Source organism: Pelophylax lessonae (genome assembly GCF_965119305.1).
Source record: "Pelophylax lessonae genome assembly, chromosome: 2".
NCBI lineage: Eukaryota > Metazoa > Chordata > Amphibia > Anura > Ranidae > Pelophylax > Pelophylax lessonae.
Window position 1 is genome coordinate 381,915,038 of NC_138769.1, and position 288,240 is coordinate 382,203,277.

The window sequence follows — 288,240 nt, forward strand, 5'->3', positions numbered from 1 at the left end:
AGTTCACATGGAAGAGACAAACCATTTACCCCTCACCCCACAATGCTGCTGTGCCTCCTGCGCTGTCTCACTAATACAGGAGGTGTGTTACTGGCCAGATCTCCAGGGAAAAAAGCCAAAGAAATAAAACGGATGCAGTCACCACATCTAATGATTGTATGCTGTAATATAATACACTTGTTTTGTGTTTAATACCACTTCCATTTTTCTATGCTAGCCAGAGTTGTTCTTTAATACTCTATAAATAATAACCTTGAAATTCTTATGCTGTACATAACTCTTCTCCCAGGAGCTTCCTCTTCAATAATCCACTTCTTATGCTCCTGCTACTAGTGTGGGTCTGCTATTGCTTAGAATATGGGCTAATCTGAACATGCAAACGCAGGAACATCTCTCCTTTGGTCAAAATTATAAGTAAGCAGCCAAGGCCGACAAAGTTACTGCTGTATAGATGTACACTTAGTGACTACTGTCACCCAAGGATCAATAGGCAGAATCACTAGGTAAAAATTAAGGAACAAGAAGCATAAAAATGCAGCCACAGCAGCTAAGGATATGGAAGCTGTAGGCTGTTAAATTTTTGTCATTGGATATACATACACTTTTATTGTATGTACTCCTTTAACCACTTAAGCCCCGGAGGATTTGGCTGCTAAAGGACCAGGGGTTTTTTTGCGATTTTTTACTGCGTGACTTTAACGGACAATTGCGCGGTCGTGCGATGCTGTACCTAAACGAATTTGACGTCCTTTTTTTCCCACAAACAGAGCTTTCTTTTGGTGGTATTTGATCACCTGTGCGATTTTTTGATCACGCGCTATAAACAAAAAAAGAGCGTAAATTTTGCAAAAATAACAATATTTTTCACATTTTTTTATATGAAATTCCCCAAAAAAAAAAGTAAAAATCAAAATTTTTTAACATTTTTCGGCCAATTTGTTTTATGCTACCTATGTTTGGTAAAAAAAATCGCAAAAAGCGTATTTTGATTGGTTTGCGCAAAAGTTATCGCGTTTACTAACAAAGAGAAAGATTTTTGTCATTTTTGGTGTTTTTTTTTTTAACGCGTAATGGCGGCGATCTGCGATTTTTTTTTTTCGGTACTGCGACATTGCGGCGGACAGATCGGACCCTTGACTGACATTTTTGACACTTTTGGGGTTACCAGTGACATTACTGCAGTAATCAGTGCTATACATATGCACTGTTACTGCAAAAATGACACTGGCAGGGAAGGGGTTAACTTTATTGGACAGGGAGGGGTTAAGTGTGTCCTAGGGGCGTGCTTTCTACTGTGTAGGGACATTGCTATTGGTGTAAAAGCAAAGATCAACCGTTCTACATAGTAGAACGGTCAGATCTTTACTTTTACACAGGGAGAACTGACAGGCAGCTTGTTTACACAAGCTGCTCTGTCTTTCTCCCTTCACAGGAGCGATCGCAGTGTGACTGGCGGACATCGAGTCCGCCGGTCACACGCACTGACTTGCCTGTGAACGAGCCGCGGCGGGCGCGCGCCTCGGCGGGCGCGCGCCCGCCCGCGATAGGCTCGCAAGTCAGTGACAGGCGAGTGACGTACCGATACGTCACTCTGCCTGACCGGGGCTGACCGCCGCAGTATATAGTCGTGCGGCGGTCGGCAACCGGTTAATGAAAGCTACTTACTCAGTACTCTTCAATCACTCCACTGACCTGGTTACATTTATCAATAGAACTCCGTATCTGCTGTTTTTCTAAGTAACCTATTTTGCTTCTAAATAACTAAAATACAAATATATATTTTTAAATATGATCTATTTACTGATACTTAAAACTGGTATCATGGACTTAATAGAAGGAGAAACTTCCAATAAACTCTTTGGAAGTACTCTCCCCTGGCTTGGAAATGGCGTGCTTTGAAATATTTTGCCTTCTGTTTGTTCTTTGTGGTAAGACGTTGCATTGCTGAAACACAACATCCATTAGATTTGTATATAAATTGAAGGGACAAAGTAAAATGAGCTGCTTTCAAAAAAACTGAAAATAAATATATATTTTCATTGTTTACTATGTTTTTTTTAAGAGCATAACTGTTAATTTTATAAATTGTGTTATTGAAAAATGTTTAAATGGGAACCACATGATATGCAGTATTATACAGTAAGTGAAACTGATCTAGGGGGCTAAAAAGTAACCAGAGGTAAGTAGTGTGTAATCCGCAACCACCACTAGACTCCTCCAAAACAAAATCAGTGACAATGTTTCTCCAAATTCACTAAACTTTGTTACAAATCACTAGATTCTGTTCCCACATCAGACAATCAATAAAAATCTTAAAAAGTATAGTATAAATCATCTCTGTATCATATATATATATATATATATATATATATATATAGTTAAAAAAAAATTAAAGACACACTTTTTAATCAGAGTTTAGCATCAAGTCAATGAATTCCTGGGATATTGATCTGGTCAGTTAAGTTGCAGAGGGGGTTGTTAGTCAGTTTCAGTTGCTTTGGAGTTAAAGTAATTGACAATGGGTGCACTAGATGGGCAACCATAAGACAACCTCCAAAACAGGAATGGTTTTACAGGTGGAGACCACTGACATTTTTTTTCCCCCCTACTAATCTTTACTGACTGTTTTTCACTAGTTTTATATTTTGCTAGGGTCAGTGTCGTTACTGGTAGCATGAGGCAATACCTGGACCGTATAGAGGTTGCATAGGCAATCCAACTCCTCCAGAATGGCACATCAATATATGCCATTGCCAAAGAATTTCCTGTGTCTCCCAGCACAGTCTCAAGAGCATGGAGGAGATTCCAGGAGATAGACCGTTACTCTAGGAGAGCTGGACAGGAACGTAGAAGATCCTTACCCTTCAGCAGGAGCAGTGTCTGCTGCTTTGTGCAAGGAACAATCAGAAACCGACTTCATGAGGGTGGACTGAGGGCCCGACGTCCTCTAGTGGTCCCTGTGCTCACTGTCTGGCACTGTGGAGCTCGATTGGCATTTGACATTGAACACCAGAATTGGCAGGTCTGCCACTGGCACCCTGTGCTTTTCACAGATGAGAGCATGTTCACCCTGAGCACATGTGACAGACATGAAAGGGTCTGGAGAAGCCATGGAGAACATTATGCTGCCTGTAACATGGTTTAGCATGACCGGTTTGGTGGTCGGTCAGTGATGGTCTGGGGAGGCATATCCATGGAGGTAGGCACAGACCTCTACAGGCTAGACAATGGCACCCTGACTGCCATTAGGTATTGGGATGAAATCTTTGGACCCATTGTCAGGCCCTACGCTGGTGCAGTGGATCCTGGGTTCCTCCTAGTGCAAGACAATGTCTGGCCTTATGTGGCAAGAGTATGCAGCCAGTTTCTGGAGAATGAAGGAATTGATACCATCCTCGCCTGACCTAAATCCAATAGAACACCTCTGGGACGTTATGTTTCCGTCCATCTGAAGATGCCAGGTTGCACCTGAGACTGCTCAGGAGCTTGGTGATGCCCTGGTCCAGATCTGGGAGGAAATACCCCAGGACACATCCGTTGTCTCATTAGGAGCATGCCCAGATGTTTTCAGGCATGCATACAAGCACGTGAGGGGCCATACAAACTACTGAGGACCACTTTGAGTTGCAATGAAATTTCAGTAAAATGGACTACCCTGCTGCAGCATTTTTTCACTTTGATTTTTGGGGTGCCTTTGAATTCAGCCCTCTGTAGGTTAATAATATTCATTTCCATCAAACGATGTGGCATCCTTTCGTTCCTAACACATTACCCAGTCCATATCAGTATAGTTATCCAGCATGATATTTTTCCCCATTCTGATCTGATGTGTTTTCAAAGTGTAATCTGGGAAAGCTGTCCCCAAGGTTTGAGAGGTTAGGCACTGATATGGACAAGAAGGCCTGGCTTGCAGTCTCTGCTTTAATTCATTCCAAAGCTGTTCTATCGGGTTCAGGCCAGTCAAGTTCCTCCACCCCAAACTCGCTCATCCATGTCTTTATGGACCTTGCTTGTGCACGCAGTCATGTTGGAACAGGAAGACGCCATACCCAAAATGTTCCTACAAAGTTGGGAGCATGAAATTGTCCAAAATGTCTTGATATGCTGATGCCTTAAGAGTTCCCTTCACTGGAACCAAGGGGCCCAGCCCAACCCCCAAAAAAAACAACCCCACACGATAATCCCCCCTCCACCAAATGATTAGGACCAGTGCACAAAGCAAGCAAGGTCCATAAAGACATGGATGAGTGAGTTTGGGGTAGAGGAACTGCACAGAGTCCTGACCTCAACCTGATGGAACACCTTTGGGCTGAATTTGAGCAGAGACTGCAAGCCAGGCTCTTCATATTATGAAGAGGTCTTATCGTCTGGTAAGCAGGTGATAAGGTTTTCCGGTGGATACATTTTTTATTTCACAGACTTTGTATAGGAACACAGGAAGTGATTGGACACAATTTCTGAATTTTGGTGGACTTAATTTGATGATCATTGGTTATTTTATTATATAGTGACAGCGGAATGCAATTTGTCAGCTACGGCTATGCCTGATAGTGTGGGAGAAGTCCTCCCAAGTCTTTCCTCAGCTGTGTCATATGACACATCAGAACCAAGGAGGAGCCTAGGACTTCCCTTGGCTTTGTGGTGATCTAATCTGAGGTCTGAGAGGCAGCAGCCAGGGTCTGGAGCTGCTGGCACAGTGGGGTCACATTATACCCATCAAATGGCAGTGATTGAGTAGATGGTGATTGACCGTTTGTCATTTATACCATGTATGGTATGTTTTTACATACAGTAATTACATTGGTCCATCTTGGGCCAATGTCACTATGTATTTACAATACCTGGCCGATAACCCTGGCAGCTGGAAATCATGAAAGTAGACATTACTACCCCAGTTATCTCCACTTGCTTTCAGGTCCCGTGCTGAGCAGTTGGCCTAATGCATTGTGAACACTGGAGATTGACTGCTTTGCATTTTCTGAATAAATGCATAGAGTTCTGTGATTGGATGAAGTGGAAAGTGACATTACCGACTCCACCTCTTCACTTCATTGAATCTGAAAACACTATTTGCAGTATGGACAAAAGACACACAATGCTAAATATGTGCATTTACAAAAGGGAAAGTTGATACTCTGCACAGGAGGAATGTTTTTTGCAGGCATGGAACTATACAATATGCTTGCTTAACCTGTATACTTGGATTGGGGTCATGGCACAGACATACAGGTGCATCTCATAAAATTAGAGTATAATCAAAAAGGTAATTTATTTTAGTAATTAAATTCAAAAAGTGAAAGTCGTGTATTTTATATAGATGCGTTACACACAGAGCAATATAGTTCAAGCATTTCTTTTTTTTTAATTTTGAGGATTATGGCTGACAGCTAGTAAAAAAACTAAATTCAGTACCAAGATTAAAACATTACAATGAAAAATAATATATATATTTTTATATACAGAAATGTTGGCTTACTGAAAAGTATGTCCATGTACAGTATAGTATGCGCTCAATACTTGGTTGGGGCTCCTTTTGCATAAATGAATGCATCAATGTGGCGTGGCATGGAGGCGATCAGCCTGTGGCACTGCTGAGGTGTTATGGAAGCCCAGGTTGCTTTGATAGTGGCCTTCAGCTCGCCTGCATTGTTGGGTCTGGTGTCTCTCATCTTCCTCCAGACAATACCCCACAGATTCTTTATTAGGTTTAGGTCAGGCGAGTTTGCTGGCCAATCAAGCACAGTGATACCATGATCATTAAACCGGGTATTGGTACTTTTGGCAGTGTAGACAGGTACTAAGTAAGTCCTGCAGGAAAATGAAATCAGCATCTCCATAAAGCTGGTCAGCAGAGGGAAGCATGAAGTGCTCTAGAATCTTGGAGTTGATAAAACACAGTGGACCAACACAAGCAGATGACATGGCTCCCCAAATCATCTAATGAAACAAAAAAAATGCTCCTTTCTTGTACACACATGTAAAGTTCAAAACAGGCCCCATTTAATACAGTAGTGCTACTAGATTCCTCCACTAGATGGCGGCAACATCCAACATTTTATATGACGGTTACATTTACATTAAAGTGGTTGTAAAGGCTTAATGTTCTGCATTAAAGTATACAGTATGTAAACAATCACCTTGTTAAACAACCCATTCAGCTTAAAATAGAGATGAAAGTCAAAACATTAGTGTGTGTGTGTGTGTGTATATATAGATAGATAGATAGATAGATAGATAGATAGATAGAGTTATATATGTACTCCTATATCATTATTAGTACACTTTTTGGTAACCAGTGACACTAATACAGTGATCAGTGCTAAAAATATGCACTGTCACTGTACTGACACTGGCTGGAGAGGGGGGTTAACCATCTAGGGCGATTAAAGGGTTAACTGTGTGCCTAACCAGTGATTTTGTGATTACTTTCAGGTGCTTTAACCACTTTACCACCAGAGGATTTTGCTGTCTTACGTCCAGGCCACTTTTTCGATTCAGCACTGTGCGACTTTAACTGACAATTGTGCGGTCGTGCAACGCCGTACCCAAACGAAATTTACGTCCTTTTTTTCCCACAAACAGAGCTTTATTTTGGTGGTATTTGATCACCTCTGCGCTTTTTATTTTTTGCGCTATAAACAAAAAAAGAGCGAAAATTTTGAAAAAATAACAATATTTTTCACAATTTTTTATATGAAATTCCCACCAAAAAAATTTAAAAATCAAAACTTTTTATCATTTTTGGCCAATTTGTTTTCTGCTACATATTTTTGGTAAAAAAAATCACAATAAGCGTATTTTGATTGCTTTGCGCAAAAGTTATTGTGTTTACTAACTAAGGGAAAGATTTCTGTCATTTTTGGTGGTTTGTTTTTTTTAACGAGTAATGGCGGCGATCTGCGATTTGATTTTTTTTTTTTGCGGGACTGCGACATTGCGGCGGACAGATCGGACCCTTGACTGACATTTTTGACACTTTTGGGGGTACCAGTGACATTACTACAGTAATCAGTGCTATAAATATGCACTGTTACTGTAAAAATGACACTGGCGGGGAAGGGGTTAATTTTATTGGAGAGGGAGGGGTTAATGTATGCCTGGTGCTTACTGACGTGTGTGGGGGGAGGTGACTGAGTGACACAGGGACAGATCGCAGGTTCAGCTATGCTGAATCCTGCAAGCTGACCCTGCCTGTCACTTACGAGGGCGGATCTCCACACTCGATTCCCCGACGATCGGGGAAGAGCAGCGGTGATCACTGCCGCTCCTCCCCTGGCCCGACTCCCGCTGTGACTGAAAACAGCGGGAGCGAGCCTCCGGCGGCACGCACGCGCCGCCCACAAGGGGAGGAGTCCAGCGACGTAGGTCTACGTCGCTGGACGATAACGAGCCACATTGCCGCAGTAGCAGCAATGTGAGCAGGGGTAAAGTGGTTAACTAAGGGATGTGCTTTGCAGGGAAACAAAATCCAGCACATCCCGCTGACAAGACGGAGCTCTGCATTGTTTACACTTAGGGTTAGGGGTAGGGTTGCCTATTGCCAGTACAATAAGGGGATGGTTTTGACACAGGAAATGGGTCATGGACCCACCCCAAAGGTCAGGCGTTTTGGGCTTGGAGGTCAAAGGTCATAGCTCCACCTAGTGCTGGACACAGGGAGCGGCGTAGGGGCTGGGGCTGGTGTCCATGCTGTAAGACGGCCCTGTGGTGCTGGGCAGAGGCCAGCAGAGCTCTGCGCCGTTGTCAGCACGTCACCTTTAGGGACGGCAAAAAAAACCCCTTCATTCTTTTAACACAAAGCACACATATAGAACCTAGGATAACCGGGGTAACACAAAATGTCTGGTGTGGTTGTACAGTGAGTCTGGTTGGTGCAGCCCCAACTGGGGTTCTCGGTCACCCTATGCCCTAATAGACACAGAGTGACTTACACATAGGAGGGGCTGGGGAGCTGGACAAGGAGTTTCCCGACCTCTGTAAGGTAATCTGGGTTCCACAAGCCTTGTGCCCATAGTGACTCCCATCACACTGAGTAATTAGCAATTGTTGGCTAAATCTACCTCCTGACCTAAGGAAGCCATGGACAGCCATATTCAGGGGGCGAATGAGACCATCATGGAAATGACCCCAGTTCAGGGCACAGCTAGCTATAGTTAGACACATTCAACTGGACTTGCTCTGTAATGCTGAAGGCGTTTCACAGTTTATCAAAGCAGATTCTGCAGTTCTAATAGGTGTCTGTGCAGTGCAATTTAAACCATACATTTTGTATGGCTCAAATCTCATCGCATCTGCACCAAGATGGTGCAGGACCCTTTTTTTCCCCCAACCCTGAATTGCATGAGTGTGATGCCAATCTGGCAATTGTACTGCATTTTGCAATCTGTTTCGGGGTGTCGTTAATCTAACATTGATAACCGCCGGAGATCGCATGGATGCCATGTGATTGCTAAACAGTGCGATGCGATGCAGGGAAATGCAACAGATTTTGCTTTTCCCACATTTCATCAGTATGACCGGTCACAGTTGCATAGGTACATCCAATCTCAATGGAATATGTCAAGGCAGATATTTATTTTCTATGAACATGATGGGAGGTGTAAAAGTCTTATTACATAGTCTATAATCCAATCATTAAAGTACCATAATGTCTGCTTCAAAATTGTTTTGGCTTGAGTTACATTATAGGTCCAGTTCACACCAGGGTGTGACATTCATTTTTATTTGTTCCCCAATGCACCTCCAAAATACATGTGTACTGCAATAGAGCAGAACATCCGATGTCCTGTTTGATGCTTCCCCATATTTTAGTGTGTTGAGGAGCAGTTCAACCCATTCATTTTAAATAGGCCGTTTAACAAAGCGTGCGACAACGTGCATCAATGCACAAGTTCTGGTGTCATTTTCTCAGTGCTGGCAAATGTTTATTATTTGTTTTTAGCGATTTAATAACTGTACTTTAATTTACCTGGCATGCGTGACATAACATAAATATTGTCTTTGCTCCAGACACACCTTTCTGTTTTTCCACAATGGAATAGTGACGTCTCACTAATTTATTTGGTTGGTGAATGTGAAGCAATGTTCATGTTTACATCCTACCTGTGCCCCAGGTTAAGAGCCTCTTGGGAGAGCTCATGCTAATGGTATATAAGTGCACTATGGTACACCGATAATCATAGAAGCTTAGATATCACAAAAGGGCCATCTCTCTAGGGCTGCAGGGAGACAGGCTGAGGTAAGCTCTGCAGCTGTGGTCCCTAAACTGTGGCCCTTGGTTTGCCTTTACCTGGCACTTCGAGTACTATTCCTTCTTGAGCACAACTACTCCTACAGACACCAGTGATGGGGAATTATTCCACCTACTGACACCAATGATTGGGCACAACTACTCCTACAGACACCAGTGATGGGGAATTATTCCACCTACTGACACCAATGATTGGGCACAACTACTCCTACAGACACCAGTGGTGGGAAATTATCCCACCTACTGACACCAATGATTGGGCACAACTACTCCTACAGACACCAGTGGTGGGGAATTATCCCACCTACTGACACCAATGATTGGGCACAACTACTCCTACAGACACCAGTGATGGGGAATTATCCCACCTACTGACACCAATGATTGGGCACAACTACTCCTACAGACACCAGTGATGGGGAATTATCCCACCTACTGACACCAATGATTGGGCACAACTACTCCTACAGATACCAGTGATGGGGAATTATTCCACCTACTGACACCAATGATTGGGCACAACTACTCCTACAGACACCAGTGATGGGGAATTATCCCACCTACTGACACCAATGATTGGGCACAACTACTCCTACAGACACCAGTGATGGGGAATTATCCCACCTACTGACACCAATGATTGGGCACAACTACTCCTACAGACACCAGTGATAGGGAATTTTTCCACCTACTGACACCAATGATTGGGCACAACTACTCCTACAGACACCAGTGATGGGGAATTATTCCACCTACTGACACCAATGATTGGGCACAACTACTCCTATAGACACCAGTGATGGGGAATTATTCCACCTACTGACACCAATGATTGGGCACAACTACTCCTACAGACACCAGTGATGGGGAATTATTCCACCTACTGACAAAAATGATTGGGCACAACTACTCCTATAGACACCAGTGATGGGGAATTATTCCACCTACTGACACCAATGATTGGGCACAACTACTCCTACAGACACCAGTGATGGGGAATTTTCCCACCTACTGACACCAATGATTGGGCACAGCTACTCCTACAGATACCAGTGGTGGGGAATTATCCCACCTACTGACACCAATGATTGGGCACAACTACTCCTACAGACACCAGTGATGGGGAATTATTCCACCTACTGACACCAATGATTGGGCACAACTACTCCTACAGACACAAATGATGGGGAATTATCCCGCCTACTGACACCAATGAATGGGCACAACTCCTCCTACAGACACCAGTGATGGGGAATTATCCCACCTACTGACACCAATGATTGGGCACAACTCCTCCTACAGACACCAGTGATGGGGAATTATTCCACCTACTGACATCAATGATTGAGCACAACTATTCCTACAGACAACAGTGATGGGGAATTATTCCTCTTACTGACATTAATGATGGGACACTATTCCTCCTACTTACACCAGTGATGGGGAACTGTACCTCCTACTGACACCAATGATGGGACACTATTACTCCTACTGACACCAGTGATGGGGAACTATTTCTCCTACTGACACCAATGATGGGGCACAACTACTCCTGCAGACAACAATGATGGGTAACTATTCCTCCTACTGACACCAATGATCGGACACAACTACTTCTACAGACACCAGTGATGGGGAACTATTCCTCCTACTGATACCAGCCATTAGGCAGTATTACTTCCCCAGACACTGATGATAGGGTACTATTCTTCATACTGACAGCAATAATGGGGCACCATTCCTTTTACAGACACCAGTGATGGAGCACTAGTCCTCCTACAGACACCAGTGATGCAGCACTTTTCCTCCTACTGACATCAATAATGAAGCACTATTCCTCCTACTGACACCAATGAATGAGCATTATTTATCCTACTGACACTAATGATTGGGCACTATTCCTCCCTTAGACACCAGGGACAGGGCACAATTTCTCCCACTGACACCAGTGAAAGGGCACTATTCCTCCAACTGACACCAGCAATGGAGCGCAAGTCCTCCCATTGACACCAACGATGGGGCACTATTCCTCCTACTGACATTAATGACAGCATTATTTCTCCTACTGACACTTATGATGGGGCACTATTCCTCCCTTAGACACCAGGGACAGGGCACAAGTCCTGACACTGACACCAGTGATGGAGCATTATTCCTCCTATTGACACCAGCAATGGGGTATAATTCCTCCCATTGACGCCAACAATGAGGCACTCCTCCTCCCACTGACACCAGCAATGGAGCACAATGCCTCCCATTGACACCAATGATGGGGCACTATTCCTCCTATTCTTACCAGTAATGGGGAAAAAAATTCCTTCTATTGACACCAGTGATGGGGCATACTTCCCTCCACTGACACCAAAGGTGGGGCACTATTTCTTCCATTGACACCAATAATGGGGCACTATTTCTCCTACCTACATCTGCAATATGGCACTACTGACACCAATGATGGGGCACTGTTCCACCAACACCAATGCTGTGGCACTATTCCTTCTCCCAGTAAACACAGGTGCTACATCATTTTTTTATTTCCTTGCTCACCAACCCTGGAGCATTTTTTTACTCCCACTGAGCCTGAGACATTGTTTATTACTACCGATTCTGGGACAGTCTGTACAACCTCTGGCTACAGCCTGGCCCCTCTAAGGTCTGAAAGACAGTAAACTGGCCTTTTGTTTAGCAAGTTTGAGGACCCCTTGCTTTATGGTATGCCTGTCTATTTGTTGAATGATATACGCAGGTAAAGTAGATGTTTTATTATTGGATTAAAATACAGTTTGTTTATAAAAGAATTATTACACTGGTAATTCTTAATATTATACATGATTTATATATCGCTAACAGTTTGTGCAAGTACAGTTACAATACAATAAAATACAAGAGGGCCCTGTTCATAAGAGCTTACAATCTAATAGGGTAGTATGCCTGTTAATGTGATACTGTCATGTGTATTTCTACAATCTCAGCACTGCAGCCAGGGGGTTATAGAAAGTCCTTCTCCCTTCTCAGTGTCCTAGTCATTTGACCTATGATGTGATCACAAGACTGGGACACTGGGATAAGAGAAGAGCTTTCTATAAAGGGAAGCATTTTCTGTCACTCCCTGGCGGCTGACCACTCTATGGAAAAATCTGCTGTTTCTGAACTGGGAGTACTTGCAGCTTTAGGCCCCTTTTACAATTGTACGACCTGAAAGCCTCACAACTTTGATGCATCTTGAAGCAATCCCTGTGTAATCTTGAGGTCTATGGACTTCAAGTCGCATCAAAGTCAGACCAAAGTAGGGCAGAGACTACTTTGAAGTCGCTGCTACTTGAAGTAGCACGGATATGAATGGTACTCATTGGAAATCATGGGGTACGACTGGTCATGCGACTTTGCAGTCCCAAGTCGCAGGACAAGTCGCACAAGTGTGAAAGAGGCCTTATTGGCCTTTGGCTGAGGCTGCAGAGCTGCCATCTTCTAGTGGGCCCTCTACACAGATGGACCTGCAGCATTAACGTCTTTTACACTCATTTGTAATGTAGCCCTAGCCTCACTATGATTGCATGCTATGTGGATTTCCTCTGTGGACAACAGAAGTAATAGGCCAGATTAATAGGCTAGCACCATTGAAGCCTTGCCTGATTTTTGACAGGAGATGGAAGTCAGAGATCTTCCATTGCCCCTTTACACCTATGCATGTGCATTCATCCGTACATTAAAGTAGAACTATACGAAAAACTTTTTTTTTTTTCTTAAGGGAGGGTTATAACCCCTGTCAGATTTTTTTCCGCCATCTGTGTCCCATTGCGGAGATTTCCTTTCACTTCCTTTCCCATAGCCAAACAGGAAGTGGGAAGAAATCTTTGCAAATTTGAGGAATTTCTTGGGGACCCCCAGGTCACCAGAAATAGTGTCTCCATTGGAAGATTTCCCACCTATTACATTTCTGGTATTTTCTTTTACTTTCACTTTCAATGATATCGGTAAACAGGACAAATAGAGAGGGGGAATCTCCCTAACTAGGGCACAGACCGCACTAGAAACTGACAGTGGTTCTAATCTATCTCCACTCTATCCAAAAAAAATGTAAAAAGTGTTTGGCCTTTAGTTATACTTTAATGTCTTAATGGACGCACACCACAAAGCACAGCCTAAGGTCTCTTTCACACAGGCAGCTGAGCCACACCTTTACCACCCCTGGCTGCCCTCTTAAAGTGTCACTAAACCCACATTATAAAAACTATCAATAAATGGTGTAATACACTGCCCTACTGACACCATCAGAGTTGTATAAAGTACTCAAAACCCATACTTGAGTAAAAGTACAAGTGCTCGATCAAAAAGTGACTTGAGTAGAAGTACTAAAGTATTCAACATTTTTTGTACTTAAGTATTGCAAGTAGTAGTCTTTTTTTAAAATTTTGCTACTCAAGTACTGAAAGTAAAAGTACCAGTAGTTTTTTTAAAACAATTTGCTATTCAAGTACTGAAAGTAAAAGTACAAGTACTGTGTTATGTAGTTATTAAAGAAAGAAGTCAAAAATGTATTAAAGTTAAAGTTATTAAAGAAAGAAGTCAAAAGTACACATGACATTATACACATTTTTTTGAGCTTCATGAAACCTGCCATCTACTGTTCTGGCAGTGGTAATTTTTATAATAGTAACGAGTAACTATGCAGCACAAAAAAAAAAATATTGGAGTAGAAGTATTGAAATCATTGAAAAAATGTAGTGAAGTAAAAGTGGAAGTAGGAGAAAAAAATTCTACTCTAGGAAAGTACAGATACCGCCTTTCGGTACTTAAGTACAGTAGTGAAGTAGTTCTACTTAGTTACTATACATCTCTGGACACCATCCACTGTTCTAGTGACATAATCCACTGCCTTATTGATGGCAACCTCTGTCCACTGCTCTACTAACATCAACCTCTCCAATACTGACACCAAACTCTCCCTTACTGAAACTGCCCACTGCTCTGCTGACACCATCCACTGCTCTACTTATACCATCCCCTGCCCTACTGATATCATCCTCTGCTCTAATGACATTGTCCACTGCTCTACTGACACCATCCACTGATCTACTGATGCCATTCACTGATCTATTGACACCATCCACTGCCCCACTGACATGATCTTCTCCCCTACTGACCCCTTCCACTGCTCTACTGACACTATCCACTGCTATACCGATAATGTCCACTGCCCCACTGACATGATCTTCTCCCCTACTGACCCCTTCCACTGCTCTACTGACACTATCCACTGCTATACCAATAATGTCCACTGCCCCACTGACATCAACTTCTCCTCTACTGACATCAACCTCTCCCCTACTGACAACAATCGCTACCCTACTGACAACAATCGCTACCCTACTGACACTGTCTACTGCCGTATTGACACTGTCCACGCACAATCCACTACCCAACTGACACTGTCCACACATATTTACTGCCCTACTGACACTCTCCATGCACTTTCTACTGCCCTACTGCCCTAGGGCAGTGGACAACCTCTGGATATGACGCTAAGCACGTGCACTCAACTTCTTTGGTCGACCATGGCAAGGCCTGTTCTGAGTGGAACCTGTCCTGTTAAACTGCTGTATGGTCTTGGCCACCATGCTGCAGCTCAGTTTCAGAGTCTTGGCAATCTTTTTATAGCCTAGGCCATCTTTATGTAGAGCAACAATTCTTTTTTCCAGATCCTCAGAGAGTTCTTTGCCATGAGGTGCCATGTTGAACTTCCAGTGACCAGTAGTGAGTGAGTGAGAGCGATAACACCAAATTTAACACACCTGCTCCCCATTCACATCTGAGACCTTGTAACGCTAAAGAGTCACATGACACCAGGGAGGAAAAATGGCTAATTGGGCCCAATTTTGACATTTTCACTTAGGGGTGTACTCACTTTTGTTGCCATTTTGAGGGGACAGCAAATATACACTGTTATACAAGCTGTACACTCACTACTTTACATTGTAGCAAAGTATAATTTCTTCAGTGTTACATGAAAAGATAAAATAAAATATTTACAAAAAATGTGAGGGGTGTACTCACTTTTGTGAGATACTGTAAATGTGCTTTGGGCTAAGACAGCCCAATGGGGAATTCCTATGACACATTACTGCACCATAGGCATTTTGTGTTAATTGACCTGTATCACCATCATTCTTGTATTGTATACCAGTGTTTTTATTGCTTTGCTGAGTGCAGTGGAAAACAAATGTAATTAGGACATATTCCTTCTCAGACACTTTGCACTGCGCTAGGAAAAACAACCAATGCATACATGCAGACCACAAGATGACTAACTCTAAAGTTTAATGACCTCTGTAAGTATCATTAAGCCCCCGTTCACATCGGGGCAATTTGACATGTTAATTTGCATGCCAAATCGCAGCCTATTGCCGGCAACAGAACCGTCCGAATCAGTGCGTCACCGACTTTGCAGCACTGCTCCTATTTACAAAAGTAGTTCCTGCACTACTTTTGGTGACTTTGGGGGCGATTTCAATAGACATGTGTGCATGAACCCACACCGATGTCCTTCAAATCGCCCCCGAACTCGCAATGAAATGCGGGTTTGAAATCATGTTCAGCTTTCAAACCTGCCTCCAATGTGAATGAGGGCTTAAGGTTGGAGGTGGTGCTCCAGTCGCACTGATAGCAGCCTAAGGCTGGATTCACACTAATGTATTTTTTTCATGCTTTTTGCAGGAATGCATTTCATCTTTTTACCATGGATTCCTATGGAACACGTTCACATCAATGCATTTTTGTGCCTCTGTGTTTTTGGAAAGGGTCTGGACTTTTTTCCTTATTCACAGTGTAAACCCAAAGGCTGGGTACACACTGTTGCAACGAGTGTTATACTCATTGGTGCTGCACACTAATCTGCGTTGCGCTATGAAAATAAGGTGCAAGTCTGATTTCTGGGCCACCAAGGCGCATGTCAGCTTATGTATTTTTTTAATGGGTTGCCTACCTAAGGCATTTGAACAGTTGTTTGCATGCTTTCACGCACCTTAAGGTCTTTTAAGACCATACTGCATTTTAACCCCTTTGCGCCTATGGGGAAAACAAATCGAAATGCCTTAGCCCAATTTTGACATGTGTTAGTAAAATCGTGCATATCATCAAAACTACTTTGTGCATCCAGGTGGATTATACCTTGTTTTTTTTTTGTTTTTTTTTTAGTTTTCATTTAATGGTAAATAGTAATGGAAAGCTCCTGTTTTTTTTTTTTTTTTTATCGAAGGAAAACTGGCCCAAAATAGTAAAAAAAAAAAAACATTTTTTTAAAACAACTGTATATTTCTTGCCACTACCATAACCTACCACCAAATTACAATCCATCCTGATGATTGCAGTGATACCACATATGTGTATGTTTCTTGTTGTTTGTACCTGTACTACAGCCCAGAAACAATAGTGCACATTTTGCTTTTATTTTTTAATTCTACCTAAAACTTACTGATACTAATTAAAAAAAAAAAAAAAAAAAATCTGTCCAAAAAATACTGACCCTGACCTTGACTAGGGCTGGACTGGAAATAATAACCAGCCCTGGAAATAATTTCATACCAGCCCCAGTGGCGTAGCATGGGTTGGCAGCATCCATGATCCAAGGCAAGTAATTTGCACCCCTAACCAGAGGACATTTAGCGCTCTCTGGGTCCCTACAACTCATACAGAATTAAAACCCCCAATGGTACATTTTAGGATTTACCACTCCTTCTATTTGTTCTCCTTTCTTTCCCTTTTATCTTTCTCTATTTTAATTTCTTGGTTTTTTTTTCCATCTCTCTCTCTATCCGGCTTTCTTTCCCTATTTCTTTGTTCCTCCCCCTTTTTTCCTCTCTCTTCCATGTATTCTCTCTTTTTATTCCATCGCTTACTCCTTGTTGGGGGGGAAGGGCTGGGAGAGGGGCGCAGGCTCTAGGTAGAGCAGCGCAGTCTCCAGGGACAGCCCAGCTGGGAGGCCACGGGCTCTAGGAACAGTCAAGCTGGTCCCCCCCTCCCCACTATCTAATACACCGCTGACCCGCCCCCCTACTATATAATAAACTGCTGACCCCCCTCCCCCTACTATCTATAAACTGCTGGCCCCCCTCCCCCCACTATCTAATACACTGCAGACCCCCCTCCCCAGTATCTAATACACTGCTGACACGCCCCCCTCTATATAATAAACTGCTGACCACCCCCCCCCCCACTATCTAATAAACTGCTGCCCCCCCTCCCCCCACTATCTAATACACTGAAGACCCCCTCCCCACTATCTAGTACACTGCAGACCCCCCTCCCCACTATCTAATACACTGCAGACCCCCCTCCCCACTATCTATTACACTGCAGACCCCCCCTCCCCACTATCTAATACACTGCTGGCCCCCTCCCCACTATCTAATACACTGCAGACCCCCCTCCCCACTATCTAGTACACTGTAGACCCCCCTCCCCACTCTCTAATACACTGCTGGCCCCCCTCCCCGCTATCTGATACAGTGTTGCCCCCCTCCCCACTATCTATTACACTGCTGACCCCCCTCCCCACTATCTGATACACTGCTGGCCCCCCTCCCCACTATCTAATACACTGCTGGCCCCCCTCCCCACTATCTAATACACTGCAGACCCCCCTCCCAACTATCTAATACACTGCAAACCCCCCTCCCCACTCTCTAATGCATTGCTGGCCCCCTCCCTACTATCTGATACACTGCTGGCCCCCTCCCCGCTATCTAATACACTGCTGACCCCCCTCCCCGCTATCTAATGCACTGCAGACCCCCCTCCCAGCTATCAAATAAACTGCAGACCCCCCTCCCCACTATCTAATATACTGCTGACCCCCCTCCCCACTATCTAATACACTGCTGACCCCCCCTCCCCACTATCTAATACACTGCTAACCCCCCTCCCCACTATCTAATACACTGCTGACCCCCCTCCCCACTATCTAATACACTGCTAACCCCCCTCCCCACTATCTCACTATCTAATACACTGCTAACCCCCCTCCTCACTATCTAATACACTGCTGACCCCTCCTCCCCACTATCTAATACACTGCTGGCTCCCCTCCCCACTATCTAATACACTGCTGGCCCCCCTCCCCACTATCTAATACACTGCTATTCCCCCCTCCCCACTATCTAATACACTGCAGACCCCCCTCACCACTATCTAAAACACTGCTGACCCCCCTCCCTACTATCTAATACACTGCTGACCCCCCTCCCCACTATCTAATACAATGCAGACCTCCGCTTCCCACTATCTAATACACTGCTGACCCCCCTCCCCGCTATCTAATACACTGCTGACTCCCTCCCCGCTATCTATAACACTGCTGATCCCCCCCCTCCTCCTAATACAATGCTGTCCCCCCCCTAATACAATGCTGATCCTTCCCTCCCCCTAATACTATGCTGATCCCCCCTCCCCCTAATACTATGCTGATCCCCCCCTCCCCCTAATACAATGCTGATCCCTTCTCCCCCTAATACAATGCTGATCCCCCCCAAAGATGTATAGTAACTAAGTAGAACTACTTCACTACTGTACTTAAGTACCGAAAGGCGCATTACATCTCTGCGATTAAGACGTCCCGTAGGGAGGCTAACGCTGATAGAGAGGCTGTTCTGCTGGAGGTCCGTAGGTTGGAGGAGGAATACTCGGCTTCTCCGGGACCGGCGGCCTATGCGGCCCTGGAGGAGGCCAGAAGGCGTTTGGCTTTATTGGATACTGATTTTGCGCATGCCAATCTTAAACATAGAGCGGAGTCACTTTTTGAGAAGGGGGACAAAAATGGTAAGCTGTTGGCTTTTTTGGTGGCAGACCAGAGGGCTTCGGTAAGTGTTCCATGTATCAGGTCTGGTTCGGGGGAAATGGTTAGGGACCCGGGGGAGATCTCCCGGGTCTTTATGGATTACTACTCTGACACCTATTTGCCTCTGCCTGCATACGACCTGGGGGAGTTGGAGCGCCTTTTATCTGGGTTGCCGATTCCGGTCTTGGAGGGCGAGGACAGTGCATGGTTGGATAATGACATAACGTTGAAGTAAATTGAAAAAGCCATCTCGTCCTTCCCCCCCAATAAGTCGCCGGGCCCTGATGGATTCCCGGCGGAGTGGTATCGGCAGTATTCGGACTCCTTGGCTCCCAGGCTCCAGGCTCTGTATGCTGCGTGTTTCGATCAGGGGGCCCTGCCGGACTCTATGCTCGAGGCATATGTTGTTCTTCTGCCCAAGCCGGGTAAGGACCACACCCTGTGTTCCTCCTATCGCCCCATTGCCCTGCTCAATGTGGATCTCAAGATACTCACGAAGGTCTTGGCTACTAGGCTGGCTGTGGTCCTGCCCTCCCTGGTGGACATTGATCAGACCGGATTCATGCCGGGCAAGTCCACGGACACCAACCTTAGACGCCTGTTTACACATTTGCAGGTGTCGCATGCCTCTGTTGGCACTAGAGTGGTGGTGTCGCTGGACATTGCCAAGGCCTTCGACACGGTGGATTGGGTCTACATGGGGGTGGTGCTGCGGAGTATGGGATTTGGTCCTAAATTTTGTAAGTGGATTTCCCTCCTGTATTCTTCCCCGCGTATGGCGTTGAAGATCGGTTCCACCCTATCTCCCTTTTTTGGGGTGGGTAGGGGGACTAGACAGGGCTGCCCTCTTTCGCCCTTTCTGTTCTCCCTGATGATCGAACCCCTGGCTATTGCGTTGCAAGCATCTCCAGAGGTGGGGGCGCTGGAAGTGGGCTCCATTAAGGAGTGCCTGGCGCTCTATGCGGATGATATGCTTTTGTTTTTGAAAGATCCTAATGTTTCCCTGCGGGCGGTCTTCCATATCCTTGACACTTTTGCTAAGTTTTCTGGCCTACGGGTTAATTGGGATAAATCCACCATGCTCCCCATTGATCCTGGTGCTATTGCTGCAGCGGATGGGGCGTTGCCTTTGAAATGGGTGACTGAGTTCACATACCTGGGAGTCAGGGTGTCGGCGAGAGTGGCTGACTATCTCAGTCTGAATCTTCTCCCATTGCTGGAGGTCTTTAAACGCAGGGCGGAGGTGTGGCGCGACTTACCTTTGTCAGTTCTGGGGCGCATTAATTTGGTAAAGATGAAACTCCTCCCTGTCTTTCTGTATTTCCTTAGGAACTCGCCGGTGTGGGTTCCACGGTCGTTCTTCCGTCGCGTTCATGGCCTGATAGGTTCTTTTATTTGGGGTAACTCCCCTCCTAGAATTGGCATGCAAGTGTTACAGGAGCCCTGGGGTCAGGGGGGATTGGCTTTGCCTGATCTTTATAAATATTTCCTGGCCGGGCAGGGAGTGGTGGCGCGGCGCTGGCTTATGGGGGACGATGGGGATTCCGCCACGGTGCTGGAGGCGGCTGTTTTGGGCTCCTACGAGAGTCTTCGGCTTTTGCTGCATCGGGGGTCCAGGGCTAAATTTCAGCTGACAGGGACTATGCGCTCTACCATCAAGGCCTGGGACCATATGCTGATGCTGGTGGAGCCGGGGGTTACTAGTGTATCCCCGGCCTCCCCATTGTGGTGGAACCCCAAGTTTCCTCATTTTGCTTCGATCCCTGATCCCGCCATCTGGGCCGTCAAGGGGGTTAAGTTGTTGGGGGACATTGTCTCTGGTGGGGAGTTGTGCACCTTCGATGCCTTGAAGGTGCGTTACGATCTACCCAATAAATATTTTTTTCGTTATCTTCAACTCCGCCATGCATTTGTGGCACAGTTTGGGTCCCCCCGGGTTGTGCTTAAAACTTCAGCTCTTGAAGTGGCGTTACAGGCGACGGATATGCGGAAGCCCCTCTCGGAGTTGTACAGGGAATTGTTCGCCACCACTCCGCCGGCGGTGCGTAGGTGTCGGGAACGCTGGGTGGGGGAGGTGCCTGACCTGGATGGTGATGACTGGGATGATATGTGGAGTTCGCCCTTCGCTTACCTGGTCTCTGCAAGGGACCGCCTTATTCACTTTAAATTTCTACATCGGATCTATTACACGCCGGCGAGGTTGGCACGTATTTATCAGACGGCCTCGGCGGAGTGCTGGCGTTGTTCGCATTCTCCGGCGGACTTCAGCCACATCTTCTGGGGGTGCCCGGTGGTCAAAGACTATTGGGCAGCCATCTTGGATTGCATCGTGGAGGTGGTTAAGATTCCGGTCCCCTGCTCCGTGGAGGTCTGTCTTTTGGGGTTGGTGCACGGCGTGGCCCCCGCGAGGGCAGTTCGTACTCTGATCAGTCTACTTCTTTTCTATGCTCGCAAGGCTCTGCTCTTACACTGGAAAAGTCCCTTGGCTCCCACGATCCTCTTTTGGAAGGGCTTAGTTAATAAAGTGACTCCGCTCTACAAGGCTACGTATCTCAGTAGGGGATGTCCTCGCAAGTTTGGTAAAGTGTGGAAAATATGGATAGACTCCCCAGCCTCGACCTCCGTGGCTCAGCTTTGAGGTTTTATGGGATCCTGTTCGGGGTTATCTAGGGGGGGGGGGGTGGTCGTGCCAGTTGATGATGTTCTCCAACTCGCTGGGTGCTAGCTGCATGTGTTGAAGTCTCTCAGGTTTTTGAATACGGCATGGGGTTACTGAATGCGGGTACTGTACTGTGCTAATGTCTGTGTTTGATGACCTTGCTCCTTGGTAGATGGAGCAGACTTGGGGGGTATCTTTATTGCTGCTAGAAGCTTTGTTTTTGTGATGGACGCGCTGGGTGGAGCCTGGAGGGGGGGGGGGGTGGAATGGGGGGGGTTGACCTGTTGTCTTTGGTTGTAAATGTTGCCCTGCGTGGCAGTGTATTGTCTGTTTATGTGTGCAAAATTTCAATAAAAACAAATTTTCGAAAAAAAAAAAAAGTACCGAAAGGCGGTATTTGTACTTTCCTGGAGTAGAATTTTTCTCTCCTACTTCTACTTTTACTTCACTACATTTTTTCAATGATTTCAATACTTTTACTCCAATATTTTATCTTTGTGCTGCATAGTTACTCGTTACAATTATAAAAATTACCACTGCCAGAACAGTAGATGGCAGGTTTCATGAAGCTCAAAACATGTGTATTATCATTGCATACAAAAATAAATGCTACTGTATGTATAAATAAAAGCTGCATTTGAAATAATAAAAAACAATATGATGTTCAAACTTTTGACTTCTTTCTTTAATAACTACATAACACAGTACTTCTACTTCTACTTTCAGTACTTGAGTAGCATTTTTTTTTTTCAAAACTACTGCTACTTTTACTTGAGTAGCAAAATTTAAAAAAAAACTACTTGCAATACTTAAGTAGAAAAAATGTTGCATACTTTAGTACTTCTACTCAAGTCACTTTTTGATGGAGCACTTCCACTTCTACTCAAGTCACTTTTTGATCGAGCACTTGTACTTTTACTCAAGTATGGGTTTCAAGTACTTTATACAACTCTGATCCCCCCACCCCCTAATACAATGCTGTTCCCCCCCTGGCCCCCTCCCCCTAATAGAATGCTGATTCCCCCGGCACCCTCCCCCTAATACAATGCTGATCCCCCCGGCCCCCTCCCCCTAATACAATGCTGATCCCCCTCCCCCTAATACAATGCTGTCTCCCCCCCCCCCAATACAATGCTATTCCCTCCCCTGGCCCCCTCTCCCTAATACAATGCTGATTTCCCCCCCCGGCCCCCTCATTTGACATCATGCCGCTCACAGCAGCTGGCTGCGTGAGGAAGAATCTAGTGCAGCGGGCCGGCACAGCAGCGGCCACATCTCAAAGCGGCCCCAGGGTCGGCGGCCTACCGGGAAATTTCCCGGTATCCCGATAGGCCAGTCCGGCCCTGACCTTGACCCAAAAATTACACCTGACACTGACCTAGATCACACCTTAATCTAGGTATTTTCTTGTTTTGTTTTTTTTTTTTATTATAATTTTTTTTTTTTCTTCACACACTTTTTTTTTTTCTATCTCTGCAAGGAAAGAGGACGATACAATGCATATTTCTTATCCATTCACTGAGAAAGAAAACACAGGGACAGGCTTCACAGTGACTCATCACTGTGATAGCCAGTCAAAGGCTATCACAGCAATTAGGTGACCTGGAATTGGCCCTTCCGGGTTCCGATTGTTGGAACAGGGCCCAGAGCTCTCAGTGAGACCCCGGTCTCTGTGCTGGGAGTGCGCCGCACAAAGAGAGATACGCAAATATGCGGCCCCACAGCAAGAAGTCCAGATCAATGGGGCAGCATATTTCTGTACGGTCAGCCTGAAGGGGTTTAAAACTCACCGCAACACATTGAAAATTAATGTGCATTTAAAGTGGAACTAAACCCTTCTCTCCTTTACAGCTAACAAAGCTTCCATTTTAACCTCTGTTTGATCTGCATCTGCCATAATGCTGCACGTGTGATCAGTTATGACACCAGTCATGTGATGAGTTGACAGTTTGGTTGAGAGCAACTGTGACAGTTTGGGATGCCAGTTTGGGGAAACAGGTACCGTAATTTGATGGATTTAGTTTGACTTTAACATGCATAATCATACAATGCAATACATTTTACAGGTGTTGGGAAGCATTCTCATATCATCCATTATGAATTAACAGGCCCCTAGAAGGATCAAAATACTAACAATTTTTTTTTTCATATCTTTACTTTCAGATACGTTGCATTTAAATATGTTCATGTGTGTTGTGTTAAAGTGCACAGAGCTTGCATATGAAAGTGATACAAAACCCAGAACCTGCTTTCACTTTATCTGGTCTCCCACAGTACACAGAACATGGAAATGCAAATATTTTAGTAAATATAAACTGCTAAATATCTTTTCTCGTCAGCAGTATTTATAAGTCTTGTGATTTCTATCAGTGTCTGGTTAAAGCTTGTAGGAAGAGTTATCATTCTCCTCTGATTGTCCTATGAGGCTGAATGACCCCAGACCCTCTGTCTGGACAGTGCTGATTGGCCCTGTGCTGATCGCATGCACCTACCCAGGAAAAAAAAATATCTCTAGCAATACAAACTGAGCATGTGCAGAGTGCTCCCAAGACTCTGTTCTATCAGGAGATGGTTTGGGGACTGTGGAAGAAAGGGAGGATCAGAGAAGACAGGATAAACCAGCCTTTTCACACAATGAGGAGGATTAACCACAATAAATATAACAACACATGCTTTACTGCATATACTGTACAGACTGATTTTGCCGTTGTGGGTTTAGTAACACTTTAACACCTACAGGCAGCACAGTGACTAAGTGATCTGCAGTTCTGCCTAGCAGCACTAGAGTTGTTGGTTCGAATTCATTTTTTTTTTTTTTTTTTTAAAGCCCGTAGCGTGTGCAACACACTCAAAAGACTCCACCCGGTGCATAAAAAAGTGCACACACACAAAGTGAGAACACAAAAAAGCACAGGGTGTGCGACAACGTATGGTCTTCCCTCCGAAGAGGTAGGACCCGAAACCTCAATCCCCCGGGGCGCAAGACTCCTGACAGGGACATAAGGTACTCATGGTCTGTCTGGCCGAAACCAGACCGACCCCGTTCTTCAGGGGGACTGCCGAAACAGCCCCCACCGAGTACTAAGTAGGGCTCCCCCGAAGGGAGACCCCATGGGAGAGGGCGAACTAAGCCAAAAGGCCATATCCACCCCCTCCCAAGACTTAAGGCTGGGCCCGAGGACCCACACACTCCAGTCTGTGCAAATAAAGAAAACAAAGGTGACAGTGCAGGTGACGGACTCCAAAGAAAAAGACAAACAAAACATAGAAGTGGGGAAGGGGAAGTGGGGAAAGTGCAATGGTGCCATGTGAGGAACCAAGGCAGGCCTTCCAGCCGGAATAAAAAATTCCTCTGGTGCAAGCCAAAAGGCCTGTCCCAAGAGGCAGGTGTGAAAAAGGTGTGCATAGTGCAGTGACCAAGGTGCCAAAAGAACTCACAGCGAGCTGCCCCTCACCAGTGAGAAATTAAGGCACCCCTGGGCTGCCACCCCAGGGGCACTTACACCACGGGCTTTTTCAATCTCAGCCCCCGGCCAGACCGAGTGTAGCCTATCCCCACCAGCAGACATCAGAACCTGGACAGCTTAGAGAGAGCTCACCTCCCCTGGGGACAGGCCCGTTAGCCAGCCAGATCGAAACCCAGGAGTGGGAACCCTCCCCTCGCCATCCTGTTCCTCAGCCCATTACATCCAGGAGCAGTTCCACCGGGCTCACCCTCCAGACTGGCTTTCCTGCTCCCTTCAAACTGGTTAGGACAGTTCAACCCATTCAAATCAGAAGGCGGCGGGCCCCACATGCTTTCCCAGATGACCTACTCCCCATACCTCAATACTCAGAGCGCTCCGGGTTTCGGTCATACTGGTACTAGCTAAGGCCCATACCAACTGATAAGAACAGATACTACACTTGATCTTAGCCAAAAGGCCGAGAAGCGATTGTTGGTTCGAATTCATTTTTTTCTTTTTAAAGCCCGTAGCGTGTGAAACACACTCAAAAGACTTCACCCGGTGCATAAAAAAGTGCACACACACAAACGTGAGGAACACAAAAAGTGCACAGGGTGTGCGAACAAAGTGGTCTTCCCTCCGAAGAGGTAGGACCCGAACCTCGATCCCCCGGGGCGCAAGACTCCTGACAGGGATTTGAGGTACTCATGGTCTGTCTGGCCGGAACCAGACTGACCCCGTTCTTCAGGGGGACTGCCGAAACAGCCCCCACCGAGTACTAAGTGGGGCTCCCCCGAAGGGAGACCCCATGAGAGAGGGCGGACCAAGCCAAAAGGCCATATCCACCCCCTCCCAAGACTCAAGGTAGGGCCCGAGGACCCACACCCTACAAGTCGTGCAAAGTGAAAAAAGGTGATAGAAAAGTGACAAACCACAAAGAAAAGACACACACAAACAAAAAGGTGGGGGAGGGGAAGTGGAGAGGTGAATTAGTGCCCTTGTGAAAATACAAAGGCAGGCCTTCCGGCCGGAATAAAAATTCCTCTGGTCGAAGCCAAAAGGCCTTGCCCAAGAGGCAGGTGCTTAAAAAAGTGTGCGTAGGTGCAGTGACCATGGTGCCGAAAAACTCAAGGCGAGCTGCCCCTCACCAGTGAGAATTAAGGCACCCCTGGGCTGCCACCCCAGGGGCACATACACTACGGGCTTTTTCTATCCCGGCCCAAAGGCCAGACCAAGCGTAGCCCTATCCTACCAGGAGGCATCGGCATGTTGGTTCGAATTCATTTTTTTTTTTTTTTTTTTTTTTTTAAGCCCGTAGCGTGTGCAACACACTCAAAAGACTCCACCCGGTGCATAAAAAAGTGCACACACACAAAGTGAGTAACACAAAAAAGCACAGGGTGTGCGACAACGTATGGTCTTCCCTCCGAAGAGGTAGGACCCAAAACCTCAATCCCCCGGGGGGGGAAGGCTCCTGACAGGGACATAAGGTACTCATGGTCTGTCTGGCCGAAACCAGACAGACCCCGTTCTTCAGGGGGACTGCCGAAACAGCCCCCACCGAGTACTAAGTAGGGCTCCCCCGAAGGGAGACCCCATGGGAGAGGGCGAACTAAGCCAAAAGGCCATATCCACCCCCTCCCAAGACTTAAGGCAGGGCCCGAGGACCCACACACTCCAGTCTGTGCAAATAAAGAAAACAAAGGTGATAGTGCAGGTGACGGACTCCAAAGAAAAAGACAAACAAAACATAAAGGTGGGGAAGGGGAAGTGGGGAAAGTGCTATGGTGCCATGTGAGGAACCAAGGCAGGCCTTCCAGCCGGAATAAAAAATTCCTCTGGTGCAAGCCAAAAGGCCTGTCCCAAGAGGCAGGTGTGAAAAAGGTGTGCATAGTGCAGTGACCAAGGTGCCAAAAGAACTCACAGCGAGCTGCCCCTCACCAGTGAGAAATTAAGGCACCCCTGGGCTGCCACCCCAGGGGCACTTACACTACGGGCTTTTTCTATCTCAGCCCCCGGCCAGACCGAGCGTAGCCTATCCCCACCAGCAGACCTCAGAACCTGGACAGCTTAGAGAGAGCTTACCTACAACTGGGGACAGGCCCACAAGCAAGCCAGATCAAAACCCAGGAGAGAAAGCCCTCCCCTCGCCATCCTGTTCCTCAGCCCATTACATCCAGGAGCAGTTCCACCGGGCTCACCCTCCAGACCGGCTTTCCTGCTCCCTTCAAACTGGTTAGGACAGTTCAACCCATTCGAATCAGAAGGCGGCGGGCCCCACATGCTTTCCCAGATGACCTACTTCCCATACCTCAATACTCAGAGCGCTCCGGGTTTCGGTCATACTGGTACTAGCTGAGGCCCATACCAACTGATAAGAACAGATACTACACTTGATCTTAGCCAAAAGGCCGAGAAGCGAATTCATTTTTTTTTTTTTTTTTTTTTTTTTTAAAGCCCGTAGCGTGTGAAACACACTCAAAAGACTTCACCCGGTGCATAAAAAAGTGCACACACACAAACGTGAGGAACACAAAAAGTGCACAGGGTGTGCGAACAAAGTGGTCTTCCCTCCGAAGAGGTAGGACCCAAACCTCGATCCCCCGGGGCGCAAGACTCCTGACAGGGATTTGAGGTACTCATGGTCTGTCTGGCCGAAACCAGACTGACCCCGTTCTTCAGGGGGACTGCCGAAACAGCCCCCACCGAGTACTAAGTGGGGCTCCCCCGAAGGGAGACCCCATGAGAGAGGGCGGACCAAGCCAAAAGGCCATATCCACCCCCTCCCAAGACTCAAGGTAGGGCCCGAGGACCCACACCCTACAAGTCGTGCAAAGTGAAAAAAGGTGATAGTAAAGTGACAAACCACAAAGAAAAGACACACAAACAAAAAGGTGGGGGAGGGGAAGTGGAGAGGTGAATTAGTGCCCTTGTGAAAAATACAAAGGCAGGCCTTCCGGCCGGAATAAAAATTCCTCTGGTCGAAGCCAAAAGGCCTTGCCCAAGAGGCAGGTGCTTAAAAAAGTGTGCGTAGGTGCAGTGACCATGGTGCCGAAAAACTCAAGGCGAGCTGCCCCTCACCAGTGAGAATTAAGGCACCCCTGGGCTGCCACCCCAGGGGCACATACACTACGGGCTTTTTCTACCCCGGCCCAAAGGCCAGACCAAGCGTAGCCCTATCCTACCAGGAGGCATCAGAACTTTGGACAGCTTAGGGAGAACCTGCCTTCGACTGGGGACAAGCCTTTTGCAAGGCCAGATTCAACCCAGGAGGAAAGGCTCCCCCACCGCCACCGCCGTTCCTTACCAATCACATCCAGGAGCAGTACTAACTGGCCACGGAACCAATCCAGTTTTCTCGCTCCCTTCAAACTGGTAGGGGCGGACCCATTCAAATCAGAAGGCAATGGACCCATCCGGCTTTCTCTGACAGTGCCTACTTCCCGGTCCCCCAGTGACGTCTGGAGCGCCCCGGTTCATTTCAGCCCCTGCCGATACTAACCCTCAGGGTCCATACCAACTGATAAGAACAGATACTACACTTGATCTTAGCCAAAAGGCCGAGAAGCGAATTCATACCACAGCACTACCTGCCTGGAGTTTGCATGTTCTCCCAGACAGTGCTTGCATGAGTTTCCTCCCACACTCCAAAGACATGCTGTCTGCCTTACAGAGACCTGTATTGATCCAGTATAGAAAAACTCAGGTCACTGAGTCTGCACATGGTGTGAATGAACCCTTAATGGCACCACAATGTACACTGTCAAAGCAATTGCACTGTGGTGTGCTATATATACCTCCAAACTTTTTGAGATGGGACAGAGGGACACCTATTAGCAAAAGTATGTAGGCATAGGACACACCCCCAGCCACGCCTGCTTAAAGGAGAATTATACAAAAAAAAATGATTATTTAAACCCACAAGTGCTTTATTTTACCACTACTATTCCTTTATATTGGCTTTTGAAATTTACAAATGCATCAATTTACAAATTGGATGAAAGGTTGAGCACTGGGGAACACTTTTTGAGAGATAAATAGTGAATTTTATATACAACTATATAGTTTAGACCAAAATGAGGGACAAACAAGAAGACAAGAGGGACAGAGGGACTTTGTTCCAAATCAGGGACAGTTCCTTTGAAATCAGGGACACTTGGGAGCTGTGGCTGTACTACATGCATGTGCTAGGCATCAAACATGCATTAACACAGTAAATCCATCCTTACGCTCACCACATCTTGCAACCTGATTGTACAATTTCCTTTAGATCTACTAACAAGGGCCTGCCTGATTGGATAGTGTAGGTAGGCGCTCATAGTACATAGTTTTGGTCAATCCAAAGTTGTAACCAGAATGTATGGGCAATCACAATGTGTATGGTGACCCTAATGCAGGCCATATATGGGCCAAATATCAAACGATTTGTTATTACACTCTCCTTTAGATCTACAACAACTATGTAGAGCAAGAGCTTGCCTGATTGGGAAGTTTAGGTAGGGCCTCATAGAACATAGCTTTGGGTAATCCAAAGTTGTACCCACATTGTATGGGCCGATTACGTGTATAGTGACCCTAATGCAGGCCATATATGGGCCAAATATCGAACGATTTGTTATGTTACAATCTCCTTTAGATCTACCAACAACTATGTAGTGGAAGAGCTTGCCTGATTGGACAGTTTAGGTAGGGCCTCATTGTACATAGATAATATGGACCGATTACAACGTGTATGGGGACCTTTTCATAGACTACCAAGAGATCCATAAAACATGCCCCTATTAAAGCCTGAGGAGAGATTTGTGGAGGATATACCCTACATGACTGTAAGCTGTCGCTCCTGACACATAATATATAAGCAGTGTACTTGATGACCCCCTATGCACCCAGTGACAGGGAATGAGCCCTCCCCCAGCAGACGTGATCTTCTCAGCCTATCTCCTCCCTGTCACTTATCTCCAGCAGACCCACAGCCCAGCACACCGCAGAGCCAAGCAAGCCCCGCCTACCACCCCTCCAATGACAGCGCCCTGCCCTGATTCGCTATGGTTCTTCATGCCAGCGGAACCGCCCTCTCATTGGTGCGCTCCACCCAGGTCACCGATTGGCTAAGCCCAGCGAGGTGGGTGGGGTCGGACCTGGCTCTGTTTTGCAGTGGATACCCTCCCAGCTTCCGGTCCTTGCTGTATTCTCTGCCGTTACTCGGAGACACAAAGCGACTGGAGCTGGGCATAGTTAAAGGATGGCCTGCGCTCCGGTATAGGACGGGCACGTAGCTGCCCCGGTCATCATGTGACATGTCACTGCTCTGAGCCACGGGCCCCCCACGGGACATGCAGGATGTTCGCTGCCCGGATCGCCAGTGACGTGCCCTCGAGCGAGTGGGGCAGGCAGGTGCAGGGGGGGCCCTGAATGAGAGCCCCAACATGGAGGTGGTGGGAGACTTCGAATACTGCAGGAAGGACCTGATCGGGCATGGAGCCTTCGCCGTGGTGTTCAAAGGGCGGCACAGGAAGGTAAGAGCCTGCCAGGGGGGTAACCTGCCTTCTCTTTGTGTGTCAGGGGACAGAGCCTAGCCTCATCTACAGTGTCAGGGAGAGAATACATAGTGATCACAGCTCAGCACATCCAACACACTTCTCATCAACATATAACACTGCACACTACAAGGATTCTCACTTACTAAGCATATTCTACACACTGGAAAACAACCATGCCAACCACTATCACTGACCATACATGATAGCCCAGGTATGGGGGCAGGGTGTTCACTTCATTCAGGACATCACTTGCTAACCTTACCCTTCCAAACAAGAGATCAGTAACCCAAGCATGTAAGGTTTATGCCAGCCTTTCTCAACCTGGGTTCCCACTGAGGTCACTAGGAAAAAGTAGCAATTCTTGCCTTTTAGATAAGTAACTAATGACAACAAAGATTTTTTTTAGCTATAAGGGGAACCTTCTACCCACTGACCGCCAATGGAAGGAGCGTTCTTCATACTGACCGCCAACAGAAGGAGCGTTCTTCATACTGACCGCCAACGGAAGGAGCGTTCTTCATACTGACAGCCAACGGAAGGAGCATTCTTCATATTGACCGCCAACAGAAGGAGCGTTCTTCATACTGACCGCCAACAGATGGAGCGTTCTTCATACTGACCGCCAACAGAAGGAGCGTTCTTCATACTGACCGCCAACGGAAGGAGCGTTCTTCAAACTGACCGCCAACGGAAGGAGCGTTCTTCATACTGACCGCCAACGGAAGGAGCGTTCTTCAAACTGACCGCCAACGGAAGGAGCGTTCTTCATACTGACCGCCAACGGAAGGAGCGTTCTTCAAACTGACCGCCAACGGAAGGAGCGTTCTTCATACTGACCGCCAACGGAAGGAGCGTTCTTCAAACTGACCGCCAACGGAAGGAGCGTTCTTCATACTGACCGCCAACGGAAGGAGCGTTCTTCAAACTGACCGCCAACGGAAGGAGCGTTCTTCATACTGACTGCCAACGGAAGGAGCGTTCTTCATGCTTACCGCCAACGGAAGGAGCGTTCTTCATGCTTACCGCCAACGGAAGGAGCGTTCTTCATGCTTACCGCCAACGGAAGGAGCGTTCTTCATACTGACAGCCAACGGAAGGAGCGTTCTTCATACTGACTGCCAACGGAAGGAGCGTTCTTCATGCTTACCGCCAACGGAAGGAGCATTCTTCATACTGACCGCCAACGGAAGGAGCATTCTTCATACTGACCGCCAACGGAAGGAGCGTTCTTCATACTGACAGCCAATGGAAGGAGCATTCTTCATACTGACTGCCAACGGAAGGAGCGTTCTTCATGCTTACCGCCAACGGAAGGAGCGTTCTTCATGCTTACCGCCAATGGAAGGAGCGTTCTTCATACTGACAGCCAACGGAAGGAGCGTTCTTCATACTGACTGCCAACGGAAGGAGCGTTCTTCATGCTTACCGCCAACGGAAGGAGCATTCTTCATACTGACCGCCAACGGAAGGAGCGTTCTTCATACTGACAGCCAATGGAAGGAGCATTCTTCATAGTGACTGCCAACGGAAGGAGCATTCTTCATAGTGACCGCCAACGGAAGGAGCATTCTTCATAGTGACCGCCAACGGAAGGAGCATTCTTTATTGTGACCGCCAACGGAAGGAGCATTCTTCATAGTGACCGCCAACAGAAGGAGCGTTCTTCATAGTGACCGCCAACGGAAGGAGCGTTCTTCATACTGACCGCAAGTGGAAGGAGCGTTTCCTTATACTGACCGCCAACGGAAGGAGCATTCTTCATACTGACCGACAACGAAAGGAGCATTCTTCATACTGACCGCCAACGGAAGGAGCATTCTTAATACTGACTGCCAACGGAAGGAGCGTTTTTGTCGCTGACTGCCAGCGGAAGGAGCGTTGCATTGTAGTTGTAGATCTAGCATTACAGTCTTTTTTTCTGGATGTATTCACATCTATATAGCCTCTTTCTTCATTACTGCTGAATAAGGCGTAACGCCAAACTGCTCTATAGTTTAAGGGGGTAGATTTTCAGACTGCTGACAGTGTGCTAGTTTCCTGTACAGCTTCTATGTTCTTGGCCAGATCCAAATTACATGTAGCTTCCATCCCAAAACTCAGTATCAGTGAGTAGTGACACCTGTGCGTGGCAGAAAAAAACCCCATTGTTTCTGTGGTGGATTTGACACCATGTCTTGGAGTGTTTGGGTGGTGAAGCTTTTAGATGACCCCAGACACTGTCGCATGCCCTTAAGTGCTGTCATTATAGGGTAAGCCACAGTTTTCATTCTTGCTATATTAACCAGCTTCACTCAGTGGAGAAATAGATCAGTTCATGGTTCCAGAATATGTGTTATTTTAAAACCTGAAGCTATGCGCATTTTAAAATGATCTGCCTAAATATTCATCTAAATTGCATTTTTAACATATGAAAATAGTGTTCTGAGCTTTTGGCTTGCCCTAGTTTTTATAAGTTGCTCTACAAAGTGTGTTGATGTGAGTCATAGTCCCTTGCTGGGCAATTATTTTTGGCCATACACTGTTAGGTAAATCTGTTAAAACAAACGGATTCCTCTCCAGACAAACGAGGTGGATGAAGGAATTCCCCTCCTTCCCTCACTGGGACATTGTATTTTGACAGTGGGGCCCAACATTGATCAAGGAAATTTTCAAACAGTTTCCCCTCGTCAAATATCACTATAAGCTTCTATTGAGCAGAGACGGCCACACACTTATTGACATTTAGCTGCTCCCTCCTGACCCAGATGAATTTTGATTGGTGCATGGCCAGCTTTAGTTTTACGCTGCAAACCCACTTCAGTCGTTTACAAGAGAGAAAAAAATGGAGAGTTACATTTTAGGCCCCTTTCACATGGGCTGGATCCATTTTTTCCTCAGCAGGGGATCATCAATGTTTCCATTCAGACCCTGCCCCACCCTCACTCTCTCCTGATTGGAGGCTGACTGTGACAGCAGCAGGAGGCGGTCGTGCCGCTCTGCTGTCTCAGCCAATGAGGAGGGGAGTCCAGGGCAGCTGAGCAACTCCTGCAACATCGCTGGATAGAGACAGGCTTAGGTAAGTATTAGAGGGCTGGGGGGTGGCTTCTGCACCCAGAAGGTTTTTTTTTTATCATATTGCATAGAATGCTTTAAGATAAACAAACCTTCTCCCTTTAAGCCCTGTACACACTATTAGAAAATTGGGTAAACGATCGGCTGGTTTCCCTTGATGTTTCACATACTAGCACATTATGAGAGACTTACTTTAACCACTTCCGGACCACCCGTCACAGTTTTACGTCTGTACTTTGACGTTAAATACCGGGGTTATGGCAGCAGATAGCTGTGATAACCCCGGTATTTTTTTTAAATGGCAGGCGCTCCGCGTTAACATAAGGGTGGTCACAGCGGCGGATTTGCTGCGGTCTCACCCTTATGAGATCTGAGGTCTTTTTGACCCCAGATCTCACATTACAGAGGTTCTGTCATGCTTATTTCTATTACAAAGGAATGTTTACATTCCTTGTAATAGGAATAAAAGTGATCAAAAAAAAAAACTGTGAATAATAAAAGATAAAATTTAAAGCGCCCCGTCAGCTCGTGCGCAGAAGCGAATGCATACGCAAATCATGCCCACATACCACATATGTAAACGGTGTTCAAACCACACATGTGAGGTATCACTGTGATTATTAGAGCAAGAGCAAGAATTTGAGCCATATACCTCCTCTGTAGCTCTAAACTGGTAACCTGTAGAAGTTTTTAAAATGTCACCTATGGGGATCTTTAAGTACCAATGTTTGTCGCCATTCCGCGAGCGTGCGCAATTTTGAAGCATGACATGTTGGGTATTTATTTACTTGGCGTAACATTATCTTTCACATTCTAGAGAAAAGTTGGGCTAACTTTACTGGTTTTTCTTATTTTTTAATTCAAAAAAGTGGATTTTTCCCCAAAAAATTGCGTTTGTAAGTTCGCTGCGCAAATACGGTGTGATAAAAAATATTGCAACAATGTCCATTTTATTCTCTAGGCTCTCTGCAAAAAAAAAAAAAAAAAAATATATATATATAAAATGTTTGGGGGTTCTAAGTAATTTTATAGAAAAAAGCAAACTGATTTTTAACTTGTAAACAACAAGTTAAAACCCACGCAAGTCTTGAATTATACATTTATTTTAGCAGTAAACTCACCTTATAGACTATTTCACTGCGATATACTGTATATTCAGTTTGTTGCTGAGCAGTGCGGGGTGTACCAAGATGGCCGTTGCCACCTTCTACCTGCAGGTTTCTTGCTATATTTACTAGAATACAATAATAATAGAAATGTAATGCTGTGATTCAGTATATAAGGAGAGTTTACTGCTAAAATGTAAAATTCAAGACTTGCGTGAGTGTAAGAAGACGCTGCTTTGTGTTTTGTCACATTAGGAAACCTATTGGAAGGCATAGCGGCCATGTTGGAATGCATGGCGCATGCGCAGTAAGTTGTTCTAGTCCGTACGTCACTTCCGGTTGCAGAATCTGATAGGTAGCGGTATTCTGATAGAACAGCGGCATGCATGCAGAAGGGTGTGCTTAACTGAGAGAGCCCCACCTCCCCTCCCGAAGAATCCTGGGGTGTATGGCATCCTATGCCCAGGCCTGGAAACCAGGATGTAATTGAAGAATTAAAAAAAACAAGTAAAAATTATACATTTCCCTATCTATTTAATAATGCTAGCAGCAAAATAATTAAAAATAGTCAATGTTGAAGGAGCGAGAGAAGTTCCACTTTAACCACTTGCCGACTGCCGCACGACTTTACTGCGGCGGTCAGCCCCTCACAGGCAAAGCGACGTAGGACTACGTCGCTAGCCTGTGAGGCTCTAGGGAGCGAACGCGCGCCGCCCGAGGCACGCTCCGTCACGGAAACCCCCCCCCCCCGCGCGTGTGCCCAGCGGACCCGATTGTCCGTTACACCGGGAGAAAGGCAGGCTGCTAATGTAAACAAAGCCGCCTGTCAGTTCTCCCTGTGTAAGAATGGAGATCACACGGTTCTGCTATGTAGGACCATTTGATCTCTGTTCTTACACCAGTAGCCACATCCAATCACTGTTAGAATCACGCCCCTAGGGACACACTTAACCCCTCCCTCTAAAAAAAAAAAAAAAAAAAAAAAAGTTAACCCCTTCACTGCCAGTGTCATTTTTACAGTAACAGTGCATATGTATAGCACTGATTACTGTAGTAATGTCACTGGTAACCCCAAAAGTGTCAAAAATGTCAGTCAGGGGTCCGATCTGGCCACCGCAATGTCGCAGTCCCGCAAAAAAAATCGCAGATCGCCGCTATTACTCGTAAAAAAAAAAAAAAACAGCAAAAATGACAAAAATCTTTTCCTTAGTAAATGCAATATGCAATCAAAATCCGTTTTTTTGCAATTTTTTTTACCAAACATAGGTAGCATAAAACAAATTGGCCTAAAATGTTAAAAATTTTTGATTTTTACAATTTTTTTTTTGGGAATTTCATGTGAAAAATGTTATTTTTGCAAAATTGACGCGCTTTTTTTGTTTATAGCGCATGATCAAAAAATCGCACAGGTGATCAAATACCACCAAAAGAAAGCTCTGTTTGTGGGAAAAAAAGGACGTCAAATTCGTTTAGGTACAGCGTCGCACGGCCGCGCAATTGTCCGTTAAAGTCACGCAGTGCCGAATCGCAAAATAGGCCCTGGTCAGGAAGGGGGTAAAATCTTCCGGGGCTTAAGTGGTTAATGTTGATGCTGACACATGTCCAAGATCAGAATAAATGATTCTCCTTGATGTCATTATTGGCAGGTTCACTCTATTTTGGCATAATATAATTTGAGCTTTACAGCCAATAAGAGATTGTGCCCCATACATTAAAATGTAGGACTGAGGGTTTAATCCGCTAAGTGTTTTTGTAGTTACCACATACTGAATGGAATCCCTGTTTGGGTATTCAGTGTCTGTGTGATCATTCTCTCTTGCTGCTATCACATTTCCCATAGTTGTGACAGAGGTGTGTGCCTGATCTCTGGCAAGCTTATTTCCTTTATTATTTCCAATAAATATCTTCTGTAGGTTTTATGTAAACCATCTGTTGTACTGAACATATGCATGTGTTTTTTTTTTTTTGTTTTTTTTTTTTTTTTGTTTTTTTTTTTTTTGTTTTTTATCCAGAAAAAGTTTTCATTAATTAAATACAGCCCAAAACAACATAGCATACAGTCAGGAATTTGCACAGAAACTTTCAAAAGCAAATCAGAGTAAATGCCATTGGGTGCATGCTTAATATATAAAGGTCAAAAATGGACTTGTGTGTTTAAAAAAAATTGTCTTTGCCCCTTATAAAATTCTTATTTAGATTTTAAGACTCTATATAAAATATACATTTTGTTGTTTGTTTTCGGTGACATATGGCAATCTTCTAATTAAGCCCCAGTAGGGGGTAAAAGGTGTGAAGTTGGCAGGTGTATCCTCGTCACCATGTTCCTCATGAAAGTCTTTGAAAAGAAACATTTGCAGTGTGTGGCCTAACCTTGTGAAAGTGGATTGTGTGAGGTGACTAGGCCTGGATTTTGGCTCCATCTGTGGCCTGAGTGGGGACAGGAAATCTGGGTTGAGGGACTTGGGTACATTTGTTTTTTTTCCCCTTCCCCGTTTTGGCCAGAGTGAGAGAGAGACTTTGGCATCTCTTTCAGGTTTTTATCATGGTACCCCCACTGAGGAAAACAACTTGTATTTCCTGTTTTGATGACAGTGATCACAGAGATGGGAAATTAAGGGAATCTCTTCATTTGGGACATGTACAGGGAAGAGACTATTTCATCTTCGGAATAGAACCCAAACAGCAATAAAACTCCAACAGAGCTTCTAACCCATGCCCTCTTTTTTGGCAAGGTTTTGCTAAATGTTTATGGTAAATTGGGGCTTTAATTCCTAATATGACAGTATATTTGTTCTTGGTGCTGATGTCTGGTTATTTTAGGTGTTGGAGTTCAACTCTCCAGATCTGCATGATCATTGCAGGTCAGTGGCCTAGAAAGTGTTTGATCTACTGTATGGGTGCTCAACCTGTGGCCCTCCAGCTTTTGTAGAACTACAAGTCCCATCATGCCTTGGCCTTTGGGAGTCATGCTTGTAACTGTCAGCTTTGCAATGCCTCATGGGGTTTGTAGTTCCGCAACAGCTAGAGGGCCAATGACAGCAGAGTTCCTGAAGAGAACTCAATATATTTCCATAACACATGTTCCTGGGTAAGGTATGGGAGGAAGCAAGTCCTGTAACAACCGCTAGCAGGTTAACTGGTATCCGCCTACATAAGAACATAAGAACATATGCCATTGACACACCATGGATTCGTTGTCATATGTCCAAGAGTTGAAAGGGATCACATCAGAACTGTTTCGAGGCTGCTCAGGACGTCATCAGGTTCTGTTTTGCCTCCAAAGGCAATACTTTGAAATTTCTCTAATTTGTGACAGGTTTACTATAAGCATTTATGTATTGGCTACCTTTTTTGTGCTTTTTTTTTATTATTACAGTGACATTTGTTTTGTATGTTTTATTAAATACGTGCAGTAGAGTTTGAGCCAGTAAAACTGGATTTCCATCCACATGAGCTATAAAATGTTTTATTTCTCTTGTTTTCAGTTTGAACAGTTTTTGCCACCTTGTGTCATCACTGTGCTTTGAACCTGCTTGGTATTATAATATTTATTTCAAACATGTGCCAGTCACTGGGCACAAATGTCTGCAAGGGATTTGGCAAGAAGGTCAATGGCCTCTGCCAAGATCTCAGAGCAACATGAAGCGCAACAGGGCATAATAACTTTAGCCTTATGTTGTTCCTTAATTTATAGCACGTGCTTCTGAGGGAAAACATGTCTGAGTGGTTTCAACTTGTACTTTATTTTGCAGAAAACAGACTGGGAGGTGGCGATTAAAAGCATTAATAAAAAGAACTTGTCAAAGTCCCAGATCCTGCTTGGCAAAGAGATAAAGATTTTAAAGGTAAGTGTATTCCTTATGGAAATAGGAACCAGTATTTCAGTTGTTTTGTGTCTGTAACAAATATACTTTAATTGATAGGGTGAAACACTGTAAAGCGGACTTGTGGCTGGCTATTCATATATTAATGTAGTCATAACAAGCAGTACTTGAATTTGTAACAGCTTTAAAACAAGTCCTAATTGACCTCTGTAGCTGCAGACACTGTGGAGCAATTCATCCTCACATTTCACAGCAAAAGCATTAAAGCAGGGCTCGACAAACCCCGGGCGCAGGTCGCAGTGGCGACTAGAATTAGCGACCTGGCGCCTGGGGTGCACTGCAGGAGGAGTCCTGTCCCTTTTGCGCCCCCCACCCCCTTCCCGAGTGCGCGGACTACCGCGCCATCCGATAATTGAGGCCGTGGCTTTTCGGCCTTCTTCAGTGAGAGACGCTTCCAACGGGGAACTGGCGCCCTCTTGTGGTGGCCGGGAGTTTGACAAGCAGTCACTAATCCCTGTCTGTTCTCAATGCCTGCCAATCTCCTTCCCAAGAGGAGATGAGACTGAAGTTTTTGCAGGCTTCATCTCCCTGTCCACTTACCTTTGCTTAAGGGTAAGTGGACAGGGAGTGTGGTTATTATTTATTGATTTTATAAATTATTAAAAAAAAAGAAAAATAATAATAATTATTTTTCTTTTTTTTTTATTTAAAAAAAAAAAAAATATTGTAGTATTTTTCATCATCTCCCTGCCATGCCACAGCCACACAGCCGAAGGCCCCTTTCACACGGGCTGTCTGATCAGGTCCGCCTGTCAGTTTTTCAGGCAGACCTGATCGGACCCTTCAGTCTCCTCTATGGAGCGGTAATCTGCCGCCATCTGATCCTGTCTGCCAAAAACAGACGGATGGTGGTTCTATTTTCTATCCATCCCGTGGATCGGATCAGATGGCATCGGATGGAAATAGACAGACTGTCTGTTTCCATCCGATTGCCCTATAGAGAGCAGGGTTCTAGTCATCTTATGTGTAAATTTAGTATCAGTTATTTTTTAAAATAAAGCTTGGTTGATAGTGAAAAAAAAAAAACTTGACTCCTAACTTTTTTAGCTGGCTCCTAGATTTCAGGCAAATCTGTCAAGCCCAATTCATATTTAAAAAAACAAATGCCCATATTTTTGCAGGTAAAAAAATTTGCATTTATCAATTTTTTTACTTGGAGCCTGTAAAGCAAGGGTCCCCAACCACTGGCAGTAGACCGATGCTGGTATGTGGCCTGTTGATAAATAGAGTGCACAGCAGGAGGTGAGCGGCTATCACAAACCCTCATCGCTGCTCAACTCCTGCTCTGAGGCCTTGCCCGTGTGCCCTCTCCCGGCTCCTCTGCCTGCCTGGCCAATGATGTCATTCTAGCAGCAGGGTAGGGGGTGGGAGGAGCTGCAGATTGAAATGTAGAGGAGCCAGGAGAGGACACATGGACTGATAACAGCTTCTGACCTGCCAAAGGTAGAAGTCCTGTGCAGAGGAGGCAGAGCTTGGAATGGGGAAGTGTAATGTTAGAGCAAAAAGGGAGGGGGGGGGCGGACTGCAGAGGCACAGCGATGGAGGAGGCTGCCATTGCTAGGGGCTCTGTAATATGAAGAGAACTGCACTGTAAAGGGTCACTGTAATCTTTACAGTGCAGTCCCCTTTACATTGCAGTCCCTTTTACTTCAGAGCCGCCCTTTACAGTGCAGTCGCCTTTATATCACAATGCACCCTTTACATTACAGTGCCCCCTTTACAGAGCAGTTACTGTTCACATTAATGTAATGGGGACTGCACTCGAAAGGGACTAAAGAAAGGCTGTGATGTGAAGGGGTACTGAGGGCACTGTGGGACTGTTTTAAATGGGGAATTGTGATGTAAAGGGGGACTGTGGACACTGATTTAAAGGGGGGACTGTGCTGTAAAGGGGGCTGAGGCTAGACTCCGTGAATATCCCATTCTCTGACCTGTCTACCACTACTTCTACTACTACTACTACTACTACTACTACTACTGGTCCCTGAGAAAATTGGTTGCCATGAAACTGTTCCAGGTGACAAAAAGGTTGGGGACTGCTGCTGTAAATGCGTAAAAGAATTGCACCCTCGATCAGCAGTTTGCGGGTGTCATGCAGGACTCCTGCAGGCTTGTCTATGTATCTCTCTGCTCTTGTCTCTTATGGGCAGGCAGATGCACACTGACAGGCAGAGAGCATGAACTACCTAAGCATTCAACTGACATGTTTGGTTACATCCGCCACTCCATAGAGTATAATGGAGGGTCCGCCTGAAAAACTGACAGCCAGACCCAATCAGTCCACCCGTGTGGAAGGGGCCTTGGAATGAAATGGCACAGCTAGGAGGATTCCTCCGTCCACCTCCCTTGTGTGGATGGGGGAATGCATTATTTTTTTTTTTTCGATCAGCCCGCTTACTGATAGATTATAATTTTTTTCTTTTTCAATCAATAACCTTACTCCTGCATTTTGGTGAAAAAAAACCTGGTCGCTGCATTTTTGGTAACGTATGTGAAATGTATCTGCAGCATGCTGCAATGAAAGTACATGTCATGAAAACCTTATGTAATAATTATGCTTACCTTTTGGATGACTGTACAGCTGTAAAATTGTTATTTCACCACTGTGGTTATTTGTATTCCCTATCACTGGTGAACATAAATCATTTTAATACAGTACAAGCTCTTTGAGCAAGAAATCTGCTCTCTAAGGCCAAATCTCAATGATAAACCTCTGGGTGCTTAAAATGCAAATTGATGCTACAAAGAGGATTATTCAGCTTTGATAAAACAGATGCCATGCAATACTCTGAAGGTAATCTCTTTAGTAATTGGTTAACCCCATTTTTGCTACTGGGAAAAAAATTTGCAACATGATGACGTGTTAATTGATTGTCAATATCCTCCACCTAACATGCTGATTAATGGAACATAGTTACGTTTGTAGCACACATATTTACTCTGCAGTAAGTATTATATATATTGGCTATGGTATTTGCCCCCCATGGCCAGTCTCCAGCCCTATTTCCTATCCTAATCAGTGCAGATATCTGTAAGAACTATGTTGTCTGTCTTTACTCTTAAAAAAAAAAAAAAATGATAGCTGGCTGTTGTGCTAATCCAGCGGCTTGAATATCTGTGAAATCACTTGCCTACAACAATGCAGATGTGGATTCTGTTATAGATCAGTGAGGTCAGGTCAGATAGTAAAAAGATCAGAGATGACTAGAATTTTCAGTAAACACTTGGCAATGCCAGCCTACATATATCTCCCATTTAATTTAATGCATGTGCGTAGAAGTGTGTCTGTTGGTGAGTACATTATGTGTCAACATGCCTTTCCTTTGTGCATCGACATGGGTTTTTAATGCATTTTTGCGGCCTACTAGGCCATGTAGCCAAGTCAGGCACCTCCAAAGCCCCCCCTATTCCTTTGGTCATCTGCCTGGCTGAGGATCCGTGCACTTGCGGCTGGGCCTCCACAAAAATGTAGGCCATGGCTTGCGGCCCGCTAGGCCATTGGGTCAGATTGGCACCTCACTTTGAAGGGGTGCACTGTAGGGGAGCTTCATTTGTGAATGACAGCCTTGCCACCATTATTGTGTGGGGCACCTGCCCCTTTTAGCGCTGCAGGGCCATCGGGGTACCCTGCTTGCGCGTCCACGTTCCGGCGGGCGGCCCCCTTTTAAGGGAGCTATTTACTATTATGCCCTCTCTTGTTCCAGCCTCTCAAACTTCTGCCACAGGCTCCAGGCAGAAGGGATTCCGGTCATTCTAGTGGCTCCAATCTTGGTTCACTGATCTGGTACAGCTGGTCGCCAATGCTCCTTTGGAACTTCCTCTCAGGGAGGGTCTGTCCCAAGGACCGATCTTCCATCCTACTTTACAGTCGCTGGCTTTGATGGCTTGGCTGTTTGTATGCCAGGTGCTGAAGGATGGAGGTTTGGTGATTCCTACGCTGTTAAAAGTTAGGAAATCTACTTCTAGTGAGATCTACCATCGTACGTGGAAGACGTACATTGCATGGTGTGAGTCTCTTGGGGTTCATCCTCACTGCTTCTCGGTGGATTGCATCTTTAACCTTCCTTTTGAACAGAAATTGGCCTTGAGTACCATTAAGGGCCAGATATTGGGTTTTTGGAGGTCTTTTTCCAATGACCTTTGGCCACACACTCCCTGGTGCGTACCTTTTCTTCAGGATGTCTGACATTTGGTTCCTTCAGTGTGGGCTGTGTTGCCGCCCTGGAATCTTATTGTGGTGCTTTCATCTCTACAGAAGCCTCTCTTTGAAAATATTTGGGAGGTTTCCCTGCTTCGTTGCCCCAGAAGGTGGCCTTCTTTGGTGACTATCACCTCTGCACGCAGGGTATCGGAACTGGTGGCGTTATCTTGTTGTTCACCTTATGGTGATTCACAAGGATAAGGTATTGCTTTGCCTCTGTCCGTCATTCCTTCCTACAGTGGTCTCTGACTGTCATTTGAATGAAGACATTGTGTGGCCTCCCCTGTGTCCCAGGCCTAAACATCCGAAGGAAATTGCCTTGCATGCCTTGGATGTGGTTCAGGTGTACCAGACAGCTACTGAACCTTTTAGGAAGTCAGGCCCTCTATTTGTGCTCACGGACGGACCTCACAAAGGGTCGTCCGCTTCTTTTGCAACCATTTCCAGATGGTTCAGACGGTGGTTAGGTGCCTCCTTTCCCTGTCAAGGTGCACTCTACTAGGGCGTTTTAGTGTCTCCTGGGCTTTCCGTCATCCAGTGTCAGTGATGCAGGTATGCAAGGCGGCCACCTGGTCGTTGGTGCACACTTTTACACAGTTTTTTGTAAAATGGATGTGTCGACATCTGCAGATGCTTCTTTTGGCCGCAAGGTTTTGCTGGCTGCTGTTTCCTCTTTCTGAGGGTGTATTGTTTTTTTCAGGTGAGCTCCAGTTGATTATGGTTGAGCTCCATGTTACCTGGTTAACTATGGTTAGCCTTGGGAATTTTTTTCTGCTGTTTCCCACCCCTCATGTTTGACACTGCTTTGGGATGTCCCAATGGTGAAGAAGAATCAGGCACTGTGTCCGTCAATGAACGAAAGAGAAAATGGGATTTTTGACTTACCGTAAAATCCATTTCTCTGATCTTCATTGACGGACACAGCACCCACCCCTCTGTGGAGTTGTAATTCTTCTGACACTGCTTGTAACAAAACTGAATGCCTATAGCTGAGAGTGGGTGTATACCCCCTAGGACTGCCCATAGGCGTAGTCAAGCTTTTTCCTGCCTGGTGTCCTACTCCTGTAGGGGGCAGTATAACCCAATGGTTAAGAAGAATCAGGAGCTGTGTCCGTCAATGAATGTCTGAAAAATGGATTTTACGGTAAGGCAAAAATCCCATTGTTATGCTTACTGATCAAAACACACTGCAGTGCTGGGATGGGAATAAGCACTATATTGGATAACCATGACATACTGTATGTGTTTAGATTTTTCCAAACACGCACTTTAAAGGCTACGTTCACCTTTTGGAGAAAAATAATAAATACACATATTTTTGCAGGGAAAAAAAAGTCCACTGTGTGTTTATTTTTAGGCGACAGGTTCTCTTAAATCAAAAAAAACTCACACCAAGGGGCGCCCCTCTAGGAAGGGTGCCTGTAGGCACATGCCTAGAGTGCCTAGTGGGAAATCCGGCCCTGTACCTGGGCTCTGTAAATCTCAGAACTTGCAGAGAGAAATGCAGAGCCATTTGCATATAACACAATTGATTTGTATGCATTTCTTTTGTGTATTTAGCTGTTTGTCTGGAGCTTAGCTTTAATACTTTTGGCACTAGTGTATAAATGTTGTGATGGGGTAGAAGACATGGTAGCCGTAACATTTACCTGGAATCAGAAGGCTGACGTTTTATATTGGGGGTATAACTCATGTTATGTGTGCTTTGTTAGAAGCAACAGAAGCATGATACTCGTTGCTGGTATATGGAAAGTTCTCAGGCTTAGTAAAAGGCCAACAAACACAAATTAATAGTTTTATATAAACTTTCCAGGATAAGTAGTTAAAGGAATTTAGCAGAACAGTGGAGATTTTGGATAAATGGTAATCTGAGGGTGGTGCTTTCATGCACATAGTGTGTTTCCTGTTCTTTAATCCCATAGAAGAATAATGCCAAAATAGGTTGCATGCTAAAACTTGTCAGGTTTACTTGTGTGTCATGTGGTTTCTTTCGTGTGTGTGTGTGTGTATATATATATATATATATATATATATATATATATATATATATAATAGTAGCCTAAAATAATAATAGTTTGGGGCAGGGCTTGACAAACTTGCTTTAAATCTAGGAGCCAGCTAAAAAAGTTAGAAGCCAGTTTGTGCGCGGCGATATGTAACGTGTAACGCAATCAACATTTTCATGTGTAGACGTTTAAGTTTGTATGTGGTAGTGGGGAGGGGGCCTCAAAATGTATTGGGGGGGGGGGGGGGGGAGGATGTTATGTGCTTGGGTGTAACTAATTTTTTTTTCACATTTAACCACTTTAAGATCAGGCCTATATCTGACATTTGTTGTGTAAGTTTAAAATCAGTATTTTTTGGTAGAAAATTACTTGGAACCCCCAAACATTATATAAAAGTGGCCACGCTCATGTACATGTAATCAACAGACAAAATGTATAAAACATATAATAAACATATTCACACCTCATTATAGTGTGTTGACTTGCATTGTGTTAAACAGCCCATTCAAAATGAATAGGCTGAATCGCACAGCAATACACATTAAACTGGCAGGCTGCATTTAATAGAAGCAGAGCACACCATATGTTGTGCTGTGCGGCATTGCAGCACACATGCCATTGGAGGTGTGTTCCAGCACACTAATACATGCATACATGCTTGCATTGTGATAATGTGTGCAGTAACATGGGACCATTAACACCATTGTGCTACATTAAAGTGATCCTAAACACACTATTTAATACATTGTCCCTTCTAGCAACTAAGTACCTTTTTCCTAATTGATATACAGCTGTCACATGACCCACATCTTTTCCATCATGTCTGCAGGGAAACCTAAGCAGGAGGAGCTTCTAGACTTCTGCTACTGGTCACACCTTCAAAAAAAAAAAAAAAGCCTTTGGAATACAGAGTAAGGGCTCTTTCACACGGTCCGCCTCCGTAGGCGGATCCGTGTTGCTCAGCGGGGATCGATCCGCGATCCCCGCTGAGCCGGCGGATGACAGCTCCGTCTCCGCTTGCAGAGAGGAGAGGGAGGTGTCTCAGCCCCTGCTGCCCTCTATGGGGGATCGGATGAGAGCGGACCGCCTGTCCGCTCTCATCAGATCCGATCCGATTACTGAACGGATGGAAAAATAGGGTTTCCATCCGTCCAGATTTCACGGACATGATCGGATACGGATGGCAGCGGGTGTCAGTGGAGGTGTCTCCGCTGACACCCGCTGCCCCATAGAGCTGCATGGAGGATCCGATCGGATCCGCCTAAAAAACTGACAGGCGGATCTGATCGGATCGCCCGTGTGAAAGAGCCCTAAAAAAAAAAAAAAAAAGTATCAAACTGTTTTAAATTGTCATACATATGTATATTTGAAACTAAATCTTTATTATTTTGTAGAAATAACATGGTCTGGACGGACTTCTGCCAGTTACAGGCTGTGTCACGCCATTCCAGCCTGTGTCTTAGAATGCGAGGGAGGTGAAACCTCTATCAGTCTACATGTAATATCCCGCCCTCGTTGTGTTTATCTTGTTAGTGGGCATAGAGGAGGATGGAGGGGGTGGGCTGTCATTTACTACTGTGTATATGCCCACATGTGTGACTCTATAGTCACATGGGCTGCTCAGTTGTGATAGGGAGGAAATCCTCAGCATAGAAACTGAAAACTGAGCATGTGCAGAGTTGCATCAACAGCTGCAAAAAGCTAGCTGAATTGGGGACATGAACAGAAGGTCACACACGTTATTTTGGGCATTTCCTTGCATTGTTTTAAGGCTTCCTAATAATTTGAATTGCCTAATGCACCAAAAATGTATACATGAAGCATTTTGGGCAGTGGATTGCAACACACGGCTGTTGCCAAAGTACATTGTTGCATAACCCTGTGTTGTGGTAACGGGCCTTTTACTTCAGCATGGTATCAGTGGGCCCTAAGGTCCAAACTTGCGTTGGTGTGATGTAGTGCTGCTCTTTTGGAATAACACGGCAATGTACTTTGCTGACCTATGTGCTTTGCAGTGTGACACAAAGCCATGCGCTGATGTACATTAACCACTTACCGCAAAGTGACGTATCCCTACATCGGCAGACTTTGCGGGGGTATACCGGGATGATGCCTCTAGCTAGAGGCTCCATACCGGTACCGTGGTTTACAGCCGGCGGTCGGCTTTCCGTCAGTAACGACCGATGCGGCTCGGGAGCCGCTCGATCCTTACCCGGGTGAGCGGGAGGGGACGTCTATGACGTCACTTCCGGGTTACTGTGCTGCAAAAGGCGGCAAATTTAAAAAACGGCTGTATGCATACATGGAAGTGTAGTGGAGGGGTCTAGGGTCTCTTAGACCCTCGATCCCTCCATAAAGTGTACCTGTCACTACATATTGGTGTCACAAGGGATGTTTACATTGCTTGTGACAGCAATAAATGTGATCAGATTTTTGTTTTTTTTTTAATCTGTAATAAAGTTAATAAAATAAATAAGAAAAAAAAAAATAATTTTAGTCGCCCCCGTCACCGTTAGCTCGCGCACAAAAAAAAATGTATACGGAAGTCGAGCCACAAATGAAATCGCTGTTCAAACCACACATGTGAGGTATCGCTGCGATCGCCAGAGCGTGAGCAATAATTTAAAAAAAAAAGAGCTACACTCTAACTCTAAACTGGTAACCGTTAAAAAAATTTCAAGCGTTGCCTATTGACCGTAGTTTGTCGCCATCCAACGGGTATGTGCAATTTTAAACCGTAACATGTTGGGTATCTATTTACTCGGCGTGACATCATCTTTCACAATATAGTATACAAAAAAATGGGCTACTTTACTGTTTAGTATTTTTTTTAAATGCAATGAAATGTGATTTTTCAAAAATTTTCCAAAAAAATTGCGTTTTAAAGACCGCTGCGCAAATACCGCGTGACAAAAAATATTGCAATGACCGACATTTTATTCTCCAGAGTCTTTGCTAAAAAAATATATATAATGTTTGGGGGTTCTAAGTAGTTTTCTAGGAAAAAATACTGTTTTTAACTTGTAAACAAAAAGTGTCCGAAATAGGGCTGGGGCTTAAAGCGGAGTTCCAGCCATTTACTCACCTGTCCAACGGTCCAGCGATGCGGCCGCCGGAAGCCTCGATCCTCTCCCTCGGCGCCGGCATCACTGCTGTGGGCACCCGGCTGTTACAGTTTGCGGCTTCACAGCCGGGTACCCACTGCGCATGCGCGAGTCGCGCTGCGCGCCGTGATTGGCCGGCAATCTTCTGGGACCTCTGATGTGTCCCAGAAGTTTGCAGGGAGGGAGGGGGAGAGGAGAACTTCCGCTCAGGGCGCCGCGGCGCTCCGAGCGGAAGTGGGAGCGGGTACCTGTCAAAACTAGGTACCCGCTCCCCCCCCCCCAAAAAATGACATGCCAAATGTGGCATGTCGGGGGGTCAGGACTCCCTAAAGCGGAAGTTCCACTTTTGGGTGGAACTCCGCTTTAAGTGGTTAGGGTGCACTGCCAGAAATGGTAAATGCACCTTTTTTGGTGCCTTCTGGTGCATAAGGCCACCTATTGAAATGAATAAGCCTACTTAAAAGAGAAGTATGACCCTGCCTCTTCTGTTGGTCACAGGAGTGTGTTTTAGTTCTGCACTCATGTGACATCTTTTCAGCCGACAGCGGGCTACAGTCTGCTGTTGACTAACATCAGTCAACCTGTCCAGGTTCTATCCTGACTTTAATGTTGGAATCCACACAGATTCCTGGACTGGCAGGTGGCTCAGCCTCTTCACGCACCGCTGGGCCTCAGCCAGCCACTCCTGCCTCCCTCCACAGTTCAGTGAGTGCTGGAGGGGCAGAGCAGAGAGCTGGTGGTGACTAACAGCCACTGGCTCTCTGCTCACTGAAGACCGAGAACAAGAGATCAGCGGCCTTTTATCACTCAGTTCTTGGTCTTAGAAGGGGGCAGGGGACAGATGCAGCGAGTAGAATTGTTTAATTCCCGAACCTCTCTTTAAATGCAACGCACATTAAAACCTAACCTAACGTTGATTTAATACACCACAAAGTTGTATATGGGTCCTAAGGCTGGTTTCACCCCTCTACATTTCTTTTTCCTGCTGATTTCAATGGAAAATGTACATCACATGTTTTAAGACGTGCTTCAATATGATCCAAGCCTCATGTAAACACCTCATATTGCGCATTGATGTGTGTTTTTGACGTGTGTTAACATTAAATATAAAGTGCATTGCAGATACGCAATAATGCACATTACATGCCTTTTTAAATGACCCACTTTCATGTGTTTTTATGCATTTCAATGAGAAAAAAAAAGCAGAATAAAAAACACACATATAGTAAGTGTGAATCCAGTCTTAAAGTGATTGCAAACAATCACCTTGTAAAACAACCCATTCAAATTAAAATAGAAATGAAAGGCAAAACATTTTGTGTTTTTATATAAAAAATTATTAAAAATACTTTTTTTTTTTTTTTTTTTTTTAATGTTACATAGTTAGTGAGGCTAAAAAAAGACACCAGTCCATCCAGTTCAGCCTATGATGAGTGTGCGTGATTACATTCCCTCTGTTCTCAGCTGCATAACAGCTGGGGGAGGAGAAGCAGCAAGCTTTCCAGTGAATGGTTGTGCAGTGGGGGACAAGCAGGGTGGATAAAAATCGATTATTTAAAAAAAAAAAAAAAAAACATTTTTTTTATTTTTTTTTTTTTTTATTTGAATCTTGATTTTTTTTTCAAATTTATTTCAATAAAATGCTTTTGGAGTAAAAATCTATCTAAAGGTAGTTTTCCATTAAAGAGAGATATTAATTTAGTTTATTCAGCATGAAATGGAGCTTAGTTATGTAGCTCAAGGCTGTATATTCTGCAATATTTACGTTTTTGGTAAACTCATTCAATGAATCCAAGCTCTGCAAGCTGAGATAACATGCACTGCATTGATGCATTTACACAATTTACCAGCAAGAATCAGCCCTTCTATTTAAAGAGCACCTGTCATGGCGGTGCCTGTAAGTGGGCATCCACTCACCTGCTGCAGCCATGTCCCTCACCTTGTTGTATCACTGCCGCATTACCAGCCGTCCCATTAAAGTGAATGGGACTGCCGGTGAGTCAACAGCGTGTCAGAGATGACAGTTGCTCTTTAAAAATGATGATTTAAATCAAGCCTTTTTACTAGTGATTTAAATCAAATCCACCGTGAGGACAAGTCTGATTATTGGAGGAGAACATACTGAGTTCCCAGCACAGTTAGAGATTTGACCGCGGTGTGCTCTCCTGCTTAGTGTGGTCAGTGGTTGATAGGAAAGCAGAGGGACTGGCAGGAACACCCAGGATTTAAGGAAGCAATACAAAGAGAACAGGATACTTTCTCATACATGCACATGGTATATCAGGAATATGAAGCGTTGGGGTAACAAACCCTTTAACACACATTAATATTATTTACACCAAGACTAAGTACCGGTTCACACATATGAGATGCGGGAACCCTGTGAATCCACTGCGGGTTCCCACATTGTACTTGACTCGCAGGCAGTTCACACTGCCATATGCGAATTGTGGGGGTGTCAGTGCAAAGTTTACAACACCCCCAGATCAGTTCGCATATCGCAGTGCAAACTGTCAATGAATCGGATCGCATAGGTGTGAACACCCATGTGATCCGATTCTGGAGCGGACCAAAAAAAGGGTCCTGTGCGACTTTGGCCCAAATGTGATGTGAATTCAGCCATACAATCTGTATGGCTGAATTTGCAACGCACAGACATCGCATGGGGTTTGCAGAGCAGTGCGATGAGAATCACATGCGATGTCTGACATTGCATATGTGTGAACCGGCACTAAAACACTCAGCAAGAGCCAATGGAAGTGTAGAGAACAAAGGCTGTAGCAGCTCTCAATCTATAGTATCTGTGTGGTTTGTGAGGCCTTGGAACATCTGGAATCTTGGCACGCTGACAGCGGAGAGTTCACGGTTTGTACAATCCAGTAGTGAACAGCTCTCCAGGAAACATTTCACCATCCAAGAATGCATCTTTAGCTGAAATGAGCCCCTAAAAATAAACCAAATACAAACAAACAGTTAGTTGATGGAGATATCCGTGCTTGTGGAAGTGATAAATGGAGATGTTTATTTTAGGCCTACAGACATTCTTTAAATCCACTCATGCTGCATCTGTTATTTTTTAGATCATCAAGTGACACTGGTTAATCCTCTAGAGGAGAATGACGCATCAGATGATCTGTAGACGTGACAACAGAATGGTTCCTGAGTGTGTGCATGTAGAATAAAAATAATGAAAGGCGTTTTTTGTTTTGGATAGAGAGGGATTGGAACCCAGTCATCTGTTTAATGTCTGTGTCCATGTGAAGCCTCCTTCACATAGGGCAGTATCATCTATGTCCTGTGCAGAGTGTGTACCAGAACCAGGGGTGCACAGGTGTTGCATGTATTATACCCATGGTTGTCAATTGGGATGCAGCGGCTGCATGGACACAGCCAGTGTTCCCATTGTGACATCTATAAAGGTACAATGCCCTGTGTGTTTTCAAAATACATTACACAGAGTCACAGCTGTGTGTGTGTACAAAATACATTACACAGAGTCACAGCTGTGTGTGTGTGTGTGTGTGTACAAAATACATTACACAGAGTCACAGCTGTGTGTGTGTACAAAATACATTACACAGAGTAACAGCTGTGTGTGTGTACAAAATACATTACACAGAGTCACAGCTGTGTGTGTACAAAATACATTACACAGAGTCACAGCTGTGTGTGTACAAAATACATTACACAGAGTCACAGCTGTGTGTGTGTACAAAATACATTACACAGAGTCACAGCTGTGTGTGTGTGTGTGTACAAAATACATTACACAGAGTCACAGCTGTGTGTGTACAAAATACATTACACAGAGTCACAGCTGTGTGTGTGTACAAAATACATTACACAGAGTCACAGCTGTGTGTGTGTGTACAAAATACATTACACAGAGTAACAGCTGTGTGTGTGTACAAAATACATTACACAGAGTCACAGCTGTGTGTGTACAAAATACATTACACAGAGTCACAGCTGTGTGTGTACAAAATACATTACGCAGAGTCACAGCTGTGTGTGTGTGTGTGTGTGTGTGTGTGTGTACAAAATACATTACACAGAGTCACAGCTGTGTGTGTGTACAAAATACATTACACAGAGTCACAGCTGTGTGTGTGTGTACAAAATACATTACACAGTCACAGCTGTGTGTGTGTGTACAAAATACATTACACAGAGTCACAGCTGTGTGTGTGTGTGTACAAAATACATTACACAGTCACAGCTGTGTGTGTGTGTACAAAATACATTACACAGAGTCACAGCTGTGTGTGTGTGTGTACAAAATACATTACACAGTCACAGCTGTGTGTGTGTGTACAAAATACATTACACAGAGTCACAGCTGTGTGTGTGTGTACAAAATACATTACACAGAGTCACAGCTGTGTGTGTGTGTACAAAATACATTACACAGAGTCACAGCTGTGTGTGTGTACAAAATACATTACACAGAGTCGCAGCACTGAATGGCCTTTTACATTTCTGAATGAAGAAGCAGCACTGAATATTCATTCATAATACAGTAGTGACAGATCACGCTGCTTCTCTCTTGTGTGTCTCTCAGGGCTGCTTTTACACATACACCGCTCAGCCGATGGATCACAGAGCGCTGCAGTGCTGTGTGAGCTTTCACTATTTATAAATGAGCGATGAGCGATGTCGGGGTGGTCCCATGTATGACACAGCCTGACATTGCAGATCGTTCATTCATAAAACTGACAGCTCATACAGCGTTGCAGCACTGCGTCATCGATCAGCTGTGTATGTGTAGAAGGAGCCCTGACAGTCACTCAGCACCACAGGCTGTGTGATCTTTATTTGTAAATGACTGTGCTGGTCTCCAGAGCAGCTCCTGATGCCCGATACCAGAGCTGGCCGACACAAATCTGTCTCCTTCCTAGCAGTGTTGTCGGACAAGTGATGGGAAATCTGTCTGATCACGCTGTTTAGGGACAAATCTGAACATGACCAAGTGCTATATACACTTTTCAGTCCACTAGGAAGTTAAAATAAATACAGTTGTGCTCATAAGTTTACATACCCTGGCAGAATTTATGATTTGGTGGCCATTTTTCCGTGAATATGAATGATAACACAAAAGCTTTTCTTTCACTCATGGTTAGTGTTTGTCTGAAACCATTTATTATCAATCAACTGTGTTTACTCTTTTTTTAAATAATGATGACAACAGAAACTACGCAAATGACCCTGATCAAAAGTTTACATACCCTGGTGATTTTGGCCTGATAACATGCACACAAGTTGACACAAAGACGTTTGAATGGCTATTAAAGGGAACCATCCTCACCTGTGATCTGTTTGCTTGTAATTAGTGTGTGTGTATAAAAGGTCAGTGAGTTTCTGGACTCCTGACAGACCCTTGCATCTTTCATCCAGTGTCGCACTGATGTTTCTGGATTCTGATTTATGGGGAAAGCAAAATAATTGTCAGGGGATCTGCAGGAAATGGTAGTTGAACTGTATAAAACAGGAAAGGGATATAAAAAGATATCCAAGGAATTGAGAATGCCAATCAGCAGTGTTCAAACTCTAATCAAGAAGTGGAAAATTAGGGGTTCTGTTGAAATCAAACCACGGTCAGGTAGACCAACTAAAATTTCAGCCACAACTGCCAGGAAAATTGTTCAGGATGCAAAGAAAAACCCACAAATAACTTCAGGTGAAATACAGGACACTGAAAACGTGTGGTGTGACTGTTTCAAGATGCACAATAAGGAGGCACTTGGAGAAAGATGGGCTGTATGGTCGAGTCACCAGAAGAAAGACATTACTACGCAAATGCCACAAAGTATCCCCCTTACAATACGCCAAACAGTACAGAGACAAGCCTTAAACCTGATCTCAATATCATTGAGCCACTCTGGGGAGATTTCAAACCTGCAGTTCATGCAAGACATCCCACGAATTTACAGGAACTGGAGGCTTTTTGCCAGGAAGAATGGGCAGCTTTACCATCTGAGAAGATAAAGAGCCTCATCCACAAAAGACTTCAAGCTGTCATTGATGTTAAAGGGGGCAATACATGGTATTTTGACCTGGGGTATGTAAACTTTTGATCAGGGTCATTTGGGTAGTTTCTGTTGTCATTATTATTTAAAAAGAGTAAACACAGTTTATTGATAATAAATAAACACTAACCATAAGGCTCCGTTCACATGTAGGCGTTTTGGGGAGTTTTTCTGCTCTAGGATCAGCTCTCAAAACGCCCAACAAGACAAATCCTATTCATTTTAATGGCCCCTGTTCACATCTGAGCATTTTGACGCTGTAAACAAAACGCCCAACGCTCAAAAAAGTACATGAGCTGCTTTTTGGGCAGATTACAGGCGTTTTCCATTGGTTTCTATTCAATCTAAAAACGCCTGCACAAAAAAATGCCTGTAAAATCGCGGTAAAAAACGCGCGAAAACGCTACGTTCAGGTGTGAATGGAGCCTTAGGCTCCATTCACACCTGGGCGTTTTTGAGTGGTTTTCAGCTCCAAAAACGCAAAAAAATAACGTTACAAAACGCCCAACAAGTAAAATCCCATTTATTTAAATGGCCCCTGTTCACATCTGAGCGTTTTGCAAAACGCCTGTAGCTGAAAAAAGTACATGAGCTTCTTTTTGGGCTGATTACCAGTGTTTTTGATAGATGCCAATGCCTGCCTCCAAAAATGCCTGAAAATCGCGGTTAAAATCGCGGTAAAGAAAACGCGCGAAAACGCTACGCTCAAGTGTAAATGCAGCACTAAAGGCCCGTACACACGTACCGATCGTCGGCGAACGATCGGCCGTCTTTTGTCCCCGGGCTGTCGGTGTCTGTTGAAAAGTGCAAAGACAGCACAAGAATTTTGTCCGCCGACTGCAGAAGTGATGTCATGTGATGGTTAACTTTCCCTGTGTTTTTTCTTTTCTGAGCATGCCCAGTCTTGCAAATCTGCGGTCTGTCGGCCGAATTCTGTACTGACTGAGGAACAATCGGCCGTTCTGGTGTCGGCATACAAAAATTTTAATGCTTGCATGACAGATTCTTGTCGGCAGAATGTGCGCTGACGGCTGTCAGAGGCATCATACTAACAAGCGTACAATCGGCATATCGTTCGTCGGCCGACGCTTGTCTGCCGACGATCGGTACGTGTGTACGGGCCTTAAGGCTCCGTTCACATGTAGGCGTTTTGGGGGAGTTTTTCTGCTCTAGGATCAGCTCTCAAAACGCCCAACAAGGCAAATCCTATTCATTTTAATGGCCCCTGTTCACATTTGAGCATTTTGACGCTGTGTGCAAAAACGCCCAACGCTCAAAAAAGTACATGAGCTTCTTTTTGGGCAGATTACAGGCGTTTTTCCATTGGTCTCTATTCAATCTAAAAACGCCTGCACAAAAAACGCCTGTAAAAATGCCTGTAAATCGCGGTAAAAAAATGCGCGAAAACGCTACGCTCAGGTGTGAATGTAGCCTTAGTGAAAGAAATGTTTTTGTGTTATTCATATTTTCTGAAAAATGGCCAAGATATCATAAATTCTGTCAGGGAATGTAAACTTATGAGCACAACTGTAAATAATGTTTCTTTAGTTTGAGTTTTAGCTCACTGAGACAGTAAAAATACCTGTGTAGGCAGGCTGAGTGGCAGTAATCTCACCAGTTCCAGACCGCCCACCACATGTATACTGCGGCAGGGCTGTCCGGCTGCGCAAAAACTCATGTACATGTACGTGATTGTGTGCATGAGATGTAGGGGGCACGCGCGCCGCTCCCGCTGTGATTGGACACAGCAGGAGCTAATCAGTGGGTCTGGCGGCCGCGATTGCCACCGGGACCTGCCAATCATTTGGGAGGAAGGACAGAACTGCGGTCGGCCTATGTAAACAAGGCAAATCACTGTTCTGTCAGGGAGTAAAAGAGTTAAGCTTTTCCTCTAGAGCAGGGATATTGGGACTTGTAGTTCTGCAACATATGGAGAGCCACAGTTTGCATATCCCTGCTCTAGTGCATCCACTCCCTCAGAGCACACTTAACCCCTTGATCGCTCCTGATGTTAACCCCTTTCCTGCCTGTGTCATTTATACAGAAACAGTGCATTTTTTTTTTTTTTTTTTTTTTTTTTAAGCCCTCATCACCGTATTGGTCTCACTGGTCCCCAAAAAGTGTCACTTCATGTTAGATTTGTCCACCACAATGTCGCAGTCCTGCTAAAAATCACTGATTGTCGTCATTACTAGTAAAAGCAATAAAAAGTCCATAAATATCCATAGTTTGTAGACGCTATAACTTTTGTGAAGACCAATCAATATACACTTATTAGGAATTTTTTTAACCAAAAATATGTAGCAGAATACATATTGTCCTAAATTGATGAAAAAATTTGATTTTAATTTTTTTATTTTATTGGATATGTTTTATAGCCGAATGTAAAAAATATTGTGTTCTGTTTTTTGTTTTTTTAATTGTGGTTCTTCTTTTTTTATTTTTAGTGCAAAAAATAAAAACCGCAGAGGTGATCAAATATCACCAAAAAAAACTCTATTTGTGTGGGGAAAAAAAAGATCAAACCATTTTTTTTGGGGTACAGCGTTGCACGACCACGCAATTTTCAGTTAAAGCAACGCAGTTCCATATTGCAAAAAATGACCTGGTCAGGAAGGGGGTAAAACCTTTCGGAGCTGAAGTGGTTAAAGGGACCACGTGACACAGCATCTTCTGACAACTTTCTGGTTTTATATAATGAATAACGAACAGTACCGCAACCTGGTGATGATCCAAAGTAACCCTAATTACTAAAAGGCACCTTACAATTCCATAACAAGGCAGTACAAATATGCAGAACTTGCAGTCGGTGCTGTGCTCAAGGAGTACTCCTATAGCAGGTTCCCTTGACTAGCATGAAGTGTCTTCACAATAGGGTGCTAGCATGTGCTAACCAAACTGCAGGCTGGGCAATGGGGGTCCTTCCCTGAATTTATAGAAGTCTATTAAATAGAGTTAAATCTGGGCTGCCCCAATCTTGTTCCTGCTCCTTAGGAACTATTCCCTGCACTAGGCTTCTCTCTCTCTCTAGCCAACATGTCTCTGTCCTTATTTCACACTCCCCACACTACAGGGCTTCCTATGTGTAGCACCCTCCTAGGTAGGTGTTAGAGAGTGAGTATAGTTTTTGGCTTTGTCTGCCTATCGGAGGAGCAGCAGGTAAATTCTATGTTGCACTCTGCTTAACAGGGAGCAGGATCTGTGAGTTAGGTCTGCTCACTGTGTGATTCATATGGTCAGTGGAGGAAACCTGGCCAATGAGGACACAGTCTTTGATACAGCCCCATTGTGCCAGGATTGGCACAGACTGCTGTTTTGGTGCATTGTGGTGTGGGGGATAAAAAGCCAGGGGCACGTGTGCATGAGGTCTTTGGTGGGAAGCAGAGTCCCAGAAGGAGGGTGGCGGCTGCCTTCTCTTCTGAAGTAGTTGGTGTGTGGCCATAGGCGGTCAGCCTGAGGAGCCAGAGGTGCGGAGCTGAGCCCAGAGGTCCAGGAGAGCTGACTGGAGGAGTTGAGGCATTGCAAGAATCTGGAAAGCAGTATCGTAAGCAGTGTTGGTCATGTAACCTAAAAAAAAGTAATTAGTTATAGTTACTAGTTACTTCTCCCAAAAAGTAACTGAGTTAGTGACTGAGTTACATCAGTAAAAAAGTAACTAATTATCAGGGAAAGTAACTATTGTGTTACTTTAAAAAAATAATCAAATATGTCAAATAACTTATATGCCCCTTGTATGCGTGGTATTTGCTTAGTGGTACCTGCGTGGTATTTGTTGAGTGGTACCTGAGTGGTATTTGCTGAGAGTGGCACTGTGGTACTTGCGTGGTACACTGCAGGTGTATAGGGTGGGTGGGTAGGTGTATTTGCGGGTCAGTGGTTGTATAGGGTGGGTGGGTAGGTGTATATAGGGGTCAGGGCGTGTATAGAGTGGGTAGGTGGTGGTGTGGCGCACTTTTGGGCTCTGAGTCCTGAGTCGTCCTGACTGTGTGAGTAACGGTATTTTGTTTTTTGGTACCTGCTGCTGGTGGTGGTGGTGGCTGATGGTGGTGTGGCAGACTGGTGGTTGGGGGTCTGAGTCCTCCTGTCTTGACTGTCTGTGACTGAGTTTTTTTTTTTTTTTGTTTTTTGGTAAGTTTTGTGCTGCTGGGGGTGGTGGTGGTGGCGATGGCTGGCTGCTGGTGGTGGTGTGTGGCCTGCCCAGGCACACTGGGGTCTGTCTAGCTCCGTCCTCCTCCTCCAGGCCTGTGCTGCTGCCTCTCTCTCTCATCGACTGAGGCCAGTATTGCGGACAGCCTCGGTCGTTTGGTGCTTTTCCACTGCATGGTACCGCATGGTACGTGTTAGAGCGGTTCGGTACGGTTTGGTACAGTGGTGCTTTTCCACTATATGGTATGGGTCGGTACAGGTCGCTTAAACAGTACCACCTCGGTTGGGGTTCTAAGCGGGCCGTACCTATACCATATCCCACAATCCTTTGCATGCAGCCTTGATTGTTGGTCACTACTAGCTAGGGCTGCACAATATTGGGGAAAAAAGTACATTGTGATATTTGGTTTTTAACGATATATATCGCAATATTTCTCCCGGACAGTCTCCGGTGGAGGGATCAGTAAGCAGAGCTCAGCTCTCCGCCAGGGGATCCGCCACACTTGTAGAACGGACAGCCCGAGCCTTGTGTCGGAGCCGGAATGTAGAGGAAGCGGGCTGAGTGAAGTGTCCCAGCAGTAGTACGGTAGCAGCCTTTGTCCCCCGGTGCTCCTCCGCCATGCTCCAGACGTCTCTACCCCCTCTCCTGCTGCTTTGCACTGTAGCGCTCTGCAGCCTCTCCGCCACCATGCAATCCGCCATGCAATCCAGCCCTCCCAGCTCTGCCTCTTAGTCTCCAGCCGACCATTACTCCGCCCTGCTCGCTCCGCCCATTGTCTCTCCATTGAATCTATTTACAAAACATTACAGCCTGATTCCGCCCCCGATGCAGCCAGGAGAGACAATGGGCGGAGTAATGGTCAGCTGGATACTAGAGGCAGAGCTGGGAGGGCTGGATTGCATCGGGCTGGAGGGGCGGAGTTCCGATCACAGCCGAAAGCAAAACAGTTGTGTCGGCTGCCAGCACTGTGAGTCCTCCTCCTCCCCCCGAGTCCCGACTTCTCCCTGCCTATCCTAAATATTGCGTCTTCGGCAATATGAATATCGCCCACGCCTGCAGAACGATAGTCGATATCACATCGACTATCGTTCAGCCCTACTACTAGCCACTGATTGGTCAGAGAATCGTTGTAATCCCACCCACTTACTACTTTAGTGTAAAAGCAAACCGAGCCGAGTAGAGCCTATGCAGTGCTGAAACGTGCCGACTCGTACCACGCAGTGGAATAGCAAACTGAGCCGAGCTGGGCCAAGCAGTGCCGTGTGGAGCCGAGCCGGTACTTGCAGTGGAAAAGTGCCAATAAAAGAGCCGAGTAGAGCCTATGTAGTGCTGAAACGTGCCGACTCGTACCACGCAGTGGAATAGCAAACTGAGCCGAGCTGGGCCAAGTACTGCCGTGTGGAGCCGAGCCGGTACTTGCAGTGGAAAAGTGCCAACAGAGGAGAGGAGGAATTACACTACTGCCATCTAGTGGCGGTAGATGTAATTGCGATAACGCGGCCGAAATAATTTCAATGGCGTTACCATGAGGGGACGAGTAATCAGTTGGATTACTCGTTACCCTCTAAAGTAACTGCGTTAAGTAACGCCGTTTACTTAAACGCATTTACTTCCATCACTGATCGTGAGTACAGAGGATCTTGCCTAAGGGTCTGCCCAGGAAGGGGACCACTCCGGAGTAGTTCAGTTAGTGGATGGGTGCCAGCTGGTGGAGGAAAGGGGGTACTAGGTGTGTGCCCTGAAGAGAAATATCAGAAGGAACATTTACCTCAGATTCATCCAGTGGCAGGATGAAGTAGCGGCCTTGCCGCAGCCTCAAGTTAGAAGTCCTCAGAACTATGAATAGTTCAAGTGTTGGAGTATCCCACTCATCCCTTCTCCAATCCCAATATAAAATAAAAACAACAAAAACATCAACCCCCTAGATTGATCATTGACTGAGCCAAACGTAAAGTGTTAAGATTTCTGCAAGCAGGGGAAATCCAAAAGTGTTAGAACCAGCAAGTATCTATCTATCTATCTATCTATCTATCTATCTATCTATCTATCTATCTATCTATCTATCTATCTATCTATCTATCTATCTATCTATCTATCTATCTATCTATCTATCTATCTATCTATCTATCTATCTAATTATCTATCTATCTATCTATCTATCTATCTATCTATCTATCTATCTATCTATCTATCTATCTATCTATCTATCTATCTATCTATCTATCTATCTATCTATCTATCTATCTATCTATCTATCTATCTATCTATCTATCTATCTATCTATCTATCTATCTATCCATCCTCCGTCCACAATGGCTGCCCAAATCTCAGGAGAACTTGGTGTCCAGTGTCCAATCAGACACTACACCCCCCTACAGATTTGCTTCTGAGGAACAAAAATGGTCACCGTGACCATGTTAGGATAATTGTACTGGGAGTTGGGCTTTAACCTCTTACTACTTAACCCAAAGCCTAAAAAATGTTGGCTTTAGATACACAATAAACCCAGAACTTCACTACATCTGGTCTCCCACAATACACAGAACATGGAAATGCAATCGTTTTAGTAAAAAACGCTAAATACCTTTTCTCATCAGCAGTATATAGCAGTCTTGTGACTCCTATTAGTGTCTGGGTGAATCTTGTGGGAGGAGTTTTCATACTGCACCGACTCTCCTATGAGGCTGCAGGGCCCCTGACCCTCTGTCTGGACAGTGCTGATTGGCCCTGTGCTGATCACATGCACTCTCCCAAGAAAAGAAAAAGGGTCTACAATACACACCAAACTGAGCATGTGCAGCTTGTCCCCTACCCTCTGTACTATTAAGAGATGATTTGGGGACTCTGAAAGAAGGTGAGAATCAGAGAAGACAGGATCAAACAGCCTTTTTACACAATGCAGAGGATTAACCCCTTAGGTTTAGGGGTATATTAAGCATGCTTTACTGCATATACACACTGATTTTACGGTTGGGTGTTTAGTAACACTTTAAGTCAATAAGGTGACTAATATTGGTCTTGCACTCAAAACAGTGTCATCATTTTCTGATGCAGACGAGCGTTCTTTTTCTGAAAATTCAACTCCGAAATACACCACATTGCACTGAACTGCTGAAACATGGTATCTGACTGGTTGTAGCCTATAAAGCCAGCTGTCATTTCAGCAGCAGCTGTCAGTTTACAGTTCTGTGCTGATTGCCCACTGATGTCCCTAGACGGCCCTCCCTGCCTGTGATCAGGTCTTTCATCCAAGTCTGTATATGGAGAAACGTGCTGGAGCAATAATGCACCGATGTGTAGCTATCGTCTACTAAAAAAAAACAAAGGTTTAGAAGAACTGATTTCGTTTCTCCATCTGTGGTAGTAAATATTCTGGCAATCCTGGGATTAATTAAAGCCACATGCTTCTTGTTTGTATAAGAATGAATCTCGAGGTTTTGGGTGTTGTCTGCAGAGTCTATTTTTGTACACCCTTTATATAAATTGGTGCAAATCTCTTCGAACTCCCATTTCGGGATGTAATGCAAAGAAAGCAAACTACTAATTGCCAAATGTATCTAAAGACAAATGCCTATGTGGTTTTTATTCTTATTTTGTGTTCCTGCTAGGGAGATAAAGGGTCCATGCACACTGGCCTAAAATAAACCGCCAGTTACCTTGCAAAGCGTTTTTTTTGCACTGTATAAAAAAACGCTCATTAGTAGCGTTTTTGTGCTGGCATTTAGCAGCGTTTAAGAGCACTAGCTTTTATACGTATGTAGCAAGGTTTCCAGGCCTGTGGCCTGATGTGGGTCTGCCATCAGTACCGGTAATCTCTCCAGCCCATGTGAGTTGTGACCCTGGGTGTGACAACTGAAGCAGCGACAACTCCGGCATCTTTGTTTGTGGTTTTTATTTGATTTAAAGGGGATGGGAAAAGGGAATGAGTGGGATACTCCTTGAGGCTTAAACTAATTACATGTGGGACTTTTACTCCTGAAAAATGCCCGTTGGCGCTTCCTTGACGCCAGCCAATGTTCACTAACGCTGTGAATATCCTGTAGAACACAGAAGTGCTGAATCCTCGACTATTAGTCCAGAAGATCCAGGACTGAGAACTGTAGAACTCCTGACACCGTTGTGCTGTAATAGTCACTGAATACTGTCCCCCACTTTGACCCGCTTGAGGTAGTATGAAATAGAACTCTGTATAGCTGTACTTGCACACTCTACACAGTTCAGGGCCCAACTGCAAGTGCCCCCTTTAACTAGAACCCTTCAGGGTCCACTGACTATGTACCCCCTCTGTAGCTTCAGGGTCCTCAACCTAGGTACCCCCTGTACAGCTAGTAGCTGACTCTGGATCCCAGAACCTCTTCCGGAGTGGTCCCTGCTAACTTCAGGCAGACCCCCAGGGGCAATCCTCAGTACTCGCGACCTGTGTAGGCTTTCCTGGGACTGGACCCCTCTCTCTCTCTCTCTCTCCCCGCAGGCTCTCGGCACATCGGATCCCCTCAACTCAACTCAGCACTCTGGACACTCAGGTGACACGCCAAGACATCCACCTTTCTCAGACAGGAGGAGAGATAGGCGCACTCTCCTTCCTGGCCAAAGACATTGTGTCATGTGCCACCCCCAAACTTATACCCACTCCCAGAATCCTTTGCAGCACAATCTGCCTCCTGGGGTAGTTACAAGCCTGAAAGTGTCCCCTGATTGGGTTTCCTCCACCGCCCTTTGAGAAGCCTCTCACAGGAGCCAGTGGGGAGACTCCCCTTTCAGAAGGCACACCTGGAAGCCATGACACCCAGACAATGCCCACTATATCTTTACCTAGCACGTACCTGTAGGGTGCTACACGTGTTTTTACAACCAAATGTTGCAACTAAATACCAGGAGTCACTGTTTAGGAGCTTTTTAGTGTTTTTTTTTTTACCTGCAAAGAAATGCTCTTAAAAATGCCTTTAGACTACCGAATGTGCATGGACACATAACCTTCGCTGCTTCTAGAGGCATAAAAATAAATAAATAACTCCTCCAAGAACAGCGTTTTTTTTTTTTTCAAGCCAGTGTGCATGGACCCTAACTAACTGTTTGTCCTAGTGACCAGTGTTAGAGAGGAAGTGTTCTGGTGGGGACACTTGTTCGGTGACAACTGTAAAAGTGGGAATGAGGGTTGTGGAGATTTCCTGTTGTGTGTACTGGAAAGGAAGTAAAGGCTTAAAGACAGAGAAGGGGGTGGATGACATCACAGTCTCTGATCAGGGAATATATTGTATTAATTGAAAAAAGAAAAAACAAACTGTTCTTTGAATGGTTGAGGTGCTGAGCAATCGATCCCCATCAGTATACAGATGGCAATTCACTAAGAGCACCCAGAAGAGACCAGTGCTTACTGTATGTAGTACAGGCTACTACAATGAATTTCTGCATCCCCATCTGGCCCTCCCGATGTGAGATATGAATAATTAAGTGTCACAGAGCTAGTCCATGCTGCTCAACGATGGCAGGACGGATTGGAACAGGACCAAGTCCTACATGCACTCGATCCCCTGAGGGAATTGAGTATCAATCACAGTTTTCAGGCTTCATTCATAGAACAGCTGATGTCAGGGCTTTTATTATATATATATATATATATATATATATATATATATATATATATATATATATATATATATATATATAATGGGCAGGCAAGTCCACCCACCACAGGGTGCCAAAAATTAACATGTTCAGTACCAGATTTGTGTAAAAAAATTATTTATTTTTCAAAACTTTAAATGTACAAAATATCGGTATCAGCCCTGAAAAAAACATATCGGTCTATCCCCACTCTTGTTACGCTAGCTGAAGACACAGAACATCTACAACACAAGTACTCCTCCACTCTTACCCCCCCCCCCCCCATACTTACAGGACTTTGAGTACAATACCTGCCTGTATTAAAGGGGAACTCTTCTCATAGACTAAAAAGTTCAATTTTGGGTAATCTGTTTGAATACTCTAGTGTGCTTGTTTGGGCTTGTGGCGTCAGGGGGCTAAAGGGAGTAGTCTGACATAAAAGACTGTCATTCTCCTTCTCTTTTCCTTACCTGTGGTCATAGGTCTTACCCAAATTACCGAAATTCCATATGCATAGTTCTCCTGTTTATGTGTGCTAAGAGTTTTTAATACTAACCGCATATTTGCCTAATCAATTTTTCTTTGCTTTGTCTGCTTGCAGAACTCTAAGTAAAATACTTGATTATTGTGTTGCAGTCTGGTGTCTGTGTAACTGTATTGTCATATTGAAATATGTCCAACCCCAGGGTGTCAGAGGTGTCGGGAGATTTACAGGATCAGGTGGGCAACATTTGGGGTCAGTACTCTTCTAGTGTCCCTCACGGGGGTGGCGCTACGGAAGTCTTTGGCTCAGTGCAGCTAACCCCCAGGAAAGCAGCAGTTGTACTGCGCTGCAGCCAGGGATCAGTGTGAAAGCAGCCTAATAAGTTAATAACTCTTTTTCTTAAGTGCTCATGTGCCCATTGCTAAAGTGCAGTATATGGGATGTTAAATGCACTGAGCGTTTCTTCTTCCAGCTTCTGCTGGCATCACTCTCCAGGCTGCTAGAAAGATCCCGGATGAAGTGCACTTCGTAATATTCCACCTGGGACAGGAGTTGGCGCTACAGAGGAAGCATTGGCTTGTGCAGCTCCTGCTTCCTCTACAGCTGCCTGCTTCTTCCACTTCCAGCTCCATGAACACTGATGCTCTGGAATTAGGCTCAGCAATCTGTTAATGGCGATCAGGGCTCGAAAACCCACCACTCCAGAGCATAGACATACGCTTCCCTGGTTTAAGGTCACGAGCCACATCAGAGGGCTCTGCGGGGCATGGGTGGAGCACCCCTGATCTACAGAAATCCTAGCGGCACCTTCTGTGGCACCCTGTCTGTTTATATACCTGACATAATAGATATGAAAGCAGGTGTGAGACGAGGAAACCTGGTTTGCCTTTTTTTTTTCCTACAAGGTGTGCCTCTGCCATCTCAGAAAGTACTGTAGAAGTCTGTTTTGTCCATGGGAAAAGCCAGCTCCTCTTGTAAATTATTTAGCTAGTACAACATAATTGTCATGGAGAACCACAGACTTACTAGACCCTTATGTACATAAGGCCTACTAAGTAAAGTTTCAGCTCTCTTGCATTTTTCTAAACTACAAATGATTTTAAATTAATATTCTGACTTTTTGTTTCTATTACAGGAACTGCAACATGAAAACATTGTGGCTCTTTATGATGTTCAGGTAAGACTGAAAAAAACCTGCTTTAGCTGAAAATACTTTATACCAAGCCTCTGGCTTCAACACCTCTTTTGAACATGCAGACAGTTTTTTAAATCAAAGATGCAATAAATAAGTGAACCAATTAAAGTAAAATCAATGGTATAATGATCAAAGTCCATCTTATGCTAGCTGTATGTTGCTAAATTCACAAGAATTGGAAACTGGTGAGTTTTGCATCACAATAGTGGCAAGCCTATCGCAATCAGTTGGCCAGTGATTAGGTTCTGGCAAAAGAAATCAAACAGTCCATTTAACAGCAATCTTGCCATTTGAAATGCAGTTGATCCCATGGCCCTAGTATGTACTTGACCATTGTGATAAAATCTAATTCAGGTAAAAATGAAATTGGTAATTTTAAAGCTAATACACTCCTTACAGTAAACATGCACATTGCATATAAATAAAAAAGCAGGGTTAAAACGATTACAAAGTCTCGTTGTTTTTTTTTCCTATAAAAATAACAAACAAGCTATACTTACCTGCTCTGTTGCAGTGGATTTGCACAGAGCAGCCCTGATCCTCCTCTTTTCAGGTCCCTTTTCTGTGATCCTGGCCCCTCCCTCCTGTTCAGTGCCCCCACAGCTTGCTATGGGGGCACCTGAGCCGTGTCACCGCTCCCTGTGTCCATTGACATGAAGCCCTGTCTCGGCCCCGCCTCCTCTCCTGATTTGCTAGCTGACTTTGATTGACAACAGCGGCAGCCAATCAGGAGGGAGAATCTCAGACCTGAGTCACTCGTGGATATCGCTGGACAGAGAGGGACCTCAGGTAAGTGTTAGGGGGTCCAAGAGGGGCTGCTGCACACAGAAGGTTTTTTTATCCTAATTCATAGACCCTTCTGACTTTACAACTCCTTTAACTTTATGTAAATAGGAGTGCCAACAAAACTCTAGAATTGAGGTTTCCCAATGTTCTAAACAAAGGGCCTGTTTACTGTCCTTCAAACTTTAGAGGGGCCAGACTGTGGCCACTGGGAATAGCAAAGCTGCTGATGTCAGTGGGAAATAAACAAGGCCCTGTTGTTGGTGTCAGTGGAAGGAATTGTGCCCCATCATTAGTGTCTTTGGGAGAAATTGTGCCCTGCATTAGTGTCTTTGGGAGAAATTGTGCCCTGCATTAGTGTCTTTGGGAGGAATTGTGCCCCATCATTAGTGTCTTTGGGAGAAATTGTGCCCTGCATTAGTGTCTTTGGGAGAAATTGTGCCCTGCATTAGTGTCTTTGGGAGGAATTGTGCCCCATCATTAGTGTCTTTGGGAGAAATTGTGCCCTGCATTAGTGTCTTTGGGAGAAATTGTACCCTGCATTAGTGTCTTTGGGAGAAATTGTGCCCCGCATTAGTGTCTTTGGGAGAAATTGTGCCCCGCATTAGTGTCTTTGGGAGAAATTGTGCCCCACATTAGTGTCTTTGGGAGAAATTGTGCCCCATCGTTGCTGTCAATGGGCCCCATTGTTGGTGTCATTGGGAGAAATTGTGCCTTATTGTTGGTGTCCGTGGGGGGGCATTTTGCCTTAGTGTGGTACCAGATAAACGCAAGCAAAGGGCTGCATCTGGCCCCCTGTCTGCAGTTTGGAGACCACTATTTTAAAATATACAACTCGTGACCATAAGTATTTGGGACCATGACCAAATACATGTAAAATTCTTTAAAACCTTTATGCTGACAGTATTGTACAAATTTTTTTTTAACGGTCCCCCTGATTACATCTCCATTATCCCACATGGTATGTTGAATAACACACAATAAAGATATCCAGAATCATATGAACTTTGAGGATTTTTCCAGCACATTCTAAATCCTTCTTCAGGGGAGGGAAACTATTGATATCTATGGAAAATACATTAAAGGTTACTACTCCTAGCATATATTTACAGACCATTACAATAATGTATCAAATCCCCACTTACATATAGAGGGTGATCGTACGTCATGTCAGCCAAGAAAAGCATCTTTATCTGAAACCCAGGTCGTCCCTATCAGCAATCACCCAGGCAGGACAAACCACAAAGCCCTAGAGGCGCTAAATGGTAAATTAAATATACAAAACAATTAAATGTAACCAAAATCGGTTAGTCTACAAGTCTATTCCTTAGATCCCACCCTGAAGACACAGCAGTGTATGTAACTCTCTAAGTGTCAGTAGTTCTAGGGAATCAGTATGTGAAATAATGGCTAGTGATATCTAGCCTCCACCAAATATAAAAAGTAAGAGTAACAAATAGCAACTACTTTTTTGTATGTGGGAAGCCCCTCAGAGTATGTAGCTGGCCAGATTTATAAAGCCATGTTCAATGTTTGAGAGGTTCCACTTCGAATATAAAGTATACAGTATGAGATCAAACTTGTCCCTACATGGAAAAGTCACAAAGGGTAATAATAATAGGAGCATAAAGAAGCTACATTTTTTTTTTTGAGGTATCCCGTATTTAGGTGCACTCAGGGTAACAGGGTCCTGCCAAAACGGGTAATGAGTAAACGGTTAATGGTACTAATAATTCCTATATACTTACCAGGAGCCCCCAAACACCATTCGTTGCATGTAATGCAGCAATGACCTCATTCTAATTGTTGCGTATATATAGCACCTGTGTTGCTGTAGAATGGGCACATTGGCCTAATGTGCTATGAGGAGGGAAAACAAAAATGGCATCTCAAAGAATTGGTCCCTGCTGCACATTTGTGGGATGCGTGATGTCAGGCACCAGCATGGGGAAAGGAGGCACCAATAATGGATGGGCCATAGGAAGCCTATCAGTGACAACACTACTCGCAGGCTTTGCCACGCTTTCCATTCCCCTGCAGCTGCCGCTGGTGGACAAAGGTGAGATCACATGACCAGACAAGCCTGAAAATAGGTAAGCATGCAGATGGTTCTGACACAGTTTAGTTAGTATAGGTGTTTGGAGGGGGAGGGAGCATTTTTTAAGACTAGTTTGGTTTTAGCTGTAATTCTGCTTTGACCACTTGACCTCCGGAAGAATTACCACTCTTGGTGACCAGGCCATTTTGTGCGATACGCCACTGCATTACTTTAACTTAAAATTGCACGGTCGTGCAGCGCTGTACCGAAAAAAAATGAAGTATTTCCTTTTTTCCCCCCACAAATAGAGCTTTCTTTTGGTGGTATATGTTCACCTCTGCGGTTTTTTATTTTTTGCACTACAAACAAAAAAAGACCGACAATTTTGAAAAAGAAAAAAAAAAACAATATTTTTTACTTTCTGCTATTAAGCTTACTCAATAAAAAAAAATAAAAAATATAATTTTTTCATCAGTTTAAGCCAATATGTATTCTGCTACATATTTCTGATAAAAAAATTGCAATAAGAGCCCATTCACATTAGCGCGACTTGTCAGGCGACTTGTCAGCTTGACAAGTTTCGCTCGGTCGCGGTCCATTGAGTAGCACAGGACCCATTCTAATAGGAGCGACACAAGTCACTCCGACTTAGAAAAAGGGTCTTGTACTACGACCTGGAGGCGACTTGCATAGACTTCCATTATGTGAAGTCTCTGCAAGTCGCGCCTAAGTCGCGGTGAACGCGACTTCACAGGTCGCCCCCCAAAGTCGTGTCGCGCTAGTCTGAATGGGCTCTAACGGTATATTAATTGGTTTGGGCAAAAGTTATAGTGTCTACAAACTATGGGATATTTTTTTTTTGTTTTTTTTTACTGGTAATGGTGGCGAACAGCAACATATAGCGGGACTGCAATATTGCGGAGGACAAATTAGGACCCTGACACTTTTGATACTTCTTGGGGACCAGTGACACTAATACAGTGATCAGTGCTAAAAATATGCACTGTCACTGTACTAATGACACTGCATGGGAAGGGGTTAACATCAGGGGCGGTCAGAGGGTGAACTGTGTGCCTAGCTAGTATTTTACTACTGTGGGGGAGGTGCTTGTACTAGGAGAAGGCATGGATTGGTGCCCCTGCTTAGCAGAGACACAGGATCCATGCCTTGTGTACTGCTAGAACAGCAATCTGCCTTGTTTACATAGGCAGACCGCCATTCTGCCTTTGTACTGAAGCCAGCGGGTGACAGCAGTCCTAGAGTTCGCAGTAGGGTTGCCACCTCATCCCTTTAAACCAGGACACACATTAATTACACAGGTCCTGTGGCTGATTAAGGTGGTAATTAAACTCACTTAGTGCCTTATGTGCAATATATCAGCCTCAGAACCTATGTAATCAATATGTGTCATGGATTAAAGGGATGAGGTGGCAACCCTAGTCGGCAGCACCCCCAATCCGCTCCCGCTGTATATAATCACTGCCAAATTACTCCCAATGAGCTATTGTGTTCTCACAGAAGGGAGCATTTCCCATCGTCAGAATACAATGATCAGTGTTGCCTGCTATAGCCGGAGACATTAATTGTTCAGAAAAAAATCAACAGGGTGGTTGTACAGAAGTCGATCGATAGACAACCAGGGTGCCCACACATGGATCAAAATTTGGCCAAGGGCTGCTGAGCTGGCCGAATTTTGATCCATGTATGGCTGGCCATACATGTTCATTTTTCTTGTAAACTTTTCCTCTAGATTTACCCAAAACCATATAATATGTGTGCAAAACTTAACCACTTTGAATTGTATCCAATTAGGCAGGCTCTTGCACTACATAGTTTAAGGTGAATGCAAAGGAAATTTGTACAAAAGAATTGAACAAGTATGGCCAGCCTTAAGGTAAGACGATGATGTGGGGGTTAGGGTCCTCTCTCACGGGCTTTCCGCCCTGTGGACTCTGTTTTGCTCAGCGGGGATCGATCTGCCAATCCCCACTGAGCAGGCGGATGACAGGTTTGTCTCCGTTCACTGTGCTGAGACGGACCTGTCAGATCTCCGCTCTCCTCTATGGGAGATATTATGAAAACCGACCGCCTCCTCCAGACAGATGGAAAATAGGGTTTCCATCCATCTGCATTTCACGGACAGGATCGGATCAGATAGCAGCGGGTGTCAGCGGGCATATCACTGTTGACATCCGCCACTCCATAGGGGTGTATGGAGCATCCGATCAGGTCCCTCTGAAAAACGGAAACGCAGACCTGATTGCAAAGCCCGTTTTGAAAGGGGCCTAAAGATAAGAAGATATGGTGGGGGTTAGTGGAATAAATTTAGGAGACGTAAGAGGGGCAGGTGATTTATTACCAATAGTTTAGTGAAAGTTGCATCAGTACTTTAAATACTCGGTTAATGCAGAGGCAGATATTTTCCAAAAGCTGGGCCACTAGTATGCCTAAAAAATACTCTTTGTATTATTATTAATATTATTATATAGGATGTATAAAGCTCCGACAGTTTACGCAGTGCTTTACAACTTGAGGGTAGACAGTACAAATACAATACACTTTAATACAGTAGGAATCAGAGGGCCCTGCTCATTAGAGCTTACAATCTAATTTTTTTTTTAGCTCTTTGTATTCTTTCAGGGGGTAAATCTTTAATCCAGCTTTGTACAGGTAGTAGTAGAAGTGTTTTCTCAGTTACATATAATGATAGTGAATAGGGAGCTCCAAGTGTACAATGTATTTTGGAAATCTGAACAATTTCTAAGGAATCCAGATCTCTGTTTTGATATTTTATATAGAAGAGGAAAAATCTGGAAAACCAATTGTCCAGTTAAAAGCCAGTGCATTTCCTCATGTACAGTGTTGGCCGAGTCAGGAACTCCTTACTTAATGATTGATAGTGCTGTGAATTTCCCCTGGGCTTTCTGCAGATGCATCGCTGTGCTTTGTGATCTATTTTCAGGAAAAAGGAATGCCATATCCAGACAATCTTATGTAGGAGAAGCCATTAGTTGCATTAGCTGTCGTGTTTTGTGAGCTGGGTAAATAAATCTCTGGGTGTTATGTAAGTTAGGGACTTTCTGCCAGGCTGTCACTTTCCACTCGCTGTGACCTGAAAAGGACACATTTTATAAAAAGTAGGGCTATTGCTGATATTAACCAATAAGATGTCGCTTTCTAAAGCAGGTTAGAAATCGCATTTGTTAAGCGTCACTATCTTTACTTTAGTTTGGAGAAATCAGTAGCTGGCATTGCTTGCAATTTTCTCAGTTCTTTGCTGACAAGATACTTCATCTTCTCTATCCTTTCTGCTAAAGTGTATGAATAATGCATTTTTGACAGTTTTTTTGAGTATGAAATGAGCCTTTCATTATAGTCATGAAACACTTTCTATAAATAATTTCCACCTAAAATAACTACATGCAATACATTTCTTCTATTACCTGTGTACTGTATTGTAGTATTTGTATTTCTGTAGAGTACTTAGATGCTCGCTTCCTCTGAAATCTACTGAAACAATTTCAGACACTTAGATCTTTGAAGTCTGGGCTGGGGAGGAAAGAGATGGTTGGCATCATGGCAAGTATTCCAGGAATTGACAGCCTGTTATTCCAATCACACAGCATCACCGCCTGGTAAAGACATGGTTATTTATATCAGTAAAGTGAATCTGACCATACACTGCTTCCTGATCACTGGGGCAAATTCAAGCAGAGCTCTTGGTGCTTGCAAGGGGGGCAACCAAGCAAGCTCGTTCCTGAGCCGCGGCTATGCGTGTCCATTCACACACACTCATCCGCAGCTCGGTTCCTTCCCTCTCTCTTCTCATTGGCTCACTGGCTGTGATAGACAGCAGCTGGAGCCAATAGCCATGAAGAGCCTCGGCTCTCATGCACATTGCTGAATCAAGATGGGGCTCAGGTAAGTATCGGGGGGGGGGGGTGGGGGGGGCTGCTGCACAGAGGGTTTTTTACCTATGATGAAAGGTACACCATTCCTACTGTGAAACACGGAGGTGGATCGCAGATGTTTTGGGGATGTGTGAGCTACAAAGGCACAGAAAATTTGGTCAGAATTGATGGCAAGATGAATGCAATGTGTTATCAAAAAATACTGGAGGAAAATTTGCATTCATCAGCCCGGAAGCTGTGCATGGGACGGACTTGGACATTCCAACATGACAATGATCCTAAACACAAGGCCAAGTCGACCTGTCATTGACTACAGCAGAATAAAGTGAAGGTTCTGGAGTGGCCCATCTTAGTCTCCTGACCTCAATATCATTGAGCCACTCTGGGGAGATCTCAAACATGCAGTTCATGCAAGACAGCCCAAGAATTTACAGGAACTGGAGGCTTTTTGCCAGGAAGAATGGGCAGCTTTACCATCTGAGAAGATAAAGAGCCTCATCCACAAACACCACAAAAGACTTCAAGCTGTCATTGATGTTAAAGGGGGCAATACACAGTATTAAGACCTGGGGTATGTAAACTTTTGATCAGGGTCATTTGGGTAGTTTTCTTTGAGATTTTCAAATACATTTATTCTGTTTTTTTTTATGTAGAATTTACATAGTGTCCCAACTTTTTTGGAATTGGGGTTATTCTATAAGAAAATACTACAGTGACAGAGTTCATTGCTTCCCAGCGTGACTGTCCTACCCTTTGAGCCGGCCAAGGCTGCAGGCTAGTTAAAGACATTTAAAAACAGGCAATATAAAAAAAGATATATGCAGTAAATCTCTGCAATACATGCACATTTCTGTGTGTTTCTTATTAAATTACCCATTGCTGTGACAAAATGCACCCTGCTTCCAAGGCCTCTTTCACACGATACTCCTGTTTGAGCATCTCCTTTTTCAGCCGTAATTTTTGTCTTATTGAAAAGCACACATTTGCACGTATTTTCGCGCATTTTCGAGCATATGCGTTCGCGTAAATTCGTGCCTCCGAATAGGCAATTTTTTTTTCCGATCAACAGTATGATCGTGTGCGTTCATTTGATTGCATTTGCGCGCATTAGGCATAAATTACTGTCCAAAAATGCAGATTTTTCTATTTTGTTCTTACTGAAGAACACGCGGCACTCATTTATGGGCCTGTGTGCATAGGCACATTAGAATGAATATACGCGCGATCGCACGCCCACTTTTTAGCCCTGTAGCTAAGCAATGGGTCTGGCAGCCGCAATGGCTGCCATGGAACCTGGCGATCGCTGCAGGGACTGACAGAAGGCGGTGTGCCGTGGTAAACGTGGCACACCTCTCATCTGTCACTGATTGAAACAGAGCTCCTGTGTTCCTGTTATCACTGAACAGAGGAGCCCTGTTTCTATCCACCAAGTCTGGCCCCCACACAGTTAGAATCACTCCCTGGTACACATTTAACCTTTTGATTACCCCTGGTGTTAATCCCTTCCCTGCTAGTGCCATTATTACAGTAACAGTGCATATTTTTAGCACTGATTACTGTAGTAATGTCACTGGTCCCCCCAAAAGTGTCAAATGTTAGGGGTCCGATCTGTCCGCCGCAGTGACGCAGTCCTGCTAAAAATTGCAGATTGCCGCCATTACTAGTAAAAAAAAAATTACATCTCTCTCCTAGTTTGTAGTCGCAATAAGTTTTGCGCAAATCAATCAAAATACACTTATTTTTTTACCAAAAATATGTGGCAAAATTTGGGAATTTATTGGGAATGGTATACAGTAAACCCCCGTTATATCGCGGTTCAATTTTTGCGGTCCCGGTATATTGCTTTTTTTTTTTTTCTGTAAGACCTATTAATATTATTTTACTAATTAAATCATTGTTAATTAAATATTTTTGTGTCTTGCTTTGTCTCTCAGTATCTTTTATGTGTTTAAATGTGTTTCTATTGTTTTATAAGTGTGTTTAAAGACCTTACAATACTTTTAAAAGTACAGTGAAAGTTATAAAAACGTGCCTAGGGTGTATTTAAATAGGGTATTTCTATTTTGCGGATTTTCACTTTTCGCGGGTGGGTCTGGAACATAACCCCCGCGATGGAGGGGGGTTTACTGTATAGCAGAAAGTTAAAAATACTGCTCTTTTTTTTTTTTTCAAAATTGTTGCATTTTTTTTGTTTATTGTGAATAATCAAAAAACTGCAGAGGTGATCAAATACCACCAAAAGAAAGCCCTGTTTGTGGGGAAAAAAAAAAGGACGTCAGTTTTTTATTTGGGTACAGTGTCGCATGACAGCGCAGTTGTCAGTTAAAGTAACGCAGTGCCGAATCGCAAGGGGGCAAATCCTTCCGGTCCAGAAGTGGTTAATCGGTACAGTTTTCGTGCGAAACAAATTAGAAGAGCAAGACCATGCATACTCAGACACGAAACAGTACAATACAACACATTATATCACTTGCGAAGTTGTATTCTGTCGTACGAGAATTTTCGGAAGTTTAGTAACCTCTTAATTTCGATATGAGACTAGCATGCAAAAAAAAAAAACTGATGATCGTTCGTCTGATATTCTTATCGTGTGTACGAGGCTTAAGGCCAATACCATGAATCTCAGTGGTGCTACCAGGAGTCTGTATTATAATGTAACATAAATATTCTGTTTGATTTTATGTAGATTAACGTATGTTGTGCTACATTAAAAGTAGGCTGGGCTCCGATGTGTACATCAGAAATCTATCTTTAGGGAGCAATCATAAACTTGTATTTTTAGTGCTTTTGCAACAGGTGTTTTTATTGTAGTATGTGTTGGGAGTTACAAATACAACCTTGCCGTTCAAATATTTACATCGCTTTGCATTTGTTCTCCTTCTTGTGTAACTGGCTTTAGTGGCTTCAAGCTGACCTTGAGAGTATTTCATGTGATTGACTGAAATAGTATATGTACATTTACAAGTTACTTAACGGTCTTGGCCGTCCGGTGTTTAGAAAGGGTCAGTGCGTGCATTTGGCGCAGTGCCAGACTGGTGCATGTCTGTCATGAGACCTCTCATAGGATCAGCGTCCTATTTTCAGACCAATGTCTAGGTAGTGATCCTTTAGAGATTAACTATAGTGCCTCTGGAATACACGCTAGCCTATCAAGATGATTCTTTGAGCTTTAATAGCAACACCAGGTTAATTGGTTCATCGGAGATCAAGTCTTATGACAACAATACCTTTTTTTTTTTTTTTTTTTTGTTATAGTGAGACTGTCCTCTCTTAAAATTGTTAGCTAGTTAAAAGAAGATCTTCCATAGCAAACAGAAGGTCCACGTTTTTACCAGCCCTTATCCCTCTTCCCATCTCACCATGGAAGGTCCACTTTGATGGGGAATTGAACTCCGAAAGCAGTGTCAGGACACTGACCGAGGACAAAGGGATAGTCAGCTGACTCAGCTGTATTGCTTGTGGTCTCCCTGCATCTAATCTCCAGTGCTGGCTTACCCTGATTGGTTCTGCACGGTCTCTGTGTGGGGAAGGCCATCTTGGTAGAAGCAGGGCTTTGCTGTCTCATGTCCGAGCATCGAGCAAGGTGAACAGTAATTAGCGCATTAGTGGCGTAACAAAACCTCACTCAAAATCTCCTGAAACTAGGAGTCGCAGGCAGCAATGCCAAACAATCACTGTACAGATATACAGCTTTAACCAATTAAAAAAAACGTAAAATGCTCCCACATTACCACGTGTTCCAAAAATGAAAGAATACTGAACTGAAAAACAACCCGAAAGTGCAATTATTACGTGACTGAAGGCATCTACTGTAAATATAATAAAGAATGCTACGCATCCTAAAATGGAGTTTCACTCAGAAGTGGAAGCTCCGCTTATCTGCTCCCTCCCACCCTCTGTTGCCCTATTTGGCACCTTTTGGGGTAGCGGAATACCTGTCAAAAACAGGTACCCGCTCCCACTTCTGTGTAAGGGCGCAGCGACGACCTACGTCATTTGTGGCCCCTCCTCCCTCTCCCCGCTGCCTTCTGGGAGACACGCACAGGCACCATAAGATGGCAGGACAATTCAGAAAGCACAGCGCAACTCGCCCATGTGCAGTAGGAAACAGGCTGTGAAGCTGCAAAGGCTACACTTCCCGTTTCCCTTAGTAAGAATGCCGGCGCTTGCACTGGGATGGGTCCGCTTCGGGTGCCAAAATCGCGGGCTTCCTGGACAGGTAAGTGTCCTTATATTAAAAGTCAGCAGCTACAGTATTGGAGCTGGAACTCCGCTTTAATATTTTCTATATTTGTGCTGACAATCATATGACTGTGCAATATAGTATAACCGCATTAAGATGCACAGCTCACAGTATTGGCTCTTCTCACAGTATCGGCCTCTAAAGCAGTCACGTGATTCTGTGACGACACGGCGCAGCAAGGGGAGATGCAGCAATAGGAAGTGCCATTGTAAGCTAATGCTGGGAGCAGAGCTAATACTGTGAGCTGTGTATCTTATAGCGGTAGTAAACTGCAGTTAATGGGAAAAAAAGAAAATCCCCTGCAAGGCAATGTCCTAATGAAAGACTTCTTAGAACCAAGCCTTTCAGCGGCACGCTGTCACCGATGAGCGGGATGAAATCATTCCCCGGTCTTTCTTCCAGGTTTGCGCTACTACGTACAGCACGGACTCCGGAGGTCCAGCACTGTATGCCGGGCCTTCAGAGCACATGCGCTGGTAACATCACCGGCTGCTGGCACTCTGAATATCTCCCAAACTGTGCAGGTTTAGGAGATATCCACAGTACCTACAGGTAAGCCTTACTATAATCTTGCCTGTAGGTAAAAGTGATAGAACAGAGTTTACTACCACTTATGTGGTTATACTGTAGTGTTTTAATTATTTTGAAATACGATAGTCCTTTTAATTCCCTGTTTCCCCCTTTGAGAAAGCTACGGGTGTTCGTAGCGCAACGCGTCAGGGATAAGCCGTATTGACGTCACTTCCGGTCTTCGGCCGAGACCGGAAGCTTCGGATCTCACCGCATCGGCGGCTACATTGGAGATTGTCTGCACACTTTGATCTGCTGCTTTGTGAGTAGTTTGAGATTTTGTTATTAATAAAATATACCCTATGTACTGCACCATGAGAGCCTCTCTTGTTTAAGCACTAGACACAGGGAGATACTTATGTGGACCGAGTTGAAATGACTGAATCCATAACAACCGGAGGATATTATGTAAATCCATAACAGCTGGAGGATAATATATACACGTCAGAAGATAGTGAGGAGCCTGGAGATTTATACTCAACACTCTTTTTGAGTGTTGTGGAGGTGAGCGGCCACTGCACTCGGTGTCGGATTGTGAGCTCACCGGGACACACTCACTTTGATTTGATGTGTTTGAAAATTTAGTTCACCTTTTAAATCACACTGGAAGATATCACCATACATCTATCGGCACTTTGCACCTTATGAATTCATTTTTTGGACTATCACCACCTTAGAGTTATTTCATGGACTATCTGTGCATGTCTGATTTAGCACTTTTGCACTGTTTTTGAATTGTTTATATTCACTTTATACCGCCAATTGCACGATTTTATTTTATTGATGTGCATCATTTATATGAGTAGTAATTATTCACTTATTGTTTTTTTGCCGGTCAATTGTGTTTGTTTATGATCATGCAGATCTGGATTCAGGAGATTGTTCACAATTTGATGAAGTTTTGAAAGTCTTTTTTTCTCCACCCATTTTCTTTTCTTTTTCTGCACTATTTTGATTAGTCATCCACCTACACATCTACACTATTATTCATTATTTATGTTATCCACAGTCTTTGAGATCATCGGTTGTAGGTATAACGAGTGGTCCCCCTCATTGAGAGTATAGCGCTGATTTTTACTTACTTCTTAGAACCAAGCCTTTCAGCGGCACGCTGTCACCGATGAGCGGGATGAAATCATTCCCCGGTCTTTCTTCCAGGTTTGCGCTACTACGTACAGCACGGACTCCGAAGGTCCAGCACTGTATGCCGGGCCTTCAGAGCACATGCGCTGGTAACATCACCGGCTGCTGGCACTCTGAATATCTCCCAAACTGTGCAGGTTTAGGAGATATCCACAGTACCTACAGGTAAGCCTTACTATAATCTTGCCTGTAGGTAAAAGTGATAGAACAGAGTTTACTACCACTTATGTGGTTATACTGTAGTGTTTTAATTATTTTGAAATACGATAGTCCTTTTAATTTCCTTGAGCCACCTATTGCCCCCATGGAGGAACCAACAGCCGAGGAGTGAACACAAATACCCTTAAGGGGGAAGTGTTCTGATAGACCTAAACAGTTGTTAAGTCAACTGTTGGAGGTCAGCGCAATACCTGCAAGTTGTTGGAGGTCACTGAAGTGGTGGAAATTGTTTGAAAGAAAAGAAGAGACAATGATGGTGTGCATGTGGAAATATTTATAGTTTACAATAAGAGACTGCACTTTCTCTTACGTCCTCCGACAGTCGCCGCCCACTCATACAGTCTTCACCAATGGGTATTGACTTCCTCTCCACAGGAGTAGCTACTCCTGCGGAGAGTAAGTCAATACCCATTGGTGAAGACTGTATGAGTGGGCGGCGACTGTCGGAGGACTCACGAGAAAGGAATTTTACGGTAAGATTTTACCAAAATTCAGTTTTTTGCCTGTGTATGCATATATTAGAACTTTTTTTTAATTTATGGTAAGTATTAAACGCATTATATATTTATATATATATATATATATATATATATATATATATATATATATATATATATATATATATATGTGTGTGTGTGTGCTTTCTTAAGTATGACTATGCACTTTTCACTTGATTTTGAATATATAACTACACACATGATGGATATATGATAAAATGTTATGGTATTTGTAATCTGAGGGTAGCTCTGGAATGACCTACAGCCAGTTTGGTAAAAGCAAAACAGTTCATTTATTTGAATCACGGTTAAACAAAAAGACAGCTTACTTTAGCCAAAGTCAACAAACAGTTCAAATCCTGGTATCACAAATTAAACAGCAGGCATACCTCTAATCTTCAGGCCCAGGGGTTAGGCTGCCCTATAGTAAAGGTGCCAGGCAGGCCACACGAGGGGTCAGCAGCCCACGTCTCAGCTTGTCTGAGAGCTCACACTTGCCACACTGCTTGTGAGTCTCTCTTCCACTCACTCCCCTTACACAGGTGCTGATTTCCCTCTGCTGCCTTTCAAGCCTCCCTCACCTGGGCCATAAACCCCTTCGGGACCAAAGTCCTGGTAGTCAGGGTTTGGAGGCTTTTCCCACCCAAGTCTCTTTGATCCTCAAAAATTCTGGGTCCCTAATAAATATTTAGCAATCCTCCACACAGGAAGTTTTTTATTTTCTTTCGTTCAATCCAGGCTGAATGGAAATAATTTAGGTCGCTGTGCTAACTATGCAAAGTTAGTACAGCAATCTTCCCCGCTGTACTATTGTATTCTGACAGGGGGACTGACCCCCCCCTACCCGCCACAACACACCGGTCCGCACTCACAGCCATTGGCTGCAGGTGTTGATTAGATACAACTGCTGGTTTTCCAGCATGCTTGTTCAACAGAACCTGGTCGCGAGGAGCTGTGCGTATGGGCCGAAAGTTGCCTGCTAACTGCTGAACCGACTTTTTTCGTCCGATTTTGTACCTAGAAACATAGAAACATAGAATGTGTCGGCAGATAAGAACCATTTGGCCCATCTAGTCTGCCGGATATATCTGAATCCTATGAATAGTCCCTGGCCCTATCTTATATGAAGGATAGCCTTATGCCTATCCCATGCATGCTTAAACTCCTTCACTGTATTTGCAGCTACCACTTCTGCAGGAAGGTTATTCCATGCATCCACTACTCTCTCAGTAAAGTAATACTTCCTCATATTACTTTTAAACCTTTGCCCCTCTAATTTAAAACTGTGTCCTCTTGTGGTAGTTTTTCTTCTTTTAAATATGCTCTCCTCCTTTACCGAGTTGATTCCCTTTATGTATTTAAAAGTTTCTATCATATCCCCTCTGTCTCTTCTTTCTTCCAAGCTATACATGTTAAGGTCCTTTAACCTTTCCTGGTAAGTTTTTTCCTGCAATCCATGTACTAGTTTAGTAGCTCTTCTCTGGACTCTCTCTAGAGTATCTATATCCTTCTGGAGATATGGCCTCCAGTATTGCGCACAATACTCCAAGTGAGGTACCTAGCTTTAGCTTAGCTTTAGTGTAAGATATCACTTTTTTATGCAAGGGCTTTTTGCTCAAAGAACAAAGGCTTCCATTTTAAAATTGTAATGATCGCTTTCCATCCACAGCTGTCCGCAACCAGCTGCGATACCTTCCATGGGAATCTGCTGTCTGGAACTTATTGGACTTGTTAATGAGGTCTTAGTGTGTCCTAAACAGAGTTCTAATTAGCTGCGTTATAGGTGCATTTCAATGATTCTCAAAAATGCTACTGGGCTGGATGACAGCTTGTCTCATTATTCTTTTCTCTGCAACTTCCTTTGTGTGAAGGCCACAGATTTCCGATGGGGGTGACACTGGGATTATCTCTTATTTATATACACAAGATTCAGCAGTTGGTGGTCACATAACTCTATCATTGGAAACTAGGCAATTAGAGAAATTCCTATGTAATTAAGTGAAAGATTAAATGTAATGTCACTTCACAGACTTGGTTGATTCAGTGCCTCCAGTGCCAGGAGCTATTTCTGGACGGCAAATCCATTCAGAGAACGCACCACAAACCTAAATACAGATGGCAGTAGTTTACTCTCCATGCTTTTATTACAATTTGCTCTCAGCCAGCCAATTTCTAGCAAGCTTTTAAAAATATACTCATCCAAAGGGATGCTGATATGCCTTGCTTGATAAATATCCCTATACAGAGATTGTCCTCATGTTTGGAACATTGCTCATTGTACACATACAAACAATTGCAAAATAGTTGAGTCCTTGGTGACAATAAAAGTAGGAGATCTATCTATAAATATCTGCTTTAGTTGGATATAGTGTTTAAGAAATAACATGTACTGAGAGAAATACTGCAAGTAGGTTGCTCCCTCTGACAATTTTAGTTGCCTGGCTGTCTTTGTCTTCAATACATTAAAGAGGTTGTAAACTCATTTTTTTACAACCTGAAAGAGAAACACATAATGAGCTAGTATGCATCGCATACTAGCTCATTATGAAATACTTACCTTAAAACGAGCCCCCGCTGTGCCGCCCGCTTACCTGTATGACGAGCGACATGTTCAGTCACCCGTCTTCAGGGATCGCGGCATCCGGCCATCTGATTGGCCGGACCCTCGATTACGTCACTCCCACGCACACGTGCAGGAGCCGACGGTCACGGCATGGGGCTCTGAAGGAATGGCACAAGCGGCCGTTCCTTCAGAGCGCATGCGCCAGTGACGTTACTGGCTGCATGTAAAGTATGTATTTCCTAAACGGTACATGTTTAGGAGATATTTACAGTACCTATAGGTAAGCCTTATCATAGGCTTCCTTATCATAGGCTTACCTATAGGTACAACTTGCAGAGGAGGGTTTACTTCCTCTTTAAGTCACTGATCTACAACAAGTGCACTGATCAGGAGTGCTTGAAAACATAACCTTCATATTTATACAAGGTCAGTAAATTGGAAAGTTCTGAAGCCACTGGATCATCATAAAAGCCGTAATAAACATTTTCAGAAGAAGAGGTTGGCAAGGACAGCCTCTGTGCTTCTCCAGTGCAGGTTTCCTTTAAAGATGCACTTCATTTTTTAGCGGTGGAGTAAACCTAATGATGATTAGTGTGAGAGTGCGGTTAGCTGGAATGGGGTATGTTGCCCAGGATTTTCAACCAGGCAGGTTTAGGGGCAGGACAGTTGTGTGCAATTTTTGAGGAAACTGTTTCAGTCTACTCTACTCTGTGGTTGGTAAAATCAATTAGGGGACCTGGAACCTGGAGATTTCATAGCGATCTGGGTTGGATGAATTCTCTAGTCCTTAGAATAGCCAGGACACTGATTGTTCAGGTGGGTTTTGGGCTAATAGTAGAGTCAGGGTTCTGGGCTCCACCCTCCCGAGGAGTCCAAGTGTGCAAGGGAGAAACGTGCATGTCTGCCCGGTGCAGTCTGACAGAGCAGACGGAGGACCCATTCACACATGGACGATTTGAATAGTGGGCAGAATCACTGTGATTCCAAATTGCAGAACGCATGTGTGTTGCCATTACTTCTTATTGGCACCCCGATAGTGCCATGATTTTGCTGCGTGATAAATTGCACTGCAATCGCAGCAAATTGCAATGCTTGTCACTTAAAAAGTACCAAGAGCCTCTTTTGAGCGTCAGTGTCGCACGTTGCCATTTGCCATGCAACTATCGGGGTACCATTAAGAAGTAATGGCATTTCACACACGCATCCCGCGATTTGGAAACGTGGGCAGAATTGTGGTGATTCCGCCTGTGATTCAAATCACCCAGGTGTGAATGGAGCCTAAGGCCCCTTTCACACAGGCGGACCGTTCAGATCCGCCTGTCCGTTTTTTTGGCGGATCTGAACGGTCCCCCCATGCATTCCTATGGGGCATCGGATGTCAGCGGAGACATGTCCGCTGACATCCGACCCAATCCGATCCGTCAAATCTGGACGGATGGAAACCCTATTTTCCATCCGTCCAGCGGATCGGATCGGATGGGTTTGGGTGAGAACGGACTGACGGTCCGTTGACATCTGATTTCCCCCATAGAGATGCATGGGGAACTGTCAGCTGTGTCTCCGCACACAGCGCGGAGACACAGCTGTCATCCTCCTGCTCAGTGGGGGATCGGCGGCTCGATCCCCCGCTGAGAAAAACGGACTCCGTCCAACGGACGGAGTGTGTGAAAGGAGCCTTAAGCTAAATAACCTTCTACAAATCACATTGGCTAAAGTATGTTTAGCTGGAAATCAGAATACCTCAGAAGGTGGGATGTGTTCACTGAATTTATCTTTTAATTATAATTTCTAGATTTGTCTTTTTTTTTTTTTTTATGTATTATTTTAGACACACACGTGAAAGAAATCAACTAAAAGAAACTGGCCAGGATAACAATAGAGTACCTGCTATTGCTGATTGCCACCTTTTACCCTTCCTTCACCGATGAATATGTATATTATGATGTTATTCTGGTCCTTCTGCAGTAAGGAAACTTCTGGAGCTTGCAGTTTCAAAAACAAGTCAGCAACATTGGCTCTCATATTTGTTGGCCGTTTCCTTTTAATGTAATTAATATTTTTTAGTATTAAACTTTTGTACAGTGTTTAATTAGACTGTATATAGGTTCATGAGGGCAGTTGTGTTTGTTCATTACATATGCAGACTCTGCTTCCTGGCTGTGGTTTGCTGATATTAGGCAAGCTGCGTTATTGTAAATAATGTACTTATCTACATACAGAAATAACATTTTCCTTAAAGCCAGTGACCATGTGATCTTAACTGCCAAGGCTTTAGGTCATATGGAGCTTCAGCTAATTCAGATATTCAGACATACACATTGCCTGTGGCAAAAAAAAATATGTACATTGCAGAGTTGAATAAAGTACTTAAAACCCATACTTGAGTAAAAGTACAAGTGCTCGATCAAAAAGTGACTTGAGTAGAAGTTTAAGTGCTCGATCAAAACGTGACTTGAGTAGAAGTACTAAAGTATTCAACATTTTTTGTACTTAAGTATTGCAAGTAGTTTTTTTTTTTTTTATTTTGCTACTCAAGTACTGAAAGTAAAAGTACGAGTAGTTTTGAAAAAAAAAATGCTACTCAAGTACTGAAAGTAAAAGTACAAGTACTGTGTTATGTAGTTATTAAAGAAAGAAGTCAAAAGTTTGAACATCATATTGTTTTTTATTATTTCAAATGCAGCTTTTATTTATACATACAGTAGCATTTATTTTCGTATGCGCTGATAATACACATGTTTTGAGCTTCATGAAACCTGCCATCTACTGTTCTGGCAGTGGTAATTTTTATAATAGTAACGAGTAACTATGCAGCACAAAAAAAAAAAAAAATCGGAGTAGAAGTATTGAAATCATTGAAAAAATGTAGTGAAGTAAAAGTGGAAGTAGGAGAAAAAAATTCTACTCTAGGAAAGTATAGATACTGCCTTTCGGTACTTAAGTGCAGTAGTGAAGTAGTTCTACTTAGTTACTATACATCTCTGGTACATTGTAAAGCACTGACTTTTTGTATCTACTAACAGATTAGCAGTGGGCTTAGCGTATTAGCAATTGTAATGCACCATCAGGTCAGACTGATCTCTGACCTGATGTGGCCTGCATAGTTTTTGCATCAACATCACTCTGCAAATCCAGAAGAGCCCTTTCTCTTTTATCTGATATTTAGCTGTCTGTAAAGGGGCTATTCTTACCAATGTAAGGGGTCACTAAGACAAGACACTTGGTGGTTGATTTACTAAAACTGAAGAAGTCAAAATCTGGTGCAGCTCTGCATAGAAACCAAGCAGCTTCCAGATGTTATTGTCAAAGCTTAAAGTGGAGTCCACCCAAAAGTGGAACTTCCACTTTAAGTACTCCTGACCCCCTGACATGCCACATTTGTCATGTCATTTTTTTTGAGAGGGGAGCGGGTACCTAGTTTTGACAGGTACCAGCTCCCACTTTCGCTCGGGCCGCCAATTAAATTCTCCTCTCCCACCTCCCTACACGTCACAGGTCCCAGAAGATTGCCTGGTCATTCAGGACGTGAAGCACGACTCATGCATGCGCACCCGGCTGTGAAGCCACAAGCTGTCACAGCCGGGTGCCCACACTAGTGATGCTGGCGCCGCCAAGAGGGAGAGGAGCGAGGCTTCGGGTGGCCGCATCTCTGGATCATGGGACAGATGAATGTGTGCTTATTAAAAGACAGCAGCTACACTTTTTGTAACTGCTGACTTTTAATAAACACAAAAATGGCTGGAACTCTGCAGTAATTGAACATGTTGAAGTTAGAAGCTGATTGGCTACCATGCAAAGCTGCACCAGAATTTGAACTCTCCAATTTTACTAAATCAACTCCTTGCTGTTAGGGAGGCTCTTCTCTACTGACTTCCACCAATGGAAGAGGCCATCTCTAAGGAGATCCTCCTTCCCACCAACTACCAGTCTAAGGGAATCCTTTTTCCCACTTACCAATAACATTTATGGTCTGTTTGGACACATAAACAGGCTTTGGTAAATAAGTTCCTGAGGGATGAGACCAGGAGAATCCAACCACATTCCCCACAATTATTTCAGATTTCCCCTACATGTATAAATATGTCTTTCTAAAAGTAAAGAATTTCCTAGGGAGGACTCCCAAGACTTTTATGCATGGGAGGGTCAGGGGAACCAGTAACTTTTAGGGCTCTTTCACACGGGCGTTCCGATCAGATCCGCCTGTCAGTTTTTTAGGCGGATCTGATCGGATGCCCTATTCAGCCCTATGGAGCAACGGATGTCAGCGGTGACATGTCCGCTGACACCCGCTGCCATCCGCATCCAATCCTGTCCGTGAAATCCGGACGGATGGAAACCCTATTTCTCTGTCGCTCATTGACAGACGTAGTCCTCCTTGATTAATATCAACTCGGGTTATACTGCCCTCTACAGGAGTAGGACTAGACAGGAAAGAAAACGTTCTGGCCACACCCTAGGGGCAGTCCCAGAGGGTATATCCTCTCACTTCCTGCTACAGCAAATCAGTTTTTTTCTGTCTAGTTAGGAGTAAGGACCTAGATTCCTTGCTAGGATCTTCGGTCCTGGCAGGATTTTTTTTTTTAGAAATACTTTTTTAGACAGCTTTTTTTCTCCAGTGTTCCTGTGAGATCTTCAAGCAAGTACGCTGAAACTGGGCGACGGGCTGGATGTTGAGATCCAGTGGTCACCCCAGTTCAGCCTACGAGCGTGTGCAGGCCATAGCTCCGCGCTGGGTCGGCCGCGACATAGTCCCACTGGACGGGGACTGACCCTGCGAGTTAAACGTCTCCCCTGGACGCCAATGACCAACAGAGTCACGGCGTCCGTATTGGTCGACAGCCCCCCCACCCCGGTGGAGAGGGGTTCTGTCAGGAGTTGGCGCCCGCCTGGTTCCGGTATGGTGAGTAGAATGTTCCCCCTCTCCCCCTGTCGGGTTTGTTGGTGGACGCGGGCCCCTCTCTGGGATGGTCGGACACTCGGTTTTCTGGGTCTCCCCTCTATCCTATAACAGGTCACAGATCCCCCAATTTGAGTGGGATTTTTGTGAATAGAAACCAGGAGGCTTGGTTTGGGAGCTGACGATCTAAAGTCACTATATGACTGTAAGGGTGACTGAAGTCAGTGGCAGACTACTAAAAGCCATTACTATTGAGGTATAGAGGTATCCTACCTGTCTAGTGTGTACACAGGCCGATGCCTATGCCTGAGTTACTGCAGCCACAGATCGCCATCACTCCAGAAAGCCGGTCACTTCCACAGGCCACACAGCCTCCTGCAGGCCGAGGACACCTCCCGCAGGCCGAGGCACTTCCGCAGGCCGCACAGGCCGAATGCACACATCCCGCAGGCCGCTGCTAGCTTGCAAGCCGCCGCTATCCTACACAGGCCGCCGCCATTTTCCTGCAGATCGCACGAGGCCGCCATATTGGCGTAGCCTCGTGTCTCCAGCATAGGGGCGGCCATGTTTGAGGTGACCAAACACCTCGTGGAGTAATTGGGAGGCGCCGGAAGGCGTGTAAAGGGGCGGAGCTGCCTCCTTGGCCCAGGGAAAGCAAGCCAAAGACTTCCTGTCTGTAACAGACAGTGCTGGAAGCAGGTTGATAAGAAACTTCTGTGCATCAGGTGAGCCTTGGGGTCTCTCTCTCTCTCTCTTTCTGAGGGGTCCAAGCAGGTAGACTGAGGGGCGCTTCTGCGTTGGGGGACTAAGTTAAAAAAAAAAAAAAAAAAAAAAAAAAAAGTTTTTTTCTTGCAATTAATTTTTTTGTGTTTTGCTGGCAAGTGTCTTGTTACATGAACCCTGCCACACATGTATCCCCACCTGATCCCCTCAGGGTGGCCACAGGACCCTCCAGTACCCCACTTGTGATGATGCATTATCAGCAGTTTTGGAGTCTTTGGTATCCCGGGTGGAGGTAGCCTGTCAGGGACGGGGGTCAAGAAGAGCGACCCCCGCCTACCCCTATGTCATCTGATACCTCAGATACGGATTCTGAGCTGGTCATTGCAGTCCCTTTTCTGGGGTTGTTGTCTCAGGTACGGTCCCCTCAGACAGTAAGGAGGACGCTTCTGCCTCTGCCATAGCACAAGAAGCGTTGGTGGAAGCACTAGTTGGGTCTGTCCGGGAAACCTTAAATCTTGAGGTTACACCGGCAGAGGTAGTTGAGACTCATATTCCTTTTTTGGTACTAGCAAGCCTACCAAAAATGGTGAAGGGTTTCCCTTGCCCAAATAGGGTCGTCCGTAAATGAGCCCTGCTATTTCCAAACATATTGCTAGGCGCTATCATTTTGAGGAATCCCTCATTTCAAAGATGGACGGTACCACCAATAGTGGACTCACCGATTTCAAGACTAAATAAGACCACTGTTATCCCGTTGGATTGACAGAATGGGCCCCACCCATCTCTGGGGTGGGGGGACGTCTTCACCGGTTTCCGGATCCAGGGCTTTCCAGAATCCCGGATAAAGGGGTTCGCAAGGTCATATGGTCGGGATACAAGATCGAGTTTCGATCACTTCCACCGGTGCGATTCTTCCCTTCCAATATTCGACATCCCCGGGTCGCTTAAAAAGCTTTCCGGGGGACAGCTTGATACAACAAGCAGTGGTAGTTCCCATTCCTTGGAGGAGTTCTTGTCGAACTTGTTCACAATGCCCAGGAAAAAGGGCTAGGTGCGTCCAATTCTGGTCTTGGAAGAGATGGAGTCCATCCATACAGTGGTGGCCTCCCTGCATCAGGGGGATTTCCTGGCGTCCATAGACATTTAGGATGCCTATCCTCATATCCCCATCTTCGCAGGACATCAGCGTTTTCGTTGCTTTTCCCAAAGATCATCCCTGGTTCCCACCAGGAGACTGAACTATCTGGGTCTAATTTTGGATACATCCTTGGCAAGAGTGTTTCTCCATGCGGAGAAACTCCAGAAGATTCAGTCAATGATTCGGATGTTGCTGTCCGTCAACTGGCTGGGATTGATGGTCGCCTCCTTAGAGGCAGTACCGTTTGCCCAGTCTCATACCTGAATTCTCCAAGGAGGAGATTCTTCCCATATGGAATCGGAATCCCGATTCCCTGGACAATTGGATCCGATTGAGTGAGCGGACCAGGGAGGCTCTGGTCTGGTGGCTTCGGTCTCCGATGCTCAGCCAGGGGAAGTCATTTCTTCTGATAAATTCCAGGTTACCGATAAATGTGTTGGAACTGAGAGCGATCAGACTTTCTCTGATTTACTGGACCGAGCAGCTCCAGGGCAGCCCGGTTCGGATCCAATCGGACTATGCCACGGTCATGACTTATGTCCATCACCAAGGGGCACCAAGAGTGCCCTGGCGGCCATAGAAGTGGCCATAATTCTTATTGGGGGAACAGTTGTTCCAGTTCTCTCCTTGATATTTATCACGGAGGTGGACAGGCAGATTATTTCAGCCGTCAGATTCTGGATCAAGAGGAATAGTCTCTTCATCCAGAGGTATTTCACCAGCTGTCCCTTCATTGGGGCACCCCGGATATGGATCTGTTGGTAGGTTGGCTCAACAGGGCTCGTACCCGCGATCCTCTAGCGGACACAGCAGACGCGCTGAACGGCCTGTAAAGGCAGTATCAGCTACTATGTCTTCCCCCCTCTCAAATTGTTGCTGAGATTTCTCCGCAGGATAGAGGTGGAGGGAACTCCAGTTATCCTGGAAATTACGAGCTGGCCTCGTCAAGCCGGGTACGCCGACTTGGACAGGCTAGTCGCGGACGCTCTTTGGAGACTTCCTCTCAGGGAGGATCTGCGGTCTCAAGGACCGATCTTCCATCGTGCTTTACAGTCGCTGGTTTTAATGGCCTGGCTATTGAGACCCAGGTACTGAAGGACAAGGGGTTGTCAGCTTCAGTTATTCCTACTCTAATTAAAGCAAGGAAAGCGACTTCCAGCAAAGTCAATTATCGCACATGGAAGACTTATATCGCGTGGTGTGAATCTTTGGAATTTCCCCCACGTACCTATTCGGTGACCGGAATCTTGGCTTTTCTGCAAAAGGGGGTTGAGCAGAAACTATCCTTGAGCATTATCAAGGGTCAGGTTTCAGCATTAGCAATCTTCTTTCAGAAGCCTTGGGCTATGGTGTTTGTCGGTTCTTCAGAAACCTCCCTTTTAAAATATCAGGGATATTCCCTTGCTTACATTATCCCAGAAGGTGGCCTTCTTGGTGGCTATCACTTCTGCATGCAGGGTGTCAGAACTGGCTGCATTATCATGCCATTCCCCATATCTAGTGGTTCATAGGGATAAGGTAGTTCTTCATCCAAAGCCATCCTTTCTTCCTAAGGTGGTTTCAGATTTTCATCTGAATGAAGATATTGTGCTACCTTCCTTGTGTCCTAAGCCCAATCATCCTCAGGAATATGCGTTGCATTCCTTGGATGTGGTTCGGGCAATCGGGGTATGCCTGAAGACTACGGAATCGTTCCGTAAGACGGATTCACTGTTTGTGATCACGGATGGCCCCAGAAAGGGGTTGCCTGCATCTGCCACGACTATCTCCAGATGGATTAGACAGACGGTGGTACAGGCTTATTCTATTAAGGGTCGGAATCCTCCGTTCCCTGTTAAGCGCACTCTATTCGGGCGCTTAGTGTTTCCTGGGCCTTCCACCATCAGGCATCAGGGGTCCAGGTTTTCAAGGCGATTACTTGATCGTCGGTTCATACCTTTACAAAAATTTTATAAAGTTGATGTGATGGCATCGTCTGATGCCTCATTTGGCCGCAAGGTTTTGCAGGCCGCAATTTGAGGAGACCGTTTAGTCTACCTCTAGGGTTTGTTGGGTTTTTTCACTTAGGTCTCATCTTTTTGCTCAATGAGTCCTTGATGCTTCTGGTTGGCTCCGGTTGAGCCTTCTGGATTTTGATTTCTGTTATCCCACCCCTCATTTGTGGCACTGCTTTGGGACGTCCCGAGTTGATATTAATCAAGGAGGACTACGTCTGTCAATGAGCGACAGAGAAAAATTGATTTTTGTAAAATCTTACCGTAAAATCCTTTTCTCTTAAGCTCATTGACAGACGTAGTACCCGCCCCTCTGTTTTTGAGTTGGGTTAAATTCTCTAAACACTGCTTTGTGACATAACTGATTTGCTGTAGCAGGAAGTGAGAGGATATACCCTCTGGGACTGCCCCTAGGGTGTGGCCAGAACGTTTTCTTTCCTGTCTAGTCCTACTCCTGTAGAGGGCAGTATAACCCGAGTTGATATTAATCAAGGAGGGCTACGTCTGTCAATGAGCTTAAGAGAAAAGGATTTTACGGTAAGATTTTACAAAAATCAATTTTTTCCATCCGTCCTGGGGATCGGATCGGATGAGAGCGGACAGGCGGTCCGCTCTCATCCGAACCCCCATAGAGCGCAGCGGGGGCTGTGATACCTCCTTCTCCACACTGCAAGCGGAGACAGAGCTGTCATCCGCCGGCTCAGCGGGGATTGGCGGATCGATCCCCGCTGAGCAGCACGGATCCGCCTACGGAGGCGGACCGTGTGAAAGAGCCCTTAGAAGGACACACTAATCTGCGCTGTCCACATTTTTTTTCTGCCCATAATTATTGTTACTGAAAATTATTTTGTCTTCTAGGGGAGGGTAGTGTTACAAATTATCTTTAGGACACTAGGTATGTCACATTCTAAAGAAAAAATTACAGTGTAAGGGGGCCCATACCCCTAAGTACTATATATAACACAAAATAGAAAAGATGGGGCTTTGCGGGCCAGTGGGAGGAGAAGGATCAATTGCAACACAAAATTAACTAAGAGACTTGAGACCCTTACGTCATCTCCTGATACAAGTTATCAGCACTCCCTTGTTGGGAAGTATTTCTACAATGCGATTCTTATATGTTTGTTGTTTTTAGTTATGTCAGACATGGGTAACCATTCCTTTGCATTGTTTTAACATGTACAATAAAATTATATTTTAGTTAATTTTGTGTTGCAATTGATCCTTCTCCTCCCACTGGCCCGCAAAGCCCCATCTTTTCTATTTTGTGTTGTATGTCACATTCTTTAGTCTTTTAATTATTATTATATATACAACTTTCTAATCATGCTAATGTAAGCTGTCAAATCATTTTTGCAGAGATTTTCCGAGACAAACATTTTTTTTAAGAATTTCTCAGTGGTAAAAATGTTTAGAAAGGCTACCTTAAGCAGACAATTGATTGACATGTGCTTAGTTTAAAAAAAAAAATACTTTTCTAAAAGAACAATAATATAATTCTTATTTTCTAGCATGTTATCAGACACCTATTACTTCTCAGTTATCAGTGTCTACTCTTCAAGGTTACAGCCTCAGACGAGTAGCATCAGGCCAACTTGATATTATTTTGATGGTTACGTCACTCAGTTCTTAGTCAATGTGAGGTATCTGTCTTGCTAAAGATTTATTTTCCTACGTGCTTATTGCTAATAATAAAGTTGAGAACAAAACAACAGGTGTGAGTCTGTCTGTGTTCTGGATAACTGAACTTGGACAGCATCTTGTGTTTGGCATGTTACAGTTCCTATGGCCTTAATGTTATCACCGTAATATCTCCAGTCACCTGGGAAGCCATCCCAGATTCTCTGGTGAGTAATTTACTGTGCATTTAGTGTTTGGCATAAGCATACAAAGTCCATTTTTGTTATTAAAAAGGGAAAGTGTGCATTGAAATATTTTTAGACTTTTTTCTTCTTTAGAGATATATAGTGTCTTTAAGTTCTCATGGGGCTACATTTAGGCTCTGTTGGGGCGTTTTTGGGGAGTTTTTCTGCTCTAGGATCAGCTCTAAAAACGCCCAACAAGACAAATCCTATTCATTTCAGTAGCCCCTGTTCACATCTGAGCGTTTTGACGCTGTAAACAAAACGCCCAATGCTCAGAAAAGTTCATGAGCTTCTTTTTGGGCAGATTACAGGCGTTTTCCATTGGTCTCTATTCAATCTAAAAACGCCTGCACAAAAAACGCCTGTAAATTGCGGTAAAAATCACGGTAAAAATTGCGTTAAAATCGCGGTAAAAAACTCTACGCAGAGGTGTGAATGTAGCCTTATTGAAGACTTCTGAATGGAACCGTCATGAGACTGGGTAACTTCCATGGGGTATTGGCAGAGAAGGGCAGCCAGGAGATCATGTTTAATGATGATTTGAAAATGAGAGGAACGCAGGTAGGCTCATATTTTGATGATAATTTAGAGGCACAAACTTAGGCTCATATTCCAGGGAAGGATTGGAGGCGTGCATGTAGGCTAATCTTTCAATGGAAAATTAGAGGTACGTATTTTAAAGGAAGATTAAAGACACACATGTAGGCTCATATTTCAGTAGAAGATTAGAGACGCACACACGTAGGCTCGTATTCAAATGGTACATTGGAGGCACACATATAAGCTCATATTCCAATGGAATGTTAGAGGCACACAGATAGACTTGTGTTTCAACGGAAGCGTAGAGCACACACGTAGAGATTAAGGGCACACACTTAGGCCGGCCATACACGGTTAGAATTTTGGCCAGTTCAGCAGCAACCGGCTGAGATTCAAACCGTTAATGGGCAGGCTGAATGTACCAAGTTGATCAATCACCTTGGGTACAACCAGCCTGCCTGATTCTCTTTCGATTATTGCTAGCGGCTGCTATAGCCGCTAGCAATAATCACTGTCTTCTGCCGGCGGAGACAGCTTCCCTTGCCGGGAGAAGACAATTTCCCAGCAGTAGGGATTCTCCTGTCAACACTGTCTGTGTTATTAGGGGAATCGTGCAGATTTCCTTCCTGCAACCCGTGGTTGCAGGAAAGAAATTTGCACTGTGTATGGCTAGCCTTAAGCTAACCGTACTTGACTCAAATTTTAGATAATCCAGCAGGAAGTTCAAGCCGTTGGTTGCCCTAAGCCGGGAGGGGGAGAGGTCAGTTGAACAATGATGGCATCCTATCGTGCACTTTGTGGGTATTCAATTGCTGTGGCTCTCTGATTATGCTTTGTTGGCAGTTCAGATTTCTCCATCCATGCTAAACAGCAGAAGCTGAACGGGACAAATCTATAAGTGTATTGTTAGCTTTAGTCTCTTATTGCAGTGGTAGATTGGATGCATGCATGTAGGCTCATATTCCATTGGAAAATGAAAGGCACGCGCATAGGCTTCTGTTGAAGGCACATATTCTAATGGTTAGAGCTGTACTCTGAAAGACTGTCCGAAGCTGGCACGGGTACAACTCCCTAAAGAAATGATTGTGGCCGCAGCGCGTGTACACAGAATGACCAGACAGGGACACTTTATCAAGCAAGGCTGTGCTGCTTCGGGCATGGTCATGCAATGAAGATCGATGTTTAAAGGATGAAGGTAAGTATTTCTCTTAGTGGGCTGCACTCAGGGAGGTGGAGGCATACCTTAAAGGACAAGTTGTTTAAATCAAACAGTTTTTTAAAGTAGATTTGAGCCCAAAGATCCCAAATCAAGCAATCAAGCAGGGTATTCTGCACACATAAAATGGGGACACTGCATGTTCAGAGTAGTAAGAAAATTGTCCCCAAAGTACTTTTTTTTTTGGAAATGTATTGAGCAGCCCAATGGCTGCCTCCCATTTAAATGCACTGTAGGCAGGTTGGAAGTGGCAGCATTGTGTCTGTGACAGTGCTGTCATTAGTTGCAATCATCAGCAGCCCTTGGTGTACTGCCCACTGTTGTAGGCGAGAGCACAGGCACGATGTGTGTCAGCGCGGCTGCCTGTATTCTTACAGCAAGGATGTGCGCAAGAAGGGTGACAACACTGTTTCCATATTGAATAACAGTAAATAAACTTTGTCACCCTTCTGCAGGGACAGCACAGCAAATGGAAAGATCAACATGCAAGCTTAAAGGGTAACTCCACTTTTGTGAGGAAAAAAAGTAGCAAATAAAGAAAAAATAATATAGCGTATACAATTGCGATACAAGTCATATTGTAATTGAACGTTATTAAAAATGCCTTTCCTTTTCAATCTGCAGCCGCTGTAATTTTCTGAAAATTCAATGCAATATGGCTACCTGGAGGTGTTCTGTACACAGAATGTGTACTGATCACACCCCAGAAACATAATTTCCTGCTTGTGTGATTGGCTCACCAATTTTTCCCAGAAGTCTGCATTAAAATACAAGTCCGATTTCAGGAATCCCTGCAACAAAAATATAATTTCTCTATCGTTCATCGACAGACGCAGCTCTGCTTAATCATAGACGATAGGGTTATGCTCATCCCACTAGGGATGGGCACTAGGCAGAAAAAAGTCTTGTCCACGCCTATAGGGGCTGTCCCAGCCAGCATAACCCCCCATGCTCCTGAGGACCAAGATCCAGAGGAACTACAAGCACGAGATTCTGACTTGCGCATAAAGATTTGTTCCAGCCCTCTCTGCTGTACACATTCCAGGTGGGAAAAACTGGCGGCGGATCATGCATTTCCCCCGTTGAAACTTTTGACGCTTCTTTTACACAGGATAGAGGTGGAAAACATTCCTGTCATTCTGGTGGCTCCAGACTGGCCTCATCGGCCTTGGTACGCAGACTTCATAAGATTGGCCACCGATACCCCTTGGAGACTTCCTCTCAGGGAAGATCTGTTGTTTCCATCCTGCTTTACAGTCGCTGGCTTTAACGGCTAGGCCGTTGAAAGTCAGGTGTCGAGAGATAGGGGTCTCTCTGAGTCTGTAATCCCCACTCTCTTGAAGGCTATAAAGTCGACTTCTCAAAAGATCTAACGTCGCATGTAGAAATCGTATATTTGCTGAAAGTGCACCCTCGCTTGTTTTCTATTGCCAGGGTTATGGCTTTTCTACAGAAAGGAGTTGAGCAGCGGTTGGCCTTTGGTACTATCAAAGGCCAAGTTTTGGCTTTGGCTATCTATTTTCAATTCCAATTAGCCACACACGACCTTATCCGGACGTTTATTCAAGGTGTGCGCCATTTGGCGCCTCTGCGACGATCCCCGTTACAGCCATGGGATATCAATTTAATGCTGTCTGTTCTTCAAAAGCCTCCTTTTTTAGAAAATTCGGGGGATTTCGCTGCTTGCTTTGTCTCAGAAGGTTGCCTTCTTGCTGGCGATCACTTCTGCCTGCAGAGTATCTGAATTTGCGGCGTTGTCTTGCCGTTTACCTTATCTGGTGGTTCACAGAGATAAGGTGGTACTTCGACCTAATCAGTCGTTCCTTTCTAAGGTGGTTTCTGATTTTCATTTAAATGAAGACATTGTACCGTCTTCCCTTTGCCCTAAATCTCAGCATCCTAAGGAGTATGCTTTACATTCTTTGGATGTTGTCCGGGCTATCAGCGTTTACTTAGAGACCCCTGTGTCCTTCAAAAAATCGGACGCTCTTTTTGTCCTTATCGATGGACCTCGTAAGGGACTGGCTACGTCTGCTGCAACCATTTCCAGATGGATCAGACAGACGGTGGTCAGACCTATTCACTGAAGGGTCAGATTCCTTCTTTTCCAGTGAAGGCGCATTCTACTTGAGCGCTGAGTGCCTCCTGGGCTTTTCCCCATCAGGCATCAGTGCAACAAGTTTGCAAGGCAGCAACTTGGTCACCTGTGCATACCTTTACAAACTTCTGCAAGGTAGATGTGCTGGCATCAGCGAAAGCTTCTTTTGGCCGCAAGGTTTTGCAGGCTGCAGTTTGAGAGAACCCCCTTTTTGGTTTCTCTTTGAGAGTACATTGTTCCAGGGGAGCTCCTGTTTCTGGTTGAGCTCTGTTTTACCTGGTTGGCCATTGGGGCATTCAGGTTTTTTGTTCCTGTCTTGCTCCCACCCCTCATGTTTTTACTGCTTTGGGACATCCCTATGGTCTATGATTAAGCAGAGCTTTGTCTGCGATAGAGAAAACTGAATTTTTGTAAGAACTTAAAGTAAAATCCTTTTCTCTGAAGTTCTCTGAAGTTCGACAGACGCAGCACCCACCCCTCTACTTTTGAGTTATGGTGTCTTTTTCTGTCACTGTTTGCAAAACAACTGTTTGAGTATAGCAGAGCCTGAGGGGTTATGCCGGCTGGGAAAGCCCCTATAGGCATGGACAAGCCTTTTTTCCGCCTAGTGCCTATCCCTAGTGGGAGGAGCATAACTCGATAGTCTATGATTAAGCAGAGCTGCGTCTGTCGATGACCTTCAGAGAAAAGGATTTTACTTCTGGAAAAAATCAAATTTTTTTTGGTGAGATACTCCCAATAGAAACGCGTCTAAAGGGATGGCGACCCTGGCACTTTCCTCATTAGAGCCCTGCAGATGCACAGCAGATTGATAATTGGGAAACCATCCACATTAGATTCACTTTCCCACATGAATACAGACAAACATAGTGATTTCTTCAGAATAACAAAAGGTAGGAATCTGCAACAAAGTTTGTTAAAATCCTTGTAATGTACATAGATCACCCAGAGGGGATTGTTTTTTTCGCAACAAAAGTAGAGTTACTCTTTAAAGTAGAGCTATAAACAAAACTTTTCATTTTGGATAGAGTAAGGGAGTGTTATAATCCCTTTTTATTTTTTGCAATCTGCGCCCCATTGCGGAGATTTCCCTTAACATACTCTCCAAATTGTCAAAACAGGAAGTAAGAAAAATCACTGCAAATTAGGGCAATCCCTTGGGGCCCCCAGGCCACCAGAACTCCAATGTCCCTATTGGAAGATTTCCCCTCTATTACTTTTCTGGGGGAAAACTCAATATTTGGGATTTTCTTTTACATTCAATGACAACGGTAAACAGGAAAAATAGAGAGGGGGAATCCCCTTACACAGGCAGCGATAAAAACGGACACATGTTCTAATCCATCTCCCCTTTATCCAAAACTAAAGAAAAAGTTTTGCCTTTAGTTTAACAGGATTGACTATGCTAAACATTAGGCACAATACCACTATCCTCAGGAACAGGCGCTCACATGAAAGGGTAGATCCCATTACCTAGACGGATCTTATTCGCTTTTTCTTTATCTCCCTCTTCAATCTTGTCTGCTGTCGATTCGCTTCCCAGCATCCATCGATTCTGTTATTTATTGACCATCAACAATATATCGACAACATTTTCTCCACACAAAGCAAGTATACCCACCTCAACTCTATGTAAAGGAAATTCACCCCTGGACACTGTCCAACCCCTGCACACACACACTTCACATGCTGGCCAACTTTCTCTATCGCTCATTGACAGACGTAGTCTTCTTGATTCTCAAGAGCTGGGTTATGTTGTCTCCGCAGGAGTAGGACTAGGCAGAAAGACAAAACGTTCTGGCTCCACCTTAGGGGCAGTCCCTGAGGGTATATCCTCCCTCTCTCTGCTACAGGGAATCAGTTTTTTTCTGTCTAGTCAGGAGTAAGGACCTAAGCTCCTTGCTGGGATCTTTTTGGTCCTGGCAAGATTTTTTCTTTAGAAGAAATATTTTTTAGGTAGTTTTTTCTCCAGTGTTTTTCCTGTGAGATCTTCAAGCAAAAAACGCCGGACTGGGCGACACTAGTGGTCACCCCAGCCGGCCTACGAGCGCGCGCAGACCATGGCATTGCGCTTGGTCGGCCGCGACACATTCAAGTAAGTATGCGGGGCCGGGCGACGGGCTGGATGTTGAGATCCAGTGGTCACCCCGGTTTCTGCCTACGAGCGCGTGCAGACCAGAGCTCCGCGCTGGGTCGGCCGCGACGGAGTCCCAGTGGAGGGACTGACCTTGCGAGTTAAAAGTCTCGCTTGGACGCCAGGAACCAGAGAGTCGAGGCGTCCGGAGTGGTCCACAAACCCCCACCCCGGTGGAGAGGGTATTGTGAAGAGAGGGTGCCTGTCGGTTCGGTATGGTGAGTAAACGTTCCCTTTTTTCTTTCCTCGTTATGAGGCAGTATGTATTATGGGCCCCTCCATACATGGTCAGTATATATCTGACACTAAAAGTCCCCCTTGTAAATACAGTATGTGTTTGTGGGAAGTGGACTTGGTTTGAGAGCTAACACTCTACCCAGCAGACTGTAGCATTACAGCAGACATAGGAGGTATAATCCTACCTTATTTGTAGTGTATCTCCTGTAGATCTATCAATCGCCACTCAGCAGAGATGCAGGTGGATGTGCTGGGAAAAACGATTTCGGCGGTCCGCCGCCATTTTGCCGTAGACCAGGTGCATGCATGTCCTCAGGTCACGCCGGCCGCCATGTTTTTGGAGTCTAATGTCTCCTATATGGGGGCGGCCATGTTTCATGAGCCCAGCTACATCGTGGAGAGCTGGGAACGCCGGAAGGCGTACACAGGGGGCGGAGCCACGTCCTTCTACCCGGGAAAAAGCAACAGCTCCTTCCAGTCTGTAAAGACAGACGCTGACTGCAGTTGGTTGGAAACTTCACTGCATCGGTTGGTGAGCCTTGGGGGTCCCTCTCTCTCTCTGTGGGATCGAGAAGCAGGTACTCTGAGGGGCGCTATTGCGCTAGGGGGAGACACATAAAAAAAAAAAAAAAAAAATTTAAAAAAAAAAAAAAAAAGAGGTATTTTTTATTTAAAAAAAAAAAAAAAAAGTTTTTTTGTGTTTTCTGGCAAAGGTGTCCTGAATTATCATGGACCCTGCCACTCATGTATCTCCTCCGGATCCCCTCGAGGGGTCTGCGGGATCCTCCAGCACCCCACTGACTATTAAATCATTGTCCGCTATTATGGAAGCTTGTGTCCCGGGTGGAAGTGGCTTGTCAGGGACAGGGCGCAAGTAAGCGACCCCCGCCTAACCCCTTATTATCTGAAACCTCGGATTCAGACTCTGAGCCTATTTCTGCAGTTGCAGGTACTTCATCTGGTATTGGTGTCTCGTGTACTGTCTTTTCAGACAGTGAGGAGGATGTTTCGGCATCAGCCATAGCCAGAGAGGAAGCGTTGGTAAACGCACTCATTGTATCTGTTCAAGAGACCTTAAGATTACAGGGTATTCCGTCAGAAATAGCTGAAACTGAAATCCCTTTTGGGACTAAAAACGCATCTAGTGGCGAAGGTTTTTTCCATTGCCCAAATGTTTTGGCAATCCAATCAAAGAAGAATGGAGTCTGCCAAAACGCATTTCTACTATTTCTAAACGCATTAACAGGCGTTATCCGTTTGAGGAAACCCTCATTAAGAAATGGACAGAACCACCTGTGGTGGATTCACCAATTGCTAGATTGAATAAAGCCACGGTTATTCCTTTAGAAGACGCCCCGTCTTTTAAAGATCCAGTGGATCGCAAGATAGAAACTATGTCTCGCACCATGTTTACCTTGATTGGATCAGCTTTCAGACCAATAATTGCTATTGGTCTGGTTTTGCAGGCTGTAACTGTATGGACCAAGTGGTTACGCCGGGACCTAGAAGAGGTCCCTCAGGCGGTATCAGATTTGTTGGAACAGATGATACAGGGGTTACAGTTTGTGTGTGATGCGGCGTTAGACGCCACTTCATTATTGGCGCGAGCATCTGTCTCAGCGGTGGTTCTCAAGCGTACACTGTGGCTAAAAGGTTGGTTAGCCGACCAAGGTTCCAAAAAAGCATTGGCTAATTTCCCCTTTTTAGGAGAGCGTCTATTTTGAGCCAACTTAGATGAGATCATTAAGGATCTCACGGGTGGAAAGAGCACCTTTTTACCGCAAAATTTTAAAGGTAAAGGAACTCGTCAAAGACGAGGGCCTTCTTTTTCTGCTCACAAGAGGTTTTTTTCGTCCCGCGGGTGAAAAAATTAAGTCCTCCAAAGCTCCTGCAGGAGGCGTCAGGGGTCGTTGGTCGGGCAAGCAAAAGCCCGCCCCCTCTAGACCTGAAGATAAACCGTCCAAAGCCTGAAGGTGCGCCCCCCACCCATAACTGGGGTGGGGGGACGTCTTCGCCGGTTCCCGGATCCATGGCTTTCCAGAATCCCGGACAGATGGGTTTGCGAAGTCATAAGGTCAGGGTACAAGATCGAGTTTCGATCTCTCCCACCGGCGCGATTCTTCCCTTCCAATAGCCGACTATCCCCGGATCGTTTAGACGATCTGTGGAGAGCAGTCACAGATTTACTACAACAAGGAGTGGTAGTCCACGTTCCTTGGACAGAACGCTTTCAGGGGTTTTTTATTCAAACCTATTTACAATACCCAGGAAAGAGGGCAAAGTGCGTCCAATTCTGGACTTAAGGGCACTCAATTCTTTTGTCTACATAAGAAGATTCAGAATGGAGTCCATTCGCACAGTAGCAGCCTTTCTGCATCCAGGGGATGTCCTAGCGTCCATAGACATCTAGGACGCATATCTTCACATTCCCATTTTCGCAGGACATCAGCGGTTTCTACGTTTTTCCGTAGAAGAGAACCACTATCAGTTTGTGGCGTTACCTTTCGGTCTCGCCACGGCTCCGCGGGTCTTCACGAAGGTGTTGGCCCCAATGTTGGCACTTCTGCGCCAAAGAGGCATATCGATTCTAGGTTACCTAGACGATCTTCTGCTTCATGCAGAGTCTCCTCAGACCTTGCTACAAAACATAGAAATTACTATGATTTCTTTACAGGAATTCAGGTGGCTGGTGAACCAGCAAAAGTCATTTCTGGTTCCCACCCAGAGGCTCGAATATCTGGGTCTAATTCTAGACACAGTCAGGACAAGAGTTTTTCTTCCGGTAGGGAAACTCCGAAAGATTCAATCAGCAGTCCACCAACAGCTGGTCTTCCCTTCGGACTTGCATGAGGGGTCTGGGGTTGATGGTGGCTTCCTTCGAAGCAGTCCCATTTGCCCAGTCCCATACCCGAATTCTTCAGCAAGAGATTCCTCTCAGATGGAATCGGAATCCGGAATCCCTGGACAATCAGATCCGATTGAGCAAACAGACCAGAGAGTCTCTGGTCTGGTGGCTTCGGTCTCCGATGCTCAGCCAGGGAAAGTCATTTCTGCCAATATATTGGACGACAGTGACCACGGACGCCAGTCTATCCGGATGGGGAGGAATTCTCGGTCAGTTATCTGTCCAGGGACTTTGGTCCCCGGAAGAATCCAGGTTACCGATAAATGTATTGGAACTGAGAGCGATCAGACTTTGTCTGATTCACTGGACCTAGCAGCTCCAGGGCAGCCCGGTTCGGATCCAGTCGGACAACGCCACGGCCGTGGCTTATGTCAATCACCAGGGGGGCACCAAGAGTGTCCGAGCGGCCAAAGAAGTGGCTTGCATTCTTCGCTGGGCGGAACGATTTGTTCCAGCAATCTCTGCGGTGTTCATTCCGGGGGTGGAGAATTGGCAGGCAGATTATCTCAGCCGTCAGACTCTGGATCAGGGGGAATGGTCCCTCCATCCAGAAGTTTTCCACCAGTTGTGCCTATGATGGGGCACCCCGGATATGGATCTGTTGGCATCTCGATTCAACAGGAAAGTTCAGAGATTCGTGGCTCGCTCCCGCGATCCTCTAGCAGAAACCGCAGATGCACTGATCGCCCCGTGGGGGCAATACCAGCTAATGTATGCCTTCCCTCCTCTTGGGTTACTGCCAAGACTTCTTCGCAAGATAGAGGAGGAAGGAATTCCAGTAATCCTGGCAGCTCCGGACTGGCCTCGTCGAGCTTGTTACGCCGACTTGGTCAGACTGATGGCGGACGTCCCGTGGAGACTTCCTCTCAGGGAGGATCTACTGTCTCAGGGACCGATCTTCCATCCTGCTTTACGATCGCTGGTTTTAAACGGCCTGGTTATTGAGACCCAGGTGCTGAAGGACAAGGGATTGTCAGCTTCAGTAATTCCTACTCTAGTTAAAACAAGGAAAGCGACTTCCAGAAAGATTATCATCGTACATGGAAGTCTTATATTGTGTGATGTGAATCCCTTGGGTTCCATCTACATCTTTATTCGGTAGTCCGAATATTGGCTTTCTGCAACAGGGAGTTGAGCAGAAGCTGGCCTTGAGTGTTATCAAGGGTCTGGTTTCAGCATTTGCTATCTTCTTTCAGAAGCTTTTGTCTACTCATTCCTTGGTGCGGAATTTCATCCAGGGGGTGCGACACCTGGCTCTGCCAGTGCACGCGCCGTTACCATCCTGGGATCTTAACTTGGTGCTGTCGGTTCTTCAGACACCTCCCTTTGAAAATATCAGGGAGATTCCCTTGCCTACTTTATCCCAGAAGGTGGTCTTCTTGGTGGCTATCACTTCTGCACGCAGGGTGTCAGAACTGGCTGCATTATCCTGTTGTTCCCCAGATCTGGTGGTTCATAGGGATAAGGTTGTTCTTCATCCGAATCCATCCTTCCTTCTAAGGTGGTTTCAAAGTTTCATTGAATAAGGACAGTGTATTGTCCTTCCTATGTCCTTAGCCCAATCATCCTCGAGAATTTGCATGGCATTCCGTGGATGTAGTTCGGGCGATCAGGATATACTTGAATACTACGGATTCAATTTGTAAGACGGATTCACTGTTTGTGATCACGGATGGCCCTAAGAAGGGGTTGCCTGTTCTGCTGCGACCATCTTTAGATGGATCAGACAGACGGTGGTATAGGCTTATTTTATCTAAGGATCGGGATCCCCCGTTCCCTGTTAAGGCGCATTTTACTCGGGCGCTTAGAGTTTCCTGGACCTTCCGCCATCAGGCGTCAGTGGTTCAGGTTTTCAAGGCGACTGTTTAGTCGGTTCATACCTTTACAATATTGTATAAGGTTTATGTGAGGGCATCGTCAGATGCCTCTTCTGGCTGCAAGGTTCCTGCAGGCCACTGTTTGAGGAGACTGTTGGTCTACCTCGAGGATTTGTGGGGTAGGTCTCATCTGTTTACTCGATGAGTCCTTTGATACTTCTGGTTGGCTCCGGTTGGGCCTTCTAGATTGGATTTTGATTCTGTCAATCCCACCCCTCATTTTGTGGCACTGCTTCTGGATGTCCCAGCTCTTGAGAATCAAGAAGACTACGTCTGTCAATGAGCGATAGAGAAAAATGGATTTTTGTAAGATCTTACCGTAAAATCCTTTTCTCTTAAGCTCATTGACAGACGTAGTACCCGCCCCTCTATCATTGAGTTGGGTTGGGTTAAATTCTCTGTACTGCTTTAAAACAGAACTGATTCCCTGTAGCAGAGAGAGGGAGGATATACCCTCAGGGACTGCCCCTAAGGTGGAGCCAGAACGTTTTGTCTTTCTGCCTAGTCCTACTCCTGCGGAGACAACATAACCCAGCTCTTGAGAATCAAGAAGACTACGTCTGTCAATGAGCTTAAGAGAAAAGGATTTTACGGTAAGATCTTACAAAAATCCATTTTTTATCTCTTTAAGAGCATTGTTGTTATTATTATTATTATTATAATGTTTTATTACATTAAGGGGGGGATTTATTTATTTAATTGGGTTGACATACACTTTTTTTGGCTTATTTAGAAAATTTTAAGTTTGAAGTTCAATAAAAACATAGCCATGATTAGCAAGGTTTGTACTAGTCATTCAGTCAGCGTGTGCAAGGTTTGAAATGGTTTGATGCCATTTGTAAGCACACTTGGTTGAAAACATGATACGATTGCATAGTGTCAAGTCAGCTGGCAGCCTGATCTCCAGCAAAGCCAGCAGCCCTACATGAGTCTGCTGAGTGTAAGCACATAAGTGGTGAACAGTACCAAAAATGTCTATTGTGCGCACATCAGGCCTGACGCGAGGGTTTTGTGAATGCACTGAATAAGCCTTGATTTGCATTCTGTTCAGTTTAGCATGTAGCACCATGGCTCATTGCCTGGATTGCTGTATTTGCAGTCTTGTTTAAATTGAGCATGTCAAACCGATGCTTGGAGTTCTGCATGTGGCTTTCTACATCCTTTTTTGTGGCACTCAGCACAAGCTTTGAATTTCTATTAACTGTGACTTTTTACTGCATATTGCTCCATTAAACAGATCTCACATTATAAAGTAATTTGGAAACCTAGACTCATTTTTTTTTGTTTTTCTGTTTTTGATTTATATAAAGTTACTTTAAAAATATGTTTCAAATTATAGTTTACTCCTTTACAACTTGCCATTTTTATCCAGTTATAAAGGTGTATGTGTAGGTAATGCCCGTTAGAATTTTACCTATTATCCACCCACCTGTTCTTCCTTCTAAGGCTCCAATCACACCTAGGCGATTTGAATCGCCGTGATTCTTCCTGCGATCCCAAAACGCAGGATGCGTTTGCGATGCCAGTACTTCTTAATGGTACCCGAATCATGCCATAAATCACGCTGCAATCACGGCAAATCACTAAGCACAGGTTTGCTTTAAGGCTACCCGTAGCAGTTATCTCATATTTACATTTCTTGCCTTTTTAAAGTGCAAACCCTAAAGTTGTGTTAAACCAAAAATGTAATATATTGCAGCTTAGAAGTCATCAGATGTTGTAGCTGCATTTGTTTTCTCTCCGTAGCCTTTTTCCTGGTGATCTGGCCAGTTACACACCACCTGTATTAGTGTCCCCACTCTGGATGAAGGAGCACAGGGGCACCTTTGGACATCAAAAATTTCCATCTGGGGGGGGTCGGGTGTTACATACATTAGCAAAATGAAGCCAAAGTAACATGACTGATTATAAAAAGAGCATTTGGAGAGTCAGAGTGTCTCAGAAGTAAAGATGGGCAGAGGTTTATGAACCTGTGAAAAGCTGCATCGAAAAATTGTCAGTCTATTTCAGAGTAATGTCCCTCAATGTAAAATTGCTATTTTAAATATATCCTCATCTACAGCAGAGGAATCCAGGTGCCTAACTGGCCTGCCTGCAGTCCAGACATTTCACAAATTGAAAATATTTGGCACATCTTAAAACAAAAATTATGACAAAGGAGACCCAGGACTGTTGAGCAGTTAGAATCCTATATCAAGCAAGAATGGGACAGTATTCCTCTGCCAAACCTCCGTACCCAGACATTTACCCAGATGTTGGTAAAAGAAGAGGGGATTCTACATTGTGTTAAACATGGCCCTGTCCCAATTTTTTGGAGACATGTTGCTGCCATCAATTTCAAAATGACCTTATTTTTTTCTTAAAATTGTACATTTTCTCAGTTTAAACATTTGATATGTTTTCTATTTTCTATTATGAATAAAATATGGGTTTGAGATTTGCAAATCTTGCAGTTGAGGTTGTACTATGAAGTCAAATGATGTAGCCACCATAGGACAGTTAGTGTGTTTGTTTAGATTGGGGCCTCATTCATACTAGCAAATGAGGGTGACTGTGAAAACCCACGGGAGACTCAACAGGGTTCCCTGTGAATAGCTGCTAGTGGGAAGCTCCATTCAAGTAAATCAGAGGCTGACAGTGCCCGCAGCTATTCGCTCCCTGTTTGCATGTAGTTGGTGATGCAGGTGAGTCTGCGTCCAATGCTGATCATGCACAGGTAATCGCAGCATAACTGATTACATGCTTCTGGCTATGGATAGCTGTGGGGGCTTCCTGCCTGCAGGTGTTTGTAGGGAACCCTGCTGAGTCTCCCTCATGTAATCAGTCGGTCTCATTTGCAAATGTGAATGGGACCTTAAGGAAATAAAGTAGACTAATGCAGCCACCACATCTAAGAACAATGAAGCAGCAACATATTACAATTTTGCTTTGGGGTTTGGATATTTTTTAGACCTTATGCACACTGAACTTGCGGGGTTTGCTCAGCTCCTTTGAACGCCTTATCTCCTGGTAGGAAAAAAAGCTGTTCACCCTTTCACGCTGATAGTACTCATAAATGCGGCCTCACTGGACTGAACTTTTTTTTCTGGGAGCTGTATAGATGCATATCTTGTCTGCTCCCAGCACAGAGACCAGTGTTGCACCAGGAGCCCCAGGTCCTGTACCAACAATCCAGTTTCGGGGTTACCTGATCGCTGTGATAGCCTCTAGATTGGCTACCACAGTGATCCATCAGTGTGAAGCCCGACCCTGTGTTTCTTTCTTTGTGAATGGGGGGGGGGGGGGGGGAGATGCATCATATCTCTCTCTCTCTCCTTGGAGAGAGAGAAAAAAGTTTTTAGAAAAAAATAAATTAAAAAATAAAGAAAAAAAATACATAGCTCAAGGTTTGATCTAGGTCTGTGCCAGGGTTAGTGTTTGGGTTAAGTAAGGATCCAAGGTCATGGTCTAGGGTCATGATCAGTATATTTTGAGTAGACTTCTTTTATTTTTTAAAAGCAAAACATGACTTCGTACTTGGTGGAGGAACCCCTGTTGGCAAGCACAGAGGTAAGACATTTCTTGTAGTTGGTTACCAGGTTTGCACAAATCTCAGGAGGGATTTTGGTCCACTCTTCTTTACAGATCTTTAAATCCTTAAGGTTCCTTGGCTGTCGCTTGACAACTTGAAGTTTCAGCTCCCTCCATAAATCTGGCTTGGCCACTCCATGACCCTAATGTGCTTCTTCTTGAGCCACTCCTTTGTTGCCTTGGCGGTATGTTTTGGGACATTGTCATGCTGGAAGAGCCATCCACAACGCATCTTCAGTGTTCTGGATAAGGAAAGAAGGTTCTCATCCAAGATTTTACAATACATGGCCCCTGTCCATTGGCCCCTCAATGCGGCAAAGTCGACCTGTACTTTTAGCAGAGAAATGGCCTCAAAGCATAATGTTTCCACGTCCATGCTTGACTGTAGGGATGGTGTTCTTAGGGTCATATTCAGCATTTTTCTGCCTCCAAACACGGCGAGTTGAGTAATTGCCAAAGAGCTCAATTTTGGTCTCATCTGACCACAACACATTCTACCAATCTTTCCCTGAATCATTTAGATGTTCATTGGCAAACTTCAGATGGGCCTGTACATGTGCCTTCTTGAGGAGGGGGACCTTGCGGGCACTGTAGGATTTCAGTCAATGGTGGCGTATTTGGTTACCAATGGTTTGTTGGTGACTGTGGTCCCAACTGCCTTGAGATCATTCATAAGCTCCTCCCGTGTAGTTGTGGGCTGATCCCTCACTTTTCCCATGATTATTCTTATCCCATGAGGTGAAACCTTGCATGGAGCTCCAGACCAAGGGCGATTGATGGTTATTTTGAATTTCTTCCATTTGCGAATAATCACTCCAACAGTTGTCTCCGTCTCACCAAGCTGCATGCTGATGGTCTTGTAGTTCATTCCAGCCTTGTGCAGGTCTGCAGTCTTGTCCCTGACAGCTCTTTGCGCATGATGGTAAGGTTTAAAGGAAGAAAACGATTCTGTGGATAGGTGTCTTTTATACACATAACAAGTTGTTGTTAGGAGCACCTTATTTAATTGACAGGACTATATCACATGAGCACATACTGTAGCCAGTCTGTGGGAGCCAGAATTATTGTTGGTTGGTAGGGGATCAAATACTTATTTTACTCACTGAAATGCAACTCCATTTATAACATTTGTATCATGTTTTTTTTCAGGATATTTGGTTGATGTTCTGTCTCTGTCATTTAAAAAACACTTATGATAATAATTATAGACCCTATATTTCTTTGTGAACGGGCAAACTTACAAAATCTGCAGGGGAGCAATAAATTATTTTTCCACCTAATAAAAAAAGGCATTCCACATATATACAATAAGAAGGAAAGCAGTCGCGCAAAACCATATTCATTTATTATTTCAGGTACTTGTATAGCGCTGTCAATTTACGCAGCGCTTTACATATACATTGCACATTCACATCAGTCCCTGCCCTCAAGGAGCGTACAATCTAAGGTCCCAAACTCACATTTATACATACATAGTAGGGCCAATTTTATACAGGATCCAATTAACCTACCAGCATGTCTTTGGAGTGTGGGAGGAAACCCACGCAGGCACAGGGAGAACATGCAAACTCCAGGCAGGTAGTGTCGTGGTTGGGATTCGAACCACCGACCCTCTTGCTGCTAGGTGAATGTGCTAACCACTACACCACAAAACCATATATTAATAACTGAACAAATAGTCCATGAAAAAAGTCCAATAGTAGTTAAATTCAATCCAATGGATAGTTCAAAGATCATAGTATCTCAATGTGAGTATGGGCAAAAGACACCTCAGAATGATTTTTCCCACTGTATGTAGTATCGCTGTGATTGTCCAGAGCAGGATAATTTATTTTGGGTTGTTCTTTTGTGGTCGGTTATGGTAGTAACAAGAAAATGCAGCTCAATTAAAAAAAAAATGATTTTTCTTTTTTTACTGTTTGAGCCAGTTTTCCTTTGATAATAAAAAAAATAATAATCCGGAGATATTAAAGAAAAACTCTCGCGCTCACTACAATTTGAAAACTAGATAAGTGAAAAAAATGATTTCACTGAAAATTGCTGCAGTTGTATAGATAAGTAAATCAGAGAACACCAACTGCTCATACCCCGTGTACCAGGTGAAAATTAATAATAAACTGATAATTGAATAAATCAATATGCAATAGGTGAAAAAAAATCTCAATAAATCAATCAATAAATGTGCAATAAATATTCAAAAATGTGATCACAATCAGTATGACCATATCGTCTAATCACATAATAAGTATGCATGCATGAAATAAAGTCCGCAATCCATAACTTGTGCTTCAAAAGTAATGATGAAGGGTGAATCTGCAAAAAATTCAGTAATAATAATCCGGAGATATCTATTACCATTGATCAGCAAATGAGAGCCCAATTTGGCCTGAAAAAAAACAAAAAAAAAACAAGGTATAATCCACTCGGATGTACAAAGTAGTTTTACTAACACATGTAAAAGTTGCAAAATTGTGCTTAGGCATTCACATTTGTTTTACCCTTAGTTGCGAAGGGGTTTGAGAACACTGTAAAAGCCACGTATTGGACACACATTTATGCATGTTTGCACATTTGATTGGCCAGTATAGAAATGTATTCTGGCTATTCGAATGCATTAACATGCAAACCCAATAATCGCATTTATGTGCGCCTGTGTTTTTTTTGTTTTTTTTTTTTTCATGCCCAAAAGCTTCTCTCCTTAATGCACTGGTGATGATTTTTTTATTTTTTCCACCTATAAATGCCTGTATATGGACACAAAGGCTACAGGTGTGTATACAACGAAAAAAATCCTAAATGTGCGTAAAAGTGGCGTTTTAAGCCCAGCGCGAATGTGTTTCTGCTGCATAGGCTTCTTTTTAATGTAATATTTTTCAGGTTTTTTTTATATGTTAAATTCCCATATTATGTATACAATTTACCAGGGGCTCCACCTTTACTTTGCACTACTGTTAGGAGCAGCATAGCAACACCATCTATTTATGCTCTTGAAAGATATAAATAAAAATCTACGTTCACCCACTACCTGTGACTCATACTTGACTCATTCATTTCTGTCACATTCGGTCGCTTTTTAATCTTTTTTTGTTCTTGAAAATATGTATTCCTTAGTGCACTGATTTAGACATGTATTACGTAGGTAAAACGCACATTCGGTAAAATTAAATAATTTGTTTGACAAAAAAAAAAAAGTGCGTCTTTGAAATGTACTAATGGCATTCTAGCATATACTTACTGTAGTTGGCAGAACAAGAGCTAGTGAGAGATTTGATCTTAGTAGAGAAATACGGGATTCTTTAGGAATAAACATCTATTGGAAAGAAAAGAAAAACCACATCAAAAATGCACCTCCCCATTGAAATTCATTGAAAACAAACGCATCAATAACACACCGTGTTACGTGGTTTCCGCACCATTTTCTGCACCTTTTCTCTATTGGCAAAATGCTGAAAACACTATTTTCGGCCAATATGTTTCGGCTGACGAATTTTTCGATGCATCTCTACCAGAAACACATTGTTTTCCAAGTGAAGTTGGTCACCCTTTCACCCTGCAGATAGACTAATGGAGGGTTATAATCTTTGTCAGTTTTTTTTCCCCCTCTCACTCAGGTTATAACTCTCCATTACTGTATGCGATCTGTGTCCCCTTGGGGAGATTTCCCCTATATTTCTTGTCCCATAACCAAAACAGGAAGTGAGAAAAAATCCCTCCAAACTGGAGGAGTCCCTGGTCTTCAGCAGGATCACCAAAATGAATGTCCCTGTTGGGGAAAATTGTCCACTGTTCTTGTTTCTGCTATAACCCAAAGTGTGGGATTTCCTTTCACTTTTGGTGATAATGGTGAACAGGAAAAATAGAGAGGGTGATTCTTCCTAACAGGGACACAGACCGCAATAAAAACTAATAGGGGTTCTAATCCCTCTCTACTCTATCCAACAGTAAAAAAAAAAAAAATGTTCTCTTTAACCACTTCTGGACCGGAAGGTTTTCCCCCTTAATGACCAGGCCATTTTTTGCAATTCGGAATGGCGTTACTTTAACAGACTGTTGCTCAGTCATGCGATGGTGTACCCAAATAAAATTGACGTCTTTTTTTCCCCACAAATGGAGCTTTCTTTTGGTGGTATTTGTTTACCTGTGCGATTTTTTTTTTTTTTTTTTTTGCGCTATAAACAAAAAAAGAGCGACAATTCTGAAAATAAAAATATTTTTCACTTTCTGCTATATAACATTCCCAATAAATAAAAAAAAAGTCAAAATCAAATTTTTTCATAATTTTAGGCCAATTTGTTTTCTGCCACATAGTTTTGGTAAAAAAAATCCCAATAAGTGTATATAGATTGGTTTGCGCAAAAGTTATGAAGTCTACAAACGAGGGGGAAAGATTTATGTTTTTATTTATTTTTTAACTAGTAATGGTAGTGATCAGCGATTTTTAGCAGAACTGCGACATTGCGGCGGACAGATCGGACCCCTAACTGACATTTTTCATGCTTTTGGGGGGACCAATGATATTACTACAGTAATCAGTGCTATAAATATGCACTGTTACTGTAATAATGACACTGGCAGGGAAGGGGGTAACTTTATTGGTGATCAAGGGGTTAAATATATGCCCGATGCTTACTGATGTGTGTGGGGGGGAGGGGACTGAGTGGCACAGGCACAGATCGCAGGTTCAGCTATGCTGAATCCTATAATCTGTCCCTGCCTGTCACATAGGAGATCCGCCCGCTTTGTTTACAGAAGCGGACGGATTTCCTCACTCGATCCCCGACGATCGGGGAAGAGCGGCGGTGATCACCGCCTCTCCTTCCCTGGCCCGACTCCCGCTGTGTCTGAATACAGCGGGAGCGAGCCTCTGTGTTCATTGCTGACAGAACAGCAGTCTGCCGTGTTTACAACGGCAGACTGCGGTGCTGTCTCCACGGGGAGCGATCGCGGTCGAGGAGCCAGACCTGCAATCGAGGCCACCAGACTCACTGATCGGCTGCCCCTGTGGCGAATGGGCGCGTGCCCCTTCTCACGGTCTCACAAAGTGACGTACAGACACGTAGTTTCGCAGGAACGAGCCAACCTGCTGCAGTATATGTATGGCGGCTGGTCGATAAATTAATAACTAATTAGAGAATCCCTGGCCTGGGACTAGTGCATATAGTCAAGAAATAGCAATTTGTATGTATTGTATTTAACCACCTCAATACAGGGCACTTAAACCCCCTTCCTTCCCAGACCAATTTTCAGCTTTTAGCGCTGTTGCAATTTGAATGACAATTGCGCGGTCATGCAACGCTGTACCTAAACCAAATTTGTGTCATTTTTTCCCCACAAATAGAGCTTTCTTTTGGTGGTATTTGATCACCGCCAGGTTTTTTCTTTTTTGGTGCACAAATAAAAAAAGACCGAAAAGTTTGAAAAAAAAAAAAAGTTTTTTTGTTTAGGTTATAAAATTTTGTAAATAGATATGTTTTTTCCTGCACTGATGAGCACTGATGATGCCGCACTGACAGGCACTGATGAGGAGACACTGATGGGGTGGCACTGATGGGGTGGCACTGATGGGGTGGCACTGATATGCAGCACTGATGGGCACTGATAGGTAGCACTGATATGCAGCACTGATGGGCACTGATATGTGGCACTGATAGATAGCACTGATATGCAGCATTGGTGGGCACCGATAGGCAGCGCTGATGGGCACCGATAGGCAGCACTGATTGGCGGCACTGATGGGCACTGATAGTGGCACTGTTGGGCAGCAATGATCGGCACTGATGGGTGGCACTGATCGGCACTGATGGGGGGCACTGATCGGCACTGATGGGGGGCACTGATAGGCAGCACTGGTGGGCAATAATGGGCACTGGTGGGCGGCACTGATAGATGGCAATAATGGCACTGGTGGGCAGCACTGATAGATGCCATTGGTGGGCAACACTGATAGGGAGGGCACTGGGGGGCTCTCTGAGCCCTGCTTGCCATCCCCGGGTGGCCATAGTGGGCATCCCTGGTGGTCATGGGTGGGCATCCCTGGTGGCTTAGTGGCACCCCTCCCCCCCCCCAGGGCTGCACTGGTAATCAATGTTCTGATTACCAGCACAGACCCCCCCTGTGATCAGTGAGTAATTAGAAATACTCACTGATCACCCCCGCAGCAGCACCGATCCTCTGATCTTCTCACTGACAGGATCTGTCAGTGAGGAGAAGAGATGGAAGCCGTTACAACGGCTCTATTTACATTACATGACGGCTGTGATTGGACACAGCCGTCATGTGATCAGGAGGGCCAATCACAGGGCCCTCCTGCCGAATGATGTCGCTCTGTGTCCGAGGGACACAGGCACATCGAGATCGCGCCGCTGCGCGTGCCCGCGGCGGCGCGATCTCTCTCCTTCTGAAGGACGTTCCGGAACGTCCATTCAGAAGGACGAGACTCCCGCCCGGCCGTATATGTACTATGGCCGGGTGGGAGGTAGTTAAATGTATGTTTTCCCATCTCTTATTTCTTCTGTACATCTACCACCCCACTCCACTGATGCACCTTATGTAATGGATAGTCCACTTTTAGGCAAATAAACTTATGCTGATATGTTCATGTACTGAACTTTTTTAAGTGTCAGAAAAGGCAAAACTTTTTCATTTTGAATAGAGTGGAGCAGAATTGGAACACCTGTCCGTTTTTTTATTGCTGTCTGTGTGCCCGTTGGGAAGAATCACCCCTCTCTATATGTCCTTTTAACCATTATCATTGAAAGTGAAAGTAAAGAATATCCCAAACTTTGGGTTGTCCCCAAAAAAGTAATAGAGGGGAAATCTTCCAATGGGGACACTAAGTGCCCCTAGCAAATACGCCGGGATTTACTCTCACTTCCTATTTGGATATAGGACAGGAAGTGATGGAAAATCTCCACAAAGGGGCACAGATGGCAAAAACAAAATCTGACCGGAGTTATAACCTTCCCTTTATTATATCCAAAAATTAAAATGTTTTTCCTTTAGTGACTTGGTAACGGTGTACAGTAAACCCCCGTTATATCGCGGTTCAGTTTTTGCGGCCCCGGTATATTGCGTGTTTTTTTTCTGTAAGACCTATTAATATTATTTTACTAATTAAATAATTGTTAATTAAATATTTTTGTGTTTTCCATTACTCTTGCTCTGTCTCTCAGTATCTTTTATGTGTTTAAATGTGTTTCTATTGCTTTAAAAGTGTGCTTAAAGACCTTAAAATGCTTTTAAAAGTACAGTGAAAGTTATAAAAACATGTCTAGGGTGTATTTAAATAGGGTCTTTCTATTTTACGGATTTTCACTTTTTGCGGGTGGGTCCGGAATGTAACCCCCGCAATGGAGGGGGGTTTACTGTATACTAAGTTTGTGTCTGTTATGATTTAATATTTTGTAATGGGTTTTATGGCTGCTTGTGTGGGGAGAAATTTCTCATAAACTTTGTTTGTCGGCCACGACATATCCCCACTGGAAGCGGGCTGACCTGCGAGTTAAACGTCTCGCAAGGGCGCATACAAACTGGCTTCGCCCTGAGTCGCAGAGTTTCCTTCTGGCCGACCGCACCCACATTAGGATGGAGTGGTGTCCTGTCTTTGGCAGTGCCCACTCTGTTCCAGGTGTGGTAAGTAGCTGCCCCCTCCCCACTACCCCTCGAGGGTTTTGAGGTGGACATGGGCCCTTCCCTGGGATGGTCGGACCCCCGGTTTCCCCTCAGGGAGGGCTGGTTGGAGTTGCTACTCACCAGGCTGCTGACTGGGTTTTCCTGGTCTGCAGTGGTGGGTTGAGCAGGGTTCCCTGCCACTCTGGGGGTTTGTGACTAGGGCAAGGATGTCCTCTGGGCTCCCTGCGGCGGTTGTTGGCCTGGGGAGCGGATGTTTTTACCATACGCGGGTACGCGCCTCATGCAGCCGGATCCAGCCAAAAAATGTATGCCCCGGCCTCTGCAGCCTACTCATTGGAACCTATATGAGTCGACCCCTGTGAGGATGGCTGAAGCCACTGCCTCCCGTTTGGGCATCCGCCTTCCCCTGGATAATCGGCTCCGCTGGTGCTCATGTCCTGGCGGCTGGACGCCATCAAAAATTTAGGCCATGTGGCCGAGTCGGGTGCCATCCTCGGATGGCCCCAGTGCATGTAGCTGAAGCCCCCACTCTTCCTTTGGGCATCTCCTGGGCTGAGGATCCGTGCAATTGCAGCTGGGCCCCCACAAAAATGTAGGCCCCCGAGCTGGTGTACCGGTTGGTCCAGGAGCTACAGTTTGTCTGGGATGTCTCTTTAGATGTGGCTCCTTTGATTTCTAGGCTGTCTTTATCAGCAGTGGTCCTTCTGCGTATTGTCTGGCTGAAATGCTGGTCTGCGAACTAGACTTCTTAGAAGGCCTTATCTGATCTCCCTCTTGTAGGGGGTCGTCTGTTGGAAGCTTCCTTGGATGACATTAAGGGTCTCATGGGGGGAAGAGTACTCTTCTTCTGCAAGCTACCAAGGGCAAGGAGCCCCGTCATAAGCGTCGGCTATTCTCCTCAGCTCCTATGCGGCCTCTTCGTCTCTCAGGATCTCAAGATTAGGGATCGAAAGTCAGGGCCTCCACCAGAGGTTCCAAGAGGACCTGGTATGGCAAGCCACGAGCAGGCTGTTCCAGACCTGCAGATAAGGCTGCTTCTGCATGAAGGGGCGCCCTCACCCGTATCTGGGGTGGGGAGATGTCTTCGCTGGTTTCTGGATCCATGGACCTCCCTGGGACAGGTGAAGTGGGTCCACAGTTATTCGGTCAGGCTACGAGATTGAGTTTGGTCTTGTCCTCCGGAAAGGTTTTCTCCCTTCCAACCTACACTTGTCCCCAGATCACTTACAGGGTCTTTTTAGGGCAGTGTAAGACTTATATCAAGGGGGTGATTGTTTCGGTTCCGACATTGGAACATTTTCAAGTGTTTTTTTACTCAAACCTCTTTACAGTCCCCAGGAAAGAAGTGTGTGCGAGTACAGAAGTTCCGCATAGAGTCCATTCACATGGTTCACACGTCCCTACATCAGGGGGATTTTTTTCTTGCTTCTTTCTACATCAAGGATGCCTACCTGCACATTCGAAAATGTGCTGGTCGCCAGCGCTTCCTCCGTTTTTGCCGTGGACAAGGAGCATTCTCAGTTTGTAACGCTGACCTTTGGTCTCACCTCCGCCCCTCAGGTCTTTACAGGAGTAGTGGCGCCGGTGCTGGCATTGTTTGAGTAAGCGAGGGATCGCGGTACTGGAGTATCTGGATGATCTTCTTCTGCGAGTGGAGTCTCCAACTGCTCTGATGGACTACTGGAGTGTGCTCTGCAAACTCTGAGGGAGTTCGGTAGCATCCTGAACATTTAGGAGTCTGCTTTGGTTCTATCCACAAAAAAATGGCCTATCTGGGTCTGACTCTGGACATCTGAAGGAAATTGCCTTGCATGTCTTGTACCTGGCGACTGCAGTCTTTTAGGAAGTCAGACTCTATTTGCACTCACAGACAGACCTCACAAAGGATTGTCTGCTTCTACTGCGACCATTTTCAGGTGGATCAGACAGACGGTGGTTCAGGCCTATTGCATCAGGGGTCAGGTTCCTCCTTTCCCTGTTTTGGCGCACCCTACTAGGGCGCTTAGCATCTCCTGGGCTTTCTTTCTGGGTCTTCTAGCGTCAGTGATGCAGATTTTGCAAGGTGGCCATCTGGTGGTGCACACTTTTACAAAGTTTTTTGTAAAGTGGTTGTGTTGGCATATGAGGATGATTCTTTTGGCTGCAAGGTTTTGCTGGCTGCCATTTAGAGGACCTGGTCCTCTTTTGAGGGTGTATTATTTTTCAGGTGAGCTCCAGTTGTTTATAGTTGAGCTCTATGTTACCTGGTTGGCTATGGTTAGCCCTGGGAATTTTTTTCTGATGTTTTCCCACCCCTCATGTTTAGCACTGCTTTGGAATGTTCCAATGGTTAAGAAGAATCTGGAGCTGTCCGTCAATGAACAAAAGAGAAAATGGGATTTTTGACTTACCGTAAAATCCATTTCTCTGATATTCATTGACGGACACAGCACCCACCCCTCTGTGGAGTTGCCTTTCTTCTGACACTTCTTGTAACAAAGTGCCTATATCTGAGAATGGGTGTATACCCCCTGGGATTGGCGTAGTCAGGCTTTTTCCTGCCTAGTGTCCTGCTCCTGTAGGGGGGAAGTATAACCCAATGGTTAAGAAGAATCAGGAGCTGTGTCTATCGATGAACATCAGAGAAATGGATTTTACGTTAAGTCATAAATCCCATTTTTTTTGTCACGATCAGTCATATTTTCAATATCAATGGCAAATTTCACATTTATGCCAGGGTATGCAAACTTTTGAGCACAACTGTACATTGCTTTTTTTCAGTTTGCAGCATGTGGATCTTTTCTAGGAATGCTAGAAGTTCATTGAAGTGCTGAAAACTTTAAAACATTTCACACTCCTAATCTTACAGCTAAATGGTTCATTTATCTAATGCACTCTGTGAACTTTGTGACGCAGATGAACTGGTGCACAACATTGCCCTGGGGAATTTAGAGGTGTGGTTTCCTCAAGTATTGCTTACCATGTTAAAAAAAAGTTTTTTTTGAAACTCGGAAAGTCTTGTTATTGACTTTCATGACTGCTGACTTTATTTCAGGTGTCTGATATTTACCTTTACAAGTCATACTAGTTTAAAGGCTAACTTCACCTTTTGCACCATGCTACATGCTTACATATATTTAAGGTGTAAAATGGTGCAAAAGGGCAAAACCCAATCCTCCCCTACCCTGGACAGGTTCCTTTCCCCCCACAGCAATTGTCTTATTTAAATCGGCTTGTCTGTGTGGTGCTGTTCCCACACAGCCACCATCATTCATTTGCAAAGATCTGTGAAAGAATGAACTACAAGTCCCATCTTCTACCGCAGAAAACAAACATGTAGTTCTTAGTGGAATTTGACTGTTTTTAACACTGCTTTGGGATGTCCCAATGGTTAAGAAGATCAGAAGCTGTCTCCGTAAATGAAGGAAAGAGAAAATGGGATTTTTGACTTGCTATAAAATCCATTTCTCTAATGTTCATTGATGGACACAGCACCCACCTCTCTGTGGAGTTGGCTTTCTTCTGACACTGCTTGTAACAAAACTGAGTGCCTATAGCTGAGAGTGGGAGTATACCCCCTGGGACTGCTCATAGTCGTAGTCAAGCTTTCTCCTGCCTAGTGTCCTACTCCAGTAGGGGGCAGTATAACTCAATGGTTAAGAATCAGGAGCTGTGTCCGTCAATGTCCTCATATGCTGACCCCACATGCTGGGGGCTGTATAAATTCACTGTAGTAGCCTATGCTGCATACAGTCGAAGCTGGTCTCTTCTAGATGCTGCTGGAGGAACTTACTCCCTGTATACTGAATACAACTGTTCACTCAGCACTTCTGCCATTTGGTGAACATCTTGTATTTTCTTTTCAATGAATAGGAGGTGTCCTCTTATTGGATGAGGCAGAGATTGTGACATCGTCCTCCCCACCTCTCCACCTCATCCAATCATAGAATTCCTTGTATTCAATGAAAAGAAATGCAAGACTTTCTGAATGGCAGAGGTGCTGTATGAGTGACCCCCCTTGAGTTAGTATAGAGAGGGCAAGTCACTTGTGCAGCACCTGAAAGACACAAGCGCTGACTATATGTAAACAAGCTATATATTATGCAATTTTCTTTCCTTTAGCCACGGGTTGAAGTAAAGAAAATTTTTTGATTTCCCCATCAAGAACTCTGCTGTTATTCTGGCAGAGAACGCAAGGAGGCTTCCCAACTGGCAGAATACAGTGATCACTGCTGGTGGCTATAGCCGCCGGCAGTGATTGGGTGAGAAAAAACCGACAGGCTGGTTGTACTGAAGTTAATCGATGGATCGAATTCAGTACAACCAGCCTGCCCATAGATGGTGCCTGCTGAACTCTATGAATTTTGATCTGTCTATGGCAGACTTAAATCTCTGTATCCCTAGCATCCCTCTGAATTTGATCCATCGATCAACTTCAGTACAACCAGCCTGCCCATAGACGGTGCCTGCTGAACTGGATGAATTTTGATCTGTCTATGGCAGACTTAAATCTCTGTATCCCTAGCATCCCTCTGGAGCAGGGTTTCTCAACTAGGGTTCCTTCAGAGGATGCTAGGGATTCCTTGAGCAAGAAGCAATTTCTGCCTCTCAGATAATTTCCCACTGACACCATTGATCTTTTTAGCTATCTGTAAGGGAGTAATTCTTCCCAATGACCACAAGTGTAAGGAGCGTTCTTCTCACTGACCACCAATCTAATGTATTATGACTGGTAGATATAATAAATATTAGCAGGGGTTCCCTGAAACCAGAAAGTTATTTCATGGGTTCCTCTGTGTTGAAAAGGTTTAGAATGGCTGTTCTGGAGGCTAGATGACAAATTTCGATTAGCCTAAGCTGGACCATTTGTGGAGTTTAGCTTTAACATTTCCAGGCTTTAAATTATTTTTTGTGCTCCTTGATCTGTTCCAGTATTTTGGGTAATGATTTTAAAGCTATGGCCCCTTTCACACGGGCGTTCCGTATGTCCGTATATCACCCCTTCCGTTTGTGGGTGATATACGGACATAATGCATGTCAATGGGATTGTGGATGTCAGCGGATGACAAATCCGCTGACATCCGGTTCGCGTCCTTTCAGTTCTGTTCCGTTTTTTGGAACGGAACAGAACCCTATTTTTCTTCCGTTTAAAAAATGGAAAGGAAGGAAAATCGGATGTCAGCGGTGTCATCCGCAATCACATAGACATGCATTATGTCCATATATCATCCGCAAACAGATGGGATGATATGCGGACATATGGACCGGATGACACAAATGTCATCTGTGTCCTTGAAAAAAAAAAAAAAGTGCCGGAGCGGATTGCAATACGGTCCGCTCCGTGTGAAAGGAGCCTATGGCAAATATGCATATCTCCTACTTGACCGTATTAAAGTGAAAAGATTTGACTGTACTTTCTAATAATGTATAGACAGACACTGGATTCCGCTCAGGCTTTTACTATAATTATGGGTTTTGGGTAAATGTTAATGCTTTAGAGAAGCGCTTGAACTTTTTATTTAGTGAGTGCACATCATGTACAGTAAGAAGTCATTGCTGTAATATGTGAATGTCACCTTTGGCATTTTATAATCACTGCTGCCAACTTTAACTAAAGCTGCAGTCTTTTAGCATTTCAGCAAACTGTGTCCCATGATTTCCCAGGGTCATGGCCATCCAGCTGCGAGGGGTGGTAACAAAATAAGCCTTTATGACTGTAATCTGAACTGCCTTGTGCTAGAGGCCAGACCTGTTCAACTTGGTTTATGTCATAAAGATTGACTTTCCTAGAAAGCACCTTTCCAGGAATGCTAGAACAGCAGAAGAGAAGTTTTAGCATAACATGCCGAAACTTTCATTTACATGTCATACATTGACTGCATTGCTTGTGGTCAGATTACTGTACTTGCTAAAAGATGAAACGGTTGTGCTAATAATCTCGTACCGAGTCTACTAACTCTTACATTTTGTTCACGTTTTAACCTCTGTAGTACCTACATCATTTTTATTTGTGGAACAGACAATTTTTATAGTCCATTTAATTCCTGTGTTCCTTTCCTCCTTTTGTTGTCTGGGGTCTGGTAAGCACACTTGTGGGTTTGAGCCATTTTTGCACATACCACGCAAACTCCTTTTAAATATTTATTGCAAGTTATCTTTTTTTTTTTTTTTTTTAAGCGGTTTATTTAAAGAGTAACTCCACTTTTGTGGGGGGAAAATAATATATCGTATACAATTGCGACACAATTCATATTGTAGTTGAATGTTTTAAAAATTACCTTTCCTTTTCAATCTGCAGCTGTGTAATTTTCTGAAATTGCAATGCAATATGGCTACCTGGAGTTGTTCTGTACACAGAATGTTTACTGACCACACCCCAGAAACATCATTTCCTGCTTGTGTGATTGGCTCACCAATTTTCCCAGAAGTCTGCACTAAGATACAAGTCAGATTTCAGGCATCTCCTGCGACAAAAATGTTGTTTTAGGTGAAATACTCCCAATAGGAACATGTTGAAAGGGATGCAGGCCCAGCAGATTTCCTAAGTGCTCTGCAGCTGCACAGCTGATTAATAATTATGAAACCACTCCCATTAGACTCACTCTGCACAGAGACACAGAGGAACAGTGATTTCTTCAGAATAACAAACAGTAGGAATCTGCAACAAAGGTTGTTATAATCCTTGCAATGTACAGAGATCACCCAGAATGGAATGCTTTTTTTTTTCTCAACAAAAGTGGAGTTTTTTTGTAATTCAACATACAAAACAAAGCAAAACAATTGCCATCTAAGCCAGATTGATGGCATTAATGGCTGCTATGCAGAGCCCCGTAATGGTAAGAAACAGGATAACACATATTCTGCTATCCATAAAATATCACATTACAACCGTTCAAGATAATCGGAATCAACTGCACAATACACATGGGCAATCTGTATAAGCCATATAACAAAAAGAAAAGGCAAAGCAACATAACCAGCACATATAGAACAATCATCACACTCTCACACATAGTGCTCTCTTCAAACCCAGCTAGCCGACTCGTATCTGACCCATTTAAAGAGATGATTGAGTAGAGGCCGTTTTCGCCATTTGAAAAAACAAATTTTCTAGCCAAGGTTGCCATATTTTAGTAATTTTTTTAGAAAAAGCACGTCCCTTGTAAATGGGTTTATCAGGTGGTACACATATGGCGATGTGGGCGGAGCTGGACCCTTCTAATGCAGCAAAATCGCTTTTTTGGCATAACAAAAATATCAAACAAAACCTAATATGGTTACAAGTAAGTGTAACATAATAACACCATGTAGGCAAACCTCTGGAATTTTTGGAGCTTGCAGACCAAGATTGGGTGTCAGCATATCAAACAATTCAACCCCGAAAGGGGATGAATGGGGACAAGACTAAAACGTTAGCAGAAACTTCCCCACATCGAGGACAGCAGGCTTGTTCCGTCAACCCCATGTGATTGAGTTTAGCAGAAGTATAATGCATTTGATAAGTGTAAACTTATCAGCCATACTAATAACATCTTGCAAGTAAGTTTGAGTAACCTTTTCCCAATCCTCATTGGTAAGATCACGGGAGTAAACATGCCATTTCCCATAGGAGGAGGCAAATTGCAGTGCATTATAAAAGGTGGTTACCAATTTCGTAATATTCGGATTTGCCGTGAGATGTTCCTATTGCAAGTTATAATGCAATACAACAAACAGGTGCTCGCAGGCAACACGGGGTGCCGCTATTCAGTGCTATTTTTACCATAGGTGCTTGCAGTTCCAGTGTTTGTAGGTTACTGACTGGAATCACTCTTTACCTGAGTATTGATTACAAGGTGATCTTTTTGTTCCTTCTCATTGCCGTTTATAGTGTGCATTTTACGCTATGTATTTTTACATTCTAGCTTGTTTTTGTTTTTCAGGAACTGCCCAACTCTGTTTTCTTGGTCATGGAGGTAATGTATTTTTTATTGTATTCAGACATATAGAGATTAAGGCTTTATTATGGTTTATCAAGGCTTCAGCTGCACTAGTAAAATATCATGCATTGAAAGAAGAGCAATATAAAAGGACTAATTTTGAAATCCTGAAGATACTAAGCAGGTGCCAAAGTGAATATGGAGATGCTTGCACAAACCTTTAACCACTTCAGCCCCAGAAGGATTTATCACCTAATGACCAGACCATTTTTTGCGATTTGGCACTGCGTTACATTAACAGACAGTTGCGCAGTCGTGCAACGCTGTACCCTAAAAAAATTGATGTCCTTTATAAATAGAGCTTTATTTTGGTGGTATTTGATCACCTGTGCAATTTTTTATTTATTGCGCTATAAACAAAAAAAAATGACAATTCTAAAAAAAAAAAAAAAAAAAAAAACACTTTCTGTTATATAACATTCCCAAAAAAAATATTTAAAAATCTAATTTTTTCATCCTTTTAGGCCAATTTTATTCTGCTACATATTTTTGGTAAAAAAAATCCCAACAAGCGTATTTTAATTGGATTTGTGCAAAAGTTATCGCTTCTACAAACTAGGGGAAAGGTTTATGTCATTTTTATTTTTATTTTTTTAATAGTAATGGCGGCGATCAGCGTTTTTTAGTGGGGCTGCAACATTGCGGGGGACAGATCGGACCCCAAACTGACATTTTTGACACTTTTGGGGGGACCAGTGACATTACTTCAGTAATCAGTGCTACAAATATACACTGTTACTGTAATAATGACACTGGCAGGGAAGGGATTAATACAGGGGCGATCAAAGTGTTAAGTGTGAGCCTAGGGGAGTGCTTTCTAACTGTATGGGAAGGGACTTGTGGAATCCACACAGAGACCTGTGATCCTAAATAGGAGGAACACAGACATTCCAGAGAGAACAACGGTCTGCTGTGTTTACAACAGCAGACCGTCGTTCTTTCACCACAGGGAGCAATCGCGGGTGCCGGCCCTGTGGATCGGCTTCCCTGTGGCCTAATTGGGGCCAGAGCGTGCACGCCCCCAGGAGAAAGCGGCATTCTGTGGGGGCACCCAATGAAGAGGTGGGGCCTGGAGTGCGGGGGGGGGTGGAGGGGGAGCCCAAAAGAAGAGGATCTGGGCTGCTCTGTGCACAACCTTTGCACAGAGCAGGTAAGTATAACATGTTTGTTATTTTTATGAAAAAAAAAAAGGTTCACAACCCCTTTTAAGCCTTGTTCACACCTGTGCACCTTAGGTGCAGTGCATTAAAAAAAATCCTTCTTGCTGCATCTTCAAGGAGCGTTCATGTGTTATACAATTTGAATGCCCCTAAGCCTATGTGCAACCTTTAAGGCCTTAAGTGCCTGCATCCCAGGCTTCTATAACGCTATCATACTCTGCAGTGTCCTGCATGTTTCTGTTAGATCAAAGCACAACTCCGGCCAAAACATTTTTCCCCCATGCAGTGGGGCTGTGCCTGCACTGCATAGGTTAACTGCTCATTTTGTCTAGGGATAAACACGGAGCCAATACTCAACCGATCCTTCAACCACCAGGAAAACAGCGCTCCCCATGTCTGTTGGTGGACTATTCCTGACGTCCTCATGTCCAGAGCTAGTCTATAGGCATGATGACGTCAGGAACTTTCCATCTCCCGAAACCACTATATTGGGGGGGGTTGTTGAGGAGGTGCACAGCAGAGACAGGTCTTGCGCTGAGTGGATCGGAGGATTAGGTGAGTATATCTCGGCTCCCCAATCCCCTAGATGAAAATGAGCAGTTAACCTGTACAGTGCAGCAGTGTTAATTTTGGCAGCAAATTTCAATTAAGTTTTAGTCTTAGTCTTAGGACTAAAATGGCATTTTAGTTTTAGTCCCATTTTAGTCTTCTGCAAGTGTTTTAGTTTTAGTCGTATTTAGTCGACTAAAACTCCAGTATATTTTAGTCGACTAAAACGCCCTACATTTTAGTCGACTAAAACTCATTTTAGTCATCTATAATCAAATGGGTGTAGTTCAATTGTAATTTGTAATGCATTATTTAAGCATTTCTCTACAATTTCCAAACTCATTATATACTACTGCTGGTCCTGGAGTGAAAAAATCTAATATGTTATTATTTATGCTTTGAGCATGCACCAGTGTTAATTTTTGGCAGCAAATTTCGATTTAGTTTTAGTTATAGTCTTTTGACTAAAATGCCATTTTAGTTTTAGTCGTATTTTAGTCATCTGAATTGTGTTAGTCGACGAAAACGTTTTAGTCAGTTTTAGTCGACTAAATTAACACTGCAGTGCAGGTACAGTCCTACTGCATGGAGAAAAAATTACCCAGAGTTCAGCTTTAAGAATGTATACATTAATATTTCCCTAACTTGTGGTCTACTTCTTACAATCACATATTTCCACTACCAATTTCCTCAAAAAGTAACCAAATTCACACTTGATCAGATCACTCCATCCTTGACAATACATTTACCCTGACATATGACTATCCACAATAGACCAGAAGTTGTCTTATTTATGGAACCATCGCATAGGGAAGGTGCTTTTGTTTTGGTTGCAGTATCTTGAAGTGCTGTGCCTGACAAATTTAGCTTTAAATAATTACCAATATTTTGACAAGTAAAATAGGGATTTAAATGAATAAAGGTGTGTGTGTGTGTGTATATATATGTATGTAAATGTGTGTATGTATAAGTGTATGTGTATATATATATATATTGTGGGCGATTAGCTCGATGGCGGGCGTGGATGACCCCTTGGGGGGATTCGTTACACAGGGAGATAGCCGAGAAGTGGTTGCAAACAAAACAGTTTGTTTATTCTTGCTATTTTCTTCACACAAGTGCAAGCATCAAAAACATCAAAAAAATAAAACACAAAATAAATCCTTGCCACTGTGGGCGGCTACCTTCTCACATACAGGAACCTATCTAATGAAGTCTGTCCCCAACCTACTGTTGGGCAGACTTGGCTGATCATACAGCAGACTCTCAATAGTCCATGTTTTATCTCTTCACACAACAAATGTCCATTGAACCTGTCCCTTTGTTTGTCTCTTCACATAGCAACCATTCCTTTGTTTGTCTCTTCACATAGCAAACAGTTCATTTACTTCTTCCACATAGAAATAGTTCATTTTCTCACCTTGAGAAGTCTTCACACTTTTTTACCCTCCTCAGCGCTCATCGCTTCAGGAGGGCTTCCCCATGCTCACACAGCTTTCAGGGGGCATTCCTTCTCCCCTGCCCACATGGCGTCGGGAGGTACACATGTGACTGTCCTCCTCTCCCCAGCTTCACACAGTGTCAGGAGGCAGCAATCCTTAGACTTCCTTTGGACAAATTATAGAGGCCTTCATTTCCTCATTCCGAACAGCTGAATGGTTTTCAACTTCCTGCTGGCTATCTCTGCAGCCGACACCCTATAGTAATTGGTGAATTTTCTAAACCAGGTGGAAATGTATCTCCTGTCTGTGACTACATCCACAGATTTACCTGACTTCCTGTCACAATATATATATACACACACACACACACACACAGTGGGGATCGAAAGTTTGGGCACCCCAGGTAAAAATTTGTATTAATGTGCATAAAGAAGCCAAGGAAAGATGGAAAAATCTCCAAAAGGCATCAAATTAGAGATTAGACATTCTTATAATATGTCAACAAATGTTAGATTTTATTTCCATTATTGACACTTTCAAAATGACAGAAAACAAAAAAATTGGCATCTGCAAAAGTTTGGACACCCTGCAGAATTTATAGCATGAACTGCCCCCTTTCCAAGACTGAGACCTGCCAGTGTCATGGATTGTTCTCAATCATCGTCTGGGAAGACCAGGTGATGTCAATCTCAAAGGTTTTAAATGCCCAGACTCATCTGACCTTGCCCCAACAATCAGCACCATGGGATCTCCTAAGCAGTTGTCTAGAAAACTGAAACTGAAAATTGTTGACGCTCACAAAGCTGGAGAAGGCTATAAGAAGATAGCAAAGCATTTTCAGATGTCATTATCCTCTGTTTAGCATGTAATTAAGAAATGGCAGTCATCAGGAACAGTGGAAGTTAAAGCAAGATCTGGAAGACCAAGAAAAATATTAGACAGAAAAGCTTGCAGGATTGTGAGAAAAACAATTCAAAACCCGCGTTTGACTGCACGATCCCTCCAGAAAGATCTGGCAGGCACTGGAGTTGTGGTACACTATTCCACTATAAAGAGATACTTGTACAAATATGGTCTTCATGGAAGAGTCATCAGAAGAAAACCTCTTCTACGTCCTCACCACAAGAATCAGCGTTTGAACTTTGCAAATGAACATATAGACAAGCCTGATGCATTTTGGAAACAAGTTCTGTGGACTGATGAGGTTAAAATTGAACTTTTTGGCCGGAATGAGCAAAGGTACGTTTTGGAGAAGAAGAGGCACAGAATTTAATGAAAAGAACCTCTGTCCAACTGTTAAGCATGGGGGTGGATCAATCATGCTTTGGGGTTGTATTGCAGCCAGTGGCACAGGGAACATCTCACTAGTAGAAGGAAAAATGGATTCCATAAAATTTCAGCAAATTTGACTTGTAACTTGATGCCATCTGTGAAAAAGCTGAAGTTAAAGAGAGGATGTCTTCTACAAATGGATAATGATCCTAAACACACCTCGAAATCCACGGGGGATTACATCAAGAGGCGTAAACTGTAGGTTTTGCCATGGCCTTCACAATCTCCTGACCTCAACATAATCTATGGATAGAGCTTAAAAGAGCAGTGCGTGACAGACAGCCCAGAATTCTCAAAGAACCTGGAAGACTTTTGTAAGGAAGAATGGGCAAAGATACCTCAAACAAGAATTGAAAGACTCTTGTCTGGCTACAAAAAGCGTTTACAAGCTGTGATACTTGCCAAAGGGGGCAGTACAAGATATTAACTGCAGGGTGCCCAAAGCAATCAGCTGGAGGTCCCTCACCTGTCAGAAGTGATTGATGCTTATAGCAGATGAACAAAACTGCAGACAGAAATGACACTTAGTGCTCTTAATTGAGACAAGTACACATTGTCTGAGGTTTACAACTGCTTTAAAGCATCCCTGTCACATCTGTAAGAAAAATATCCAGCCAGCTGCCCCTGCAAAACCCCCCAAAAAAACGGAATGTTTAACTCTTGGGTGGTTGTTGAGTGAATTCTTTGCTCCTCTTGCTTACTGTTTAGGCTTTATGTACATGGGATATTTGAAAACCTCTCCTGAAGGCTGGAAATTGACAGCTAGTAACCGATGGTTAAAAATGTTTGTTTTGCCGTGTTTACATGCTGTGTTTATGTGCGTTTATAAGGTTTTGAAGTGTTTTTATATTGTGAAATGGTCAGAAATGTATCCCCATTAAAAACACCTATAAACAAAATGCTTATAAATGTGGGTTGCCGCGTTTAGACACGTTTGCATGCTGCTACAAGCATTTGGCATTTCATAAACCAATAAACCTCTGTTGAAATGCATTTTTTTACTTTTAAAAAAAATGCCACTAAACTCAACTGCCTCTCTAGAGCAGTGTTTCTCAACTCCAGTCCTCAAGGCACACTAACAGGCCAGGTTTGCAAGAAAACTGAAATACATCGCAGGTGAAATCATTTGCTGCTCAGTGATTGCAGTATTCTAGTCTGCATCTCCCCAAGGTAATACTTAAAATCTGGCCTGTTAGTGTGCCTTGAGGACCGGAGTTAAGAAACACTGCTCTAGAGGACTATAAACGTCTGTGTACATGGACAGATAGGATAACATAGAGGAGAGTTCATGGGCTGCTGAAAAACAAGGCCCAACTGCTCCTAAACATCAGTTTATCAGCAGCAGTGTACATGAGGCCTTAGCGTTATGTTTCTTCCTGCCAGTCGCTGTGTCCTCTAGTTATGTAGACCATCATATGCCTGATAAAGGGGTCGTGTGACCCTGAAAAATTGCAATTCTTTATTTTTTCTCTTGTAATGTGACCTCTTTAATAAACTTTTGGGTGATAATTTGTAGATCCACAGTGTAGTGGCAATATATACTTTAACCCAGCCTTTTTCAACCAGGGTGCCCAGGCACACTGGGGTGCCTTGAGGTTTTTTCAGGGGTGTCTTGGCAAAATGGCTAAAAAAATATCAAAAATCGAATAAAAGCCAGCAGGTGGATCAAGCCTGCCTTTTAGTTATACAAAGCTACGGGTCTCTATTATGCACCATTACGACTTTCTAGACACTGGCATCCTGACGTCATCAGTTATTAAGAAAGATGCCTGTTGCCTCAACCCTCCTGTGCCCCTCTCCCTAAGCACTTGGGGGACATTAGCTGACTGAGGGAGAAGAGAAACACTGGAATACTAGTCAGTACCAGTGTGACAAACTCTATTTGCAATAAGAATAAATCGCCTCTAACATTGATTGTCCTACACGTGGATGTTGCTGCATTATGTAAATCTATATGAACAGTTTTTTACATTTTACAATAGGGCACCTTGAGTCTGTCCATAAAGGGTGCTTTGAGATTGTCTATAATTTTAAAGGGTGCCTTGACTGAAAACGGTTGAGAAACACTGCTTTCACCTCTAGTTCTGTAGGGATAGTTATGTAGGGAACAGAGGGGGGAGCCATGTTGCCCAAAAGAAGACACTATCCAGCACATCCAGAAGTGTCTAGAAGTGGTGCCTGGAGCTCATGAAGTCAGCAAAGCTTTCATCCACCGCCCGCCGGAGAGGTAAGTATTCAACTCTTTCTATTTCAGGGGACAGCTGGCTTTTTTTTTTTTTTTTTAGAGAAGTGACATCGTTGCTTTAAGCAGTTTGGCTACATTTTTGCTTTAAACTTTGTTTTTGATTGTTTGCAGCAGCTGTCTTACTACCCTATTCATTTCTCTCCCTGTTTTTACTTCTCTGTATACCTCATGTCCTATGTTTACAAGAGCAGTAGGTTGGCTAACATCATGTACAAAGCAGCTAGAGAACTTTAAAAACATATTTACCAAAAAATGCCATATTCTTGGCCAGAAAATTAGAACATTGTGCAAGCCATAAAAACCAGTTTAACATTTTGTTTTTTCTCAACAGTACTGCAATGGAGGAGACTTGGCAGATTATTTACAAGGTAGCTGATTCCTCTTTTTCTAAAATGCCTCATGATATGTCTGTCTGTGATTCTTGCTCAAGTTTAAATCTCTCCTTCTGTTGAAAGTAGAAGGCTCTTAGTGCAGACTTGAAGTGGTAACAGGAGCCTGTTGTTTTCCCAGCTTCATTGTCTTGGCTGCCGTTCGCTGTTGTCACCGTGCCATGTTCAAAAATCTAAGCTTTAATTGAAATTTAAGGCTACAGCACATAGCCTGTTTTTGCTTGCTGAAACATAAAAGCATATCATTTTAGTTTCTAGTAATCATTAATAAATGTAGGTAGCTTTGTCGTCTAAAACGATTCATCATCAAAACTTTATCAATTGTATTTGAAATTTAGTTTTTACTAAAACAAAAGGTTGCTTTCTTTAGAGCAGGGGTCTCCAAACTATGGCCCTCCAAGTTTTTCAGGAACTACAACTCCCATCATGCCAAGTCATGTCTGTGAATGTCAGTTTTACAATTCCTCATGGGACGTTTAGTTCTGCAACAGCTTGAGGGCTGTATTTTGGAGATCGCTGCTATAGAAAGATTGTTCACCGTGTTCATATTTACAGTTTTGCAGTCCGTATATAATGTGGTGTCTCTTTTTTAAGCATTCTTGATATTAATATAATGGTACCACCATGCAATGTCATTATTTACAGTGCCTTGAAAAAGTATTCATACCCCTTGAAATTTATCACATTTTGTCATGTTACAATCAGAAAAGGATATGTATTTTATTGGGTATATTATGTGATAGACCAACACAAAGTGGCCCGTAATTGTGAAGTGGAAGGAAAATGATAAATGGTTTTTAATTTTTTTTTTATAAATAAGTGAAAAGTGTGGCGTGCATTTGTGTTCAGCCCCTCTGAGTCAATACTTTGTAGAACCACCTTTTGTTGCAATTACAGCTGCAAGTCTTTTTGGGGATGTCTCTACCAGCTTTGCACATCTACAGAATGACATTTTTGCCCATTCTGCTTTGCAAAATAGCTCAAACTCTGTCAGATTGGATGGAGAGCGTCAGTGAAGAGCAGTTTTCAAGTCTTGCCACAGATTCTCAATAGGTCTGGGCTTTGACTTGGCCATTCTAACTATAGCTGCGACTAACGATTATATTCATAATCAATTCGTTGACTGATTATTGTTTTAATTACTCGGATAATAACCTTAAAGTGTGGTGTATAATTTTGTTAATACAGTATGTAAAGTTTAAAAAAAGAAGGCAATTTATTCTTAAATATCTCTATGCAGTGGTAAATATAAATAATCAACTATATGGTTAGGGAGCAAAAGCTCTAATCCACTCTGAGAATAACAGACAGAAGAGATATACTATTAGAGGTTGAATCTGGTAAATATCATCAGACTCGGAGATAAAAAAAAAATTTATTTAAAGAAAAAAAAAATTATACTGTTTTGCAAATTATGTATATATTATGTATGACAAACTCCCTTGTCATAGGCAGGGGGGTTGATAAAAGCTCCCTGCTCCTGCTGTCACTTATGCTGGCCATACAAAAACAGGTCTTCCTTCAAAAAAATTTTCATTGTAAGAAAGTTTGTTCAATTTTCTAATCGTTAGTCAAATCAACATTCGTTTTCGATCAATGGCAGGAAAATTCGAAGGAGCAGGATAGAAAACTTCTCGGTCAAAGGAATTTTCAGACAGTTTTATGTGGTTTGCGTTCAGAAATTACATTCATTTTAAAACTTTATGTTAAAAGCAAGTCAATTTTTCAAACGATATTCTTTCATTCAGTGAATGTACAAAGATTTTTTGTAGGAATATTCTCATCCAAAAAGTATTATGTGTATTGCTAACATAGGGCTCAGTTTACACCTATGCAGTTTGCTTTTGATCCGATCAGGTGTTTCTCGGGTGAGGAGGTGGGAAGGGGGGGGGGGCATCCCCTCCTGCTGCACCTGAAAAAGTTCCAGTCGCTCATGAGCCGCTTGGAACGATTTCATGAGAAATGCCGGCTGTAAAAAACAATACCGAGGTTATAGCATATTATGATATCTTTAGCCATAACCCTGGTAAACCATTTCATAGCAGCAACATGGTCAAACATTCTATAATGACTAGAGCCTTTGGTACTCTTTGCCTGCTTTGTAATGACTAAACACTTGAATGCAGCAACTGACTTGCAGTCTGTACGCATTGTGTAGATGCAGTAATGTATTTTGTTAATATCTGGACCAGAATCGGTGTCAGATCCAATTATTCTGGCAGCTAGAGAAAACATATAGAAATACATACTTAAACCAAACAGCTGTATATCATCTTTGTAATAACATTAAAGGCTAATACCAGACTTCAGAATTTTATTGTATAACCCGTGATCACATATAATTACCTGGATGCAAAGTTTCAATTGATCCTGCTGGTCAGCCAATGTGGTCTGGCTGTACTTCTGTTGACTCTGCCAGCAGCAGAATGTATATCTGCACCATGCCGGCTGTATTAAAAGCTGGCACTGCAGAAGCCAAGAGAAAATCTCCATCATTAAAAATTTAACTTCACCGCAAGAGTCTTGGAAAGAGTGCAGTTTTTGCTGTATCTTGGATTCCGGAGTTATCAAGCTGGGTTCTTACACACCTTGGAAATATTTTAATATGAATCTTTTCAAACAACAACGGTGTACATTATTTTTGTGAGTAGTACAAATAGACCTTGATTGTTCAGCAGTTAAAAGACAATTACACAGTTTTTTTGTACATGGGTTTGGTGTAAAATGTCTTTATGCGTGTCTATATATTACACACCAATGGGAAGGGATTGGCTAAATAATGGAGATTCCTAACCATATATTATCAAGAACCTAATGAGGAGTAGGGCTAGTTTTCAGAACCACTCACGACCTTTATAGAATGCCATCATGAAAGTCCCAATTGGTATATGGGGATATTTTACATTATTCCTGATGAAAAACCTCCAGGTCTTTGAATTTTCATGAATGTAAACATTGATTTCTTGCTCTGGGCTGTGGAACTTTCTCCAGTGATACAGTGATATTTAGCTCTGGTATTTGGGGAAGCTATGAAAGGTGGCTGATGTCCTTCTGATGTTTGACACCACTCTTCAATTAATAGTAGTTGAGGAATTAGTCGATTAATTAATTAGTCAATTAATTAGTAGCGTGTATGGGTCTAATATCTAATGCAATATGGAAACAAGATGAGGGAACATGGGTTGTGTCAAGACTCAGGACAGCCCATTTAATTGAATAGACTGTCTAATGCACCCAAAAGAAAGGTACAATTTCTCTTACGTCCTCCGACAGTCGCCGTCCACTCACAAGTCTTCACCAATGGGTATTGACCTTTGCTCCGCAGGAGTAGCTAGGCACAAGATTTGTTAGTAACAAAAGCTTTTAGCATAGACACACCCCTAGGGGCTGTCCCACTAGTCAATACCTCCCTGCACCAGCATTCCCAACTCAGTTTGATCTTGCCTAGCTTAGGAGTAGCAGGCTTTCCTGTGCTGGGGCTTCAGTCTCAGCCTTCTACCCTTCTTTTGATTTTATTTCAAAGTGTTTTTTCTTTACTTTCCTAGCTGTTATTTTACCAGCTCTTAGATAGGGATCTTCGGATGAAGAAACATCATGCGGAGCTGGGTCTCGGACTGGCCGCCCTGGGTCTCCAGGGCTGAGGGTCAGATGGATCCCCAGCCTGCCATCGAGCGTTCGGCTATGGTTCGCCCTGGCATTGTGAACGACCCATCCCTGCTCGCTGCAGGGAATCAGCCTGTGAGGTGGCTACCTCACTGGACGCTTTCTGCGGTTTTGTGCTGCCTGCGTCCCGGCTACGGCACTCCCTGTCATATGAGGACAGCGGTTTTCCGTTTATGGAGGCTACCCCACGCCATCCGGTACGGTAAGCACCTTTTCTATGTGGGGGCCTCTGTCTGGGGTGTCAGTATGCTGTACTGTGTGTCCCCTCATGTCTGTGTAGTGGGCTCCCTGATGTATCCCTGCGGGGTTAATGTTTATTCACTGTAGTGAGGTGGGGACCCCTCTCTCTCATATGTCACCTTGTGTGTTCTGAGTGCAGACATGTATGTGCGGCGACCGCTACGGCTGAGCGCCGCGCGGTCCGCCATTTTCACTGTGAGTGACATGTTGGCTTCACCCTGGGCCTTGTACAGGGTTGCAGTGCGGTGCTTTTGGCGCCGATCGCCGCCATTTTTTGGTGTGTGGCGGGCCGCTCGATCCGAGCACATGTCGGCGGCCATTTTCTAGAAGCCTCCATTGATTCCTATGGGAAGCCATTTTCCCTGAGCCGGCAGCAGTGTTATAGTTCAGCCTATCTCTGGAACAGCGATCAGTGGCAACGCTCTGCGAGCTCTGCAGGTGATCTCTCCACCTTTCTGGGCTATCCTTCCTAATTCAGCTGTTTTCTGCCCCTGTGGGGATCAGTGCTTGTTGTGGGCTTTGCGGTGGGCTGCGCTCGCCGCGGCGCTTAAAGGACCAGTACTTTTTTATTCCGCACTTGTTTGTTGACATGGATTCTCAGGATAGCTGGTTTCCCCAGCCTGGTGGGGGACCCTGGGTCCGCTGAACCCCCGCTGTGCCTTACTTGGCCGCTGTAGTGACATTTTTGGTGTCATGGATGGGGGTGCGGATGGCTGAACTTTCTGCTTAGTAGCGGGCCAGGTTCTCTATCTCCTCTGTTTCAGATGGTGATGTGGCTGCTGTGACTGGCTTGCCCTTTTCAGGGTCTCGCTCATCTCTGGACCTTTTGGGGTCTGAAGGGGAGGCAGAGGTTGTAGGGGTTGATACGTCTCCCCCAGGCTCGCCTGAAGAGCTTGCGCTCATGGATGTGCTGCTCCCTCCCATAAAAGATCATCCTTTAGGATGCATAGAACCCGCTAGTTGGCGCAGGTTTTTTCCCTGCCCTGCTGCATTTCATCACGCTGTGATTGAACAATGGCGCAATAAAAAAAAATAAAAAAAGGGCCCTTTACGGTGCCTGGTCATTTTACACTGATTTACCCTGTTGCGCCCTCCACGGAGGAGCGCTTGTGTGTGGCACCCCAGGTGGATCACGCTGGGGCCGTGTTGGCCAGGGTTACCCTGGTTTCCACTGAGGATACCCCGGTTTTCCCGGGATCCTACGGACGGGAGGTTGGAGTCTCTTGCCCGCCATGCTTATATGGTGGCGGGCTCTATGCTCGAACCTATTTCGCTTCTGTCATGGTGGCTCAAGCGGGGGCCGCCTGGACTGAGGGGCTCTGGTGCACCCTTGTGTCTGCTGCTGCACCGCCAGCTGCGCTGGCTATGGTAGTCCTCCTCCATCCGGGGGTCAGGTACTTTTGCGATGCGGCCTTGCATAGGCCCTTTTCGCTGCACGCCTGTCTAGTGTCGCGGTGCCTACCGTCGAATGATCTGGCTGAAGTGTTGGTCGACTGACCAATTGTCACGGAAAACGGTGGATGATTTTCTCTGTGCTGGGTCTCACCTTTTTTGGCGAGGTTTTGGATACTCTGGTGAATGGAGTCACTGGGGGCAAGGGCACTCTGTTGCCCCAGAATCCGAAGAACACGTCCTTTCGCGGCGAGCGGGGCCCCGCATTTGGACCCTCTCGGGGGTCTTTTTCGGGCCTTTAAGTCGCAGTCCAAGGGAAGACCCTTCGAAAGGCCAAGGTGGCCTGAAGGAGCCCTGGGCGGGTAGTGAGAGTCCGGCTGCGCCGGCTCTGCGCCCCATTCCGTTTCTGCCTGAAGGGACGCCCTCACCCGCTTCTGGGGTGGGGGAACGTTTGTGCGTTTTTTCCTCCAGCCTTGGCTGTCCCGCCTTGGGACAGGTGGGTTCAGGAAATCGTTCGAACGAGATAAAAGATCGGAATGGTTTTTTCCTCAATTCTTCGCTGTCGTCTGGGCGCATGCAGGATCTCCTGGCCCAGGGGGTGGTGGTCCCGGTGCCTCACCGGGACAGGTTTCGGGGGTTTTTTACTCCGATTTGCTCACTGTGCCCAGTAAGGAGGGCAATGTCCGATCCTGGACTTATAAGCTCTGAACCGCTTCGTGCATGTTCGGGAGTTTTGCATGGAATCCCTGCGCTCGGTGGGGTTGCCCTGAGCCTGGGAGGATTCCTGGCCTTTGTCGACCTGTAGGATGCATGCCTGCGCATCCCCATTTTCGAAGGTCGCCAGAGGTGCCTTCGGTTCGCCATTATGGAGGACCGTTGCCGGTTCGTGGCGTTGCCTTTCGGTCTCGCTTCGACTCCACGGGTTCTTACCAAAGTGCTGGCACCTGTTCTGGGCCTGTTGAGAGCCCAGTGCGTTGCGGTCTTGGGTTATCTGGATGATCTCCTGTTTAGATCGAGTGTCAGTCAGAGCCTGCTGAATGTCCTGTCCACTACAGGACAGGTGCTTCAGGAGTTCGGTTGGACCATCACCGTTCCGAAGTCGACGCTGTCTCCTTCGTTTCGCTTTCCCTATCGGGGAATGGTTCTGGACTCTGCTCATGCTAGAGTGTTCCTGCCGGAGGGAGAACTCCGGACTCTTCAGGATGAGGTCAGGTCCCTTCGGGACACCCGTTCCTTCTCACTCAGGACCTGTCTGCGGTGCCTGGGGTTAGTGGTCTCGGCCTTCGAGGTGATTCCCTTTGATCGGGTTTCACACGCAGTCTCCCCAAGTGGAGATTCTGGCCAAGTGGAAAATGCGTCCTCAGTCTTGGGATCTGAGGGTTTCGTTGAGCGCCGATCCAGAAGAGATCTTCTGTGGTGGCTCCAGTGTCGGGGGGTATTTCTTTTCGTCCGTTGCTATGGACGGTGATCACCACGGCTGCCAGTCTTTCGGGCTGGGGTGGTGTTCTGGGCAACCTGTTTGCCCAGGGAACTTGGTAGGAGGAGGGATCCTCCCTTCCGATCAGCATTCTGGACCTGGGAGCGATGCAGCTTTGCCTTCTCCAGTGGTCGGAACGACTTCAGGGCCGTATGGTTCGGGTTCAGACGGACAATGCCACCGCGGTGGCTTACGTCGACCACCAAGGGGGCACCAGGTGTGCCCGAGCGGCCCGGGAAGTGACCGACATTCTGTCCTGGGCCGGAACTCACGTCCCGGCGTTCACGACAGTTCACATTCCGGGGGTGGGGAACTGGCAGGTCGATTATCTGAGCCGCCAGACCCTGGACCAGGGGGATTGGTCTATACCCGGAAATCTTTCAGATGCTGAGTGCGAGGTATGGATCCCCGGATGTGGATCTGTTTCGCGTCTCGGCTGAACAACCTGGGGGAAAGGTTTGTGGCAAGCACGCGCGATCCTCGGGCGGCCGCCTCGGATGCGTTGGTGGCACCTTGGCATCAGTATCGGATGATGTATGCCTTTCCTCCACTTCAGTTGCGATCCAGGCTCCTTCACAGGTTGGCCTGAAAACCGCACGTGGTGTTTCTGATGGCACCGGACTGGCCTCGCCGGTCCTGGCACACGGACACCGTTCATCTGGCTGTCGTGCCTCCGTGGCGCCTGCCACTGCAGGAAGCCCTTCTGTCTCGTTGACCGATCTTCCTTCCTGCTTTACAGTCGCTGGCTGTAACGTCCTGGCTGTTGGAAGCCAGGTACTGTGGACGGGTGTCTCTCCCCTGAGGTCCTTCCTTCTCTACTCACGGCTGAAAAGCCTTGTCTGGTAACGTTTCTTACCGTGCTTGAAAAGCGTACTTTGCCTGGTATGTGTCCAGGGGGTTCTCCCCTCGCTCATGCTCGGTGTCGAGAGTGTTGGCTTTCCTTCAGACTGGTGTGGTCCAGCGTTTGGCGCTGGCCACGATAACAGACCAGGTTTCTGCACTGGCTGTTCTTTTTCGGCGCCCTATGGCGTCTCATTTCTCATTCGCACCTTTGTCCGAGGTGTGCGTCTTTTGGCCCCTCCTCGGAGGGGGCCCTTACCTCCGTGGGACTCGGACTTGGTTCTGTCCGTGTTGCAGCGTGTCCCCTTTGACCGCTTCAAGGGGATATCGTTTGCCTCTGCTGTCTGATAAGATTGCCTTTTTTTTTAATGGCGATCATTTCGGCTCGCAGGGTGTCAGAGTTGGCGGCATTGTCCTGCCGTTCTCCCTACTCGGTGGTTCACAAGGGTAAGGTGGTCTTGCGACCTCACCCGTCCTTACTCCCTACGGTGGCTCTGGCTTTCACCTTGGTGAGGACATTGTCGTGCCTTCGCTCTGTGCGAAGCCCGTGCATCCTAGGGGGTTGCTTTGCTTTCCTTGGATGTTGTCAGGACGCTCGGGGTTCCCCCTGTCGTCCACTATTTCTTTTCGCGAGTCGGATTTCCTCCTTGTCCTTCCTGAGGGTCCTCGGAAGGGCATGGCGCCGTCTGCGGCGACCGTTGCCAAATGGATCTGACAGTCCATTGTTCTGGCCTATACTTGCAGGAACGGGTTCCACCCTTCTCTGTTAAGGCGCACTGTACCTGATCTCTGAGTACGTCTTGGGCCTTCCGGCTTCGGGCCTTGGTGGCCCAGGTGTGCAAGGATGCGACTTGGGCGTCCGTGCACACCTTCTCCACTTTTTATAAGATGGGTGTTTGGGCATCAGCCGATGCCTTCCTTTTGGCCGCAAGTTCTCTGTGCGGCAGTGCTATAGGGACCCTTGTTTATGGGTCTTTGGCTGTGGGGGTGTTTCACCCCTGGGTTACTTGTTTTCCTGGGTTTTTGCTCCTGTTGAGCACTTTCCTGTTGCCCAGCTGGTTCTCTTACGGTGTGTAAGGTTCCTTCTCTGCTGTGGGTGCTGCGTTGCTCTTCTGCGGCTGCGTCTCCCACCCCTCATGTCTACACTGCTTTGGGACATCCCATTGGTGAAGACTTGTGAGTGGGCAGCGACTGTCGGAGGACGTAAGAGAAAACTGAATTTTTGTAAAATCTTACCGTAAAATTCCTTTCTCTGAGTCCTCCGACAGTCGCCGCCCCCCGCCCCTCTTTTGGGGTTTTGTGTACTCTTACTGCTATGCTACCAAACTGAGTTGGGAATGCTGGTGCAGGGAGGTATTGACTAGTGGGACAGCCCCTAGGGGTGTGTCTATGCTAAAAGCTTTTGTTACTAACAAATCTTGTGCCTAGCTACTCCTGCGGAGCAAAGGTCAATACCCATTGGTGAAGACTTGTGAGTGGGCGGCGACTGTCGAAGGACTCAGAGAAAGGAATTTTACGGTAAGATTTTACAAAAATTCAGTTTTTCTGTAACACAACGCACTAGTGCGCAGTGAGTTACCTTGCATTGTGGTACAGTTCAACTCATGGCTAGGCAAGGTGCTTGGGGTGCCATTCAGAATAAATGGCACTGCATTGCACCAAGTAATGTGCATTACCACAGATTGATGATGAGAACGGTGATTCAATGGAACCTACCTTTTCCAAGCAGGTAAATCTGAGCCTTTAAATCTACTCATATTCTTTCCTTAGCCAAAATGCAATTGTGTAAAGCAGTCATTGACATAATGACTCCAATGGGATGCTTGTCCAAATCAGTAGGAATTGGGATAATCATGTAGCAGTTGGCAGCCAACATGGCTTTCTCCATACTTGAACCTGCCTGGCTGTATACTTTCCCCTGTCCCATTATTTGACAGTATGAGAACTTTCTAAACCCCATTAACTAAAAATTGGCAACAATAATTTTTTGCTGCCAAAAGAAACCATTTTACTTGTCTGCTAACAAATTTTAATTATCTGTGCTATGCTTGCGGCTCATCAGCAGTATGGTGTGAAGTCTCGGCCCTTTGCCAGCATCTGTAAAATACTGGGAATGGAGCTGGATGCTGAGATAATGTAACTCCAATGTACATGCATAGGAGTGATATCATCCATGACCGCCTAGTGGGCAAAGCAAGGAGACACAGTATCTGGAAGAAGATGGCAGCAGCAACGAAATGGGATTGGGGAGCTTCTGACTTTCTGGCTGGAGGAGAGAATGCAGTTGGAAGTTGGCTTTTATTTTCATAAATGTCTGTGCTGCCTTTATTTACTTTTTTGTGATTCATGAAGTTTATTTTCATCTGGGGTGTTTAAATCAAGGTGTTAATTAAGTTGTTAAAATGTTTTGAAGAGGGTTTGCATTACACAGTCATGTTTTTTTCATGTAATGGAATAAACGCTTGGAGCCCTGGATGTGAGATGTTGCTGTAATAAGCTTTTGGAGCGAGGAGGTTGTCCTTGTATGACTCGGCTGCACAAGGCTTGGAGCTAGCAGCAGCAGTGTCAAGCTAATGCTGCATGAAAGAAGTCAACTATTGTAGAAGCAGATTCATAATCCTCTCCTAAGGGAAAACCAAATTAGTGTAATGCCAGCGCACAGGAGGCAAGGCGAAAGGCATGCATTGCTTGAAGATACCTTCCTTTTTGCATCTGACGTGATTCTGATAACATTGTTCATGTATTATAGGCACCTTTTAACCCAAGCAAAACCACAGTGTTCCCCGTCTTACTTTCTGTAAAAGAATGTGATATAGAAAATGAATTACCACAATTTTATGAAGCATTGTAGAAAATGGATTCTTAAAAGCTCTCTATAGACTTTAGATGTCAGTCAGGTAGTGGCTGAACATTTGAAAGTGCTCAACTTAAACATGCACATTTGAATGAACTGTTTGGAGAACAATACACCTTAAGAGATCTTTTGGTGGTGAATTATTTCAGCCGGACACAATAGTGATTGCACCTTATTTACATTTTTTTTTTTGTAGCTCAGAAAATCCAACCAATGAATTCTTCTACCTAAAATGCTTATCCACGGTTTGTCTAGCAAAGTTGAGGCACTGTAGTAGACATATATGATGCTAGATCCAGTGAAATTGATTTTATATTGCTACCTCTAATAAACATTTCAGAACTTTGCTCCTTATATTCCTATATGTCACATTTAGGCTCCATGTACACGGGACGTTGTAAATGGCCGTTTAGGAGCAGTTGGGCATTTTTTTTCAGAAGCCCCTGAACCCACCTCTATGTTATCTTATCTGTCCATGTACACAGGGTCGTTTACAGTCATTTGCAGGCAGTTGAGTTCAGGGACGTTTTTTGGAACGCAATTATTTGCATTCGAACGTGTGTTTCCCGGCGTTTCAAACGCAAAAACGCGTTTAGCGTTCGCGTTTTTCCATTTTAAAGGGGAATCATTTTTTTGACCTCTAGGAACGGTTCTAAACGCAAAGGCCCGCTAAACGCGGGTACAAACACGACCTAACGGAAGTTTCAAACGTCCTAAAAATTCCAGCATTCAAAGGGACTTTTAACAACGTCCCGTGTACATGGAGCCTTAGTGGATTGTTCTATCCAGGGGCATAGTTTTACGCAACGGGGCCTGGGTGAAAGATATGAGCTCCTGAGCTTCAGGCCTGTACTCAGTGCTACAGACTTAAGATAACCAATAACTTGTTTTAGCAAAGGTGCAAACCTGTTATCTGCTATACCTAAAAACTCAGCCCTCATAAACACCTCTAGGTTAATATTCCCACACAAAGGTCTATATTACCCCCACTTTGCAGAGTATGTCCCCTCCAGGAGACATGATTTATCCACAAAGTTGATCAAGGTAATAGTGATGTAGAGAACATTTGGTTGTGACTATATGGGCCCTCCAGGAGCAAGGGCCAAGGAGAAAATACAATCTCGGCTACCTCTGATTCCAAATAACTGGTTATGTGTGAAGGTACCAAGTCAGACGACAGTCTCCTGTCAGTGGTTGCCTACAAGGGAATAGACAAGTAAAGTTGTTACTTCCTTTGATAAATGAATGCCAGCAGCCCCTTGCCACCTCCTCTCATTCATCTTTACTCCCCTCTCCTATTCATTCACATAAAGTTGTTGGCTTATCAGAATTGAGCTAACCTGTTTTTAGTGTTTTGCTGCATGCTAAATATTTTCTACCCTACATAAAGTTTTTGGCTTATCAGAATTGAGCTTACATGTGTTAGTGCTTTGCTACACTCTAAACATTTTCGACCCTAATTACCACTGGATGGAAATACCATATAGAGGTTCTGTTTGGTGATTTGAGTTTCAGTAGCACTTTTGGAAAAGCATGGAATGATCTTCATTAGTCATAATGGAAGTTGAATTTTTAGTGATTCTGCTTTTGGCAAGGGTTACACAAACTAAGACATAGTGCTTGATGAAATTGAACAATTATTATTGCAGCTGTGAGATGCTTAAAGGGACCCTGTCTCTATACTATCCATTTCAATGGAAATCTTAGATTATATGTGCATTTACCATATTTTAGGCATGTCCTTTACCTGTAACCTCCTCCCTTGTGTAGACATCCAAAACCCCTTAGATTACTCCTGGGTGCGGCCATCTTGATTGTGATGCCAGGGTGGTCTGTTAAAGATACCACCACCTAGAGAGTGCACCTATGCAGGCGCCAGTAATATGCAGAGTGGCAGACATTGAGTGGGGCTCTAAGGTAAGCTAAAAAGCATATGTAATGGAAGTGTTTCATTTTTGGTGTGGTATGGTTAGTGTTGGTATTGGCCTCTTGGATCTCGCACAGTAATTAATTTGGATCGCGTGGGTACAAGGACTGCGGCATGTGTGTGCCATGTCTATAGCAAGTAGACTTGGGTTTTTATTTAACTGTGCCCCTTTAAGGCCCTCCCACTGTTAGCGCAAATTAGCCACACCCACCATTTGGCACACTCTACTACTCAGCTCCCAGGACCAGTCCCTAAACCTTTTCTCTGAGAAAAAATCTATTACTGAAAATAATTTTGATGTAAGGACAGGGATCGCTGCCAACAGGTCTACCCACTACAGGCCATCAGCAGGAAATATTTGAGGTTGGCAGGTATATAGTACCAGTCACCCTGCACAAGGAGAAAGAGCAGCAATGATCAGTCTTTATTACAGGAAGCACCTGCACAGATCTGGAAGAAATACATAAAGCAAAATTCAAGTAAGAACACAGATCTCTTGCATTTGCCAATTCCAGAGTTGAGATTTAAAGGGTAACTCCACTTTCATGGGGAAAAAAAAAGCGAATAAAGAAAAAACAATATAGCGTATACAATTGCGGCTCAAATCATATTGTAATTGAATGTTATTAAAATTACCTTTCCTTTTCAATATGTAGCTGTTGAAAATACATCGCAATATGGCTACCTGGGGTTGTTCTGTACACAGAATGTGTACTGACCACACCCCAGAAACCTCATTTCCTGCTTGGCTCACCGATTTTCCCTGAAGTCTGCATAAAATACAAGTCAGATTTTTGGCATCCCCTGCAACAAAAATGTAATTTTCGGTGATATACACCCAATAGGAACACTTCTTAAGGGGTGCAGGCCCAGCAGATTTCCTCATTAGTGCCCTGCAGCTGCCACAGCTGATAGATAATTATGAAACCTCTCCCATTAGACCCACTCAGCACAGAGGAACAAACAATGATTTCTTCAGAATAACAAAAGGTAGGAATCTGCAACAAAGTTTGTTAAAATCCTTGTAATGTACAGAGATCACCCATGTTTTTTTTCTCAACAAAAGCAGAGTTACCCTTTAAGTGTAACTCCAGCCAAAAAAAAATCATTTTTACGTTTTTTGGATAGCATAGGGTAGGTTTAACACCCCTGTAACATTTGTTTTGCTGTCTGCGCCCCTGGTCAGAAGATTTCACCTCACTTTGTCTTTTTCTCATGATTGCATTTTTTCCAAATCCCCAATAGAATCTAGTTCTATTGCCCATTCTGCTAAGGATGGGACAGTTCTTGATTTCCAGTGGCGAGGAATCACTGTTCTCGTCGCTGAGTTAAAATGACAACGGATTTCTTTATGAACAGTTTTAAGGGAGCCTGGTATTATACAGGCAGTCCCTGAATTACAAACATCCGACTTATATACGACTCCTACTTACAAATGGAGGGAGACTGGGAGTTTCCAGTTGATGCCTGCCAGAAGGGGAAATGTGTCGGACGGAGTAGCCAGCGCTTGTCACTCTACACGGCTTGCACTATAGGCGGCCGTGTTTGCTATCACTTTGAACCATTTGCTTCTTTTCTGCGGACTTGATGTAAGTGCAACTTTTTATCAATAAAAGCTTAATGGTAATGCATTAGTCCTCCCTTTTCTTCCATACACGTTCTTCACATAAATGGAGTATATCAGCTGCTTTGCCTCTGATGCCGTTTCTGGAATCTGATTAGAAGGGGATCATCATCTTGTTCTGAAAGTCTAGTCAATGCATGCTGTTTATCTGCAGCTATTTGGTAAGCGGCCATTATTTTACCTCACCATAGGGTGGATTTTAGGAGCACCTGGAGCAATTTACTCTCATCAATTGACTTTGTGTCACGGGCACTGAAGCCTTTTTCTTTTTCACAAAAGGGATTGGACTTTTTTCTTTCTGAACTGTTTCTTAACAGCAAAACAGATGTTACACCTTGACACATTGTATAGGAATATCTACTAAATAACAATTTCATGTGTGTGTTTCTTCACTTACCTATATGGAATTTACTTCCCAACTATTTGATACCTCAAATGTTTTTATTATTTAAGGTATGCTATGTCATATATGCATTTCCTAGGATAGCGCACTTTACCACTATTTTAACATTATTTTCCATTATTCAGGAACATTAAGTGCAGCAATCCACCTTCAATCAGCGCATCTTTAACATCTTTTTTCCATACGTTTACATACCCTGGCAGAATTTATGATTTCTTGGCCATTTTTCAGAGAATATGAAGAAAGGGGGTACTTCATGAACCCCATTTCTTTATGGGATGGTGGCAAGTGCATTAAAGGACCAAATTTAAAAAAAAAAAAAAAAAGAGGGGTTTTTTATTATATCATTTAAAGTATAAGCTGGCTAGTAAGCTTCTGAGGTATTGAACTTTTGACCTAGGTCATTTGGGTTTTGAACTTCCCGCCTATTCCTTCAGTGTGTATCCAGGCAGTTTGAATCAATAGGGGTCCTTCCCGCCTTTTCCTTAGCTATCACTGGGCAGTTTAGCGCGGGGAGGGTCATCTCCCGCTCAATTAGCCCGCTCTTTGGCCAGAAATCCAGTTTTTTCTGGTTCTAGTAGGACTATTTATACAGGTGGCCGCGGGGCTCCGGGTCACTTTCTTACCTCAGGACGTTCTGTCAAGATCCCCCTCCCTCCCTCCCCTTTTGGTTGTCGCGGCCACGCTAATAATTAATTGGCTATAGCGATCGCCCTAGCGGAGTGCTAGGGTGGATGAAATTTAATTTTTTAAAGTTTTTATGTGGATAATGGCTGTAAAGTTTAAGTCAGGTGGTCAACCCGAGCCGTATGGCTGGGTTGATATTTTATGTGATACGAAGTTTTTAATGTCAAAAAGTCTGAAGTTTTATTTATTGTAATTCAAGCCATTAATTAAAGCAGCCGCGGCCTTTTATCTCCAAACAATGCCTAGCGTTTTTATTTATTTATTTATATTTATTATGTTAGCTAAGTTATTTATGTAAGGTAAATCTTGCCTGCCATTCCCATATGGAATGATAACACGAAAACTTTTCTTTTACTTATGGTTAGTGTTTGGCTGAAGCCATTTATTATCAATTAACTTTGTTTACTCTTTTTAAATCATAATGACAACAGAAACTACTCAAATGACCCTGATCAAAAGTTTACATACCCCAGTTCTTAATACCATGTAATACCCCCTTTAACATCAATGACAGCTTGAAGTCTTTTGTGGATGAGGCTCTTTATCTTCTCAGATGGTAAAGCTGCCCATACTTCCTGGCAAAAAGCCTCCAGTTCCTGTAAATTCTTGGGCTGTCTTGCATGAACTGCATGTTTGAGATCTTCCCAGAGTGGCTCAATGATATTGAGGTCAGAAGACTGAGATGGTCACTCCAGAACCTTCACTTTATTCTGCTGTAGCCAATGACAGGTCGACTTGCCCTTGTGTCATGTTGGAATGTCCAAGTCCGTCCCATGCGCAGCTTCCGGACTGATGAATGCAAATTTAACTCCAGTATTTTTTTATAACATACTGCAATTATCTTGCCATCAATTTTGACCAAATTTCCTGTGCTTTTATAGCTCACACATCCCCAAAAAATCAGCGATCCACCTCCGTGTTTCACAGTAGGAATGGTGTACCTTTCATCATAGGCCTTGCTGACTCCTCTCCAAATGTAGCGTTTATGGTTGTGGCCAAAAAGCTCAATTTTGGTCTCATCACTCCAAATTACTTTGTGACAGGTTTGAGGCTCGTCTCTGTGCTGTTTGGCGTATTGTAAGCCGGATACTTTGTGGCATTTGTGTAGTAATGGCTTTCTTCTGGTGACTCGACCATGCAGCCCATCTTTCTTCAAGTGCCTCCTTATTGTGCATCTTGAAACAGTCACACCACATGTTTTCAGAGTGTCCTGTATTTCACCTGAAGTTATTTGTGGGTTTTTCTTTGCATCCTGAACAATTTACCTGGCAGTTGTGGCTGAATTCTAGTTGGTCTACCTGACCGTGGTTTGACTTCAACAGAACCCCTCATTTTCCACTTCTTGATTAGAGTTTGAACACTGCTGATTGACATTCTCAATTCCTTGGATATCTTTTTATATCCCTTTCCTGTTTTCCTTTGACAATTATTTTGCTTTCCCCATGAATCAGAATCCGGAAACGTCAGTGCAGCACTGGATGAAAGATGTAAGGGTCTGTCAGGAGTCCAGAAACTCACTGACCTTTTATACACACGCACTAATTACAAGCAAACAGATCACAGATGAGTATGATTACCTTTAATTGCCATTCAAACGCCTTTGTGTCAACTTGTGTGCATGTTATCAAGCCAAAATCACCAGGGTATGTCAACTTTTGATCAGGGTCATTTGGGTAGTTTCGTCATTATGATTTAGAAAGAGTAAACATAGTTGATTGATAATAAATGACTTCAGCCAAACACTAACCATGAGTGAAAAAAGTTTTTGTGTAATCATTCATATCCTCGGAAAAATGGGCAAGAAATCATAAATTCTGCCAGGGTATGTAAACTTATAAGCACAACTAACTTGGTAGTCTGTTTATATCCGGTAGCCTATGGATCCAACATGGGACCACAAGCATCTGCTGTCAAAATGAGGACAAAAAAAACGTAACAGGCATCGATGTCACAAAAGTGACATCTGTACTATTCTGCTCTCTTTCAGCAGGACCCTATGTCCCGGTTCACACTGGTGCAATGCGGGAAAAGCTTGAATCAGTGCCGGTTCCCGCATCGCACCAGAATCGCACAGTGGTTCGCACTGAGATCTTCGAATCGCTGGGTGTGTCAGTGTAATGTTAATGACACCCCCAGATTGGTTCACAGATCGCAGTGCAAACTGTGAAATGGTGCAGAAATCGCATCTCATAGGTGTGAACACCCTTGCGATCCGATTCCAGTTTGAACCAAGAAAAGGGTCCTGTACCATTTTGTTGCGAATGCGATGCGATTTCAGCCATAAATTTTGTATGGCTGAAGAGCAACCCACAGACATTGCATGTGGTCTGCACAGCAATGCAGTGCAATCACATGTAATGTCTGGCATCGCACTAGCGTGTACGGGCACTTAGACTTTTTAATCCTGTATTATGAGCATCTTTGCTCTTCAAGCTGTTAGAAGCAGCATAGGTATAACAGTTGGAATAATACCCTGTAACTAGCCTGCAAATACTGTGCCTTGAAAAAGCAATTATATCCCTTAAAATTTTCCACATTTTGCCATGTTACAACCAAAAACATAAATGTATTTTATTGGGATTTTATGTGATAGACCAACACAAAGTGGCACATAATTGTGGAAGGAAAATTATAAAAATAATTTTTAAAATATTTTACGAATAAATATCTGAAAAGTGTGGCGTGCATTTGTATTCAGCCCCCCTGAGTCAATAGTTTGTAGAACCACCTTTTGCTGCAATTACAGCGGCAAGTCTTTTTTGGTATGTCTCTACCAAGTTTGCACATCTAGAGAGTGACATTTTAGCCCATTCTTCTTTGCAAAATAGGTTAAGCTCTGTCAGATTGGATAGAAAGTGTCTGTGAACAGCAATTTTCAAGTCTTGCCACAGATTCTCAATTGGATTTAGTTCTGGACTTTGACTGGGCCATCCTAACACATGAATAGCTTTGATCTAAACTATTCCATTGTGGCTCTGACTGTATGTTTAGGGTTGTTCTTCTGCTGGAAGGTGAACCTCCGCCCAATTCTCAAGTCTTTTGCAGACTCTAACAGGTTTTCTTCTAAGCTTTCCCTGTATTTGGCCCCATCCATCTTCCCATCAACTCTCACCAGCTTTCCTATCCCTGCTGAAGATAAGCATCCCCACAACCTGATGCTGCCACTACCATGTGTGTCTCAGGGTGATGTGCAGTGTTAGTTTTCCACCACATAGCGTTTTGCTTTTAAGCCAAAAAGTTACATTTTGATCTCATCGGACCAGGGCACCTTCTTCTCATATTTGCTGTGTACCTCACATAGCTTCTGGCAAACTGGACTTCTTAGGGTTTTTCTTGCCGCTTTTCCTTAAAGGCCAGATTTTTGGAGCACACAGCAAATGACTGTCCTGTGGACAGATTCTCTCACCTGAGCTGTGGATCTCTACAGCTCCTCCAGAGTTACCATGGGCCTTTTGGCTGCTTCTTTGAATAATACTCTCCTTGCCCAGACTGTCAGTTTAGGTAGATGGCCATGTCTTGGTAGGTTTGCAAACTCTTTCCATAGTCAGGTTATGGATTGAACAGTGTTTCATGAGATGTTCAAAGCTTGGGATATTTTTTATAACCGAACTGTGCTTACCTATCTGGTGTTTTTCTTGGCCTTTGTGATGCTGTTTGTTCACTAAGGTTCTCTAACAAAGCTCTGAGGGCTTCCCAGAACAGCTGTATTTATACTGAGATTCATTTACACAGAGGTGGCCTCTGTTTACTAATTAGGTGATTTCTGAAGGCAATTGGTTCCACTAGATTTTAGTTAGGGGTGTTAGAGTAAAGGTGGCTGAATTACAAATGCACACCATACTTTTCCTTCCACTTCACAATTATGTGTCCTTTTGTGTTGGTCTATCGCATCAAATCCCAATACAATACATTTACTTTTTTGGTTGTAACATGACAATGTGGAAAACTTCAAGGGATGTGAATACTTTTTTAGGGCACTGTATGTCTAAAAATTTCAGTACCCATATCCTGGAGATTGGCCCCAGATGCGCCTAAAAATCCAACTCCAATCCAGGAGTTGTTTCTATTGTTGCAAATGGAGGCAGGTGTGACTTTAATTTTATTTTAATGTGACAACATATAAAAAATATAGTCAGCTGAGCTCACTGGAAACACATGACCATCTACCTACTGAATGATACTCTATATACCATGAGTTCAGTATTTTTCTTTATCACAAGTTCTCTGACCATGTTAATCGCACCAGTTCTGTTACTGCCATTTCTAATTCTTATCAAATGCCTAACGGGTCAAACATAAACCTATACTCGGACACTTTCATATTGTATGAAACGGCAAACACAAGGGAAAATCTGACATAGGTTTGAATGCTCCACGACTCGAGCATATGCTTCGAAGATACAAGTTTATATGGGTTTTGTTGTTGTATCAATATGTACGATACGCCAATGTTATCTTTCTGCATTGCTTTCATTGTGCAAAACATTGTTGTACTCTGTTGTATCCAAGCTTTTCTTAAAAAACAGTTTGAAATAAAAAATATAGTCAGAGTTGTGTGTGTCTCTGTGGCGAGAGAGGACCCAGGTCAAAGTAGGGGTTATGTAGCAGGCACGTTGTTCACCTACAGCCCGGATTACCTTCTTTACACCGCTGGATGAAATATTCATTGTACCTTTTTGGTGAACGTAGATAACGTTGCACATTACTTACCAGAAGGCTACTAATTAATAAAAATAAATATTTATTTTTTTAATGCAGCTAAAGGAACATTGAGTGAAGACACCATTCGAGTCTTTCTGCAACAGATCGCAGCTGCCATGAAGGTGTTACACAGCAAGGGAATCATCCACAGGGACCTAAAGCCACAGAATATTCTTCTCTCTTATGCTACTCGGAAGAAGCTGAATTTTAGTGGCATCCGGATAAAAATTGGTAAACAATGATGTAAACACAGGTTTAAGCACATGTAATCTAAAGAGAATAGATTTGGGGGTGCAACAAATGACGGGCGGTATTTTTACTCCACCTGGCATCAGTGGTGTATTTTGGTTTTGTGCTGCCCTAGGCAAGACTAAAATTGGGCGCCCTTCCCATGTACATTTTCCCCACTCCTTTTTTAACGGATGTGTCTTCTTCCAAAATTGAAGGACTACAAGTCCCAGCATGAACCCCTGAGATCTCACGAGAGGGGGGATGAGAGGGGATGGGAGAGAGAGGGTGGTTGAGGGAGAGAGAGAGGGGGGTGAGTGAGGGAGGAAGAGAGAAGGGGGGATGAGAGAGAGCGAGGGATTGGGTGAGGGAGGGAGAGAGGGGTTGGGTGAGGGAGGTAAAGAGAGAGGGGGGTGGGGATGAGAGAGAGAGAGAGAGGGGAATCGAAGAGAGTGGGGGGATGATAGAGAGAGTGGGGGGATGAGAGAGAGACAGGGGGGGTGAGAGAGAGGGGGGGATGAGAGAGAATGAGAGAGAGAGTGAGAGGGGGGTGAGAGAGGGGGTAGAGAGAGAGAGGGGGTGAGAAAGGGAGGGAGAGAGAGAGGAGGGGTGAGAGAGTGAGAAAGGGGGGTGAGTAAGAGAGAGAGGGGGGGTGAGAGAGGTGGTTCTAGCAACCAGTGGCCAATAGAGTCTCAGGTGGTGGGGGGTGGCTTTTTTGCTGCCCCCCTGCAAAGTGCTGCCCTAGGCCTGGGCCTTGTTGGCCTAGGCCAAAATACAGCACTGGTATGTGAGTACTACTGGTTGAAGACGTGCAATTGTAAAATCCAGATTTATTGAAGTCCAAAAGATAAAAACATCCAAAGTATAACCACAACAGTCAGAGACATGGGGGAAAAAAGCACGGCGGTTGACGCGTTTCACGGAGTCTTCCGCTTAGTCGTAACCATGCATGAACATTACAAAACACTGCTTTAAATAGAGAAAAAACATTTCATGTGCTCCTCCTTGATCGCAATTGATTGAGCACACAGCTGCAGATAGTGATCCTCAATTAGAGACACGCAAAGGGCCCAGCAGGATTTGTCTGTATATTTAAGCTTCACCCCAAACTAAATACATAACAAAATACATCGGTAAAAATATATATATAATAGATGTAATGGATATAAGACACCTAGTGCATAAGTGAAGCCCAAAACCAGAAAAAGAAAGAGGAAGGAAAAAGAAAGAAAAAAAAAAAAGAAGAAATAAAGTAAATAATGAAGAAGAAATATATATATGAAAGGATAATGAAAATTAATAAATAAATGAAATGAAATAAGATGTGAAAAAACAAGGGAAGTAAAGAGAAAAAAAAAATTGAAAAAGAGAATAAAGCTGGAGAACAAAGGGATACATAGATGAAATATATATGTCATACCCATACATAGTGGGAAAATCTGAAAGGCATGGCACCATCCATTAACCGGTTGCCGACCGCCGCACGACTATATACTGCGGCGGTCAGCCCCGGCCAGGCAGAGTGACGTATCGGTACGTCACTCGCCTGTCACTGACTTGGCTCGTTCACAGGCAAGTCAGTGCGTGTGACCGGCGGACTCGATGTCCGCCAGTCACACTGCGATCGCTCCTGTGAAGGGAGAAAGACAGAGCAGCTTGTGTAAACAAGCTGCCTGTCAGTTCTCCCTGTGTAAAAGTGAAGATCTGTCCGTTCTACTATGTAGAACGGTTGATCTTTGCTTTTACACCAATAGGAATGTCCCTACACAGTTAGAATCACGCCCCTAGGACACACTTAACCCCTCCCTGTCCAATAAAGTTAACCCCTTCCCTGCCAGTGTCATTTTTGCAGTAACAGTGCATATGTATAGCACTGATTACTGCAGTAATGTCACTGGTAACCCCAAAAGTGTCAAAAATGTCAGTCAAGGGTCCGATCTGTCCGCCGCAATGTCGCAGTACCGAAAAAAAAATCGCAGATCGCCGCCATTACGCGTTAAAAAAAAAAACACCAAAAATGACAAAAATCTTTCCCTTTGTTAGTAAACGCGATAACTTTTGCGCAAACCAATCAAAATACGCTTTTTGCGATTTTTTTTTACCAAACATAGGTAGCATAAAACAAATTGGCCGAAAAATGTTAAAAAATTTTGATTTTTACTTTTTTTTTTGGGGAATTTCATATAAAAAAATGTGAAAATATTGTTATTTTTGCAAAATTTACGCTCTTTTTTTGTTTATAGCGCGTGATCAAAAAATCGCACAGGTGATCAAATACCACCAAAAGAAAGCTCTGTTTGTGGGAAAAAAAGGACATCAAATTCGTTTAGGTACAGCGTCGCACGACCGCGCAATTGTCCGTTAAAGTCACGCAGTAAAAAATCGCAAAAAAACCCCTGGTCCTTTAGCAGCCAAATCCTCCGGGGCTTAAGTGGTTAAGTATGTCCCCACAGCTGTGTGCACAACCAAAGAACGATCCACAAAAAACCATATATCCCTAATCAAAAAGATCACTAAAAAATTATTATTAGCAAATGATTTTTCCGGTAAACCAAATACATGTATATAATAAGTAGCATGCTCATGCCAACGAAAATATATACATATATAGAGAATATACCACTTGCAAATCTGTACAGATAATATAATATAATGGATAACACACTCATACAGAGGAATATATACATATAAATGGTTAACAGTCCCACATTCCACATATATGGATACAGGTAAAGTTCAAATTGAATACTAATCAAAGGCAGATGCACACTCCAATACGTAAAATGTGGGTAATGATTCATAAGATATCTAAAACCATGAGAATCCTGAACATAAACATACATATAAACATAAACGATTATATGTCACAATAGATATCCAAAATATCGCAAGACATCCATATATGTTACGATAAATGGAGATGAATTGGATGGTCCACTATGTATATTATCATTAGATATAAGCATCCCAACCAGACTAAAAAGTACTGGGTTCAAAGAGTACAAGAGAAGAACAAAAATAAAAAGGCAAAGAACAGAAAGAAAGGCAAAAGAATAAAGGACAAGAGCATAGAAAAGAACATCAGAGAGACACAGAATGGCCGGTCAAAGAGAACATACATCGATGCATATAGGGAACGAGTAGCAAATAACATAAAGACATATATCCACATCCATATATAGCAATATTATTGTTATTCTCAAAAATTCTAGTACATTCCAAAGAGTGTCTAAAAGTATCATGGAAACAGGAACTATATGTCAAAAAATGATAGAATACCCGTGTCCCAAAGCATAAGCACTATTACTATGAATAGAAGTGGGTAACATCCCATTCAAAGTTTAAGCCGCCAGGTAATCGGGTCTGGAGTCTATGAATCCAGAAAACTTCCCTCTTGCATAGAAGGCGGAACACATCACCCCCCCTCAATGGAGTGATTACACGTTCGATCACTTGTACCGATATATAAAATACAGCACTGCCTGGCATCCATTCAGGTGTCACCATATATCAGCATTTCTTATAACTTCTCTTAGAACCTAAATGAACCCATTTTTTTTTTTTTTTTTTCAAATCGAAAACCTCTGGTTTCCCTACCCCACCCTCTTTAGCTATTGGGCTTCATTCACACCTGAGCATTTAGACACTCAACAACTCTTACCATTAAAAATCCTAATATTTTAAAGGGTACCTGTTTATAGCTTAGTATTCCGACACCTGTCACTCTAAAAATAACAGGAGCTTTTTCATGCAGATTTGGCCATTTTGGCCACATACACATTAATAATAGGGCATGAAAAAATGTGAAAAAGCATGTTGTGCACATTTTTCAGGCTCACCAATAAATAAAAATCTGTTTGCCTAAAAACAAGTACCCCTATCCCAAGCAACTCCTATATGGATCATCGCTCCTAAAACACACAAAAAAGCATACAAAATTGCCTGAATGCACTACGCTCAAGAGTGAATGTAGACTTGTACCACAACTCAGACCTCAGATGCAGCGTAGTCCTGCATTACATTGCCCGGGTCTCCATTGCATCTAGCTGTGTATACATGGTTTTCTCCTAACATCTGTGCTCCAGTGCACAGGAGCCACTATACGATCTGTAGAGATGAATTGGAGGGCTGGGAGAGGATGAAATGTTAACACTGCCCAGTAGAGGAGAGCCCGGCAATGTAGAGTGGGACTGCACTGCACCTGAATGTCCTCTGCTTAAGAAAATTATGATTCCAAATGGCCCTTTAACTCCAATAACCCCATAATGGGTTACTTTTAACCCAGTAATCTCAGTAACCCCATGTTCTGAAGGGTTGCAAATACAGATTATATGATTATTTTTTGTAGTCTTTAGAAAAAAACACTTTAGAATGCTTTAGAGCCCATTTACACTGTTGTTTTTTTGTAATCATCAACTTTTTTATTAGGATTTCCAGTATCTCACAAAAGTGAGTACACCCCTCACATTTTTGTAAATATTTTATTATCTTTTCATGTGACAACACTGAAGAAATGACACTTTACTACAATGTAAAGTAGTGACTGTACAGCTTGTACACTCTTGTCTGCTTGTCTTCAGTAAACTGTTTGTGGGTTTTCTTGTGCATCATCTTTAGAAGAGGCTTCCTTCTGGGACGACAGCCTAGGCCAGTGATGGGAAACCTTGGCACCCCAGATGTTTTGAAATTACATTTCTTATGATACTCAACTACATTCCAGAGTGCATGAGCAACATGGGAAATGTCCAAAACATCTGGGGTGCCAAGGCTCGCCATCACTGGCCTAGGCCATCTTATGTAGAGCAACAATTCTTTTTTTCAGATCCTCAGAACTTCCAGTGACCAGTATGAGAGAGTGATAGCGATAACACCAAATTTAACACACCTGCTCCCCATTTACATCTGAGACCTTGTAACACCAATGAGTCGCATGACACCGGGGAGGGAAAATAGCTAATTGGGCCCAATTTGGACATTTTCACTTAGGGGTGTACTCACTTTTTTTGCCAGCGGTTTAGACATTAATGGCTGTGTGTTGAGTTATTTTGAGGGGACAGCAAATTTACACTGTTATACAAGCTGTACACTTACTACTTTACATTGTAGCAAAGTGTCATTTCTTCAGTGTTGTCACATGAAAAGAATAAAATATTTACAAAAATGTGAGGAGTGTGCTCACTTTTGTGAGATACTGTATGTAAAAGAAAATACAAACGCGGTAATTAGTGCTTCAGGTAGTATAATAGAAAACACACACAAATATTCAAATGTGATAAAGGTCCAAATAGCACATAAAGACTGCAGAACAAAATTCCAGCAGTTTCAAAGTAAGGTGGACAGTCATATCTCATGAATTAGTGTGCTGGCATATGGTGGTGATCATTCACTGTTGCGTTTTAATGCACTAAACCCGCAAGTGTTTAACTTCTATAATAACAAAATCATGTCTGTTTCCATCTCTGCCTTTCCTCTGCTGTGCATTCTTAAAAATCTGATATTCATTTTTTTTTTTTTTAGCATTTCAGTATATTAGAATGCCTATACATGTCAACAGGAACTAACAAACCTTGTCAATGGCTGTTAAAGTATATATTACCCCAACATTTCATATTCCTTGTATGTGCATGTTGTACCTTTTTAAACCATTAAAGTATCCTGTTCTATTTAAATGTCTTCTTTTATGTCAGATATCTGGTGTTCTTGCCAGTCCCTCTGCTTTCCTACTTCAAACTGACCACACCAGGAATAAAAGCACATCCATCCCAGAGTCGTCAGATTCCTGGCTGTGCTGGGAGCACTGCCTGCCTGTCTTCCAATGGCCAAAACCTGTGCTGACATGCCCCCCTGCACCGCCATTCATTAGGTAGATCGGTGTATTTGAAAACACTGCTATATGGTCATATTAAAATCCATATGTGAAGACACCTTCATCCCACTTGAACATAGAAAATCTGTTTCAAAGCGTTTCCAAAGATCGGGTGCGAAAACGGTAACCCAGGTCCGCTGGTGGAAGATGCAAATCCACCTTATGGTAAGTGGGCTCTCGCATCCGCTACGCGGAAAGTCAAAGAAACAAATGGGGGGGGGGGGGGGCTAGCGGGATTTTTATGGTGTCATACAAAGCACTTATAGAGGCAAACGTATGAAAAAATAAAACATTTATTATGAAATCAAGACAGACATTTCATTAAAAAATATATTCGGGGAACAGAATAAATACATCCATTCAGAGAACACATGATACAAAAATGAAGATATAGTATAACCGGTAGGACATGGAGAGATACAAATTTCCAAGAAAACTAGATGTTTTCTTGGAAATTTGTATCTCTCCATGTCCTACCTGTTATACTATATCTTCATTTTTGTATCGTGTTCTCTGAATGGATGTATTTATTCTGTTCCCCGAATATATTTTTTAATGAAATGTCTGTCTTGATTTCATAATAAATGTTTTATTTTTTTATACGTTTGCCTCTATGAGTGCTTTGTATGACACCATAAAAATCCCGCTAGCCCCCCCTCCCCCATTTGTTTCTTTGACTTTCCACGTAGCGGATGATAGAGCCCACTTACCATAAGGTGTATTTGCGTCTTCCACCAGTGGACCTGGGTTACCGTTTTCACACCCGCTCTTTGGAAACTCTTTGAAATAGATTTTCTAGATCAGTGTATTGCTATTTCCCTGCCTCCTGCTGACACCCTCCGCACCCACCTCTCTAAGCCCCCTATGCAGCTGAGGACATGAAAACAGAGGTCATGTGATCACTTTAAAAAAAAAAAATTGCCTTGCATTTCTATTTAAACAGAATAAGGGCTCTTTCACACGGTCCGCAGGCGTATCCGTGCTGCTCAGCGGGGATCGATTCGCGACGATCCCCGCTGAGCCGGCGGATGACAGCTCCGTCTCCGCTTGCAGTGCGGAGAGGGAGGTGTCACAGCTCCCGCTGCTCTCTATGGGGGATCGGATGGAAAATAGGGTTTCCATCCGTCTAGATTTCACGGACAGGATCGGATACGGATGGCAGCGGGTGTCAGCGGACATGTCTCCGCTGACATCCGCTGCCCCATAGAGCTGCATGGAGGATCCGATCAGATCCGCCTAAAAAACTGACAGGCTGATCTAATCGGATCGCCCGTGTGAAAGAGCCCTTAGTCATTTTACAAGGTGAGGGTTCACGTACACTTTAACCCAAAACCTAAATTCAAAAACCCATTGAACATGCATGTCAAATGAGTTCAGCGCAAGTAAATGCATATAGATACGTGCTAGTACACCTGCCAACAATACAAATAAAACCCCACACCTCTTCCCACGCATAGATTTAAACAGGCTCTTAATATGTCTGTTAGTACCTGAGCTGTCACCCATGTCTTTTTATTTCTTTTTTTACATGTTTAAAATGTTAGTTACCTTCATTTTTTTTTTTTTTCGCCCGTATTTTAGCGGACTTTGGCTTTGCTCGTTATCTGCAGAGTAACATGATGGCTGCTACATTATGTGGTTCTCCAATGTACATGGTAAGGTATTCATTTTATTTCTTGATTTGACCGCTACGAAAAAATATTGTAAACAGTTGTATAGATAGTATTGGCTATCATTGTTCACATTTATATGCATACCAATTTGTTCAGAAACAGGGCTTAGAACAAGGTTATAATACTTCGAGGTTGTGCCTGAGCAACAGATTTTTTTATTTTTAGGAATATTGAAATATTTATTGGGACCTTTAGGTTATAGCTTGTCCCAACTCTTTGCCAGTTTTACATATGCTGCACAACCTAGTTTGTTGAGAAAATATATTTTCACACTTAGTTTTATTCAGGTAATGTGTTGCATTCTTCAGTGATGGGAAGGGAAAAGAGTGACATAAATGGCATGCAGAGAGAAGATAGTGTGAGCTTTGTTTTAGAGTCACGTTGACCTAACACTTATGTGATAGCACTAGTTAGCTCACATGCTGGATTGATTGCTGAATTCCTAGAACCATGTTTTGATAGGACACAGAGTTCACACTAACCTTAACATGCCATTAGGTAATGTACCATGACCTGTGCTTTTAAAAATCCTAAACATGGTAAAACAAAAAGTATAGTATTGTAGGTATAATAAATTTAGTTGGTTTAAAGAAGATATCTATATGTAAATGATGATAGTATATAATACATAAATAGTTATCACCTCTCCATCCCATCCAGCAGTCCTCTGCCTAGGTCGGTTGAAGTCATGTTGCCGAAGATGGTCTTCAGTATTGCAATATTTAGGAAGATCTGTTAAGCATACAAAAGCAGGCTGTAAACAGTGTACAGGAAAAGGGGTATAACAAAGATCAGATGTAATACATAAATAGGATACATATACAAATCCTGATATCTGACTTTGGCTGGATACATCAAGCTACAATAGCACTTAAAGTGGTTGTAAACATGAAAAAAAAATGAAATAAGCAGTGTACCTTGTACATCTAAGCATCTGAAGCCATCTATCCCCAGTCTTTTAAAGAAAGATAAAGCCACCATTCTTTAATCCTCTCTGCTTTTTCATGCTTTGAGTGTGACACGTGAAAAATTTGTGTCACCAAGTCCTTGCTCCTTTGACAGACAGACTGTATAATTTCCCCCATGAACGAGCATGAGAGAAGGCCGCATTTCTAACAGTTACTGCCCCCTTCCTCCTCTAGCTCTGCCCTGATTGGCTGCTCCTTTCTACATCCTCATTGGCCCAGTGCACAAGTCAGGTGATGACATGCGGGCACAACGGGGACTGGGGTGTACGCACTTGTCTAGGTCTGTGACTGCTGTGCACACCACAAAAGTGTCCTTGCTGGGGGGGGGTGTAGAGATGGGAAGCGATTCTGCTGATGTCAGGACTCCGCCTCCTGACCTATGACATGAAGACACGCCCACCGATAAGCACTAGTTTACGGGCTTTCACAGGCGCTGGGAAATAGAATAAAAAGGTGTGTGTTTGTGCACTGCTGCACAGTCCTGTTGGAACAGGAAGGGGCCATCCCCAAACTGTTCCCACAAAGTTGGGAGCATGAAGTTGTCCAAAATGTGGTATGTTGACGCCCCTAGACTTCCCTTCAGGGGCCAAGCCTAACCCCTGGAAAAAAAAAAACATAATCCCTCCTCCAGATGATTTGGACCAGTGCACAGAGCAAGGTCCATAAAGACCTGGATGAGCGAGTTTGGGGTGGAGGAACTTTACTGGCCTGCACGAGTCCTGACCTCAACCTGATAGAACACCTTTGGGATGAATAAGAGCGGAGACTGCGAGCCAGGTCTTCTCATCCAACATCAGTGCCTAACCCTACAAATGCGCTTCTGGAAGAATGGTCAAACATTCCCATAGACACACTCCTAAAGCTTGTGGACAGCCTTCCCAGAAGAGTTGAAGCTGTTATAGCTGCACAGGGTGGGCCAACTCAATATTGAACCCTACGGACTAAGACTGGGATGTCATTAAAGGTCAAGGCAGGTGTCCCAATACTTTTGGTAATATAGTGTATGTATATATATATATATATATATATATATATATACATATATATATGTGTGTGTGTGTATATATATATATATATATATATACGTGTGTATAAAATGTTTTATAGAATTGGTACAGTGCTTTACAAAAAAAAAAAAAGGAAAACAGCACAGTTACAGTACAATTCAAGACAAAATGTTAGGAGAACCTGGCTCGTGAGAACTTACAATCTATAAATTAAATATATATAATCCTGATTATAATTGTGGAAAAAAATATAAAACCCTTCCATAGGCTGATAATCATTTACTTTTATACAGTGCCTTGCGAAAGTATTCGGCCCCCTTGAATGTTTCGACCTTTTGCCACATTTCAGGCTTCAAACATAAAGATATAAAACTGTAATTTTTTGTGAAGAATCAACAACAAGTGGGACACAATCATGAAGTGGAACGAAATTTATTGGATATTTCAAACTTTTTTAACAAATAAAAAACTGAAAAATTGGGCGTGCAAAATTATTCAGCCCCTTTACTTTCAATGCAGCAAACTCTCTCCAGAAGTTCAGTGAGGATCTCTGAATGATCCAATGTTGACCTAAATGACTAATGATGATACATAGAATCCACCTGTGTGTAATCAAGTCTCTGTATAAATGCACCTGCACTGTGATAGTCTCAGAGGTCCATTTAAAGCGCAGAGAGCATCATGAAGAACGAGGAACACACCAGGCAGGTCTGAGATACTGTTGTGGAGAAGTTTAAAGCTGGATTTGGATAGAAAAAGATTTCCCAAGCTTTAAACATCCCAAGGAGCACTGTGCAAGCGATAATATTGAAATGGAAGGAGTATCAGACCACTGCAAATCTACGAAGACCTGGCCGTCCCTCTAAACTTTCAGCTCATACACGGAGAAGACTGATCAGAGATGCAGCCAAGAGGCCCATGATCACTCTGGATGAACTGCAGAGATCTACAGCTGAGGTGGGAGACCCTGTCCATAGGACAACAATCAGTCGTATACTGCACAAATCTGGCCTTTATGGAAGAGTGGCAAGAAGAAAGCCATTTCTTAAAGATATCCATAAAAAGTGTCGTTTAAAGTTTGCCACAAGCCACCTGGGAGACACACCAAACATGTGGAAGAAGGTGCTCTGGTCAGATGAAACCAAAATCGAACATTTTGGCAACAATGCAAAACGTTATGTTTGGCGTAAAAGCAACACAGCTCATCACCCTGAACACACCATCCCCACTGTCAAACATGGTGGTGGCAGCATCATGGTTTGGGCCTACTTTTCTTCAGCAGGGACAGGGAAGATGGTTAAAATTGATGGGAAGATGGATGGAGCCAAATACAGGACCTTTCTGGAAGAAAACTTGTAGTCTGCAAAAGACCTGAGACTGGGACGGAGATTTGTCTTCCAACAAGACAATGATCCAAAACATAAAGCAGAATCTACAATGGAATGGTTCACAAATAAACATATCCAGGTGTTAGAATGGCCAAGTCAAAGTCCAGACCTGAATCCAATCGAGAATCTGTGGAAAGAACTGAAAACTGCTGTTCACAAACGCTCTCCATCCAGCCTCACTGAGCTCAATCTGTTTTGCAAGGAGGAATGGGCAAAAATTTCAGTCTCTCGATGTGCAAAACTGATAGAGACATACCCCAAGCGACTTACAGCTGTAATCGCAGCAAAAGGTGGCGCTACAAAGTATTAACTTAAGGGGGCTGAATAATTTTGCACTCCCAATTTTTCAGTTTTTTATTTGTTAAAAAAGTTTGAAATATCCAATAAATTTCGTTCCACTTCATGATTGTGTCCCACTTGTTGATTTTTCACAAAAAAATTAGTTTTATATCTTTATGTTTGAAGCCTGAAATGTGGCAAAAGGTTAAAATGTTCAAGGGGGCCGAATACTTTCGCAAGGCACTGTATATGTGTATATGTAATAAGACACTATAGTAGGTGTAACTAAGTGTACATTGTATAAAACATTATAGTAGGGTTAGAGAACTATATTCAGGAAGGCATCTAATTTAAAAAATGTCAAATCCCACATTCTCCGAGGCCTTTTCACCTGACATGCATATTGTGGCCAGTCCTTGGCAAGCAAACTTTCCATAAACTGAAATATGTAGGGCCTGCATGTCTGTTACGAAGTGATAGAGATCAATCTTCAATTTGTTAATGTTTCTATTTATTCTTCCAGTTATGTTTTTATTCTTTGCAGCTGTCCTGCTGTTCATTTTTCCAGACTGCAGTCTTATCTTAGCCTCTCAAAGCTTTAATTAACCTCAGCTGCAGTTTCTTTAAGCTTCTCCCTCCAGCTAATATCAGCAGGAGGGAGCCCGACTCCAGCACTGGCTTTGCAACCTATAACTCGTGGCCTGATTATTTCGTCATTATTACTTACTTTCCAGCAGCCTGTTGTCTGTTCTTTACAGTGTTGACTCCAGTCTATTGTGTTTCGGTCAATTTACAAGCCAACTACTTTCAGCATTTGGATTACCTTCCATTTCTCCTGAAGTGTCCAGTTTTCAGGTTTATTTACTTTCCCTTTGTCCCGTGTAGGCAAGCTGTTCATCAATGGTTGGTATTCAGTATTAGAAGTCCTGCGTTGCATGCTTTCAAATGGTTCTTTGACCACTGCAGCTAGGCATAGTTTTTGCTATGTATCCCATGATCATATTCCATATTTCGCAAGTTCTGCTTTGCTGTATAGATTTGAGTCCTTATCTTTAACATCTTTAACCACTTAAGCCCCGGAGGATTTGGCTGCTGAAAGACCAGGGGGTATTTTGCGATTCGGCACTGCGTGACTTTAACGGACAATTGCGCGGTCGTGCGACGCTGTACCCAAATTAGATTGACGTCCTTTTTTTTCCCACAAACAGGGCTTTCTTTTGGTGGTATTTGATCACCTGTGCGATTTTTACTTTTTGCGCTATAAACAATAAAAGAGCGACAATTTTGAAAAAATAACAATATTTTTCACATTTTTTTATATGAAATTCCCCCCAAAAAAAAAGAAATCAAAATTTTTAACATTTTAGGCCAATTTGTTTTCTGCTGCATATTTTTGGTAAAAAAAAATCACAATATTTTGATTGGTTTGCGCTAAAGTTATTGCGTTTACTAACTAAGGGAAAGATTTTTGTCATTTTTATTGTTTTTTTTTTTTTAACGAGTAATGGCGGCGATCTGCGATTTTTTTTTTTTTTTTTTTTTTTTTTTTTGCGGGACTGCGACATTGCGGCAGACAAGATTGGTCCCTTGACTGACATTTTTGACACTTTTTGTGGTACCAGGGACATTACTACAGTAATCAGTGCTATACATATGCACTGTTACTGTAAAATGACACTGGCAGGATAGGGGTTAACTTTATTGGAGATGCAGGGGTTAAATGTGCCCCTAAGGGCGTGCTTCTAACTGTAAAGGGGTGTGGCTAGTGATGTAACCACAGAGACATACGATCCTACATAGCAGGATCGTATGATCTCTGCTGTTACACCAGGGAGAATGACAGGCGGCTTTGTTTACATCAGCCGCCTGCCTTTCTCCCTCTCCCAGGGAGATCGCGAGTGACCCGCGGACATCGGGTCCGCTGGTCACACGCGCGGCCATGTTAGGGAACGCACGCTCGCCCCCTAGAGGCTTTCAGGCTAGCAACATAGTACTATGTCACTTTGCCTGTACGGGGCTGACTGCCGCAGTAAATAGTCGTGCTGCGGTCGGCAAGTGGTTAAAGATTATCTCTGTTCCCTTTCACTTTAAATGGTTCGTTTGGACCCAGCTAGTCTAAACAAACTAACTGCCACAGCAGCTCTCAGCTCTGTATGTACTGTATGTAGCTTTAGCCACAGTGCTGGGTTCCGGCTGTGATACTTCCTGTCTCATACCCAGAACAAAACAATGTCAGGCAGAGCAGCACTCAGCCATTCATAGACAGGTTTGTGTTCTATGAGTTAAAACAAGGCTTCCTCTGATTGGCTGAGGAGTGCTGATGACCTCATCCCCCCACCACTGTTATCATCAGGTGCAGTGGTGGATAATAGAACTAAGGGGCTGTCAACGGCCATCTTCAAGAGAACCCAACTATGCCTGGCTTTTCTGCCTAGTTCCTCCATTTATAGAGCAAATAATCGGCAATTTTTTTTATATTTATATAAAGATGAATTTTTAAAATTCATTTATTGATGTATTAAAAAATGTGATTACTGAACTTCACAGCTACTTTAAATCAAAATATGGAAGTTTTTTTGGAAGCTATCTGTAATCCACGTTGTGTTATGGTGAAAAAATAGGTGCGCTATTGGTGAAAAAAGAAGCTGCTACCAAAGGTCCTATTATGCAATTGGAATAATTAATGTGTGTATGAGTGATCTGGTGCGCTAATGAATAAAACTAATAAATGTGTTGATGAAAACAAAAAATCTAAATAGGTTAAAAATGAAATATATATTCACATATGACTAAAGAAAATATTCCGAAGTCCATAATAACACTGGTGCAAAATAAACAGTGAATCCCTTGTTTCCAAAATCAAACGGTGTTGGTTCATAGATGGTGATATATAAATCCCTCCACCATGCAAGTTGTTCTCTCACCAGACGGAAATGATGAAAGTGCAAAATCAACTTTAAATCCACTCTTGTGCAGTATAAGTGAAATCCCACAGTCCACTGTGTGCACACCCAGCAAATCAAAGCCTCTTACCAAACAGCAAAAAATATAAGCATGGGTCATCAAATGGAAGATTTCCCTTACTCAGCATGGATTGAACAAATCCAGATATGCTCAGGGTAAAATCCAGCTTTCCCATACACTGTCTTGGGACGATAGCCTCAGAGTGTACCCATGGAGGAATAAAATGGGCAAATGATAGTGCATTACCTCAAAACACTTTTATTAAAATAAATAAAGACATGCACTTACAATTGGATATGGTTTAACCCCGCTAGCGGTATCCCCGAGCGTGACTCGGGGTAGGAATTTTCTGCTATTAGCGGTATCCCCGAGTCACGCTCGGGGTGAATGGCAGAGCTATGCAGACAGTGCAGCGGAGCGTCTCTTACCTTATCCTGGCAATCCAGCGATGAGCTCTCATTGCTGTGACCGCCAGCCGAGATCTCCGCCGCTCGTCTGTCGGTAGGAGGACTTCCCAGTTCCGTTCTCTGCAGCAGCAATGCTGCATGGGAGCGGAACTAGGGAGGGAAATTCAAAAAAAAAAAAAAAAAAAAAAACCGTTACACAAAACACATAACACATTTTATATTATATGTATGCATATATATATATATATATATATATGTGTATGTGTGTATATATATATATATGTGTGTGTGTGTGTGTATGTATATATATATATATATATATATATATATATATACCTATACACATATATATATATATATATATATATATATATATATATATATATATATAAAAATTATATTATTGATTCGATTATAATTCATGCGTTTTATATATATATATATATATATATATATATATATATATATACACACACATATATATATATATATATATATATATATATATATAATATATAACGCATGAATTATAATCTAATCAATAATATAATTTTATTATATATTAAATAATAAAATAATATTATTGATTCGATTATAATTCACGCGTTTGTGTTTCAAATTTATCACATCTGGGATGTCTACTAGAGTCTTGTTTTGGTCAGGTTTAAGTCAGTAATTACTAAGAATTGTAGGCCTATAATACATAACGCCAAATTTCCATGAAAAGAATTGTACCGCTTTTGGTACAGAATTCCAGACAGAATCATACCGCCAGGGAGGTTAAAGAGCGGTTTGCATCAACTAGTAGGGAGCCGCGGCCGCCTGCAGCACGGACCTCGGACGTGATGTGTGACGGTGCGGCGCCTCCTCTATGACGCGTTTCCTTCAAAAGAGCTTCGACTGAAACAGGAGGATGCCTGCACCGTCACTTCCGTCCATTTAAATACACAACACAGGATAGACCCTTCCGGTGTCCGCAAGAAAAGACCGGTTGTCTAAGGGGATTTATTGGTATAAAAATGTGCATAAAATACAAACCTACATCCGAGCGGGGGTCACACATCATGTCCGCGGTCTGCGCTGCAGTCATATGTGAATCCACGTTGTGTTGATTGTTAACCGTTTAGACATGATGCCCTATGCGGGCTGTAGTTTTGTTTGAATACCAACATGGTGATCTGTTTGGCTTTTCAGGCTCCAGAGGTTATCATGTCACAACACTATGATGCAAAAGCAGATCTTTGGAGCATAGGAACCGTCATTTATCAGTGCCTAGTTGGCAAGCCACCATTCCAGGTAACCATCTCTTGTGTATTTAGATTTTGTTTACTTCCTGTACTGGTCACCGTTTATTGCAGGAAACTGTGTGGGTTCTCTGATGTTCTTTGTAGCAAGAATTAATCCGTATTGCTCAAGTAGATAAATCTCTTTTCAATGTTTGATAGTGGGAATTATTTTTTATGCGAGAAGCATAGAGCTTAAATATAAATCTGTTAGCACAGAGACCAGAGCTTACAAATACATGCAGCTTACAGACACATTTATCCGAAACATGTTGTACAAAAGCCCTTTTTTTTATTTGTTTGTACATTTTTTTTATCACAGCGTTTGATCTGATGTGTACACACAAACCTAAAAGTGCGATATATCATATAATTACTTAGGAAGCGCAAAAGTTAAAATAGGGACACACTGTGTCATAACATTCCATTTATTTAAATGTTATAATCACTAGGTTTTGTTAGATTCCACACCTCCCTTCCCAATAATAGTATGTATTGATAGGGGAAACTTTGCCATGTGCATGTTAATTTAGAGTTATACTGTAGCTGGTCAGTACTGTGGCATTTATACTTTCATTAGGTTTGCTGTCAAAAATTGCAGTATCCACCAGTTTTTCTTTATGGAAGTGCAGAACTGATTTGTCAGCCAGCCAAGTACAGTGTAATAAACATATACCATGTTCAGTGTAGCGCAACCAATATCAGTGCAATAAAGTATTGAAAAAATATTAAAAACAATACTTAATAAAGTCCTAAAGTGTACAATCCACCGCTATGTAATTCAATGTGACAGTTCAAATTAGAAATCCAAAAATAATTGTGATCCAGTGAATTCCGCGACCACCACCCTTGGCTAAATTTCCTGCTCACCTCCAGATAATGACCCCATTACAGAGTCACAATCACCATAAAGATATCCCACAGGATGCCACAGGGGTACTCCTCCTCGAGGTATCTGTAAGCTTCTTTGACCTCCTCTTAGGGTCTCAATCATTCATATGCGGCCATAAAATTATAAAAGAAAACCATAGTGCTCTCTGCTTTGAATACTATTATATAAAACGTAACACAGGGATTAAAAATACTCACAAAAGTGTAAAAACATGCATGTCATAAGCACATGTTGCTGATACAACTAAATGACGTCCAAAGTAACAGCTCATTCCACCTGTACTCGTTACGCCCTTCTTCAGCAAGTACAGTGTAACAAACCAAAATCATGTAGGACGTGAAGTTGTGTGTGTGTACATACATGGGGGGTGCTTATGCTAGAATCCATGGACCGCTTTCCATGTAATTCACATTTCTTTGCTTAGAGACTGACTGTACACATATATTCAGTAGAGATGACCTCCGGTGTCCCCCGAACTCTATGCTTAAAGAAGAATAAATGGACGGTACACATGTAGTCAGTAGTTATCAGCTCTTGCATCCTTCAAACTACTCTACTTCCGCTTTTTTGTGCTTCAGTGGGCAGTGGGCCGGGTCTTTCCCTACCCGTCAGTTTCCATGAGCTGTGCGGCAGGGAATGACCCTGCCTGCAGCTTATTGGAGTACAAAAAAGCATGAGATTTAGGTTGGAGACGCGTTTAAAGGACCCCTGTGCTCATGTCTAGCAGTCAGCCTGCTGCCAAATATACAAACGTATGACTTTGGAGAAGGGGCTATAATCTCTGCAGTGGGCCCTTCTACTGTTTTAGTTCACAGCTGGCAGATTATATAATGTTTACACTATACTGTCAGATATCCATGACCTTACCCAGATTTTAATTATCTTAGTGCAAAGTTAATGTGTAGTTAACCCAATCATAGCATTACTTGTATCTGTTGGTCAAGAGAATTGCTTAGTATATAGCTAGTTTACAGAACTTTCCTTGAGGTTTTTTTTTTTCCTAACAGGCAAATAGTCCTCAGGATCTGCGATTGTTCTATGAGAAGAATAAGAACCTTGTTCCAAGGTAATTTTAATAGCCACACTCTTTTAGAGGTCCTATTTATGGTGGGCTATCGTTGTTCAACAGGTGTTGCTGTAGTATAATAGTGAATTTTCTGCAATGATATTAGTGCCCTCAGGCACCAAAATATGAGCCCTGTATGTGTCAGAGCATTTACAGTGCCTTGAACAAGTATTCATACCCCTTGACATTTTCCACATTTTGTCATGTTACAACCAAAAAACGTAAATTTATTTTATTGGGGTTTAATTTGATAGACCAACACAAAGTGGCACATAATTGTAAAGTGGAAGGAAAATGATAAATGGTTTTCAAAATTTTGTACAAATAAATATCTGAAAAGTGTGGAAAATGTCAAGGGGTATGAATACTTTTTAAGGCACTGTATATTAGGGTGTTTTTACATTCAATGGGATTTTTGCCGTCTTTATGAGCCAACTTTGTGCTTGCACCTTCATGCTAAACAAACTTTGTGCTTTGGACACCTACTCAGATTATGAACATGCTTATCATTTGCTTGTATGACATCTTACAGCATTCCCGGGGAAACGTCTCCATACCTGTCTAACTTGCTGCTGGGACTACTTCAGAGAAACCAAAAAGACAGGCTTGACTTTGGTAAGTTTCGTTTTTACAGTTACGTTTTATTCTGTATGCAACCGATGTGTATAAAGAGACACTTTCACCTTGCCTATTAAGGCCTCTATAGTGGGGATAGACCGATATGTTTTTTTCAGGGCCGATACCAATATATAGGTCACAACGCATCAGCTGATATGGGCCGATATCTTGTACATTTAAAGTTTTGAAAAATAAAGACAATTTTTGACACAAATCTGGCACAGAACATGTTAATTTTTGTTTAATGATTAATGGCTGGCTTGTTGGCACCCTGTGGTGGGTGGGTGGCTGTCTGGCACCCTGTGGTGGGTAGCTGTGTATCTGGCACCCTGTGGTGGATGACTGGCACCCTGTGGTGGTGGGTGGCTGGCTGTTTTGGCACCCTGTGGTGGTGGGTGGCTGGTTGTTTGGCACCCTGTGGTGCTAGGTGGCTGGCTGTCTGGCACCCTGTGGTGCTGGGTGGCTGGCTGTCTGGCACCCTGTGGTGGGTGGGTGGCTGGCTGGCTGTCACCCTGTAGTGAGTGGGTGGCTGGCACAGGGGATGGGGGTGGCTGGCTGGTACAGGGCCTGTGGGTAGCTGGCTGGCTGGTACAGTGCCTGTGGCTGGCTGGTACAGGGCCTGTGGGTGGGTGGCTGGCTGGCTCGCTGGTACAGTGCCTGTGGCTGGCTGGTACAGGGCCTGTGGGCGTGGGTGGCTTGTTGGCACCGGGCTGCTGTGGGTGGGTTTATGGCTGTGATACACTCCCTCTAAACTATTTCCGACTCCAGACGAGGCTGTCCAAAGCGAGGGAGGCGGCCTAAAAAAGGCAGAATGACGTCACGAAAATATCGGTAATATCGGCCAGTTCCGGGGCCGATACCGATATCGGAAAAAGTTGATATTGGCCCTCCGGTAATAGGTCAATCCCTACTCTATAGTAGAAGTACAGTTTATTGGATGGAAGCTGGATAGACTTCCCTAGGGAAAAATATTATAAACTCAGTTTTGGAAAGATTGAGTTTGAAAAAGAGCAGTGACACCTATACTGATATGTCGAGCTAATAAATTAGTAATGTATAAGGTAGACTAACATGGTGAACAGAGGAGTAGAGTGAGATTTGTGAGTCAGCTCACCCAAGGAACAGGTAAAGATAGAGAAGCGAAAAAATGTGTTCTTGCTAAACCTAATAACAGGAAACCTGTGCCAACCATTACAGACTTCTTTCTGAAAATGCTAGTTAGTCGGGAATGCCTGATCCTCTGATTTCAGTATTTCCCATGTCACAGACCTTGAATGTGCATGTGCCCAATACAGTTGAACAGAAATCAGAATTCTGTGTTCAATTATGTATTCTAGGTCAGTAATCTAGGAAGTGTGATGTTTTGAATGCGGAGCCCTGTATTACTCTTCCCACGACTCCCGCTGTGTCAGAATATAGCGGGAGCGAGCCTCCGGTGGCGCGCGCCGCCGAGAGGGGGAGGGATCCAGCGACGTAGGTCTACGTCGCCAGACCCAGGAGAGCCACTTTGCCGCAGTACTGTCAATGTGAGCAGTCGGCAAGTGGTTAAACTTGTAGTCACTTGGAATAATTACCTCCTTACAGATAGCTAAAAAGATCAATGGTGTCAGTTGGAACTTATCTGAGAGACAGAAATTGCTTGGTGCTCAAGGAACCCTAATTGATAAACCCTGATCCAGAGTTCAGGTTTAGATTAGGTTGGGAGGGTTGGCTGTGTTTTTTTTTTTTTTTTTTTTTTTTTTTTTTGTGAACACCGACTTTAGCAAATAGGGATAAATCCAAGGCACCCAAGTGTTTAATTAAACATATTTTGGTTTGTCTAAATCTTTGACCATACACATGCTTTAAAATAGGAAAGATCATATAGAGCACGTGTCAAACACAAGGCCCGTGGGCCGAATCTGGCCCTCCAGGCCATTTCATGTGGCCCTCACACCTCTCCTGGAGCTGCAGTACAGCTCCAGCCCTCCTTTGGGCCTCCTGCAGACCCTGCAGTTTCTTCTTCTCAGCTCTGGCACCAGCTTCTTCCCAGCAGCAACACAAGGTAAGAGGGTGCACTTTGATGATGTAAGGGAAGGTGGGGGTGTACTCTTAACATCTGATGTAAGGGGTTTGACATACTCTGGACATCTAGTATTACAGATTCAACTGGCCCTTTAAGGGCAATCATAATGCTGATGCGGCCCTCGATGAAGCTGAGTTTGACACCCCTGATATAGAGTATGCCTCAAGTCATTCGCTATAGTCAATGGAGGATGAAAGAACTGATCCTTATGACCCAAGCTTTCAGGTTAACTATCCTTCATATAAAGAACCATTTTATTGTTTTTCTCAATTGGTAATAGAGCAGTACTCGTTTGACCTATTTATTGCTCTGCAGTTCTGCTGTCCTCCAGATGATCTGCATGTCTTGTGTCTTTTCATTATTTTCAATGATGTACAGCAAATTCTATATCGCACCTGTGACATCATCAGGTATAGAAAAGCAACAACTTATTAGCTTGGCATTGACAAAGAATTTTGGAAAATGTGAAATGAAAAGCAGATTGTAAAATATAAAGCAAAGCCCAGTCTTACATCGTCATATGATGTGAATATTATTAAAAGCATACTCTTGCCCATTCTTTTTCTGATACTTGCTGCTCAAACAAGCCAATTCTATTGATAGCAGTAGAATTGGTGTTTAGACACAAGAGGTTGTACTCTAAATACACCTTGTAGAGCAAGGTGTTGTTGGTGCACTGCCACATTTTCAAGGTTTAAATATAAAAAGCTTTTATGTTCATGAGAACATTCTGTTCCCAAAGCCTATATTGTCCTATCGGGAGACTCGGGGGCGTTTGAAGGCTGCTCAGCACAGTTGGTGTTGCAATTCTCTTCTATGACAACAGAGCTGACAGCTAAGCAAGCAGCCATGCACACCTCAACTTGGCTTTATTTCAGGGAGTTAATTATTAGTCAGCCTGAAAGTCTGCCAAGACTTGATAAACCAAATATTGTGTTTACATGTCTGAAAATAGACTGATTTAACTAAAAAAAAAAGGAAAGACGTTTGCAATGTTACATTACCCAAAAAATGTTTTTCATAATGAAGAGGGGTTTTTCAGGACACCATGCAAGGAGCAAAGCACCAAATGCATTGTGCAGTCCCCATAATAACCAATCAGAATTAACTCTTCTGAAGCCAGACCAATGCAAGATGAGTTTTGGTGCTTGATGCGAGTACTGCACTTAGTGCTTTGCTTCTTCCAGCGATACACCTTGATGGATTTAACCCCTTGTAAGTCAGCACTTTTTTAAAAGAGCTGAAATTTCTGGAGTTTTTTTTTTAAACCCCTTTACATGGTTGAGCTTCATGTTATCTGGTTGGCTATGGTTAGCCTTGGGAATTTTTTTCTGCTGTTTTTCCACCTCTCCTGTTTGACACTGCTTTGGGACGTCCCAATGCTTAAGAAGATCAGGAGCTGTGTCTGTCAATGAACGAGAGAGAAAATTGGATTTTTGAATTACCGTAAAATCCATTTCTCTGATGTTCATTGACGGACACAGCACCCAGCCCTCTGTGGAGTTGTAATTCTTCTGACACTGCTTGTAACAAAACAGAGTACCTATAGAGTGTGGGTGTATACCACCTGGGACTGCCTATAGGCATAGTCAAACTTTTTCCTGCCTCTGTGGAGTTGTAATTCTTCTGACACTGCTTATAACAAAACAGAGTACCTATAGAGTGTGGGTGTATACCACCTGGGACTGCCTATAGGTATAGTCAAACTTTTTCCTGCCTCTGTGGAGTTGTAATTCTTCTGACACTGCTTGTAACACAACTAAGTACCTATAGAGTGTGGGTGTATACCACCTGGGACTGCCCATAGGCGTAGTCAAACTTTTTCCTGCCTCTGTGGAGTTGTAATTCTTCTGACACTGCTTGTAACACAACTGAGTACCTATAGAGTGTGGGTGTATACCACCTGGGACTGCCCATAGGCGTAGTCAAACTTTTTCCTGCCTCTGTGGAGTTGTAATTCTTCTGACACTGCTTATAACAAAACAGAGTACCTATAGAGTGTGGGTGTATACCACCGGGGACTGCCTATAGGTATAGTCAAACTTTTTCCTGCCTCTGTGGAGTTGTAATTCTTCTGACACTGCTTATAACAAAACAGAGTACCTATAGAGTGTGGGTGTATACCACCTGGGACTGCCTATAGGTATAGTCAAACTTTTTCCTGCCTCTGTGGAGTTGTAATTCTTCTGACACTGCTTGTAACACAACTAAGTACCTATAGAGTGTGGGTGTATACCACCTGGGACTGCCTATAGGCGTAGTCAAACTTTTTCCTGCCTCTGTGGAGTTGTAATTCTTCTGACACTGCTTATAACAAAACAGAGTACCTATAGAGTGTGGGTGTATACCACCTGGGACTGCCTATAGGTATAGTCAAACTTTTTCCTGCCTCTGTGGAGTTGTAATTCTTCTGACACTGCTTGTAACACAACTAAGTACCTATAGAGTGTGGGTGTATACCACCTGGGACTGCCTATAGGCGTAGTCAAACTTTTTCCTGCCTCTGTGGAGTTGTAATTCTTCTGACACTGCTTGTAACACAACTGAGTACCTATAGAGTGTGGGTGTATACCACCCGGGACTGCCCATAGGCATAGTCAAACTTTTTCCTGCCTAGTGTCCTACTCCTGTAGGGGGCAGTATAACTCAATGGTTAAGAAGAATCAGGAGCTGTGTCCATCAATGAACATCAGAGAAATGGATTTTACAGTAAGACAAAAATCCAATTTTTCACAAATTTTAAGTATCTATCTGCCCTATAGACCAGTGTTAATTTCGTCGACTAAAACCGACTAAAACGTTTTCGTCGACTAAACTAACACAATTTTAGTCGACTAATATACGACTAAAACAATTCAGATGACTAAAATACGACTAAAACTAAAATGGCATTTTAGTCTTAAGACTAAAATACAACTAAAACTAAAATGGCATTTTAGTCAAACTAAATCGAAATTTGCTGCCAAAATTAACACTGATGCATGCTCAAAGCTTAATACCATAAACAATAACATATTCGATTTTTCACTCCAGGACCAGCATTAGTATATAATGAGTTTGGAAATTGTAGAGAAATGCTTAAATAATGCATCACAAATTACAATTGAACTACACCCATTCGATTATAGATGACTAAAATGAGTTTTAGTCGACTAAAATGTACTGGAGTTTTAGTAGACTAAATACGACTAAAACTAAAACACTTGCAGAAGACTAAAATGGGACTAAAACTAAAATGCCATTTTAGTCCTAAGACTAAAACTAAATTGAAATTTGCTGCCAAAATTAACACTGCTATAGACATTTTAAGTTAAAAGGGGTGGGTGGGGATCAGGTTAATGGTTCTTCAGCTGGCTGTACATGTCAAGATTTCTCTTGTTTCTCCCCATGCGCTGAACAAAATAAATCACTTGACTCCCCCCAGCCATGCTAAACAGTGTGAGTGGACAAATATGCAGTGCCGACTATTCTATTCTGACAGCTGTGGGTACTTGCACAATTCCTGCATAGGATTTTAATGCAAATGCTGTTCACGGGAGAATCTTCTGCCCTGTTCCATCGACAAAGGTTGATTGTAAAAATTTTACTTTTTTGAGCTGGGTGGCGTCATCCATGTAATGGATTGCAAGCAATTCAAATTGAAGTGACCGCCCCCTGTCAGAACACAACAGCTCAGCAGGGGAGATCGCTGTACTAATGTTGTATTGTTAGTACAGCGGCTCCGACCGGAGCTGAGTTTTTCCCTGTTCAGTCTGCTTGGTTGAACGGCTAAAAACTCAGTGTGTACCAGGCTTAAGGCAGGCCTTTTACTTTTCTAACTATATAATTCAGGACAGTGAACCAACAATCCCAATGTTTAGACTGCATGAAGTCTATTTATATAAATCTCATTTATGGGACACACCATAGGCACTTAGACAGGGTGTGAGTGTCTTGGTAAACAATAATTGTGTGTAATTTGTTTGTTGTCTGCTGAGACATTAATTTGCTCAACTAAAACATATGTTTACATTGTTTACAATGCTAATATGTTTTGGTTTCAGGCATGTTTGTAGAAACAAATATCTATGTCTGCAGGTTCTTTGATATACTGTGCTTTGATGACTTTGACCCTTGTGTGTAAAAACTGAAAAATGAGATGTACCTGTGTTGCCTATGACATTTGACGATTTGGTTTTGGTGTGCGATTCTTTAAATGGTCTATCCACCTAGAGGTGATATTTCATTCCAAAATTTGGCCTGGTGGAATAAGTCACTTTGTATATCCTTCATAACTCAAGTAGCAAGAGCTTGTGGATGCACTTATTGCCTCTGGTCTCGTTCATTGTGGGGTGCTACGCCTTCTGATCTTCTGTAGTTCATGGCTGCTCAATCTGTGGCCCTCCAGCTGTTGCAGGACTACAAGTTCCATCATGCCTCTGCCTTTGGGAGTTATGCTTGTAACTGTCAGCCTTGCAATGCCTCATGGGACTTGTAGTTCTGCAACAACTGGAGGGCCACAGGTTGAGCACCACTAAGTCATGTCTATCTCTTTGTCTGTTCGTTAGCATTGTGTTAATGTGAAACTTAAAAGCAGAACCTTACCCAAAAGGGGAAATTCTACTCTACCCCCCCCCCCACCACCTTCTCCTTCACATTTGGCACTTTATTTTTTATTTTTCTTGGGGGGGGGGGGGGAGCGGATACCTGGTTTTGCAGTTTACAGCTTTCAATGTTGTTGGCACCTGCACTCTCAGTGCTGCATCCCTTTGCGTCCAGCCCTGACCGAAAAATGGTAACAGTGAACAGTGCAGTCTCCAGCTAGTCTGTTAGAAGGGGGAGAAAGGAGAGGGAAAGGAAAGGAGATAACTATTGCACTTGGCTGCAGTCGCCACTAGCCCAGTTGTTCCCTGTTTTAATGCTGTGGAATATCCAGTCCTATCAAGTACATAAGTAGTGTCTTTTAATAAGGTATGGATAATTCGTGCCATGTTTTGTTCTTACTGCATCTCCTCTGTACTTAATAAATTATTTGAAAAGGTAAATTGTAGACTGTATATGCTGGGGTAAGAATTTTAACAAGTAGTTTACTGGGGAATGTTAGTTTTATTATGCTCAATGTATTAAACTAAAAAACACTCAGGAGTTAATACTACTTGTGTTGTTTTATCAGTCAAAATGAGCATTCTAACATGTAGCATTCATCTTCTGTAGAGGGATTCTTCAACCACCTCTTCCTGGACCAGGTGTCTACAGTCAAAAAATGTGAGTATATCCCAGACACTGGGTTTTGATGGTATACAGGTACAGGTGTCAAGCCTGCCAAATGTGTCACCAGTTAGGTAGATAGGTTTGCTTTTTGCTAGGTACTAATTGGAGGCGATGTGATACCCATTACAGAATGCATTTTGTTGTAGCTCATGTCCTTTATTTTATTTTTTTTTTTTATGGTAAGGGTTGGGGTCAGTTTCCACTGAGAGTGGATATCGGCCAGAGAACCTAAAAAATCCATAGTTACTATTTATTTTTAAAGATTCCTTGTATAACTCTTTTTTTTTTTTTTTAAATGAGCATTTTTAAAATAATAGCTCAGTACTCTCTGACGGACTGGGCGACGGGCTGGATAATCTAGATCTAGTGGTCACCCCAGTCTGGCCAGCGAGCACACACAGAACCATTTTTGAGCACGGCAGCAATTTAGGTATTTTATGGCATTGAATGTGCAAGATTGGTAATGTACTGTTAGCACTGTAACACATGACCGTAGTAGTGTCAGCTGTGAAACTGATTCTTTCACTGGCTATCTATTACCGCTAAAAGCTATTTAAACTGTATGCAGCCACTGGGAGGGTTTTATGCATAGGTTTGGTTGAAGCTATGTGTCAGTGAATTGACTCCAACATATTCATATATGCTTTGATGACAGTATAAAGCTGAACAGTGCATCATACACAGGTTTTCTTTAGTGAGAGTAGATTATTTTTGTTGCTTTTGTTTTACTGTAACATGGACTCAAAATGAGAATAGTTGTTAGACCAAATCTTAGCATTTCTGCTCTAGTTCAGGAATCAATAAAAGCTAAAGAAAAATGCCAGATTACCAATACATAATACTCTGTGCTGTGTCCTCAGCCTGTCCTGTCCCAGTGCCTACATACTCGGGGTCAAGTATATCAGGCAGCTCCTGTGGAAGCTCACCTTCTTGTCGATTTGCCTCTCCTCCTGTGAGTATGAAGAATTGCTGATTTTTGTTTTTTATTGGGACACTAAGGTTATTTTTTTTTTTTTTATTCCATAACACACCAAGCCTCGCATTATAGATTCTTTAGAATAAGACCTCCACTCAAAAAAAGTTTGTTTTGTTCGGGAGGTGATAAGACCATCTACTATGTGTCAGTTATTTAGCCTTAAGTGCATTTTTTCTGGTATAATGTTTTTTTATTGAAATATAAAAAAAATTACAGCCGTAATATTCCTACGCAGGGATATGGGCAATAGACACAATGTAGAACGACATGGAAAAACAAAAAAAAGTGTGTGCCATTGGGTTTAAACTATCAAACAACAATAACACTCCAACCAAGGCTGGAGTGGGTGTGGGGAGTGGACCAGTCCACTTAAAATTGAGATTAACAAAACAAAATTAAACACACCAAAAGGACAAAAAAAGGGGGAAAAAATAATTGGGGAAAAGAATGCGAAAAAAAGGAGGGGCAGGGTGATAAGAAGAAAAGTGAAAGAAGAGAGGGAACATGGCAGGGGGAGAAAAGAGGAGAGAAAGTTCCCCAAGGCTTAGAGATGGAAGAGATTAATTAGAGAGGTCCAGACTGATCGGATGCAAGGTTGGAAGAGCATAAGACCACCGTGGGGCCCACACCTTAAGAAACTTAGCTTGGGAGTCGTGGAGGATACTAGTCATCTTTTCATTGACCTAAGTGCATTTTTAATAGAATAGCTGATTGGGTTTCTCTGTATCCTTGGCTTCAAAATGTATGCTTCACTTTCGTTTGACGGCCACAGCTCCTGATCTTCTTAACCATTGGGTTATACTGTTCCCTACAGGAGTAGGACGCTAGGCAGAAAAAGGTTTTTTTCTGCCTAGTCAGGAGTAATGACCTAGTTCCTTGCTGGGTTCTATGGTTCTGGCAATTTTTTCTTTTTAGATGGAATTTATTTCTCCTGGATTTTTTCCTGTGGGATCTACAATCAACTGACGGACTGGGCGATGAGCTTGATAATCTAGATCCAGTAGTCACCTCAGTCTGGCCAGCGAGCGCACGCAGACCTCTGTAGGGGGGGGGGGCTGTACCGGGTGGGGGCTCCCCCCCCCCCTGCCTGCCTGTGCCGTTTTCTGAGGCCTGGGTCTCTGGGAGCCTTGTGTTGCGGGGGCACCATTTTCTCGTAGCCTGTGTGCTTAATGCATGGCGGCCATGTTTGTGTAGTCTGGCGGCCATTTTTCGGTGGTTTCTTATTGAAAATAGCCGCGGCCTTGACAGTGGAGCCTTCTGGGCGGTGATTTTGGCTGTGGGAGCCCCTCCTCAACCTCTGGTGCTGACTCCTGGATATTTTCATCTCCTGATCGCCGTTCGTGCAATGCAGATTCTCCTGGTAGCTGCGGTGCCTGGTTTGGTGGTGAGTCTGGTGGGGTCCTCTCCCCCTCTACTGAGGATGATTGGTGCTCTGTGGCTGGTAACTGAGTGGGCTGCCAGAGCAGTGGGTGTTGTCCCTTAGCAGTGTTTTACACTTTTTTGTGGGGTCCCCCTGGTGACTCATGGAGTTTTTGGAGGACATCTCCCCACCTGATCTTCTCTCTGAGGCTGCAGAGCTCTCCGGGTCCCATCCATCGATGCACTGACGGCAGTCCTAGGGGCCTTGGTGTCCCAGGTGGAGTTGGCATAAAGCGCCCCCTGTCTTCCTGTGCCTCATCTATCTCATCAGATCCTGAATCTGATTCAGCTGCCACGGACGTGGGTCACCCTGCTGGGTCTGCAACCATGCATACTGAATCTTCAGACAGTGAGGAGGATTCCTCCACTTCTACAATGGCGTACGAAAAGGTGCTGGTGGATGCACTATGGTGGATTGTAGCTGTGCGTGAGACCTTAAATATGGAGGACGCAGCTGCAGCAGAGGCGCAGGTTCCCCTTAGCATTCACACACCATCCAGAGCAGAAAAGTTGTTCCCTTTCCCCTCCTATTTTGACAGAATTGTCACTAAATAGTGGGGACGACCAAAGCTCCTTGGGGTCACTAAGCGATTTTGTTAGTCGATACCGTTATGAGAAGTCCCTCACTGGTTCGGCACTGAGGCTGATATTTACTTTTGCCCTGGTGTCGCAGACTGACCGAATGGGCTAGGCTTTTTTGCCGTGACCTGGAGGGGGAGTAGCTCCCCTTGCCTTTGCTGAGCTGGCGGACCAGCTGGTCCAGGGGCTGCAGTTTATCTGTGATGTCTCTTTGGATGCGGCTCCCCTAATAGCTCTGCTCTCTGTTTTGGCAGTGGTCCTTCGGCGTGTCTTTTGGCTCAAATGCTGGTCTGCGGACCAGACTTCTAAAAAGGCCTTGACTGATCTTCTCTTTCAAGGAGATCGCCTGTTTGGTGCCACCCTGGATGACATAATTAAAGGGGGGGAAGAGTACCTTTCTTCCGCAGGCTACTATAGGCAAGGATCCTTGTCGTGGATGTGGGCTCTCCTTCTCGGGTCATAAGAAGTTTTTTTGTCCCTCAGGGTCAACTGACAATTGATCAAAGCCCTTCGGGGCCTCCTCTGGAGGATCCAAGCGAACTTGGTCTGGTAAGTCAAGAGCGGGCTTCTCTAGACCCTCAGACAAGGTGTGCCCTCACCCGCGTCTGGGGTGGGGGGACATCTTCCCTGGTTCCCGGACCCATGGACTCCCCTGGTACAAGTCAGGTGGGTCCACAAAGTCAAAAATTCATATAAAAGTGACTGCACTCAGGAGAAATTTGAAGAAATTAAGTGTTTATTCCCCCGTGGAATATAATCCAAACAAAGCTTCACATAGACACAGGACAGGTAAACGCGTTTCACGATTCTAAGATCGCTTAATCATTACCATTCATCATAATCATTTGGTAATGATTAAGCGATCTTAGAATCGTGAAACGCGTTTACCTGTCCTGTGTCTACGTGAAGCTTTGTTTGGATTATATTCCACGGGGGAATAAACACTTCATTTCTTCAAATTTCTCCTGAGTGCGGTCACTTTTCTTTGAATTTTTCCACATTTGGATTACGGATCCGACCTGCACCGGAGCACTTCTTCTCACCTGAGCGGCTCTCCTCCTCCTACCTATATGAGTCCACAAGGTCATTAGGTTTGGTTTCAAAATCCAGTTTTGTTCTTAACCTCCGATAAGGTTCTTCCTTCCAACGTTCGACACTCCCCGGTCTGCTTACAGGCTCTTTTTGGGCGGTGCAAGACCTTTTACTTTAAAAGGTGATGGTCTCGGTTCCGACTTCGGAACGTTTTCAGGGGTTTTACTCAAACCTGTTTACAGTCCCCAGGAATGAAGGCAAAGTGCGTCCAATTCTGGACCTCAAGGCGCTGAACTGTTTTGTGCGGGTCCAGAAGTTCAGAATGGAGTTTGTTCGCATGGTGGTGGCTTCCCTGCATCAGGGGGATTTTTCTTGCCTCCATCAACATCAAGGAAGCTTACCTTCTCATTCCAATATGTGTCCGTTTCCAGGGCTTCCTCCACTTTGCCATGGGTGAGGAGCATTGTCAGTTTGTGGCGTTACCCTTTGGTCTCGCTCCTGCTCCTCGGGTCTTCATGAAAGTGTTTGGCCCGGTACTAGCATTGTTACGCCAATGGGGGATCGCGGTACTGGACTACTTGGATGACCTCCTTCTGCAAGCGGAGTCTGTTACTGCTCTGGTAGAAACCTGGAAATTGCCATACGAGCTTGAGGGTGTTTGGCTGGATTCTGAATTTTCAGAAGTCTGCTCTGGTTCCGTCCACAAAGCTTGACTATCTGGGTCTGACTCTGGACTCAGCCTTAGCCAGAGTGCTCCTTCCTCTAGACAGACTCCAGAAACTGCAGGCTGTAATTCATCTCCTACTGTCTAGCAGATGGTAATCCCTCTGGACTTACAGGTGGGTGCTGGGCCTGATGGTGTCTACCTTTTTTAAGGCGGTTCCATTTGCATAGTTCATATGAGGTCTCTGCAAAAGGGAGATTCTGACCAAATGGGACAAGAATCTGCAGTCTCTGAACAATCAAATCCGGCTGAGCAGAGGAAAGAAAGAGTCCCTGATATGGTGGCTTCATGCTTCGGCTAGGCAAATCCTTCCTCCCCTTGTATTGGACAGTGGTCACCATGGATGCCAGCCTGTCTGGCTGGGGAGGCGTCCAAACTACCGATCAATCTCTTGGTACTCCGAGTGATCAGACTTTGCCTGGAACATTGGATGGATCATCTTCAGGGATAGCCAGTGCATATTCAATCAGACAGTGCCATGGCTTATGTCAATCACCAGGGGGACACAGGAAGTGTCCTTGTGGCTCTGGAGGTACCCGGCATTCTAAGGTGGGCAAAACGCTTCGTTCCAGCCCTCTCCGCCGTACACATTCCCGTGGTGGAAAACCAGTGGATTACCTCAGTCAGCAGGCGTTGGACCAAGGGAGTGTCCCTTCATCCGGAGGTGTTTCATTAGTTGTGTCTCTGGTGGGGCATCCCAAGGTGGATCTGTTGGCGTCCCGGCTCAACAGAAAGGTGCAGAGGTTGGTGGCTCGGTCACAGGATCCTCTGGCAGACACCATGAATGCGCTGGTGGCCCCGTGGGGTCAGTATCTTCTGATTTATGCCTTCCCTCCTCTCAAGCGTCTGTCAAGACATCTACTCAGGATTAAGCCACAAGGGATTCCGGTCATCTTAGTGGCCCCGGACTGGCCTCGCCGGGCTTGGTATGCCGAACTTGTGCGGCTGTTCAACGGTGTTCCTTGGAAGCTTCCTCTTAGGGAGGAACTGCTGTCCCAAGGACCAATCTTCCATCCTGCTCTACAGTCGCTGGCTTTGACGGCTTGGCTGTTAAACACCAGGTGCTGATGGATAGAAGTTTGTCTGTGATTGCAACGCTGGTAAAAGCTAGGAAATCTACTTCTAGATCTACCATCGTACGTAGAAGATGTTCATTGTGTGGTGTGAGTCTCTTGGGGTTCATCCTTGTTTTGTTTTTTTGTTTTTTTTGATGGCTCCGATCTTGACCTTCCTTCAACCAGGGGGGAGTTGAGCAGAAACTTGCCTTGAGTACTATCAAGGGTCAGGTATCGGCCTTAGCGGTCTTCTTTCAACGGCCCTTGGCCACATACTCCTTGGCGCATACTTTTCTGCAGAGAGTTAGGCACTTGACCCCTCCAGTGTGGTCTCTGTCGCTGCCTTGGGACCCCAATTTGGTGCTCTCAGTCCTCCAGAAGCCTTCTTTTGAGAATCTTCGGGAGATTCCTCTGCTTACGCTGTCCCAAAAGGTGGCCTTTTTGGTGGCTTTCACCTCTGCGTGCAAGGTGTCGGAATTGGTGGCGTTACCCTATCGTTCTTATTTGGTGGTTCACAGTGATAAGGTGGTTCTTCGCTCCTGTCTATCGTTCCTTCCTCAGGTTGTCTCTGATTTTCATTTGAATGAAGACATTGTGTTACCTTCCCTGTGTCCCAGGCCAAAACATCCCAAGGAAATTGCTTTCCATGCCTTGGATGTGGTCTGGGCAATTTGGGTGTATCTGGCAGCTAAAGAGTCTTTTAGGAAATCAGACTCCCTATTTGTGCTTACGGATGGGCCTCGGAAAGGGTTGTCCGCTTCCTCTGCGACCATTTCCAGTTGGATCAGACAGACGGTGATTTAGGCCTATTCCGGCAAGGGTCAGGCTCCTCCTTTCCCTGCCAAGGCGCACTCTACTCGGTCACTCAGTTCCTCCTGGGCCTTCCGTCATTAGGTTTGCAAGGCAGCCACCTGGTCGTCGGTGCACACTTTCACAAAGTTCTATAAAGTGGATGTGTTGGCATCTGCGGGTGTTTCCTTTGGCCACTAGGTTTTGCAAGCTGCTGTTTAGAGGCCCTGGTCCTCTTTGAGGGTGTATTGTTTTTTTCAAGTGAGCTCCAGTTGTTTTGGTTTAGCTCCTGTTTACCTGGTTGGCTATAGTTAGCCTTGGGAATTTATTTTTCGCTGTTCCCACCCTTCATGTTTAACACTGCTTTGGGACGTCCAAATGGTTAAGAAGATCAGGAGCTGTGTCCGTCAGTGAACCAAAGAGGAAATTGGATTTTTGACTTGCCATAAAATCCATTTCTCTGATGTTCATTAATGGACACAGAAACCACCCCTCTGTGGAGTTGTAATTCTTTTGACACTGCTTGTAACAAAACGGAGTACCTATAACAGAGAGAGGGAGTATACCCCCCGGGACTGCCCATAGGCGTAGCCAGATTCTTTTTCTGCCTAGTGTCCTACTCCTGTTGGGAGCAGTATAACCCAATGGTTAAGAAGATCAGGAGCTGTGTCCGTCAATGAACATCAGAGAAATGGATTTTATGGTAAGTCAAATATCCCATTTTGTATGATGGAAAAGCGTGGTTTCAGTTTTGTTTTATTAAATAGCAGTGTTTGCAATAAAAAAAATATATATATAGGTATCGCTTCCAAGTAGCAAGTAAAAAAAATGTATTTTTTTAATTTATCCAAAAAGATTTATCCTTTGCAGCCAGAATAATCACATTTGGAAAAATAAAACACACAGCTTATGCCGACCAAAATAATCTGCATAAACTTGTAAACTGTATACTTCATCAAAATGTCACTGTTGCCCTGTCCTCATAAATATTCAAGAAGTAATCAGAATGTGTAGTCCAAAACATCCCTTTCTTTTCTATCTAAAAAGAAAAATTGACAAGGAATAATCTATAGCCTTACATTCCAAACAAAAACATCATACAGACATATCAGCTGTGTAAAATATGCCGCAGTCACACTAAATGGATCAGCAAAAAGAATCCTTATGCATAGCAAAGGAAGGTGAATTGGAGTATGTCTTTAAACTTGGAACCTTGCCACAGGACCTAAGTTATGGTGGAGGTGAAATATTTAATTAGAGTCTCACAATTCCTTTTCTGCACTAAAAGCAGCTTTTTAGAACACTTGCAATTTATAGACAGCTGCTCTGCATGCTAAGATTGAAGACTGTTAAGCCTTTAAAGTGTAATTATACCTTTTTTTTTTTTTATATAGAGCTTGGGTTTGAATCTGTCAGGTTTTGTTTTTCTGCCTATGTCCCCGTTAGGTAGATTTGCCCTAGTACACACACACACACACACACACACACACACTTACACACACTTTTTTTACCATTTAGATTTCACTTTTCAAGTAAATAAATCATATTTTGATTGTTTTATGTTCTGTCATAGTCTCTACCAGACATGCAACATATCCAAGAAGAAAATCTTTCATCCCCACCTTTGGGTCCTCCAAATTATTTACAGGTCTCCAAGGACTCCGCCAGCACAAGCAGCAAGAACTCATCATGTGACACAGATGACTTTGTCCTGGTTCCTCACAACCTCTCTGACCACTCATGTAAGAGATAACCTTTGGGTATAAATTTGAAGGCACCTTTCACTACCAATTTACTGCCAAAATGCTGAGCTGTTCTTGTTCAGGCAAACCTCCAACACTTTCTGGTAATCCTAGAACTTGCCCATCCCTTCTCACATATTCCCATTGGCTAGTGAGGCAACCCACCATAGTGATGGGAAAATAGTAATACAACCCCAATTCCAGAAAAGTTGGGACACCGTGTAAAATCCACAAAAAACCGAATGCAATGATTTGCAAATCTCATAAACCCATATTTTATTCACAACAGAAAATAATAAAAAAAAAACATATAAAATTCTTAAACTGAGAAAATGTACCATTTTAAGATAAAAAAAAAAAAAGTAATTTTCAAATTGGAGTTTTTGTTGCCTTATAAAAGGATTCTAACTGCTCAACAGTGCTGGGTCAATATTTTCAGTTGGTGAAAGGTCTGGACTGCAGGCAGGCCAGCTAAGCACTGGGACTCTTCTACTATGAAGCCATGCTGCTGTCATAGATGCAGTGGTATGCGGTTTAGCATTGTCCTGCTAAAATATGTAAGGCCTTCCCTAAAAAAAAAGACCTCGTCTGTATGGGGGCTGCTCTAAAACTTTCATGGTGTCTTTCCAGATGTGCAAGCTGCTTATTCCATACATGCTAATGCACCCCCATACCATCAGTGATGCCGTCTTTTGAACTGAGCGCTGATAACAAGCCGAAAGGTCCCTCTCCTCTTTAGTCCAGAGGACACGGCACCCATGGTTGCCAACAAGAATGTCAAATTTCAATTCGTATAACCACAGAACAGTTTTCCACTTTGCATCATTTTAAATGATCTTTGGCCCAGAGAAGATGGCAACGTTTCTAGATCATGTTTGGATATGGATTCTTCTTTGCATGATGGAGCTTTAACTTTCATTTTTGGATGACAATGCGAACTGTATTCACAGACAGTGATTTTTGTAAGTATTGCTGAGCCAATGCAGTGATGTCCATCACAGAACTAGGGATGCACCGAAATTTCGGCCACCGAAATTATCGGCCGAAAATGAATATGGGTTAACATTGCCGAAAATAAATATGGCCGCCGTGGGGAAGGAGGAGGGCGCAGCGCAGGGCAGGTTTTAAAAGTCCCGCCTCTGGCCGGCCGTCCGCCTCTCAATGACGTCCCTACTACGATCTGTGCATTATGAATGGACATACCAGGCGGGGGGGCGGGGCGAGCGGCTGCTATAGAGAGAACTAATGTGATCCATCCCTGTCAGCTCAGCGTGACTATGTGTGAATGAGAACAAAACTGACCTGGCGGGGGGCGGGGGGAGCGGCCGCTATTAGCTGTAACTATGTGAGAGCTTCACTTCCCTGACAGGCATGTATCTCCGCTGAGAGGCGGTGCCGCTGGCCAGAGGCGGGACTTTTGAATGAAGGACACCCGAGGAGGGGGACGCTGAGGCAGTGGGGGTGGGTGGGGGGGGGGCGGGAGCTGAGGCAGCTTACCATTGGTATTTGTATTATGAAGCATGAGGGGTTAATCTATTGTCACTGCTGGTCACTCCTCTATTAGTGACCGACCAGTGGCAGGTAATTAACCCCTTTGTGCTGCATTAGTGCAACCAGTATCAGTGTTAATTAACACTGGTTGCACTGATACTGGTTGCACTAATGCAGCACAAAGGGGTTAATTACCTGCCACTGGTCGGTCACTAATAGATGAGTGACCAGCAGTGACAATACATTAACCCCTCATGCTTCATAATACTAATACCATTGGTAATTAAATTAACCTCTTGCCAACCCGTCACAGTACATATACTGTGACAGGGTGGCAGCGACAGGTGTACGTCACTACCTGTTTTTGGTATATGCCCCTGTTCTATCCATTTTAAAACATTTTTGGGGAAAAAGTCATTTTCGGTTTCGGTTTTCGGCTAAGGGCATCCTGCATTTTCAGTTTCGGCCCAAAATTTTCATTTCGGTGCATCCCTACACAGAACCATGCCTGTTTTTAATGCAGTGCCGTGTGAGGGCCCAAAGAGCACGGGTATCCAATATTATGTTTCAGCCTTGTCCCTTGCGCACAGAGATTTCTCCAGATTCTCAGAAACTTTTGATGATATTATGTATAATATGTAGATGATGGTATATTTAAAGTCTTTGCAATTTTACATTATTAAATTTTTACATTCTTCTAAAACAATTTAAAGCAATTTTGTCTAAAACAATTTTTAGACACAGCTTTTCACAGATTGGTAAACATCTGCCCATCTTTACTTCTGGGACACTCTGACTCTCTCGAAGATGCCTTTTTAAACCCAATCATGTAACTGACCTGTTGCCAATAAACCTAATTAGAAAATGTTCTTCCAGGTCTTCCTTGTTGGTACCACTTACTTTGCCAGCTTTTTGTTGCCCTGTCCCAACTTTTTTGAGACATGTTGCTGCCATCAAATGATCTTAATTTTTTCCTAAAATTGTGCATTTTCTTAGTTTAAACATTTGATATGTTTTCTGTTGTGAATATAATATGGGTTTATGAGATTTTCAAATCATTGCATTCTTTTTTATGTAAATTTTACCCAGGGTCTCAACTTTTTCAGACTTGGTGTTTTATGAGTGCTGACAAAGTATTTTCTACTAGTATCTATGGACCAAGTTAGAAAGCAGTTTGGTGGTATCATGGCAGTACAGTAGTTTGTTCAAGGATGAGTAGATTTCTTACCACCATTAATCCTTTTTGGCCTTCCAATGGCTGGCCATAATGTTTATTTCCATTATTCCAAAAGTGACTTTGTAAATTCATTTTGTGTTCCTGTAAGAGACGTGAGAACAATAAATAACTTGACTTAAATCAGCATTTTTACTTTTCGGTTCTGTAGGCAACAGTTTACTATAGATTGTAAAAATCTATGAATAAGGCATATTAAAAGTATTAGGGAAAATGTAAAGTTGATTGACCAATGGGAATCTTACTATTTGGTATATCCTCTTTTTTTATTACATGCACATACTTTAGATCCTAATGCACTTTTTTAAGTTCTTTAGTTGGCAAAGTAAAAAAACATGGAAATTATATGTTAACTGTACATTGTTCATCTGCAGCACAAAATGTATTTCACATATATTTGTTTATACTTATAAAAATATCTCCTGTTTTCTCTGATCAACTGATTCAATTCAATGTTTTAGTCATTAACTTTTTTTTTTTTTTTTAAACCAATGGATTGCCATGGGGAAATGCAGCCATTTTTTTTTTTTACCTGGAGATTTAAATAAATGATGGTGTCTGTGTTTTGAAAGCTAATCTGTCTGCAGATCAGAAATTAGTAGATTTAGAAAAAAGAAATTCCTCTGCTTTTTCATTTGAGTAGAAAACATTGTACGAGTAACACTTTTTGGTGCACAGCCATTGTACAATACAGTAGGCAAAAGTCTCCAGACCTTAGGATTACATTTGATTGGTTGTAATGTGCTATTGCATTCTTCACATAGTCATTGCGCTTTGTATTGCATTGTTTATTATGAAATTAAGTGTCTCAAAAAATAAATCCATAACTTTACCTAAGTCCATAGATTTTTTGTTGGCACTAAATGTGTTTCAGCAGTGCATTAGAGCCAATAAAGTGATCTCTAGTGAAATAAATATGTCTGTTTATTGCAGACGATATGCCCACGGGCACAGCTGGGCGCAGAGCATCTAGTGAGTTCTTGATGTGTGGCGGGTAAGTTATTATCTGCTTCATTCTATTGTAAGGTAGAGTTGGAATATACTGTAATTTAACTGCAGTATTTGGCTGAATAGTACAGAGAATTTTTAATAAGTCACGGCAGTGTTTGCTTTGCTTTTATAAATCCACTCATATTTCCCAGGGCAGACCTTGAGCAGAGTGTCTCTTATTCACAATGTATCTTGGGTCTTCAGTGATATGATGTTATAATACTATTTACTGTGCTCTGCAGACAGTGTAGTGAATAGCCAAAGTGGCTTTAAACCATTCTGTGCTTGTCTGCTTACAGGTATTGCTTTTGTGAAACAAGGATTGTCTGTTATGTTTTTATATTGTGTGTACCGTAATTAAAGGAAACTTGCAGCAAGAAAATATTTAGATGTGAATTGCTCTTGTTTTTAAAATGCTGGTTGCTTGGCTGTTTTGCTGAACCAAAGGAAGGAGGTCAGCAATGTCAGATTCCGCATTTCCTGTTAGTACAGGCTTTCTTTAAAGAAGAAGTACAGCCAAAGCTTGTTTGGCTGTACTTCTCCTGTGGATCACAGTTCGTTCTGCATTCCTGTGACCCATTTCAGCAGACAGCGGGTTAAAGCTCGCTGTCGGCTGACATCACAGTGCCGATTCAGGCTCAGTAAAGTGTGCTACCATATGGTCGGCATCTGCCGCATGTCAGGACCAGCACCTGGCTCAGCCTCTCAGCAAGCCGCAGAGAGCCTGAGTCGGCCTCTCCCACCCCTCCACAGCCCATCGCTCCAGTGGGTGTGCAGGGAGAAGGGGCAGAGCAGAGAACCGCTGACTGACAGTCACCAGCTCTCTGCTCAGGGAGCTGTGAGAACCAAGCGATTGGTGGTGTTGGATTGCTCAGTTCTCAGTCTTAGAGCCGGTGGGGGACCGATGCAGTATTGGACCGATGCTGCATCCACCTAGGTCAGTGTTTCTCAACTCCGGTCTTCAGTGCACACAGGCCAGGTTTGCAAGAAAACTGAAATACATCACAGGTGATATAATTTGCTGCTCAGTGATTGCAGTATTCTAGTCTGCATCTCCCAAAGGTAATTCTTAAAATCTGGCCTGTAGTGTGCCCTGAGGACCGGAGTTGAGAAACACTGACCTAGGTAAGCATGATTGAAAAAAATAAAATTCCCATACTTTTCTTTTAAATATTAAATTATCGTTAACTCTGCTAGGATTGTTACTGTTCTACCCTCATAAGACTTTACTCCTTAAGTGGAAATCCCCTCAGGCCCCCTAGTTAACAAAATGGTGTCATTATAGGTATCATAGGTTAATATGTACCTATGAGTCTAGAGGATGCCCAACCAAATTCTCTAAGGTCTGGGAAATTTGTACCGAATCTAAGGAGACCGTGGCTTCTGTTGCTGTGCACGGAATCCTTTGTAATGCTTAGGGACTGTTTTGATCAGCATGTTCCTTACTGACTCTTTAGTTAAATAAACATGTATGTCTTAGGGCATTGGTTGCCGTACCATATGTATTTAGTTGTCTTTTATTGTGTCTTTTTTTTTTTTTTAAGCCTGGGTATACTCATTAGACTTTGTTTTGTGTAACTATGCCACCTAAAGTCAATAAAAAAAGAATAAAAAAAAAAAAAATCGAATTATCTACCCTGGCAGTGACCCTTCCTCCCCTCCCATACCCCCCCCCCCTCCGTAGGCGGATCCGTGCTGCTCAGCGGGGGATTGATATACAGATGGAGAGGGAGGTGTCAGAACCCATGCATCTCTATGGGGGAATCGGATGAGAGCGGACCGCCTGTCTGCTGTCATCCGATCCGGTCCCCTGGACGGATGGAAAATAGGGTTTCCATCTGTCCGGATTTCACGGACAGGATCAGATGCGGATGGCAGCGGGTGACAGCAGACATGTCTTCACTGACATCCGCTGCCCCATAGGGATGCACGGAGGATCCGATCAGATCCACCTAAAAAACTGACAGGCGGATCTGATCGAATCGCTCGTGTGAAAGGACCCTAATTGAACAAGTTGAAGTTAGAGTCCAAGTTCACATTTGTGCGATGCAGGAACGCTGCGAATATGCAGCGTGATCCCGCATCTCATCAGCACCCCTGGCAGTTCACACTGCCATATGCGATACACAGGGGGTGTAATTAAAAGTTAACGACTCCCCCAGTTGTGATCACATATCGCAGTGCGATCTGCAAGTTCGCACAGAATCGGATTGCACTAGTGTGAACCACTATGTGATCCGATTCTGCTGCGGATAAAAAAAAGGGTCATGTGCGTGTTTAGTGCGATTGCGGTGCGAATTCAGCCATACAAACTGTATGGCTGAAATTTGCACCGCACATGAGATCGCATGTAATTTAGGAGCAGTGTGCTCCGAATTACATGCAATCTCTGTGATCACACTAATGTGAACTGGGGCAGAAGCTGGTTGACTACAATGCACAGCTGCACCAGATCGTGCACTCTCCAGTTTTAGTAAACCAACCCCAATATGTATTGTATGTAATCACAGTAAGGCCTGCTCACAGGCCAGAGTTTTGGGCAGAGAAGGAGAACCCTGAAGCCAGCGAGAGCCGGGAGGCAGTTAAGGAATACAGTAAGAACTTTACTCCTAGACACACCGAGCATTTAACTCTTGCACTTTGGAAAATTGTTACTCAAGTATTGCATACAGATAAGGGGTTGGTTATTTTATTTGTATGTTGTGCATTTTACAGGCAGTCACCTTTAAATACATCTGGAGGTTCCGGACAGACGCTAAAACCCTCTTCCAGTTCTTCACGCTGCAGCTCTTCAACTGTAGCATACAGGTATACTATCCCTTAGCTTTTGTGTTTTCAACTTAGTTTGACTCTAACACGAACAATATAAAAAGCAGGCACTTTTTTACCGATAGCAAAGAGAATTATCCATTTATATTGAAATACAATTTTATTGTAAAACAGCTTGGATAGGCCAAGCAAGATTATGTTTGGATGCAAGGCTTTATTATGAAATGTAAGATTTACCAATTTTGTTAATCTATGTAGGCTGTAGCATTGATGGGACATATTTTTAGATCACTAAAGAATGAAGACTTCACAAAGAGGGCAAACTACACGTAGGTTAGGTACTTTAGGATAAAGCACAGTTTAAAATGTGCTGCAATGGAGGAAAGATTGTTTGCCCCTGCCGCACCTGCCTCAGACACCCTCCCCTGCCTCCCGAGCTAAATGGCAGGCTCTTGCCTCTGTTCACTGTCCCCCCCAGGATTTGGGGGACCGTAGCTCGGCACCATGCCCTAATGTGCCTGCTGCCCAACCCCCCTTGACGTTTCAATCCGCTTGATAGTTCCCATGGCTGGTTAGTTCTACTCTCTTGGATGAATATTGTATTTCTCTGTTCACAGGATCTCACAGCCTCACAATTAGTTGCTGTTTTACTGCAGAATACCTCAGGTTTTTGACATGTTGGTACCTCCCTCCCCTACTCTTACCCCCCCCCTCACCCGTCTTCTCTACTGATGTCCCCTGTGGGACATTACTGTTTTAGCACTTGATCTGATCTCAGGGTGAATGCAATAGGAATAAAATGTTTGATGCTTGTTATTGTGCTGATTACAGTATTATAGTGCTTTATAGTGATGGTGTACTTTGAACTGTGTTTATGTCATTGCACTGTCAGTTGTTGCTTTGTATTTTTGACAAGAATCAATAAAATATTGTTAAAAAAAAAAAAAAAAATGTGCTGCAACTGAAACTCGTATTGAAAAAAGGTACATAGATATCACGTGTTAAAAAAAAATTAGATAGGCAGTTAGTCTAATTGTTTGTACTGAAGGGTAGCTCCAGTAGCTTCGCTTCATTTGCTTTATTACACAAAAAGTAGATTTTAAACAGGACTTACTATATATTTTTATTATATTATTATTATTATTATACAGGATTTATATAGCGCCGACAGTTTGCGCAGCGCGTTACAATATGAGGGAAGGCAATACAGTTACAATACAATTCAATACAGGAGGAGAGAGCTTACAATCTAGAAGATGTAATAGTGATTTATAGAAGTAATTCATCCCCATGGTAATGTCAACTTGTCCTTTAGTACAAACATTATATAGACTGCCCTAATTCAAGCTTTAGAATGCATCTGACTTATCTATATATAGCCGTTCTATTGTTATAAGAAATGTATAGACTAGTCAGTCATTTTAGATATACATTGAATAGAGATCAGCTTGTTATAAATGATATTTCCAGTGTTTGATGTCAATATTTTAAAAAGGTCTCTGCTTATAGTTGTGTAATTGTATATGTAAATGCATATTTGGTTCTTCCATATGCGGACTCTGCGTCCTGTTCCACAGTGATACACAGTGGTTGTTTTTGTTGCTCCTTCACAAAGTGTATGAGTGTGTCTGTCTAGGAGATATCTTATGCCAGCAGTTTTTAGAAAGGGAATACTGGTGAACTTACATTGAGCTCTGTTGACCCTAATGACAAATCTAAAAAACCCTTTGGCTGCAGCCAACAAAATACTTATACCGGCTTCAGTGCTGGCATGTAAACCAGCTATACAATAGCAGTCAGCAGTGTGTTTTCATTTTTACTCTTGGCTAAGTATTGGAAGTGAACTTTATTTCCTGATCGTCCCTGTGACGAATGAACCCAGGAGCTTTATGTTCTGAATACTCTTGTGGGTCGTTTCCACTGAGCGGTACGGTACGGTTTGGTACGGTACGCTATTTATGCCGTTTCCATTGTGAATGGTACCCTAATTCCGAACCCTACCGTACCACTTTTTTGGGACCCTTTTGTTGGGGTACCAAGCACATTAGTACCGTACCAACAGGGTGGAGCTACACTCTGCAGAACTTTGATTGGTTGACAGAGAATCGTCTATCACAGCTTTCCTGCTACACCACGCCTATCATGAAAGGGTACTATTGGCAGTGGAAACGCAAGGTGTACCGTTCCGAACCGTACCGTACTGAACCGAACGGTACCACTCAGTGGAAACAAGGCATTGGATTCAGATCTGTTATGCTTTTTACACACGATCAGATAATCGAACGACTTATCGTTCACATTTTGTTGCATGGTACTAATATCGAATCCAACAATGCGTAATTAAAAGTATGATTTTTTTTCTTTTTTACGTACGATTCTGGAAAAGCTTTCTGGTTGCGTAGATGGTGCAAAACAAAAACAATGGCAGCCAGGCTTTTTCCATGTTAGTTTAGTGTTTCTGATCATGCACGGTCTTTGTCTATCGATTTTTGGAGGACGCATACTGTACTTATTAAACAATTGTTGTTTACTAGGCTATTGCACGACAAAAGTTTTCGTGTTTGTCCCTTCGGATTTTGTTGGATAAAATGTCGCGATTGGCTGTTGAAAGCTGTGTACTAATGATCAGATTGTGCGATCAATTCAAAAGTGATTTTTTTTTTTCTTGTACGATTATCTGTGTGTACAAGGCATAGGTCTCTAGCCTCTGTAGACAGGGAGGAAAATAATAAAGTACTTGGTCAGTTTAAAAAAAAAAAAGTACAGAGGTGGCCTTAGGGGTCTAATAGACCCGTGGTGTCTCCTTAAAGAAAACCTGTGACCTGCACTATGCTATCACTTGGGGACATTTCAGCTCCCATGTGATGGCAATTAAGTTTAAATAAAAAAAAAAAAGTTTTAAAAATTAAAGTATTAAAATAAAATAAAAAAAAATAACACTCAAAAATGTTGTACCCTCCCCATGTACAATCACATACAAACACAAGCGCTTCATAACTGATGATTGCACCACAAATATTGGGTATTGCTGCACACACCACTCTAGAGTCAGAGTAACAATTTTAAGGCCATCATTCACTGTAAACTGATAAGCTGTAAAGGCTTTTAAAGCATCTTGTATGGACAATTTTGGGTATCATAATTTTTACCATTTCATAGGCATGTTCAATTTTATAGCTTGATTTATTTGGTATCTATTTACTTGACCTAACCTAATTGTTTATTTTTTACTTAAAATTGGGTATTATATTGTGTTTGTGTGCACTAAAATTAAGTACATTTTTTACTGAAAATATATAGTTGATAAACAGTAGTGTAATCACTGTTTGACATAAAAAGTTTCAACTGCAACAATTTTATTGTATAGAGTTTCTACTTTCAAAAATATATACTGTTTTGGGAGACTTAAAGTGGATGTAAACCCGAAAAAAAAAAAATAATTAAGACTACCTGGTACAGTAGAGTAGAGTAAGTACTCATCTGTGCCCAGTCTTACCACGAAGAGTTAATCCAGCACTGAGCAATCCTCTTGCCTTTTTTTTTGCTGTGATAAAAACCTGACAACCAGATAAATTTGTGTCTCCACCCCCACCCCTCCCCCATTCTGTGACTGACATCTGATTTCTTTCTCTGGTGCACAAGCATGAGAGCAGAGGGAGTGTGTCTATGATTCCATCGTCATATCGCTCCTCCCTTCTTCAGGCACATCAATGGGGGCGGTGAGCACACTCTGCCTATGGCGTGTACGCAGTGAGGACTGAGCTGCGCTCACTTCTCATTGTCCAGGTGCGAAGTTCTCCCTTGCAATGCTGCCTGGTAAAGGGGAGTGTACATGTGAGCGGGGAGTCATGTGACGCCACAACTCCGCACCCCCGAGCAACTGGCTGCTTAATGACCAGGCCACTGTTTTCAACTTGACACTGCGCGAATTTAACTGACAATTGCACGGTCATGCAATGCTATACCCAAACTAAATTTACGTCGTTTTTTGCCCACAAACAGAGCTTTCTTTTGGTGGTATTTGATCACCTCTGCGCTTTTTATTTTTTGCGATATTAATAAAAAAAGCAAAAATTTTGTGAAAAATGTACATTTTCTACTTTGACAGTTAAAAAATATCGAATATATTCAATTTTTGTCATATATTGAGGCCAAAATGTATTTAGCTACATGTCTTTGACAAAAAAATTCTCAATGAGCGTATTTTTAACCACTTTAGGACCGGAAGTTTTTACCCCCTTCCTGACCATGCTATATTTTGCGATTCGGCACTGCGTTACTTTAACTGACTATTGAGCGGTCGTGCGACGCTGTACCCAAATGAAATTTACGTTATTTTTTTCCCCACAAATAATGCTTTCTTTTGGTGGTATTTGATCACCTGTGCAATTTTTAATTTTTGAAAAAAAGAGCGACAATTTTTTACATTCTGATATATAACATTCCCAAAAAAAAGTTATAAATCCAAATTTCTTTAACATTTTAGGCCAATTTGTTTTCTGTTACATATTTTTGGTAAAAAAAAAATAGCAATAAGTGTATTTTGATTGGTTTGCGCAAAAGTTACTAACTACGGGAAAGATTTGTCATTTTTATTGTTTTTTTTTTTACTAGTAATGGTGGCGATCTGCGATTTTTTTGCGGGACTGTGACATTCCGGCTGACAGATCGGACCCCTAACTGACATTTTTGACACTTTTGGGGGTACCAGTGGGTCTATGTCACTGGAACCAAGGCTGCCACTTTGCTGCAGTAGCAGCAACGTGAGCAGTCTTAAACGTGCGCAAAATATTTAAAGATGGTAAAAATGGCTCCAACAGCAGACAAATAATAAATCAACCAAATAGGGTGATACTTGCCATTGGCACCATCAGAAAGAGAAAATAATAAGCCAGGAGTGAAGATACCTCCACCAGGAATTGATAGATTGCTTTCATTCAGCTTTTTGGGCTTTGCAAATGCTCTGGCAGGCAGTTGCGGTGTGGTTGTGAGGTGTTAAGATAAGTTTATTTAGAATGGGTTCACACTTGTGCTATGACAGACATCGCATGTGATTCATTCCATATTGCGGTGCAGATCACATGCGATGTCTGTGCGATGCGATTTCAGCCATACAAACTGTATGGCTAAAATCGCATCACATTCACATCAAAATGGTGCAGGGCCCTTTTTTTTTGGTCCACACTGGAATCGGATTGCATGGGGGTTCACACCTATGCAATCCAATTCCTGCATCATTACCTTTACATTGACACCCCAGGCGGTTTGCAGATCTCACCAGTGTGAACCAGTGTGTGATTCAGGTGCGATGCAGGAACCGACACTGAATCACAGGGTTTCCCGCATGGCACCAGTGTAAAAACCAGGACTTACTGTAGTGGAATAGGCATGTGTGGAGAGGTTTTTAACATGCCTTAACACTCATCAAAAGCTTCAAAACTGCCCATAGGGCATTTGGGGAGCACTTTTAACTCTTCTGAAACGCCAGTCTAACACCCATACTAAAGCTCATTAATGCGTGTCTATTTTATTTTATATACATTTTATTACATTTTCAATCCAAAATATACAAACAAATCCAAAAAACATTCAAAAAACTTCTAAGTATACAAAACTTTCACCCCCCACCCTTCATATCCCAAAGGCCCCTTTCACACAGGCTGTCCGTCTGGTCCGCCTGTCAGTTTTTTCAGGCGGACCTGATCAGATGTTCCATGCACCTCTATGGAGCAGCGGATGTCAGGGGTGACATGTCCGCTAACACCCGCTGCTATCTGTCCGTGAAATCCAGGCAGATGGAAAACCTATTTTCCATCCATCTGGAGGATCGGATCGGATGAAAACGGACAGGCAGTCTGTTTTCATCTGATCTCCCATAGAGGAGCGGGGATCTGACAGCTACATCTCTGCAAAGTAAGCGGAGACCGACCGGTCATCCTCCTGCTTAGTGGGGATCAGCGGATCGATCCCCGCTGAGCAAAACAGAGTCTGCTGGGCGGAAAGCCAGTGTGAAAGGACCCTTACCCTTAACCCATCCTCCCCTTTCCTTGTACCACTTATTCCTATTGTGCTTCACTTCACCTTCCTCTCCGTTAACTCGTTCTAGCCCTTATTCCACCCATTCTTCTAAATATTTATTAGTCTTTTTAAAATCTGCCCATTTTCTCCATTTATGTGAGAAGTTCTCAACCTCTTCTTCCTCTCTTCTGCCCAAATATTCCATATTATATGTATAGTCAATTCTGTTGAACCAATCTCTAGAGATTAACGCGTGTCTAACGCCCGTACTAACGCTATAGGAGCGTTTGTTAAGCGTTAGAAATGTAGTCACCTGTGAACAAGCTTTTACTGCTTTCCCCCCATTATCTCATTTTCTAAAGCCAGATCCAAGAATTGTGCAGAGTTTTTAGGAGAAGACTGTGAAGGCAGCAGCAAGCCCCTCTATAAAGAACCACTGCAGCCGAGGCTTGATTGAGTTTCATTAGGACACATTCTCAGAAGCAAACTGCACCATTTCCTTTCCAATGTTTCTCCTACATCAATTTATCACTAACCAAGAATAGCCTGTATTCTGCAAGGGCTATATAAATTGAAATTCCCTGTGATTAATTGTTTTGTTACCAAAACAAGGCCATAATTCCTGTAAACGGAGATAAAGAGCTATTTCCAGTGAAATCCTGACGTTCGGAGCTGTTTACCAAGTAGTTAGTATTGTGGTAGTAAAGTTACATAATGTACGGTACTTGTATATGTAACATGCTGCGCACGGCGGAGTTGGTGTAAGCAGAGCAGCTTGTGTGAACTCTACTTGTACTTCCTGTTCTGAGTACAGCTGACTTTCCTAGAATTGCTTTGTTTTCAAACGGAGATTGTGGAGGAGGGACTTGGTCCTGCTGATTTACAGGCTTAGTGTATGAAGGCAACAGATTCTTTGCTTGTATGCCACTGAAAAGACACAACGGGGAACAGATTTAGTAACCTAGAACAGGAACAATGGAACTTTAGACTATTATTTCTGACAGCGGAGAACATTTTGTACTTGTTTTGTTTCCTAGCTGCATAATGGTTCAGATAAGCCAGAGACCGATACACAGAGATTTATTCCCTCTGTCCTTGCTTTTTGACTTCAGGCAGAGCCAGCCTCAGGTGTCACCACGCAGCGAGACTGCGCCTATTCCTGTCCCTACCCAACTACGGAACTACCAACGCATTGAGCAGAATCTCTCATCTACTGCTAGTCCTACATCTAATCCTCATGGCTCCCCCAGGTATGTCCCAGAAAGAGTTCTTACTCTTATAATAATCGTAATATAGTTACCCGTAAAAGCATTGTATATTTTAATATTCTACTTTCGTAGAACATTTGGCATTTACTTAGTTCCTTTGCTTTTAGTGGAATGTCACATGATTGCCCTTTTTTATTAGGAATATTCACTGAATTATTTGTACACTGCTTGCAGTGCCCCTAGGATACAAGTCATGCTACACTACACGTGTGTGCTTAAACTGTTCATCTTTCATATATTGCATATATATGACTTGTAAAGCTGCTGAGAGGACACGCAGTCACAGCATATGAGGACCTTGTACATAGGGCACACTAATGACCAGATTATATATTTATTACGTGCATTTACAGTTGTGCTCATAAGTTTACATACCCTGGCAGAATTTATGATTTCTTGGCTATTTTTCCTGAGAATATGAATAACAACACAAACTTTTCTTTCACTCATGGTTAGTGTTTGGCTGAAGCCATTTATTTTTAATCAACTGTGTTTACTATTTTTAAATAATAATGACAACAGAAACTACCCAAATTACCCTGATCAAAAGTTTACATACCCTGGTGATTTTGGCCTGATAACATGCACGCAAGTTGACACAAAGGGGTTTGAATGGCTATTAAAGGTAACCATCCTCACCTGTGATCTGTTTCCTTGTATTTAGTGTGTGTGTATAAAAGGTCAGTGAGTTTCTGGACTCCTGACAGACCCTTACATCTTTCATCCAGTGTCGCACTGATGTTTCTGGATTCTGATTTATGGGGAAAGCAAAATAATTGTCAAAGGATCTGTGGGAAAAGGTAGTTGAACTGTATAAAACAGGAAAGGGATATAAAAATATATCCAAGGAATTGAGAATGTCAATCAGCAGTGTTCAAACTCTAATCAAGAAGTCGAAAATTAGGGGTTCTGTTGAAATCAAACCACGGTCAGGTAGAGCAACTAAAATTTCAACCACAACCGCCAGGTAAATTGTTTGGGATGCAAAGAAAAACCCACAAATAACTCCAGGTGAAATACAGGACTCTCTGAAAACATGTGGTGTGGCTGTTTTAAGATGCACAATAAGGAGGCACTTGAAGAAAGATGGGCTGCATGGTCGAGTCGCCAGAAGAAAGCCATTACTACGCAAATGCCACAAAGTATCCCGCTTACAATACGCCAAACAGCACAGAGACAAGCCTCAAACCTTCTGGCACAAAGTCATTTGGAGTGATGAGACCAAAATTGAGCTTTTTGGCCACAACCATAAACGCTACATTTGGAGAGGAATCAACAAGGCCTATGATAAAAAGTACACCATTTCTACTGTGAAACATGGAGGTGGATCGCTGATGTTTTGGGGATGTGTGAGCTACAAAGGCACAGGAAATTTGGTCAGAGTTGATGGCAAGATGAATACAGTAAGTTATCAAAAAATACTGGAGGAAATTTGCATTCATCAGCCTGGAAGTTGCACATGGGACGTACTTGGACATTCCAACATGACAATGATCCTAAACACAAGGCCAAGTCGACCTGTCATTGACTACAGCAGAATAAAGTGAAGGTTCTGGAGTGGCCATCTCAGTCTCCTGACCTCAATATCATTGAGCCACTCTAGGGAGATCTCAAACGTGCAGTTCAAGACAAGCCCAAGAATTTACAGGGCCTGGAGGCTTTTTGCCAGGAAGAATGGGCAGCTTTACCATCTGAGAAGATAAAGAGCCTCATCCACAAACACCACAAAATACTTCAAGCTGTCATTGATGTTAAAGGGGGCAATACACGATATTAAGAACTGGGGTATGTAAACTTTTGATCAGGGTCATTTGGGTAGTTTCTGTTGTCATTATGATTTAGAAAGAGTAAACACAGTTGATTGATAATAAATGGCTTCAGCCAAACACTAACCATGAGTAAAAGAAAAGTTTTTGTTATCATTCATATTCTCTGAAAAATGGCCAAGAGATCATACATTCCGCCCGGGTATGTAAACTTATGAGCACAACTGTATATAGCAATTACAATTTACTCAGTGCTTTACATATTTATTTTACATTCACATCAGTCCCTGCCCTCAAGGAGTTTATAATCTAAGGTCCCTAACTCACATTCATACATACACACACTAGGGACAATTTAAACAGGAGCCAATGAACCTACCAGCATGTCTTTGGAGTGTAGGAGGAAACCAGAGTACCTGGAGGAAACCCTTGCAGGCACAGGGAGAACATGCAAACTCCATGCAGGTAGTGCTGTGGTTGGGATTCGAACTGACGGCCTTAGTGCTGCTAGGCAGATTTAATTTTGCATTTCAGTGCTCAGCAGTATGATATAATAAAGTGGAACTCTAGCCATAACTTGTTTTTTTTCCCCAGTTCTGGATAAGTTGGAAAAAGAACACCTGTCAGATATCTATTGCTCTTTGTGACCTCTCTAAAGCAGTGGTCCTCAACTCCGGTCCTCAGGGCCCACTAACAGGCCAGATTTTAAGTATTACCTTGGGGAAATGCAGACTAGAATACTGCAATCACTGAGCAGCAAATGATATCACCTGGGATGTATTTCAGTTATCTTGCAAACCTGGCCTGTTAATGTGCCCTGAGGACCAAGGTTGAGGACCACTGCTCTAAAGTGTTTCCCCTCACTTCTTAATGTGCTCATTAGAACAGAAATTAGGGAGAATTTACTAAACTGAGACACAAGACTGCAAAATAAAAATATAACAGAGGGTCTAACTCTAGCTGGCAGGTTTTGGCTGAAGCTCCACTTTAAACGAATCCCAATTAAAGCTGAATCCCAAGTATAATCTTAATTGCATGGTTACATTAATTGAACTTGGACCAATGTAAGTATTCATATTTCATGGGGCCACTGTAGATGCTGACAATCGCTGTAGTAGTCAGCTCTAATTACAGTGATGCCATGCTTACATTAGTCCAAGCTGCACCAATGTGGGCATGCAATTAAGATCCTACCAGGAGGTTAGCTTTTACAGTTGTGTGAAAAGGCTTTACTTATAATTTGCAGGTGTGCAAGTAAGTAGTCTTTATTACAATTCTCTATAAAGTTATCCCTGCTATTGTGTACCTGGCATACTTGTCATCGCTGAGTTGATTTCTATTTGTTCATGCCTTTAAGTTTCATTAAAAAAATGCACCGTAGTCTCCCCCTTTAAATGCACTGGCAGTAGATTGTTGAGGATTAGAGTGATGGCACTTAACTCAAGTGTTTTATAAATGAATTGCCAAGTTTGTTACTGCAGTGTTTTTGTTTATGTAAAGCAGTAAATGTTTAAAGCCTTCATTTGGCATCGTATGTTACAGAACACAAACATTTACCGGTTTTCATTTTTTTCTCCTCTTCTTACAGCAGATCTGGTGCAGTTAGGCGCTCAAATACCAGCCCCATGGGCTTTCTCAAAGTTGGCTCTGGGTCTCCCAGCTCTACGGACGTGGTCCAAGCTATCGGACGCCGCTTGTCCACTGGCTCTTCAAGACCTTATTCTCCATCCCCATTAGGTAAGTGCTAAAAGTCGCACTGAACAAATGGAAATGTGGTGGTAACAGTTTCCGAACAGATTAGTGTGAAAATATATGGTCAGTAGCATTTGCAAGCTTTCCTCTTAACTCCATTGGCCTTAAAGGCCAAGTTAACCTTTTCCTGAAAATAGCCTGTGCAGTCCAAGGCCTCGATAAATCCTAAAAACTGCAATTTGTATTATTGTCATACCTGATAGCCATTTGGGTCCCTCTAGAACAGGGGTCTCCAAACTGCGGCCCGAGGGCCAGATGTGGCCCTTTGCTAGTCTTTATCTGGCCCTCGGGGCACTATTCCTCCCACTGATATGAGGCAATATTCTTATAATTCTTCTACCGATACCAATGATGGGATACTATTCCCCCTACTAATAGGGGCACTGTTCCTTTCTCCTATTGACCACCAAACCTGAGGTCATATTTATTCTCATTGATGCCGAGCCCAGGACATTTACTGCCCCTGCGGGCCACAATCCGGCCCTCCAAAAATCTGAAGAATAATAAACTGGCCCTTTGTTTAAAATATTTGGAGACCCCTGCTCTAGAAGCCTGTCCAACTTAGCAACCCCCACATCTTGTCTTGCTAGGACATGAAAATCATTGAATGCATACTCCCAGCATTACAGTGAAAACATTTTTCATGTCCTAGCAACAAGCCAAGACATGAGGGTTGCTAACTGGAAGTTTGTTAGGCTTCGGGGGGGGGACCCAAATGACCTACAGATATGGCAATAATATTACTGGAAATTTTAGAAAGCTGCACGGTTTTTCCGTATCTATGGGGCCCCTTGACTGCATAGGCTATTTTCTGGAAAAGGTGAACTTAACCTTTAAGAGTATGGTTCACCTTGCCAGCTCTCCAAAATGTGCTTTGCATCAGAAAAGAAGCAGATTTTGAGGATGGTTGTATGCAGTCTCACAGCAAGCCAATGAGATTACAGAATGATACTATTTTTAAAGGAAGAAACTGCATAGGTCTGCCTCATGAAAGATTCATTTTAAGTCAATTTTAAAGCCCAACTCTAAGAAATGTGATAATGCTCACTTTCAGCTGGGCTGCACCCACACTGTAAAGGTTAACTGCTTCTTTAGTTCTGGGGGTCATAGAAAAGAAGATTTATATATCTGATCCTCTGCTCCTTTGCACTGTTGGACTTGCCCCTGCAGGATCTTCTACCCGTGCTGCTGCGGACTGTAGTCCTGAAGTCCTCAAGATAGATGCAGGGTCCATATCTCTGTGTTGGACATGACTATGCCAAAGGAAAGTCCACCTCCAGAGTATGAGGGAGTGCAATCTGCTGGGGGAGTGGAAGATCAGCTAAGAAAGTAGTTTTACTCTCCCCTAGAATTAGTGAGCAGTCAATCCTTGCAGTGTGGTCACAGCCCCACTGCAAGACAGAAGTTTGAAATTTCTCATAGCTATACAAATCTCAAATAAGGCACAATTTGTGCAGTGGAAACCCTGACCATGTGCATGTATTGGTCTTAATATTGTCCATGCACACATGCATGCTCAGAAATAGATTTTAAAGTATAGGTAGCATTGGGTCTTACTCCTTTTGGTTTTTATTTTGGTCTTGTATAGTTGGAACCATCCCAGAGCAGCTAGGCCACTGTTGTTGTGGTCACCCTCAAGGACATGAGTCCAGAAGCCGAAGTTCTTCAGGAGGTAGGTGTTTGGTTTACTAATTTTGCTCTCTAATAAATGAGATTTGAACCACTCCGCCAGCTGGCTTTGAGTTTTAGGACTGCCAAAAAAATTTACACCCAAACAATAGTTCAGCAGAGCTTTGCTTAAATGCGTACAAGCAATATTGTAAACCAATTATGAAAAACAAAAATACAGTGCTGAATAGTACATCAGGTTGAACAGATGCTCATGTCTCATAAAAAAAAAATGGTTGAATACAATATTACTGTTTGGGAGATATGTTGCTAAGTAAAAAGTCTGACCTTTATCAAGCAATAAAAGTCACTGTGGAGAAAAACGTGTTGTGACAAGATGAACTGAACTAAATGTGACTCATTCTGCCAGCCATCTAAACTGAGGCAAGGTGAATTAAGGCTAGCTACCTAAGCAGACCTTTTTATTGGTAGTAAGGTTACAGCTTCACCCAAACAGACTTGTGATTTTGATCAAGTGAAGTGAGGTCAATGTAGGGACACAGTCTGTTGATCAGATCCAAGTATGAACAGTAACATTTATTATATCTCACTTATATACAGTCTTCATTTTAATAAACAAAAGAGAAAACAGGCGCCTCTGAGTTAAGACTGCAATTTAATATGGCAAACAAGTAATAAAAACTTACATGAAGGTAAGTATAAGCAGACAAGATGGGTCCTTCCGGTGTCCATGTGGAGGGTGGGGCTTGGAGTCATCACTGTGGGTCTATAATCATCTCCTCTCTTCCTCTTCCTGTCCAGCAGGAAGTGGAGGGTGTCACAGCAGTGAGATGGAGGCTTGGACAGCAGGGTGAAACCGCCGTGAGATGGAGGCTTGGGCCGCACGGTGGCCGTGATTCTCGTCCACAGGATCTTCCGGCATAATGACTGACGCGTTTCCGAGAATGCGCACTGTGGTGGAAAACCAGCGCGCGCTCCTTTTTCAAAGTCGGATTTTAATAAATACCACTATTAAACTCTGCTCATTCACTAAGTAAATTATAAAGATTTAGAAATATCTTGTTAAAGGTTTTATTTTGCTTTGGCATTTTAAATGTTAATGCAAATAAATGCTTAAGGTCCCATCCCACAGGGTGGGCTCAGTTGGAGTCCCCCTGCTTAGTGGAGAATCTGTCCACTGATCCCCGCTGAGCAGGCAGATGGCTGGTCTTAGCTTATGCAGAGCAGGCACAGCCTGCTCTCTTCTATGGGCAGTCAGATGTAAGTGGAGCGCGTGTCCTTTTATACCTGTCTGCCATCTGATCTGATCTGCTGGACGAATGGGGAATGGGTCCCAATTCTTCTGTTTTCAGCGAGGAGGATCAGATCAGATGTCGGCAGGTGTCAACAGAGACATGTGCATGTACACCCGCCGCTCCATAGAGGAGACAGGAGGGTCTGATCGAGTCTGGCTAAAAAGCTCACACACTGGCAGACCTGATGGGTCTGCCAGTGTGAAAGGGGCTTTAAAGCGCACTGTTCTTTTTGTTGTTACTGTAGTAAGGAATGTGTCAGTATTCTTTAATTTTTTGAATGAACTAATGTGCTGTAGGCTATGTTTACTTGTGTAGCACACTGGAGATCTGGACCATTGCTCAACACAGAATGCAGCAGTCTGGATCTCCACAGGTCCAGCATGCCCCCTGCATGGTGCTTCAGTCAACCACTACTGCTGGGGGCAGGGTGCATTAGCACTGTGTTCTGGCTCTGGTTTTAAGACTTGTAATCTAAACTGTTCTTTACATTTATGTTTATTTTTTGTTCAGGGTCCCCAGTGCCACAGTCACAGTCCCCACAGTCTTTGTTAGGGGCAAGACTGCAAAGTGCACCGACTCTCACTGACATTTACCAGAACAAACAGAAGCTACGAAAGCAGCACTCAGATCCTGTATGTCCTTCCTATGCTGGACATGGCTTTAGCCATTCACCACAGCCAGCACGGCCTGTCAGTCTTGGTGCTTCTCCCACAAAGCACATGGGATCTTCTCCTAGGAGCTCAGAATGGCTGTATAAAACCCCACTGCCTACCATCATTGGATCTCCAACCAAGGTTTGTTCTTTGATGTGTATCATTGTTGGTTTTCTGTAACACTGTAACCCCTAATGTCCACTAATACGAGTTCTGTATCCTGACTGACTGTGCCTTTCAGAATGTAGATAGATACCATTAACTTTGCTTTTTTACATAGCTCATCAACATTTGTAGAAGTACACATGTACTCACTTTTGCAGTGTGAACAGAAGTGTGGATGTGTAGGTGGACATTGGTATGTACCTACTGTACATTTGCCAGTGACCAGGTTGTTATTAGCTGCCATGGTCACAGATATGAGTCTGGGAACCAAACACATTGGGGGAGATTTACTAAAGGTGGTGTACACAGAATCTGGTGCAGCTGTGCATAGTAACCAATCAGCTTCTACCTTTTTATTGTCAAAGCTTAATTGAACAATCTGAAGTTAGAAGCTGATTGGTTATTATGCATAGCTGCACCAGATTCTGTCTGCTCCAGTTTTAATAAATCACTCCCTTTTGACTCTGAGCTGCTGATCACTGTAATTTGGCAATGATCTCTTGACAAGAATGTTTAGATGCTGCTTTGTCTTAAAATTGCCTCTCTCTTTCTTATGAACAAAGAGAAATGAGAGATGGGGTGTCAGACCCTAAGCAATTTCCAGCTTATACAAAAAATGAGTAGTCTTCTGACCTGGGAGTGCTAAAGTCAGTAAGTACAAACTGCCAACACTCATGAAGAGGCAGTAAATTCAAGTTGCAAGTTAAAGTATGAATAAAGCCAAAACTTTTTTTAGATTTAGATAGAGACACAAGCAATTAGAACCACTGTCCGGATTTTTTTGTTGTTTGTGTCCATGTTAGGGAAATGTTCTCTCTAACTGAGATCACCAGTGTCACCAGGAATTAATGTAAGAATAAATTTGCAATTTTGAGTTGCCATCAGAACAGGGATAGAGGGAAACGTTACTAAGGGGGAAATTATTTTATCTCAAATTAGTTAAACTGTAATGACCTTAAGGACCCTGGTATCCAGCTACAACATAAGGACCTGTTGTGTCGACAGGCTTTTGTATTCCCATACAAATCTATGGGAATACAAAAGTCTCTTGAAGCAGGTCAACTGTACATAAAAAGCACTGGACAATTGTTTCTGAATAGTTTCTCCCAGAAGCATCTAAAACCAATGTCAAACTGATGTCCAAAGCTGTCGATACAGGCTCCAATAAAGTTGCAAAATTAGCTTCCATTCAAAAATGACAATCAGCTGAAGACTAAACATCTGTTTTTTTTAATGAGAGAAGTATGGGAATTATCTTTTTATTTTAAGATCATACATACCTAGGTGGATGCAGCATCGACCGATGCTGCATCTGTCCCCCTGCCGGCTCTAAGGCTGAGAATCAAGCGATCAAACCCCACCGATCGCTCGGATCTCAGCACTCCCTGAGCAGAGAGCTGGTGACTGTTGCTGAGAGGCTGAGCCGGATGCTGGCCCAGGCATGTGGGTGAATCCCAACCATATGGTTGAGATCTTTCCCAAGCTTCAGCCCGCTGTAGCATGAGATCCGGTGCGGGCAAACGCACTGCTTTGCAACCTGCGATTGGGGTGTCATTAAGATTTCACTAACACCTAGGCTGAACATAGGCTAAGTCCCTGATTAATCTGTTCAATATAGAACACAGTGGATAAGGTTAACAGCCAGATAACTTGCATTAGGTCAGCAGCTCCAGTATTTCATTCTTTTTTTTTTTTTATACACATAAAAGGGGTTAAAACCTAAGACGTTTTAAAAGTATATATGGTTATTTAGGACATTAGTGTAGTAAGATTTTCTCTCGCTTCCTGTTGTGGTGGCACCAGTCACCTGTACAGGAAGTGAGAGGACTACAGACAACAGTTAAAACATTTTAAACACAAAATAAATATACAAGGATATCTGCACTAATAATTAATACAGAAATTCCACATATGAAAAGTGGCCAGCAAAAATTTGTGAATGACAAATAAAATAAATAAAAAATTAGAATGCAGCACTAAAGGTTAAAAATACTGGCAGTCCATGATACAGATGGAGGAAGAAAAGAATGAGGATAGGACCCCGCACCAGCTTCAGTGTAAGTGGAAACGCACTACACAACAGTGACACTCCAATCTCCTTACCAGAAAAAAGGTAAAAAGCAGGTAGTAAACAGGATCTCTAGAGTAGTATTTTCCAACCACAGCGGGACTGCTGTATACTGGATTCATCAAGCTGAAAGCACTTGCCAAAATCCTCTATTTCCTCCCAGACGTCCAGTGGGTAACTCACATGTACGGTATCACCAGAAAGGAATAAAGCAATACATAGTAAAGCCCGTAATGCACAAGGAAAGATTTATTAAAATTGTACTTACAATAATACTGTAAAAACGAGCTTCATATACATTCAAATGCTGCAACTCATAGCGTGCTTGTGTAATCAAGGACCCACCTAACGCGTTTCATCCAATGAGACGTCGTCAGATGCTTCTGACGATGTCCAGTTGGATGAAACGCATTACACGGGTCCTTAATGACACAAGCACGCTATGAGCCGTGGCATTTGAATGTATATACTGCTCGTTTTACAGTATTATTGTAAGTACAATTTTAATAAAGCTTTCTTTGTGCATTACGGGCTTTACTATGCATTGCTTTATTCCTTTCTGGTGATGCCCTACATGTGATTTACTCACTGGAGGTCTGGAAGGAAATACTAGGAGTTATGGTATGAATCTACAAGACTGGACAGCAATTGGCCCATTCACTCATTGACACTGTTGACTGTCGCTGTTGAATTTGTGAATATTATTACTATAGTGAGACATAACAGCTAAGTAGTTTGAGTAGAACTCCAGCCAGGTGGTTCTGCATAGAGCCAGGTACAGGTAAAACCACTGTTATGTTTTTATGGTTAAAAACTTAGAATGCAGCGCTATAGGTTCAAAAAACTGGCAGTCCATGATACAGATGGAGGTAGAGAAGTGAATGATAGGACCCCGCACCAGCTTCAGTGTAAGTGGAAACACACCACAGTGACACTCCAATCTCCTTACCAGAAAAAAGGTAAAAAGCAGGCAGTAAACAGGATCTCTAGAGTAGTATTTTCCAACCACAGGGGGACTGCTGTATACTGGGTTCATCAAGCTGAAAGCACTTGCCAAAATCCTCTATCTTTGCGTTTTAATAAAATATATTGTACAGATGTGGCCTGCTGCCAACATGCCCATCTGTGGCTGTAGCCAGATGGCGGTGTATTATATAGAAAACCTCTGTAAATCAAATTTTTATTGGTATTGCTTTTTTCCAGACAACTGCTCCATTCAAGATCCCTAAAACCCAAGCTTCATCCAATCTGCTTGCTCTGGCTAATCGTCATGGACCTGCAGATGCTTCTGCACAGGCCAAAGACTTGTGTGATCCGAGGGATTTCTCTCCTTTCCCTTGTTTGCATGGCAATGAGAAATCCGGCAATGCAGAACATGGAAAAGCTACTTTTGGAAGGTGAGTTTCCGTTTCTCTCTCCATAAGTGCTTTTACTGTATGACCTTGATATGTAATTTATGTCCTAAAGAACTGTATGTAAATATGAGGACACATGTATGAACTGGTATGGCTTTTTTTTTTTTATAAAGGACCTTATTTAAAAGCCTGTTCACTGGATAATTTATGGCAACCAATCGCATTCAAATATCCATTTTTAGCTTTTGTTTTCTATCACTGTTTTAAGGACCCATGCATGCTATAAGCTAAAAGAAATGCAAGAAAAACACTGGATGAAAAATCCTCAGAATAGCGTTTTTGTGCCAGCTTTTAGCAGCAGTTAGGAGCATTCAGCAAAAACCGCAAAAAATAAAAAAAGTGTTTTTTTTTCTACTCTTAAAAGCCGAAGCTTTAACCACTTCAGTACCAGGCACCTTTACCTCCTTCCCAGGCCAATTTTCAGCTTTCAGCGCAGTCACACTTTAAATGACAATTGCGCGGTCTTGCAAGACTGTACCCATAAGAAATTTTTATCTAATGTTCTTTTGGTGGCATTTTATCACCACTGGATTTTTTATTCTTTGCAAAGAAAAAAAAAAAAAAACAATGCATTTTTCTTTATTTCTGTTATACAATTTTGCAAAAATGTTTTCTTCATAAATTTAGGTCTGCTACCGACGATCTATCTCATTATTCGAGGCCCAAAAATGCCAGGACAGTACAAATGACCCCTTTTTGGAAGGTAAACAGTCCAAGGTATTTAGTAAGAGACATGGCGAGTTTTTTTTTTTTTTTTTAAATAATAAAAAAAAAAAAAAATCAAAACTTTTTTTTTTTTTTTTTTTTTTTTTTTTTTTTACGGTTAGCAGTGCAGTACAGCATTATACAACTGGTGTGGTGGTGATCAGGGACACTGACTGGTGACTGGTGGTATGTTAAAAAATCTTTTTTTTTTTTTTTTTACGATTTTTTTTTTCTAACACACTGTGACCAGAACAGTAGTGTTACCATAGTAGCACTGTACTATGGGAAAGTGATCAGAATTTTTTTTTTTTTTTCTTTACACATTATGATTGCATATACCAATGAATTTCATAGGTATAAGGAACAATTTTTACTGAAACTAGTTCATTCAGTGTCTTTAGTTGTGATTACCTGTGATCGGTCAAAGCTAATCACATGGTACGCATGGGCTGTGATTGACCTGTCTGTACCATGTGTTCACTATGACCAATCACAGCTAGCAACAGAGTTGTATACAATAGATGGCATAAGAGGAAGCCATCCATTGTTTACAATTGTCATGGGATCTGCTGGGATTGGTCACGGTGATCACATGACACTGGCAGCAGGCCGGTGCAGTGATCAGTAATTGGCTGTGCCCGGTGAACATCATATAACGTCCTACCCGGGTGTTAAAAATAATTCTAGGCTAAAATAGTATGCATGGACACATACAATAACACAATTTGCTTCTAGAAGCAGAAACAAATGCTGCTAGGAGTGGCAAGGAGAAGCTAGTGTGAATGGAGCCTTAATCGCATTGGTTTTTAAGTTTCAGACTCAGTTCTCCCTCACTACCTGCTGTTGCAGTACCAATGCGTTCCAGCCCCTGCTGTGCCACTTTTTCTTATCAGGCATTTACTGTCTTCTTCCAAAAACCAAAGAACAAGAACTCACTGCTCAAGGTGGTGTAATTGCCTGATGACACACACCGGTGCATGCCCCGGCTCGCCTCCGTGGAAACTTGGTAAAAGAAAAAGGAATTGGCAGCACTCTTCCAAAAACCTATTTATGTTCATGCTAGTCTGAAATGCACTACAAAGTATTAGGCCTCATGCACACTTAACGTTTGCTCGGCTCCTCTGAACACCTTTTATCCTGGCAGGAGAAAAACTGCTTAAAAAACAATGCATATTTCTGGCCATTACAATGCATTAGCAGGCATAAATGTGGCTAGCTTTTAGGTGCATTCCATGTTTTTCTGCCCAAAAGCTTCTCTACTTTTGCATGCTGTTTGGCTTGCATGGAAAGAGAAGCATTTCTCATGCAAGCCAAAACCCATTAACTCTGGCCATAAGCAGAACTCATGGCTTATCCATCCAATCACTACTGTATTTGTTAACTATAACAGAGAGACTGATTTTACCCCCCTGGTTGTTCTGTCTGTGCACACAATCACACAAGTGGAAAGTCAAAATTAGAAATTATTAGGAAGATAAAGACCACTCACATGTGTGGATTCTTCAATATTGGTTTGTGTGTTGACTGACCATTATGTGCTTGGGAGCATCATAGGTATATTATATAAGAGGATAGAAATATGGAGATATGACAGCAAATCAGATATTATCTGTTTATCTAGTACAGATTCAAAATCAAATAGCATCTCTTTGACTAAAATAGCATTTTTTTTGTAATTTTGAGAACTTTGTTGTGTAAATTTGCTGCCATCTATTGGACATTTGAAGTAATACAAATGTGTTCTGTGCTATGAAGAAATGAATAACTAGCCAAAACTTATAGGTGGGTACGATTTAGAACCTCTTGTCTGATTTTGTTTGCCTTGCTCCCACTGGTACCTTTTCTCTCATTTCCTAGACCAGTGTACCTAGAGTGGAAAATTAGGAAATCTCCCACAACAGACAGCAGTAAAAACCTGACAGAGGTTCTACCCAACCCAAGAAAACATTTTGGCTGGAGTTTTTCATTAATATGTGAAAATAGAACTTATTGAGTTAATGTTAGAAATAATTTTGAAAGTTAAAAATACGCCTACAGTTGAATTTTAAGCACTGGTGCTGTATGGTATTGCACTTCCCCACCCATTACAGTGTGTTTCTGCACTTTAATAAAACCAACAGTTTGCCATCCTTTATGGATGCACTGATACCATTGTTTTTATGAGTACCGATACTTTTGTTTTTATTTACCAATTACCGATACGTACTTCAACTGTTTTTGACACTTCAGCTGTCAGCAAAGGTACCAAACATTGGAAACTTATTTACAAATTAAATACATTTTTTTTTTGTTTAATTTTGCGTTATTTCAATGTGAAACGTGAAGATATATGTTAAAGGTGTAAAAATATTAACAAGCAAAGCAAACAAATTATTTTTAATTATTGATCATTTATAAAATGGAAGTGAAGAAAAATAAAATCCGCTGAAAAATAATAATTAAATGGAGGTGAATAGAGGCTGATTAGAGTAAATTAAGGGTAATAAGGGGTTAAATATTTACAAACCCAAAATAAAAAATGTTTTAATTGACAAGTTGCTTTTAAGTTTAAACTGACTTCATTTACAGATAGAAGTTCATCTGTAGAAGAAACAGAAAGATACAAAAAGAAACCATGTTTATTTTTATCTTAGCGTTTCAGTGGCTGAGCAGTGTTGTTGATAAACATTGCCCGATTGTTTTTTTTTCTTGACCGCTCCAATTGCCGGACTTCTTTAATGCTCCAGCTGTCAACAGGGGCACTCCACTGACAGCTGAATGAGTCATCAGTTGTTAAGGATGCAGCTGCCCCACTCCTTAACAACCGATAACTGTCTTTTTTTTTTATATTTCAGCTGTCCCACTGACAGACTCAAAGAACCGAGCCTCAGTATCAGTTTCAGGTATCTGTGCATTTGCACGAATACTGATACTAGTGAAAATGCTTAGTATTTGCACTGGTACCGGTATCGGTGCAACCCTACCATCCTTAAATGCAGACTTTCACTTTTTTTTTTCCATGTCCGTACAAAATGTACTTCCTAATCTTACACATATAGGTGGAAATTCTCATCAGGCCCTCCTTGCGTTTGATTAACAGTTCAAAGCCGCATTGGTGTGAATAAGGTCTCAATAGCCATATACAGCACCATAAGATATTGAGCAAATGTCCCTTGATTTAGAGCCCCTGCTTTATACTACCATTGATATATACAACATTGACTTTAACAGATCTGTAAGTGCTGGAAAGCTGTCAGACCAGACAGGAAAAGCTACTCTGGGAGGGCAGCATTACCAAGGAAGCAATGACAGCCTGAACTCTGAGCGTCCAATGGACACAGGTACTTATCCATTTAAGTGTGCTGTGTTATTATATTGTTCTTTTTGTAGTTTTTGCCTATATGCGTTCATAAAAGGCTATATTTGCTTAGTAAATATTCTTGCCATGCTGTAAGTTAGGGATCGACCTATATAGTTTTTTTGGGGCCGATACCAATTTTCCATCCATCCTTTAGGCCGATAGCCAATGTTTGATGCCGATATTCTGTACATAGTTTTTATTTTTACACTGTGCTTTTAAATTTTTTTTTTGATCACTTGTATTGCTGTCACAAGGAATGTAAACATCCCTGGGGGGGCGCTGCTTGTAACAACAGCCAATCGCATTGGCCGCATCGGTTGGTATTACAAGAAAACCGGCCGTCACCTCTAAAAAGAACGATACTGGGGTGATGCCTGTAGCTGCAAGCACCATTCCAGTACAACCACTTGAAGCAATATCACCCATATCGGCAAGCTTGTGACCGATACTTCCAAGAAAGGTGAATATCGGCCCCTGATAGTTGATACCTACTGTAAATCCTTACAATTAGGTATAAGATCACGAATACAGGTGAACAGGACATTGATAAATGATGTATATATTGGTCAATCACTAACATGTTATATGTTGTAATTGTTTCTGCTTCAAGTGAAATATTTAATATTCTCTAAACTTTTCAAGTCCCTTCAGGTGGTACAGGAAGTGTCCTGACTGTGCCCTCTGCCAGTACAAGAGCAGTGATGTTTACCGTTGGATCTCCTCCTAACAGTTCTACCCCTCCAACTTGCACACATATAATGATGAGGAAGAGGACCACTTCAGGCAAGTCCTGTAAAATTTCCTATAGCTCTGTAAGCAGTCAGTTTTCCTCATGCTGTTACAGCGTTCCTCCATTACAATATCACAGGAACAACAATTAACAAGCTAATACATATGCATTATTTGCCCTATGTTTCACTGTTTAGGGCAAATATGATGTATCTCATGCTTGCTCTATATAACAGTCATTATGGCAAATAATGTGCATTACAGCTTTTTGAACTGAGCAAAAGATACTCTAAATGGGCATAATGCAGAATGTTGTTCCATTGGAAATTATGGCTTTACTAGCAGTAAAGTCTTACACTAGCATGAAGCAGTGTTACCAAGTCCCACCAGCATTTCAAATTTTATCAGAGGTATTTACACATTGCCAACAATTTATGCAGCGCTTATATATATATATATATATATATATATATATATATATATTGTACGTTCACATCAGACCTTGCCCCCAAGAAGCTTACAGTCTAAGGTTGCCAGATTGCATGCATACATGCACATACTAGGGTCAGTTTAAACAAGAGACAATTAACCTGTCAGCATGTCTTTGGAGTGTGGGAAGAAATTGAGGTATCCTGAGGAAACTCCAGCAAACTCAGGGAGAACATTTAGTCTTCATGCAGATTGTGGTTGGAATTCAAACCAATAACTCTAATGCCGCTTCTGATTTTGTTTTGTTTTTTCCTATTTTAGGAATAGGGAAAAAAGTTTGTTTAAATGTATTTATCCAACCTATATTTTTTCTCAGTCTTTTTGTAAAGTGCTATGATTAAACTATTATTTCACATCATTTAACACTACCAGAGCAGTCAAATGAATCATGTATCTTTTATCCTTTCTATAGAAGATAGTAATGAAGGCGTGTTTTGTAACTTGCAGTTGGCTCAAACAGCTCTGGAGGCTCTCTCTGTTCCACCAGTGGTCGTGTGCATATGGGATCTCCTTCTGGTATTCACATGGGTTCGTCCCCTCCTGGAGCTGATGTAGCCCCAAGTATGAAATATATGTCCTATGGTACATCCCCTCCCAGCCTGGAAGATTTCATTACATTTGAAGCACCGGAGCTACCCGAAGAAACTCTGATGGAGGTACTGTCTTTCCTCCTGTAGACCTATAATGGGACTGTGACAGTGCAGCCCGCAATCTGACGCTAACTGATACTGGGTGGAAACTGACTGACACTGACATCACCAGTGACAGTAATACAGCGATTAGTGCTCATATTATACACTGACGCTGTAATAATGACACTGGCTGGGAGAGGAGTTAACATTTAGGAGCAATCAAGGGGTTAACTATGTACCTAACATTGTTTACTGTGTGTTGTTTTCTCTAAGCTTTGTGCAAGTTTTTACTCACTACTTTGCAGGTAGAGAAAAAAAACAGCACATTGCTGCTGTCTGTAGTCTGTGGTAAACAACACAGAGCTCTCTTCTATCATTTGCTCAGCTGATCAGCGGGTTACGATCAGGTCGGGACCCCCTGATTGGCTTGTGCTGTAGCCAATGACAGCACAGCTGGGGCGGTAGGCGTGTTGCTAGGGCACCCCCTACCTGGAGATGCAAAATCACGCACATGTGATTAAACGCAGTAGGGCCGCAGTACAAGTGCGGTGGATGTTCCTGAAGCAGTTAAAGAAGAATGGATGGGAGAATATCTTACGCTAGTATAAGTAACAAGCTACTTTTTTCTTAAAATTGTCCAAAAAGTAAGTGGGAATTTGTATTTGGAATTTGTATTGGGAATTTGTATAACAGGTGAAAAAGTAGCGGAATTGCACTTTCAAGTTTGTTAGATTGGCTGATTCTGAAAGTGGGGCAGATTTGTAAGGCTATTCTAGGTTCCATTTGAGATATTTCCCCTCACCTTCTGTCCTGCTGACAATGGATTTCTCAGAGCGGAAATAAGAGAACATCTCCAACAGACAGAATCAAACCTGCTTTTTTAGTGGTGTAGGGGTAGGCTATTTAAAATTGATGTAAACTACCAAGTAATTATGCGCTCGGTGGAAATGCTGTGTTCTGGATACAGGGAATAAAAAGAGTTCGCAAAACCTTGAACCATTAAACTCACAATGAAATCAAATAATATAAATAATATCAACATCAATGAATAAAATCACCAATAAAGTGAAAAGATGAAACCATATACAAAATAATGAAAAAACAGGAATATCGGCGCAAGCATGAATAAATAAATGGATGGAAATAAATAAAAGCAGCTGACACCAAGGTAAAAAATATGTAAAACCCAATGAAAAACTGATAGTGAAAAGTGCAGCGCTAAAACAATAAGACAATAAAAACATCAATGGATAAATGAAAAGTCTATGAATGGCACGCAGTAGTCTTGTAAAAAAGAGGAGAAAACAGTCCAATAAGAAATCCCAATGAAAGTGCTCAGTGCTGATCAGTAAACAGAACACAAGTGCTTGTTCAGTGCAATCCTTCACCAGAGGTGCTAGCCTCTCACCTGTAGGCTGTGAAAAGACAGCCTTAAAAGTACACTCCCAGCAATGTGAAAATCCTGACCAGGACAGCAATCACAGAGGGCATCTCTCCTTTTTGTTAAGGTGTTCACAACGATCCCCATGTAATAGAAAGGGGGCAGACCATAGTGCAATATGTTTCAAACACCACAATTTATTGATAAAACAAATGGACAGCCTCTTACTTCAAGGTTCAGCGTATCAACTGAGGAAGTCCCGCCCACGGACGATACGCGTGCGCAAGGGGGAGGAGATTGTGACGTCACTCGTAGCCCCTGTTAGCAGAGCGTTCCGCTCTGTCTGGAGATCAGCTGGATTGCTGTACTGCTCGTTTTTGCATTACCTTGAAGTAAGAGGCTGTCCATTTGTTTTATTAATAAATTGTGGTGTTTGAAACATATTGCACTATGGTCTGCCCCCTTTCTATTACATGGGGATCGTTGTGAACACCTTTACAAAAAGGAGAGATGCCCTCTGTGATTGCTGTCCTGGTCAGGATTTTCACATTGCTGGGAGTGTACTTTTAAGGCTGTCTTTTCACAGCCTACAGGTGAGAGGCTAGCACCTCTGGTGAAGGATTGCACTGAACAAGCACTTGTGTCCTGTTTACTGATCAGCACTGAGCACTTTCATTGGGATTTCTTATTGGACTGTTTTCTCCTCTTTTTTACAAGACTACTGCGTGCCATTCATAGACTTTTCATTTATCCATTGATGTTTTTATTGTCTTATTGTTTTAGCGCTGCACTTTTCACTATCATATACAAAATAAATCAAACAATACTCTAATAGAAATGAAAGTCCACTCCCAAAGGAATGTTCAGGGACCACTATAAACAATCGTGTGAAAAAAATGATCACTCCCAAAGGAATACTTCAGGGCTCCTCTAGCGGCCAGTGTAGGATCTTGTTAAAGAAAAAAAAACACCACAGTTTCATGTGTTTAAGTCCCAAACCACCTCCAAAATAGGTATGTGAATTTCATTACTGGATAACCATGATCCCCAGAATATAAGAGACCAGTAGCGCAAGATATGCCAAATGTGAATCACACCAGGCAATGTTAACAACCTCCACGCCCACGGGGTCCCCCGTTGACTGCCTGGAAAGTGCAATTGTTCGCAGTAAGATTCAAGAGAAAATACAAAGGGACCGTACAGTAATATTGGTAAAAACACCAATTGATTTTCCTGCAAACATGCTCACAGCGGGTGTAATGACATCATGGGTAGCTAGCCCGAACCTACGTGTTTCGTCTATGCAAGGGACATCCTCAGGGAATACTAAGAGGCTTCTCATTTCTATTACAGTATTGTTTGATTTATATTGTAAATGGTTTCATCTTTTCACTTTATTGGTGATTTTATTCATTGATGTTGATATTATATATATATTTTATCATTTGATTAAATTTTATGGTTAAAGGTTTTGCGCACTGTCTCTGTTTAATATAAATTGATGTACAAAAAAAAGTTCACTGAACAGCTTGTCTTGGTGTATGGGGGTAGCTGGGGCACCTCAAAGTCTATTGTTCATATATATGTATTAGAAGATCATGAAAAATATTTCAGTGTTACTGAACTGTAATGTTGTTCTTTCCCAATGCAGCGGGAGCACACAGAAACTCTCAGGCACCTCAATCTGATGCTAATGTTCACAGAGTGTGTGATGGAGCTGACTGCGACCCGTAGCGGGAGTTCAGATTTGTGCACCTCTGCTGTGTCTCTCTATCAGATTCAAGAGAGTGTGGTAGTGGACCAGATAAGTCAACTGAGCAAAGAATGGGGGTAAGTACCCAGAAATGATCAACTTATTGTTTTTTTGTTTGTACTAGAATAGCTTGCATGTTGTTCAGTAGCTAAGAGCACTCTGGAACCTGTTCAGGTTTCTACATAAGGCCGACATGATAATCTGCTTTCTGTGTTTTCATCAGCTTGGGCAATCTGTTAGGGTGAGTAAGTAATCTCTGTTGGATTGCTTTGAGCACCAGGATCGAGATATGACAACATGAACTGTATTTCCTATTGAGACATTAATGAGGCCAGTAGTTGACCTAAGCTGCTGCTGTTATTTCCCCACAGACAAGTGGAACAGCTGGTGCTGTACATGAAAGCAGCTCAGTTCCTGGCATCTTCCCTGCAACTTGCCAAATCACAAATCAAATCTGGGAAGCTGACGCCTTCAAGTGCTGTAAAACAAGGTAAGCGTTGGCAGGAACAAATATTACAGTAATATTACCTTTTATGAAAATAGCTGTTTTGAATACTGTTGTAAGTATTCCTTATTTTTGGTGACTGCATCTACCGTTTTTGATGTTGCAGTGGTGAAAAGCATGAACGAGCGATATAAATTCTGCATCAGCATGTGCAAGAAGATCACGAAGCAGCTCAACCGCTTTTTTTCAGACAAGCAGCGTTTTGTGGATGAGATCAACAGTGTCACTGCAGAAAAGTTAATCTACAACTGTGCTGTGGAGATGGTAAGTAGGGAGAGGTTACTTCTCTTTAGTCCTATCTTTTTGCAGTTATATGGCTGTTGAAAACTTGGACTAAAAGAGAGCGTGTCTGGCTACTTCCATTTTGCTTGTCTGTGTTGGTCTTTGAGGAGAGTAAAATCCTACAAAACCAATAACAGAGCCGGAATTTCCAAATTCCATATAAATGACTTTATTTGCTTACATGATAGCGAGTATAAAAGAGGGCTAACGTGCAGCGTTTTTTCAATTGCAAATTTTTGGGAAAAAATAAACTTTTTTGAATTTCAATGCAAAAAAAATACATAACCCCATTTTTGGTAAAACGTAAAAGATGTAAGTAAATCGATAACAAACATGTAACACTCAAAAATTGCACATGCCTGTGCAACGGCAACAAATGATGTAAATTTTACTATCCATAGGGGACGCTTTAACCACTTCAGCCCCGGAAGATTTGGCTTCTTAAAGACCAGGCCCCATTTTGTGATTCGGCACTGCTTGAGTTTAACGGACAATTGCGCTGTCGTGCGACGCTGTACCTAAACAAAATTGACGTCTTTTTCTTTTTCCCACAAACAGAGCTTTCTTTTGGTGGTATTTTATCACCTGTGTGATTTTTATTTCTTGCGTTATAAACAAAAAAAGAGCGACAATTTTGAAAAAATAACAATATTTGTCACAATTTTTTTATATGAAATTCTCAAAAAAAAATGTAAAAATCTAAATTTTTTAACATTTTAGGCCAATTTGTTTTCTGCTACAGTGTGTCCCTAGGGGCATGATTCTAACTGTGGAGGGGGCATAGCAGGATCGCATAGCCTCTGTGATTACTTTAGTGAGAATGACAGACGGCTGTGTTTACATCAGCCACCTGTCCTTCTCTCACTGCAGCGGGAGATCATGAGTGGCCGGCGGCCATCGGAGCCGCCGGTCACACGCACTGACTCCCCAGCCGACAAGCGGGGGTGGGAGCACGCCTCCAGCGGCGCGCTGTCGCCCCCTAGCTTCTCCCAGGCTAGCGCCGTACATGTACGCCACTTTGCCTGGGAGCACCAGATTGCCGCCGTACAACTGCAGCGGTGGTCGGCAAGCGGTTAAAAGCTAAAAGTTACCACTTTAGATTAACACAGGAGGTCTGGTGCTAGAATTACTGGCCATTCCCGGTGATACCTTGCGACAGCAATAGGCAGTGACAAGTACTCTTTATGGAGAGATCTGGGGTCAATCCCCAGATCCCTGCTCTGCCTTTTAAAAGCATTTGATCACACCAATATCAGTGTGATCAAATGCTTTCCATTCTTAAAAATAGCACCGGGGAAACCAAAAGTGATGTATGCTCATTGCTTCCTATTCCTATATCATAGAGGGGGGACAGAGCTGTTCTGGTCACACTGGTTCTGAGCTGTTCTGGACACTTCTATTATCAGCTGGCGGAAGTGCCGGCTGGTCAATCAGGTGTCCCAGCAGGATGGGACAGCCTGTGGGAGGGGAAGGACATCCCCTCCCGCTGCTTGTAAGAGCGATCCAGCAGCTAGTTAGCCTCTTGCATTTCTTTAACAATAGGGACGATCGTCGGCTCTAAACCCTTCTTCTTGCCTGCAGCTCAGCTAAATGTAAAAAAAAAACTTGCATGAACCAGATGTCAGGTGATAGGAATTGAACATCCCTAAAAGTGTCCACAGACCCTGTTTGTACATGTGCTGCCTTGCATATAGTACAGGATATTGCTTCCAGTATTAGTGGCAGGTTAATATAGTGAGAGAAATAAGAAATGAAGCCAGAAATGATATGAGCTCTTCATTTCATACAGCAACCTTGTGGTTCAACCACAGTGTGATTATCTTTAGCCTTTGGTTCATTCTTTTGTCCTCCCGGAATCAGAAACTGGTTGTAAATAATTAGGGCTCTTACTTTTACTGCTGGGTGTGCTAACAGATAAAGGAAAGGATGAAAGCCAGTGTTTTTTTTTTGTGTAAATAGCTAAAGGGATTGGTTTTGTAACTATAGCCCCTATATGGTTTTAAATATTTTCCTTTATACATGCCATTTTGTAAGGGGGCTGCTAATTTATATCATTTCATCAGTTGTAGACTATAGGCATACTTTATAAATACTATGGGCTTGGCTAATACACCTTGTTCCTCCCCTGTAGCTCCCTGGCCCCATTTACTGATAACTGGACTATCACAGGTGTCTACATGTCAATGTGAGTTATGATTTAGCAATGCAATAACCTCTACAGTATTTGTAACTACTCTTGTGCATGTAAAGTAGATCAAATGGGTCACCTTTAATCTGCATATAAGGTCATTTAAAGCAGCCTTGCATTTTAAAAAAAAGGTGTTCCTTTTTAACCCCTACGTAACCCAAATGATGCCCTTTGCAGAGAAACTGTCCCTTTGCCCTGCATGGGCAAGACAACAGTCTCTCCTAAATTGTTTTCTGCTTCCCGGAACAAGTATACATTAAGTGAAATTTGGACCTTGATCAGCATTCCTTCCTAGGTTAGTGACTAGGGAGGTACTAAAGCTATTGGATCAGTATGACCGCAAGGAGACCAGCATTTTCAGAAGGATAGGTGCCAGTGACAGCCAACAGCTAAGGTTTTCTTCATTATCATTTTGTTGAGAAAGTTTTAATCTTCTCCAAACTAGGTCCAGTCAGCAGCACTAGATGAGATGTTCCAGCATGCAGAGGATATTGCTTATCGCTACCACAAAGCAGCACTACTATTAGAAGGCCTAACCAAGATCCTGCAGAGTCCTGCAGACATTGAAAACGTCCATAAGTGTGAGTATCCAGAAAAAGAAGTAAATGTTTTTCTATCTTGCCACTGCACTATATTGTTCATATGCAGATATTTTGAATGTTTAATGGGTGTGTTCAATAAAGACACAATAAATTAGAATAGTTTGTGTGCTATCAGCTTAAACACATTGTGTTTGTCTATTGTTGTGACTTAGGGTCCTTTCACACGAGCGATCCGATCAGATCCGCCTGTCAGTTTTTTAGGCGGATCTGATCGGATCCCCCATGCATCCCTATGGGGCAGTGGATGTCAGCGGAGACATGTCCACTGACATTCGCATCCGATCCTGTCCGTGAAATCTGGATGGATGGAAACCCTATTTTCCATCCGTCCAGGGGATCGGATCGGATGAGAGTGGACAGGCTGTCCACTCTCATCCGATTCCCCATAGAGAGCAGCAGGGCTCTGACATCTCCCTCTCCGCACACAGAGTGGAGAGGGAGATGTCACCTGCCTGCTCAGCGGGGATCAGTGTATCGATCCCCCGCTGAGCAGCATGGATCCACCTACGGAGGCAGACGGTGTAAAAGAAGCCTTAATGTTATAACTGATGAGGATCAGTTCACATTTTATGGCAAATTACTGCAGGAAATCACCTAATTCCGAGGGGTTCACATACTTTTTCTTACCAATATCCAATATATGAGAGATGTGAGTGCAGCGCTGCTTTAAAATTATAAATCTATAAATATATATAAAAAATATTATAGAATTGTGCAATAACTTAATACATCTGTGGTGATCTTCAAAGGAATAATATAAAGTGTACAATCATAAAAATCTAATATTTATACACAATGTGTTCCAAATAGAAAAATATATAAATAATTGTCCATATATAAATCTTTCCAGAATGCTGTGACTTTTTCCGATATTCATAAAGTGCTTGAGTGTTCAAAATGTGCAATAAGCGGGGTTTCCCCCTTAAGATGTCTGCTTACCATCAACTGGATATAATCAGGCATGGAATAAAGGTTTTACACTCTGTTTTTCAATTGGTGAGGAATATTAGCTGGAACCTCAAGATTCATCGCCCCCGTATCCTCAAAAAGAGAAGCTTTTCATGGTGAAGTTTGTTTTAAACAACACATTTATTGGGTACATGGCGGGGATTTATACTCACAAACAACAAAGTAAAACAAGCATAGAGCGGCTCGGTGGTGTGCTGCTCCCGCAGCATACGATCCTCCGGCCGGGGATCACGTGGTACTCGCTCTACCTATCGCTAGACGCGTTTCGCTGTGACACACAGCTTCATCTGTGAGCTACAGATGAAGCTGTGTGTCACAGCGAAACGCGTCTAGCGATAGGTAGAGCGAGTACCACGTGATCCCCGGCCGGAGGATCGTATGCTGCGGGAGCAGCACACCACCGAGCCGCTCTATGCTTGTTTTACTTTGTTGTTTGTGAGTATAAATCCCCGCCATGTACCCAATAAATGTGTTGTTTAAAACAAACTTCACCATGAAAAGCTTCTCTTTTTGAGGATACGGGGGCGATGAATCTTGAGGTTCCAGCTAATATTCCTCACCAATTGAAAAACAGAGTGTAAAACCTTTATTCCATGCCTGATTATATCCAGTTGATGGTAAGCAGACATCTTAAGGGGGAAACCCCGCTTATTGCACATTTTGAACACTCAAGCACTTTATGAATATCGGAAAAAGTCACAGCATTCTGGAAAGATTTATATATGGACAATTATTTATATATTTTTCTATTTGGAACACATTGTGTATAAATATTAGATTTTTATGATTGTACACTTTATATTATTCCTTTGAAGATCACCACAGATGTATTAAGTTATTGCACAATTCTATAATATTTTTTATATATATTTATAGATTTATAATTTTAAAGCAGCGCTGCACTCACATCTCTCATTTTTAAAAGAGCACCAGCACTTTTCACTGCAGCTAGCAGCTTGATGCACAGTATTTTATTTTATTTTAATATCCGTAAGCGCAGGGCCCCTTAGTTATACAAATATCCAATATATACTGTATATATTACAGTTCATCTGTCTTCCTGCATTCCACCAATAACTCAACATGGGGGTATTGCACCTTCCTGCTAAATCCCAACACTTTTTTTTTTAGTCTTTTACAGATTGTAAAACTTGCTTAGCTCTAGACATAAAAAGGGACAAGTCTAAAAACCTCTTTTTCTGTGCTATGCAACATTGTGGTCATTTCTGTTTGGTGAGCCACAGGCTGCAGCAGCTCTGATTTTTAGAAAAGTTCTAGAACCTTTTGCTTATCTGTTATATGCGCAAAATGTAATGAGGGTTTCCGGAAGGTGTATGCGCACTATAGATTAAAGAAATAAAACGTTTTTAAAAAACTGCCTGCAGTTTGTTTAACCACTTGCCGACCGTTCGCCTCAGATAGATATACTGCGGCAGGCTGGCTGCGTGAACCGCCATACCGGTTTGTGAGAGCGCCCCTATTAGGAAGCGGGGATTGCTGCCGGGCACCCGCGATCGCTCCCCGCTGAGAGAGAGTTCCGGTCTGCTACTGTAAAAACAGCTGACCGTTGTTCTCTCTGAAATGAACACAGAGAGTCTTTGATCCTCCTATTTAGGATCACAGGTGTCTGTTTTGATTCCACAAGTCCCTCCCCCATACAGTTAAAAAACTCTCCCCTAAGCTCACACTTAACCCTTTGTTTACCACTGGTTTAACCCCTTCCCTGCCAGTGTCTTTATTACAGTAACAGTGCATATTTTTAGCACTGGTTACTGTAGTAATGTCACTGGTACCCCCAAAAGTGTCAAAAATGTCAGTTAGGAGTCTGATCTGTCTTTTGCAATGTCGCAGTCCCGCTAAAAATCGCAGATCGCCGCCATTGCTAGTAAGAAAATAAATTTAAAAAAATTACACTTTCCCCTAGTTTGTAGATATTTTTCGTGCAAACCAATCAAAATACGCCTATTGGGATTTTTTTTTACCAAAAAATATGTAGCAGAATACAAATTGGCCTAAAATTATAAAAATTTTGATTTTTTTTTTAATTTGTTTTGGGAATGTTCTATAGCAAAAAGTGAAAAATATTGTATTTTTTTTTTTTTTTCAGAATTGTCGCATTTTTTTTGTTCATTGCACAAAAAAAAAATAAAAGTTGCACAGGTGATCAAATACCACCAAAAGCTCTATTTGTGGAGAAAAAGGACATAAATGTTATTAGGGTACAGTGTCGCACAATTATCAGTTAAAGTAACGCATTGCCGAATTGCAAAAAATGGCCTGGTCATTAAGGGGGCAAAACCTTCCGGCCCAGAAGTGGTTAAAGATGCAAGACAGACTCTGAACTGAATTGAAAATGTTTAGAGATAGAATGGTAGAATTGGGAAAATCTGTAACTGGAGAGAAAGTGGAAAAATATGGAAGAGAATTCCCCACTTGCGTGTTCGGGTAAACATGCTGTACGTGCATGTGTGGGTAAATGCTGGTGCAGAAGTCATCGGCAATTACAAGTGTACAGACGCCACATCCATTCACTTCCATGAGTGACTGTACGATGCACCACAGCTCCCTGGGGGCCGTGCTGAAAGTTTTACACTATAAGACTGTACAGCATGTAAACATCTGTGTGCTAGAGGCCTAACCCCCCCAAGATATAAAGCACTTGGAACATCTTTAAACACCACTGTATGTAATGTCAGTTAGAAATAAATTCCAGGCAGATATAAATTAATGCAGATCTTTTGATCATTAAAGATAAATTTATTCAGTGCAACTAGCGTAAATACCGGAATTTACTTTGGCAAAAGTCTCTTCTAATCCCTTGTGCAGCAGGACTTGTAGAGGGAGAGGCAGCAGTGGCAGCCAATCAGGTGTGCTGTATTTATATATGCTGGATACAGAGTAAGTAGAGGGATGATCTCATCCGAGTGTTGCTGCTTTTTCAGCAGGCAGGCGGTGAGAGAGGGCACCGCTATATTAAGTTAGGATAAGTTCACCTTTGAACAAAAAATTAAATGCACATCTTTTTGCAGTTAAAAAATTTGCGTTTATTTTTTTTTTTTACTAGGAGCCTGCAAAGCATTGAACCCACGATTAGTGGATTGCAGGTGCTTTGCAGGAATCCTGCAGACTGTCAGTAAAAGCTGTCTGCTCGTACCACGTACAATGACAGGATGAGTTAATGAACTACCTAGAGCAGTGGTCCTCAACTCCGGTCCCCGGGGCCCACTAACAGGCCAGATTTTAAGTATTACCTTGGGGAGATGCAGACTAGAATACTGCAATCACTGAGCAGCAAATGAGATTAGGGGTGCACCGATCCAACTTTTCTAGTCCTGATACCGATACCTGGCATTATGTATCTGCCGATACCGATCCGGAACTATACACATACACAATATGCATGCGGCTGCAGTACAGAGCAAAGCCACTGCTTCATGTGTGTGGCTCCTCCATTCACAGATGGAGTGCATCTGATATCACTCCGCCTGTGAGCCGCACCTATACAGGAAGTAGCGGCTCCCATCCCATATAACCATCATACTACTACTACACCAAGTAAGGGACGGCTGAGCCGGGACTCGGCAAAACCGGATTGGCCTGGCCCGTGGATCGTTTAATTTTACCGATCCCCCAATCCAGCTATTTTGGCAGTATCGGCGCCGATATCCGATCCTAATATCGGATCGGCGCATCCCTAAATGAGATCACCTTTTATATAATTTAGTTATCTTACAAACCTGGCCTGTTAGTGGGCCCCTAGGACCGGAGTTGAGGACCACTGACCTAGAGCACTAGTACCAGTACTAGTACCAGTGCCCTGATAGTGCATTGAGAACTACTGTCTGACCACTGCAAAGGGGGACTGCTTCATCTGTAACATGTTGCGTGTTACACCCTGGATATCGATGTAACATGTTATAAAAATGTGAACTTATCCTTTTACTACAAGTTGTGTCATCCACCGGACAGTGCTGGTGAAGGGCTGAATAAATCTCAGGACTGGATGGACAGAAATGCAAATCTTTTGACATCTAAAAGAGCTCTCCTATACCGTATATATTACAAATCTGTATATAGCATATTGGCTGGTGTTTACTTGTGTTAGTATATATGTATTATGATGGGATTAGTCAAATACTTTGAGTTATGTATTGCTCTTTGTTTATAATTCTCCTTTCTTCTGGTTCTCTTTTCCAGATAAAGCCAATGTTGAAAGTAGACTGTCAGCGCTTTGCTACGGAGCAGTGGCTGTGTACGAATAGTAACAGTATCTACTGAAACACGCAAGAGCTAAACAAGGGACCACTATAGCTTAGTTCTTTGAATCTGTTACTAGAGATTTTACATCTAATGCTCGGAAAGCGAAACCAAAATTCCCCTTTGGAGGCTTTCAGAGAACAACAATCCCAGGACTGAAAATTTAAGTATGCAGGAAGGCTGCCTTATTTTAAAGACACTCCTTGCAAAACATGCCTTTCAACATACACATGACACGGAAGGAAATGTCTGCAAATTTTAACCTCGTGTATGTATTTCTAATATGTAAAATGAATAATGGACTGTGGTTGCTCCAGTAATAATGGACGAGGTGTTGGAAATGGTAGCTAGACCTTCAGGAATGGTGGCTGCAAGTTAACAGCAAAAGGACTCCATGTTACCTGTATGGGAGTTTCTTTAATAAGGTCTGGACCCAGAACATTCATCTATTCATCTTTACAAAGAGAAGCATAAGCAGAGCACTTTATACTGAGTAGGAACAGTAAAAACTATTCAAATCCAGCCATGTGGAGTCTTGATTCATTTTATTATCCATTTTGATGTTGCTACTTGACGTTCTACTTTTAAACCAATTTATTTTGCACTAATTTCTTAAAACTGTAAATTACCTTATATGGAACTCTTTATCAATCTTAAAAAAAAGGCACAATGAATTTACTGAGAAAATTATCATTTCATGGTATGTATAGAGAAAAAAAAAGTTGAAATTGAATATGTAGCTTCCTAAAGACTTTACAAACTATACAAAAGAATTTATTTGTGACCCTTTTGTATCTCTTTTGTCTAATACTTGATTACTAATGTCGGTTTTCTTTCATGTTTTACTTTGTTGGTATTTGCTTTCTATACAGATATTGTGTGTTGCATATAATGGTTGTGCATGTGATAACGTGCTTACTTACAATTGTCCTCCTTTATTGGGTATTTCCTAACAGACGTAAATATGTTTCACAGACAGTGTTAGAGAGGGAAGACTATGATGTAACATAGGCTGTTGTGTGTGAACTACTACTGTGTTAGAGATGTTAAACAGTAGTTTAGGTCAGTTAAATCCCAGTATCTGTAGTGTGGCTTGTAAAGCGCTAAGGTGTTGTTCACATGGCTAAACAGTAGGTGGCGTAGTATAAGCAATGCTTAACAATGGCACCAATGGTTTAGTAACTAAAGTTGCCATGTGACTTGTACATCTAGGGTTTATGCTCTCTATAGAAGGCCAGTACTTGGTAAGGAACATCAATTTAGACAACCGGAGCCACTTGCTTGGTTTGTATTATGCCATTTTCAGTAATGTGAATCTTCCAATACAGTTTTGGAAAAGGCATTTATGTCATTTTTCTTATTAACTGCCACAATAAAATTGCTCACTTCATAAAGGGTGAGCCCAAGATTATCCATACATGGACTTACCAATTAACATTTTTATAGCTTTTACTTCATTATAGCTATTATTGTAAAAAAAAGGCATTTAAGTATAATATGCATTTTTGCCTCTATAAAGTTTGTGCTTTTAGACTTTATAACAGATTTGGGCAAACACCATTATTGGTATATTATTTTTATTCACAATTTTTTTTTAAAGCTAAACTGAAAGGCGGTCATGACATTATTCCTATTTTATTCCTTGTTACTATATTTGTGTTCCAAACAAAAAAGGGATTTCTCTGAATTTGACTTAATACATTTCTCTAGATTTTTATTTGGTAGTTGTATGTATTTTCACAGAAAAGGCAGATTTAAGGCAAAGTTTAGAGGCACTTACGGTACTTTGCCCATTTGTTGTTCCTGGATAGCCAACCCATGTAGCAAGTTATACTCGCCTAACATCAATTCCCAGGCCATTCGAGCCCTTGTTCTGTTGCTGTCATGGAGAAGGGCTTCCAAGTATAGGGGTGCATGCCCCCCCCCCCCATGTGACAGTGCACATAAAAGAATGTCCTATTGCCAGTCATGTGACAGGGCAATGATGTCACCCACCACAGTAAGCACCCATGGGTGGGGTGAGTATACATTGCTGAAGAGCTGGGCTATCAGGAAGCACTGTCAATCTTCTATAAATGAGCAGATTACAGTGGGATGGATTTACTAAAGGCAAATAGACTATGTACTTTGCAAGTGCATGTGCACTCATTTTCCTCCGAGCTTAGTAAATACGGTAAAGCTCTGTTGATTTCCATCATCCGATCATATGCAAGCAAAAATGTTTTGTTTTTTTTCCCCTTGCACCTGATTGAGTATTCTTTACAAAGCGAAGCTTTACCACATTTACATATACTAAAGAAAATCAGTGCAAGTGTACTTTCAAAGAGTACAGACTATTTGCCTCTAAAGTGATTGTAAAGTCCCTTTTTTAAAAAAAATATATATATATATGTTATACTGACCTCCTCTGTGCAGTTGGTTTTGCACAGAGCAGCCCGGATTCTCCTCTTCTCGGGTCCCTCTTCGATGCTCCTGGCCCCTCCCTCCTGTTGAGTGACACCACAGCAAGCAGCTTGCTATGGGGGCACCCAAAGCCGAGACGCATCTCTTTGTGTCTATTCAGACACAGGGCTGCAGTTCAGCCCCACCCCCTCTCTTTCCTGATTGGTTAACTGATTTTGGCAGCAACAGGAGCCAATGGTGCCACTGCTGTGTCTCAGCCTATTGTGAGGGAGAGTCCCAGGAGGTGCACATCGCTGGATAGAGATGGGGCTCTGGTAAGTATTAGGAAGGCTAATGGGGGCTGCTGTACACAGAAGGTTTTTTTTTTTATCTTAATGTATAGTATGCATTGAGATAAAACAACCTTCTGCCTTTACAACCACTTTAAGTTGATCAACATCAGTGTCTCTTTAAAGCCCGTGCCCTAAAGAAATCCTTTCTTGCAATGTATCTTCATCTGTTAATGTTACTGTACAGCCCACTGATAATGAGGTTTACAAGTTTCAGAGAAAAAGTAGAACCCTTTCCCCTAATGGCCCTGACATCTGTAATATTAGCCCCACTTTTGGTAGACAATGCCAACACATACAAGCGTTCAGTCCACCTTAGTAGTCTTCAGTTGTCAGCCATGAGAAGGAAGACCCTTGTTACAGCACATCACTCAGGTCTAGACGTTCATTTTTATTATTTTTATTTTTTTAACTTAAACTGGAGCGCTCATTTTAGAGAAAAGGTTTAAGTATAGTGAAAGGTAATGCTAACTTTCATTTTGCCAGGATGAGTATTGGGAACAAAACCATGACATTCATTTAGGCAGTCTTGTATTGCGTTTGCCCAGTAGATTCATAAGAAAACATGGAGACTACCATGGAAGCTTATCCAGCTCTTCCATGAGTTGGCATAATCTCCAGCAAATAGTATTTTTCTTCTGAAACATTGATACTTGAACAGAAATTTTACATTTTTACAAACCGAAAACCAGACGACTTTCAATACTATTAATGAAATAGTACCAAGGCACTTCACACATCTGCAATACGTTGATATTATTTTACCGCGTGTTTTACTTGACAGCAACGTTTTTATTATGTATCTGAAATTCTGCCAATTCATTTTCAAAGTGTTTTTATTTATGTACTTGCTTGTGAAATATACAAATGCATTGTGTGTGCATTTCTAGGTCTTTAATACCGTGTTTCTACCTCTTGTTTGTAAACTGCATGCATTCAACTTAGGTAACAACTCACAGAACTGTTGCAAAAATAGCCTTTTTTATTATGGCTTGTATAAATGTATATGATAAATAAAATTGGGAAAAAAGCCTCATTTCTTTCTTTTTTTCCCCCCAGCATTCGGAGCTGAAAATCAGCTTCTGTTGTAACCAGCCACATCCTGAATTTCTGCTTTTAAAGGTTTATTTGCCTACCCTAAAAAGCACAAGAAGCATAAACTCAATAGCGCATGCTATGCTAGGGGTGTTAAAGTGCACACTTCTAGGTATGTCAATGTAGGGGCCTGTATAATTTTATATGCTGCTGCTTGGAATGTTCCAATGATAAACTACCATATGCAGACTTTTCTCCTTCCACAGCACAGCATATGGCTCTATTGGAGCTGTTTGGTACATGCACATTTATTTATATTAGGGGTCTAAAAATATTCAGTGAATGTCTTGAAAACTGACAGGTGGATCTGAACGGTCCGCAAGTGTGAAAGGGACCTTAAGGTCCTAACCTGGCCAGTTGCACGTCAGAGTTACCGTATATACTCGAGTATAAGTCGACCCGAATATAAGCCGTGGCCCCTAATTTTACCACAGAAAAGTGGGAAAACTTATTGACTCAAGTATAAGCCTAGGGTGGGAAATGCAGCAGCTACCAGACCCAACTGGACCACCACGAGACACAAAACAGGGGCTGCGGGCATGGCACAGGTCATGGTACAGGCATGGCACAGGTCATGATACAGGCATGGCACAGGTGATGGTACAGGCATGGCACAGTATATACAGGCATGGCACAGGAGATGCAGTGGTGCGGGCATGGTACAGGAGAATGTCCTGTACCATGCCCGCAGCACTGCATGAGGGTTGGTGAGGCGCCTTCAATTTAAAAATCGCGCCGCCCGGCGCTAATACGTCACCGCGAATGCGCCGCCAATGCCCGGGAAAGCCCGTACATGTTCGGCTATTCCCAGGCATGCGGCGCATGCGCGGTGACACATGTCGGCGCCGGGCGGCGCCATTTTTAAAAAGACAGTGATTCGAGTATAAGCCGAGGGGGGCTTTTTCAGCATGAAAAAACATGCTGAAAAACTCAGCTTATACTCGAGTATATATGGTAGCTACCACATATTTAAGTGTGCATATTCTGGACTTCACATGGGTTCAATGAACGCTCCATGAACTGAAACCACACACATTCACTCATCCCCTACTAACTACAGTCCTAAAAATGAAACCACTATTCTTCATCTGTGTTTGCTTTCTTTTTTCGTACTGGACCTCCCTGTTTGTAATAAAAAAAATAGTAGTTGGAAAACATATAGAAACGTTGGCCCTGTAATATTTTTAGATTTGTTTTGTGTGTTGTTGAACCCAGTACTGATAATTTTTGTTGTGGGGTTACCAGTGCAAAAATACATTAACAAAAAGGTTTTCCCCCAAATAGTCCTAACTTTTAAATAGCCCCTCATTTTTAACATTAAAATGTTTTTGTTTGCACGGGGCTAAATAAAAGTTATGCATTTCCCCACATCCGTATACACTCACCTTTTGTTTCTCAGATGCTGCTCCAGGATGAAGTGAAATTCTTGGCACTTTCAGGTATGTGTGAGCATGTAACCCAATGGCACATTTCCATGCAACTGCACTGGTGCCAAATGATTGGCCCAGCATTGTCACATGGAATTAGAGCAGCCCTGTGAAAGCTCCAACAATGTATTTTGGACAGAACGCTGCTTAATCCAACATGGATGTCCACCTATACACTTTTGGTTAGAAGTGCTCTAAGTTTCTGGAAAATGTGCAACATTTATTTCAGGTCTGCTGCAACGCACACAAAATGAAAAATAAGCGAATTCAATAAGCGTGCTAGTTCTGCGTACTAACTCATAGGAGCCAACCAGAATGAATCCTACTCTGACTTCAGAAAAATGTATTCTGATTGGGTGCAGTTAAGATTTTGCACTCTTAGAACTGAATGGCGTTTGTGAGCTTTCTGTTTTTTTGCAGTTTAAACACCATTTTAACAGTAAACCCACACTGAGCAAAGTGTTGAGTATAGTGCTGTTGTCTTCTACTTTTGTAAATGCGAGTTGCCAGCCGATTGTTTGATCCAATAGCCTTAAAGTGATTATAAAGCTTTAGGGTTTTTTTTTTTTATAAATAATAAACATGTTATACTTACCGGCTCTGTGCAATGGTTTTGCGCAGAGCAGCCTTGATCCTCTACTTCTGGGGTTCCATGCTGGTGCTCCTAGCTCCACTTCCACCTCCTCTGCATATCCCCCATAGGAAGCCATTTCCTATGTTTGCAAACCTGCAGGTTCAATCCAGAGCTGCCTTTGCTGCGTCTATAGGCACGGACAGTGCGGCTTGTCCCACCCCTGCTCACTGGTAACAATTTGTTTGACGGCAGTGGGAGCCAATGGCGGGGAGGGGGGAGTCATCTGTATAGACGTTTTTTTTTTTTTAACCTTAATGCAAAAAATGCATTATGGTAAAAAAAAAACGTAAGCACTTCTGGACCGGAAGATTTTCCCCTTTAATGACCAGGCCATATTTTGCGATTTGGCACTGCGTTTATTTAATAGCAAATTATAGGAAGGCGCCTGGCCCTTTTTAAAGATATGTCTGAACCTGCTGCCCTTTTAATTGTAAAAACAATATGAAATATGGGACGTAGATGAAAAAGGCGCTGGTGATCTTTTATATTTACTGGAATAAAACTAGTTCAGGGTAACAAGTGTATTAAATATGTATTAAAAGTGCTTGTTAGTGAATTATTATAATTAAAGGTAATAGATATATTTTAAAGTGCACAACTCAAATTTAAAAAATATTTTTGTTGCTTATTGATAAATAAATATATGTATAAATAATTATATATAAATAGATAGATGAATAAATATATTGTACATGCAACAAGTGAATCACTTATATAAATATATAATATTCCGTGCAACAAGCAAATAAAAGTGCTTAATAGTGCGTGCATAAAAAACTCATCAAATATAAGCAACTAAATTCATGCTCTCCAGTGAAAAAATATTAATTGTATAACAAGTGTCTCTGTAATTCGTGCAAAAAGTATGCTCCTTAAAGTGCTTCAGGTGGTGGGGTGTGACACACGTGGCCTCTTACCAGCTTCCAATGAGTCACAATGACTCCCAACGCCTGTGATCCCTTTAATTGGGTGGATCAGACCTCTCCTCGATATCTTTTGGGATGGATATCTGCTCCTACATTAGGCATGTATGGACCATAAGTCCGCATAAAGATAAAAAGAAAGCCTCCAATAGTGAAATATTGTATGCTTTATTTGAAAATAAAAAGGTATACAGTTGGTCCCTTACTCTTAGTTGTGCCCTCCTGGCACTGGGCAATTCGGCAGTACACAAAAAATTTTCAGTAGTGGGGAATCGTATCCGAGGATCTGCAGCTTCCTCTTAGTTTTTCCTCTCACTGTGCTGTGTGCGGCGGTCGGCGAGCGTCCCTGCCTCTGCTACGAATGCCTGTATGTTTTGCTTCCGGGTTTGTCAGTAACCACAATGCATTTCGCATCTGTGCGTCATCAGGACGTGATGACGCACAGATGCGAAATGCATTGTGGTTACTGACAAACCCGGAAGCAAAACATACAGGCATTCGTAGCAGAGGCAGGGACGCTCGCCGACCGCCGCACACAGCACAGTGAGAGGAAAAACTAAGAGGAAGCTGCAGATCCTCGGATACGATTCCCCACTACTGAAAATTTTTTGTGTACTGCCGAATTGCCCAGTGCCAGGAGGGCACAACTAAGAGTAAGGGACCAACTGTATACCTTTTTATTTTCAAATAAAGCATACAATATTTCACTATTGGAGGCTTTCTTTTTATCTTTATGCGGACTTATGGTCCATACATGCCTAATGTAGGAGCAGATATCCATCCCAAAAGATATCGAGGAGAGGTCTGATCCACCCAATTAAAGGGATCACAGGCGTTGGGAGTCATTGTGACTCATTGGAAGCTGGTAAGAGGCCACGTGTGTCACACCCCACCACCTGAAGCACTTTAAGGAGCATACTTTTTGCACGAATTACAGAGACACTTGTTATACAATTAATATTTTTTCACTGGAGAGCATGAATTTAGTTGCTTATATTTGATGAGTTTTTTATGCACGCACTATTAAGCACTTTTATTTGCTTGTTGCACGGAATATTATATATTTATATAAGTGATTCACTTGTTGCATGTACAATATATTTATTCATCTATCTATTTATATATAATTATTTATACATATATTTATTTATCAATAAGCAACAAAAATATTTTTTAAATTTGAGTTGTGCACTTTAAAATATATCTATTACCTTTAATTATAATAATTCACTAACAAGCACTTTTAATACATATTTAATACACTTGTTACCCTGAACTAGTTTTATTCCAGTAAATATAAAAGATCACCAGCGCCTTTTTCATCTACGTCCCATACTGCGTTTATTTAACGGACAATTGTGCAGTCGTGCGACACTGTACCCAAATAAAATTGATGTTCTTTTTTTTCCCACAAATAGAGCTTTCTTTTGGTGGTATTTAATCACCTCTGTAATTTTTTTTTTTTTGCACTATAAACAAAAATAGAGCGACATTCTGCTATATAACATTCTCAAAAGAAAATTAAAAATAATTTTTTTTTTTTAACATTTTAGGCCAATTTGTTTTCGGCTACATATTTTTGGTAAAAAAAAAATCGCAATAAGCGTATTTTGATTGGTTTGCGCAAAAGTTATCGTGTTTACTAACTACGGGAAAGATTTATGTCATTTGTTTTTTTTTTTTTTTTTTTTACTAGTAATGGTGGCGATCTGTGATTTTTTGCAGGACTGCGACATTGCGGCGGACAGATCGGACCCCTGACATTTTTGACACTTTTGGGGGGACCAGTGACATTACTACAGTAATCAGTGCTAAAAATATCCACTGTTACTGTAATAATGACACTGGCAGGGAAGGGGTTAACAGTATAGGTGATCAAGGGTTTAAATGTGAGCCTAGGGGAGTGATTCTAACTGTGGGGGGGGCTGGGCTTGTGGAATGAACACAGAGACCTGTGATCCTATATAGCAGGATCACAGGGGCTCTGTGATCATTCCAGAGAGAAGAACGGTCAGCTGTGTTTACAACAGCTGACCGTTCTTCTCTCTCAGCGGGGAATGATCGTGGGTAACAGGCGGCAATCGGAGCCGCCTGCCTCCTGCATCAGAGTCCCCGCTGCCGCGGGAGGGTGGCGCGCGCTCGCCCCCTAGCTGCAGGCGCGCGAGCAACCTAGGTCTACGTCGGTTTGTGCAGGAGAGCCGCCCTGCAGCAGTAAATCGGCGGCGGGCGGTTGGGAACAGGTTAAAGGGTTACTCCACTTTTGTGGGGAAAAAATCATCAAAAAAAGAAAAACCAATATAGCGTATACAATTGCGACATTGAATCATATTGTAATTGAATGTAATAAAAATTACCTTTCCTTTTCAGTCTGCAGCTGTGTACTGACCACTCCCCAGAAACATAATTTCCCGCTTGTGTGATTAGCTCACCAATTTTCCCAGAAGTCTGCCTAAGCTACAAGTCAGATTTCTGGCATCCCCTGCAACAACAATTTCATTTTTGGTGAGATACTCCCAATAGGAACACATCTAAAGGGATGCAGGCCCAGCAGATTTCCTCATTAGTGCCCTGCAGCTGCCACAGCTGATAGATATGATATATTATGAAACCACTCCTATTAGACCCACTCAGCTCAGAGGCACAGAGGAACAAACAGTGATTTCTTCAGAATAACAAAAGGTAGTAATCTGCAACAAGGGTTGTTAAAATCCCTTCAATGTACAGAGATCACCCAGAGGGGAATGTTTTTTTTTCTCTGTCGCTCATTGACAGGCGTAGTCCTCGTTGATTAATAACAACTCGGGTTATACTGCCCTCTACAGGAGTAGGACTAGACAGGAAAGAAAACGTTCTGGCCACACCCTAGGGGCAGTCCCAGAGGGTATATCCTCTCACTTCCTGCTACAGCAAATCAGTTTTTTTCTGTCTAGTTAGGAGTAAGGACCTAGATGCCTTGCTAGGATCTTCGGTCCTGGCAGGATTTTTTTCTTAGAAAGATTTTTTTTAGACAGCTTTTTTCTCCAGTGTTCCTGTGAGATCTTCAAGCAAGAATGCTGGAACTGGGCTACGGGCTGGATGTTGAGATCCAGTGGTCACCCCAGTTCAGCCTACGAGCGCGTGCAGGCCATAGCTCCGCGCTGGGTCGGCCGCGACATAGTCCCACTGGACGGGGACTGACCCTGCGAGTTAAACGTCTCGCTTGAACGCCAATGACCAAGAGTCACGGCGTCCGTACTGGTCAACAGCACCCCCACCCCGGTGGAGAGGGGTTCTGTCAGGAGTGGCGCCCGCCTGGTTCCGGTATGGTGAGTAGTATGTTCCCCCTTTCCCCCTGACGGGTTTGTTGTGAACGCGGGCCCCTCTCTGGAATGGTAGGATGGGTTTCCCCTCTATCCTATACAGGTCACAGATCCCCCAATTTGAGTGTGATTTTTGTGAACAGAAACCAGGAGGCTTGGTTTGGGAGCTGACTATCTAATGTCATTTTAAAACTGTAAAGGTGACTGAAGTCAGTGGCAGTACTAGAAGGGGCATTATTAATGAAGCAAGAGGTATCTTACCTGTCAGAGGTGTTCACAGGGCGATGCCTATGCCTGAATCACTGCAGTCCAGACCGCCATTCCTCCAGCAAGGGCAGAGTGCTGCCTTCCGACGGCCCACGGACCGCATGCGGCCCGCCAGGCTTATCACCATCAGGGTGAAGGTTGTGGGGCCGAGACACTCCCGCAGGCGAACATAGAATCCTGTACAGGCCGCCGCCATTGTCTGGCAGCTCGCACGAGGCCGCCATATTGGCGTAGCCTCGTGTCTCCAGCATGGGGCGGCCATGTTTGAGGTGACCAAACACCTCGTGGAGCCAGGGGGAGGCGACGGAAGGCGTGTTAAGGGACGGAGCCGCCTCGTTTACCCAGGAAAAAGGGCCAAAGACTTCCTGTCTGTAACAGGACAGCACTGAGCAAGCTGATAGAAAACTTCTGTGCATCAGGGATGAGCCTTGGGGTCTCTCTCTCTCTCTCTGGGGTCCAAAAAGGCAGGTAACACTGAGGGGCGCTGTTGCGCTGGGGGATTACAAAAAAAAAAAGTTTTTTACTTTGTCATTTTTTTTTTTTTTTGTCGCTGGCAAATGTCTTGTATAATCATTGACTCTGCCGCATAGGTATCCCCACCTGATCCCCTCAAGGTGGCCGCAGGACTCTCCAGTTACCCCACTTGTTTTTAATGCATTTTCTGCAGTTTTGGAGTCTTTGGTATCCCGGGTGGAGGTGGCCTGTCAGGGATGGGGGTCAAGAAGTGACCCCCGCCTACCCCTATTTTTTATCTGATACTTCAGATACGGATTCGGAGCTGGTCAATGCAGCTGCAGGTCCCTCTTATGGGGCTGTTGTCTCAGGTAATGTCTCCTCAGCAGTGAAGAGAACGTTTCTGCCTCCGCCATAGTACAAGAGTGGTGGATGCACTAGTTGTGTCCGTCCGGGAAACCTTTAGTCTTGAGGTTACACCGGTAGAGGTAGCTGAGACTGAGATTCCTTTGTGGTACTTGTTAGCCTACCAAAAGGGCGAAGGATTTTCCTTTACCCAAATGGGGTCGTTTTGAAACAAACCCCTGTTATTTCCAAACGCATGGCTAGGCGCTATCCGTTTGAGGAATCCCTCTTTAAAGGAAGGTCATACGGTCAGGATACAGGATCGAGTTTCGATCACTTCCACCGATTCGATTCTTCCCTTCTAACATTGAACGGTTTCAGGGGTTCTATTCGAACCTGTTCACAATGCCCAGGAAAGAGGGCAAGGTGCGTCCAATTTCTGGACTTGGGGAAAGATGGAGTCCATCCGAACAGTGGTGGCCTCCCTGCATCAGGGGGATTTCCTGGCGTCCATAGACATTTAGGATGCCTATCCTTATATCCCCATCATCGCAGGACATCAGCGTTTTCTTCGCTTTCCGAAAGATCATCCCTGGTTCCCACCAGGAGACTGAACTATCTGGGCCTAATGTTGGATATATCCTGGGCAAGAAAGTTTCTCCTTGCAGAGAAACTCCAGAAGGTTCAGTCAACGATTCGGATGCTGCTGTCCGTCAATTGGCTGGGACTGATGGTGGCCTTCTTGGAGGCAGTACCGTATACCCAGTCTCCTACCCGAATTCTCCTGAAGGAGATTTTTTTCTAATGGAATCAGAATTCCGATTTCCTGGACAATCGGATCCGGTTGAGCGAGCGGACCAGGAAGTCTCCGATGCTCAACCAGGGGAAGTCATTCTTCCAGGTTACCAATAGGGTATCGGAACTGAGAGCGATCAGATTTTGTCTGATTTACTGGACCGAGCAGCTCTAGAGCAGCCCAATTCTGATCCAATCGCACTATGCCACGGTCGTGACTTATGTCAAGAAAGGGGCACTTAGAGTGTCCTGGTGGCCATCGAAACGACTAGCATCTTTCATTTGACGGAACGGTTTGTTCCGGATCTCCCCGCAGTGTCCACTCCGGGGGTGGGAAATCGGCAGGCAGATTATTTCAGCCATCAGATTCTGGATCAAGGGGTATGGCCTCTTCATCCAGAGGTTTTTCACTAGCTGTCCCTTCATTGGGGCACCCCGGATGTGGATCTGTTGGCACCTTGGCTCAACAGGAAGGTGCGGAGGTTTGTAGCTCGCACCCGCGATCCTCTCGCGGACGCAGCAGAAACTCTGATCGCCCCGTGGGGGCAGTATCCGCTACGGCATGCCTTCCATCCTCTCAAGTTACTGCGGGAACTTCTTCGCAGGATAGAGGTGGAGGGAATTCCAGTTATTCTGGAAACTCCGGACTGACTTCGTCGAGCCTGGTACGCCGACTTGGTGAGGTTAGTCGCGGACGCTCCTTGGAGACTTCCTCTCAGGGAGGATTTGCGGTCTCAGGGACCGATCTTCCATCTTGTTTTACTATCGCTGGCTTAATGGCCTGGCCATTGAGACCCAGGTACTGAAGGACAAGGGAGTGTCAGCTTCAGTTATTCCTACCTCTAGTTAAAGCAAGGAAAGCGACTTCCAGCACATGGAAGTCTTATATTGCGTGGTGTGAATCTCTTGGATTTCCCCCACATACCTATTCGGTGACCCGAATCTTGGTCTGTCTGCAACAAGGGGTTGAGCAGAAACTGTCCTTGAGCACATCAAGGGTCAGGTTTCAGCGTTAGCAATCTTCTTCAGAAACTTTTGGCTAATCATTCCTTGGTGCGGAATTTCATCCAGGGGGTGCGACATCTGGCTCCGCCAGTGCGTGCACCCTTACCGCCTGGGATCTTAAGTTAGTGTGGTCGGTTCTTCAGAAACTTCTCTTTGAAGATATTAGGGAGATTCCCTTGCTTACATTATCCCAGAAGGTGGCCGCCTTGGTGGCCATTACTTCTGCACGCAGGGTGTCAGAACTGGCCGCATTATCTTGTCGTTCCCCATATCTGGTGGTTCATACGGATAAGGTGGTTCTTCTTCCGAATCCATCCTTCCTTCCTAAAGTGGTTTTCAGAGTTTTCATCTGAATAAAAATATTGTGTTACCTAAGACTAGCCATCCTTGGGATTACATTCCTTGGATGGGGTTCAGACAATCAGGGTACACTTGACTACTACGAACTTGTTTCGTAAGACAAACTCACTTTTTGTGAGCACGGATAGCCCTAGAAGGGGGTTGCCTGTGTCTGCTGCGACCATATCTAGATGGACCAGTCAGACGGTGGTACAGGCTTATTCTATTAAGGGTCGGAATCCTCCGTTCCCTGTTAAGGCGCACTCTACTCGGGCGCCTAGTGTTTCCTGGGTCTTCCGCCATCAGGCGTCAGCGATCCAGGTTTTCAAGGCGATGACTTGATCGTCGGTTCATACCTTTACATCATTTTATAAAGTTGATGTGATGGCATCGTCAGATGCCACTTTTGGCCGCAAGGTTCTGCAGGCCGCAATCTGAGGAGACTGTTGGTCTATCTCAAGGGTTGTTGGGTTTTTCACTTGGGTCTCATCTTTTTGCTCAATGAGTCCTTGATGCTTCTGGTTGGCTCCGGTTGGGCCTTCTGGATTTTGATTTCTGTTAGCCCACCCCTCATTTGTGGTACTGCTTTGGGACGTCCCGAGTTGTTATTAATCAACGAGGACTACGTCTGTCAATGAGCGACAGAGAAAAATGGATTTTTGTAAAATCTTACCGTAAAATCCTTTTCTCTTAAGCTCATTGACAGACGTAGTACCCGCCCCTCTGTTTTTGAGTTGGGTTTGGTTAAATTCTCTAAACACTGCTTTGTGACATAACTGATTTGCTGTAGCAGGAAGTGAGAGGATATACCCTCTGGGACTGCCCCTAGGGTGTGGCCAGAACGTTTTCTTTCCTGTCTAGTCCTACTCCTGTAGAGGGCAGTATAACCCGAGTTGTAACTTGTTATTAATCAACGAGGACTACGTCTGTCAATGAGCTTAAGAGAAAAGGATTTTACGGTAAGATTTTACAAAAATCCATTTTTCTTAACAAAAGTGGAGTTATGCTTTAAGTCTTTAGAGCCATTTTAATGCTTTCCAAGTCACTGATCGAAAAAAGTAATGGAGATCAGGATTTCATTGGCTTTACCCTGTCTTTACATGTTACATACTTGTTTCAGGTTAGCGACTAAAAAGTCTTGAAAACAGAGACAACCAGACATACGTGTTCATCAGGGCCGGAGTGGGACTCATTTTCAGCCCTGGAGTTTCATGCCTTAGACCGGCCCACTTTAGTTCACGATTGACTATATTAAAATAATGTAATTAAAACCTCAGAATATAAGTTTGCAATGGCTCACTGTTCTCTACAGCCTTGTAATTCATTGTATTTTTCAAAAAATATCATCATTTCCAATTCAGTGCAAATACAGTAGCCTTCTCCGCCATGGATTCCCCCAGATCCTTCCCCCCTAGTATGTATGATGCATGCATATTCTTAGCCCCCAAGTGCATAACTTTTCATTTATCAACATTAAACCTCATTTTCCACATAGTTTTTTTTAAATTTACGAAAATATCGGCCAATATCGGCCAAAGCCGATATTCAATGGCCAAAATATTGGTATCTTCAATAAAAAAAACGATATCATTCGATCACTAATTCATAGTGCTGCCAAAGCAGCCCATTCCATGTTTTAGCATAGTATTAAAAATGAGATTAAACATTGCAGTGATATAAAGTGGAGAACTTTTGTTATCTGTTCTCCGGCTATAGCTCAAATAAAACCTCTACCCTGTACAAATTTCTAGAGAAATACACAGACATGCAACGATGTAGAATCCACAGATCGCTTTCAGTTTGGTGAAAGGTGACAGTTACATTTGGTCATGTATGGTCTATGTGCATTTGTTCAAGGACCTCAAAAGCACCTAAGCAGCGTCCATTGGAGGTTTTTTTTCCAATTTTGCTTCAGTAAACTACCAAACCCTGTAACTGTGCTACAGTCAGAAATTAATTTACTTCACCTTAATCTGAATTTTATGCATTTCTAAGAATTATGCAAAATTCTAAGATTCATGCAAGCTCCCACATGGAACGCCTGCTTCTTGTTACTTGTTCCTGTACTGTGCAGTTGTCTCAGGGACACCAATATGAATGATGTCAACAAGAGGACCTTACAACTCAGGGGCAATATCTCCTTATTCAAGGCCATCCTTCACCTCACCCTCCATAAAATGCTATTTAAAACTGCAAAAAAAAAAAAATATATCCCTTAAATACCTGTAGGGGAAAAAAAAAATTAGCCAATTTACTTACCTTTCCCCCAGCTTCCTCCAGAGGTAGCTAATCAAGGAGGACATCATCTATTGAGGAATTTAAACCCTCTTCCGCTATGAATGCTGGGCCTGCCTGTGTGTGCCTGATGTCATTGGTTGCTAGACACCAGGCGGATAGCAAACAGTTCAGGAATCACACAGTGTGCGTTTCATTTTGGGACACTGCTTTGTCCTGGAATAAAACTGCCTTCACTGTCATGCTACATGACAACCCCCCAGATGTTGCGCCCGATGCGGCCGGACCCCCTGCACCCAGTGCCGAGACAAGGTCATTCAGTGCCCAGGGCAAACATGGCAAGCTGTGACCCCACCCCATCTATAGATAAGGCTAATAATGGTAGAAGGTTTGTTTCAGGCAGTAGGGAGGCGATACAACGGCTGCTTACCTCCTGTCAAATGCTCTCTGAAGAGCAATCTGCATCATGGTTGTTTTTCAGAGACCAAAACACGTGTGAACAAGCCCTTAATTATTTATTTTTTTACAAATGTTTTACATTATTTATATTTTTTTGAGAATTTATATGTACAGTGTGTATATATATATATATATATATATATATATATATATATATATACTTTTTACAGTTTTTAACTGCCCTGTTGGGGGGCTTTTATGAAATATCAGAGCTCTAAACAGACCCCAGATGTTTCACTTTTGAGACACCATGTGGTTTGGTGCATGTGTTAGCAGATGTGTGGGGTGCCATTACCAATAAATGGCACTGTCGCACGTCTACTAATGGACGATTTGTTTGTGTGTCCGGAAAGCCACAATCTGGTGACTGACATTCAAAGGTGAGAACTTTGCCTTATAGTGGGGTCACACCGGTGCACTGCGGCTTGGTCACAGTGTGATTGTATGTGCGTTTTACCTGGATTTTAGGTGCACTTCTATTGAATTCTATTACACAGTGCGTTTTCTGAAATCGTATCAAAGATGCAACATGCAGGACTTTGATGTAATTTCATGAAAACGCACTTTGTAATAGAAATTCAATAGAAGTCCACCTAAAATCCAGGTAAAACGCACATACAATCACACTGTGACCAAACCGCAGTGCACAGATTATTAGGGATAGGTATAGGGGGGGGGGGGAATAGGTATAGGGAGGGATAGGATGGGGGGGGGATAGGGATAGGGGGGGGATGAGGGTAGGAGGGCAGGTCTGGGTAATAAGAACATGTGTTAATGAAGAGCAGAGTGAAGGGCTGTAGAGAAAGTGCTAATGCTGCATTTTAGGACAGGACTGGGTCAGCTAAATGACTGCTTGGATAGCCCAGAGTTGGGACCAGAGGCTGCAGGACATACAGTGCAGATTTATGGAGTGGACAGCTGAAAGAAGGTGGTGAAGTGTTATTGTGAACAGGAGAGAGGAGCAGAAGACTTGGTGCTGACTTACTATTGTGCAGGCAAGGTAGAGACCACATGCTGCCACAAAGTGAAAGTAAACAACGAGGAAGATTCAAGTGACCTGGCCGAAGAACAAGCTGACAGGGGGGAGGGGAGCTTGTAAAGAGTAGAGTGATAAACAGCTGAAGGAGAGATAAGGCAGAGGTGAAGTGGATGGAATGAACAAGTCCGGGGATCATACATTGTACAGTGACAGGAGGGAGAATGATATTCACCCCTGTCAGGCAGGAGAAGGCAGAAGCTCCCAGTGCGTCCCCCCTTCATCACAGATATGGACACGTCCAGGGCAGATGATACTTGTAACTTTCGGCAGTACACCGGCCCTACCTGCACCCCAAATGGACCAGCCCACCTGGAATTCTCCAGATGCTCCCGATTAGCCAATCCGGGCCTGGTGTTCATACTGGAGCAGAGAGCTGTGTTTTTCTGTAGAAGAAAACCGCAATTCTCTGCAAGGGCACAGGGAAAACAATGGTTTTCTATGTTCCCCATTCACACTTCCCCTGTAGCTGTCACTAGCAGAGCGGTGCAAAAAATTGCAGTTTTCCACACTGCTCCGCAGGTGAACTCAGCCAAAACACACAGAAACCTCCTACAGATGTGAACAAGAAGGGGTGATTGGTGTGGTGGGGGAAGATTTCAGGAAGCGACCCCCTGTATGGCTCTCTGCTCAGCAGCTGAAAGCCAGCTTAGTCTCCTCTCCCTCCTGCTGCTTTTGTGTGATGTACAGAGAGGAGATTGGTTCATCTAATTGCCCTACTACCGCACTGATCACCCCCTCTTATCCACAGCTGAGGGCGTTTTCTGTGCTCTTCACCTGTGGAGCAGTGTGGAAAAATGTGTTTGCCGTGCTTCAGTTTATGAATGAACAGAACCCTCTGCCTCCTGTTCATTCATCTGCAGCGCAGCTGAGGCTGCAGAAAAAGGGACTGGGAAATGTGTTTCCTCTGTCCCTTTCTCTATCTCAAAAGTGAGACTTTATGGTCCTGTCACATGGGCTTTCCGCCCGGCAGACCCAGTTTTTCTCAGCGGGGATCGATCTGAGCAGGCAGACAACAGGTCCGTCTCCACTCACTGTGCTGTCCCGCACAGCACATTCCCGCTCTTCTCTATGGGAGATTGGATGAAAATGGACCACCTGTCCATTTTTATCCGTTCTTCCAGAGGGATGGAAAATAGGGTTACCATCAATCTGGATTTTACAGATAGGATTGGATAGGATAGCAGCGGGTGTCAGCGGACATGTCCCCACTGACATCAGCTGCTCCATAGGGGTGCATGGAGCATCCGATCAGGTCCACCTGAAAAACTGACAGGCGGACCTGTCCAGAAAGCCCGTGTGAAAGGCGCCTAAGAGTCTGTTTAGACCCCCGTTAATTAAAAAAAAAAATTTAATTGTGAAAAATAATTGAATTTTTTTTTTTAAATAATAAAAAATAAAGTCATAAAATTAAAAAAACTAGTGACCCCATCCACTGCCCAGCTGACACCAACTTCTGCTCTACTAACTGACACTGTCCACTGCCCACCAAAAGCATTGTGGAAAAAAGTAAAAAATGAAAACGAAACGATATACGAAATAATAAAGAAAAAAAAGCAAAGATAATAAAAAAATAATGGGCTGATTCACCTGGGTTCTCTGGCCCATAAAGTGTGAATGAGCGGTTTGTTTGTGCAGCTGGTGCTGTCTGTTACACTATGAGGATGCAGCGGCTGCGAACACAGCCACAGGTCCTTATCTGACAGATGTGCAGGTGCGTAGCTCTGAATGCATACTCTCTATGTACACATGTATCCACACGCCTGTCAAATTTGGACCCGCAGCTGTGTCCGTACGGTTGCTGCATCTCCATAACCTAACATAAAAACAAAAAAAAAATCTGGTGTACACTGCAAAGGCCACTGTGCCCATCTAAATGAACCTGAAGGCCTCATTCACACACAGCTTTTGGATTTAGCAGAAATTTTGTAAGTTGTGTTTGTGTCCACTAATAATGATTTTATTGTATCTTTTTATGAAAAGAAAATGATGACACAGGGAATAACCAGAAAACTCACAGGAAGAAAAAGCAGCTAAATGCCACGAGTTTTCAAAAACATGCATAAAAACGCAGGCGCTTCCATATAAGTTTGTAGCTGCATTTTTTTATTCGCAAGTGTGAACGGGCTCTGATTCAATGTATTGTAAAACATGTAGATATAACAGGTTACCACTAGATGGCGGTATATCACATTGCATTTCAACGAATACATGGAAAAACTTATGCCTCGTACACACGTTCAGATAATCGTACGAAAATAATCGCTTTTGACCTGATCGCACGATAATCTGATCGTTAGTACACAGCTTTCGACAGCCGATCACGACAGTTGGTCCAACAAAATCCAAAGGGACAAACACGAAAACTTCTCTCATATGATAGCCTAATGCAGTGTTTCTCAACTCCGGTCCTCAGGGCACACTAACAGGCCAGGTTTGCAAGAAAACTGAAATGCATCACAGGTGATATCATTTGCTGCTCAGTGATTGCAGTATTCTAGTCTGCATCTCCCCAAGGTAATACTTAAAATCTGCCTGTTAGTGGGCCCTGAGGACCGGAGTTGAGAAACACTGATCTAGCGAACGACAATCGTTTAATCAGTACAGTATGCTTCCGCTAAAAATCAATCGACAAAGACCAAGCATGATCAGAAACACTAAAATAGCACGGAAAAGGCCTGGCTGCCATTGTTTTTGTTTTGCACCATCTGATACGTAGCTACGCAACCAGGAAGCTTTTTCAGAATCGTACAAAAAAAATCTGATTATCTGAACGTGTGTACGAGACGTAATAAAGTGTTCATCTGTCTAATACAACTCACACGTGTTGAAGAGCACAGTGAAACAAAGCAGCAATCACTTTATCTTTTTTAACCACTTGCCTTCTGTGCACTTAAACACCCTTCCCATCCAGGCCAATTTTCAGCTTTCAGCGCTGTCACTCTTTGACTGACAATTGCGCGGTCATGCTACACTGTACCCATTTGAAATTTTTATCATTTTTTTCACACAAATAGATCTTTCTTTTGGTGGTATTTAATCATCTCTGGGTTTTTTATTTTTTACAAAAAAAAAGAATAAAGACAGAAAATTTTGAAAAAAAAAAAAAAAGTTTTTCTTATTTTCTGTGAGTAAATTTTGAAAATAAATTTTTCTCCTTCACTGAAGGGCGCTGATGAGGCGGCACTGATGGGCACTGATAGGCTGCACTGATGGGCACTGATGAGGTGGCACTTATGGGCACTGATGAGGTGGCACTTATGGGCACTGATGAGGAGGTACTAATATGCCGCAATGATGAGCACTGATAGGCGGCACTGATGAGCACTGATAGGCGGCACTGATAGGTGGCACTGCTGGGCACTGAGGTGGCACTGCTGGGCACTGAGAGGTGGCACTGCTGGGCACTGAGGTGGCACTGCTGGGCACTGAGAGGCGGCACTGGCGGGCGGCACTGATGGGCACTGAGAGGCGGCACTGGCGGATGGCACTGATGGACACTGACGGGTGGCACTGATGAGCACTGTTGGGCAGCACTGATGGGCAGCACCATCAGTGCCCACACTCAGTGCCCATAGTGCTGCCAGTCAGTGCTTATCAGTGCCTAGATGAGCAGGCACTGATGGGCACTGACTGGCAGCACTATGGGCACTGATTGTGGGCATTGATGGGGGACACTGATGGCGGGCACTGTGGGCACTGATGGGGGGGCACTGTGTATGTTTTTTACCTTTTAGTAATCAGGGCACTGGTGATCAGTGCCCTGATTACATGTCTCTTTGTCCCTGGCGCTGTGCAGCTCTCCCTCCTTCCTCACACTGCAGGCTCCGTGTGAGGAAGGAGCGCCGGCGATGAGAGATGATCTCATATGTTTACATATGAGATCATCTCTAATTGGATGATCCGATCACGTGGTGAATGGCCGCTGTGATTGGCCATTCACCACGATCTGTGATCGGCCGTGTCCAAGGGACACGGCCGACACAGATTCTCCCCACTGCACGCTCGCGGGAGCGCGTGGGGGGCGTGTCACTGGGAGGCCGTTTAAAAACGGCCTCCCAAAAATTTGAGTCCGCGCTGCAGCCGTATATAGGCTGTAGCGCAGATGGGAACTAGTTAATTCATATGCAATTGCTCATTGCTAATAATTAAATGTTATTAAAAATTACCTTTCCTTTTTCAATCTGCAGCTAAAACTGTAATAAGCCACTCGCGCCACTGGGGTAGAATAACTTGGATTGGCCTGATCTGTGGGATAAGCTGCTGCTTCAATAAACCCCTAGGGGTGAATATCAGAAAATTAACAAGTATAGGCAGCGCTAAATTTTGATTGGTTAGCGCAAAAGTTATTGCGTTTACTAACTAATGGAAAGATTTATGTCATTTTTATTGTTTTTTTTGTAACTAGTAATGGCGGCGATCTGCGATTTTTTTTTTTTTTGCGGGACTGCGACATTGCAGCGGACAGATCGGACCCCTGACTAACATTTTTGACACTTTTGGGGGTAACAGTGACATTACTACAGTAATCAGTGCTATACATATGCACTGTTATTGTAAAAATGACACTGGCAGGAAATGGGTTAACTTTATTAGTGATCAAGGGGTTAAAGCAGAGTTCCACCCAAAAGTGGAACTTCCGCTTTAGGCATTCTAACCCCCTGACATGCCACATTTGGCATGTCATTTTTTTGGGGGGGGGAGCGGGTACCTAGTTTTGACAGGTACCCGCTCCCACTTCCGCTCGGAGCGCCGCGGCGCCCTGAACGGAAGTTCTCTCCCCCTCCCTCCCTGCAATCTTCTGGGACATGTCAGAGGTCCCAGAAGATTGCCGGCCAATCAAGACGCGCAGCGCGACTCGCGCATGCGCAGTGGTTACCCGGCTGTGAAGCCGCAAACTGTCACAGCCGGGTGCCCACAGCAGTGATGCCGGTGCCGAGGGAGAGGATCGAGGCTTCGGGCAACCGCATCGCTGGACCGTTGGACAGGTGAGTGAAATGGCTGGAACTCCGCTTTAAGAGTGTCCCTAGGGGCGTGATTCTTACTGTAAAGGGGCGTGGCTTGTGATGTAACCACAGAGACATATGATCCTACATAGCAGGATCGTATGATCTCTGCAGTTACACCAGGGAGAATGACAGGCAGCTTTGTTTACATCAGCCACCTGCCTTTCTCCCTCTCCAGCAAGAGATCGCGAGTGACCGGCGGACATCTGAGCCACCGGTCACTCGCGCGGGGATGTCCCTGAACAAGCGTGGGCGGGAGCGCGCTCGCCCCCCTGCAGGCTCCTGGGCAAGCGACATAGTACTACGTCGCTTTGCCCAGGAGGGGCTGACTGCTGCAGTAAATATACTGTGGGCGGTCGGCAAGTGGTTAAGGCAGGGTCAGTCAGCATCAACATGTACATCTCCTAGATTGTTAAGACAATTAAAGCCTACTCTTCTGTTCCGGAGGACTTAAGAGCACATTCAACTAGAGCAGTGCCAGCTCTGTAAACAGAGCAGTGCTGAGTGTCTCCTGGGGCTATTTGCAAGTCAACAATAAGGTCCTCCTAGGACACCTTCATTACACTTTATTAGGTGAACCAGTTCACGACAGTAAAATTTGGAAAATGCATACTTACGTTACTGACATTACAACATTTGTTTTGCACCCTCCCGTATGGCAAGTTAGTTCCCATTGTATGCTGCCACGATGCTTCAAGAAAAATAATTTCCTATTCATCGTAGCATACAGATTCCCACCCAAACGTTGAGAGTTATAGAATGCTGCTAGCCGGGTCTGTCTTTGATTTATAGTTAACCAGTCTTATTGGATTGTGGGGGCGGAGCCACAACCCCATTGTATGCTGCCATGGAGATACACCAGGAAAGGAAAATTACGGAAAGGTGAGTATACAATTTTCCTTTATTTGATCCCCAAGTAAAATATGACTTAGTGCTTGGTGGAGAAAACCTTGTTGGCAGGCACAGAGGTAAGACGTTTCTTGTAGTAGGTGACCAGGTTTGCACACATCTCAGGAGGGATTTTGGTCCATTCTTCTACAATCGAGAAAATTTACAAATTCTACAAACAGTACCCAATAATGAAAATGTGAAAGAAGTTTGTTTGAAATCTTTGAAAATTTTATTAAAATTCAATTTAAAATTGTATTAAAAATGAAAAAAATCCCATGTACAAAAGTATTCACAGCCTTTGCTCAATACTTTGTTAAAGCACCTGTGTTTTTTATTTTTCATACATTTCCAAAGTTTTTAAACAAACTACATTCACATCATTGTCATTATGGGGTATTGTTTGTAGAATTTTGAGGAAAATAATGAATTTAATCCATTTTGGAATAAAGCTGTAACAGAACCACAAAATGTGGAAAAAGTGTGAAGCGCTGTTTTTTTTTTTTTTTTTTAATAAGTCTTTATTGGGTTTAAACAACGCACAAATACACAAATATATAAGTATATAAAATATAAATGTACATATACACACAAGGGAGAAGGAAAAAAAAAAGTAATATCCAGTGCATATCTTATACCTATTTATTCCTTTCATACATGTTCTAGGCAGTTAATTATAGTATGCAATTGGCGTATGCAATTGGCGACGGGGAAATAACATCATACGTATTAACAGTCTATATTTCTCATTAATATCCAAAGCAAATTTCCCTGAACTAGGAGGTAGACCTTCTACTCTAAGTATATCTTATTCTTATATTCTCTCCATTTGGCCCAAATTTTTTGGCCCCTATCTACCTGTCCCTTTGAAATATAAGTAAGGTCCTCCATCATTGCCACGGAATCAACCTTGCGGCACCACTGGCGAAAAGAGGGTGGATCCGGGTTTCCCCATTTGACTGGAATCAAAGCTTTTGCCGCATTGAGTAAATGTGGTAAGATGGATTGTTTATATGATTTTATGGACTGTGTGGTAAAATGAAATAAAACCGTCCATGGGTCTCTCGATAAGTAGGAGCCGGTAACCTTCGTGATAGCGTCCAGAATAGTTTCCCAGTATACTTTAATAATTGGACACTGCCACCATATATGTGCATGCATTGCCACCTGACCACATTTTCTCCAACAAAGGGGTGATTGTACTGGAAACATAACGTGCAGTTTTGATGGCGTGTAATGCCATCTTGTTAACAATTTATAATTCACTTCTGCTGTTTTAGTTGAAAGGGATGAAGACACCACCAACTGGAGAATCCTAGTCCTCTGATTATCTGACAGAGGTGAAGCCAAATCATTTTCCCATTTTGCCAGATATCCCGGGTAATCTGGGTAGTTCATACACAGCAAGCTTTTATAGAAAACAGATATAGCATGCCGAAGTGGTTGCTGTGAATGCAATATCCTTTCGACAGGGTTAAGGTCTGATATTTCACATATCGGCTGTGGGAGAGAGCCTAGGAAACTTACCAACTTACCAGTTGGCCGTATCTCCATCCATCCATCTGTGTTGCTTCCTGTGGATGCATAATTTCTCTAAGCGTTTTAATTTGATTCTCTTTAAAAACATGATATATACGGAGATCCTCTCCTGGCTTCCACTGTCTAAAACCCTTATCCGTAAGGCCTGGAATAAACAAGGCATGGCCTGTTATTGGCATAAGGGGTGAATTATAAGCCCACTTAAATTTTTTATGTATTGAGTCCCATATAGCCAGTGTAGATATGGTAATTGGCAAAACTGTAGGTTGAAATGACCTATATTTATTTGGAATCCATGGGGATCTAGATAAGTCTACTCCACTTAAATCACGCTCAATCTCTACCCAGAGTTTATAGTTGTTCGTTTTAACAAGATCCGCTATTCTAGCTAATGCTACTGCCTGAAAATATATCTTCAGTTGGGGAAGGGCAAAGCCCCCTTTTGTTTTGACACGATAAAGGGTCGTTTTAGCGACTCTGGGTTGTTTACCCCTCCATATAAACTTTGACAGTAACCTTTGAATAATTGAGAAAAAGCTCGTTGGGACTCCCAACGGCAGCATCTGAAAAACAAACAAAATTCGAGGCAATATAGACATTTTAATTATATTGATTTTTCCCAGCCACGAATGTGGAATAGATGACCACCGTTGGAGCAGATCTTTAATTCCATTTAACAGTGGGATATAATTATATGTATATGTATATCTATACAACACTGATGTGCAACTGAGTGTCAAGCGAGGGTAGCGGAGTACCAGAGGGTGAGAAGGTAGCGTTAGGAAGCCAGGAAATAGCCACATAGGATAGACTTAAATCGCTGAATCCCCATTAGATTAGTAGGTACAATGCCCGGCGGGTGTGGAAATGCGACTCGGTGTACATCTTGTGATATGTATGCGTTCCTCAGACATGTGATCGAGGGCGAATACAAATGCGCAAAATGTAAGCACGTTGCTTCCCTGGAAGCTCAGGTCCTGAATCTAGGGAAGCAGCTGGCAACACTGAGACGAATGTCCATACCGGAGGAGTGCCAGGATCGTACCAGTCAGGTGCAGACAGGGGTCTGCACAGAGGTGGGCGGAGTATCGGAGGTGCAGGCATCAGAGCAGAGTAGAGGGGTGACAGTTAGGAGGGGTAGAAGGGGTCAAGGCAAGGAGGCTGATCCTGGGCTGGAGAACCCCAACAGATACGCCCCGTTGTGTGATGTTGGGGAAACCAGTCAGGGACCAGCATTGCTGGAGCAGAGCGACGCCCCTAGCTGCCAGGGGAAGAACTCCTCCAGTGAGGCCGGGAGAAAGGGAAAGGAAAGACAGGTGCTGGTGGTAGGGGACTCAATTATTAGAAGGACAGACAGTGTAATCTGTGACAAAGACCGTGTGCGCCGAACAGTCTGTTGTTTGCCGGGCGCTCGGGTTCGGCACATCACGGATCGGGTGAACAGATTATTGGGTGGGGCTGGGGAAGACCCAGCTGTCATGGTACACGTGGGTACAAATGACATAGGCAGCGGAAGATGGAGAGTCCTAAACAATTTCAGGGACTTAGGCGCTAAGTTGAGGACTAGGACCTCCAAGGTAGTATTTTCTGAAATACTACCTGTACCTCGAGCCACACCAGAGAGGCAGCGGGAGATTAGGGAAGTTAACGAGTGGCTGAGGAGCTGGTGTAGTAAGGAGGGTTTCGGGTTCCTGGAGAACTGGGCCGACTTCTCAGTCGGCCACCGGCTCTTTGGTAGGGACGGATTGCACCTAAATGGGGTGGGTGCAGCCGTACTGGGTGAGAGGATGGCCAAAAAGTTAGAGGGGCTTTTAAACTAGGGAATGGGGGGGAGGGTACAGATGTAGAATTAGCTAGTGGAAAGCAAGATTCAGAGGGCAGAAATGGGGGCATTAGCGGTAGGGTGTTCGGAGCTCCTATACCCAGGGTGGGTATGGGGAAAAATCAAGAGAGCAGCCTAAAAACATCAAAAGAGGATATAGGTAACCGTTCAAAATTAAGAGGTTTGTATACCAATGCCAGAAGCTTGGCTAACAAGATGGGAGAGCTGGAGCTGCTGATGTTTGAGGAGGACTTAGATTTTGTGGGGATAACTGAGACTTGGTTTAACAGCTCTCATGACTGGATGGCGACCATTCAGGGGTATTCCCTTTATCGCAGGGATAGAGAAGGTAAAAAAGGGGGAGGGGTATGTCTGTATATTAAGAACAGTGTACAGGTAAATATGAGGGATGATATTAATAATGGAGCTAAGGACGAGGCAGAATCCCTATGGGTAGAGCTTCAAAGGGAAGGCACAGTGGGGAAGGTAATATTGGGCGTATGCTATAGGCCCCCCAACCAGAGGGAGGAGGGTGAGGCGGACCTCATGTTACAGATAGGACTGGCAGCAAGGATGGGAAATGTCATTATAATGGGGGACTTTAATTATCCAGATATAGACTGGGCAGAAGGAACCACGCACTCAGCCAAGGCTAGGCAGTTCCTAAATGTTGTGCAGGACAATTTCATGGGTCAGATGGTGAATGCACCGACAAGAAACAATGCGGTACTTGACCTACTGATTACCAACAATACAGACCTGCTCACGGATATAGAAATACGGGACAACTTAGGGAACAGTGACCATAGGTCAATTGGTTTCAGTATTAATTACAGTAATAGGAAACACAAGGGTAATATAAGGACACTGAATTTCAAAAGAGCCAATTTCCCAAAACTGCGCTCGCTGCTAGGAAATATCAAATGGGATAGAACCTTGGGAACAAAGAACACGGAGGAAAAATGGGAGTGCCTCAAGAGCATACTTAACAAGGGGATTGACCAGTGCATTCCAAAGGGAAATAAATTTAAAAGAGCAAAACTTAACCCTGGGTGGCTAAACTCCAACATAAAAATGTATATTAGTGCTAAAAAAAAGGCCTTTCATAAAATACAAGGCTGAGGGGTCATTGGCAGCATTTAAGCATTACAAAGAGTGTAATAAGAAATGTAAAGATGAAATCAGGGCGGCTAAAATAGAACACGAGAGACATATAGCGGAGGAGAGTAAAAAGAACCCCAAGAAGTTCTTTAAGTATATAAACAGTAGGAAAGCGAGGCCTGAAGACATTGGCCCCATAAAAGATGATAAAGGAAAAATGGCCACTGAGGACAGAGAAAAGGCGGAAGTGTTAAATAATTTCTTCTCTTCAGTCTTCACAAAAGAATCGGGGTGCTACACTAACCTAGCTTGTAAGGCCGAACTAAATAATACACCTCAGGAAGTGCCGCCATGGCTAACAGAAGATAGACTTAGAGCTAAACTAGAGAAACTTAACATAAATAAATCCCCGGGACTGGATGGCTTGCACCCGAGGGTTCTCAATGAGCTCAGCCAGGTGCTTGCCAGACCATTATTCTTGATCTTTAAGGATAGTTTACAGACGGGTATGGTGCCAGCTGATTGGAAAAAAGCCAACGTGGTACCAATATTTAAAAAGGGGCCGAGATATATCCCGGGTAACTATAGGCCGGTCAGCCTAACATCAGTAGTCTGCAAAATTTTGGAGGGGATGTTAAGGGACCACATACAAGACTTTAGTAATGAAAACGGTATTATAAGTAGTAATCAGCATGGATTCATGAAAAATCGTTCGTGCCAAACCAATCTATTAACCTTCTACGATGAAGTGAGCTGCCATCTAGATAAAGGTAAGCCGGTGGATGTGGTTTATCTGGACTTTGCAAAGGCCTTTGACACCGTTCCCCACAAACGCTTACTGTACAAACTAAGGAAGGTAGGTATGGACCATAAGGTGAGTACCTGGATAGAGAACTGGCTCCAGGGGAGAGTCCAGAGGGTGGTGATTAATGGGGAGTACTCGGATTGGGCGGGTGTGGAAAGTGGGGTCCCCCAGGGTTCTGTCCTGGGACCAATCCTGTTTAATTTATTCATAAATGATCTAGAGGAGGGGATATCGAGTACAATCTCAGTATTTGCAGATGATACTAAACTAAGCATGCCAATATCTTCTATGCAGGATGTGGAAACCTTGCAAGCGGACCTAAACAAAATAACGGGATGGACAACTACATGGCAGATGAGGTTTAATGTTGAAAAATGTAAAGTAATGCACTTGGGGGCCAGAAACCAGAAAGCAAGCTACTCACTAGGGGGGGAACCTCTGGGTGAGTCTAGGATGGAAAAGGACTTGGGGGTACTGGTAGACAACAAGCTTGGCAGTGGCATGCAATGCCAAGCCGCCGCAAGCAAAGCCAACAGAATACTGGGATGTATAAAAAAGGGGATTCACTCCAGAAATAAAGAGATTATTCTCCCTCTCTACAAGACTCTGGTCCAGCCACATCTGGAGTATGCTGTCCAGTTCTGGACACCGGTCCTCAGGAAGGATGTGCTGGAACTGGAGAAAGTCCAGAGAAGGGCAACAAAAATAATTAGGGGAATGGAGGACATCAGCTATGAGGAAAGACTACAAGCACTGAACCTATTCTCTCTGGAGAAGAGACGATTGAGGGGGGATATATCAATGTACAAATACTGTACTGGTGACCCGAGCATAAGGAACAAACTATTCAGTGAAAGGAGATACAATAAGACACGTGGCCACTCACTAAAACTAGAGGAAAGGCGGTTTAACCTTAAAGTGCGTAAGGGGTTCTTCACTGTAAGAGCGGTAAGGATGTGGAATTCTCTTCCACAAGCAGTCATATCAGCAGGGAGCATTGATAGTTTCAAAAAACTATTAGATGGACACCTTAAAGACCACAACATACAGGGGTATACAATGTACGGTTAAAAGCAAACACACACACACATCATAGGTTGAACTGGATGGACTGATGTCTTTTTTCAACCTCACTAACTATGTAACGATGTAACTATGTAACATTGAAACTCTGGGGGTGAGAAACACACCTAGATATTTCAAAATTTTTGTTTGCCAACGAAAAGCAAAAGATGATCTGAGTAGAGCGACATCCGAAGAGGACATATTTACATTCATTATTTCAGACTTTTTCATATTGATCTTAAAGTTAGAAACCAGCTGATAATCTGATAATGCTGAAATTAAGTTAGGTAGAGAAACAAGAGGATTCTGGATGAAAAAAATAATATCGTCCGCATAGGTGGCATATTTATGTGTAGACTGTCCTATTTGCACCCCTTGAATATCTACATTGTTTTTAATTGTGGCCAAGAATGGTTCTAGAGATAGAACAAATAATAATGGGGACAAGGGACAACCCTGTCGGGTTCTGTTATATAGATAAAAAGTATCGCTAACTGAGCCATTAATTTTTACCCGGGCTGTTGGAAAAGAATATAATGCTAGTATCCTATTCAGCATCCTAGTTCCAAGTCCCAAGTATTGAAGAGTAGCTTTTAGGTAATCCCAGTCCACCTTATCAAATACCTTCTCAGCATCTGTTGAGAGAATAAGGGTGGACTGGGAGTTTACCTTAACATAATGAATCAGGGAGACAGCTCTAGCTTCTCGTCCCTGTACAAAGCCCGATTGCTCGGGCGAGACCCATTTTGGTATCAGTGGCATAAGGCGATTGGCTAAGACCTTCGCCATTAACTTAACATCACCATTTAACAAGGAGATAGGGCGATAACTAGTACAGCATGAGGGGTCCTTATCAGGTTTTGGCAAAACCACGATGTGAGCTTCAAGTGTTTCCTTCCGAAGCTGAGGATGGGCAGATACAGAATTAGCATATGCAGTTAAATGTGGGAGAAGAATTGAACCAAATGTTTTATAATAATTTATGGTAAAACCATCCGGTCCCGGTGCCTTCCCTATAGGTGTAGTTCTCAAAGCCAATACAAATTCTGATATATTAAGGTCTTCCTCCAATAGCGACAGCACCTGAGCAGATAGTTTCGGAAATTTTAGCCAAAGTCAGATAGGAATAAATTTTTTCTAATTTAGTTTCTTTTGAGGTATAAGGCACACCCCCCTGTACATTATATAGGTCTGCATAATATTCCTGAAAGACTTTGGCAATTTACGGGGTAGAGTGTACCCAAGTGCCCGCCCGCGTCTTGACCCGGGGTATAAAAGAAGAAGTATGTTTAGACTGTAAAGAGCGGGCCAATTGCCTGCCGGGCTTATCCCCCCATTCATATATTACGCGTGAGATCTTGTGTGCATGGTTCTTTACTTCAAGGTCAAGGAGCGACCGGAGTTCATCTCTTTTATTTTCCAGTACCTCTAGATGTTTAACCAATAAAGAATGTTTATGTTGTGTTTCCAAAATTTTAATCTCAGACAAGAGTTTTTCCATTTGTTGAGACCTTTCTTTTTTTTTTCGGGCCCCCAGCTCTAGTAGGTGACCCCTTATACTAGCCTTATGTGCTTCCCACACCACTGAGGGTGATAAATCATCTCCATTATTTTCTTTAAAATATTGTATCAAAAGAGAGGATATTGAAGCCACATCCAGTGGGTTTGCCAAAAGTGAGTCATTCAGTCGCCACTGATATTGTTTCCTTGTTGCAGATGGTGGTACCAATGTAATTTGTACAGGTGCGTGATCTGAGATTGTAAGCTGACCTATAGATGCTGCACGCACCATTGGAAGAAAATGGTGATTTATAAATCTAACATCAATGCGAGAGTATAGGTTGTGTGTCTTAGAAAAGTATGAATAATCCTGGATTTTTGGATTTAAAAGACGCCATATGTCCATCAATTGAAGCTCATGTAATCGCTTTCTAATAAATGACAATTTTTTAAAAGATATGCTTGAGTGACCCTGTGATGTATCTACTAATGGGTCTAGTGGTAAGTTAATATCACCCGCCAATACTAAGACCCCTTTCGTAAATGTCGCTATTTTAGCAAGGATTCTTGACATAAATGATGTTTGATGGACATTAGGGCAGTAGATATTCACAAATGTGTATATGGAGGAACCAATAGTCCCCCTCAAAAGTAGATATCTACCCAGATCATCTGCTTGCATCTCCTCTAGCTGAAACTCTATATCTTTACTAAAACCTATAGCCACCCCTTTAGCTTTATTGGTATCCGATAGGCCGTAATACCATTTTGGGAAAAAGGGTGAAGACAATCGCACCGCCGTCTGATGTGTTAAATGTGTTTCTTGTAGATAAACCACAGAACCTCTCAGATTCCTTAATTCCCGCATAACCAGGTGTCGCTTAGTGGGAGTGTTTAAGCCTCTTACGTTATATGAGATTAAATTTAAAGTTGCCATAGCCTTAACCAATATTTCTTTTCCTCTATGTGTACCTTTTCCCCATCGCCAAATAGTACATCATTACATCTAGTCAGACAAAAGCCTAGGACATAATAACCAACACTGGATGAACAAAAAAAGAAAAAAAAGAAAACAACAACAAATAAAACAAAAACAAAGGAGAAAAAAAATAAAAGCAGCAACCTAATCAAAATCCAAAAAAAAAAAAAGGTAAAGGGAAAGGGACACGTGTAAAATGCATGTGTAAAGTATGGTCCCGGCGGGTCAGAGCGCCTCCGCGTGGCCAGCCCCCGCACCCATAAACAGCTAGGCACAGCATGCCGGCCACCCGGATACGGCCCATCCCACCGTGGCCAGGGCGTGGTGCTCCATCAATCTGCATGGAGCAAGCAGAGTCCCTAAAAAAAACATGCGGCTGCCTATCCTATATTCACATCCACTATTTTTTCCATGTATCTGTAGGGGGTCAGCCCCTTGAATGACTAACTTCAGTACACTGTAGTTCTATTGAGAAATTCCCACAGACTGTCATGCATCTTCCAGCCACAAGAGGTCACTGTTGTTGCTTTAGGTGAAGGGAGGAAGCAGGAAGTTCCAGGAAGTGTGTGGTGTTCGGCTCTCTATGGCTGTGCTGGGCTGAGGAAAGGGACTGCATGCTGTGGCCTTGAGAGGGATATAGACTGTATAATCCTGGGACAGAACAACAGGATCTTGCCAGAGGAGACAGAACTGAACTGTGATACAACGGACAGTAGCTGAGAACCAGAGGAAGAGAGGAGAGAACATCCCAGAGCACCTCAAGCAAATTACAGAGCAAGGGGCCAGACTGCAGTGACCGCCAAGTGACAGAACAAGATAAACTACTTGCAAAGAAACCCAGACCAGTGCATAAGAGACTGCAGCTACAGACAGCAAGGGACAGATCCAGAGACCTGACTGCATCCACCATCACAGAGACTGAGATAAAGCAGCTGTACCTACAGAACTGTGAGTTGCACCGGTGCTAACCTGTGGTAGGGCATAGAACAGGTTTCTGTAGACAGAGCGTTGCAGCAACGTGTCCCGGTTAGCGGGAATCAGATAGGATCATATAGCAGAGTAGCCTGTATTTCTGTGTGTGCATTGGCGGGAACGCCATTTTAAGTATCACGTTGCAGTTAACTTTGCTGTAAACCTATGTAATCTGTTTTTACTGTTAACATCATTCTCCGGCCATTATACTCTGTTGGTTAATAAAGCCGGTATCTGCTTCAGCCTCTCTGTCTGCTGTACCGTACTTGAATTCTGCATTGCGGTCCCCTACTCCTCTGACCGCTACATATCCACCAAAAGAAAAAAAAATTTATAGATTTCACTCTCCCTCCCTCTCCCTCGCTCTCCCTCTCCCCTCCTCCTCCCCTTCACATGTTGTCTCCACTTCCCACATCCATCTCTATATATCCTTCATATACACCTCTTGTTATGTATGGTCAGAATACCAACAAGAAGGGATATGGGGGGAAGAGAAAAAAAAAGGGGGGTGGAAGAGGGAAAGAGAAAGAATAAAGGGGGAAAAGGTGAATACATGATAAAGTGTGATATTGATTACAACACTATGCCGTTAGCGTCAAGGTACTATTTCCAATACCTACGAAAGGTCTTTCAATCTCCAGAACAAGAGGGAAGAAAAAAGAGAGAAAAAAAAAAAGGAGAGAGAAAAAAAAAAATTTTCTTTTCTCTCTCTCTCTTTCTCCTTCCCTCAGGAAGGGGTAAAAAATACCAAAAAAAAAAGTGTATAAATATAGATGTGGGGCAATCACTACTCCAAGTTCATAATCTCCTTATTCTGCCCCCAACTACAGTCCACAACAGCCCCTGATATCCCCAGAGGGAGAAAAAGGGAAGAGAGAAAAAAAAAAGAAAAGGTTCTATTCTGCCCCCAACTACAGTCCACAGCAGCCCCTGATATCCCCAGAAGGGGAAAAAAAAAAGGTTCTAGACGGGCCCAGGAGGCTCTGTGCGATTCCTCTTGGCTGAAGTCTTCTGCCATGAGGGATCCAAATGAGTCCCAAACGATGGTATGTCATCTTGCCATCCTGGAAGTTCCGGGATCTTTAGTTGGAAAGTCTGACAAAGGGTCTTGACATCTTCAGGGAATCGCAGTGTGCAAGATTTACCCTCTTTGGTCGCTGTTAAGCGGGCCGGAAACCCCCATCTATATGTAATTTAGTTTACTTTGAGGACCTCCAATAATGGTTTAAGATTTTTCCTACGCTCCAGGGTATCTTTAGCCAAATCCTGAAAAATAAGCAAGGTGGCGCCTCCAAAGGTTACAGGGGGAGCGGTACGCAGTTTAGCCATGATCTTACTCTTATCCTCAAAGAAATGTAACCGACATAATATGTCCCTGGGAAGCTCAGAAGGAAGTTTGCGTGGACTAAATGTCCGATGGATTCTATCAAATCGGATTGAAACCTCTGATGGTCTATTGAGGATTTTATTGAAGACACCTTGTATTATCACCTGGAGGTCATCATCTTTTATAGTTTCTGGTAGCCCTCTTATACGCAGATTATTGCGCCTATTCCTGTTCTCAAGGTCCTCCAATCTATAGAGAGTGGACCTTTGTGCTGTGGCTAACTTGATTACTGACTGCTGCAGCTCTTTAACAGCCTCCTCCTGGGTATCATGACGGCTTTCAGACTCCTCCACCCTTTTTAAAATGTGGAACATGTCAGCTCTGACAGCACCCAGCTCCTTTTTAATGGATCTCTCCATACTGTAAAACATACCCGCTATCTCCTTCTTCAAATCCTGCATAAAAGCTGGCATCTCTGTACTGTTATGCACTCCTAAGCCTCCTGCATCTCCTATATCCTTTCCATCTTCTCCATAAACTCTGAATTAGATAGATTGGGCGAATCAGACAATAGATCTGAAATATTTCCTCCTGCTTGTGGTGAGTGAGGAAAATGAGGGGAGCAAACACGTACCTTGCTGATTTCCCCAGTGATGTTACTTGTAGCCTCTGTAGCTTCTGTAGCGTCTTCTGTAGCGTCTGACTCTGTAGTTTCCAGAATCAGATATCTTGTTATCAAGCTGGTGCTAGAGCTGGAGTTTTTAGGGAATGGTCCTTGCGGCTTGCCGGACTTCTTTGCATTGGAGGAGGAGGAGGAGGAGGGAGAGCGGGTATCGCTGACACTGCCGATGTTGCCGGTAGGGCTAGTGAAGCGGGTGGGTCGGGTAGAGCGGGTGGAGCAAGTCGGGTAAGTCTTGAGACCTTTCATAGCCTTCGCTGGCATCGCCTCAGATCAGCAGCCGCATACAGGACCCGCTTAGACGCAGCTTCCCCGCGCCATGCACATACCACGCCCCTTCCGCCGGAAGAGGAAAAAAAAAAAAAAAGAGAAAGTGAAGCGCTGTTAATACTTTCCGGCAGCTAACGTCAAGCCCCTAGGCAGAGCACCAGCTTTCTACAGGCTGACATACTGTACGTATGAACAGCAGAGAGTTCAAACTACATGGACTGCAGAGTCATCTACTTTAAAGGCTTCCATCAATGCTATGAGTTTCACATAGCATACCTTATGCTTTAATGTGTAAAATAAAATAATTTTTACCTAAAAATAATAGTGATAATCAAAAAGTTTGTAAATGACCAAATTTAGGAAATGTTATTTATTCACTCTTAAAGGAGAAGTACAGCCAAACCTCATTTGGCTGTACATCTTCTATGGATCACAGTAGTGCAGTTCCTTTTGCACTCCTGTGACCTGTTTTCAGCAGAGAGCAGGCTCAAGTCTGCTCTATGTTGGCATCACCATGTCGGTCCAGGCACCACGTCATCATGACCACGCAGTCGGGATCTGCCACTTGCCTGGACCGACATCCGGCTCAACCTCTCAGCGGGCCGCCAAAAGCCTGAGGCGGCTGCTCCCCACCCCTCCACAGCCCAGCGCTCCAGTGAGCAAGGAATGGGCAGAGCAGAGAGTGGAGACTGACAGTCTGTGCTCAGGGAGCTGTTAGAACCCAGCATAACCCAGCAATCGGCAGTGATCGATCTCTCTGTTCTCAGTGCAGAGGCGCCGGTGGACAGATGCAGCATCGGACCAAATCTGCTTCCACCTAGGTAAGTATAAATGGGAAAAAAAGGAAGCCTCATACTTCTCTTTTACGTTACCCTGTCACTATAGAGTCATATAAGAGCATTATGTAAAAGAAGGTGCTACACTGCATTTCTGGTGGGTCGGTGAGTTACAATTCTGAGGCATTGTCTATCTTCTATAGCTTTTAATTCCTTCCCCCTCTGCTGTGCATTGTGGTTCCTCTTGTTAAATCATACATCACTATGAGCTGTGCTTTCTTTCATTTTGATCTGTCACAGGGTCACATTAAGTTCTATATCAGATATCACTAAATGGTGGACCAGAGTTTGGACTCAGACCAATTACCAGTTCTATCAGGATCGTCAGTTTAGGTTATCCCTCAACTCTGCAATGATTGGTGTCCTAACACCCTATGACGCTACATGCGGGCTTGCCCCTAGTATTACAGTAGGACACAAGTGGAACTTTGTCTGTCCAGATCTCCAGTGCTCTCTGTTCCTCTTAGCACCAGGCAGACAGAGGGTGGGAGTCGGGAGACAAAGGACCTCTGATGGAGACACTTCATACTCTTGTTTCAATTAATAGAGAAGTAGCCTAGTTAGTGCGTCTATATCCAAAGTTTGTTTGCTGTCACTTGATTAATTAATACCTCTCCAAATACAATTTGTAGCCCAGCATGCTGTTCTGTAAAGATCAACTGCCAGTGGTGGAGTTCATGTCATACCCATGCTCTACCCGAAACTAGACCTCAACCCTTAAACAGACATACAGAAAAGATGTCAGAAGTGAGGGGTTTGCAAGCCCCATAAGACTTTCAGAATCCTAATTTGCTCAAGCCTCTGAAAAATGACTTATGAATCAAAGATGAACAGTTTTGGAATACATTTTAAAATTTAGAAAAGCCTTACATTTTAATCAGATTGATTTTCCAAGGAAGGTTCAACCATGTTCAGCTGTATCTTCACTTTGTTCTTCTAAAAGTCACCATAGTCCTAGACAAAGGTCTACAGGTGGTAGGATGAAACTATTACAGCCAGGTACCCATTTACCTACTGAAGCTGGGGTGAAGATGATACCAAAGTCCAAGCCAATCCATCTATGGTAGAAAAGATTAATTGTCTCCAATTTACCTGGAGTCTCAAAAATAAATAGGGATGCACCGAATATTCGGCGGCCGAACATTATTCGGCCGAAAATAGAAAAAATAGCACTTTCGGTGTTCGGCCGAATAAGTCAAAAGGCCGAATAATTTTGTGCCGAACAATAGGGCTGAACGATAGTCGATAGGATATCGACTATCGTTCTGTGGCCGTAGGCGATATTCATATCGCCGAGGTCACGATATTTACAGGGGGAAGGGACTCGGAGGAGGACAGGAGGACTCACAGACTTCCGTGTTAGGCAGGGGAAGCCGGGACACTTCAGCGGTGAGCATACATACATTACTCACTCGTGCACTGCAGCCCGCCCCACACATTCAGTGAGTCTTAGGCTGGCCATACACTATACAATTTTCTTATTCAATTTCCTTTAGATTTACCTTAAACTATGTAGTGCAAGGGCCTGCCTGATTGCATACAAATTGAAAGTGTTTAGGTTTGACCTCATATTATATGGTTTTGGTAAATCTAAAGGAAAGTTGAACAAGAAAATTGTATAGTGTATGGCCAGCCTTACTCTCCTCCCTAGTTTTTTCAATGGCACATTCAGGAAGCCAATCACGCCGTGATTAACTGCACAGCGAACCAATCACGCGTGCCTGCACACCTGATTGGTTCCGCTGTGCCGCTACTCACGGCGTGATTGGCTTCCTGAATGTGCCATTGAAAAAACTAGGGAGGAGAGTAAAGGCCCGTACACACGTACCGATCGTCGGCATACAAACGTCGGTGGACGAAGGATCTGCCGATTGTACGCGTGTTAGTATGGTGCCTCCGACAGATGTCTGCGCACAATCCGCGGACAAAAGTCTTTCGTGCAAACATGAAAATATTTGTATGCCGACACCAGAACGGACGATTGTTCGCCTGTCAGTACACAATTCGGCCGACAGACCGCAGATTTGCAAGACTGGGCATGCTCAGAAAATAGAAAACACAGGGAAAGTTAACCATTACATGACATCACTTCTGCAGTCGGCGGACAAAATTCTTGTGCTGTCCTTGTGCTGTCTTTGCACTTTTCAGCAGACACCGACATCCCGGGGAGAAAAGAGGAACATTTGTAAGCCGACCATCGGTACGTGTGTACGGGGCTTAAGACTCACTGAATGTGTGGGGCGGGCTGCAGTGCACGAGTGAGTAATGTATGTATGCGGCTGTGCTCCTTTCCAGGCTCCTACTAGTCCACCTCCAGCCTCCTACTACCACCACTATGAGAGACTGTCTGTCACGGTATAATCTGATCGAGTCCACACTGACTGTCTGTCACTGAGTAATTGATGTTACCACATTAACCCTGACCTGCCCAGTGCCCTGTATCTGCAATTAAAATTTACAAGGCTGCCTGCATGCTTCCTGATTTCCATTCCCAGCATCCTTCCCAATCCCTACAGAGTCACTAACATTAACCCTATGGTACAAGGCTGCAGTGTGCACTGAATCCCATTCCCTACAGTAACATTTAGGGAGAGAGACATGAGAGGACAAGAGAGAGAGAGAGAGAGAGACATGAGAGGACAAGAGAGAGGACAAAAAATTGGCAAAATAAATGGAAAAAATGCGAAACACGGTATCGTTCGGTATTCGGCCTTCGGCCAAACATTTCATTATTATTCGGCTTCGGCCAAGAATTTCATTTCGGTGCATCCCTAAAAATAAATATTCCTCAAGGATATGAAACGTGTGTTTCTGGGAACAATCTGCATTCTTTTCAGTGTCGGTTCACACTTCAGCGCCACTTGCACTGACTTCAAATAATGGAAGTCAATGCAAGTCGCTCCAACTTTGTCCAAAAGTAGTGCAGGAACCTTTTTCTAAGTCGGAGCGACTTGAGTCGCTCCTATTAGAACAGTTCCAATTGCACAGCACGGTCCGCGACTTGTCAGGCAACCAAGTCGCCTGACAAGTCGGAACAGTGTGAACCGGCACTGAAACAGCTCGCCTATCTATATGTAGCTATGACCCTTTTCACTGCTCCAAGTCAAGGCCTGTTGACTGATTTGGTTTGCTGTAGGTCAAGGCTGGTCATCTATGTTGGTTTTAGGAACTGATAACTTTTTTGTATGTATATTAACTTGCTGTAAGTCTAACCAATCAAGCCTCTCACCTTCCTAGGTGACTCTTGGGTCAGATAGGAAGGTGAGAGGCTTGATTGCTTATTGGTGGTGGTTATAGAAGCACCTCATTGTTCACCACGGAGGTGTTTGAAACTGCAGGGAAACTTGTGGATCCTGTGGATTTATTTATCACTGGGACTTTTTGCACCAATGCACTTTATTTGCAATTTCTAAACACTTTTTATTGAATACTTTTTTCACATGAATGTATGAATTTGTCTCATGAATGTATGACCTTTGTTCACTTTGGTATATTTTATTTATTCGTATGACTTTTTTGCTATTTAATCATGGAGGAGAGTGTAGTGTTATATCTGGCGCAGCACTATTTTTTGATTATTGAGGTCTGATAAGGACTAGTCTTCAGGCAGTGTGCTGTGTAGCAGGAAGACTAGGGATAAAAATGAATATGTGTTGTTTATTATTGAGAGTAAAAATGTTGGGATCAATAGCGGGTTAATGCAGCCTGATAAAACCGCAGAGTCTAATAAAGTTAAGGAAGCGTTGCCAGTGCACAGTGGTGGAAATGTGGTATTGCATTCAGATATGTCAAGGGGTGACTACTAAGAAATGTGTGCCATTGTCCCTGTCAACCATGACCGGTGCAACAGAGGTGTCCCTAGAAACCTTCAGGGAGCTCTGTGCGTTGGAGCCAGAGGTTGCCTGGGACAACTATGGTGCTGCTCTGATGGACAAGAGGGTAATAGGAATCTGTTAAATGCTCATGGTGATAATGGGTTAATGCAGTCTGTCAATGAAAATGGAAAGGTTGATGTATTGAATGACGCTCTGTCTGCTCATTAAAGAGGTTGTAAACTCCCCATTTAAACTTTAGCTCAATCCAATCTACATTACTATAGCTATAGATCACTGCCTGTGAAACTTCACTTACTTTTATCATCTTCCTACAATCTGTAAAGAAAAGTTTTATTACGTCACCGGCGCATGTGCAGTTGGTCCTTCAATCCGCGGCATGCCCTTAACCACTTGCCTACAGTGCACTTTCACCCCCTTCCTGCCCAGGCCAATTTTCAGCTTTCAGCGATATCACGCTTTGAATGACAATTGCGCGGTCATGCTACACTGCACCCATATGAAATTTTTATCATTTTTTTCACACAAATAGAGCTTTTTTGGGTGGTATTTAATCACCTCTGGGTTTTTTATTTCTTACAGAAAAAAAGAAAAAAGACAGAAAATTTGGAAAAAACAAAAGTTTTTCTTATTTTCTGTGAGTAAATTTTGAAAATAAATACATTTTTCTCCTTCACTGATGTGCGCTGATGAGGCGGCACTGATGGGCACTGATAGGCTGCACTGATGGGCACTGATGAGGTGGCGCTTATGGGCACTGATGAGGAGGTACTAATATGCCGCACTGATGAGCACTGATAGGTGGCACTGATAGGCGGCACTGCTGGGCACTGAGAGGTGGCACTGCTGGGCACTGAGAGGTGGCACTGCTGGGCACTGAGAGGCGGCACTGATGGGCGGCACTGATGGACACTGATGGGTGGCACTGATGAGCACTGATGGGCGGCACTGATGAGCACTGATGGGCAGCACCATCAGTGCCCACACTCAGTGCCCATAGTGCTGCTAGTCAGTGCCCATCAGTGCCTAGATGAGCAGACATTGATGGGCACTGACTGGCAGCACTATGGGCACTGATGTGGGGCACTGATGGTGGGCACTGTGGGCACGGATGGTGGGCAGTTATGGCATTTTATTTCCCTCTTGTGTAATCAGGGCACTGGTGATCAGTGCCCTGATTACATTCCTTTGTGTCCCCTAACCGCTGATCAGCTCTCCTCTTCCTCACATGCAGTCTCTGTGTGAGGAAGGAGAGCTGGCAATGAGAGATGATCTCATATGTTTACATTTGAGATCATCTCTCATTGGATGTTCCGATCGCGTGGCAAATGGCCGCTGTGATTGGCCATTCACCACGATCTGTGATTGGCTGTGTCCAAGGGACACGGCCGACACAGATTTTCCCCGATGTGCACGCGCGGGGAGCCTGTTACTGGGAGGCCGTTTAAAGACTTTCGGCTATAGCGCGGGCGGGAACTGGTTAAAAATGCAGTCTGGACTGGCACTACTTCTTCGAATCATATGCACCATTTGAGTTTAATCACCCCGGATCTTTACAACACCCATGTGCCCTCATTCCAGTGCAGACAAAAAAGGGTCCTGTACCATTTTGGTGCAAATGCGATGCAATTTCAGCCATACAAACTGACATTGCATGTGATGTGCATAGGGATGCAGTGTGAATCACATGTCATGTCTGCAATTGCATAAGTGTGAGCTCAGCCTCTTTCATTTCAGCTCCAGCTCTGAAGCTTATCTTAAAAATGTTATCAGCTCCACTCCTGCTCCTGGCAGTGATCCAGCTCTGTGCTCTGGAGCTATGCCATCTCTACCAAAGAGCCTTAGGCTGGCCATACATGTTCAATTTTCTTGTACAATTTTCTGTTAGATTTACCACAAACCACATAATATGAGGTCAAAGCTCAACAACACTTTCATTTGTATCCAATTAGGTAGGACTTTGTACTACATAGTTGAAGGTAATTTTCAAGAAAATTGTACAGAAAATTGTATAATGTATGGCCAGCCTTAGGCTTACCTTCCACCAGGAGTTCCCAAACTGTGGGTCGGGACCCACTGGTAGGTCGCAAGCTTGTTTTAGGGGGTCGCGCTGAGCAGGAAATCACTGAGAGCGGGCCCGCTTAAATTGTGCTGTGTGAGCCTGCGCAAATTCCAGAGAGCTAGAGCAGTCAAATCGCAATGGATTCAGGACACCGTCCACGCAGTTTACGGAGGCTGGTCTGCATTTCCCGCTAGGAGGATACTTGCATCAGTGAGTACGTATGTGGGCTGTTATGTAGAATATGTTCATAGGGTGCAGAACCAGCTCCTCGGTCCTGCTGACAGCAGTGGTGGTGACTAGACTGGATGGCAGCCTCGGTGTCATAGGAGGACCAGGTGGCCTGGCAGGGTCAGGTGTTCATGCCAGCTTCTGCGACACCAGTAAGGATCTGAAGTAGAAGAGGCAGGACACCAAGACCAGCAGAGAGCTCCTCATCATGGAGACTCTGGGTGAGGTGTGCTGGGCCCTGGAGAGGGCAAACAGGGGCTTCACCTTCACTGTGGACCGCTGGGAGAGGAAGGAGGGTGAGTGACATATAGTCTGCTGATCACTGTCCTGGGGTGGTTGATTTCTGTCCACTGCCTGTCTTGTACTGTCTATAAGGGCACTGATTACTTACAACTAGTGGCGGCTGGTGCTCAAAATTTTTTTTTGGGGGGGGGGGGGCGCAAAAAGAAAAATGTAATAGGTATTGCTCCGCGGCAAAAAACGCGGTAAAAACATTGCGTGACTTTGAGGTCATGGTACAGGCATGGCACAGGTGATGGTATAGGCATGGCACAGGTGATGGTATAGGCATGGCACAGGTGATGGTATAGGCATGGCACAGGTGATGGTACAGGCATGGCACAGGTGATGGTATAGGTGATGTTATAGGCATGGCACAGGTGATGGTATAGGCATGGCACAGGTGATGGTATAGGCATGGCACAGGTGATGGTATAGGCATGGCCCAGGTGATGGTATAGGTGATGGTATAGGCATGGTACAGGCATGGCACAGGTGATGGCACAGGTGATGGTACAGGCATGGCACAGGTGATGGTACAGGCATGGCACAGGTGATGGTACAAGAATGTCACAGGTCATGGTAAGTGCATGTCACAGGTCATGGTAAGGGCATGTCACAGGTCAGGTCACAGGTCGGCTTCAATCACTTACCTGCTCTCCTGGGCTGCCTGCGAGACGTCCACGGCGCTGCTCCTCTCCTCTCGTCCTCCTCTTCTGACGGCAGCAGGATTCCGAGAACCGTCCACGGCGCTGCTCCTCTCGTCCTCTTCTGTCTTCTTTGACGGCGGCGGGCTCTCTGGCTCTTCAAATCCGTCCGGCGGGAAGGAGATCAGGCGGTGACGGTGCATGACTGATGCACGCACCGGCACCGCCCCCATTGCGACGTGAGAGGGGTCAGCAATCGGATGTCCTGGATGATGATTGGTCCAGGCTGGAGACTGGACCAATCACAGCCAGGATATCATGAAAGTGGGGGTGTCCTAGCACTATGACCTGCGCCCAGGTTATGCCCCAGAAGGCAGCCAATCGGCACCTCTGCTGGGTCGTAAACAGCCCCCCCCCCCACCCCATAGCCACCACTGAGACCGGCGACCGGGAATTATTATTTTTTTTTCTTTCCTTTTTTTAATATGCATTATTATTTGCATTTATATAGCGCCACCAAATTCTGTAGCGCTTTACAATATTCAATTACAAGCAAGTGGGTCCCGAAAAATAACTGTATTCAGAAGTGGGTCTGAATACAGAAGTGGGTATTTGTTTTTTTTTGTTTTTTTGCGGGACTACGACATTGCGGCGGACAGATTGGACCCCTAACTGACACTTTTGAGGGGACCAGTGACATTACTACAGTAATCAGTGCTAAAAATATGCACTGTTACTGTAATAATGACAGGGGCAGGGAAGGGGTTTTAACTGTGGGTGATCAATGGGTTTTATGTGAGCCTAGGGGAGTGATTCTAACTGTATGTGGGCAGGGCTTATGGAATGACCATAGAGACCTGTAATCCCATATAGAAGGATCACAGGAGCTCTGTGATCATTCCAGAGAGAATGGTCAGCTGTGTTTACAGCAGCAGACCGTTCTTCTCTCTCAGTGGGAAGCGATCGTGGGTGTCAGGCGGCAATCGGAGCCGCCTGCCCCGTGCATCGGAGTCCCTGCTGCCGAGTGGGTGGGGCGGCGCACGTTTTCCCCCTAGCTGCCGGAGGGTGACCGATGTAGCCCTACGTTGGTTCGCGCAGGAGGGCTGCCCTGCCACAATATATATGCGGTGGGCGGTCCGGAACTGGTTAAATCCACAAGTGTTGTGTTTTTTTTTTTTTTACAAACTACTTTTCCTTTTCTATTGGCTTTTGAAATTTTACAAATGTAGCAATTTAGAAATAGGATGAAATGTTTAGCACTGGGAAACACTTTTTAGAAAGCAAAAAAAAAAATGCATTTTATATACAACTATATAGATCAGACCAAATTGAGGAGGAAAGAGGGACTTTGTGGCAAATGAAGGACAGTCCCTCGAAATCAGGGACAGTTGGGAGCTATGGATATATCCAGGCACATAGCACTGTGTGATTGTGGTATCCTTCACTGTCTTTCAGCATTGCTCCTGTGTACTGCTGTCTATATCATTATATACATTGCATTACAGAAGGCTAGACATTGAATGATCCTGAGCCAGCAGAGCCTGTGCTCGTCCCCCCATTTCCTGCCAGACGACATTGCACAACAAAGCTCAACTTTGACCTGCGTTGTCAGGGTGTGTCATGTGATCAGAGGGGGCGGGCACAGTACAGTGTTGTCTCAGATAGCAGCGTAGATCTGCTGTGTACTTAGTCTTCCTGTATCAGGCTTAGAGGTCGGCTGCAGGTAAGCGGAGGGCTCCTCTTATAGGGGGCAGGCTGTACTGAGGGGGGCGCTCTGACTGTATGGACTATAATAACCCTGCAGTGTCATATTCTGCTTTGCTCAATGTCATTATTTTGTTTATCTCTTCTGGACATGTGCTTAAAGCGACCCTGTTAGCTGCAAGATAAAACATCCCTGCAAAAACAAGGGCTCCCCTTTCTGGTGACCTCTTCTGGTAGCCTCCAGAAACCTCCATGGCATACAACCCTATCCTGCGTTCAGGCGTGGCTCACACTTTGTGCATGCGACCGAACATTTCCATGCGTCCCTACGTGTCGCGTATAGGGCAGCTTATTGATTTGCATGGGTTGCCCTATGTGGGAAAGAAGTCCCTGAGGCCCCGTTCACCCCTGAGTGATGCTGCCACGTTGTGTGGTCCACCCTCCGCTCCAAAAATGCGCCAAAGAAGCTCGCGTACCAAATTTTGTTACTAAGCCAGGCGCCTTTGGCATTGTATGTTTTGTCGCATAGCAAAATCGCACCACGTTTGGGGTGCAAATAAAGTGGTTGTAAAGCCATAAGCTTTTTCACCTTAATGTATTCTGCGCATTATTCTCTTGGCGCCCATGTTCTGTCAAAATAGCCAATTTGTCAAAATCTCCAATTACTTCGCTTCCGCACATCTGCAGAATGTCAGAGGTCAGAAAGAATTATAGAACACCGCCATGTTGGTACACCTAAAACATTTCTGATTCCCCATCCTATTGGTAAACTCGGGAGCAGCTAATCTTCCTCTATAGTTCTATGAAAGGGTCTTTGCCACAAGGCCACCATGTTATAATAAACTTCAAGTAAGCGGCTGCTGTTTACCTGTGTTTTCCAATAGGACGGGCAATCAGAAATGATTTAGGTGTACTGCCATGTTAGTACACCCTAAACATTTCTGTTTTCCCTTTCTATTAGTAAACTCGGGAGCAGCTAATCTTCCTCTATAGTTCTATAAAAGGGTCTTTGCTGACAGGCCACCATGTTATAATAAAATTCAAGTGAGTGGCCACTGTTTACCCGAGTTTACCAATAGGACGAGGAATCAGAAATGTTTTAGGTGTACTGCCATGTTAGTACACCCTAAACATTTCTGTTTTCCCTTTCTCTTGGTAAACTCGGGAGCAGCTTATCTTCCTCTAGAGTTCTATGAAAGGGTCTTTGCCACAAGGCCACCATGTTATAATAAAATTCAAGTAAGCGGCCGCTGTTTACCTGAGTTTTCCAATAGGACGGGGAATCAAAAATGTTTTAGGTGTACTGCCATGTTAGTACACCCAAAACATTTCTGTTTTCCCTTCCTATTGGTAAACTCAGGAGCAGCTAATCTTCCTCTATAGTTCTATGAGAGGGTCTTTGCAGACAGGCAGCCATGTTATAATAAAATTCAATTGAGCGGCCACTGTTTACCCAAGTTTACCAATAGGATGGGTTATCAGAAATGTTTTAGGTGTACCAACATGGCGGTGTTCTATAATTTTTGTCGACCTGTGTTGACGTCACACTAGGTGATCGTGACTGGGCTGCACTGGAAAGGACGTAATTGGAGATTTTGACGAGTTGGCTATTTTGACAGAACAGCAGAGCCTCCCAGCCCTTTAAGAGGTTTACGATGCCAGGAGGCGTGGCACGGCTTAAGATCAAGTGACCACAGTGATTGGCTGTCACGATGGTCATGTGGTCTGAAAACCAAGGAGTGATCGGGAGCTTTCAGTTAGTCTATGGTAACTGTGCTGGGAGCTCGCAGCACGAGTGCTCTCAAAAGCTGGGGCCGAGTCCAGCTGTCTGTGTCAATGGACGTAGCAATGGGACTCAGGAGCGAGCCCGCACGGGTGCCTCCATGGAAAGCGGCTTTCCATGGGAGCACCCAATAAGGAGGAGAGGCTAGTGGGGGACCCAAGAAGATCAGGGATGCTCTGTGCAAAACCATTACACAGAGCAGGTAAGTATAGGCATGCTTGTTGGGGTTTTTTTTTTTTTTCTAAATCCAACCTTTACAACCACTGTAAGAAATAACGGCACCGCAAGCACGATGCACGTTTTGCTGCAAGTCTGGAATTGCATGCAGAATCATTTGATTCTGCCCACAAGTCCAATATGCAAAAGTGTGAACTGGTCCTCACCTTATTTCAAAATCGTGCTGCACCGATCCGCATCCTGCTGTGGCACAATGCGTTTTGGCATGTGCGAAAACACTATCAGATGTGTGGGGGTACCATTAAAAATGAATGACCCTGCCATGTGTCTGCTAGAGGGCAGCACGTTTCTGTGCGTGTCGGGAAAGCACGCAATTATTCACATGTTCCTGACGCACGCAAAATGGGAACCTAGCCTTACACTTGTGTGATTTATCGCACTTCAGCCGTCACGCAGAAGGCATCCCATTATTGTCTATGGAGCCTCTTCACACCTATGCAGAGTGCTTCCATGCTTCTTGAAAAAAGGTGCTAGAAATACTGATTAAACCCTCTGCACACTACTATATACCATGTTTAGCCAACTTTGCAATTATAAAATGAGGGGTTAAATTTAGTTCACACATTGCAATACATTTTTCAGCTTGCCAACTGCATCAAAGTAATCCCTCTATGGCCAGTCCTACTTTGCTCTGCCAATGCAAATGCTACAGTGGACACGATGCCAACAAAAGGTAAACAGATACCTTTTCTGTTGGAAAAAGGTGCAGACGCTTCTCTTGGTGCAACAATGCATTTTTGTCCCCAAAGAAAGCGCATGAAAATGTAGACGCATTGGAGTGTAGTATGTCTCTCCCTTTCTCTGTGTACAGTGGTTCTTTCCTTCAGTCCCCTCCAGTACAGGGCTCAGCAGTTACGTAAGGATCAGAGGAAGGAACCACAGCATGTAGTGGGGAAACCCAGCATCTGATACTCTGGGAAATGTAGTCTGGCCTTGGAGACACAGGTGAGGTGAAAGTAAGGGCTTGATTACATGTGTGGCTGTCATTGCTGCCCCTTTGAAAATCTATCTATGGTTGATCTCTTGTCAGAGGCGGTATGTCACCACCTCAACACCTGTGTTAGCCATTACAAGCACACAGCACTGCATTACACATGGTCATGGTGAGTCCCCATTAATTTGAATGGGCAGTGTTTTGGCAGGTGGTACTGGCTTCCAAGCGCAACCTGTGGTATAGATTTTGTTGCAGTGTGGCTGCTTTCCATGTTATCTTGTGGCTCAGCTTTTGAGGGGATGGTAAAACCATTTCTCAACCACCTATTTTTAAAACTGGCCCAGGAAATGCACATTTTATCGTGCGGCGAAAAACACACGAAACTCTCCACCTAAAAAAAAATTAAAAATGGTGCGGATGCTTCTTTTGGCTCGCATGGAGCAGTCCATTCAAGTGAATAGGTAGCCTTATGCAGTCGCCAAAAAAAACATGCCAAAAAGAGTGCAAAAAAAAGCACAATGTATCGACAGAAAAAGGGCAGAGCTCACTGGGATTTACACAGGGAGAGGTATTGGTGCACAGACTGAAAGAGTCTTCCCTTCACTCAATCTGTAGTAGTGATAACTGGAATAGGCAGCCTGAAGCTTGAATCATCCACATGTAAAAATCTTTATTTGCCACGGGATAAGTACACAGTAGCAACATGGGCCAAAACGTGTAGGCTTTTCTACTCTGTATCCTGTGGCAAAAAAATATTTTTACATGTGGATCATTCAAGCTGCCGGCTGTTTACTCCAGTTATTATTAGCATAGCATGTAAGTTTGAATGGGCCGCTAGAGAGCAATTTACTTGCAGGGACCTTTGATTGTGATCTCTGTTGCAAGTTGACAGGGATGCATTTAAGCTGCAGGAGAACTATAGAGGGAAGAGTAAACAAGGGACTTTGAGAGGAGTCAGAAGGCTCTTTGCAGTTCAGGATATATCAAACCATCTCTTTTCTCTTGTATGGTGGTCAGTAAAGTTGTTTTGCACATAAAGCAGACCTTCTGTTTCTTTTGATTGCATTACTAAGGTTAAATTCTAGCATAAAGGTGACACTTCTATGAAAAAAAAAAAAGCGTAATTCAGACAAGCAACCCTGGACACAAGACAAGGAATATCCATGGTGAAGACTATAAAATGGGTGTTTAGTATCCTGCACTCCCTAACCTAATGTGTACCTCACTTCTAACTTTTGTGTCTGGCTGCAACCAATTAATTGTGTTCCCACAACTGCAAACAAAATAAAATCAAAAATGTTGGCTGCGCCTATCCGTGTGCAATCCAATTAATGGTTTTAAACCAAAACTTTACTTTCAAACCACAAAACTGCTGTCATTTTTCAGTGACAAACTTTCTTGTGTACAATAAAATAAAAACAAATGGGACAGTCCCAAATGACTATAATTTAAGTAGTAGTGCTTTTCTTCTTTCAAATATTTTCCCTTTAAAAGTGCGTCTCATATCCTGCAGTTTTTTCACCTTCACCCTTGTGGATTTCAGTTCATTGTTCAGTGACTCCCACCGCCTTTCACCACTGCGCTCACCTCCAGTTTCCAGGTCCTAAGGCCCGTACACACGTGCAGATTGTCGGCCGAAAAGATTCAGCGGACGACCGATCGGCCGATTTTCGGCTTGTTAGTATGATGCTTCCGACAGCCAACAGCGCACTTTCGGCCGAACAGAATCTGTCGTGCAAGCATTAAAATTTTTGTATGCCGACACCAGAACGGCCGATTGTTCGCCAGTCAGTACAGATTTCGGCCGACAGACAGCAGATTTGCAAGACTGGGCATGCTCAGAAAAGAAAAAACACAGGGAAAGTTAACCATCACATGACATCACTTCTGCAGTCGGACAAAATTAGTGTGCAGTCTTTTGCACTTTTCAGCGGACACGACAGCCCGGGGACAAAAGAGGGCCGATCGTTCGGCCGACGATCGGTACGTGTGTACGGGGCTTTAGGCTCCATGTACACGGGACGTTGGAAATGGCCATTTAGGAGCAGTTGGGCGTTTTTTTTAGAAGCCCCTGAACCCATCTACATTTTATCTTCTCTGCCCATGTACACAGGGTCGTTTACAGTCATTTGCAGGCAGTTGAGTTCAGGGACGTTTTTTGGAACGCAATTATTTGCGTTCGAACGTGTGTTTCCCGGCGTTTGAATTTGAAACGCGGCCGAACACGACCAAACGTGACCGAACGTGATGAACATACGTTCAGCCACGTTATACGTTTTTTTTTCTTCCATTTAAAATCAATGGTTCCCTATGGGAGCCTATTGATTTGAATGGAAGTCGCACTGCAAGTCGGATCAGGATGATCCGACTTGCGGCGCGACTTGCGCTGTGAGAATCTTAAGGGGGAACTCCACGCCAAAAATGGGAAAAAAACGGCGTGGGGGTCCCCCCCAGGTTCCAAACCAGGCCCTGACGTCATCTGTGACATAAGGGGGCGGGGCCTCCCGGTGATGTCACCGGGAGGCCACGCCCACAATGGCTATATAACAAGCTGCGGAGACCGGCATAATCACCGGAGACATTGTCGGAGGAGGACCGGAGGAAGAGGAAGACCAGAGGAGGCAAAAGAGCAGAAGATTGGACAGCAGAAGAACGGACAGCAAAAGAGCAAAAGACCAGAGCAGGATGAAGATTTTTAATAAACTTTCCAAAACGTCTCCTGTCATTATTTACATACACTGCCTTTTATGGGGTGAATGGGTAGGGGTACAGTGTACCATTCACATAGGAAGGGGGTCCGGGATCTGGGGGGCGCCCTTGTTAAAAGGGGGCTTCCAGATTCCGATGAGCCCCCTGCCCGCAGACCCCCACAACCACCGGCCAGGGTTGTGGGGATGAGGCCCTTGTCCTCATCAACATAGGGGCAAGGTGCTTTGAGGTGGGGGGTGCAGAGCTCCCCCTGCCCCAAAGCACCAACACCCCCCCCATGTTAAGGGCATGTGGCCTGGTATGGACCAGGGGGGGTGGGGCCACTCGCTCGTCCCCTCCCCCTTCCTCCTCTACCGGGCTGCATGCTCGGATAAGGGTCTGGTACGGATTTTAGGGGGGACCGTTTTTTCGGCGTGAGGCTACCCTCAAATTCCATACCGGACCCGAAGGGGTCCCCCCACGTTGTTTTTTTCCCATTTTTGGCGTGGAGTTCCCCCTTAAGATTCTCACAGCGCAAGTTGGATCATCCTGATCCAACTTGCGGTGCGACTTCCATTCAAATCAATAGGCTCCCATAGGGAACCATTGATTTTGAATGGAAGCAGAAAAAACGCTGCTAAAAGCAATGTGGCCAAACGTGCAATAACACCAATGGAAAAAGCTACTGAAAGCACGTTTAACAGCTGCTTTTTCCCGGCGTCAGAACTTGCTTTGCAGCACGTTTTTTCTAACGTCCCGTGTACATGAAGCCTAAAACCGCCTTCCCCTGCTGGGATTCATTCCAGGCTCCTCCGCTGTTCAATCTCCTTCCTCTCTCCTCACTGAGCTGGCTTTGACTGGACTTCCTTTCCTCCACGTCCCCTCAGTATAAAAGATACACTCCCATTGTGTAGTATATAAAGGTTTCACATTTATTGCATAATATCCACTTACGGTAAAATTTGAGACAGTGCGCTTTAAAAAAAATCATCCCACGGGGCAGCAGCTCCCGCGTACTCTCATATGTTCCATAACTACAGTCCTCTGTCATCCGACTCCTCCCATGCGTATCGTCATGGTCCCGTGATACAGTCTTCTGTCACCCGACTCCTCCCACGCGTATTGTCATGATCCCCTGATACATAGTCCTCTGTCACCTGATTCCTCCCACGCGTATTGTCACAATCCCGTAATACACAGTTCTCTGTCACCTGATTCCTCCCACGCGTATTGTCACGATCCCGTGATACACAGTCCTCTGTCACCCGACTCCTCCCACGCGTATCGTCGCAATCCCGTGATATACAGTCCTCTGTCACCGGACTCCTTCCACGGGTATCGTCACGATCCCGTGAAACACAGTCCTCTGTCACCTGACTCCTCCCATGCGTATCGCCACGATCCGGTGACTTCCTCATGGGATCGTGACGATACACGCGGGAGGAGCCAGGTGACAGAGGACTTTATTTGTGGAACATATGAGAGCATACAGGAGCTGCTCCCTCCCATGGGATGACTTTTTTTTTTTTTTTTAAAGTGCACTGTTTCAAGTTTTAATGTAAGTGGATATTATGCAATAAATGTGAAACCTTTATATACTACACAATGGGAGTGTATCTTTTATACTGAGGGGACGTGGAGGAAAGGAAGTCCAGTCAAAGCCAGCTCAGTGAGGAGAGAAGAAGGAGATTGAACAGCGGAGGAGCCTGGAATCCCAGCAGGGGAAGGCGATTATAGACCTGGAAACTGGAGGTGAGCGCAGTGGTGAAAGGTGGCGGGGGTCACTGCACACTTGTATTAACTGAAATCCACAAGGGTGAAGATTAAAAAACTGTGGGATATGAGACGCACATTTAAAGGGAAAAATATTTGAAAGAAGAAAAGCACTACTAATTGAATTCCAGTCATTTGGGACTGTCACATTTGTTTTATTGTACTCGAGAAAGTTTGTCACTAAATAATAATCGCAGTATTGTGGTTTAAAAACATTAATTGAATCACAGATCGGCGCAGCCAACATTTTTTGATTTTATTTTCATGGTGAAGAATAATCATGCCTGGCAGAGAAAGTGTGGTATGCATTCAAAATGTATTAGATGGAGCTCATTCACACCATATCCATTAAGCTGCACAAATCGATGCAGGTTCAACACAGGCACATAGAAAACAATTTTCTGTGTTCCCTTTTCCCATTATATCAGTGTGTTGAGATGGGATGCAGTGCGTTGGACAAAAAGGTAGACATACATTTTGTCATCTGTTCATTGAAGGACACAGCATAGATCTTGAATTTCTGACCAATCGTAGTGCCACCTTCAGGAGATTTAAGATTTCCACTGGGTACTTCAATGAAAGCGGAGAAAAGGATTTCACAGCGAGTACAGAAAATCCTATTTTTACCCACCTACACATGTCACTGCAGTGCACTGTGATCTATTTTTTATGACAATAAAAAAAAAAAAAAAATTAGGAAAGCAAAAGGAAGCTTTGTAATGTGTTGTGCACACTACACCTTGCTGTCCACCCCTAATAGACACAAGCCTGTTTTTAGTGTGTGGTCTGGGGTGAACAAGCCCTGAAACACAATGGATCAAACGTTGTATTTCTATTCAATGTGAACCTGTTATACAAGTATTTGATATATATGTAATCCTACTGCACCGCCCTAATGCTTTAAAGTGCTGGTACTTGTTTTTTCTGCTAGAAGCACTGACCTGATTTGGGTTCTTACTCGCTCTTTGGCGAGCTGTGAAAAGACACCATGCTCTTGTGTTTTTCATGTAGTGTAATGTATAGTTTGGGTTATATACATAAGATCATGCAGGACCAGGAGAGAAACTTAAAGTATAACTAAAGGCAAAACTTTTTTTTTTAGTTTTGGATAGAGTGGGGAGGAATTAGATCCCCTGTCAGTTTTTATTGCTGTCTGTGCCCCCGTTTTCACCCTCTCTGTATGTCATGTTTACCATGATAAGTGAAAGAAATAACCCACATTTTGGGTTGTCCCCAGAAAAGTAATAGAGGGGAAATCTTCCAATCGGGACATACGTTCTGGTGACTTGGGGGTCCCCAAGGAATACCATTAATTTATAGGGATTTCTCCTCACCTCCTGTTTGGCTATGGCACAGGAAGTTAAGAGAAATCTCCAAATTGGGACGCAGATGGCAAAAAAAAATCTGACGGGTAAAAACCCTCCAAAATGGGGGGGAGTTTTGACTATAGTTCTACTTTAAAGTGGCTGTAAACCTCAGGCATGAAATATGAACAAAGAAAATCCCTCTATGGTGTGTACTTGTCTCTATCCAGAGCACAAAGTGTAATTTTTGTCTGCTGCTTCCTTCCTCTGCTACCTGCATGAATCACTTCTGACAAGTTTTCCTGACACCAAGAGAAAACCATTGACAGGGGAGAGACCTTCAGCTGATTGACAGCCTCAGCTCTGTTCCTATGTGCTGTGTGAAGGGGGGTGTGTCCCTTCCCTCCAATCAGCTTTTGGAGCTCCCCTCACTGAGCTCTGCAGAGTGTAATTTCAGTTGTCTGCCCCTTGTATTCTGACCGCTCAGACAATCATTAAAAATTCTTGACTCTGAACAGATGTAGAGAATAGAACTTCAGATAAACAGGTACAACTTATGTAGGAGGATTTGTTTCATCTCTGTGTATCACCTGAAGCCAGTCACTTCACTGGGTATATGGGAGGGTTTATAACCACTGTAATAATAGCACATAGGCTCTGTCTGGTTCCTTGGTGGATCTGGGCCAATAGCTCTGGCATGATGTAATTATTTATGTAGGGGGGGGGGGGCAAGGGCTGTGGGAATGTGCATAATCCCAAAAATATGTGGGCCGTCATTGCAACTAGCAGTTTTAGCAGCAGGGGTCAACAGGGGCCTTGGGTGTGTTTTTTTTTTTTTTTGCATAGCTGTTTTACTTTAACAATTAGTGTGTGTGTGTGTGTGTGTGTGTGTGTGTGTGTGTGTGTGTGTGTGTGTTTATATGTATATATATATATATATATATATACACACACACACACACACACACACACACACACACACACACACACACACACACACACACACACACACACACACACACTATCTCACAAACATGAGTACACCCCTCACATTTTTGTAAATATTTTATCCTATCTTTTCATGTGACACTTTGCTACATTGTAAAGTAGTGAGTGTACAGCTTGTATAACAGTGTAAATTTGCAGTCCCCTCTAAATAACACAACACACAGCCATTAATGTCTAAACCGTTGGCAACAAAAGTGAGAACACCCCTAGGTGAAAATGTCCAAATTGGACCCAATTAGCTATTTCCTTCCCCAGTGTCATGTGACTCGTTAGTGTTACAAGGTTGCTGGTGTGAATGGGGAGCAAGTGTGTTACATTTTGGTGTTGTCTCTCTCACTCTCTCATACTGGTTACTGGAAGTTCAACGAGGCAAAGAACTCTGAGGATCTGAAAAAAAGAATTGTTGCTGTTCAGAAAGATGGCCTAGGCTATAAGAAGCTTGCCAAGACCCTGAAACTGAGCTGCAGCATGGTGGCCAAGGTCATACGGTGGTTTAACAGGACATGGTCGACCAAAGAAGTTGAGTCCACATGCTCCGTGTCTTATCCAGAGGTTGTCTTTGGGAAATAGAGGTGTGAGTGCTGCCAGCATTGCTGCAGAGGTTGAAGGGGTGACCCCCTGTCAGTGCTCAGACCGCTGCACACTGCATTAAATTGGTCTGCATGGCTGTCCCAGAAGGGAGCCTCTTGTAAAGATGATGCACAAGAAAGCCCGTAAACAGTTTGCTGAAGACAAGCAGACTAAGGACATGGATTACTGGAACCATGTCCTGTGGTCTGATGAGACCAAGATAAACTTAATTTGGTTCAGATGGTATCAAGTGTGTGTGGTGGCAGCAACCAGGTGAGGAGTACAAAGACAAGTGTGTCTTGCCTACAGTCATGCATGGTGTTGGGAGTGTGGTGGTCTGGGGCTGCATGAGTGCTGCCGGCACTGGGGAGCTACAGTTCATTGAGAGAACCATGAATGCCAACATGTACTGTGACCAGTGTTGGGGTAGTTACTCAAAAAATGTAACTAGTTACTAGTTACTTCTGTAAATTGTAACGAGATTACTTTATTAGTTACTGCATTTGAAAAGTAATTTCACTACTTATTACTTTACTTTCCTCTTTCTTAATTGACCGTGTAGAAGAAGATACATGACATTCTTTCTGCATAGAGTTTATTGTATAAACACAGGCTTTGGGAAACATGAGAACAAAACCTGAAAAAACAGAATAAAACATAAAGTGCAACAAAAAGTCATAAACTTCATCCCTCTCTATTCTTCGAAATAACGATTGTATCGCACGGCTTGGGTAACGCAGGAAAGTGCGTTCCTATAGCCTAGTAAAGTAGTGTAGTTACCAATATTAGTATTGTAACTAGTTCCATTACTTCGTTACCAAAAAAAGTAATGTAGTTACTGTAATCAGTTACTTTGTAACTAGTTACCCCCAACACTGACTGTGACATACTAAAGCAGAGCATGATCCCCCTCCCTCCCTTCGGAGACTGGGCCACAGGGCAGTATTCCAACATAAGGACCCCAAACACACCTCCAAGACGATTACTACCTTGCTAAAGAAGCTGAGGGTAAAGGTGATGGACTGGCCAAGTATGTCTCCAGATCTAAACCCTATTGAGCATCTGTGGGGCATCCTCAAACAGAAGGTCTCTTAACATCCACCAGCTCCGTAAGGTCATCATGGAGGAGTGGAAGAGGATTCCAGTGGCAACCTGTGAAGCTCTGGTGAACTCCATTCCCAAGAGGGTTAAGTCAGTGCTGGAAAATAATGGTGGCCACACAAAATATTGACACTTTGGGCCCAATTTAGACATTTTTATTTATTTAGGGGTGTACTCACTTTTGTTGCCAGCGGTTTAGACATTAATGGCTGTGTGTTGATTTATTTGGAGGGGACAGCAAATTTACACTGTTATACAAGCTGTACACTCACTACTTTACATTGTAGCAAAGTGTCATTCCTTCAGTGTTGTCACATGAAAAGATATAATAAAATATTTACAAAAATGTGAGGGGTGTACTCACTTTTGTGAGCTACTGTGGCTACTGTGGTCTCCAGCCTGGACCAATCATCCAGGACATCCGATTGCTGACGTCGCAATGGAGGCGGTGCCGGTGCGTGCGTCAGTCATGCACCGTCACCGCCCGATCTCCTTCCCGCCGGATGGATCGGAAGACCCAGAGAGCCCGCCGCCATCAAAGAAGACAGAAGAGGAAGAGAGGAGCAGCGCCGTGGATGGTTCCCGGAATCCCGCTGCCGTCAGAAGAAGAGGACGAGAGGAGAGGAGCAGCACCGTGGAAGTCTCGCAGGCAGCCCAGGAGAGCAGGTAAGTAATTGAAGCCGACCTAAGCCATGCCTGTGCCATCACCTGTACCATCACCTGTGCCATCACCTGTACCATCACCTGTGCCATGCCTGTACCATCACCTGTGCCATGCCTGTACCATCACCTGTACCATGCCTGTACCATCACCTGTGCCATGCCTGTACCATCACCTGTGCCATGCCTGTACCATCACCTGTGCCATGCCTGTACCATGACCTCAAAGTCATGCAATTTTTTTACCGCTTTTTTTGCGCGAAGCAATACCTATTACATTTTTCTTTTTGTGCCCCCCCAAAAATTTTGAGCACCAGCCGCCACTGCTGCAACTGCAGCTATGATCCTGGTGTGCTTATATGCAAATGTGGATGCACACGTATTTCCAGCACGCATATGTAACACTGCTAACGTCAGAGTGAGAACGATAATTCTAGCACCAAAGTTTGTATAACTTTAAACTAGTAACCTGTAAAAGCTTTTAAAGTGTTGTCTGTGGCTAATTTTAAAGTACTGTCCTTTGTCACTATTCCACAGGCTTGTGCAATTTTAAAGCATGACACATTGGATATCTACCAGTATTTACGCAATGTAACAATTTTTTTTTTTTTTTTCTTTTTTACAAAAAATTGGGTATTGTGTTTGTGTGCACTGAAATACATTATAGTGTCTTTTTTTTTTTTTTTTTTTTTTTTTTTTTAATTTGTATTTGATAAATGGCTCTGGCTCTGCAAATATACTGAGACATAAAAAATGCAACACCTAACATTTGATTATTCAGGACCTCTGCTTTTAGAAAATATTTAATGTTTGGGGGTTCTAGGTCATTTTTTAGCAAAAAAAAAAAAAAAAAAAAAAGCTGGTAATTACATGTATGTGGGAAAAGTCAGAATTAGCCCAGTAGGCAAGGGGTTACAGGGGCTTGCAGGTGTGTGTATTGACTCTGGCGGAGATCACTTGGCATGCTGCAGTTCTATAACACTGCTTTGTCATAAGAATCAGCCTTTCTTCCTCTTTGCTTACTAGTCTTACTATTAGGGAAAGCAGTAAGAGTCTTGGCCTCGCCTGCAACCTGCCCTTACCTACTCTGCGTAAGGGGGCAGTGGCCAGTTGGACTCAGATGAAGGCCCTTACAACAGACAAGTACTTTAGGGCTGGTATTTTCCTGTTAAGATCTCATTAGAGATACAGAGTAGTATTGCTGGGCAAGAATCAGAGCCTACATATGAAAAGGGCAAATATGGATTCCTACATCTACATTTAGGCCTTGTTTGTCTGTATTTGGGAACACACCCCCATGGCTGTCAAATTGGGAGCAGCAGCTGTGTCCGTGTAGCCACTGCACCCCAATTTATGTAAATGGGAATGCCTGCACAGGTGTTTGTGCATCCCTGTGCCGCTGCTCTCAGTTTGACCACTGTGTGGGTGCCGGTGTGTGTCTGTCAACGCAGACAGTATATGTTCGTAGATACGCATCCACATGGATGTCACATTGGGAGCAGCAGCTGTGTCTGTGCAGCTGCTGAATCTTAATAGACCTGAATGGGACTGCCTGCGCAAGGATGCACAGAACACCTGTGCATCCTTGTGCGGACAAACACAGGCATACAGGTAAAGTGTTACTAAACATAGAACCTGCAATCGCTGTATCTGGTCTCCCACAGTACACAGAACATAGAGATGCAATTATTTTAGTAACTATAAACGGTTAAATACCTTTTCTCATCAGCAGTCTTGTGACTTGTATCGGTTTCTAGTAAAGCTTGTAGGAGGTGTTTTTCATTGAAAATAGGATAAACCTATGCGCTGACCATCAACTAGATGTAATAGGCGGACCAGAGAAATATATAATATGGTATATAGAGTAAAAAAAATATAATAAATATAAATATAATATACTGTGAAAGATGGGGCCCGGGGATAGGCAGCCAATTCCTAGCAGTGTCTCCACATACAAACGTAAAAATTAAAAATATATAGAACCGGCGCTCATTCAACCCCAATAAATAATGGAATCATAAAAATAAATATACATAATACGTCTAAAATGAATAACTAAGCAAAGCAGCAGCAAAATCAATAAAATAAAAGCGATGTGGTGATGTGCACAGTGACAATGGTGCCAATTAAAACCACAATAAACATCAACAAATAAAATGATGAGAGCAAATAAATGAAAATAAATACCATAAATAACTGAATATAAGTGCTGAATAATAACAGAGAACTGTGGTAAAGTGCACATTGCATAAATAATATAACCACAAATGGTAATGGTGATAAAAAATCACTGAGGAGGAAATTAATGATGAAAGTGAACTATAAAGTGCACCGTGCTAGGAAGAAAAACAGATCCAATAGAGCAGGGATTCCCAAACTACGGCCCTCCAGTTGTTCAGGAACTACAATTCCCATCATGCCTACTCATGTCTGTGAATTTCAGAGTTTTACAATGCCTAATGGGATGTGTAGTTCTGCAACAGCTGCAGGGTCGTAGTTTGGGAATCCATGCAATAGAGAATGGTCTGATCACAGAAGCGGTGATAATAATGCACAATATAAATATATTCAGTGATGAAAAGTGCCAAAAGATGAATAAAAATAGAAAAACCCCCAAAAAAAGACACAAAAAATATTTTTTGGGTAAAATAGTAAAAAAGCAAAAAATGAATGGAGATAAAAAAACGTTGTAAAATGTTCATAAGTTCATCAAGAGAAAAAGTTCATAAGAAAAGGTGCTGGTGAAGAGATATTGCCGGATGTGTGGGAAACTCTTATGGTGCAGTAGCACTGTGGTGGTGAGCATAAATCCATAAATGAGTGAAATGGCCGCTCACCTCCAAAACACTCTTAATGAGCGTTTGTACCAATAAATAGGTCACAGGGTCTCCATTAGAGGTCCAGTGATGGTCCCTTTAAGGCAAGCTCTTTTTAAACCTTTGGAAAACCAGCTTCCAAGCATCAAGGGGGAATATCCTGGGTAGGGTTTGAGACTCAAAACACAAATGAAAGGGAGCACTTCATAGTGTAGTAATGTTTAAAACATTTATTTGATAAAATAAAAAGTGGTAAACTCACACTTTATCAGTGGTATAACAGCATATATGTAGCATAAAAGTAGCGTGGCAGCGGTCCGGCAATGAGATCCAGGGACTTCCGGTCTCGGCCGAAGACCGGAAGTGACGTCAGACACTTCTCCTAAACCCCTTTATATACAATGCAAATTATTAACTCCTTAGGCTCCACCAGTGAGTATACCACGCATACTTTACTGCATATACACACCGATTTTACTGTTGTGGGTTTTTCTACTGTTTGGTATACGGTTTACCTATCTCCCTTCTAGATTGTAAACTCTAACGAGCAGGGCCATCTGATTCCTCCTGTATTGACTTGTATTGTAACTGTACTGTCTTCCTTCACATTGTAAAGCGTTGCGCAAACTGTTGGCGCTATATAAATCCTGTATAATAATATAATCTCTTACACTGTTTATATATATATATATATATATATATATATATATATATATATATATATATATATATATAGAATAATTTATAGTGTTGTGGGTCTCTTCATTTAAAAATGTATGTAGAGAAACATGGAAATTTAGACCCTCCCCCCCCCCCCCCAAAAAAAAATAGAATGACGATAGTTTCCAAGCAGTAACTCAATAATTCATTGCATGTGGGTACAGCGGTTTTCATCATACCACCCTCACCACACTTGTCTTGAACTTTGGATAGTATCTATAATATAATAGATAAGGGCATCTTATCACTTTTTGAGGTATTTGTCTAATCTGTGTGAAAGGTAAGAGCTGCAGTGTAGTGAATGAGTTGAGACAAGTCTACTATCTTGTAGTTTAAAAAAAAAAAAAGCTATGCATAACTGTTTTTTTTTTTCTTTTGTTTTGAATTCATTATCAAAAATTAAATTGATATAGGTGAGAATGCAATAGGGCGAGAAACCTTAAAGGGTAACGCCAGTCAAAAATTATTTTTTTTCCTATTCATAGTATGTTAAATATCTTTAACTTTGATATTTTCTGGCTAGCTGATTATCTAGCTTAAAAAAGTCTTATCTAAACTACACAAACAGCTTCTTCCTGTTCACGGACAACGCTATCTCTCTTTATCTGAATTTGCTAAGCTGTCTTTCACTTCCTGAAAAGGTTGTCGGTCTTTCTTAGGCTTCTTTCACACGGTCCGCCTCCGTAGGCGGACTCCATACTGTTCAGCGGGGGATCGATACACAGATCCCCGCTGAGCAGGCAGGTGACAGCTCTGTCTCCGCTCTGTGTGCGGAGTGGGAGATGTCAGAGCCCCATGCATCTCTATGGGGGAATCGGATGAGAACGCACCGCCTGTCCGCTCTCATCCGATCCCCTGGATGGATGGAAAATAAGGTTTCCATCCGTCCGGATTTCACGGACAGGATCAGATGCGGATGGCAGCAGGTGTCAGCGGACATGTCTCCGCTGACATCCGCTGTCCCATAGGGATGCATGGAGCATCCGATCCGCCTAAAAAACTGACTGGTGGATCTGATCGGAGCGCTCGTGTGAAAGGACCCTTAGGCATGCCCAGACCTGCCCAGCTCCACCCCATCCCTCCTTTCCATTACAGAACATGATCTCCTCCTGTCTTCAAAGCTTTGTTTGGGCTAGCATTTTTTCCTGAGAGAGAGAGAGAGAGAGATTTGGAAGTATTTTATGCTCACTCTTCGTGGTTCCAGCAGCACATAACACACACACTGTTTGTTAGAAAATGGAAGATAGATTACAATATTATAACTGGAGTTGCACTAGTGGAAATGTAGCCAAAGGCTAAATGTAGCCTAATGCTGTGCGACTTTGGAATGTGACTTTTAGTGCAGCTTTGATCCAACTTTACACACTCTGGGACAGTCGCATTAAAGGCGCATCAAAGTAGTGCATGTACCTTTTTCAAAGTCGCTGATTTTCAAAGTTTCATAGATTGGAATGGGTGCCATTGAAATCAATGGGCTGTGATTTGTATGCTACTTTGTGTGTCTTAAGTCTCATCATGATAAGTCGCACTAGGGGAAATGTAGACTTAGTGTGGTTGTCTGTGCTATGAACATTGTAGACTGAGCTGAGATCCCAGAGCACTTCCAGCTACACTGACAGTTCCCCCCCCCCCCACCCCCTGTGTCCATCTTCCTTCTCCTATGGTAGTCTTCAATCAAAGCACAGCTATAAAGTATATGTGCACTGCAACTCCCCGCCCCCCGCCCGCTGGGTCCTGTGTGGATGGGTTTTTTTTTTTTATTTCTTCATTTTCTCATGAATTAGGATGTGCAATGCATCCTTATTGATGAGAGAACACTGGGCAGGAACCTATGATCAGCTCCTCCCATTCTGTATACACACACAGGAACAATATCCCTCCCTGGAAGTGATGTCACTAGCTTTCAGTAACCACACCCACTTGCTGGTCTTGGACTCAGCAGGAAGAGGGAATGAAGTCATGTGACAGCACTGAATACTGCAAAATAAAGGGAGAAAAAAATGGGATTTTTTAATTTTTACACATAAGGCTGAACTTGGCTCACATTAATGATTGCAGGGGAGAATTTTTAAATAATAGGCTTTAATTCCCCTTTAAGGCTTTACATCCTATTTATTTTCACTTTTCTTTTTTGTTAGAAGCTACAGCAAGTCATACACAGCCCACCTCAGTTCCTGACTGGAAGATGTTCAGTATGATCTTGCCCTTTCCTCCCCAGCCATAAAAATGTTAAG

General features: G+C 43.5%; 1 protein-coding gene across 2 annotated transcripts; it reads left to right on the forward strand.

Moving 5' to 3' along the window:
- Positions 1–30,317: 30,317 nt before the first annotated feature.
- On the forward strand, positions 30,318–227,516 carry ULK2 (unc-51 like autophagy activating kinase 2). 2 transcript variants are annotated; one of them, XM_082247019.1, is made up of 28 exons: positions 30,318–30,703; positions 38,637–38,729; positions 65,476–65,517; positions 122,230–122,262; positions 129,346–129,382; positions 149,269–149,442; positions 156,887–156,960; positions 165,186–165,287; positions 167,174–167,232; positions 167,765–167,847; positions 175,109–175,159; positions 176,026–176,117; positions 183,313–183,481; positions 187,140–187,200; positions 189,912–190,004; positions 197,096–197,233; positions 200,609–200,754; positions 202,358–202,441; positions 204,204–204,487; positions 207,783–207,976; positions 211,910–212,019; positions 212,682–212,822; positions 213,705–213,913; positions 216,922–217,100; positions 217,395–217,513; positions 217,635–217,792; positions 220,444–220,579; positions 225,767–227,516. In XM_082247019.1, the coding sequence occupies exons 1-28, from the start codon at positions 30,614–30,616 to the stop codon at positions 225,829–225,831; spliced, it is 3,216 nt and encodes a 1,071-aa protein (XP_082103145.1). In that variant the 5' UTR covers positions 30,318–30,613; the 3' UTR covers positions 225,832–227,516. The 2 variants fall into 2 exon arrangements, with proteins under 2 accessions (XP_082103145.1, XP_082103144.1); XM_082247018.1 differs by having other exon boundaries at positions 30,320–30,703; positions 200,606–200,754.
- The last annotated feature ends 60,724 nt before the right edge of the window (positions 227,517–288,240 follow it).

Coding starts and splice junctions, on each gene's coding strand:
- ULK2 (XM_082247018.1), top strand. CDS start 30,614: ATGGAGGTGGTGGGAGACTTCGAATACTGCAGGAAGGACCTGATCGGG. Junction 167,233..167,764: donor AATAAGAACCTTGTTCCAAG/GTAATTTTAATA, acceptor GACATCTTACAG/CATTCCCGGGGAAACGTCTC. Junction 197,234..200,605: donor AATCCTCATGGCTCCCCCAG/GTATGTCCCAGA, acceptor CTCTTCTTACAG/CAGATCTGGTGCAGTTAGGC.